This window comes from Lissotriton vulgaris, chromosome 1_1 (assembly GCF_964263255.1).
Source record: "Lissotriton vulgaris chromosome 1_1, aLisVul1.2, whole genome shotgun sequence".
Classification (NCBI taxonomy): Eukaryota; Metazoa; Chordata; class Amphibia; order Caudata; family Salamandridae; genus Lissotriton; species Lissotriton vulgaris.
In genome coordinates, this window is record NC_141685.1 from 1,071,495,928 (window position 1) to 1,071,784,285 (window position 288,358).

Consider the following 288,358-nt stretch of genomic DNA (forward strand, 5'->3'; position numbering starts at 1 on the left):
AATCGCTGGGGTTATTCGGGACTAGCAGTGATGAAGTCGGGAAAAAGCCCGCGGGACTCGGGTGCAGCGCTAAAATCACACGCATGCACCAATGCAAAGTCAATGGTGCGTAAAAGTTATCGAGTTACTGTTTTAGGAGTCTTCCGACTGGACTAGAACTACAAAACTTTAGACTTAGGCACTAGAGGTGTAAACCAATACAGGAGCACCGGCGTTCATGAGTTACCTCACCCACAGGAAGAGGGTGCATAGGTGCAAATTTGTGTCGGGTTTCGTCGTGTAGATCTATGGAGCCTGGAGATGAAGGTGCTGCAGGCGGCCAGGAGAGAAGAGTCCGGTTGGATCCAAGGGTGGATGGAAGATGTAGAGTACCTGAAAGCAGAGGGGACAGAGTCTGGGTCACTCAGCAGTGACCAGGGTGAAACCAGGAAGGAACCAGGCAATGTCGGGCGCAATCAGGTGGTTGTCGTGAAGCTTGTCTCCGCTGCCACGTGGACTCTGGGGCACCGAGGATGTCCAGGAGTGGATCACGAGCTGTCCCACGAAGGTTCTCCGGATCGGAGCAAACAGACCTTGGCAAATGCAACCCACGCAGGATTCGAAGATCGCTTCTTACTCGGACCAGCAAGGTCAGAGCGGGTGCTCCTTTTTAGGGGAGCGAGGGCCATTCTGGAGCAACCAGACTAGCAGTGTAAATTCAATACATAAAAACGGATATATTGAGTCTCTTTTGTCTGTCAATGATAATGTTTTTGCATATCTTTGTAATTGTCTAAGTGAATGATACCTGTTGGGATACTTTTTTTTTTAAATACATTTTTTTTAAAATACATATTTTTTCTTAGGGCAGAAACTCTTATAAACCAAGAGATCGAATTTGCTGAAAGAAGACTATCCCTAGATCCAATTTACACACAAAATAATTCACCACGGCTCTCAGCGTCTCCGCTACTTTTACCTCAGATAGCCCCAGACGCAGAGAAAGAGGATGACCCATCCCGAGAGAGCATTGACTTATCAATCTCCATTGATCCAATTGATAGAATAAGCTCACCAATGGAGACTAGATTAAGAAATAAAAACCAGAAACTGGGGAATAAAACGGACTCAAAAAATGTAAAAAAAGAAAATACCAATACCTGGAAAACCGAGGAGTAGGGCGCGGGGGCTGTAGTGCTAAAAGGGAAAAGAGCAAATAGAATAGAAGTAAGCCATGTCTCTGGGAAAAATATGTCGACCCAGACTGAGCCCCTTGATAGTGAATGCTTTTCCATTTCTATTGACTACAAAAGGGACTTGGAGTCTATTTTACAAAGATCCCTAGAATCTGCTAGAGAGGGCTTTCTAACTGATCTAGTAGCGCATGTCGGTGAGGCCCTAAGGCCACTGGAAGAGAAGCTGGCCCTCTTTCAAAGCACTGTAGGGCGCTGGAGCCCAAACAGCTTTGTTAAGGAAAATAGTCCTAGGGAGCCAGGAATCCTTCATAAAAGTACAACATGCCCAGAACACAGGCCCATTCCTCTAGAACCAGAGATAACGATACGACGAGATCAGGTTGAGAGCAGCCATATGCCTAGAAACAAACTCTTGCCTGTAACCAGAGGAGCACTAACGGGGACTAAGTCTAGGGACAATACAGATGCCTGCCAGACATCAGAAGGAAGCATACGCACTAATGCAGAAAGCGGTAGGGGGAAGAACGATGAATTACTTATACACAGTCCAAAAAGCACAGATTTAATCCCGAATTAAGAAGTACTCAGCCTCCCGTCAGCATCATGCCCGTATACGCTAATTCTTGTAGGGGTACCGGTACTTAGGAGAGACCAGAAGGAGAATTGGACAAGCCTGAAAAATAAAGTTATCAATTGGCTAGCAAAACTTAAGCAATTTAACCCGATGAGAGAAGCTGATATCCTGATGGTACGCAGAGTAGGATGGGTCAAGAATCCAGGAAGAATATCAGCGGGGACTGTATAGTGGTAAATTTCAGGCGGCCATACATGACCAGAGAAATCCTCCAAATCAAAGATATGACTGATTGGGGACATACAAGTATCAGTGCTTTACCACTGGGATATTTTTATAGACCTATGGAGAGCGGCTATGCAACTAACCTTAACCCAAGGGTGGAGCTGAACAACTGTTTTGAGATTCTATCTACTCTTTCTCGAGGAGCAGGATTGACATTTAAAGTTTATACACTCTAAACCAGTGCTGCCAATAAGTAGTAGTAGGGACAAGTGTACTCATGGGAGCTCCATATTGAGACAAAAGATGGGGATGGGTGGACAATTAACTAACCAAATAGATCCTATGATCAAGGAAGATCCCATGGTAATAGCGGATAATCCCGACCATGATCGAGGGGCTAACACCCAATTGATCCCCTTTCAATCATCAAATGCCCCTGACTCAAACGTAAGCACTAAAATGTCGGGAAATGAACTACTCCGCCCTAGAGAGCATAGTAATACATTAGATTTGCATATTATCTCCTGGAACATCACAGGGTTAAATAGGAATTTGTTGGACCCCACTTGGCATGAATACATAGAGATTTATGATATCATACTCTTACAAGAGACCTGGTCGCTAGATAGTCCCCACAGGGTTGGTTACAAAACATACTGGGTGGGGGCGACCCCCTCAGTAAAAGAAAGACCCTCTGGAGGACTGGTGATTTGGATTCGAGTTTCTCTGCAAATTGATATTGCCACTTTGGCAATAACCTCTAAAGATATACTGGGCCTAAAACTAACAGCCAAGGACGGAAGAGTCACTTATCTCTTTAATATATATAATAGACCCTCTCCCGCACACTGTGAGTCACTGGTGATCAGTCAGTTGGACCGTCCCCCTGATTCTGTGTGGAGAAGTGTGGCTCAATGGTTAGAGCGGCAGACCCTGATGCAGAGGTCTAGCCCGGGACCAAGGTTCAATTCCCCGCCTCGGCCGGTCTTGGGCTCAAAATTTCACGGACCTGATCATTCTCACCTCGGTGCCTATTCCAATCATGGAGTCTCACTCTGCAACTCTGGGCAATAGCTTGCTTAATCTCCACAACGGACCCCACAACGCTAAGGATGCTTGGCCTCCACCTTGGGGGTGCCCAGGAGTGGACACCTCACAGGGAAAGCCAGGATGGGTTTCACAGCGGTATTCGTACAAGCGCCTTGAGACCCTTGCGGGTGAGTAGTGCGCTATACAAGTATCAATTTACATTTTACAATTTACATTCTCTAGGGCATATCCCAAATGTAGTAATAGGTCGCGATTTCAATTGTAACTTTAAGCCAGTGCTGGGTTTTGGTGAACTGATGGAGAACCAAAACCAAGCATATAACATTCCAGTATTGGTTAGTGAAAAGGAGGTCAAGTGCACAGTAGCCGTGACTCAACTACTAGGATTAACACTGGCACACAACCTCAGAGCATGTAATGGGCGACTTCCATCAGATAGACCTAAAGCCCATACGTTTTACAGAGGCAACTCACAGAGCTATATAGATTACATGCTGGTGACAGTAGGTTGCTGGTGCTACTTGAGTGACCTTAGAATAGACTCCAGAACAGAGAGTGATCACTTACCCTTGAGTTTGAGAGTTTCACCAGAAATTTTTTCTATAGTACCCTCTGGCAAAGTTAATACTGGTAGTCTAGATGATGAAATCATGCTGAAGAGGAATAACCGGGTTGTAAAGTGGCCTAACATCCTAGAGGATAAAAAAGCAATGTCCAATATTTATTCAATCTTCGCAGACACTCTATCCCCTTACATAGAGAGTGACGCAGTTCCAATAAGGATGACTGACCTCCATGGTAGGCTGGTAGATGCTTTAGGCCCTATATTAAGTAAAATACCTAAAGAAAGGAAGCCAGGAACATTTGAAAAGACCAGCCATGGTAAACCATGGTATAGTAAGGACTGCCGAACTGCGAATTCTGAGTTCATCAAAGCCAAACAGGGAAATGACATAGAAAATATAAGGGAAAAAGGCGCACTTACAATCAGACACTAGATGCTGCAAAGAGAGCTTGGGGTGAGGAGATATGGGCAGACCTAATACGTGCAGCTAAGGAGAAGGACCAGGCTGGATTTTGAAATTTGATATCCAAAGGCGATAGGTCCGGTAGAGCCCAGAGAGACCTCTTCCTAAACGAGGATACCTGGGTTAACCATTTCTCAGCACTTTACACTGAATCCAAAGGAGACAGGTTTGTAGGGACGGAGGAAATGATTGTGATAGCAAAGGCAGCCAATTTACATTTCATATTAAAGGAAACAGATGAAGTTTTAGAAACAGTAAAATCTGGTAAAGCTCCAGGACCAGATAAAATTCCCGGTGACCTTCTAAAACATGATTTGACTGTCTAGGCTTCTTACATAAATAACCTTTGTAATGCAATAGCAAACTTTGACCCGATACCAAACACATGGAGGGGGGGGCAGAGATTGTCACAGTTTTTAAAAAGGGGAACAGACTTGATCCGACGAATTATCGCCCAATCAGTCTGATAGACATTCCACAGAAAGTATTTGCCAGGCATATATTGTCATGCTTGCTGTCCTGGATCGAAGAGGTTGATCAGCTAACAAAATTTCAAGCAGGGTTAGGAAAGAAGATTAGTACCATCGACCAAGTCTTCAGATTTGTATGCCTCTGTTGGAAATACATTACGATAAGGCAAGGTACTTTATATGTTGCATTTGTGGAGTTAAGAGCAGCGTTCGATTTGATTCCCAGGACCAGCCTTTGGGGTCATCTGAAGGATCTAGGGATACCAATCGAACTGCTAGTCCAGATAATTAGATTGCATTAAGGTAATTATGCAAAAGTGAGATGGGGACCGCGGGGAGAACTCACAAGAGAAATACCTGTGAAGCGTGGAGTGCGACAAGGTTGTGTGCTGGCACCAACCTTGTTTACCTTATATGTAAATGATATCCCCTCTTTCTTGGAGGGATGTAAAAACGACTCACCAAGTTAGGGGGGGGAAGTGATACCTGCACTACCCTTCGCAGATGACACTATTCTAATCTCACAAACCCCCAGCGGCCTCCAAAACTTGCTAAATTCCTTCCACCTGTACTGTACCAAAAAGGGACTTGAGATCAACCCTACTAAGACAAAAGACATGACCATTAATACAAGTAAAGCTTTTAAAAAGAAATTGGAGTTGCAAGGCGAAAGACTAGAGTTAAGTGAGCAGTTTCAACTATTTAGGAATTACACTGGACTCCAAATTGTCCTGGAAACCACAATTGGAAAAAAATAGACAAGTTTTGCTCCAAAACTGCACGCCCATCATAAAGAAACACAGTCGGAACATCTCTAAGGCTGCTTTTCCCGCTATAGAGGTTTATAAATTCAAGGCCCAGTCAGCAGCCTTGTACGGTGCAGAACTTTGGGGTCCGCATTGCAAGCGTAGCTTTGAAGTTGGTGAAAATAAATTTGTCCGTAAGCTACTGTCATTACCTATTAGAACTCCAATGCTCCCGGTCTTCCTTGACATCAACCTAAAACGCACTGACAGCCTTGCTGCATTACGCCCCCTTTTGTTTTGGATAAGAATTTGGACCACGGACGAGCTTGTCCACTACAAAAAGGGGCTGCAACCCTGTCCTGAGGATGATCCAAACTTGATTGGATCGAAACGTCGTCGACTCCCGAGCCCATTCAAAAGGCGCAACCTACAATGTGACCACCCTTGAACATCAAAAACAATTGTTCCTATTTAGGATCTAGTCACACTGTATCACTGTAAATATTGTACACTTGTATTTCTTGCCCCGTTCACGCTGAGCACATTTGTCACTTCCGTCGCTGTTGTGCACATCATTTGCACCATGTTTGCACCAAGTACAACTTGGGTTGTGTAATTTTAACTTCCAGGGCTGATAGTACTGTCCTTTCTAACTTGTTTGTTTAAACTTGATGCCACTGGCACTTAAAAACGGACATATTGAGTCTCTTTTGTCTGTCAATGATAATGTTTATGCATATCTTTGTAATTGTCTAAGTGAATGATACCTGTTGGGATACTGTTTTTTTAAATACATATTCTCACCCCAATCCCAACGCGGTTGATGAGTCGTACTCCTGTTCTTTTCCCAAACTAAGAAAAAAGGCATCTAAGGTGCCCACAGCTCCCTTCCGTTTGCTCATAATTCTTCTCTGTTTTACTGGTTATATGCGAAACACACAATTAAACTACCAGAAAAGTTAAAACAAAAACAGAAATTGCAGTGTTCAATTATAGAGCAAATTAGAACTAAGCCTGGGAGTTGAATCTTACCAAATGTCCAAATGTCCGATCCCTATCGTTAGCCAGGTGTCAGAGAGGTGGCCCAGTCCAGTCTTTGTCAGGCTATGACAGGCGCGGATGGGCCCGCCCTTGACCCGTCCCGAGATGCGTTAGCCACCTCGCGTTTTTGAGCACCTCCTGGTGCACGTGACCCTGCATAGAGCTAGTGCGCGGGACTCTGGGAAATGTAGTCCCCACGCGCCAGCAACGGCGATGGCGGCTCTCGGCGGCGCTCTCGAGTTGTTTCGAGTGCGGCGGCCCCCTCAGCAATCCAGGATCTCCGCCGGGCAGATGGCAAGTAGGTTTTCTAGGCAATTAGCAGGATTGTGGCAGGTTTAGTGAAAGGCTCAGTTCTGGTTGTATGACATTTTTCAGTGGTACAGCTGGTACCCTCTCCTTGGGCCCTTCCAAGTCTTGTTCCTGTATGGCAAAGTTAGGCCACTTGCAATGGACACAGCAGCACCCGGCGGTGAAGATTCTTCTTGATCCAGCTAGCCAAGAAACTGCTGATGCTGTCCTTGATGTCTGTGCTGATATCCGCCGATTATCGCCGATCAGGAAGCTGCCAGAGCCGCCAGAGATGCCGGTAAATCTCCCTCTGTTTACACGGCTCCCTCCTGACCTGTCTCAGCCGAGCTCTGCCGAGCCCCGCTGGTAGAGCCTGCTCCGCTCGCTCACTTGCTTTCCCCGCCTGCTCCGCTCTACTCCGCTTCCTCCAGCTCGGCTTTCCGACTTCCGACTGGATGCTGGATGCCGCCAGCAAAAACCCCTTCTGCCGGTCCTCGCACTCAGCCCTTAGCCAACTCCGCAGAATTGCAGGATCTCCCGGCTTTTCGACCGCCTCAGCCCGCACCTTCACTCCTCCGCTTCCCTCGTTTCCCACAGAAGCCCCATCCCTTGGCCCCCTTGGTGGAACTCTGGGGTGCAAAAATAGTGTCATATGCTTATGACACCTAACTCCTTTTTTATCCTGGGGGAAGGATGAGGCTTTCCAGGAGAGATAATACACGTGTGCCTGAATGCAACGTTTAGTTGGTTATCAAATAACCAACTTAAATGTAACGAGGGTAAGACTGAGCTTCTTTTTTCTATGGCTCTGCGGCCAGAACACCTTAGCAAACATTCTGGCGGAAGGATGTCCGCCGCCCTCCCCTAAGTTCACAAACCTGGGCTTTAAATTAGATGAGCAACTTTTATTTCACACTCAAATCAACTCTGTGGTGGGTATGGGCTTGCCCTCTTTCAGGTCCTTAGGAAATATTTTTCACTCCTCTCTTTTCAGGCTAGAGAACAGGTAACCCAGGCCTTGATTACTTAAAGACTGGAGTATGGAAATAGCCTTCATTCAGGGTTACCAAAATACCTGATAGTCAGGTTGCAGTTTGTTCAGAACACAGCAGCACGTACCATCTTTGGGCTACCCATGCCACTCACATGTCTCCGGACTCCTTTATAGCCTACACTGGCTTCTAGTTAGGAAGAGGATCACTTTTAAAATACTACTTTTAACCCAGAAAGCACTTTATGTGACATGTCCTGGGTATCTTCAAGATAAAATCAAGCCTTACACTCCCCAGAGGAACCTTCGCTCCGGAAATCTCTGTCTGGCCATAGTCCCTCGGATTAAGAAGGCAAGGGCGGGGGGGGCAGAACCTTCTCATTTCTAGGCCCCTCTCTCTGGATTGAGCTGCCATTGCCAATCAGGGCCTTAAAGGAAATATCAATCTTCCAGAAAAAACTTAAGAGTTGGCTCTTTTCCTCAGCTTAGGCTCTTCTCTTTTCCTGCATTCACACTGCTCCATCGCTATAGCGCTAGGACACTCCTCGGAGTAACAGCTGCGCTTTATAAATCACCTACATAAACAGTGCATTTTGAGATTAGTAGGCCTGCTTTCATAAGGAGATGTACACTAATTCAAGTCACTGAATGCAAAGCAAAATCTAGTATTGGATGAGCTACTCACGCATGAACGTAGGAAATTAAAAACTTTGTAGATAGCTTGAAATTCCTCCATGAGATAGACAAAGGTGTTTTGGGGAGACAATGCTGTTAGCTAGGTTCTCCATGGTGTTTACATAGGGCTCATCTTTATTTCCCATTCTTTTTATTCATACATAGACACTAAATAATGTGTTATGCTTAAGTGTGGCGCTCAACTATTCTAATAATAAGTGTGAGTGTCCCCCAAGGGTGTAAGAAATATCTGAAGGGAGTAGAGGAAACTTTTCTGATGGAACAGTTGATGGACAAAAACTAGCAAGGCTTCAAAAATAAGCCTTCAGTTTACATGACGATGTTTGCAGTGGGTGCACAATTCACTATGTCATTTACCTGGTTGTAACGCGGAACATGTACACTAAGCAAGGATCCGTGCAACAAAAGCATTGACCTACTGAGGTATCCTGCATAAAATATAAATCTGTGACCTACGTTACAACCCTGGTTATTCTATGTAGCAGATGTCTCAACCCTCTTATCTATTTATTTATTCACACGCATCCCCAGGAATAAAATGCAACCAAGTTTATCTTAATAGTATTAAATCAGGTGACGCTGATTTCTGCAGCAAATGCATTAACTTCCTGTGCGAGATTAAAAGTATCACCTCGCCGCAAAAACCTGGACCACCCTCTCCATCCACCTACGACAGACCCAGGACCTGCTGGCAGTGCTTTAAATGGGCCGGTACTCACCGGTACTGAGTACCGGCACTTCTAAATTTGTGGCGTTTGAGTACCGGAACTTCTCTTTGTCCAAAGAGAGTATCGGAACTCATGGGGCCGTAAATCAAGTTCCGTGAAATTGGCATTAAACAAAAATGAGCGCCTCACAGCTGACAACGAGTGGGACCTTTTCCGTGAAGCACTCAGATCGAGTGCTAATCTCTCCTTGAAATGTGCTAATTGAGCGGCAGCCCGTGGTATTCATTCTGAGCTGGCAGGAAGTTTGGGAGGGGCCCGAGTCACACTGTGATTACAGACACAGTGTCCACTCAGGCTCTGTTGAGACAATAGCCCAGTAGGTGTGTGGGCAGGGCCTGCTAACAGGCATATCTCCTGACTCTTGGAAGCGAAGGCTTCCTGCTGGCATAGCTGAGTACTGCAGCAGGAAGGTGGTGACAGTGACGCTGTAACTCAGCCCTGGGAATCAAGGTTTAGCAATGTGGGCAGCAGCTAATTATGCCGGGATTCTTCTTCTGTTAACAGACAGGAAATGTCTCATTCAAAAGTAAATCTTTTTTCCTGAAAGAAAAATATACGCTGATTGTCTAATTTTGAGTACGTGGAATTTTTTGGTTTTAGAATGCATACAATACTATTTCACGTGTAGTGTGTATGCCCTAGAGGATGCTAAGGAATGCTGGCTATGTGTGCACGTTGTGTATTTTTGGTGTTACGCCTACACAGAGTAAGATCATTCCCTCGTCTTACTGTGAAAGCTGTTTGATATGGAGTAGAGATGAAGGCTGGTCGCCGAGTTGCTGGCTGTGCGAACAGAATAACTTGATGTTCACCATTTAAGCTCATTGTGTGATTCTGGGCAACTTGCTTTAGCTAACTGTGCCCCAACTCTTAAGTGAAGCTTAATAATGGGCTAGGCATATGTACAAGCACTGTGCTTGAACACATCTTTACTTAGCGTTTGTAGTTAACTATTTGTGGGTTTCAGTAATTGCTGGGCCTTGTCACAATGGTTTTCAGGCTTCCAGATGTATTTCCCAGGTATTTTCAAGTTGTGCATGAGTTTATTGCATATGGCGGACCACAAATGGGTGTTCTTGTTGCATTATTGTGGTTTTCCATTCACTCCATATGTGTATTTGTTGTTGTTCGTATACAGCTATGTTGCAAGTGAAGTGTTAGTCATCCTATCATACACTGCAGCTTAGCCCTCCAAGTTATGGGAAGACTTGACTGCTCTTTCCTATGAGTGTTTTGCATGGGATTGCCTTCTGTATTATTCTCGCTACCCAATAGACTTTCATTTGTGTCTACAGTGACCTTTTAACAGCTCCTCCCATTGGAAGATGAAGCGCGTGGCAATGGAGAATGAGCTGGAATGGGGTGACAATGTTTTGGTGCTGTTGGCTGCATAATCAGGGCTGTCTAAAAGTCGTCCCAAGACAGGGGCTCACTTAACAGATATGGGAACACTGTATATAAAATAGCTTTGGCACATCTTCAGATCTGGATTCAATGTACCAAGGCTTATAAACAACAACAGTCACAAATGCTATTTACATGCATTGTACACTTACATGCTGCTTATGACATTACAGTTTGTCTTATGTGCTTTGCCAATGTTAGGAAAAAAGCAGCAACTAGCATTGGCAAACCAAATAGGCCCCACTAAAGTGACCTATTGGCTTTGTCAAAGTTTTTTTGCCACATAGTGCAGCATTCCAGATGCAGCACAAAGTGGCAATAGTTTTTTAAAAAACGTTATTGGGGCACCTTGTATGATTTTGTAGAAGTGCCTGCCACAGCATGTGCTCGCCTACAAAATTATGCAGTCATTTTTTTTTCTTTTTAGTTACTGATCCGGGTTGGATTGGTAACTAAAAATAAAATAAAAATGCAAAAGTGTTTTTTTCTTTTAAAGCAAGCAGGAGTGTGGGAGAATGGAAGCAACATAGAGAAGGACAGTGGAACCGACAAAGCAACAGAGAGAGGGTGTGGTTTAATGGCTAGAGCGGCCAACTTTGAAGCAAAGGAACCAGGTTCGAGTCTTGCCGGGACACTCAAGCATCCTGTAATTCTGAAAAAATCACTTAATCTTCCTGTGCTTAAAACTGAATGTGTCTGTCTGTAATGCAAGTGGTGCTCATGTAAAGCGCTCTGTTACCTTCGGGTCGAGTTTGCTCTATATAAAACTGCAAAAAATAAATAAATAATGTAAGTGCTTCTAAAACACATGTACTAAATGCCCTGGGTGTGTGCACAGATGTCCCTGTGTGTGTTCTTGCATGAGTGAGTGTTGTCTGCAGTGTCCAGCACTGCAGATATATAGTTGGAAACCCAACAAGCCCTGCATTACCACACTCTGCCCATGAAGCTCATGTGAAAGGGTGCGCTTGTAGCTAGTGCAAGGCCACTCTCTCTTCAGTGCAGATCTACTTTCTCAGCAGTGTCTCAACACAATTGTATTTTGTTTTTTACAGGTCGTTTTGGGTTAATGGAGGGGCTCTGGGAAGGGTAGAGGTGGGTGAACTAACAAATTAACAAGGCTAGCCCAGTCAAAGCCGAACTAGGAAGTCTGGCTTGGCCTTAAAAACTCATACCTAAGTTGAGCCCTGAAAACATTACTATTGAAATAAAAGTGTATTTGTTTCATGTGGAAGCATTTCACCTTGCTGCATAAGCTTATATTACAGCATTGAGAGGAGTTTGTGCTCCCACCATGAGGACGATGCCATTAGTGATCTAGGAAACAAGTCCCTATTCAGGTCTAAATCGTATATGGTCTATTTTCATTTCATGAATAAAAGCGACATTTTAGTGTATTAAATCTAACACAAGATTTGATTGCACTGCACACATCTGGATCTTGTGCATTTGAATATACTATCATAGGTGCTAACAAAGAAAATGGAGGCTTGATGAGATGAAATATTTGTCTGCTATCTCACAATTTGGTCAGGTGGGGAAGCTGGGATTAATCCCAGAATTTCTGCTATCACATTGTGCAATTCAGCGTCTAGATGGCTTCATCTTTCTTTCTCTCCTGTATTGCAATTGAGGTCACTATTTTGTCTTTATTCTCTGCACATGAGATCAGAGTTTGGTTAGCAGGCACATGCACTATCACAGTTCAGTTTATTTTTGGCTTGAAAGTGCAAGAGAGCCTGAAACAGAGCTAGACCCAGGTATCATAGCTCAAGCTTTCAGCAGCTTGCCCGACTCCAGAAAGAGGTCATCAAACTTTACAGCAGGTAAGGAGCTTTGAGGCAAAGCTCTGCCGCATAGGAGGGGCTGGGTGATGTCTGCTAAGTGACAATGAAAGAAGAGGATTAACCATAGTTAAACCTTTCCAAAAAATGTTAAGAAAAATATCTTGTGCAAGTCATATGTGATCTACGTGTTGCACCATGAGAAGCTTACTTTAATGATAAATGTACCCTTTTGTACGTATAAGGGAAATGGAATAATCAAAATATAACAGAAATGCTTTCGTATCATTATGCACATCTGCACACCAATTAAATCTCAATGACATTAAATGTGTGCCCCTGGCCGGATCCCTTTGCGCCACCAAAGCCCCAACCCCAAAGCCCCACCCCTAGTCCGCGTCTCAATTTGGTGAGTACCTGCACTTATTTTTTTCCATTTAAAGCACTGTCTGCTGGCCTTCAGGTAACTCCTCAAGACCTGGCTGTTCGAGTAGTAGCAGCAGTCCCCCCCATCGCGCCTTGAGACCCTCACGGGTGAGTTGTGCGCTCTACAAATGTATTAATTGATTGATTAATTAGTCACCAATAAAAATGGCTGCTTTATCAGTTTACCGATGGTATCAATCTGTTTTGGGGTTAGGATCACTACAGATTTTTTTTTTGAATAGTATCAGTGATTGAACGCACAAGGACTCCGCCCCATTTCTTTGAAATACTCATATCTTCCCATTTTGTGCGTTCCCAGAATACATGATATCCATTTGCAATACTGCTGGTAACCGGTCATAGAATATTCACTGCAATACGAACCAGTTTTAGCGGCGTGAATAAACGTAGAAGCAGTAATAAAGCTTAGTTGTTTACTAAACAAGTCTGAATGTGAGACATGCTAAAGGTTATACACTGGGCTCCACTCCGGAATTTCATTTTGCATAATATTGTAATCCGGTACTTTCAGTCAAATACGATACCATTGCTGAAGCTAGCGCAGAGTTTACGCATACGGGTATTGGCTGGTATTTGTCCAATAAAGAAACCGCATCTTCGAATTCACCATCAAAATCACACTTCTAACGAAGAACACAGTCATTTAGTGGTTATAGTTCGGTGAAATGTGCTATCCAATGAGCAAGAGGCAAATAATGCTTTAACCAATAAGATGCCGGGGTGAAAGTGTCGCGTCTTCGGGGCCAATAAAGAGCGAGATTGCCGGTGACCAATTGAAGGTTCCTTCCCTTTTCTCTGCTGGAGTATAGCTGTTTTATTATACAAGGACTGATTGGTTGGTAGCTCTCGGCTTTTGGTTGCCTGGGTGATTACTACCAAAGTGTTCCCAGTTTTGCAGAGACCTCCATTTGTCAGTCTTCCGCCACCATGGTCAAGTTGGCTGCCAAGTGCATCCTTGCAGGTGAGTCTGTATGAGAGAGCAGATTTAACTAACGCCGTCACCAAGAGACAGGTGACCCCTCTAGCACTGTGCGAGACTCCTAAGTCCTGATTGTTACTGCGAGACAGTAGATCGCTATGCCACTTGTTTTGAAAGTCACCCTAGTGCTGGTTGGAGGCAAGTGACAGCCCTCACTTCTAATTGTCGCGAAGACATCTCTAATTCCGTTTGCAAGGCACGTTACTGTCCCAGAACGTACAGCTGAAGCGTTGAGCACTGCAAGAGACTCCTCGCTGACACTGAGAGGTAAAATGTATAACCTCGAAAGACTCCTGTTACTGAGGAGAGGTGTCTATTACTGGAAATCAGATTAAGTCGTGCTGTGATGTCAGAGAGACGCCGCCCTGTCCTTGACAAACAGGTAACTTCTCTTTAAGCGCATCCTGCTGAACGCCCACTAGGGTTACCAACTGGCAGGGTACAAATTCAGGACGGTCAGTGTAAAAATTCAGGACAAAGGGTCAAAAATCAGGACAGAAGGTCAAAATTCAGGACAAAAATTTGGGACGAAACATAAGTTTTAAAGACATATCAGAGGAGATGGCACAATAATATATAAGTAAGTAAATAGACAACCAAACTAAATGACAATCAGCTGCCGTCTCAGACTGACAATGGGAGGCTCCTCAGTCTGCGCGAGGGAGGTCCGGCTGCAGGGAGCCTCTTCAGTTTAAAAGATAAGAGCAAGAGGCCCAAACCTTTTGGCTCTCGGGGAGGATTCTCGCATGGGAAACAGCATTCCTTTCTGAGATTTCCCATTTCGATTTTAGTATGATGTCTGTAAGGCGTCCGTAATTTGGGATCCCCAAATTACGGACGCCTTGTGGACATCATACTAAAATGACGGACGGTCTGTGAAATTTACGGACGGTTGGTCACCCTAACGCCCACATCACGACACCGAAGTTGCCCAACTGCATAGTGAAATAGTATATCGGGCGAGAAGCAGAAAATCACCACAGCCTCCATACATAACAAAATGACTGCCTTATTTGTACAGGTCTGCAATGTAACACAACAACTCCAATACAACAACAAAATACCCCACCTCACTAACATAAATTGTGCTCTTATTAACCACCCAACTCTTGAAACTCGTGGTGTTGCAAACCTTCTCCCCCCAACTACAACTTATACCATCTATCACCTCTGCTTGCTCTTCATCCATGTATAGGGTGACCAACTGGCATGGGTGAGAATTCAGGACGGTCAGTGTAAAAATTCAGGACAAAGGGTCAAAATTCAGGACAACAATTCAGGACAGAAGGTCAACGTTCAGGACAAAAATTTGGGGCAAAACATACGTTTTACAGGTATAACAGAGGAGGTCGCACAATAGTATATAAGTAAGTAAATAGACAATCAAAATAAGTTTATATAAGGTTGAGACAGTCGTGCACTTCAGCTTTTCAGTAGGCGCGCAGCTTTGCAAAGCGACATCAGGCCCTTTCTGCAATCAAGATTTGTGCTAATGCAACAATAAACATTAAATAATATTTTTTTATTTGTATGTTTAAATCGTACTTTTATGTTTAAAGTATTTTATTCAGCACAACATAGAAGGACAAACATACATCATCAAGTAGCGACTAGGTAGGACGGGCAAAGCCTCAGCCTCGGCGAAGAACTATCAGGTGCAGTTCTTGTGTGCCAGTCCAGTACAGCAGTACATAGTATGCATTGTCGCAGCATGAAGTGACATTGCCATTGCACACACCCCCCCCAACTACCCAACTCCCCGACCCCCCCCTCCCACCCCCCACCCCTCGTCCAGTGCACAGACCCTAACCAAAAAGTACACCAAAGCCACCTCCTACAGGGAAAGCGAATCTCTCATCAATTCACGGGGCTGGCGTTGCCGGGCTCGTGAGCCGCAGTAGGCAGAGGTATTTGGGACAGGTACGTTCTTTAAATTCTGAAAGCAGTAAGGAATGAAATGGTTGCCAAAGCTCATTAAACTGCGCTATATCTCCCGCCGCTGTGAGCGACAGTTTCTCCATGCCCCACACGTGCCACAATCTATGGAGCCAGCCAGTGATAGAGGGTGTTGTGGAAGTGCGCCAATGTATCAGGATGTTTTGGACAGCTGAACCCAGCGCGATGGCTATTTGCCTACCCCTACGGGATCTGGGTGGGTACATCAGTCCATTCGGGAGTCGTAGCAGGGTGTATGCTGGAAAGCGTGGTAGTTCAATGCCAAAATTGGAATCAACCTCGTCCAGCACTTCCTTCCAATAGTTTTCCAGGAGTGGGCAGTCCCATAGAATGTGCGTAAGTGTTCCCCGGTGCCCGCACCCTCGCCAACACGTGTCCTCTTTGCTACGGTCAAATTTGTGAACCCGCTCTGGTTTATAGTACCAATAGGTGGAGACCTTAGTCAGCGTGTCAGTGAGACCCATGTGGTATGCCGAATGCCTCGCTCTAAAGGATATGTGCTCCCATTCTTTAGGGCTCAATGTCCTTCCCAGCTCCCGCTCCCGCTCCCGCTCCCAGCGTTCCCTCCGCGAGTTTTAGAGGTGTGTTGAAGGCGGTTGTAGCAACCTATAGAGATCCGTAATCAATTTCGAATCCGATGTACGCGACAGTAGCCATTTTTCATATGGTAGGAGGAGCCTATCGGCTGTCTCCCGCACCTGTGGCTGAAGAGCCCAATGGCGAGCTTGCATATAGCGGTGTCTCTCAGTCTCAGTGAGTGAAAACTCCTGGCGGAACTGCGGGAAGGGGACAACCCCCTCTGGGCCATACATGTGACACAGGGCCCTACACCCTGCCCGCCTCCAGTGGGTGAATGCTCCTTTTTCCATTCCTGGGGTAAAGTCTGGGTTGTCCACAAACGGTGTGAGTGGTGACGGGAACGAGGTGAGGCCATACGCAGTGCTAGTGGCATCCCAGACCCGCAGGGGCACTCTTGTAACAAACGAGGCGTGCAAGTTTTTGGGTCGGTGAGTCCGGCGTAGAAATGGGATTTCCTGCAGGGGTCTGCCCGCCATTGCCTGGTCCTGAAAGAGCCAGTGCTTATCGGACTCCCACCTACTCCATTCCACGAGATAAGGCAACTGCGATGCTTGGAAATATAGACAGAAATCAGGTATTCTCAAACCTCCCGCTTCAGGGGCCAACAGTGAGAGGGCCCTGCGCATCCTGGGCTTTTTCCCCTGCCATATAAAGCGCAAGACATCCGTCTGTAGTTGCGGGATCCATCCGACTGGTGGCTGGAGCGGTAGGGCCCGGAACAAATAAAGCACTTGAGGCAGGACTGTCATTTTAACGGCAGCTATCCTGCCCAACTAGGAGAGGGTGCCGCGGTTCCATCGGCCCAATTCCTCCCTGATCTTCGCGCCCAAAGCTGTGTAGTTGGCCGATACCATGGCCGGCAAAGTGGGGGCTATCTGAATCCCCAAATAGGGTACCGCCTCTGATGACCAAACCATGGGGAATCGGTTCTGCAGATGGGCCCTAGTGGTCGATTCAAGGGAGATATCCAGAGCAACCGACTTTCCCATGTTCATTTTAAACCCCGCGACCGCGCCAAAGGAGGCCAGCTCCTCGATGCAGGCCGGCAGGGCTGTTCTGGGATCGTCAAGCGACAAGATGACATCGTCAGCGTAGAGGCTTATAGCGTGTGTTAATCCTCCCATCCGCACCCCCGTCACCGCTGGATTGTCGCGGACCTGTTGGGCGAATGGCTCCATATAAAGCGCGAAGAGTAAGGGCGAGAGCGGGCATCCCTGCCTAGTGCCTCTTTCGATGTTAAAGTCCCTAGAGTTATACCTATTCACGCGAACCATAGCGGTCGGTTGTCTGTAGCAATTGAGGATCATGGAGCGGAACTTATCCCCTATGCCCGCCTTCACCAGAACTCGTTCCAGGTAAGGCCAGTGCACCCGGTCGAACGCCTTCTCCTCGTCCACCGCCAGCATCATTCTTTCTTCCGGAATCCGGGAGGCTTTCTCTAGCAGGTTGACGATCCGCTTCGAGTTGTCAACCGTCTGCCTCCCTGGGACAAAACCAGCCTGATCAGGATCTATGAGACCGGGTAAGTGAGGGGCTAGTCTGGAGGCCAGGATTCCCGTGTATAATTTTAAATCGACATCGAAGAGATATCGGTCTATAAGATCCACAGTGCTTCGGGTCCTTCCCAGGTTTGGGGATAACTGTAATGGAGGCCCGTAGAAGATCAGGCGGGATGGCCCCCGGTTCAGCAAACAAGTTGAAAAGACGAGTAAGGATAGGGGCCAGCGACGTGCAAAACGTTTTGTAAAAGAGCGAGGTGTATCCATCCGGGCCTGGCGCTTTGCCATGTTTAAGCCTGGCGATGGCAGAGATCACCTCCTCTATCTTGATATCCCGATTGAGGTGCTCCGCCTGCAAGGGATCAAGGGAAGGCAAGGAGACCGAATCCAAATAAGCGGCCATGGCCGTCTCATCCGGTGGCTCGCTAGTGTAGAGAGCCGCGTAAAACCTGCGGAATACGGCTGCAATGTCAGCGTCTTCCGTCTTCACCATCTCCGTAGGGTCAGAGATCTCCTTCACCAGCTGACTCTGGCGCGCAACTCTGAGCCTGTTGGCCAGTAATTTGCCGCAGCGGTCCCCCCCTGTGTAAAAGGTATGGCGCAACCGGAGTGCAGCATACTCCGCTCGGTCCAGGTCCAGGGCCGCCAGGAGTTTTCTCGCTTCCCTGAGCTTCCGCCAGATTCTGGGGGCCCCTGTCCATCGATGTATCTGTTCGAGCTCACGGACCCTATCGGTGAGTTCTTCCCTCTTGGCCTGTCGCTCTTTATTTTCGGCAGAGGAGATCGCCAAAAATTCCCCCCGGAGGACTGCTTTCAAGGCCGCCCGCTGTGTGGCCCGGGCGGTGTCAGAGTTGTCATTGTGAGTTAGATATTCCCAGATCGCGTCTTCAATGCAGTCCACCACAACCCTCCTGTTCAACAGGGTGTCGCGGAGGCGCCATGTTCTGGGAGGGCGAGCTGTCGGAGGCAGACACAACGTAGCATCGACCGGAGCGTGATCCGATAGAGACAACATGCCCATATCCGACCCCGAGACCAGCGCTTGCACCGGAGACGTGACCAAAAGGTGGTGTAGCCTCACATACGTCTTGTGTGCGTGGGAATAATATGAATAATCCCTGTCCATTGGGTGAGTGTGTCGCCAAAGATCAAGGAGGTCTACCTCCGCCAGCCGCGCCCTACAGCCGGCGGAGAACTCCCCGACCTGCGGGGAGAGCTGTGCCGACCTATCCATAGCGGAATCAAAAACCATGTTAAGATCTCCCCCGAGAATAATATGTCTATCTTGCGAGGCAGTAATATCCTCAACCGCCGATTGTAGGAAACGTTCCTGCCGTTCATTAGAGCTGTACAAGGACCCGATCGTAAAAGTAAGACCCCCAATCCTAAACCGGTATGCCAACAGCCTGCCTTTCTGTTCGGTGAACTTGTGGAGGATCTCCCCTTTAAAGTGTCTGGCCACCAGTATCGCCACCCCCGCTGTCTTAGTGGCACAGGAAGAAAAGAATTGGGACGGGAACTTATGGGAGCGCATTCTGTGTGTGTCCTGTGGCAGCAGGTGTGTCTCCTGAAGGAGACATATGTCCGCACATGTATTCTCCAGGAGAGAGAACACTGCCCGCCGTTTGACGGGATTATTCAAACCCCTGACGTTCAGGGTCACAACCTTAAAAGTGTCAGGAGGCATCGGGAAAGATGTGGAAGAAGGCGTGAAGACCCCGCTCAGATAAGGCGGTGTGTATAAGCGTCTCCAACGGTACCAGAGGCTGCAAGGCAAAGAAGAGAGTGTAGGTGTTTGCGCAGCTTCCCCGTTCAGGCAGACCAGGGTGTATGAAATTCGCTAGATTATCTAATAGCCGCACAGTGCACTGGAAGACCCACCCCTCCTTCCCAACTCCCGGATCCCCTCCCCCCTCCTCCTTCCACCCCTCCATCCCAACTCCCCAACTGTCCCCAACCCCGACCTGCAACTGCAACCACCCCAACGACCCCCTCCCCCTCCCCCCCTGCTCCCCCAACTGTTCCCAAGATTCCATTGTCCCAGTCCGGTCCTCAACGGACAAGTATGCGGAAAGTTACTCAAGTGGATGTCCAGCCACTGCCCCCCCCCCCCCCCCCCCCCACCCAGAGCCCCCAAACCTGCATTGTCAGAATGGCTATGTCGATCTCCCCCTGGAGAATATTCAGGCCGTTAGAGCGACTTCAGTAGGCGCCGTGTCTCTAGCCACTTCTTGAACTGCATTGGCCATGTCCGCTCGGATAGTGGGTGAGTCTGGACGGGCGGAAGAGGTAGAAGACCTGCGTGCTGCGATCGATTGCCAAACGTCTCTGGTAGCACGCCGTCGACGGGGAGTGGGAGTCGCGTCGTCTGTCGCCGTAATGCCAAGTACCCCGCAGGTGTCCTGGAGGGAGCGAAGTTGATGCAGAGTCCTGTTCCATCGGAAAATCAAGCGGAAGGGATGGCCCCATGAGTACTGCGTATTGTGCTCCCTCAGGAAGTCCGTAGCGATTTTGAACCCCTTACGCTTCTGGAGAGTTATTATCGAGAGGTCCTGATAGAGAGCAACCTGGTGCCCCCGGAAGGGCAGGGACTGCTGCTGACGTGCTTCACGAATGATCCGCTCCTTCAGGGGAATGTCCGGTAGGAAAGCCAATATGTCAGGAGGAGGCGCAGAGGCCCTGCGAGCCGGGCCTACCCTGTGAGCCCTGTCTATTCTGATGACAAAGCCATCCTGCTCTCCCAGTATCTCTCTGAAGAGTTCCCTGAGATACCCAGCAACGTCCTCGCCCACGTCTCCGGATGGAATTCCCCGGACCCGTATGTTGTTGAGACGGGGCCGGTTCTCGAGGTCTTCGTTATGCGATTGGAGGTCGAGTTGCTGATCCCGTAGGCACAGCACCTCCTGCTGCAGCTGTGCAATCTCCTCGTCCCTGGAGTGACCAGCTTCTTCCATAGTGGCGACTCACTCGCCAAGACCATCGACCTCTCTTCGCACCTCACGGACCTCCCCTGCGACTTCCTGCTTTAGCGTTTGGAAATCTTCCCTAAGCGAGCTGAAGAGGGATTCGAGGAAGGATCTAGTCACTGGGGGTTCTCCCCCCGCTGCCCCTTGGGAGCTGCTCGAGTGGCCCGGTGATTGTTGCTCCCTTTCTTGTCACACTGGGCCTCTGTTCAACATTTCAGGCAGTGTCCGGTCCCCCTTCCTGTTACCTCTGTTACCGGCCATATCGCCGGTGAGGGAGCGCGCTGTCGCCTTCCAAGCTCCGTAGGTAGCCTCACTCCTGGTATCGGGCGTCTCAAACCCGGCTTGCCGCAAGTCCCCCTGATCAAACCGGTGGCTGGGTGGGTAACCTTTGCGTCGGAGGAGCCCCGGACTAGGCCCGATATCACGTGTGGGTCGTTCTGGCTCTCCGAAACAAAGTCCGTCGTGTCCCAGCTGGAGACACACGTGCCCCCAACCAATTGTGGAGCCTGCTCTGTTCCTCTAATGGACCGTCGACGCTGGGGGGGCCGCTGCAGTGGGGGATCTCCGCTGGGCTGCACATCCGGCCTCGCGTAGCGATCAGCGCCACATTCTCGGGCCCAGTCTCTTACCCCCAGGCCCTTGCTAGTCGCACTTCCCCAGTCGGTGCGGCAGTCAGCTGCGAAAGTTCCAGGTCCAATCTATCGGCCAGCTGCCGCCGTCGGGAGGGGTCTGCCTCAAAGGAGCCAGCCGCTAGGTCTCACACGGTGGTCCTCATCGATACTCCGGGGTCCGTTCTCCCTCCTCTGGGCACTGGGCCTCTGCGCCTCTCCACTAGGCGCTGTACTCTGCCACAGGGGATTCCGCTCCGGCTCCGCGTCAACCTCCGCTTCCGGAAGAAGCACGCGTCAAGGGCGTGTACCGCTAGGCCTCATCCCCGGCCTCGCGTAGTTTCTTGCGTCGGCCTTCCGGTTCCCATTCGCACACCTCTGGGCATCGGGCAGCCGCTCAGAGCCGTGGCCAGCTAAAGGGACTCCAACTCCGGACCTCGAACGCGTCTCCGCCACCGGTGAAAACTTCGCTTCAGGAGAGTTTGCCGCAGGGCCTCAACCCCGGTCTCGCGTGAAGATCCGACACGGGGCCTCGGTTAACAGCCAATCGCCACCGAGCACTGGATATATGCACCTCTCCGTGCGGTACTGGGGTCCGCTGAGGCGAGTCCTGCTTCAATACTCCAGCCAGCCGCTCCACCGCAGGACTTCCCCGGGCCGATTCGGGCCTCATGGCCGCAGCCCGCAGTCTTCTCGCGGAGCCGGCTCAACCTCTGCACACACTCCTCGGGCTCTCCAGCAGCGGTTCTGAGGGCTACCAGCACCGCTGATGTCCTTGCAGGAAGATCTCGCAATCCATTAGCAGATCCCCGGTCTTTTGGGGGGAGATCTGCGAATAAAGTCGGTAAATGGGCTCGGGTTCACGGGAGCTCGCAGAGAGTGCGACCGCTCACTCCGCCATCTTGGCCACGCCCCCCTATTTCGTACTTTTAAATGTACAGTGAAAACACTGTTCCAGTACCATGACATTAGGAAGTACTTTGCTGAATTCATTTTTACTCAGAATTCTTATATCTTGCACCTTATCTTTATTAAGGGATACTATTTTCAGGGACATCAGAAACTGAACTGAATACTATTTTACCCTTCACAAATATCCACCTTAACAATGTGGTAAATGACCTATAGATGGAGGTTTTGAATGCTCAAATGAATTGGGAGAAGTTGGCCTGGTATATGGTGTTCGCTTTTCTAGTGAGCACCTTGCACCAGTCTAAACGACCCTTATGGTGATTGGTTGTAAGTGAACCTTATAGACCAGCTATCCTAATGGTAGCATGGACAAAAGCAGTCTTAGGCTAAACTCAAGAGGGCATGTGAAGCCAGCTATTTTACCATATGCAATCCTTTAAAATACCAAATGAAAGGACACCACACAAGTTATATATTACAAAATATATGTATTTATTTCTAGAATAATCCCCTTAACTCTTTATGAGTACAGGAGCACAAGCGTTAAACAAAGATCACAGTATAACATACAATAAGCTGCACAATTATGGATCGGCCGGGTGGCCACTCAAACCATATATTAAGAAAGTGGTATAAGTACCACTTCAAGAACAATGAACAGGCCTAGGCAATCGCTGGGCCTACACTGGACTAACGAAGGTTAGGTCGAAAGAGGCCACAGGATACGGGTGCAGAGTCTATAGGCAACCGCGTTTACCATACAAGTCAATGGTGCGTAAAAATCAGAAAGTGTTAGGTTTCGGAGACTTCCGACTGGACTAGAACGTAGCCACTTAAAACTAGGACACTAGAGGTGTAAACCAATATAGGAGCACCAGAGTTATATCGTTACCTCGCCCACAGGAAGCAGGTGCATATGTCCCAAAGTGTGTTAGGTTTCGTCGTGAAGTTCTATGGAGCCTGGAGGAAAAGATGCTGCAGGCGGCCAGGAGAGAAGAGTCCAGTTGGATCCAAAGGTGGATCGAAGATGTAGAGTACCTGAAAGCAGAGGGGACAGAGTTCAGGTCACTAGCCAGTGACCAGCGAGGAACCAGGAAGGAACCAGGCGATGTCGGGTTGCAATCAGGTGATGTCGAGGTGTTTGTCTCCGCTGCCACGTGGACCAGGAAGGATTGAGGATGACCAGCTGGTGAACACGAGCTGTCCCTCGAAGGCTCTTGCTGTCGGCGGTGTCGGTACTCGATTCGGAGTCACCAAGCCTTGGCAAAGGCAACCAACGCAGGACTCGAAAATGTCTTCTTGATCAGACCATCTCAGTGGCCTGGCCTCTTATACACAGGTTTATGACTTTTATTATAGTTTATTACATATGGCATATTCTTGCAAATGCTTTGATGTAAGGAAAGACATCCTCAGAATCCCCGCTCCAGGCCCGTTCCCACACATATCTACAGTGGAAGTCCCCACCCCAATCTCAGCAGGTGATGACTATCGCTCAGCTGGACATTCCGCCGGTTCCCGGAATGTATGCGATCGATCGGATCTCATGGGGTGGAGACATTGATTAATCTTGGCTCCTTTGAAGAGGGGTGAATTTTACAGTAGGGGCAATAAACTACATCCGCAGGGCTAGGTGATGGCCTGGGATCAGTTAGGACAATCGGGCACGGAGGAAGCGGGTTATCAAAGGATTTGTGATCATTAAAGGGATAGTTTGGTACGGGATGTGGTTCCGAGGCAGGGCTGCGCTGAAGGGGTGGTTTATGGCCCGGGTATGTGAGTGCGGGGGCTGTCTACGCGTGGGGATGCTTTCGAAGTCAGAGAGACGCGCTGGTGATCGCAATGGGTAAAGAGGCCATGGTACGCAAAATGGCTGTCGCTTACGCACACGTATGGGCCTAGAAAAGGGACAAGATGGAGCCGATAATGTTCACGCTGCAAACTAGATTTTAACACAGATGCGATGACCCTCTGGGAGGCTCTGAAGCCCACGCTCCGAGGGGTGGACATTGCTTGGTGTGCAGCTGCCCATAAGGCACGTAAGGAGGAGATAGTAAGAGCTGCAGACCGGGTCAGCGACCAGGAAGAAAGATGCCACGCGGGTGGAAGTGAGGAAGATGTGGGTCAACTGCTGCTCTCGCAGCAGTCGTGCACCTCCTTGCTGTTGGATGAGGCTAGGCAGCTGTGGCTGGCGACTCCGAGTAGGATCTACCAGTGGGGCGATAAATCCATCTCAATGCTATACAGGCTCTGCCAGAGCACTTTACATGCACAGTCCTTACCGTGTCTTCGTGATGAGACGGGGACGCCCATGACAGCCCCAGCGGGCCTGGCGGCCAGCTTTGCACGGTATTATGCGGCTCAATATGCCCCCCGGGAGCTCCTCCCGGCGGAAGATGTCGACAAGTTCCTCGCTGACCTTCCGCCACGAGCAATCTCAGATGAAGGGCGTGCCCGACTTGAACTCCCTTTGTCGGCGGAAGAGCTGGGTGCGGCCCTAGGAGAATTAAATGTAGGCAAAGCCCCTGGACCCAATGGGTTCCCTTGTGAATTTAAAAAAAAAATTCCACCTCCAACTAGGAACATACTATGGTAGGGCACTGGAGGCAGCCAGAGAGGGCGGTCGCCTCCCGAGAGACTGGCAACATGCTGAAATTGTGGTCTTTTGCAAACCAGGGAGGCCCCCTGAACTACCTGAGTCCTATAGACCAATATCGCTATTGAATACTGAAGCGAAAATACTGGCGAAAGCGCTGGCCAATCGCCTCCTCTCATACATTACTGATCTTGTCCACCCCGACCAAGCTGGGTTTATGCCCTATAGAGCAACAATAGTGAGTTTGGAAGGGTAGCTGCACTCTTGTTAGATGAGTTTAGTAAAACGTTAATCCGGTATGTGTGCTGTGCTGGTATATAGCCTGCAAACTATGGAATATAGAGTGAATTTGGCCTGGTTGAGAACCAGGACACCAGTACGCACTACTTGATTTGTATTTAGACGTTAGTACATTTGTTTATTTTTCATCAAAAAATCAACTTAGATCAGCAAAACAATCATATTCATATTATATTTGTTAAGGCACATATTCATTAGCCAACATATACATAGATATCATCAATCTTATATTGTACATCGTGGTATCAATACATTTAGTGTCAACCCAATGCATTTCGGGGCGCGAGCCCCTTCGTCAGGGGTCTGTATGTGGATGCCAAGGAGAGAAAGGAAAGAAAAAAGAATCTAGTTACTATTGATGCACTATAGAAAATGACATAGAATCTCTATATAATTAATGTTTCTTACCGCAAACTAGGTGAGGTCTATTGGAAGTTATGTTTCTGGATGAATGTTGGTATAGTCTACATGACAACAAGAAATACTTATGAGTATGTGGAGAATAATAAATGAATAAACCGGTGCCCGGTATAGATGGAGCGTAATGTTACCTGTGCACTTGTATTTGTTAAAGTCTGTGGGGGTAGATAAGAGGTAAAAGGCAGGGTCAGGATTAAAAGAAGTTTCCAATGCTTACGTTACATGAATCTAAAAAAGGGTAAATTACAAAGAGAAGTAATCGTATCTACATCAATTCTCACCTCATATGTGCTGTCTTTAAGTCAGTGAGCCTGTGCAGAAAAGAAAGATTTCTGATAAATGCTGTGTGATAGCAGCAATCGCGGTGAATAAAGACTCCACAAGTGTAGGAGTTTACCTGAGGGTTCTATCCTGTAAACATCGAACTCCGCAGGGGCTCGATGAAAAGGTAAGAAGATCTGCCAACAAAAAGTGAAAACAACGAGCTGTAAATTGCTGGCCAGCGTGTAATTCATTCACAAAGCGGACCCACCTGAGAATTGAGGCTGGTTTTGTGGCGCTTGTGTGTGTCCTGTTGGCCCCGGGACTGACCCCTGCATTCCGCCGCTGCCCCTCGCCGCACCCGCTCCGCGGGTGCCGCTTCGCGGTTGGAGGAGGGCGGACACTGTGTTTGGCGCTGGGCTGCAGGAGGCGGTGAGGAGGAATCGCGTTGGCTCCAGCAGGGACTCGGAGATCCAGGAGTCCCTGCTCTCACAGGTGCGCCAGCGGACGCGCCCACCACCAGCCACGCCCCCCGCCTGGTCAGAAAGAAAAGGCGCGGGTTTCCAGCGCTTCACGGGACCCACCTGAGAATTGAGGCTGGTTTTGTGGCGCTTGTGTGTGTCCTGTTGGCCCCGGGACTGACCCCTGCATTCCGCCGCTGCCCCTCGCCGCACCCGCTCCGCGGGTGCCGCTTCGCGGTTGGAGGAGGGCGGACACTGTGTTTGGCGCTGGGCTGCAGGAGGCGGTGAGGAGGAATCGCGTTGGCTCCAGCAGGGACTCGGAGATCCAGGAGTCCCTGCTCTCACAGGTGCGCCAGCGGACGCGCCCACCACCAGCCACGCCCCCCGCCTGGTCAGAAAGAAAAGGCGCGGGTTTCCAGCGCTTCACGGGACCCACCTGAGAATTGAGGCTGGTTTTGTGGCGCTTGTGTGTGTCCTGTTGGCCCCGGGACTGACCCCTGCATTCCGCCGCTGCCCCTCGCCGCACCCGCTCCGCGGGTGCCGCTTCGCGGTTGGAGGAGGGCGGACACTGTGTTTGGCGCTGGGCTGCAGGAGGCGGTGAGGAGGAATCGCGTTGGCTCCAGCAGGGACTCGGAGATCCAGGAGTCCCTGCTCTCACAGGTGCGCCAGCGGACGCGCCCACCACCAGCCACGCCCCCCGCCTGGTCAGAAAGAAAAGGCGCGGGTTTCCAGCGCTTCACGGGACCCACCTGAGAATTGAGGCTGGTTTTGTGGCGCTTGTGTGTGTCCTGTTGGCCCCGGGACTGACCCCTGCATTCCGCCGCTGCCCCTCGCCGCACCCGCTCCGCGGGTGCCGCTTCGCGGTTGGAGGAGGGCGGACACTGTGTTTGGCGCTGGGCTGCAGGAGGCGGTGAGGAGGAATCGCGTTGGCTCCAGCAGGGACTCGGAGATCCAGGAGTCCCTGCTCTCACAGGTGCGCCAGCGGACGCGCCCACCACCAGCCACGCCCCCCGCCTGGTCAGAAAGAAAAGGCGCGGGTTTCCAGCGCTTCACGGGACCCACCTGAGAATTGAGGCTGGTTTTGTGGCGCTTGTGTGTGTCCTGTTGGCCCCGGGACTGACCCCTGCATTCCGCCGCTGCCCCTCGCCGCACCCGCTCCGCGGGTGCCGCTTCGCGGTTGGAGGAGGGCGGACACTGTGTTTGGCGCTGGGCTGCAGGAGGCGGTGAGGAGGAATCGCGTTGGCTCCAGCAGGGACTCGGAGATCCAGGAGTCCCTGCTCTCACAGGTGCGCCAGCGGACGCGCCCACCACCAGCCACGCCCCCCGCCTGGTCAGAAAGAAAAGGCGCGGGTTTCCAGCGCTTCACGGGACCCACCTGAGAATTGAGGCTGGTTTTGTGGCGCTTGTGTGTGTCCTGTTGGCCCCGGGACTGACCCCTGCATTCCGCCGCTGCCCCTCGCCGCACCCGCTCTGCGGGTGCTGCTTCGCGGTTGGAGGAGGGCGGACACTGTGTTTGGCGCTGGGCTGCAGGAGGCGGTGAGGAGGAATCGCGTTGGCTCCAGCAGGGACTCGGAGATCCAGGAGTCCCTGCTCTCACAGGTGCGCCAGCGGACGCGCCCACCACCAGCCACGCCCCCCGCCTGGTCAGAAAGAAAAGGCGCGGGTTTCCAGCGCTTCACGGGACCCACCTGAGAATTGAGGCTGGTTTTGGGGCGCTTGTGTGTGTCCTGTTGGCCCCGGGACTGACCCCTGCATTCCGCCGCTGCCCCTCGCCGCACCCGCTCCGCGGGTGCCGCTTCGCGGTTGGAGGAGGGCGGACACTGTGTTTGGCGCTGGGCTGCAGGAGGCGGTGAGGAGGAATCGCGTTGGCTCCAGCAGGGACTCGGAGATCCAGGAGTCCCTGCTCTCACAGGTGCGCCAGCGGACGCGCCCACCACCAGCCACGCCCCCCGCCTGGTCAGAAAGAAAAGGCGCGGGTTTCCAGCGCTTCACGGGACCCACCTGAGAATTGAGGCTGGTTTTGTGGCGCTTGTGTGTGTCCTGTTGGCCCCGGGACTGACCCCTGCATTCCGCCGCTGCCCCTCGCCGCACCCGCTCCGCGGGTGCCGCTTCGCGGTTGGAGGAGGGCGGACACTGTGTTTGGCGCTGGGCTGCAGGAGGCGGTGAGGAGGAATCGCGTTGGCTCCAGCAGGGACTCGGAGATCCAGGAGTCCCTGCTCTCACAGGTGCGCCAGCGGACGCGCCCACCACCAGCCACGCCCCCTGCCTGTAACGCCCTCTTATTTAGCGCTGTGCTAGGCGCTCAGCGGGACGCCGAGCGAAGCCCGAGCAAAGGGCGGGCAGTCTGTGGCAGTCAGGGGCTGACAAGGCTGGGCTGGGCCACATCCCTTTGCTGTCGCTAAAAGTGAGTACAATCGCCTGGTGTGTTCGCACTAAACCATGTCTACTCGATCTGGGAAACCCCTTAGGAGTGAATTTGAAAAAGGTACAAATGCCGCGAGCCCTGTTATAGGAACTATGGACCGGTTCATCACCAGGGTGGCGGCCGTGATCGAGAAGGAAATTGCCATGTCGGAGCGACGTTTATCCGAGGTTTACCTCCCCTCAAGACGTTCATCTTTGGGGGTTGCTGCCCAGTCGCTTACACCGACCAGTAGCCGGGTCCAGGATGTTTCCCCACCGTGTGTGCCTGGTGTTTTCTCAGACCCTCCACAGTTGGCTGGCTTAGAGCAAAATATAGATAGGCTGGAAAATCTGGCCGCTCTTCTCCCCGTAGTGTGTGTAGATGATGGCGATCCCAGTAGGCTGTCCACGCCATTATCACCCAATCTCCCAAACGAAGCAATTAGTAATCCTGAGTCCCCATTCCGGCTTCCTCCCTCCATAGTAATATCTGAAGGGGAGTCAGTTAGGGTGTCCCCCACCACCAAAACCCCTGACAATAGGCAGGAGAATGGGCCTTTAAGCAAAAAATTACGGAAACGCAAAAAGGGTAGGCTAGCGAGACAAGCCGCTCTTTATCAAAGAGCAAAAAATAGCTCTGGAGTAGGTGCAAGACACACTAGGGGTACGCCTATAGAGAATGAAAGTGATATTGATAGGGAAGTTCTGACCTCTTCCAATGGGCTGCTCCCAGACGATATCATTGCTAATGCCCCTAAGCCCGCAGACTTAGTAACGGTGGAAAACATCCTTGAGAAGGTATACAGTGTTTTGAAACCGCTACTATTGCAAGTTACGGGATTAGGAGAGAGGATTGATAAATTAGAGCAATCTACCCTTGATGGGTTTCACTCACTCAAGACTACTATTAAGCATATAACCAGAGTGACTGAAAATAAGGATTTGGGCGCAAAGGGGATCGATTTACCAGCTCAGAAAGACCCTAAGCCACCAGTAGGCCAAAAAAAAGTTGTCCCTAATAAGCCCCAAAGTCCAGCTCTTAAATCCCCTCCCCTCCCCAAACCAGGGCAAAACCACAAGGGACCACCAACAAATTTAGAGCCTGACAAAAATAAGACTAAGCCGCCTGTACAAAAGCAGGCACAGTCAGTTAGGGATAAAACGGAAGACTCCCAAATACGAGGGGCGCGAAGCATACCACAAGGGCAAGCGACAGGGAAAGCCCCCAGGTCTGTATCCCAACCTACTGCCCCCATTACCCCCCCAACGGACCTCAGTAATCCTGTACGACGGATCCCACCAGTAAATCTTCCTCCGGACTGCCAACCTTATGTTGCTGTCATGGTTAACGTGCCTCCTTTAAAGGATGGCCAGGTGGAAAATCATTCGTCACTTAAGAATAAGTGTATTTACTGGCTGAAGGCAAACAAGCCAATTCCGTTGGGTGTGGATGGTATTATTTTAAGTGTCCGAAGAGTGGGTTGGGTAGGACAGGGGAGAAAAACACAGGAGGGGGATTGCATAATTATAAACTTTCAAGATCCAAGAGTAGTCCCATCGATTTGCACCCCTATTAAGAATATGGGGGCCCCGGGGGTTAAGGTGGTAGATCTTTCTTATTTCTACCCCAGGCAAATTGTTAGCCCAATTGAAGCAAGTTTTTGTCCCCCTTTTTTAACTCAAAACTGGGCTGGGGTTTCGGGGGGTACCAGGGAGAACCAATTGTGGACATCGGGATCTCATTGACTGGAAACTGGTAGCAGAGTAGAGCCAGCAGGAGTACCACTCACTCAAACAAGCCCCATAAACGAAATAGATGTTTCCTCCGCCTCCCTAAAAGGTGACCCACCCCTCCAGACGCCTCCGAGGAGGTCCACAGATAGGGGCAGTACAGCTCCCAACGGCAATCCAGCTGTGACGGACCTAGTCTTTAAGGTTTTCAGCTGGAATGTCGCAGGGATTGCAAGGAAACTTGCCCTCCCGGAAGTTACAGCCTGGGTGGATGAGCATTCCGTGTGCCTTTTCCAAGAAACTTGGAGCCGGGTCCCAGTCCACAGGGTGGGATTTTCTTCCTACTCCGCCCCCGCACAAGCCTCGGAAACTGGGAGAGGGCGACCTTCGGGCGGCCTTCTTATCTGGGTTGCGGCTTCTTTAGACTGTAGGGTAGTGGAGTTCCCTACAGGTTCTCCGGACATCCAAAACATAACCCTAAGAGACCAAAGGGGAAGAACTGTCTTAAATGTTTATAATGTCTATGCCCGGGGAACCATGGGTGGGAGAAAGTCCCCGGTATTATCTCTCCTTGAAACCTTGCTAAATAATACCCCCCACAAAACTCGTACTTTGGTTGCAGGTGACATGAACTGTACGTTCGAGCCCTTGGGCTCGGACGTTTCCCTCGATCAGGACGAGGAGGACTCCAGGATGGGGATACCGGTACTAGAAATCCCGCCAATCAGAAGGTGGACAGAAGTGGCGCTCCAGTTATATTCACTGACCCTCGAATTCAACTTAAGGGCAGTTAATGGGAGGACACCCTCGGATAGGGGGGGTGCCCACACATACAATAGGCCAGGTCACACCTCTAGGCTAGATTATCTACTAATAGATGTACTCTTATGGCCTTGGGTCAGGGATATGCAGGTGGCTCCATCATCCGAAAGTGACCACAATCCACTCTCCCTAACCATGGCTCAGTGGTGGTGCAGTCTAAGAAGGGACAATGTTACCCAGGTAGCCGTACCCCCGGATGAGTCTGAAGTCTCCCCCTGTGGTAGGCGAATAAAGTGGGCGAGACTGGTCTTATCCGAGGCAAAGGTAGGGGAAATTCAATCCCTCTTAAATCAAGCAGTAACAACCCTCGGAACCTCCCTGGAAGGGGTGGGTAGAGCTAGTGGGCTTTTCGTCTCCCTGGTAGAAGCCTTAACAAACGTATTCACTATGCATCCAAACAAGATGGGTAATAAAGTTCCAAAAAAAACAGGAGAGGGTTGGTATACCCAAACTTGTAGGGCCCACAAGACAAGGCTAGTTGAGGCGGTAAAACTTAAGTCCCAAAGTATGATACTGGAAGCAAGGAAGGCCTATAACAAATCCCTTAAACTTGCTAGAAGGGAGTGGGAAGAAAAATTTTGGGACGACCTGCTCCAGGCTAGCAAAATCAGGGATTCAAGGGCCTTCTGGAGTCTCATAAGCACACGTAATAAACCTGATGCACTTGTGAGACCCTGTAACATCCCGCCCCAAAACTGGGTAAAACACTTTGGGGCCCTATACCTCCCTCCTAGCGGGGAACTGAACGAGGGATTCGACCTTATACGTGAAATTGAACCTCATGCCTATGACCTCTTCACTCCCCTTGAGATTGAGGGGGTTATAGGCTGGGTAGCGCCCCGTAAGGCGGCGGGCCCGGATGGCCTTCCGGGGGACCTTATGAGAGCTTTCCCTGCGGAGTGGGCGAGGGTTATAGCAGCCCTTCTAAACGATATCATGATGGGAGGGGCAGTGCCAGAATCTTGGAAAGGGGCAGTGGTGGTCCCGATCTACAAAAAAGGGTGTAGGGAAACGCCGGGGAATTATCGTCCTATAAGTCTGATAGACTCCACCCAAAAGATAGCTGGTAAAGCTATCCTTGGAAGGATTCTCCATTGGGTGGAGGAGAACAAAATCTTATCAGACTTACAGGCGGGTTTTCGGGCTGGTATGGGGACAATTGAGCAGGTGTTTAGGTTGGCACTATTGGGGTGGAAGGTGGTGGAACTAGGCAAGGGTAGTCTTTATTTGGCCTTTATAGACCTGAAGACTGCCTTTGACCTGGTGCCCCGGGAAGAGCTTTGGAGGGCACTTTATGAGTTAGGACTACCTCCTTACATTCTATCCCTCCTCATTAGCCTCCATACCCACACCCATGCACAGGTCCGCTGGGGTAAAAACGGAGAGCTCACCGAGAAGATACCAGTCTCCAGGGGCGTAAGACAGGGCTGTGTCTTGGCTCCCACCCTTTTCTCACTATATGTGAACGGGGTGGTAAAACATCTTCAGCAAGAACCAGCCGACGCCCCCTGTCTCGGAGGAGTCCGCATCCCCACTCTTCTCTTTGCGGACGACACGCTCCTGATTTCAAAAACCCCACAAGGCCTGCAGAAATTGCTAACACGGTTCCAGGAGTTTTGTACCGCAAAGGGGCTAATAATAAATGTGGACAAAACAAAATACCTAGTCCTAAATCCCCCTAAGAAACTGGGCCGCCCTCCTACCCTTAACTCGATCCCCTTAGAGAAAGTAGCCGAGTTCGATTACCTCGGTATTCGGATTACAGATAGGATGGCCTGGGGAAACCACATTGGTAAAATGGTTCTCAACCATAAGAGAGTAGGAGGAGCTCTCATGAGGGAGTTCAGGGCCTCACCCAGGAGATCACTCACCCCAGTAATTGACATCTACAAGGCCAAAGTAGTCTCATCCGCCTTGTATGGGGCAGAACTGTGGGGCCATTGCCGAATGGACGCCCTAGTGACAGCGGAGAGCAAGTTATTGAAATCGATTATCTCCGTCCCACTGAGCACCCCATCTGTACCAGTGTGGTTGGACACGGGCTGTAAAAACATCAAAGACCAGGCCCAGCTCCGACCGCTCCTGCTATGGACACGAATTTGGAGGGGTGAAGAACTAAAATCCTATGCTGATGCCTTGGGGGAAATTATGAGTCTGGGGGGTTGGGCCAAGATAAAATGGTTAAGAGAAACCAAAAATCTCCTGGAGAACATCGGGCTAGGGGACTGCTGGTCATCACGTTCAGCCCCACCAAAAGAAGTTGTTAAGGCCCTTTATTGGAAATGGACTTCGGAGCGTCTAATCACCAACTCTAACCATTGCAAATCTACTGTTGCTTTTTTACAAATTAAAGACTCTGTGGCCTTTGAACCCTACCTGGACATGATTACCATCCCCTTTGACCGAGCACTTTATTTTAAATTCAGAGTTGGATCCCTCCCCGTAGGTGCTGTGGTATCAAAATGGTCATCATTGGCTCGTACTTCCCCCAACTGTGCATGTTGCCCGAACAGGGTTGAGTCTATTGCGCATGTTTTATTTGAATGCCCTGACTATGCAAGGCCCAGGAGCTTTTGGCTAAAACCTCTTTGTCGGAACATGGGCACACGTAACCACCTAGAAGCTCTACGTATTTTATCTACGGACACTTCCCCCCCCAACAGTGTGCGGTATAGCAAAATTTTTAAAACAGTTTTGGCTTATTCGTTGTAAGAGATTGTCAGTAGCTGTTTAATCTATTTTTAGCTAATTTATTGACCTTTTATCCTTTTTAAATAACTTTTTTACTGGCTTCTTGTAGCATTGTTCTCCTGTTTTTTGAAATTGTAATGTTTGTATTTTATATGTGCTTACAAGATATCTTGCATATCGAATAAAAGCTTATGACTGACTGACTGAATAGATAAAAGAGACGTCTTACCGGAACAAAAAGTATACTGATCCCGTCTCGGCGTTTTTCCGAATGCAAACGTGAAGGCAGCTAGTCCTTCCTTTATTCGATGATTATTATCGCGGCTATCGAAAACGGACTATGGTAGTTCCGAAGCAGACGTGAAGGCGCTTCGTCCTTCTTTTGTTATCGAGATTGATTTTGCCAATACCGATCTCGGGATAGTTTTTATTTTAACTGCAAAGTTGTGGTTAAGAGGTTATAGGCGAGTAAACAGATTCGCCACGAAATTAGGTGTTTATAAAAACCTTAAATTTACGAGTCTACTGTTAGTGCAGTAAAGTAGATGGCTAAGGTTGCCATCTTGAAGTGGTGGGTAGGCTCGGTATATAGGCGCCAGAAGCACCAGTTGTAAGTTGAAGAAAGTGGAAAACAAAACATGTAGAGAAAACAACTATCGAGGTACACAGAAGATAGGAGAAAAGTGAATGATGCAACGTGTGGCAGAGTTTTGGTTGTTCAAAAGTGTCAGGTTTCTTCACCTATGGTATTTCACATCGTATAGCTTTCAATCGACAATTGCTGTTTCTTTTGTATCATACAAAATAAAATATAATGAATAGTCCTGCCTATTTACATTCTATAAATGGTGTCCTACTGAACCTGAGTTTGTCAAGAAGGACTTGCTATGCGGAATGAGATAAAGAAAAATGTGGGTGGTCAAGTGCGTTGATAAATGCGTTTTGTGAGAGACTAACTATGGAATATAGAGTGAATTTGGCCTGGTTGAGAACCAGGACACCAGTACGCACTACTTGATTTGTATTTAGACGTTAGTACATTTGTTTATTTTTCATCAAAAAATCAACTTAGATCAGCAAAACAATCATATTCATATTATATTTGTTAAGGCACATATTCATTAGCCAACATATACATAGATATCATCAATCTTATATTGTACATCGTGGTATCTAAGATTCCAAATCATTGAAATAGTTCCCCAAAGATTGGGTATAGATAATGCCAAAGTGCTAATCCAAAGAGAAACATTCTGGATTCGTAAGCTTCAGACCCTCATCCCAAATGGATTGAATGATAAGTTAGATCTTATATGTTTCCTATAGACATCCAAATCTGAGAGGACCGCATATTATTACTACCCTCTTTGTAATATCCCCTTAATACACATTGAGTATGGTTTACCATACAGTTACACCTACTTGACACTCTATCATTAGTCTCTCACAAAACGCATTTATCAACGCACTTGACCACCCACATTTTTCTTTATCTCATTCCGCATAGCAAGTCCTTCTTGACAAACTCAGGTTCAGTAGGACACCATTTATAGAATGTAAATAGGCAGGACTATTCATTATATTTTATTTTGTATGATACAAAAGGAACAGCAATTGTCGATTGAAAGCTATACGATGTGAAATACCATAGGTGAAGAAACCTGACACTTTTGAACAACCAAAACTCTGCCACACGTTGCATCATTCACTTTTCTCCTATCTTCTGTGTACCTCGATAGTTGTTTTCTCTACATGTTTTGTTTTCCACTTTCTTCAACTTACAACTGGTGCTTCTGGCGCCTATATACCGAGCCTACCCACCACTTCAAGATGGCAACCTTAGCCATCTACTTTACTGCACTAACAGTAGACTCGTAAATTTAAGGTTTTTATAAACACCTAATTTCGTGGCGAATCTGTTTACTCGCCTATAACCTCTTAACCACAACTTTGCAGTTAAAATAAAAACTATCCCGAGATCGGTATTGGCAAAATCAATCTCGATAACAAAAGAAGGACTAAGCGCCTTCACGTCTGCTTCGGAACTACCATAGTCCGTTTTCGATAGCCGCGATAATAATCATCGAATAAAGGAAGGACTAGCTGCCTTCACGTTTGCATTCGGAAAAACGCCGAGACGGGATCAGTATACTTTTTGTTCCGGTAAGACGTCTCTTTTATCTATTCACTAAGCTCTCCTTCAGCTTTGTGAATGAATTACACGCTGGCCAGCAATTTACAGCTCGTTGTTTTCACTTTTTGTTGGCAGATCTTCTTACCTTTTCATCGAGCCCCTGCGGAGTTCGATGTTTACAGGATAGAACCCTCAGGTAAACTCCTACACTTGTGGAGTCTTTATTCACCGCGATTGCTGCTATCACACAGCATTTATCAGAAATCTTTCTTTTCTGCACAGGCTCACTGACTTAAAGACAGCACATATGAGGTGAGAATTGATGTAGATACGATTACTTCTCTTTGTAATTTACCCTTTTTTAGATTCATGTAACGTAAGCATTGGAAACTTCTTTTAATCCTGACCCTGCCTTTTACCTCTTATCTACCCCCACAGACTTTAACAAATACAAGTGCACAGGTAACATTACGCTCCATCTATACCGGGCACCGGTTTATTAATTTATTATTCTCCACATACTCATAAGTATTTCTTGTTGTCATGTAGACTATACCAACATTCATCCAGAAACATAACTTCCAATAGACCTCACCTAGTTTGCGGTAAGAAACATTAATTATATAGAGATTCTATGTCATTTTCTATAGTGCATCAATAGTAACTAGATTCTTTTTTCTTTCCTTTCTCTCCTTGGCATCCACATACAGACCCCTGACGAAGGGGCTCGCGCCCCAAAATGCATTGGGTTGACACTAAATGTATTGATACCACGATGTACAATATAAGATTGATGATATCTATGTATATGTTGGCTAATGAATATGTGCCTTAACAAATATAATATGAATATGATTGTTTTGCTGATCTAAGTTGATTTTTTGATGAAAAATAAACAAATGTACTAACGTCTAAATACAAATCAAGTAGTGCGTACTGGTGTCCTGGTTCTCAACCAGGCCAAATTCACTCTATAGAGCAACAAGACACAATATTAGGCGCGCACAGGTGGTGGTGGAGGCGGCCAGAGCAGCGGGGATCCCTGCGGCACTTCTGCTGGCCGACATAGATAGGGCTTTAGACTCAGTAAGCTGGGTCTACCTCCGCGCACTTCTATCCCGCCTGAATCTCGGGCCCCACTTTCTCTCATACCTGCATTTACTGTATACAGACCTGACCGCGTCCGTGAGAGTAGCTGGGGCAGTGTCCGATTCCTTCCCTATAGGTCAGGGCACCTGGCAAGTAGCCCTCTATCGCCCTATTTATTCGCCCTGGCCATGGAGCCGTTGGCGGCATGGGTGCGAGTAGATGCTCAGATGCGGGGTTTCGAGTGGCAGGCGGGACCCTCCGATAGAATCGCACTTGATGCGGACGACGTCCTATTCTTCTTCACGGATCTGAACAAATCTGGGCCGCGGGTCCTTGACATAATGCAGATATTCGGGGAAGTGTCGGGCCTCCGCCTGAACCTACGTAAATCTGTGCTGTGGGTGCTGGGGGAGCGCAGTGGCCTAGGGTCTTGGGCGGCGACATTGCAGGAAGCGACGGGAGGCCTTAAATACCTGGGTGTATTCCTGACAGACTTGTGTGGAGTCTCCTGGTCTCGCAATGTTGTGCCCGTATGGGAGCGTGTCCGCTCAGACATGACCAAATGGTCCCGCATGCCCCTGAACGTGTACGGCCTCTCAGCCATATTTAAGATGGTAGCCCTCCCGCGCCACTTATACCAACTACAAAATCACCCATATACCATTTCACCGCAGTGGTTCGAGCAAGTAAACTCGACACTCAGTCAGTTTCTTTGGGCCGGGGGAGTGGCGAGAGTGGCACTACGCACATGCTTCCTCTCCACATATTGTGACGGCCTAGCGAAGTCGGACATTTTGTCCTATTATCAGGCTTCCCATCTATTAATATTGAATGAGTGGTGGTATGGGGACCGGGGCAACCCGGCTTATGCCCTGGAGAGGCACCTGATGGACCCCGACACGCTACACACTATACTCTACTCGGCTAGTAAGAGAAAGAGGCTCCAAGTGGTCACTCAAATAGTGTATCATATATGGCGTGGAGCACTCCTCCGCATGGGGTGGTGGAACAAGCTAACAAGGGAAACCCCTCTGTGGCAGAATGGGCTTCTGCCGGCGTTGACGTCCCTACAGGGATTCCGTGGCTGGGACGCGATTGGCGTGTCAGCCTTGGGCCACGTTGTCAGGGGCACGACCCTCAGGTCGTTCCAGGAGTTACGTGAGGAGTATGATATGCCCCAGACTCAGTTCTTTAGATATTTGCAGTTCCGGCTTGCTATTGCACCCACCCTAAAAGGACTGGACTCATTGCCAGAGTTTAGCCCGCTGGAGGCTAAGGTATTTATGGGGGAATTGGAAAGTAAAAAGATATCTACTATCTACCAAACACTAGTTACACATTGCTCATCTTCCCTAGACGGCCTGAGGACTAAATGGGAGAGTGATGTGGGTGCATTTGAGGAGGATGACTGGAGGGAAGCGCTTGAGGCCCCGAGAGGAGCCCCATTGCGGTACGCCTGCGATTCATTCAGTTCAAGTATCTACATAGGGCCTATTATACAAGGGAACGATTGTGGAAGGTAGGCCTGATTGTGTCCCCTGATTGTTTGAAATGCGGCAGAGAGGTGGGCACCTTTATACATACAGTATGGTCGTGTGCTGGGCTGCAGAGGTTTTGGTCTGGAGTGTGGAACTGCCTGTCTGAGGTTTTAGGCTGGGAGCTCCCCCGTTCGCCACAGTTGGGTCTTCTCCCTGTTATGGAACAGGTGGGGGGAAATATCTATAAACGACATCTGCTGCTGTTGGGCCTCACTGTGGCCAAGAGAGACGTGGCTCGAGCCTGGAAGGACCCTAGGGCCCCCCTGGTGGGATTGTGGAAAAAGGGACTAGACTTCTACATGGGACTGGAGCGCCTGATCTTTGCAGCCAGGGGCTGCCCCCGGAAACATTATAAGATCTGGAAGAGATGGGCAGATTATAGAGGACTATGGCTGGAACCGCCAGCACATAATGGACCTGAGGAAGGACACTTGGACGCTGATCCCGGGTCATGAGGAGTACACACTGAATGCTTCTTGCTATATTTGTGTTTGTAAACTACTTAGACGCTGTGCAGGGGGCGGGAGGGGGGATCCGGGTAGGCGAAGTGGGAGGGAGAGGGGAGGGGGGTCTTAGTTAAATTATTTTACCCTAAACTGTTGATTAAATTGCCTGAATGTGATTTTTACTCAAATGCTCACAGCTCCTCCGGTTCCCGGGATGCTGTGCTTGTTATGCAATATTCAACAACATAATAAAATATTGTTCTGAAAAAAAAACAAGGTGGTTTTGAAGAGCCACCAGGCGGACTGCCTCGGCTGTGTTGTTCGTGAGGATGCCAGCTGTGATGTTCATAGTGGTTTCAACTGCCTGGGTCAAATGCCGGATGGCACGACTGTTCGCCATCGGGCCCCAAAATGGAACGAGTCCCTTTACTGCGTCTAGGAACTGCGCTCCAGTGGAGTCTGCTTGTTCAATGTCTTTTGCTCGCTTTTGTCGGTGATGGTTTGCTGGTGCCACATATGTCGGATGAAGGGCAAAGGTGATGTAACAGGTGCCTTCCCCGCCCTTTGAGAGCCAGGTGTAGGCTTTGGTTCCACAGACGAAGTACATATTCGGGGAGGCAACAAAAGAGGGTGGATAGGTTGTGTGCAGGGTCTTTGTGATGTGGCAGGAGCTGTGACCCACTGATTTTGTTCCATGACCTTCAATGCAGATGAGGCCTGAAACGTTCACCACAGATAGTGTGGCGGCAGTTCGCTTCCGGAGATAAGAGAAGGTGGGTCTGGCTGGATTGTTGAACACCTGCATTTCGATTAGTTCCTTTGCAGGGATGAAAGGTGGTGTTGGATGTCAAAGGGCAAAAGGGAGCAGAAGTTTTTCCGGTCTTATTCAGCCAGAACTCATTGTAGAGGAGTGAAATGGTTTCGCCAGATGTTGCATTGTCCTTGTAACTCTCTTGCAAGAGTATCAGCCAGGCATGGCAGGACCCATGAACGGAAAAAGGCAAGGGGATGAAAGGGATAGAGTGTTCAGTTGCATGTGGTAGCAGCCCACAGATCCAGCAGCTCGTGGCATTGGTAGCAAGGTTGTGTTGGTGTAGCAACTACACGGCTGGGGTGAAAATGAAATGAGATATTATTCTCTCTTGGTGGTGGGTTGCACAGTGGGTATCAAAGTCTCATGGGCGGGTGCACTTTCTTCCACGATCCAGAAGGTGGCCATGAGGAGGAGGCAAAAGAGAAGAGCGATGAAAAGGGCAATTGTCTTTGAGCTATGCATTTTGTCAGTCTTTGGGTCTTTGTAGTGGGTCTTCGGTCGTCCGGTTGCTTCCATCACCTTCATGTTGGGCGCTTCCATCATCTTCTTGTTGGGAGCTTCCATCACCTTCAAGAGGCTCGGTGACGGGCAAGACCACAAACTTCGTCTAGCTTCTCTCCTGATAACCTTAGTAGTGTTAGGCTACCGCTCTGAGATTTTTGACTTAGTCAGTGGTCTGCTTGGCTAAAGCGCTCTCCTTTCGACGTAAGTTGTACCCTTCTCTGGATGGCACAGTGGGATCTGGAAATTCTGTCAACTCAAGTGTCTCTGTGTCAGGGTAGCAACTCAGGGATGGTCTGTCTTTGTTCAGGAGCTCTTCTTGGGTGTCCACGTCTTCTTTTGTTGTCAGGGTCGGTGATATCTTCTTGCAGTGATGCGCATACAGCCAATTTCGTTTCCCTTCCACTCGGAGTGCAGTTCGGGTATTGATCAAGACTTGCCAGGGGCCCGTCCACCTAGGTTCCAGACTCTTCGTCCTTTGGAAATTTCGAATCAAGACGAACTCTCTGGGCTGGATGTCGTGTCCGGGGCCCCTGGATGCGTCTGGTATGGCTTGCTGCACCTGTTGGTGGGTAACAGTTAGCGTTTTTGTCAAGTTATGTAGATAATCAGACATTAGGATGTCCGGTACATCATGTATGGATGTTGGCTTTGGTGCGGCCCAGATATTCATGGGTCGGCCGAAGAAACCCTCATATGGAGTCAGGTGGTGTTTGGTAGGAGTGGAGCGCATTGATAGCAATGCCAGTGGAAGGGCGTCTGGCCATTTCAGTCCTGTGGTGGCAACTATCTTTGCTAGCTTGAGCTTCAGTGTGGCGTTATGTCGTTCTACTAGGCCTGTAGATTGGGGGTGGAAGACTGCATGAAATTTTTGTTTCACACCCAACCCTTTCAAGATAAGTTGGATAACTTTGGCTACAAAGTGGGGGCCGTTGTTGCTCCACAAAATCCGACAAAGGCCATAACGTGGGAAGAATTCTTTCAATAACACCTTTGCGGTAGTGATGGCGGTATTGTCTCATGTGGGATAAGCTTCCACCCATTTGCTGAACGCACACACAATGACGAGTACATATTTTAGACTGTGGCATCTCTCTAGCTGAATGTAGTCCATTTGGAGGACTTCAAAGGGATGATCAGGGACCCCAAACCCTCCCCGAGGTACCACAGTTCCTTTCCCTGGGTTATGTTGCAGACATATCAGGCATTGTTGAACCAAGTGTTTCGCTGCTTCTGCTATCTTGTCGTTGTGCCAAATTCTGGAAACAAGTTCAGTCATGGGGGCAGATCCTATGTGTGCCGGGGAGTGCGTCATGGTCAGTATGGGGATCAGATAGGAATTGGGTAACAACCATTTGTTCGCGTTTTTCGTCCGCCAGCAGCCTTCATCGTCTTTCAGTCCCACCCGTGCCCATTCAGTCATTTTGTGTGGTGTACTCGCCGTTTGAATGTCCCTAATAGTCTCCTTAGCGTCCTTCCACTTTTCTGCTTGTGACCTGGTCACATACATGTGTGTTGTCGTCCTATTCTCGGCTGTGGTTCGGGTAGTGATGTCAGCCAGTGCGTTCCCCTGCCCTACAATGTCTGTCACCCTTTTGTGTGCCAGGCACTTGATCACAGCTAGTTGTTTGGGGAGGAGGACTGCTTCAGTCAGGGCGGAGACTAGATCTCCGTGTAAGATCGGTGTGCTATGTGAGGTCAAGAATCCTCTTTCCTTCCATAAGAGCCCGAAATGGTGAACCACCCCGAAGGCATACTGGCTGCCGGTGTATATGTTGGCCGTCGTTCCTGCGGCTAAGATACATGCTCGTGTGAGGGCAATCAGTTCTGCCGCCTGTGCGGATCGTTGTGTAATGCGAGCTGTCTCAACTACTGTTCGGGCCGTGGTAACTGCATAAGCAGCTGAAGTGGTGCCATCGGGGAGTTTGATGCATGAGCCGTCTACCCATAGCTCTCCGTCCTGGTTCTGGGAAGGCAGTGTCTCGGAGGTCGGCTCTACTCCTCGTCTGTTCGTCCGTGAGGGTCACACAGTCGTGTACAGGCGTTACATTGGGATCGTCCTCAGGTAGGGGTAACAGGGTGGCCGGATTCAGGGTGGTGCATCTTTTCAATGTTATGTGGGGTGCCAGTAGAGTCCACTCGTATCCAGTCAGTCGTGCGCTAGTCAGATGTTGAGTCTTAGTCTGGTTCAGGAGGGTGTCAACCGAGTGGGGTACTAACACTGTGAGGGGGTTTGAAAGCACAATTCCTTCACTCTGTCGAATGGAGACAGCAGCGGCGGCTACAGCTCGCAGGCAGGCAGGCAAGGCTCTGGCTACGGGATCAAGAGTGGCAGAGAAGTAAGCGCAAGGGCGTTGTTTGGGACCAATGGATTGAGTTAGAACAGATAAAGCGCACCCCTCCCTTTCGTGAGTGTAGAGGGAGAAGGGCTTGGAGTAGTCTGGGGTTCCTAGAACTGGTGCTGAGCAAAGGGCATCTCGCAATTCTTTGAAGGAGGATTGGCATTCGGGGGTCCAAGGGAGTGGGAAGGGGACATCTTAGGCTAGAAGGGAAAGTAAGGGCTTGACAATAAGGCTGAAGTTTGGCAACCATTGTCGACAGAACGAGGTGAGGCCTACTAGAGAGCGGACTTGCTTCTGGTTCTTAGGGACGGGTGTTTCCAAAATGGTCTGAATTCTGTCGGGCGTAAGTTTCATGCCGTCTTTGGACAAGAGGTGACCTAGGTATGTTACTTGGGGTTGGCAGAATTGCAATTTCTTCCTGGAGACCTTGTGACCATTCTCTGCGAGGAAGTGTAGGAGTTGGATGGTAGCTGTGACTGCGAGTGGAGTGGTGTCGGCTGCCAGAAGGATATCATCTACGTACTGTATTTACACCACTCCATCCAGTAGCTGAACTGCGTCTAGCTGTCTTTTGAGGGCCTGACTGTAGATGCTGGGACTTTCAGTGTAGCCTTGGGGTGCTCTATAGAATCTGTACGAGCGGGATTTCAGGGTGAAGCCGAAGAGGTAGCGGCTGTCTGGGTGGATGGGGATAGAAAAGAAAGCATTCTTGAGATCAATTACAGTAAAGGTGGTGGCGGTGGACGTAATCAGGGTCAGAATGGTGGTGATATCGGAGACTACGGGCTACTGAGGCACGACTACTTTGTTAACCTCTCGTATGTCGATGATGAAGCGGTACGCTTTCTCATCACCCTCACCTTGCTACTTTACAATGGCTAGGATGGGGCTGTTGCAAACATTACTGACTACTTCCTCTGCCACTCCTGCATCCACTAGGGACTGGATGATCTTTACTAATGCCTTCTCGCCTTCGGGTGATATCCGATACTGTGGGAGTTTTGGGAGCGTAGCGTCCTGTCGTACAGTCACATGCACAGGGTCAATCACCATGCGTCCTACGTCTGAGTCGGTCTTTGCCCACAAGTACGGGGGTAATGTGTCAAGCAGGGATGTGTCAGTATCGGTCATAGAGAACATGCGTCGTGTGGGACAAGGTCTGAGCAGATTAGGGTTGTCGTACGGAATGACTCGAACTCCGTCCGGTGAGCATCTAATGGTGGCTCGGAAATGTTTCAACAAATCAAGACCCTTAATGACATCGGGGGTGTTGGAGGAGAGCAGAAATGTTGTGTCAGTGGTGTTATTTTCCAAGTCAAAAGAGATCGGCGTGGATAAGGGATTAGTGGAGGGTGTTCCATCAAAACCTATTGATGTTATGTGTGAGCCAGACAAGGGTGCCCTCCGAATCAATCGTTTAGATAACGCACTACGTGTTGCTCCGGTGTCTACCAGAAATGGAGACGTTGTGCCTAGGACCTTAGCGGTGACGTAAGGGCCTTGCTGGTCAACATAGAGCTCGACTGGATCCCTCCCTTGCCCTTGACAGTCCTATGCGAAGTCATAAGCGTTATCGTAGTCAGACTGTTGGCATTGGTTCTGTCGGGGACGGTCAAATGTGTTCAGTCTACCGGGCCTGTCATCGTTTGCGTTATTAGCGTACCCTCGTCCTCGTCCTCTATTCCTCGGTACGTTTGCTGAATCCCTCGCCTCCTTATTTTTATTCATTTCTAGAAGGACCGGGCACTGAGATTTCCAGTGTCCGAATCCCTTACAGAACGCACATTGGGCATGGACGTGCGATCTCTAGGAGGTGGGTTTCTAGGGGCATTCGATTGATAATTTCCCTTGTAGGGTTCCTTTCCTATAGTCACCCCTTGTAACTGTGCAATTGTGACCCTTTCCTTTAAGTCCTTTTTCTTTCTTTCTGATGCTCTATCATTCTCGTTCTTCTGATGTTCGTAATACTGGGCCATCTGAAGAATAGCCGCAGGCTTGGAGGCTGCCCAACTACTCTCGCTGGTCTGTAGTTTCTGTGAGACTTCCTGCAGCAGACCCTAGAAGATTCAGCTAGGGGTTGGTGTTTGAATGGATGTATGTCGTTACTACGCATGCTTTTACAACGCATGCCTTTACCACGCAGGTTTTACAACGCAAGTCGTTACAACACTTTGCGTTGGGGGGCGCTGGATAGTGAATAGTTTAATTTACTATTCCAACTCCAGTCCCCGTGGGTAGTAGGGAAGGTTTTGGATAGTAAATTAAACTATTCCCTATCCTACAGCGCCCCCCAGCGCAAGTCGGTGTAACGACTTGCGTTGTAAAAGTTGTGTGGTAAAGGTACTGCGTGGTAAAAGTTGTGTTGTAAACTCTGTTCCCCGTTTGAATATTGTCCTCACTTCACAAGCCGGTGATTTCTTCTTCCACTTGTAAATGCAGGTATATGGAACTCTTCAATTATTTTGCGCTACAGGATGCATTATCTCATTGATGTTACATCTGGTCTGCTTTCCTGCAAGATTTCCCAGCCCCAAAAAAGGTCTGGAAAGCTTCTGTAGAGTCCAGTCGCCAGACAAGACATTGAAGGTCGAGGCTAGCAGACAAGCTATACTGTGACATTGTTTAACAGAAAGGGAGCAGGGATTTTAACCTTTAGCACATTTACTTTCTTCCTTGACAATAGTGTCTGCATCCCACCAAGTATACAGAAGTTTTCCTTGTTTTGTTACTCTGGAGTACTACTAAAATACACCTGGTGGTATGGAGGGGAAGAAAACTTTGTTTCCAACTTGTACTTTTATATGCACATAATGTTGTAGAGAGCTCCCCTGCCTAGGTCGAACTCAACTGTGTGTTGCTCAACGGGTAGTTGAGCCAGCTCAGTCTCTTTGATCTCTCTGTTCAGTAACATATCTACATGTTCAATGATATAAGCACAGGCGCTTTGACAATCCCATTATTTCATTCTATTGAGTCTTTCTTCTAGTTAGCTCTTGGAGGATAAGTGATCAAATGATCCTATCTCTTTCTTTCTATAGTTAAGACGTACCATGAGTATTTCACCTTCTTTTTTGGGGTGGTCTGGTGACATTGTTCGTTAAGGTATAACTCTGGCGTGATTTTCACTGACACATTTGCTGTACTTTTGACCAATGGCAGGGCAGGGACCACTGAGAGTGAGTGACATGCTATTTCCACTTTGGCGTTTTCTCTTTCCCTCTTTTTTCGTCTTTCTTCTCCATCCCACAAGTTACATCATTTGCTCATACTTTACCGTTCTGTTTCCATCTCCATTATGTGAGCTTCAGCACTGTCACCCGTTCTTATCATCATCTTCAAGTGTTAGCAGTTCCTTGAGTGGCTTTCTGCGTAATTAATTAGAGCTCTTCGTGGTCCTCAGGACATATGACTTCCTCCCTCAAATTTATGGAAAGTTGTAGTCCATAGTTGCAATATGCCTGTAGCATTGTTGTCCACTGATTTTTTTATAGGTATTTGGCAAGCAGAATTAAAGGTATAAATCTCATAATCCCAGCCCCTGATGTACCTCCTTAAAGAAATTGTTGTCCAGAGATTTTCATTTTTGATTTGTGTTTTGGGATCACTAGAGAAGAAATTTAGCTTGGGTAGATATTGCTGATCTGGGCCGAATTTTTCTGGACAACATTTTAAAAAATGGCAGATGTGTTGCAGTGATGATGTAATATTTCAGGAACCATGAGACCTATATACTTCATTTTCATGTCAAAACATAAGTTTTGGGGGTCAAGTAGTCTTAAAGAGACAGAAAATAACTCGTCAGAGCAATCCTTCTTCCATTTTCTAGAATGGTGGCTATAATAGAGGAAGAAGAGACGTACATAGAAATGAAACAAATAATAATGGTTTTTAATTTTTATGTATACACCAAATAATGCTGATGATCTGAATATGAAAAAACCCAATGTTTATCACTCCTGTTTTAGATACATTTTCATAGTTCACTTTATTTGTTTCAGCAGTCGCTTGTAATATATATCTGTAGAATGTTTTAACATTTGAAAAGAGCATATCAACAGAACCATCTTTTTGTAGCACAAGCTTTATAAGTACATGTAAGTTCTGTGGGTAAAGGCTTTAGAAATTTCGTAGCTTTTACCACTCCATCAATATCTTCCTAACCAAATTCACATGAATCTTTCTCCGCATATACATGATCCAAAACATTCACAAATCTGCTGATCAAGTAGAATGCTCTTTTAATGTGTCCCCACACAGAATATGACTTCGCTAGAAGGTCACTTAGCAGGACTGAGCTCTTGAACTCACTATACCAAAGATTGTCAAACGTGTGACAGTCGGAACTAATTTTCCACACACGCAACACACTATTTTTATACGTCTTTAAAGTCACATTCTTCTTCTGTTTCAGCAAATTCTTTTAGAAACTTCACAGGTTCAGCAGTTAAAGCTCCAAGCTTTGTTCCAATTTTTCTTATAGTGTCACCATCCATAAGAACATCAGGGGCGTAACACAGGTCCCCGTAGCCCCTACGGTGCGGGGCCCTCAGCACTGCACTCTGGCCGGAGAGCTCCTAATTGAACCCGGAAGGGGCCCCTCCGCATACCTTGCAGGGAGGCCCCCTCAATTTTCTTTACACCAGTGAAGAATATGTGCCTTCATAAGAACCCTAGGCATCTCAGGGTCAAGTTTTTTGCACAGAATATGAAGCCGGATTAAGTGTCTTTTCTCACCTGTTTCATAACACATTCATAACTCTGACAATGCTTGAACTTATGAACATTGAAACCACTCTAAGTAGCACAATAATAATATCTGTGTCATTTGACCGTACAATGACTCAATTGGAACCATTTCAACCAGCCTAATCAACATTTGGCGCATCACGAAGATCCGTTTCCTCCAATTTGCTGTTAAGTTCTTGAACAATATTGCCTGTACCTTTTGAATAGATCTTTGCAGGCACCAACTCCTCATTGCAAACACAAGGAGATGATGAAGGGAGTACTGAAACTTTTCAGACACTCGCCCCCAGTCACAGATTTGGGTTGAATCCATCATTGTTCTTTAGCTCACTTTGCCACCCTAGTTCAGACCCAGCCATATGCAAATCAGTCTTCACCGTGTGCCTCATGGAACAGTCCAGCCTGAATTGTCAAGCCCGGTCCTCAGTGGACCAGAAACAAGCATGCTGGGACCGGTTCTGGTGTAGCACCCCTTATCAGCCCGGCTAGTTTGGAACCAGTGGCAAAGTGAGCAAAGGACCTACGTCTGGGCATACCCTGCCAACTCAGGGCAAACAAAGCAAGCACAAGGAATGATGGACGGAGCACTGAAACTTTTCAGATACTCCCTTTCAGTCAAATTTCTGGGATGAATCCATCATCGTTCTTTAGCTCACTTCACCACCCCAGTTCAGACCCAATCATATATGCAAATAAGTCTTGACCCTCTGCCTCATGGTAACAGTCCAGCCCGAACTGCCAAGCCAGGTTCACACTGGACTGCAAACAAGCATCCTGGGACAGTAATCGGGGTAACACCCCTGTGAACCCACAGCCAGCACTTAAGAGTTACTTTAAAAGTGAATTTGCTTGTTCAAAGAGTGCAAACCTGAAAGTTACTTTGCTGCTGGGAGCTCATTATACATTCATATTTTTTAATGTATGCTCTCATGCAGATGGGGAGGGCATATAAATCGGCTGCAATACATTCACCTGACTGTTTAGATCAGCTACTCGGCTGCAAACGTCATCTTGGAAGAAACTAGCTGCAGATAAAAACATGTTTGCCCTTTGAGACTCCATAATCTGTACTTTTGTTGTTTAGTCAACCCCTTTGGCCCTTGTTCTGGCTAACCACAGATAACACATTGAAGATCCTCTGCTTTCTTATCAGGCGTTGAAATTGGACGAGGGGTAACCATTGATCTTCTAAGTGGATGGGAATTGGGTTTTGTTGTTGTCGCTTTCTTAGAACTCTGATTCTTATTGTGATTTTTTGGCTTCTGTTATATTTCGATGATTTTTTTCCAGGCTCTTTTCCATTGTATACAACTTGTAGCACTTCTTTTTACACTGATAAATTATGTGATTGTCTTCACCCATCAGTTTCAATCATTGTGAACTTTGTTTTGCTGTATTTCTGCAGCATCTCAAACTATCTTCTGTCCAGCCACAGTTGATTTTTGCATTTTAGTTTGGCATATGATATATTTTTCTTTGTTGAAGTCCTCAGATTTTGTAGTTAGCAGCACTCTGTCAGGAGGTAAAGATCCTCTTCTACCACCTCCTGTGCTCATGTTTACGAATTTGAATTAACGGAAAAGCTGGAACAAAAACAATATTAAAATAAATGATCAATATGATGACTAAAACACATCATAATTGAGCCACCGTTTTGGAAAATGATGGGAGGATTGCTCTGAGGGGTTATTTTCTGTCTCTATAAAACTACTTGACCGCCAAAACCTATTTTGACATCAAAATGAAGTATATATATCTCATGATTCCTTCAATATGACATCACTGCAAATATCTGCCATTTTTTAAAATGTGGTTCAGGAAAATTCGGCCCGGATTAGCAATGTCTACTTGTAGGCGGTTCGAAAGGAGGGGCAGACACACCAATGCGTGGTAAGTAGGGCTTTATTTTTATGAAAGTATTTTTCTTTCGCTGTGTCAACCTTTCTCGGGCTAGAGCAGCTGGGTCCAAGGTGGTAGTCGAGCCACGGGATCTTCGGGGGCTGGTCCGCCTTTGTCCGGAGTCTATGGTGTCCCCTTTGTCTTTCCTCGTTGTGTCCCAACGCCACATGCAGAGAAAAGAGGACTCTTTTTTTAAGGCGTTCGGTGTGTTAGTAAACCCAAAGGGAAACCGGGAAGTGAGGGCACCGGTGCTAGTGTATATCACAAACTCTCTGGTGTGCTATATGTGAGGGGTTTTCGGTGGGGGAAAGGAGGTAAGGGAAGGGTAGGGAAACAAGGGATGGGGAATCTATTTACAATATTCACACGGGGTCTCCTATCCTTTCAAACCAGGCTGACACACGCTCACGTACCTGCCTGAGCCACACTCTCCCGTGAGCGTGGCTGGGCGCTGCGTGATGTAGTTGGCCTCCAGGCACCGCTTCCGTCTTCCACTCCTCCTCCGATGTTCCTCTCTCCGCTTCGTCCTCCACGTTCTCTGCTCGTCTTCCCGTTCTCCTCTCCAAATCTTCCGCTCGCTCTCTACTCTCCACTCCCGTCTCTGTAGTGTTTCCACACACTGCTCGTTCCTCTTCCGGGGCTTTAGCCAATCCGCACAGTAGCGCGTCACAGGTGGGCGTATCCTCCTCCTCTGATCCGACCCAGTTAAAGGGGCCTTCCTCGTATTCCCTCAGCTGTGGTGTCCACCCGGCTTCGGACTCGGTATCCCAAGGGTCCTGAAGCGGGGGAAGAGAGGGGTTTGGAGGCCGGTCAGGGTTCCACCAGGCGGTATGTTGGCCATTACCCTCTTCTTGATCCGTCCCACAGTTACACTACCCAAGCTAAATGACTTCTCTAATTATACAAAAACACAAATCAAAAATGAAAATCTCTGGACAACAATTTTTTTGCGGAGGTATATCCAGGGGCCAGGACTATCATAGCCAAGGTGCCTTTGTGGACAACATTTTTTTTAAGGGCTAGGACTATAACTGCCAATGTGCTTTTGCGGATCTAATTTTTCATTTAGGTTCGCAACTAGGCATCTGTAAGTCTGGGTTTTGTCTTCTGAAAATGTGATGAACAGATCCTCTACATCACCACCCACCAAATTTTATAAATATCCAAAAATGTCTTCTCAGATCAGTTCTTACCAGTGTTTTTGTAGTTCTTGAACTTTCATTGCCTCTTCTTCCAGCGGCGGCCCAGCATTTTGGCACCAAACAAGTTGAAAGTCGTAGGGAAGCTTGAAAAACATTGCATAGTTCTCCTCCTCAGGATCGAGTATTGTATTTGCTTTTTGTCTAATAAATCTGTAGGACCTATGACTGAGGCAGGCGTGCAGTAATAACATCTTTATGCGGTAACATCAAACCTGGATTCTTTTTTCATTGTAGCACTCAACATTTTGCTGTCAGTGGTTCTTAAGCCTTTTGCCATGTTTCCTGTGATGAATCAATCAGGCAGCACTCTCACAAAAGAAACCGCCACCTAGATGCAGTATTTATTTTTTACATTTATTTTAGGTTTTGTAATTTGCACAGTCATAATAGAGTCTCCTGGTGCTTTAGAGGGAGCACTAAATTACCAGCTGGCTAGATGGAGGAACTAATGGCAATAGAGAATTTTATTGTGAAAATCTATTTCCTTAAGATAAGTAAATTACATCTGGATTCAAGACGCCAGAAATTCCATAGAATGACTGCGTTCCACCTGAAAAGTTCTTGCTTCCCATTTTGGTAGCTTGGATCTTTTTTTGATAGACTCAAATGTGCCCATTAATCAGAGGTGTTGAGTAGGGGTTTATTTTACACTTTCTTCTGAGAGCAGTTATAGACAGTTCACAGGTTATTCTACAGCAACAATGATGGTAGCTTTGAACTGGATTGTTTTGCCAATAGCTATTCAGTGCAGTGGCTTGAGGTATTTGGTGAACGTCCTCAAATGTTACACAATGCTGACAGTTGAATTTTGTATTCACTACAGATGGGCCACGCTTCCCTTTCGAAGGCGACAATATTTTGAGTTGCCATAATAAAGTCTAGACTGAATGTAGGCATTGTCAACAAAAACACAATGTGCAAATGATAAAAAAGGAAAGATTCTTTTGTGTTTTCAGATGGAAAATGCAGGATTTTGTAAGTGCCGAGTTTTGGTCTTCCAGAGAGAGAACCATGCACAATACTGTGCCTATTTTTAAAAGTATATGATCAGGTTTTGGTCAGTCACCCAGTGAAGTTCGTCAGAGCAGTCTATACCATTTAGAGAATTTATTATAACTGGTTAGAATTTCAGATCTTGACGAATTCAGTTTAACAAAGTTTCAAGCCAATCACATTGGGTTGCCTCCAGCGTTAGTGGAATGTCCGAAGAGGAATCTGTGGTATCACCACATGATTTAAATATGAGCTGAATTCCACCTGCCTACAAGTGTGTTTTGACATGAAAGTTATGGAGCAAATGCATGAAAGGGCAAAGCAAAGTTTAATCAGCAGGAGTGAAACTAGGGACCACTGAGGAATGCCCCACTGAGGGGGTTTGCGAAACCAATGCCATGAACCCAATTGTGCCATTATGGTTCTCCCGGATTGAAATTAATAGTAAAAGCAAGACTATCTTTATTCCGACCCCCCCTCACCCCTCCAGCATACCCCCTTCCCCACCTTGGCAAGGGAGGATAGACAATGGAATAAGATTGATTAACCGCGTCAAGATCCAAAAGCAGCTCCCCTGTCACCATTGTGCACTATCATCCAGAAGCTATCCACTGTTGATGTAACAACCAGTTCTGTTCCCATGCCTGGTCTAAAACCTGCATGTTTTGGGAGTAATGGTTAGTTACATTTCACAGATTTTTCTTTTTTTTTTTAGTAGGTTGATTTAAACATCTCCTCTAGTTTGGCTGTATGAGCAGTATCGAACTAGGCATATAGCTGAAGAGTCTAGTGCGTTTTTCCAACTAAGGGGCTCAAAATAGCAGTTTAAAACCCTCTAGGGAGAAACTCTGTGGAGAATTAGGGTTTATTATTTTAGTAAGTTAAGGCGCTACTTGATCCTTGATTGTTTTTCAGACAGAACCCTGGATGAAATCATATGAGATTGACTGACTGGTCCTGAAGAAAGCCTCCTGTACCTCTAAGGAGGGCACTTTTTGGGCTGAAACATATTGACCATTATTGTGGGATTAATTATTTTCCTCCACCTTTTCTAGATATACCCAGCGAGGGCGCCAATAAAGACTATGGTCCATTGTTAGGTATTTTTAGTTCACCCTACATCTCTGTACCAGAGGTGGAAGGAATCTGCTACTCACTGCCATTTTTAACCAGCTGGGTTAGTCCGATTGCACATTGGCATCATATAGGTGATACATCATTAAAACATATGAAACAGCTCCCTTAGTTTCAGGGCTGTAGCCCATATTGGTGGCAGCCATCGCCAGTGTGAGGAGGTACTCTATGATGTACCATGCCACCTCCGTGTGGGTTACTGTCCTGAAAAGGGAAAATCCTTGTGCACTCATCTTACACACTAATTTGCATATTTTGTGCAATACGTTTCTCTTATGGTACTTTTGATTTCTCAGTCAGGCTTCTCACTACGCCTGCTCTTTAACATCACTTTTGCTCATTGTTGTCCCTCTAATGGCATCGCTGGGGTTTGAAAACTCCACAAGCCCTCGCTGTTCACAAATACTTCCTATTTATTCATTATGCTTTTTGTTACTTGAAAATGTAAATGCTTCTTTCTGCTTCCAGAGTAGACCTGTTTTGTCTCGGCAGACTATCTCTGCTAGACTGCCTCTGAATTACTTTTGTAAGTGGTCTCCTCAGTGGCTCTATACCTAAGACTCACTGTTACTTTGTAAAGAGTTGTTTACCAGTGATTCTGTGACATTCTGTTACGTAGATCTTCTCTGTGGTGGTGGTTGATGCCATTAGATGGTACATTACAGTACTATGATTTTTGTCTTTTGCATTCCTAGGTGATGCCACAGTGGGAAAAAGCTCATTGGCTCAACTCTTTCGCAGCGATGGTGCAGTTTTCCAGAAGAATTACTCCATGGTAAGCTGGAGAGAAAGGCACGAGGGGGGATGCACGGATCAAGAGATTCTTAAAAAGGAGTTTGGGATAGTGGGCGGGCTGTTGACGGTGTGGTGGGTGGGTGGGTGGTGTCTTTCTGCCTAACAGTGAGAAGAAGGAGAGAATTCCAACTGTCTGTGTCTGTGTCTGTGTATATGTGTATATATATATATATAGGAAACTGACGAAGGCAAGTGCTGAAACGCGTCTTTACTTTTTTGTGCAAAATACCAACTTGGTTTAACTTACTGGAAGTGCTGGTGTGTCGACTTTGGTCTGGCAGAGGAGCTGTGAAAATATATAATATTGCCACATCAAAAGAAAAGATGCTGAGCACTCCAGGCTTAGCTATGTTGAATAAATATTTTATTAGTCGTGCAACCATCGATAAATAGAAACTGACAAACGTGTTTCGGCCTCCTGGCCTTTATCAATGTCAGTGAAAGTAAGGGAACAAATATCTTATAAACAAAAACTTCATTCATTGGGCAGTTCGAAAGGTCAAAAAGATCAAGAAGGGACTTAATTCTCAGGAGCCCCTTATTTGATTGCAAACATGGTGGCCTTTTTTTTTATAACATACAAAATATAATTTGATGTCATGAACATATTCCAAAATTTCCTATAAAAAATGACATGTTCCCTGCCTCACGATTCCAATAATTACATTGCCATATGAAATTGATAAATGATTAGTAAATGTAGCAAATCACAAATATTTCAAAAATAAAAATACAAAAATAGAATGATGGAAATAGAACCATAAATCCTCTGTGTATCCAACTCTTGCATATGCTCCCAACTCCGAGTGTTGTAACACATGACTCTTAATCGAGCGAACAGTCGATACCATTAAAAACATACAATTGTATTGGAAAGAAACTGTATTGATACATATTGTTAACACACTAACTAGGTACGTCTTTTCACAATACCATTATGAACATGCCAACTTATCCAGTTTTATACCAGTGTTTTTGTATATGTATAGATTGGGTCTCCTTACGAGATACCTAGTTAGTGTGTTAACAATATGTATTGATACGGTTTCATCCTATTATTATTAATTTTTATATTTTTTATTTTGAAATGTTTGCAATCAAATCAGGGGCTCTTGAGATTTAAGTCCCTTCTTGATGTTTTTGACCGTTCAAACTGCCCAATGAATTACGTTTTTATTTATAAGGTAATTGTTCACGTAGATTCACTGACCTTGACAAAGGCCAGGAGGCTGAAAAGCGTTTGTCACTTTCTTTTTATCGATGGTTGTATGACGAATAAAATAATTATTCAAAATAGCTAAGACTAGTGCAGGGGTCTCCAACCTTTTCTGTAGTGAGAGCTACTTCTGATCAGTGAAAATAGCTGTGAGCTACTTCAGGCCAAGCAACTCGCGCATTTTTCGGAGACACCCCCCACGCCCTGTTTCATTGTATTTAAGGCTAATTTCTTTGTGGCCCATACTGTGGTTTGAACAAAATAGACCTATAGAGCCGTTAAAAGCTGTCAGCAAACTGAAATTCATAACAAAACTGTATATCTGTCTCACACCTCATTCACCACAATGCTACACACTGCTTCCCATAACATGATAACGATAACTGCACCTTGGTGTTCATCAGGCAAGACAAGGAAACACTTACCACATAGGGTCAAAAACCAAAGAAAACACTTTGAACCACCCACCGACACATGCCATAGCTTGCTAACTCTGTGAATGAGTGCTTCAGTGCCACACATAAGTAAGCACTATAAACAAGCTGCAACAGAAGGCTTCCCCTTTCTTCATTATGAAAAAAACTAAAACAAAGAGAGAAAAGTTATGTTACAAATGAATACATATGATTTTCATTCATGTACGGGCCTTTGCATGAGTACCATTGAGTTGGGTAACAATGAACATCTGTTATTCAGCACCAAGAGACCTCTGGATGAACGTGCGCTTTACAAATACACGTTATATTAATATGTTAAGCTTGAAGACTATTGGAACAATAAATGGCCGATATTTGGAAAGGCTGCAACCTTACTTTCATTATAAAGCACTTCACTCAGGTCAGTAACACATGCTTTAACTCTGTAAAGTACATTTTCAGAAAATGCATAGCTCTGCAATGCTCAGCAACAGGCTGTCTGCTAAGCCTTGCACTCACTGCACAGTCCTCTTCTACTTCCAGTAATTATAGTAGCATGAAACATATGGAAATGTCCTTCAGCCATACCACAATAAACGGAAAGCTTCATAGTCAGATCAATAACAGGTTCAAGCCAGCCGATGTTCTGTGCAGGTGCTGTCCAAAGTACAGCGTGGCTATACACAATTGCTGTACATGCTTTAACCTTGCCAAACAATACAATGAATAAACATACTACATGTTCTGTTACTGCACAAGCAGCAACCTTACCCCTAGCTGCAGTCCTGCTATAATCCCCTTTTCCCGCAGTATTGCCATATATTGTAGCGTACTACCATATTTGAATAGTTTTTTGTGCTTTCATTTTTCACATTGCAGTAAATTCCCCCTACATTCTTTGAGCGGGCCACACCCATGCCACTTATGACTGCACAAGCAGCCATGTTCAATATAGCAGCACTGCTACAACAATAATCTTTTTACAGACATTATCCCACAGCATAGCGTACTACCTGTTCATAATACACTTCTCCGTCTTTCCATTTGTTTTTAGAAAATACTTTTACTTAGAGTACTTTTAAAGCCCTAGACGAGTCTGCCACTGTACTTTATTACCAAAGGCAGATATAAAGCACGGCGGCACCCGATGTTAAAATCAAAGGGCCTTGCATGCACTGAGCCACTTTCACTGACTTCAACACGAAGGCAAATATAAAGCGTGTTGAAGTCGGTGAAAGCACTTCAGGGCAGACAAGGTCTTTTGATTTCAACATTGGCCTCCACCGTGGTAGCAGCTCAGTGCCTGCGCAGAACTTGGATTTTAAGGTCGGCGGCCACCACACTTTATTATCGAAGGCAGAAGAAAAGCACGGAGGCAGCAGACGTTAAAATCAGAGTTCCTTGCATTCACTGAGCAGCTTTCACTGACTACCACGCAAAGCAAATTTAAAGTGTGCTGTAGTCAGTGAAAGCAGTTCGTGCAGGCAAGGACTTTAGATTTTTACATCTGCTGCGACCGCGGTAGCAGCTCTGTGCCTGCAAGGAGCTTTGATTTTAATATCGGCTGCCACTGCGCTTTGTTACTGAAGTCCGATATAAAGCCCAGTGGCAACCGATGTTAAAATCAAAGGACTTACAATGCATTTAGCCGAAATTAACAACTCTGCTATAAATCCAGGCCAGGGGGCACACTTACCAGTCCTGCACAGCTTCCCAGGAGGATGAGACTGCAAATATGAAGTGCGGAGCTTGCCTGGAAAATGCAGGCGGCGTGTGACAGCAGGAAGAACGTCACGTTTATTGACCTGCCCCGCCCCAGCTAAGCTCATTTCAGCTAATCAGAGCAGCTGGTTAGTGTGAGGGCGGGCAATGGCTTATAACTCGAAAAAGACAATGAAGGGATAAAAAATAAAAAGCTTAAAATACGTGTTTATAATTACAGAGCAGCGCGAGCTACTCCCAGAGGGTCGGCGAGCTACCAGTAGCTCGCGATCGACCTGTTGGAGACCCCTGGACTAGTGTGTTCAGCGTCTCTTCTTTCGACGTGGCAGTGTTTGCGCGAGTCCGTCCTTGCGAGCTGAGGCACTCGCTGTGTTGAGAGCGCCGACTGTAATGGAAAAGCGGCGACTGTGATGGAAAAGCGCCGTCTGTGATGGAAAAGCAGTTGATGAGAGCTATATATATATATATATATATATATATATGATCAACTGCTTTCCCATCACAGTTGTGCTCGCAACACAGCGGGTGCCTCAGTTTGCGAGGACGGACTCACGTAAACCCTGCCAAGTCGAAAGAAGAGACTTCATATGTTTATTTTCTTGGGTTATCCCAACATTTTTATCACCTTGTAATTTCCTCTTGTGGTGAGAATTGTTTCTTTAGTTTCCTCGCCATTCTAGGAAATAAAGAGCTAAATTAGGCAAGTATATTACTGTTGAAAGTAGTGAGGAAAAATAAAGGCATCAGTTGCTGAGCCTGCAACCATTCATCACAATGTAACCTTCTCACTGGCCGTTGCATTTCTAGTTGCCATTAGAATGCAGCTCTTTTCCTATTATTTTGTATATTTTGTTGACACTGGGTGCCAAATTGGTGGCCATCAGCGCTTAATGGTGGGTAGTAGTGAAAGTTGCATTACTGAAGTGAAATTGAAAGAGGTTTTTACTTCCTGTCAAATCCTGCTTCCGCTCTGCAGACTGCTGGAGTTGAGGTGCTGGTGAAGACAGTGCAGATTCAAGACACCAGCGACAGTGTGGTAAGATCCTCGACAATCTTTACTGATGTATTTGAATCCCACCTACTGCATTCTTGTTGTCACTGAACCCTTCACACAGTCCCCCTTCCATCTCTGTTACATATCCTTCCTTCTTCATTTGCATTGCAGTTCTGGTACAGGGATCTCCACACAGCTCTGCCAATGCACCTAAGTCATTCCTGTGCTGGGACTCGCGTACCTAACCGGCACCCCTACGAATAGTGCTTCATATTGTTATCTTATTTCTTTTAAGTGTTTACCTCTCACTTGCTCATCTTTCCACCTCGGTCGTACCCCCACATTTCCCTCTTTTCGGTCTCATTTCCCACCCTCTGCTTTATCAGCCACCTTTCTCTTCTAATCTCTGGCATTATGTCCGACTTTATCAGTCCCTCGAGACTTCTTATTCCTTTCTCTCTCCCCCCGCACTCTGTTCACCCCCTCATCTGTATTAGTTCTCTTGTTGAGCTTTAGCCTTTCTTTGTTTCTCCCCTTAGGAGCTGTTTATCTGTGATTCTTCTGGTAAAGAGATCTTTTATGATGTCTTGGCAAAAATGGTGAGTGCATCACTTCCTTTTGTTTAAATGACAGATTTTCTTTTAACCATTGGAACTACAAGTTGTAAGGCATGTCTTTGACTGTTGAACTGCCTATGTATTTACTTGGTAGGACCTCAGAGCTCGCTGTGCATCAGAAACATGCAAAGAATGTTCAGTTAGAGGTGTCTCAGTGGGGGGGGAATAGAGACATTAAGCTGGAAATGGGAGACCAGTGTATAATAAATGTAAACTTGCAATATATTGATGGTGTTCCTACTCAAGATGTTGTATTTTTTATCAATATCTCAATTAAAATGAATGTGGCACTTTTCCAAACGCTACAGACGGCACTCCTTATATTTGTCTGGGGAGGTAAGCAATCTTGATGTTGCTGGGATCTACTGGCGCAGCCCTTTGACTGGGGTGGCTTTGAGGCTCCTGATCTCCGCCTGTACTACCTCTGTGCGCAGGTGCACTTTGCGCATTACTGGCATTTCCCGCAGCGCTTTCATCCGCATGTGGTCATTGAAGCAGACACAGTCCTTCCCATCCCGGTGCAGGCTATGGTTCTATTGGGCGGCTCGGATGTACCCCGGCAAGAAATTAACCCACCTTTGTGTACATCCTGGGCATGGAGGGTTCTGGCCTCTAGAGCTCAACTCCCATTTTTATATGCCCCTCTTTTGCCCATAGCGTCCCATCCTGAGATTTCGGCTGCTCGGGAGCCCGCTGCGTTAAGGGAACTTGCGGCCGAGGGTGTTGTCCGGATGGGCAATCACTACAAGGAGGGCCGCTTCAAGACCCTTGTTGAGGCCCAGAACGATGTTAATCGCTCCTTTATGTTTCGATTCATGTACGTTAGGGTCAGGCCGGCTGTTCTAAATGCTGCCCGGGATTTCCTGAGGAGCCTACAACTCTTCGGGCTTTGCAGGCAATGCTTACAGGGGAGAGCCGTAAGGGGCTTATTACTAATCTCTACTATGCTTCCCAGTGGGAGCAAGAGTTCGAAGACCATCAATCTCGTCGACGGTGGCAGGCTGCGATAAATAGTCCGATCTCGATGGAGGTATGGTGGGCCTGTTGCCAACTCACGGGACGGCTCACGACCAACTGCAACCTTAGAATAATTCACTTTAAATTTCTGCACCAAATATACTATTCGCCCATGCATCTCCATAGGTACGGCCTGAGGGAGTTGGCGAGGTGTGTGCGCTGTGGAACCGACGATGCGGATTTCTACCATGTTGCCTGGATGTGTGGGAAAGTTTTTACATTCTGGACGGAAGTGGCTCGTATATTATCGGAAGTTGTGCTAGAGCATGTAGCCTGTTTGCCTGAAATATGCCTGTTAGGGTATGTGAAACGTTTGAAGCCTGCCAATAGACGACTTGTGGCGGTTTCTGCTCTGATGGCCTAGCGGGTGGTGGCGAAGAGATGGGGGATCGAGGACTGCCCCTACTATAAAAATGTGGCTTACAGATCTAGCCTATTGCAGGGACCAGTTACAAATATATGAGGAGGAGCTGTCTGTAGCCTCTCGCCCTAAAGACTTCTTGAGCCCTATAACTGCGTATATGCTGGCACATCCTGATTTATGCTGCAGGGCGTTGCCCCATGACTGATAATCTTGTTGTGTTATTTTATTTTATTTATTATTTTAAACATTTGTAAAGCGCGGCTGACACCTTGCAGGTTTCCTGGCGCTGGCGAATACTCTTAACTAAGGGGAACAGACGGCGAGGAGCAAGGGAAGTTGGGGTTTTTCTAGGGGAATAACCACGTTTTGATGCGTTTCCTGAAGGGGAGGAGTTGTGAGATTTGACGGATATCAGGAGGCAGACTGTTCCACAATTTAGCCGCTGCGACTCTGAAAGATCTGCCCCCTGTCCTAACTTTGTTGTATCTGGGAACAACTACCAGACAGGCTGAGGCGAGCGTAGAGTTCTGGTAGGGGTATACCAGGTAAACATGGCCTGTAGAGGTTTGGGCCAAGCTCCGTTATCACTGACCGGGAAATGTTTCACTCTTCAACCCAAGTGCTTGGCTATGGTATTTATAAAATGATGCCACCTGTTTATCACTGACTCCTATGCACCACAGGTTTTAGCTGGATCGCCTCGGTGAGAGGCTTTAAAGTACTCTTGTCGCCTGGTTGGATGTTTGAGGGGAGGTGGGAGGGGTGGGAGGAGTTGGGGTATTAATGTACCTGCTTGCATTTGCCCGGAGATGTGTTGCCGCTATAACAGCAGTTTCTTGGTTTATGCAAATGTACATTGCACGTGCTTCATATGGCATTCAAGGATATTTGCTGTATGTTATATTATCGATGTTAGAACTGGCTATTTCTGGTTGGCTAAGGCTGACGCCAAAGCTAGGCAGAAACCACCATTCTAGTCAGGGCAAAGAAGTCACACGCCAAGATAACCCCTGCTCAACCCCTTGGTAGCTTGGCACGAGCAGTAAGGCTAAACTCTGAGGCAATGTGTAAAGCATTTGCGCCAGCACACAACAGCAACAACATACTAGGCACACCACAAAAGAAACTCCACACAAGGTTATTATAAAATAACTTTTGTATTGTAAAAACACATCAGATAGTATCACACATGTACATTGTGCCAACTGGCACAGGCAATATTCACAAGGGATTATTTACAGGACAGGGCCACATGGGCCACTGTCAGAATCCGAAATAGCACTTTTAGAACTTAGAATAATAAAGAATAAAATGGTAATCAAAAGATCACAACCAGTATCCACTGGTAACATGAACCAGGACCTCACTAGGACCACCTGTACTAAAAAGAACAACCACCTAAGAATAAAATACATTTAGGGGTATAAACAAGAACACCTTACCCATGATGCATGAAACACATTCAGAGGAGTAATAGAGAGAAACACATTCAGAGGTGTAAGCACAACCACCTAAGTATCACACAGCGTTTAGGGGTCTAAGAAGGACACATTACCCATGATGCATGAAACACATTCAGAGGAGTAGTAAAGAGAAACACATGATGCATAAACCTACACATTCAGCGGTGTTAAGAACAAAGCACATGATGCAATAAAATACATTCAGAGGTGCAGCGCAAGAAGACACATGATGCCTAAAACATTCAGAGGTGCAGCGCAGGAAAGAAAGACACATGATGCATAAAAATACATTCAGCGGTGTTCAGAACAAAGCACATGATGCAATAAAATACATTCAGAGGTGCAGCGCAAGAAGACACATGATGCCTAAGACATTCAGAGGTGCAGCGCAGGGAAAAGGAAGACACCTGATGCATAAAAACATTCAGAGGTGCCAGAACAATACAATAGCGCAAAAGTCACATGATGCCTAAAAACATTCAGAGGTGCAGGAATAACACATGATGCAAGAAAACTCATTCAGAGGTGCAATAACCATACAATTGCGCAAAACTTACATAAGCCAACCTCTGTGGCAGTACCTAGGCCAACTGGCCTTGTTGGGGCTCAGACGCCCTGTGTCCAAATGTCAGGGCGCGCTGCCATGCAGTGCCAGTCCAAGCACAAGCCTAAACGTAGCAGGTGCCCACTACTTGCTGGGCACCTGGGAACACTCACAAGGGCCTAAACGCTGCAGCTGGCACTAAGTGCTGCGCAGCTGTGACTGGCCGGGCACCTCTGTGCCATCTCTGTCCCTCTCAGGAACTCGCTCTCCATCTTGCGCCTAAACGGTGCAGCTGCCCACTAATTGCTGGGCAGCTGGAGAAGTCAAATCTGTGGCATGGGCTCTCAGTAGCCCTTGAACATAAAACTGCGCCACACGGAGCCACACAGGCTCTGAAAACAACTTAGGGGCGTTGGAGCCATCTGGCTCTAAAATCCGCTGTGCCCTAGGAGCCCATGGGCTCCTTAAACCATCACATATGCCCACGAGCCTCTCTGGGCTCTCCAAACACATCGAAAGCAATGGTGCCCCCGGGGAGCCTTTACGGCTTGACAACAACTGTGCCCAGGAAGCCTCTTGGGGCTTTCAAGAAATGCCCCCAGAGCCTTCTCAGGCTCTACACACCGTTGGGGCGGCCCGCTGCCATCCGGGACCGCCCTGAAGCAGTGCCTCTAAACCGGCACCAACAGCAGCCCCTGCGGAGCCCCCCCCACCCCCGGCCCTTTTTACTCACCGGCCGGGGCCGCTCTCTCTGGGGACTCTGCTTCTCTTCGGGCTGGCGGCGAGGCTTCTCTCGCAGCGCGGGGCTCCTCTTCAGGAACGGAGCCCCGCCGGTACCTTCAGCCGCCTCTTCTCTGGGTGCGGGGCTCCCCCTTGGTCACGGGAGCCCCGCAGCGGCATGTGCCATCTTCCGCCCTCTCCTCTCCAGACTCCTCCAGCAGTCCCGAGGACAGGGACCTATCCGGACGCGGCGTTTGGGGCGAGCCTCTGACACACCCGGGAGTCAGCCAATGCTAGTGCGGCTCCCGGGACAGGCTTTCAGTGACGCTCTGCTTCTCAGCCAATCACGGCACAACCACGGCAATGACGCTGCGCCGCACGGGCCTATCCCGTTGCGGCGTTGGTGAGGGGGCTCGGCTCCTCCAGCCAATGGGAGCGCAGCGGCTCTGATCTTCACCGCGGCAGCCTCCGTTTACGAACGGCAACTTCTGGCGGTATTCTTGGCCCCGGGCAGCGGTGGTGAACAGGCGGCAGATGAGTTTTGAGGGCGCAGGTCACGGGAAGACGGCCCTCTCGGCCTCACAACCGCGCTAGAGCCGGATTCACGAGGGGAGGCACCACAGACCTCCAAAAATATCGAAACTCTGGCTATATAGCAGGTCCGAGAGCAGCTCCATACTGCAAAGGGTCAAAATAAGGCGCTCCAAAGCGCTAGAGGCAAACAAAGTGCTTCCAGGCGCTTTTAGGATATCATAAGCCTGCAAAAGCAAGAAAAAATTCTCTGAAGGGAAAGCCAGCTTCTCCATGCTGCCAATGGTCCCAGAGATCCCCAGGGGCAAAGTAAAGTCCCCCCAATCAGCCCAGGCAAGGCAGAGGGGTCCCCCAGAAGTCCTCCAGGCATCCAGGAAAGTCCATCAGAGGTCCAGGGGCTGGGCTGGGCCCAGGGATTCCCCTGGGCCCAAGCAGCAGCACGCCCCTGGCAGATTCAAGTCAGAAACAAGAACATTTTGGAAGGGGACACAGCCCCTTCTTATACACAGAAAAGTCTTTGAAGTCTTTGTGTAGGCAGTGTGAGAACCAGCTAGAACTGGTTATAGGGAAGTCCTGTCAGTATCAGGGACAGAGGTGGCAGTCGCCCAGCGGGGGGGGGTGGAGCCAGCATTGTGGTCAGGCAGGCATAGCCCTTCACTATCAGGTGCCATCTCCTCCCACTTCTCTGGCAGCAGATGCTGCCTTTCATCCGTGGGCTGACTCGGACAACCTCCTGGGCTCTCCAGCCCCTGTCACCCTCAAACCAGACAGTCAATCCACAAGCAGGCCCAGGCACTCCTGGACCAGGCTCACCAGCCAATCACACGCCAGGCACAAATTACACAAATATGCTAACTTCTAAAAGTGGCACTTCTAGACTAGACACAATCATGCCGCATATACCATTTCGTAGCATTCAGTCTCAAGAGTTCTCTCATACCAAACTCGCCCCTGCACTCCCCCCACATCAGGAACTACCACGGGCATACATATTCCCCATTCATTCCTATGGGAGGGCAGGTCACTCACCACACATACACAGAGAGCTCAAGCACTTTACACTGTACCACAGTGAAAAAGTGCGCAGAGGCCTAAAATCACCACCACCAGGTTCCAGAAACAGGCTAGGAAAAAGCAAAAAAGTCTTGGGTGAACCTGCCTAAAGGGCCGGGTCCAACAGTCGACTTTCCAATAAAAAGTTTAATAAGAAAAAAAAACTTGCAATATATTGGATGATGAACTTGTCTAGTCAATACCAGTAATCCCTGATATCAGCCTCGGGCTTTATTAAATAGATTCACTGCATTTGTTTTCCTCACTTTTGATTTAAAGATGTTCCTTGTAGTCTTTACGTTTTGTGTGTAAAATACATGTAATGTTACTCCTCCACCTGAAAGCCTAGGACTTAGTTTCTATGGAATTGTTGACTTGTTAGGTACATTTATTTCTCTTTGGTGAATAGGTCTGGTGACATCCTCTCTTTAGTCGTTCTCCATGAGGGTGTTATTAGTAAGCGCATTCTGCAGTAGTTATTCGGTGTAGACTCATCATGACGCAGCAAATTGGTGTCTTCTTTTTGCCACAACCCAAAGCTCCTATAGATAAGAACTACTGGGTGCAGGAAAATTTGCTGCTGGGATTCTTGTCATTTTGTTCACGCTTCTGCCCCACTGCGAGGCATCAGCCTCCGTTTCGAGGAAGTTAAATCATGGCTGGAAGACGCAGTTAGAGGAGTGAGGTGGTAAGCGTACCACAAGTTGATAAATGGAGCCGCAGACATGATGGCCGCTCGGAGCTGAAACTCCGTGATGAACCAGCACACCGGCATCCACAGCTGCGTTTTCGCCGCATCCTTATCACGTCAAATTCGACAATTCTGCAATCGGAGCACTGGTGGATCATTCAGAATGCAAAACCGCCTCTCTGCGATCCCGCCTCGCTGAGATATGACTTGCGACATCCCCGCATGGCAATGAACCAAGATGGCGCCCGGGGGATTATGAGGAAACACCCGAAGGCCGAGAGAAGTAAACTGCAATGTTGGCGGCTGACGCTTTAACATCCGATAGCGACCCCGCCCTCTTCTCGAAGCAGGGTCCTGCCAGCTGACTCCCCTGGGGGAGAGAACTCCTTGATGGGAAACCCACTTGTCTGCACCATCAGCGAGGTACGAATGCGGCTGGAGGGCCCATGAAATTGAGTCTGCTGCCCTCCCACGGCCTGGCCCCCTCGAGACCGAAGCCTTGGCCGGGGAATATATTTTCACCGGCACTAACTGCGCACCATCTCACTGCGGGAGAAACACCCCTCTTTATGTGAGCGGAGGCTCCTATAATGGGGGAGCACATCTGAGAGCACGTAGGCCCACATGCATCAATCTCGGCTTTTGCAATTTCTAAATTGCGATAAAAAGCGATTCGCAATTTAGAAATCGCAAAAGCCTATGCATGATTATTTTTTAAATATTTATGCAATTCGGTAGAAATCGCTATTTCTACCGAATCGCATAAAAAATGCGATTTTGAAATTGCGAATTCGCAATTCCCATTCATTCCTATGGGCCAAAAGGCCTATAGGAATGAATAGGAATTGCGAATTCGCAATTTCAAAATCGCAAATCCTGATTGCATTTCAAGGGTGGTGAGGGGGGTTCAAATGAACCCCCCCTGCACCCTTGAAATGTATTTTTCGCATCATGTTGCACACACACACATGTCCTAAGGACATGTGTGTCCGTAACATGAATGCTTTTAAAATGGGTTTTCTGTGTTATTAACACTTTTTGCAAATTTACTGAGTAGTTCAACTACTCGGTAAATGTGTCCCTCTAATTGCGAATTCGCAATTTCAAAAGTATTCATGCATTGCTTTTGAGAAATCGCAAATTTGCGATTTCTTAAAAGCAATCACATTTTTGGAAATCGCAAAAATGTTGCGATTTCAAAAAATGCTTGATGCTTTCCAAAAAGCATTTTTGGAATCGCAAACGGCCGATTTTAAGGAATCGCATCGTTTGCGACTCCAAAAATGAATGATGCATGTGGGCCGTAGTACTTTGATATGTATACCGCGATCTGCAAGAGGGACATCGGAGGGATCCTGTCGCAAGTCACTGTACGTCCACTAAAGAAATATTTACAAGCAAAGAGAAATATCTCGAAGTGAGGGGCATATTTTTTTACTTTTCATGATTCAATAAGTTTTACTTGTGAACAGCCTGATTTCAAAATCGCCTCCAAAAAGGCTCCCAATGACTTAATCACTATTACTGGTCTGCCTGACCCTAAGATAGCAACTAGCAATTGAGTATTTGTAACAGAACCACCAATCCTAATGCAATGAACCATAACAAGATCTCCAGATCATACATAAACACAATAGACTTAAGCATTGGGAAAGTGTGAAATAAAATGATCAAATATGACCACAATAGGAAAAGAGTGGCTGAGAAAGTGACGATGCCCCGCAGGCAGACACCATATATGTTATACTGACCGCGGAGCCCAAGCAACATGGCTGATGCCCGGTGGAGCTGTTTAGGCAGCTATAGGGGAGATTTGCTTTGGTTTCACCCCCGCGGCCGTCACCTACCCAGCCGGACATTGGACATTGTTTTTCCTTACCTCTCCGCTGTGTTTCTTCCCCCCGCCTCCTCCCTCCGTGTTCCCTTGGCTGCCTCACTCTTCCAGCCCTACGTGGATCCGTAGAATCAGTTACCTTTTGTTTTTTTAGGTCTCGGCCTATTCCATTCCGCAGGAATGAATAGGACGAGTCTATTGCGGTGAAACCAAGAGTTAAACTTAGCCCGCCAAAAAAGCGGATTTCCACGAGTGCATGTACTCTCGTGCACGAGCTTTTATCCGAGCCGCCTGCCTCCAAGAGCTTCACATCCAAGCCATCTGTTACTTCCCCAGCGTGGTGCCGCCAGCAGCTTCACTTCAAGGGGTTCCGATACCGCCCCCTGCTGCATCAAAGGCTTTCATTTTGCGGCCGCAAAGTTTTTTTTTATGCCCCTCAGGCCACAGACTTGCTCCATTACTTGCGTCCTATTTTTTTATGTGATACAAGTCACATCATAAGTACAAAGTGTGGCGCCACACGCAGACCACAGCCTCTCTCTCAGTCAGCTGCACGTTCGTCTATTCCACACCCCCTCCCTCTCATGCACGCTCTTCGCTCTCCAAACCCATTACTCCGGCCACAGACTCATTACTTGTGTGCTATTCTTTTAGGTGATATAAGATGCATGCTCTTCGCTCTCCAAACCCATTACTCAGGCCACAGACTCCATTACTTGCGTGCTATTCTTTTAGGTGATACAAGTCGTCATTGCATCCAAATATGTGATACAAGTCACACAAGTACAAAGTGTGGCGCACAACTTGTATTTTGCTGTTTCCGTCATTGCATCTAAATATATGATACAAGTTTCATGCTTTTGGTAAAATGTATTTCTTTTCCTTTACTGCGCGCAAACACGCAGACCACAGCCTCTCTCTGTCAGCTGCACGTTCGTCTATTCCACGCCCCCCCTCCCTCTCATGCACGCTCTTCGCTCTCCAAACCCATTACTCAGGCCACAGACTCCATTACTTGCGTGGTATTCTTTTAGGTTATACAAGTCGTCATTGCATCCAAATATGTGATACAAGTCACACAAGTACAAAGTGAGGCGCCCGACTTTTATTTTGCTGTTTCCGTCATTGCATCTAAATATATGATACAAGTTTCATGCTTTTGGTAAAATGTATTTCTTTTCCTTTACTGCGGGCAAACACGCAGACCACAGCCTCTCTCTCCGTCAGCTGCACGTTCGTCTATTCCATCCCCCCCCTCTCATGCCCGCTCTTCGCTCTCCAAACCCATTACTCAGAGCACAGACTCCATTACTTGCGTGCTATTCTTTTAGGTGATACAAGTCGTCATTGCATCCAAATATGTGATACAAGTCACACAAGTACAAACTGTGGCCCTACTTGTATTTTGCGTTAAGCTTTATCTGTTGGCGGCCATCCGCTGTGAAATGCAAATCTGAGCTAAAGGAAACAAAAAACACAACGGACCATCCACAGTCACATCATAAGTACATTTCATTTCTTTTCCTTTACTGCGCGCAAACACGCAGACCACAGCCTCTCTCTCAGTCAGCTGCACGTTCCTCTATTCCACCCCCCCCTCACTCTCATGCACGCTCTTCATTCTACATTCTTTTTTATCTCAAACCCCATTACTCAGGCCACAGACTTGATCCACAAATTGTACTTTGCTGTTTCCGTCTTTGATTTAAATTATGTGATACACATCATAAATACAAAGTGTGGCGCACAACTTGTATTTTGCAGTTTACATCATTACATCAAAGTCACACAAGTACAAACTGTGGCGCCCGACTTGTATTTTGCTGTTTCCGTCATTGCATCTAAATATATGATACAAGTTTCATGCTTCTGGTAGATTTTTTCTTTTCCTTTACTGCGTGCAAACACCCAGACCACAGCCTCTCTCTGTCAGCTGCACGTTCGTCCATTCCACCCCCTCCCTCCGTCTCATGCACGCTCTCGCTCTCCCATTTTTTTTATCGCAAACCCCATTAATCAGGCAACAGACGAGTGTATTAATTTTGGTATATCCCACCATTTAGGGATAATGCTATTGGTTCCCGTGACCTGGGTCCTCCACCTTTGCCGTTCTCTTCCGATCCTCATTGCTGCTGGACTACTCCCTTTTGTTCTCCTTACTGACCTTCTCCCCTAGTTGACCCCCCTCCTTAGGTCTCCTTTTAACCTTTCCCCCTCCACCTACCTTGCCCCATTGAACGTGTCTTGGCTATACTATGTGCTAACTAACTTATGTTTATTGATGTTTCATCACTGTTTTTCTCCTATGTTATACTTGCTCCTGCAACTGATGTAATTTTGTAACTTGAAACTTGCTGATCCTCTTGTAAAGCGCTCTGATACCTCCGGGTCTAGCCAGCGCTATATAAAACTCTGTAAATAAATATATAAACAAGTGCAGTTGCTGTGAATTGTTGAGCAATAGCTGGGGATGTGAATCAGTATAATGGAGAACTGGACATAGTGTGGGAGTTGTGGCTTCCCAAACTATCACAACCTAGATGTGGCCACCAGAATCAGACAGAACACTGTCAGCTTGACCTCCAGAATTGAATGCAACACAAGGGATGTCGTGACCAGATGTGGATCCAATCAACAGCTAGACCTTTTCTTACTTAGCCCAATGCTCCAGATGTGGCCTCCAGCACTTTAATCCAATGAGCTTCAATGCATTCACCACGTATTCCTGGTGTCGCCTCCATTTTAAGACCTCAGTTACAGCACAGCATCCTCCTGGACGAGCCCATATCTCTGCAGGGCTTTGTGATCATTTCCCAATCGCTCTTGCAGATTATTAAAAAAAAAATATTCCCCATGTGTTGCCTTTTTTTCCAATAATTATATTCTTTGCAAATAGAGAATGCTAGTGCTACCCTAAATCTGCAATGTAGATGTTTATGCCCGTGGATGATGCAGATTACTTAATCGCCTGCAAATCTTGGACATTTCCCACCGATATTCCGTCTCTGCTTTGATTTCCAGGCAAAGCATGGAGCTGTAAACACCTGAAAAGGAGAGGCCAAGAAGACAGAACACCAGTTGAAAGTGTCAATAAAGGCATGCAACAGACTTACACTGACTAAAGTTCTTAATCATTTTTTTTTAAAATAAACAATTTTGCTGACACTTCAGTGAACAGAAGAGCAAAATCAAACCAAAGCGTAGCATCACAGTGTGATATTTCCAAGTCAGTAAACGAACATCCGGTATTAGACTTAATTGTGTACAGTAAACAAAAGGTACTGATTCCTTTACTGCACTGACTATTTAGCTCAGTGGCCAGCTGGATTGAGTAGTGGGCCCTCGAGTCATTCACCTCCTACAAGAAACCGCAAGTCTTGGACGTCATTTGAGGATTGTCAAGGGTCGCAGCTGCGACCACTGGCTTGCTCCTTGCAACCTCTGGGACTGCCTCTGCAACCCCTGGCCTCAGAGGTGACCAATTCAAGGAACAGAGTGGCAGCTTGTCCTTATGGACGTCGTTTGGGGCTCCACACTTTGTTTTCCCTCATTGTTTTTATTACACTAATAGTGAACAATGTTTCATTGTTCACTGTTAGTGTAATAAATAATGAAGTACTATTAGCTAGAATATGACCTTCCATGGCAGCTGAAGTAAGTAAAAAAAATGCTTTTAAATGTATGCTGTGTGCGTGCTTGCGGTGAGTGTGTGTGTTTATGTGAGAGAGTGCGTGTGTATGTGTTAGTATGTGAGTAAAATTGAAGGTCAAAGGGCACGTGACGTCAATTCCGCTACCCCAGACATTTTGGTGGATTGACGTCCATGCAGAAAATACACTTACTCCTCTGTTTCAGATCATCTTGTATACCTTTCTTCGAGGCAAATAGTGCGTGCTACTAGGAACACAAACCTGAGCGGGAGGTTGAGGCAATTGTGTTCAGTTGCAGAGCTCGGAGGACCGAGGCTGAGAGAGATGTGGGTGGGTGGCTGGTGCTGCAACTCTGATACCAGGATACACAAAGAACATGGGTCCTTGGACAAAAGTGTGCAGGTGCAGAGGAGGCCGTGTATATATATTTCACTTGGCTTTGTTTTTAAATAGTTAGGAATTATAAATAAGTACAGTGCGTATCGCTAACGTGAGAACTATTAATGTACATTTTCACGGCTGTTTAAGCAGATTTTTTTGGTTATATGTCGTTACCACGAATTCCGTTGCAACGCATGCCTTTTCCACGCATGCGTTACCACGGAATTCATTTTCCCCTCATCATCTTTTCCACGTCGTTGTTACGTCCCTTCCTCTCTTTCGACGCTGATTTCTATGGCACGGCAGGATCGTTTTTTTATGGGGGGGGGGACCCCCCCCAACCCCCCTTTTTAATCCTACGGGTTTTTTTTTCGAGGTAAAGACTATCGTTGTAGGCATACGCGTTGAAAAGACGCTTACGTGGTAAGTGCCTCGTTGTAAACGTTACGCGTGGTAATGCCTTCGTTGTTAATGATGTTTCCTGATTTTTTTTATTTTCTGTACACAGGTGATTCATTATCACGTTCTTCTCAGTCATAGTGCATACATTATACACTTAAGAAATAATATTTCATATCGAACTTGTTTGTCAATCTCTTAAAAAATACATTATGGATAGGAGGAAACGTGAGATGGAAGTGTTTTATATATTTGATAACATACACGTTCTCGGGATAAGAAAATATTTCATATCTGACTAAATCTTTTATCTTCTAAGTTTTGACATGCACATACAAAACATTACATTCGTATATATTCTTTTTTTCCTCAACAAATGCATTGTTCACATAAGGACTATTATTTCAGTCGTCCATTCTTTTACTCCTATATTATTCATTCTTGACCTAACAATGATGATTACGCATCCCACGCATGCCATCTGTTTTCTAACGTATGTGTTTAGATGTAAGAAATATGTCATGCTTCACACATTGCTTTTATCTCTAACCTATACATCACTGCCATAGGAATACTCTTTTTAATATGGCTCACCGTGTTTCTTAACATAAATGCTCTAGACATGAAAGATATTGAAGTCTTGTACATTCCCTTATGTCTCCTAACACATACCATCTGACCTTAAGAGAGATTCTTTCATTCCACACCCATTCCTTCCAGGATTGGTGCTGGTGCCACAGCACCGGGCGCCAAGCTCGAGGAGAAGGAGGAGGGGGGGGGGGGGGGCGCTGTGTTTTGAAATATATCATGAGTAAAAGCACTTGCTGCAGAGTTCCTTGTGTGTCATGCCATTTTCAGGTAACAATACAAATCTCAACATAACTCTTGTGATTAATGTTCTTGCTGGAGTGAGACCGGAGTTTTGTCTAGTAGCAGATTTGACCCATCACAAAGTAGCACAGAGGGTTAATATGCCTGCTGCAAAACACATGTGCCATTCAGATCACAGAATTGTATATTATGTAGATAGCTCACTGGGTCACTGCTTTTGTCACATATCCTTTTGTTACTTGTAGTTCCTAAGTAACTGGCCTAATCTTGCACAGGAATCATGAACTGTCATGGTTGAGCTGCATGCAGACTATAGGTTGGAATGTCATGTTGTTTTCCTAGTCTTTCATTATCCTAATGTTGCTAAAAGGGATTCAAAATAAATTCATATTAGTAAAGCCAACCCCAACCACTGTGTTCTGCTTCTCCAGCCCAAATTCTCTTAAAATATAATTCCTACCAATATGGATGACATGTGTCTGCTACTCCTTGTAGTCTTCTTTGTCTCGCGTAATATTTCCTATACACTGATTTACATAAGTATGATTCCTTTTCTCTGTGTAAAGTGTGTGTATGTGTGGGTGTGTGTGATGGAAAGCGCTCTGATACCCTATACTGCTATAAGTAGCACTATAAAATAAATACATATGTGAGAGTGGCAATCAAGAGTTGAAGGGCACTGTTCGAGGATGGTATTGAGAGAATCTGCAGAGGAAGGAGGGCCTTTCATGGGGGGGCTCCAACAAAGATAGTCGTACCGAGGGCATCCAGCGGTAAAGCAGACGCTGATTTGTTTTCTGTCTCCTAACATGTGTTTGAAAAAAAGACCACACTCATTTTGTGCCTAAAGTACTTTCAAGGCCTAGGGAAGATTATTTTATTCCAAACATTACTCCTACCTGACAACACACAGACTATTAATGCAGGATGTATGACCTATTTCTTTTTTAATAACATAGAAGAAACATTTTACATCTCACAAATTTCTTGAGTTTCTTATTACACTTCAGCTTGAGCTAATATTGTTTAATTTTGGGACATTACGTCTTTCATAACATATGTACCCTATACATATTTTTTTTTTTAAATCACATGCATTCCTACTGTCTCCTCACATGCACATTGCAGAACCAGGAGAGAAGTGAATTCTGACATACAGCCACCTGTGGTAAAAACCAAGAACTTTTTACAGATACCCACCACCTGCTACAATGGAGCTTCCTGAAACTCAATAAACGACAGAGGAAGATCCTTCTCCTACCTGGTGGCTAAAACCTGGAACTCACTTCCCATTCACCTTCGCCTCACTCAGAACCATCTAGCATTCAGAAAGCCACTTAAAACCTGGATTTTCGACATGTAATTCCCCACCCTTCTTCAAGCGCCTTGAGACCCTCTGGGTATGTAGCGCGCTATATAAATCAATTGAATTGAATTGAAAAGTCCTTCACCATGACTGCCTGCCAGATCATAAAGTGACTAACGATACAGTCGTTCGCATGATCCACCTTGGCCGAACCACATCAATTCTCAGAAATTGCCTGGAAATGCTTAATGGAGCAACCAGGCTAAGTGCAGTGATACCATTTTCTGACTGTTCAGTGCTTCGGAGTGTATTGATGGGCAGAGCTAGGAAATAATCATAGGATTTGCAACTGACGACCGAGCTTAGAAGCCAGGCATTTCGCACAGAACCGCAATTATGAGGACCAAACCAGGGGTTTACTTGGGCCGGGTCCTGCCGGTGCTCAGCACCGGCTATTCTAAAAAGCAGGTGTTGAGCCGGGTCGCTATTGGGCTCTCTTATTTTGCCCTCATCAGGATGAAAAAAAAAATCCTAACTCTGCAGCGGTACCACCCTTTCGCTGCCTTTGATGTAACGTCAAAGAGACTAGTTATAGTTCTTTCACAGCCTCATCATTTCAGAACTCCAGCATTTTCAATATTGTATACAACAAAGCCATAGTTGATGCTTATTTGTCTTATACAGCCAGTGGTCGAAGTGGGGAAAAAAGTAGGGGAACTGTGGGTGGAGAATCAGGGGGCGGGAATAACCAAAGATTGGATCAGTGGGCGGAGTCAGAGGTGTGGCCAGAAATAGCAAAACATACCATTTTTAGTACGTTTAGCATTTCACTGACCAGTTACAGCTTATAACGTTATTTAATTCAAACAATGGATAAACATGTTGATTTGAGGTTTAATTCAGGAAAAAGCAAACACTCATGGGGAATACAGGTTTATGTAAAGCGTGCAAAATATAAGCAGGAACAACATCTTACCTTAATGCTTTTACTCTCATTGTTCAGAAATCCATGAGTATTTTTTGTCTCAATCATTGAGGACATGAATACAGGGCTCCTCCTGTATACATGTGTTAAGCAGGGCTCGGAAGAGAAAGGGACTCTTCAGGAGAGTCTAGACTCACGGAAACCCACAAAGGCTCCTTCATATTCATGTCAGCCAACTAGCTGCTCAGTCATAATATAGCAAAAAGAACTGGTGGACAGAATGCAGAACAATGTTATACATTCGCCCCAGTACAGAGATCTGGGCCTAAACCCATCGTTTTTTTGCTCATCATGCCATTCTAGTTTGGACCGAGGCATATGCAAATCAGTCTTGATCCTGCGCCCAATGGGAACAGTCCAGCCCGAACTGCCAGGCCATATGTATTCAAGCGTCTTTTCATTCGTGAAGTGAACACAAAGCAGTACCCACTGAACTATGCACATAAAATATTGCTCTTTGATATGCATGGTACACGTTCTTTCCAGCAGGCATATTACCTCTCTGCGCTACCTTAGGTGAGTAAAACAGCCGATAGACAAAACATGCTCCCATCTCTCTCCAGCAGAGACATTGATCACCAAAGTTATCTTGGCACTTGTACTGTTGACCGAAACCTACTGAATACATAAAGAACTTTGCAGTGTTTTTAAAACTCTTGCACTTGTACAAAACCGGACCCCCCCAAACTAAACTGGCCCCTACCCTTCCAGTCACCCTGGGAAACCCCTGATGCCTGGAACGGCCAGTCCGGCATAGTTACCTTTTTCAATGCAATACTGCAGATATGTATGCTTATTAGATATAAACGTAATGGATCACTGGGTTTCCAGTTTAGGGTGCACAGGTACCTCGTTCAGTATAGTCAGTTTGTTAAAATAAACTAGTTTGTGTGCCTCCCTGTACTACAGCATCCTCCACACAGAGGATTTTACACTCCTTGTTCTGGAATCCTCTGCTAATCAAGGGCCGATATTGCATTGTCAACAATCTGCTCTGCTCTGTTGTGTCACCAGTTAATTCACAGTTGTCTGATGGCCCTTTCAGTGTTGCTTTGCAGGCCCCTAGATAGAAGGGAAGGGGGAGGAAGTCGTGGGCACTGCAGAGTAGGGTGGCCAACTGGCATGGCGGCAAATTCAGGATGGTGAGTGTAAAAGTTCAGGACAAGGGGTCAAAGTTCAGGACAACAATTCAGGGCAACAGGTATGCTTTGCAGACACATAAGTGGATGTCATGCAATAGTATATAAATAAATAGGCAATGAACATAAGTACAAGTCACTTCTCCTGCCTTGTCACTTTCTCCTGCCCGGTCACTTCTCCTACCCCATCACCACTCCTTCCCTGTCATTTCCCCTGCCCCGTCACTGCTCCTTCCCGTTCACTCCTCCTGCCCGTTCACTCCTCCTGCCCGTTCACTCCTCCTGCCCGTTCACTCCTCCTGCCTGTTCACTCCTCCTGCCTGTTCACTCCTCCTGCCCGTTCACTCCTCCTGCCCGTTCACTCCTCCTGCCCGTTCACTCCTCCTGCCCGTTCACTACTCCTGCCCGTTCACTACTCCTGCCCGTTATCTACTCCTGCCTGTTATCTACTCCTACCCATTCACCGCTCCTGCTCATGCCTAATTACTTCTCCTGCCCCGTCACTTCTCCTGCCCCGTCACTTCTCCTGCCCCGTCATTTCTCCTTCCCCATCACTTCTCTTACCCAGTCACTTCTCCAGCCCCATTGCTTTTCCTGCCCTGTCACTACTCCTTCCCTTTCACTGCTCCTGCCCTTTTACTGCTCCTGTCCAGTCAGTACTCCTGCTCATGCACAATCAACGCTTCTGCCTCGTCAATTCTCCTGGCCCCTCCCTTCGCCTGCCCTGTTCACTTCGCCTGCCCTGTTCACTTCGCCTGCCCTGTTCACTTCTCCTGCCCTGTTCGCTTCTCCTTCCCCGTCATTACTCCTGCCCCGTCATTACTCCTGCCCCGGCATTACTCTTGCCCAGGCACCACTCCTGCCCGGTCACCAGTCCTGCCCACTCATCTCTTCATTCCTGTTGCCTCTCCTGCCCCGTCACTGCTCCTGCCCCATCACTGCTCCTGCCCCGTCACTGCTCCTGCCCCGTCACTGCTCCTGCCCAGTCACTGCTCCTGCCCCGTCACTGCTCCTGCCCCGTCACTGCTCCTGCCCCGTCACTGCTCCTGCCCCGTCACTGCTCCTGCCCCGTCACTGCTCCTGCCCCGTCACTGCTCCTGCCCCGTCACTGCTCCTGCCCCGTCACTGCTCCTGCCCCGTCACTGCTCCTGCCCCGTTCACTGCTCCAGCCCGTTCACCGCTCCAGCCCGTTCACCGCTCCTTCCCGATCACTTCTCCTGTCCCATAACTTCTCCTGCCCCATAGCTTCTCCTGCCCCGTTCACTGCCCCTATCCGTTCACTGCTCCTGCCCCATCACTCCTCCTGTCCTGTCGCCTCTCCTGCCCCGTCACCTCTCCTGCCCCGTCACCTCTCCTGCCCCGTCACCTCTCCTGCCCCGTCACTTCTCCTGCCCCGTCACTTCTCCTGCCCCGTCACCTCTCCTGCCCCATCACTTCTCCTGCCCCATCACTTCTCCTGCCCCATCACTTCTTCTGCCCCATCACTTCTCCTGCCCCATCACTTCTCCTGCCCCATCACTTCTCCTGCCCCATCACTTCTCCTGCCCCGGCACTTCTCCCACGCTGTTACTTCCCCCACGCTGTCACTTCTCCTACGCTGTCACTTCTCCTACGCTGTCACTTCTCCCACGCTGTCACTTCTTCCTGCCCGCTCACCTCTCCTCCCCCATTACCTTTCCTTTCCTGTCGCCTCTTCTGTCCTGTCACTGCTCCTGCCCAGTTCACTCTGTGTACAACATTGACCAATTACACAAGGGGGCAAATTCCCCACAGTACTCTGTTTGGGGAAAGCTCCTCTGTACCCCTAACACTGATCGGACTGGCACATGATGAAAGGCTGGCAGCGGCGCATTGTCATTCCAAAGGGGCTAATCGGCCTCAATCGGAATGACAATGGGCCTGCCCGCAGTCTGTGAGAGCTCAAGGAGGGGCAGCTGCAGCCTCTGGAGTTCAACAGAGAAGTGTGAGCAGCCCCTGGAAGCTGAATGAAAAAGTTATTGTTTTTTTTTTAAGTAGGACTATTCTTGCCGTCCCTGGACGATTTTTTGAAAGAAAGAAGTAGGGCAACGGACTGAAATAATTTTTCAAAGTAGGGGCACGCTGTGCCCTTCCGATCCCGCCCACTTTTACCTCTATATACAGCTAACACCAAATGACAAAGATAATAGTCCTGACTTGTTGTAGGTGTAATGTTACTTCTTGTATTTCATGCCTGGATGCAACGACAGAAGCAGTAAAAATACCAGTCGGGCGGGACACTATGCTTAGCACAGATTTTTAGCTTAAATGTTTTTAAGGCGCACTCATAATTTGACTGACCACGCCCCTTTAAGAGACCACCACCTCAGTTTGCTTTATCCCAGTTAAAGCCCTGGACCAAACATAAATGACTTGCGTACATAGAATAACACAATTTAGCCAATCACAAGAGGGAATAAAAGTGTGAGTTTCCTGTTTCGGGATAACAAAGGCTACCCATAAACTGTAAAAACCACCCAAATAATAAGTCTTTGAAAAGCTCCAGGCTTGCAGCATAAGTGGGGAGAAACCCTTGTTGGCGGAGTATGAATTAGTACAGTGACTTTGTATGAATTAATACAAAAATCACACTGAGAAGCTGTACAATTATAATCAAGCTCACTTTCTTGAAAAAAATAAAAAGAATGACGGACTAAATATACCAGCAAATGCTTTGGAATGGCTAAATCTTGCGATTTTAAATTATTCTGTATAATAATTCAAATATGTGAATGTTAACTTAAATGTATTGTTGATTGTATTGCACAATGTAAAATGACAAACCACTCTCCCGCAAGTGAGTTAAAACCACAGAGGTGTAGGCCTCCTGACATTCGAAACAAGAGTGTGTTATATTTCCCTACCAATATTAAGTAACCACTTTGGCGTAATTTCATAGTAGAAAGGAGAACTTCAGACTTTTTTTTTATAACGTTTTAGCTCCCATGATAATGTCTGTTGTTAGTCATCCTGAACTTGTATGGCGTTCCTTGCTAGATAAAACAAGTTTTCTGCGCGACTTTCTTTTCCACAAAGGGATAAATCATTAGCTATAGAAATGAATAGAAGGTGTGTATATAAAAAAAAATCTCTTAAAACCTGAACATGACCACCCATGCTCACAAATTAGCTATATATTTGATTCAGTGAAATGTTTATTGCTTTTGGCCAAGGTGTAGGCGTATCCTAAAAAAATAATTTAAGTTTGTAAATTAAAATCCCTGGGAAACGTTCGAATATTTTAATCTAAAGCAATGTTTAAGGATTACTGCTTTCTGAGTTAAGGTTTGCTCTTGCATCTTAAATGTCTGTCAGGCTTGTTGCCTACTTGTAGTCCAAGGTATTCTAAACCGTGATCTACATAGATTGTTGACCAACTTCAGGATTAGCCATGGAAAGTTTCCAGTTCATAGTATATATTTGGCAGTTCATTTGCCCTTAAAGCTTGTGAAATGTTTTTGGTTAATTTATGGAAGACAAAAGTTAAAGGCGCACACTTCTTTCAATGAGTAGTGGTGCGTGTTGATTGAGCAATTTGCCTGAAATGTCACCACAAGATTATATTTAGGATTTGATCGCTTGTAATTCTTTTCCCTAAAGCTTCCAGATTTAGGAATCCGTTGTGCAGCTAGATAATGCTACCACCTTTATCATGTTTTTTTTTTTTTAGTTCAAATCGTTTTTATTGAGAACATGCAGGGGCAGACAATACAAAAACCAAAAGAATACAAGGCGATGACAATCATAGGCATAGTTATATCCTGAGTAACATGACATGATAGTAATAATACAAACCATTCAGGATCGGTGAAAATTGAGATTAAACCCAGGTGGCACCATATACATAATAATAACAAAAGCGACAGCAATAGTAACAAATTAAAGAAGAAAGGGAGAAAGAAAAAGAACAATAAATAAATGATGACAATTAATATAGCCTTATGAGAGATATTGCACCAGTAACAGAAAACATATCTGCATCAAGTGTGAGTTTAATAATGTCAGAACTGCTGGTAAGCAAATCTAGTAGACGCAAGGTATATCATGGTTATGAGGAATCTGAAACATAATATGCATAATATTAATTGAAAGCTCATGGTGGGTCGTAGCATAGTTCTAAGGAGTCGAGAGAGGCCCATAATTTGTTATGCGATTTACGCCATGGTGAAGTATTGAGTGCCTCATTGTCCGCTCCTCTTAGTGAGAACAGCCACTCTTGCCACATTTTAAAGGAGACTTCATTGGTACTTTTCCATTTACTTAGGATAACTTTGCATGCTATGTGTGAGCATGAGATCCATTAAATGCCGATCTTGGACATTTCCAAGATGAGGATCTATAGCCCCTAATAAAACATAGGCCAATTCTCTAGGTGGGCGCTAATGAAAGGTTCTTTGTATGTAATTATAAATCTTATCCCAATAGGATTGTAGCGACGGGCAATAAAAAAGCATGTGAGCCTAGTCACCTACTTGAGACTTGCAATTCCAGCATGTGGGGCTATCGTTGAGTTTAAGTTTAAAGATTTTCTCCGGGGGGCAATACGTTCTGTTTATTAACATTAATTTGGTTTGAGAAAGTTTAGGCGAAATTTTGTTAGAGAAAGGGGTCAGGTATATCTTCTCCCAGTCAAATGGTATATTGGTAGAGTTTTTTTTTCCTTTTTCCCAAGACGTTTTGCACTTCCTGTGTGCTTTTTGTGAGTTTGGGGAGAGGAGTTTATATATCTTTGAAACTGTGTGTCCCGTTTTTATGAGTTGAGACAGCTTGCCGCTTATTGTGGGGTCGGATGGGGAGATGGCACGAACTGATATTAGTGATTTGAGTTGTAGGAATCTATAAAAGTCCATAGGTTTAAATCCGTATTGGGACTGTAAATTGGAGAAAGGCAAAGGCGAAGAGCCCATAAATAGATCTTTGACTAAATTCACCCCATTTTTTGACCAGTGTTCCCAGTAGAGGGACCTGCCACCTATTTTTAAGCTCGGGTTATGCCATAAAGAGGCCAGATTTGATTTGTGTATTTTGACCTTGACTTTGGAGTTCTTCTCCAGGCTTAGCAGCTCCCTCTTAGTATTGAGCAAGATGTATCTAGAGTGGGGAAAGGCAGAAATATCAGTCATCAGTATTGCAGAGAGAGGCATATTGTTAATGATCGCTCTTTTTTATGTTCACCCAAACAGGAGTGTAGTCCGAGTGAGGGAGAAGCCAGTTAGATCCCTGTTTACATAAGTATGCAGTCTGGTAGTTCCTGAAGTTCGGCAGCCCTATACCCCCCTTATCTTTAGGTAATTGAAGTTTGCGTAAAGAAATCCTTGGTTACTTGCCCAGCCATAGAAATTTATTAAAAAGTTTATACACCTTTTTTAAGAATTCGTTTGATAATCGCATAGGCAGCATACAGGTGAGATAATTAACAAGAGGGGTTATCATCATTTTCAGCGTTTCTGCTCTACCCCACCATGACAGGAATTTTGGGGACCAGCCGTCTAACAAGGATGATATCTTTTTGTAAAGGGCGTGCTTGTTTGTTTTAAGGGTGTTGATTAGATCCTTCTCAAATTCCAGACCTAGGTACTTAAAGCATTTAGGTTGCCACAGTAGGGCTGAATTACCCATAATGCTTTTGTCGCCGATGTTGTTTAGGAGTTTCACTTCTGCTTTGTCCTTATTTAGCTTGTAGCCAGACACTGCAGCAAAGTCTGCTATTGAGGAATCAGAGCTGAAATTGCGGCCTCCGCGTTTTCAGATATTACTAAGACTTCGTCCGCGTAGGCCGTTATTTTAACTGTGTATCCGCCAAAGCTAACCCTTTTGATTTGATCATTAATCCTAAGGTGGTGAAGGAAGGGTTCGATAGCGAGCAGGAAGAGAGAGGGTGAAAGGGGACAGCCCTGTCTCGTACCCTGTTCCAGTTTGAATGAGGATGAAAGGCAGCCACCCGCTCTTACCCTGGCTGAGGGGCTGGAATATAGAGCCATCACCATTCGGATAGTACTCTCCTAATTTGAATTTATTTAAAGCGGCTTCCAGGTAGGTCCAGTCAACCTTGTCAAAGGCCTTTTCGGCGTCTAAGGTGACTGCGACAGTTGGGGAGTCGGTTAAATTCGCCCTTTCTAATGTGCGCTAGGATGCATGTATTGTCTCTGGATAGTCTGTTTTTTAGGAAGCCTACCTGTGATGGGTGAATGAGTTTGGGCAGGAATTTCTGAATCCGTTTAGCGAGTATCATAGCGTAAATTTTACAATCGAAGTTAATTACCGAAATTAGCCTGTAATTTTTCGGGGATGACGGGTCCTTTCCCTCTTTTGGTATTACCGCTAAGATAGCTTCAGCCGGGGTACCATTAACTTGACCGCTATTAGTGAATTCCTCATACACGTCTTTCAGGGGCTCAGATAGTATTGGGGAAAAGCTTTTATAAAACATGGCGCTAAACCCGTCTGCCCCGGGGGCTTTCCCGGTTTTAAGAGTTTAAATTTCATTTTCTATTTCCTGGGCGGAAATGGGAAGGTTACGTTCTGATTGGTCTTGTACTGAGAGTGAGGGAAGTGTGCAGGTATTTAAGTACTCCTCTATTTTTTATCTGTCAAGATCTCTGTTTTTGCTATATAAGGTGTTGTAAGAGTCCTTGAAGATGTCTGCGATTTTGGTGGGGTCAGAGTGGGACATCCCGGACTGATCCGTTAAACTCTTAATTGCTGTTTGTTGTAATTTAAATTTCAGGTAAGATGCGAGGCTCTTACCTACTTAATTTGAATCTCATAACCTAAAAATTTTTGGAGTCTTTAGCCAGATTCCTGCTCTTTCTCTGACTATTTCATTATACTCCTATTTTTTATTCATTATGTCATTCATAATGAGAGGATCTCTGGAGAGTACATGTCTTTTTTCCAGGGTTGATATTTCCTGTTCTAGGCGTGTCAGTTTACTATTGGCGTCTCTGTTCATGGCTGCTCGTATTTTAATTATTACGCCCCTAATGGTGCTCTTAAGAGCCTCCCACCTTATAAGGTCAGAAGTTTCCCCCTTTTTATTAATTGTAAGATACTCTCGTATAGCCTTCTCAATAGTTTGCCTGTGAGCTTCTTTCTTTAATACTGCGTTATTGAGTCTCCACAAGTTCGTTTTTTTAACCTCATTCTGTATTGCTAGGGACATCGTTATACAGGAGTGGTCTGAAATAACTCTTGGTTCAATCGAGGTTTCTTCGATATCAGAAGAAGTGTGGTCGGAAGTAAGAATATAATCTATACGTGAGTATGTGTTGTGGGGAGGTGAAAAGAAAGTGTAGTCTCTTTCTGTGGGATTCTGTAGTCTTCATGAGTCTATCAGGGTGAAACGAGTGCAGAGGTTAATGAGGGCTTTATGAGAGGCGTTTAAACGATAGGGGCAACAAGAGTCTCTGTCTAACAGCGGGTCTAGGGGAAGATTAAAATTGCCACCCATAATGTGTGTTGCGTTATCCGGTATCGTATCAATGTGTTCGCACAACTCCTTCCAGAAATCCGGGTCATTTTTATTCGGGGCATAAATATTGGTGACATAAAAATTCCCTGTTGTCTTTCGAGAGTTTTGTTAAAACCCATCTACCTTTAGCATCTGCAGTACTCTGTAATATGTCAATATTAGATTTTTTTGCAATTAAGGTCAAAACCCCATTTTTTTTCCCTAGGGCCTCTGAGACTACTACTAAACTGTACGTTCTGTTCTTCATTGAATTGAACTGTGGCGAGTCAATTTTCGTTTCTTGGAGTAATATTATGTCACCCTTTTCTTTATAAACATAATCAAGTATCTTACTCTTTTTGATCGGGTGATTGATGCTTTGACGTTCAGTGAGACAATTTTAATAGTATTGCTTTTGTGATCCATGGCACTAGAGGGAGTTAGCATTGACAACAAGTCGTTCTACGCGCATATTATTTAACCATATTTACAAAGACCACCTGCGGTAATGGGCACTTGAGCCAAGAGGCAAACGATTGATGAACAAAAACGAAAGCAATAATGTGGTGAAAGCCTCCTGTACCGATGCACAGAGACTCAAATTTGGTTCTGTCACTAGAGCACGAAGTGCAGTTACATAAGACTAAAATCAGACTGATATGCAAAAATAAAAGGAAGAAATACAACAACACAGACAGGGTCACCTCCCAATCCCCCCACTCCCCAAACCCTCCCCACTCACCCCAAAAGTAATCCAAAGACATGGTGACAAGGAAGAAAAAAGCAGCATGTTTTTTAAAACTTGATTTAGCATTTTGTTAGAGACAAAACAATGCACTGAGATGCATAAAATCATTTTGCAAGTACAAAAAACAAGGCTAACGCAGCTTGTCGTAGTCTTAGTCGGTGCTGCGACATGGCTACATAGTACATAAACAGATTCTTCCAACACCCAGCTTGATCGCCTCAACAGAGGCCGCACCCCCCGAGACATAAACCGAACCCATCTCAATGACAAATATAGAAACAGACTGAAATCATAACAAGGTGCAAGTCTTGTGTCGTGTGTTACTAACAATTGATATGTACATTGAATCAGCCTAACCCACCTCGGTCGGGACTATACCCTGCTCCTGTTGCGTGGGGGGGGGCGAGGGGTCTTGTTGCTTGTTGCGCCCCCCCCCCCCGCACAGCAGGTGAAAACGCCCCGCAGAGAAGGGGTTAAGGGAGACATTTCTCGTTCCAGCGCAGCAAGCCGCCCACTGCTCATCCGTTATTGGGTTACCCAAGTCAGTTTCCCCAAGCGCTGCGCACCTTGTCATCATTAAAAGGGATGGTGGCAGCTCACGCCTTGTAGAGCTGAGATATGATATGTACCCCTCTCTCGCTATCGATCACTATCGTGAGCGGGGGGAAGAACGGGGGTTCTAGAGGATAATCCAGGAGCTTTCTACAGAAGGGAGGTGGTCCACAGAGGAATCCAAGTCCACATTAGTTTTCACAGGTTTTTGATCGTGATAACACACTCAAGAAAACTCTGGACCTCTTGAGTTTTCAGACAGTAAGGTATTTGAAAGGGATGATGAGTGTGTTAGACGTTACATCTTGGTGTCCTTAGGCTCAATCCTTTTTTGTATGAATAGAATCAGAAGAGTCCGTGCTTTATAGAAAAATTGCTCTTTATTTGTGTGGATAAAAACGTAGACAGCCGACACGTGTTTCGCCCCTGTGGCGAATTGCGCCAGGGCTTTTTCAAGGCTATTTACAATGTTATGTGTTCTGTAAACTTCCTCATTATATACACAGTGTTTTTCAACATTTGATCCGGTTTGTAAATTTATTAGGGGTTGAATCCCTAGTGTATTCCTCAAAGTCTCTCGTTTCTTCTCCCGTTTCCACGAAAACGGCCGTCTACGTTTTTATCCATGTGTTTTCCTAACCGTGAGGTCATGCTGTCTTATCTTCAAATCCCTCTGCTCCCCTTCAAGGTGTTCTGTGAAATTATGGTTGAATCGTTATATCCGCTGTATCCTTTACTACTTGTAACCGGGTGCAAAACAACCATTTTAGAGAGCATTATTCCAGGTAGGTAACTTTTGACGCTCCTCCACCACTCCTCATGCCTTCTGCTCCAGAGAATCACAAATGTTAGGCCGCCTGCACATTGTGTTTGTTACTTTATCGGTGCCTTGTCTTTTCCTTGCAGTGGGAGCAACCAGATGTCTTTTGCCTGGTCTTTGACATCACCAGTGAGCAGTCGTTCAACAGTTGCACAAAGTGGCTTGAGCGTGCAAAAACCCAGAGGCCCTACGCCCACCTCCCTGGTAGGTGTGCTTTTCTTTTGTCACCTCTCCTCTTATTATGCACCTTTCCACTCTTTGTCCTCTGACTCTGTACACTGCTTCTCCTTTCTCTCGCATATATGATGGTCTCCACTTGATCCACACAATGAAAATGTCCATTGATTCATGTGCTTTGAATGTTCCCAGCTATCAGGGAGGAGTTTTAGCAAACATAACTATTTTCATAACTGAACACGGATGTAGTGTGGCTTCGATTTTTATAGGTTATTTTTAAAATAAATAACCTTGTTTACACTATCACTGCAGGACCTCTGTATTTTTAGCCAACATGATTATCCCTTTTCTTAGAAAAACACTTTTTATTGCAACATTACATGCGTTTCCAGCTTGTCAGTGAGATATCAACGATCTCTTTGTCTCTTTTTTTGGTATCACCTGGGTGAATTTTCCCTCTTGGGCTTCTTTTTAGTCCGTGGATGCATGGTCTTAAGTTTAAGCATTTTTACCCTCACCATTTTATTTAATTTTGTTAAAAAAAATAATCACCTTGATGGTTTTAGAAAAACGTTAAGGGTGTGTGTAGTTGGTTAATGTAGCGTATGTTCACTCCAATTTTTTTTTAAAGGAAATGTTGCAAAATGTTCCACAAAAAGTATGTTTTGTGACAAAAACAGCATAGCCTACCTTTTTAAAATATGTAATTTTGATCACTTGGAACATCTACAGACTTTTGAAGTTGTGAACGTATCAGAACTTTACTTGCTGAAGTTAAGTGTCACATGAGTCTTGAAAGGAGACACCACACAGACTTGAAGGAAGCATACATGCTCCTTCTCCTGCAAAACTTCCATACGCGAGTCTATAGTTGGTGAAGCCTAACATGATCAGACCTGAATGAAAGGCACAGGTGTTAAAGACAGCTTGTAATGTCTCCTTAATCCAGTTTTTTTCAATTCCAGTCAAATTTCCAAGAGTAAAGAACACCTCTCTGATGCTTTTCTTTCAAGGCAGCCGGTGTCTGCTCTTTACCAAGTAGAGTGCAAACAGCTGGGTCCTCATGGCTGTAGGTTCCACAGTCATTAAGATTCCAGCAGAATCGTTTATATCTGCTCCAACCTCAAGGTATACCATCTTTCCTCCTTGCCTTTTGGGTAAATGGCTTTTATATTTAGTTTATTTGTGAATCCGTCTTTGCCATGTCAGGTTGCTGCAGGTATAGGGGGATGGGAGAGTAGGACAAAGGTGGAGAGTATACTTTTAATACTTGATAGATTCTTAATACTCTGACAATCCTAAATATATAACTACTTGGAGTCCTTCGTTCATTACTGTTTGGTGGAAACTGCAGATGTTTGGTTCTTTTTGGTACTTGGAGTCCTTCGTTCATTACTGTTAGGTGGAAACTGCAGATGTTTGGTTCTTTTTGGATCTGATGTAGTATTACTGAAGCCCAAGAGCTGGGTTCAGCATGTTCCCTCCCTCTGGGCGTAGATGTCTTCAGGTTCTGCTCCCGTAGTTTTCTTGATTGAATTTTGCAGGTATAATGTTGCCTTGTGCAGCATAATTTAGATTTTGGATGGGTGAGATGATCTTTCTAGGAGACCAGTATCTGTAGAGATTGTGTGTCAGGCACAGCATCTTTAACATCTTAAAACTGGCCCTCTAGTTCATCAAGGGATAGTGTGAGGACTGCTGGGTCCTGCTGTGGTGTGGGTAATGCTTTTTAGGCTTGGAGTGAGTCTGGTTGCTTGCTTAGAGAGTGGCTGACCAGGCATTGTGCTGAGCGGAGGAAAAGGTGAGGCAGAAATCGCAGAATAAACAAAAGGATTAAGGAAAAGCAAGAACAAGTGTGTGATAGGCCTATCAGCGGTAAGTTCTGTGGGTGGCTTGGGGTAGAATGTTGAATCCACTGTTGAAATATCCTTGGAATACAAATGTGATGTGATGTAGAAGGGTCAAGGCAAGATATTGGCTACAATGTGTCACTGATTCTGACTGTTGTTGGACTCCAGATGTTACATCATATTTCCTGTGGGAAACAGTGAAGGAGGGGTCTATGTCATTATGTATGTAAATGTAAATGTATAGGCATTTATATAGCGCACTACTTACCCGTAGGGTCCCAAGGCGCTTCGACCGCTGTGAAACCCTTCCTGGCTTCCCTGAGAGATGGTCCCTTATTGGGTATCTCCAGGGTGAGAACAGGCATCCCCGGCGGTCTGGTGGGGCCGTTAGTGAAGATGTGGCAAGCTAATGCCCAGAGTTGCCGAGTGTGATCGCTGATCAGAGTGGGCACCGAGGCGAGAGAATTATCGAGTCCGCTGACCCTGGTCCAGAAACCTGCCGCGCCGGGAATCGAACTCTGGTCCCGGGCCGTCCTCTGCTCTTGGGTCTGCCGCCTCTAACCAGTGAGCCACACTACTTCATGTGTTATTCTCATTAGATCCAGGGTTTTAACCTAAGGACAACTCAAGGTCAGATAATGCTTGTGGGCTTTCTGTTTAAATAAAGCTAAAATTGGATAGTTTCATTGAGCTCAGAGTATTCTAGCAGCAGTCACGTGAAGACAGTAGCTGGTGAGTTTAGGTGGGTGAAAAGGTTGACAAAAAGATCACAACCTGGCTATCTTTTTAGACCCCATATGTCTTGAAATTCAGTATTAAATACTACCAAAACATGTTCCTTGGGCACATTTAAAAAATGGCAGATTTTATGGCCAGATTGCGAAAATTCCTGTATTTTGTCTGTCTACACCAAGCCATTCTGACTGGCTGCTGTGAAAAGGGCGATCTTGGTAGGGAAACGTGCTCGGATCAATGCATTTACACCACACTGGATTCCGTGGGTCTCTAGGTTACAGAAATGCCCAGTGTCCCTGAATGCCGGCTGACCCCATGCTGAAATGTTGCAGATATTGTCCTATGAACTTGTCTCTTTTCAGGATCTTTAGCACTTTGACGTGATTCTTCAGAAGTAAAAAATGACCTACTGCCGGAGAAGCTAGAAACCTTTTTACAGTTCACCCCTGCAAATCACTAACAACTATAAAGTCTTCTGCCAACCAGAACACAGTTCAGTAGCTGGGGCAACATCGACCACTCACACAAGGGCTGCAGCAAAAGCCAGTCGTCTACCAGCTGATCAGAGTCAATCCTCCTTCAGCCTTTCTGTCCTGAGATCACCGGAGGACTGCCTTTCTGACCCTTCACCACCTTTCCAAAGCAAAGAGAAGCAGGTTTCCTCAGTTCTTTTCCAGACAGATAACAAGCAGATATCCACCTTTTCTTCTTCTGGTCTCCCCCCATTTCATTTGTATTCTGTGAGCTGTTGGGAAGTATTTCTGGGTCAGCACACTAGCAAGTGATTAGTACAAGTTCTGGGTCCAATCATACTATAATCCCCTTACACAAAGCATCAACCTGCTTTGCCTCCACTTTCTATTATTTTTTGGTAAACTATCCCTGTAAGCCTTGGTCTGGGGATCGGTCAAAGTAGCAAAACCCAAAGACCAGTGTATGGAAGTAAGAATTTCCATCCATAAATCATTTACTTAAATGCGGGTGTATATCCCTAAAAAGAATCAAACTGGTGTTCCTGAAGGCAAGAACCACCACCTTTCACCGGCAGCTTGGCTAGGAGCAGAGCAGCTGCAAGGTCCCTTAACACAATAGTACTGTTCAGCATAAGCCTGCTACTCAGGAAGCTTCCAGTCAGATATTTGTTAGGGCCATCTACTGCTCCTTTCCACTAGCACATGCCACATTCCAAGATAAGTAGTCGGTGATTATTCATCTCACATTTCAGGTCCTAGGCTACTATCTTCTCTAGGAAGGGGTTTGTAACACCTTGTCGAAGAGCTAATTACTGCCACTGGAGGTAGAGAGAGACCTGCAGAATTAAATCAAATAACTTTTAGATCGGCAAGCGGAGATTAACTCGTTTTTGTAAAATCTTGTTTGCAATATAGTAAACAAAAATCTGTATTCACCACTGGATTAGTTGTGTGAAACATTTTATTGTAGTGGATGGTTGGATGGCTTTTTCCTAGCTTGGCCTTTGGGAAAATAGATTACTTGTAGCCTAGGAAAAGGCTTCCGCAGCCTATGCGGTGGAAAAGAGCCTTTGGCATTATTTTACTTCAAGAACACACAAGTCTAACTATTGGACCTCTCAAACTTTTAGACATTGTCCTCAAAGCTTGCAGACTGTGCTAATATAAAGAAGCATTGCCAAAGCCAATAGGTCTCGCTTATGCAAGGGTTATTGGCTTTAACAATGTGTTTTAGCCATGTTGTACTCCAGCGTGGCTGCTGGTCAGCATGTCTTAAAGTTAATGGCATTGAGGAGAGTGGCATGGAGTGTCGTGCAGTGTAGTGGCGAAGAGTGTAGTGGCATAGAGTGGAGTTGTGTAGAGTGGAGTTGTGTAGAGTGGCGTATTGTAGAGTGGCGTATTGTAGAGTGGCATATTGTAGAGTGGAATAGTGTACAGTGTATTGTTGCAGAGTGGAGTGATGTAGAGTGTAGTGCTGTAGAGTGCTGCAGAGCACAGTGGTGTTGAGTGGTGCGGTGTAGAGTGCAGTGACGTAGAGTGGAGTGCCGCAGAGTAGAGTGGCACAGGGTGCATTGGCATTGTGTAGAGTGGGTTGAGTAGAGTGGGGTTGAGTAGAGTAGCGTTGGTAGAGTGCAGAGTTGAGTACAGTGGCGTGCAGTGGCATAGAGTGGATTGGCGTAGAGTTCATTGGGGTAGAGTGCAGAAAAGTATCACTGGGTAGAATGCAGTGGCATAGAATTCAGCATCGTACAATGCAGTGACGTGTATTACAGTGGTGCATAGTAGAGTGCAGTGGTGTAGATTGTAGTGATGCAGAGAAGAGTGGCTGAGAGTGCAGCAATGTAGTGGTGTGGAGTAGTGCAGAGTGGCATAGAGTTAAGTGATGTAGAGTGCAGCGGTTCAGGGTAGAGTAGAGTGCAGTGCCGTAGAGTGGAGTAGAGTGCAATGACAGTGAGGTCAGTGGCGTAGACTGCAGTGGTGCAGGGCAGAGTGCAGTGGTTTAGAGTGGATTAGAGTGGTCCAGGGTAGGATGCAGTGTTGTAGAGTGTAATGTTGTAGAGTGTAATGGCATAGAGTGTTTTGCCGTAGAGTAAAGTGGTATAGAGTAGAATGGTGAACAGTGAATTGGTGTAAAGTGCTCAGGCGTAGAGTTGAGTGGTACAGAGTAGAGTTAATTGGCATAGAGTACAGTGGCATAGAGTGCAGTGTTATAGAGTGGAGTTGTGTAGAGTGAAGTGAACTGGAGTGGTGTGGTGTAAAGTGCATTGGCATAGAGTAGAGTGGTGCAGCGTAGAGAGGTGTAGAATGCAGTGGCGTAGAGTGGTGCAGAGTAGAGTAAAGTAGAATGGAGTGGAGTGGCGTAGAGTATGCATGGTGTGTTAGCAGACTGTCATTAGAAAACACATTTTCAATGGAAATTATCATTAAATTTGCACACATATACAGTTTTACTAAAAATACTATACAGTGCACAAACAATAAGTGGAAATGGCATCACTAATGTATTGATCTGTTTTGATCATATTAACCCTTTTACTGCGGGGACAATTCCGCCACAGTGTGGCACGTTTGATGAGTGGGCGGGGTTGTGTCGACCAACGGACGTGTGCAGCACTACTGAGGTAGTGCACCCGACGGCCGTTGACCGACAGAAGCACGCAACAGGTTAAAGTATTTGTTTCCAGCACACTTCAAAATTAACAAAAATATGCCTCATTTGTGGTTTCCTAATTCTGATATATTCTGAAATACTCACACAGTTCATTTAAATGTGTGCTACAAAAAAACATTTCCTACCCCCTGTACCCAGCAAGATTGTCACATAAATCCTCTCACTTTGAAGTCTGAGAAAGAAAAGTAAACCCCAAGCTCCCTTGGAAGACAGAGCTTGACATTTGACCTTTGTCTTTTAATGCATAGCAAATGTGACAAGATAAGAACAAGATTTCCAGGTCTGTTTACAGAAAAGAGCACTTATGGAAGAATACAAGGAGAGGTAGTGTGAGAAGTGTTTATTCATTGGAAAGGACAAAATGCTGGACAGACTAAAACAAATGCACCAGGAAATGGAAAACTAGAAGATGTGACTTGCAAACCACGAAGTCAAAGTTAAGCAACAAGCGGAATGCATTCCCAGGGAAGCTTTCTGAATATCCCCAAGATGTCTTTTGCAAACCAGACAGCTGCGCTGTGTGTTAGGAGTCGACCTAAAAACGGTTATGTTGAACAGATGTCTGTCATAGGCTTGCTGATAGCAGCATAGGGCTATATTGGCAGCCTTGCAGCCATACTTTCAAAGTCACTCATGCGAGTGATGAAAGTCTACACCGCAGCCCACGTGTGGCATCCATCTATTGCGCTACAGGTGGTATTTCTTCACAATTGCTCTGGCGCCTTACCTTAAAACTAGACAAGGCAATTTGGCTCAGCCTTTTTGCTACCACATTTAGAGGGCAAAGCACATACATTCACCCACAACTGTTTATCAGTTTCAGTTTCCCGGTGCCCAGGTCCAAATTATGCTATTAATCTAGTGTCATTAAAGAAAAAGAAAGTGGGAAGACCGCTCAAAATGACTTCTTGAACCCACCAGTCGAACCGAATGGTCATAGCTCAGGGACTGTTGGGACTGGCTTAAAGAATGTACAATCACATTGCTGCTGTTTCTGCAATGATTAGCCATCCTTTCAATAAATGAGAATGGGTCCTGCAAGTTGCCCTTTAGAATAGCCAGGGGACCAGCCGCCTATAAATCCATGTGGGTCAGTATTCGAGCAGTAGTCCATGGGTACAACTTGTTATTTGCTTATTTCAACTTTGTTGTGGTCCTTTGAGAATTTTTGTGATTCGACGTACAAATAGTTTTCTCTTACCTTTGAGGTTCATCCTGGTTTCCAAGAAAATAAAATCCACATTCTTCAGGAACCGCACAGTGGAAGTTATGCAGATTTTTGGAATCCTTGAGACTTTTCAGTATATCTGGGTGAGCTAGTTTGGTAGGATTCCTCATCGTCTGGATTTTTGTGGTGTCTTGGAATTTGGGTGTGGGCTGCGCGTCATTGCATTGTGCACACTGCTGTGCCATTCAATTCACTTCTTCTGCTTTCTTTACAATACAAATGCACTACAATACCGAGTGTTTGCCCCCCATTCAATTTCTTGCGGTGCATTGAAGCTTTCCAATATATTTTTCTGTTGGTTCACCAGGAAAGCACAGGGCTTTGCTGCAGTGGGATTGCACCTTCTTATATTCTCTCTCCTAGCTGGGGTGGAGGGGGTAATTGTGGGTGGCTGGTTGGTGGCAGCCGAGATCACAGTGAATGTTACTGGCAATTAATGTTAAGCTGTGAGCCCTTCCTGGATACAAAAGACTGACCCAAATGGGTATGACAACTCCGGATCTACCTATGTGTCTGTGTGTGGGCCATGAAGTGTTTAAACCATTTTTGTGCTTTGTGGCATCTGTGCAGATTTTTAACAGGTTTTGCCTAGACCCACTTAGTTGTTCGCCTTTTTCTTCCAGATGCTCACACCCAGGAACTAGGGCACAGGGTATACATATATATGTAAAGACATTTGATTCATTGTAACATTCTCTTTGACGCGTGTAAGTCTAAAGACTGTAGGCAAACCTTTATAAAGTACTGACACCAGAGGGCTTCCCAAGGCAGCTAAGATGTCCTAGACGTTCCCCACAGATGAACATTGTCTAAAGGCCCATTATTGTTTTGAGTACAGCTCCCTAAGCAATATAAAGACATATGGAATGGCATATCTGCTTCAGAATGCGCCTAAACCTTGTGGTAGAACCACTTTACATGCCATACTTTTTATTTCTATAAATTCTTCTTTTTACTAAAGCAGCAATTAGGTAGCACTAAGTTTATTTGGTGTTATTACTGTGTGTCATATTGTGTCTGAATTTCAATCCTGCCATTCCCTCCTGGAGTAAGCCTTGTCTTTTCGCTCTGCTACCTTCTGGAGAGTCCAGTGTTCAGCGGGGGCAACTTTGTTATTGGTTTGCATTGCAAGAGTAGCTGAAATTCCAGTAGTAACCAGCAGTACCCCAGCAAGGATACTAATCACTTACCACTAACTGCTTTGGGACACAGAGAAAAGACCTTCCTTGAAAACCATCAAATATTTCCTAGATTGATGCCCTTGGTTCGTGTGCAGATTAGATTCAGTTTAACTTAACTTGCTCTTGATGGCTTCTCCCCCATGACATCTCCTGATGTGAACTCTCTGGGTTTCATTCTGGACCCTGCTATATCCTCCTCGCATAAATACACTGGCAGTCTATCAACTTCTCTTTTGCACTCTTAAAAACATATCAGAATCCTTCTAAGCACAAGGCCACCTTAACAACAGGCTCACCATTTCCTCCCAGAGGAAGTTTGATCACTTTACACCCCTATTTTATTTTACGAGTTCACTGTCTAGTTTTGGAAGTAAAAGTTACATTTAATATCAGTACTTTGATTAGAAAGCTATTTACTTTTACAAGACACTCTTACTTGGCAGACCTTCAACTAGTCTCGGGAGGGAAATTAGGTTTTAGGAGTAGGAGCTCACTTACTGGAACAATCGAAATTCAAAACCTCATGCAATGAAAAACTCCTCCGAATCATCTACTCATGTCCATTGAACTGAGAACTTTACCAATCCGTCTGTCCTTTAAAGGAGACTGGAAACTCATTTATGCACACATTTAAATTATTTCTTCCAGTCTATTGATGAAGTTCCGGAATGTATAATTTCCTACCATGTTCCAATTTGTATAGTCCTTCTCCAATGTTTCCTCCATACTATCTATAGTACGGTTTACATTTATTGCTTTCTAATAGACCGCTGTACATCCAGCAATAAGAAAATTGTACAAACTACACATCATAAAACAGTTACATAAATGTAGGGAGAGAAGGTGAATATATATTTTTTTTAAACGCCTCCAATGACCCTGCATGTCAAAGTCAAAAACAGCTTTATTCAGTGTAAAGTGTACAGCCATAAAAGCATACTTATAAAAACAAAAAATAAAAAAATACAATATGCAGGTTAACATTTTCAGATCATATACAGTAAATTTTTGTAGAGATGCCAAGGGATCATTAATACATGTAAACATATTTAAGAGTCAGGGAGGGTAGTATACTGGTTAAAAGGTATTCCTAATAACATACAATTATTTTATAAAAATATCAGTGCTTCCAAAAATTCTATAAAAGATTATTAAATACAGCAAAAAAACAAGTGTATTGTATACAAATTCATTAAAATAATTTAAATCGGGTTTACATCTTCATTTACGCCAAAATACAATAAATCCAGGATAAAGTGGACTATGTGCAAACAAATACGTAATGTTCAAGGCTGCATATTAAAACCACTGTACAAAAGTGACTAAAGTCATTCTACAGATTTAATGTCTGCACTTGTTAATAATGCAGCTAGTTACTCTCATTGGGGTTCTCGTATAGTAACTAAATGTGCTAAATCCTTTCTTTTCGTAACCGCCCTTACTTTAAAGCGGATAACAGTGTACACGTTCTTCATGATATCCAGGCTACATAGTAAGTTAAAACCATTGTTATAGTTATAAAGCCTATTAGTTAGGTAAAGTGGTTTTAAAACAGATTTCCGAATATTGCTATATAAGGTGCAGAATAATCTAAAGTGTAGCATGGCCTGGGTTTTTTTCCATTACATGGGCCATTTGGGAAGTTATAAGACTCCTTTTCTTTATCACAGAATCTGGGTATATAGTGTAATGTACCAATTCTTAACCTTGTTAAATAAAATCTGTGTTGGGTGTTTCCTACAGTTGTAAGATATGTCTGTATACCCAGCACAGAAGGATTTCATAATAAGTGGTAACACTATGTTTTTGTTTAGCCTCGTCAGTTCTATCACAGTCCCTGGCAGAGACGTATCTTAACTTCAAATCATTTTTTACTAATGTCTTGTATAGATGCCGGATCCCCTTTATCATAGTCTATCATACAATATGTTTGTAAGTTATGGATATACTCTAGCCATGGGATTTTTTTTCCAGCGGTCAAGGGAGAGGCAATCCTTTATTAGATCCGTGGTGAATTTTGTCTCTTCTTTCACCCACAACACCCACCAGAATGTGATTCCTGCTATACTGATAGTATCACTTATGTATGATACAGCCAATAATTCTTTGTGTACAATATAATTGGCAGTTGAATTTCGTACCGCCAGTACTCTTTTAAAAAAATTATTTTCTAGTATTTGAAGGGACGTAGTGTTTACTTTCCCCCATATTGCAGCCCAATAACAAGTACCAGTCACATACTTGGTTCTGTACAGAGTAAGTATCTCCCTTATGGGCTTATTTCCAATTTTAGCGGAAAATCTAAAGATTCCCTCAGTGATTCTTAAAATTTTTAAATTACATGAATCAATATGAGGTTTCCAGCTGCCCTTTCTATTAAAAAGAAGGCCCAAATAGGAAAAGGTTGGCACTCTACAAGTAACTTCTCCTCCCACATGGTGTTTGTTGTCTATGCTTCAGTTTGATGTTTCCACGTGTCATAACAAAAGTGTTGGTGAGGAGGTTTAACTGTAAATCCTTTTCTGACATGTACTGAGCAAATTTCTCAATTAGACATTGCAATACATTCGCTGTCCTTGATAAAAGGACAGCGTCGTCGGCATGGAGTAATACCGGGGTTGTACGTCTACCTACTTTTGGGATGTCTGCAATTTGCTTCTGTAAATGAAGATCCACATTATTAATGTATAGGGAGAACAACAGGGGTGCCAGTACACAACCTTGGCGTATTCCTCTTGTAATCCTTAAATCCTGTAAAAATTCGCCCTTCGTTCCAAAACATACTCTTGACATTAAAAAGGTATAGATCTGGGATAAATATATAACATTGTCATTTGGTGCTCCTAGCTCTTTTAGAGTTTGCCTCAATTTGGCGTGATTGACGAGGTCAAACACATTTGTGAGGTCTACAAAACAAAGACGTAGAACCCCCTCCTTAGCTAGTGTATATTTTCCTACAAAGAGTCCCAAATTTAAACCCTGTTCTACCGTTCCAATACCTCGTCTGAACCCATACTGGGCTTCTGAGAGAATATTATTCTCATATACCCATTCTTCTAACCTCCCCAGGAGAATTCTTCCCATTAACTTTGAGGTTGAGTCCAGAAGGGATATGGGGTGGTAGCAATTTGCCTTCCCTCTGCCGCCCTTTTTAAAAATGGGTACAATAATATTTTATGACCATGATGCAGGTAGGACCCCTTCTATAGCAGCATTAATAGCCTTTAATAAAATAGGGGTCCAAAAATCCATGTCCCATTTAGAAATGTCAATGGGTACCCCATCTGGTCCTGCAGCTTTACCGCTGGCACTTTTTTGGAGGGCGGTTTTAATATCCACCATCATAATAGTCAGAGATTTTACAGGTTCAACTAGTATAAAATTGCTATTATTTGTTGTAGTGGCACTAACAGCATCTGGATTAAAAATAGAATCAAAATGTGTAGTCCAATCTTCTGGGGGTATGGCAATTTCGATTTTCGAAGTTGAATTATCTTTAAAAAAAAAAGGGTGATCAATGGTATGCCAAAATAGTGCTGTGTTTCTAGTTTCTGTGGCCTGAATTAGGCTCACCCAAGCATCCTCTCAGATTTCACTTTTCCTTTGATTTTAAGTTCTTTTATAATCTTTCCTTGGGGTCCTTATTTTGGCACAGTCTCTTGGTTTTATTTTAAGAGCTGTTGTGAAGTCCCTATTTAGCCTAGAGCATTCTCTATTGAACCATCTAAGATTATTATCATGAACTGTTTTCTGTTTTAACTGTATGTGTGGTCTTACCCCTGGGTTGGTGGGCCAGGCCAAGTCTCAGCGTCAATATTAGTGGATGATGGCACTAAGCAGATTTTCACTAATTATAATTTCTTCAACCATATCTTTACACTTTGCGGATGCAATAAGATGATCAATATTTGATGATCCTGTTTCACCCTCTGTGTTTTCTGGTTCCAAAATTACTAAATTATCTTTAGAAATAATTTTATTTATTGCTTCCCCATCTGGATCATGTGGAAAATGAGGAATTTGATCTCCAAAGCAGTCACTAAAGCCACATTGTTGTCCCATTAAAATATCACTAATTTCACAGTTAAAATCACCCACCCCCCCAAATGAGTATATACTCCCCTCCCAATTTCTGTACAAAGTGATCTAGATCAACCTCTAAGTCTTTCATTACCTTTGGTCTAGTGCTATCAAAAATATTATTATAAACATTTATCAAAACAATTGTCTGTTTCACTTCCGAATATAGTTGTATCAACTGGTAATATTGTGACTTGATAGTGACATATTTCACTGTCAGAGGCGCAGTAACCGCTATTAATGTTGCTAAGCCTCCTTTTGCTCACCCTCTTCTAGAGGGGTTAGCATTAGTGCAAATTACTTTAAAACCATTTATAAACAAGCATTGGAAATGCAATAGGTCTCGCATTAGAAAAGTTGGAGTTATTGGTATTGTAAATGACATATGTTATTTATTTGTTGGTTTTTAAAATTGCTAAATTGATGGCTTTGTCATTTACAATGCCAATAGTTATAACTTTTGCGAATGTGACACCTATAGCATTTGGAATGCAACATGTTTTGTATTTACGTGACTTAGATGGCAGCTCTTGTCGTTAGGCCACATCTCTAGAGAGCAGGAGAGTGCAGCAGGGGAGAGAAGCACAGCAATGCAATAGGTCTTGCATTAGGAAAGTTTGAGCTATTGGTATTGTAAAGGACACATTTTTTATTTATGTTCTTGTTTTTAAAATAGCGAAATAATAGCTTTGTTATTTACAATGCCAATCGTTTTATCTTTCGCAAATGTGACACCTATTGTAACACAATATGTGTTGTGAGGGTGAGTGAGGGTGAGGCGTTGAGGGTGAGTGAGGGTGGGTGAGGGGTTGAGGTTGAGTGAGGGTGAGGGGGTGAGGGTGAGGGTGAGGGGTTGAGGGTGAGTGAGGTGTTGAGGGTGAGTGAGGGTGAGGGTGAGATGTTGAGGGTGAGTGAGGGTGAGGCGTTGAGGGTGAGTGAGGGTGAGTGAGAGTGAGGGTGAGTGAGGGGTTGAGGGTGAAGGGTTGAGGGTGAGGGGTTGAGGGTGAGTGAGGGTGAGTGAGGGTGAGTGAGGGTGAGGGGTTGAGGGTGAGTGAGGGTGAGGGTGAGTGAGTGTGAGGGGTTGAGGGTGAGTGAGGGTGAGGGTGAGGCTGAGGTGTTGAGGGTGAGTGAGGGTGAGTGAGGGGTTGAGGGTGAAGGGTTGAGGGTGTGAGGGTGAGGGGTTGAGGGTGAGTGAGGGTGAGGGTGAGTGAGGGTGAGGTGTTGAGGGTGGGTGAGGGTGAGGCGTTGAGGGTGAGTGAGAGTGAGGGTGAGTGAGGGGTTGAGGGTGAAGGGTTGAGGGTGAGTGAGGGTGAGGGGTTGAGGGTGAGTGAGGGTGAGGGGTTGAGGGTGAGTGAGGGTGAGTGAGGGTGAGTGAGGGGGAGGGGTTGAGGGTGAGGGTGAGTGAGTGTGAGGGGTTGAGGGTGAGTGAGGGTGAGGGTGAGGGTGAGTGAGGGTGAGGGTGAGGCTGAGGTGTTGAGGGTGAGTGAGGATGAGTGAGAGTGAGGGTGAGTGAGGTATTGAGGGTGAAGAGTTGAGGGTGAGGGTGAGGGGTTGAGGGTGAGTGAGGGTGAGGGGTTGTGGGTGGGTGAGGGGTTGAGGGTGAGTGAGGGTGAGGGGTTGAGGGTGAGTGAGTGTGAGGGGTTGAGGGTGAGTGAGGGTGAGTGAGGATGAGGCTGAGGTGTTGAGGGTGAGTGAGGGGTTGAGGGTGAAGGGTTGAGGGGGTGAGAGTGAGGGAGTGAGGGTGAGGGGTTGAGGGTGGGTGAGGGTTATTGAGGGTGAGGGGGTGAGGGTGAGTGAGGGTGAGTGAGGGTGGGCGAGGGTGAGGGTGTGAAGCTTATTGAGTGTGTGTGTGGGTGTGTGAGGATGTGTGAGAGTGTGTGAGGGCGGGTGTGTGTGAGGGTGGGGGTGTGTGAGGGTGGGTGCATGTGAGGGTGTGTGGTTGAGGTCATGAGGGTGAGTGAGGGTGTGTGAGGGTGTGAGGGTGAGTGAGGATGTGTGAGGTTGAGGGTGTGAAGGTGTGTGAGTGAGGGTGGTGGTGGGTGAGGGTGTGTAAGTGTGAGGGTGTGTGAGGGTGTGTGTGTGAGGGTTAGTGAGGGTGAGTGTGTTGTAAGGGTGGGGGGGTGAGGGTGGGTGTGAGTGAGGGTGTGTGAGTGTGAGGGTGTGTGAGGGTGTTTGTGTGTTGTGTTTTTGTGTGATTGTGGTGTGTGTGCTTGTGTGACTGTCCCATAATTATATTAAAGTATTTAAGTTATTGCGTTCTAGTTGTTATTTTGAATCCCGTACTATTTTTATTGACGTCCGTGTCAGCCAATGAGATTTCAAAATCCTCTCACGTTGCGTAACAATTTACTCGCGTCTAATTGGAAATCCCCATATTGTTGAAAGCGGGTCCCGTGTAAGGAGTGTTGGCTTCGTCGTCTGTTCCGTGCATCGTTCGACAGGTAAGTTGTTATTTGTTGTTTGTTTTGTGTGTGTATAGTGTTATGAATTATTCGATTTGTTGTTTCCTATTAGTTTTATTGGCATAGTAGTGTCTTTGTTTTGCAACGAAGGATGTTTATTTCGAATTGTTGGCTCTTCATGTATGTAATGCATTGTATCCTATTGTTCAGATTTAATGTTTAAAATGGTTGCTTTTGGTCAGTAGTTGTGTTAATAATTAGAGCATTTTTTTTGTGTGTAATTGTGTAGTATGTTGTATATCTGCGTGAATAATTTATATTGTTTCATCTCTACGTTCTGTTATTTCAGTTATTATTAAATGTATGTTTGTATAGCTTTTTATTTTGATGTGTATTTAAATTTCGTGCTGTGGTTTGTGATACTTCCTCTTCTTTAATAATTAATGCAATGTCTCCGCTTTGTGTTACGATGTATTTTTAAAGCAATACAGCGAAGGATCTTCTAATTCGAATTGTAACTAAGTTGTGTAAGCGTTAATGGATAGAGATGGTAGGCCATGGCGTAAACAGTGGCAAGCTCATGAATTTACAAACCACCCAAAGGGATTCCGGACAATGGCCAGTGCTAGGCTCAGAGCGAGTCTGCTGCTCCTGCTGAAGTCCTCTTTTTCCTTTTTTCCATGAGAAAAGAATTGTAGGACAGTGACTGGGGAAGTGTGTGCTTGTGTGTTAACATGAAGGGCAGTGTGGGGCTGCATGTTTGTGAGTGAGAGGCCAGGTAAGAGAAGTGGTGAGATTACAGAAAGGTCAAAGTGCCGTGTTGTGGGCGAAAGCTGTTTTCCCGAAAGCTGACACGGCGGGCAGGGGAGGGGGCGGAGCGGGGAGAGGTGCGACACGGCAGGCAGGGGAGGAGAGTAGGAGGAGGAGGGGGAGGAGAGTAGGAGGGAGAGGGGGGAGGAGAGTAGGGGAGGCACGGCCTAGCGGCCGTGCAATCAAGAAGTGAGGGGGCGGAGCTGGGGGAGGCTGTGAGAGAGAGAGTAGGCAAGGCAGGCGGCTGGGGGCATGTGCACGCGCTTTTAAGCTCAATGCGCATGCGCATTGAGCTTAAATTTCTCGTGCACTGCAAGGAATCGCCACGATTCCTTGCAAGTTGGTTAAAGAGTGGATAAGCCCCCATAGTCTCGCAAGCTCGATGCGCATGCGCATCGACAGGCGAGACCTAAAAAGGGCTCTGTATTCCATGTTTCCTGAATCATAATTGCAACACACCTCTTTATCAATTTAGTCCATTCATCATTATTTATCTTATTTTTAATTTGTGCTACATTCCAAGACATAATAATCTGGGACCTATGGGCTTGTGTAGTTCGACTGCTCAAGACCACAACTTCCATATCACGAGTGATAGTACCTATGGTTTTATCTTTTTCATCAGCTAATAGTTCATGTTCGTACTTGCTAAATAATTGGGCGCATGAAATACCATCTAGCTTATTTGCAGAGCTATTAGAAACATTATCTTTATTGTGATCTACCATGTCACATCAATCCACAATGGGTATTTGTGCACTCAAACAATCATCTAGCTTATTTACCTTTACATTGACAACATTTTCATTTGCAGGGGGATATGCTCTAACGGTCTATCTGAGACTATTTCTACATTTTCCCTATGTCAATCAATCTCACTACAAGATCTAAGTAATTCATACCTGTTGTATGTAGGGATATTTAAAATTGTTCTGCGAAAATTAGAACCATTTGCCTTTGTATTTACATCGCTTGGCCTATAAAAATAGCCCAATGGAACAGCAGTTATATATTCAGTCATATTTAGATTTGTTCCCATGATATTATTTGTAAATATCTCCATCTTCTACCAGCTCTCTACTACGAAAGTTCACCACTACACAGTCTCCCGCACAGTGTTTCCTGGAGCTACCCACCCAGCTCACTCTCCTCAACATTATAATGTTTTGTTGTATTGCATTATTGTCGGTATTCGTATTTACAGTGAGCCAGTGTGTCACTTGATTATTTAATTTCTCATAGGGTTCATAGGACTTATTTTCCAACTTGGGCACAATTTTAAGAATGATGACATAAGGTGTCACCTGAGGCGGAAGTTGTAGAGGTTCATCTGTAATGTTGCCTAAATTCATAGTCCTATTTGGTTTCTCCATTTTATTAGTTTTTTTTGTTACATTAGAAAGTGTTTTGTGTTCAGTAGCCGACCTTCGGCTTTGGGTAGATGGCATACTGTCCCTTGATGGAAGCTTGGTAAGAACTATTCCTTGTTTAGTTTTGTATACGATTTTAGTAGCACCATCCTCCTTTGGCCTAGTTAGTGGGTTATCAACTACGGTAGGTATACTCAGGTTTTTTGAGGCAAATAATAAAGACACCAAGTCTGTTAAAAAGTTTTATCTTTTTGGACCAGTTTTATCTCGGACATAACACGACGTTCAGTTCTGTCTAATTTTGAGTGTACTTTTTTAAATGTCTCAAAATTATGCGTCCCTTGTAGACTATCAATTACATGAGCCTCTCCCTTTGACGTTTCAACAGGTTTGCCACCTTTCTTTACCCTCTGCTTTGGTCTTGGCTTCACCACATTGATTTCTTCTGAACTATTCTTCGTTTTTGGCAGATGTTTAACTTTTTTCACTGGTGGGGAGACTAGGGCTGTATTATCCGATAGTTCTGAGATCTCTAGTAGCGATGTTAAAATACATGAATTGTCCCTACTATTTGGCATGTCCCTTTTATTTACAGTATCATCAACTGGAACTATCTCTAGCTCTGATGCCTTCTTATTTACTATTGACTCGCATATCAATAGATCTCGTCTATCCTCTGGTTCTGGTGCCATTAGGGCAGCATCTAACGCGGTTTGGGTCGCTGCCAATTGTTCCTTTACGAAGACGATCTCATTGTCAATCATTCCTACTGCTGACTTTAAATATTTTGTAATGGCCATATTATCATAATGTGACTTCCCCATGGATTGTGGTTGCTTCCTCCTACCCCTTTTCCTCATGTGGGGGAAGGCACAATTATAGCAATGCAGTCGAAATAACACCTTACCAGTCTCTTACTTGGGATCCTTTGGCACATCCAAGAGGGGTGGCCCAGCCCTGCCTCCTCCTGTTGCCGACAGACGCAGACAGACGCAGACGGGCTCGCCCTTGGCCCGGGCTTCGCCTGCATTTCTTGTAAGGTGCCTCAAGGACAGGTAAGGAGTTTGCCTTGGGGTGAAATAAATAGTAGTGAACCAAAGGAAGCCCAACTGTTTGTATGGACTAACCCTCTACGTAAAAAAGAAACTGCTAGGTTTTCTTATATAACACTCACCCACTATGGCATGCTTCATCATCGGGTCCTTCCTGTTCTGCTGCAGAACGGGGCGTGCTGCGACCTACGCGTTACGTGGGAGAACTTTTTGGTGTACATTATATGTTGTAAAAGAATTATGAAAAAGTGGAGTGGGGAGGTCTTATGTGGACAGTGAGATTAAAAATACCTGCCTAGTAGGTAAATTGCTATTTATTCTGACCTCTAGGTTGTATGGTTAAAAACAGGGGGGAGGTCGAAAGTATAGGTAATAATTTGTCTGCCTTTCTAGAAGGTCAGCATGTTTTAAGCCGTACATCAAGGCTTTTCTCAGGGCCAAGGATCTAACTCCCTGATACTACTCCTGCTGTACTGTTAAGTTGCAAACACACTGCATGCTAAGAAATATATATATACATACAGCACCTATTTGGTGTTGCTACTTGTAAATCTGTGAATAGACTTAGTCTGCCAAGTAATCTGCAGTATACATTTTTAAATCACTGCATATGCCGTTAGGGTTGAGCACATCGTATCTTTTTCTCATTGTGAATACTTCCATGTGATAAAATGAGTGACCTCTGGTTGAGATGGAAGCCTGTATTCACACTCTATTAAGTAAAAGACTGGAACATCCCGATATGTCAGAAAAGGTCACTGTATATGCGATATTCCATCTAGGTTCAGGGCTGCTAAGCTGTACTTAGTATGTCAAGGCTACACCTCTGTTCAATGATTTAGGATTATCAGCCAGGGCCGGCACCTTGCCATCATTCGTGGCATAGGGTTGTTTTTTGTGGAATGTTTGAGATGTGAAACGAGTTGCAGTCGCGTCCTCTCTACTCTGGGGAAACTAGACTGCGTTCCAAAATGGCGCCGGAGAATGGAACAGCTTCTGCTTTCAATTGATTTGCATGGACTGCTTATGCCGGCATAGAGCATAACCGGCTGGGCACAGACCGAAGTAAATGTTTACTGGCATAGTGGTGAAAAATGGCCAGAATTTAAATAAGAAAACAGTTTGAGAGACCGTTATTGTATTTTATGTTTTCTGTGCACATTATAAAATTGTAAATGTTCTCTATCAAGTGAACAGATAGGATGGGCGCAGACTAAAAAGGGAGCTATCCTAGTACAAAATAAATCTTTCCTCGTAAAAATAAACGACCTAATGGTTTGATGGGGCCAGGATTTAAAAACAGAAACCAGTTATTTGTTTTATCTTTCTTATCCAGTGGAACAATGCTTAATGCTTTTGCAGCCAGTCTGCGAAACACACCTCTATAAGGTATTATGTACCCTGGCTGAAAAGAGAGGGATCGGCATGGTTTTCCAGTGTAGAAAAAGCATTTCTAAGCTGGACACCCAAAAAAATAAAAAAGAAACAGGTGGTAAAGGACCTTAAAGAATGTTTTGGTAATAATATTCTTCATTCCCTCTGGGGTTATAACATACGTCGGGGTGTCTACTGTGTTTGCCTGGTCCCGTCATGTTGTCAAGAAAAATGGATCATGTTATATATTGGCACGTGGGGTATGTTGTTGCTCAGGCCCTCTATATGTGTTTTGAGTCTAAACACACATCGCTGTTCTTTTTCGAACAGTTTGGACTGGCAGTTCACTGGGTCATTTACATGTTCTAGGATCACCCATCGGTAATCCTGTGCTATGTGTCTTTTTTTGATGTAGTTAGTTGACATTTTTGTAGTTGCACAGCCACATTTCAGGTTGCTGTGATGTTTGAAGATCCTTGTTTTTATCTTGGGAGCGTCATCCCTACATAGTGCAAATGGCAGGGGCAGGTTCATTAAATATACCACCCGTTGCGTGTTACAATTTGTGAATTTTCTCAGTTACCATGTCATGTAGGAAACTGTTTTCGTGACCATAGTTAGGTGGCAGACGCTGCATCCCCCATATGGGTAGTAGCCCATGAAGGGTGATATTGAACCCTGTGATTTTATTCTATCTGTGGGTGTTTTACAGGGGCGTTTGTGTACCAACATGTCTTGTAGGCTCTGCTTTCATCTGTGGGCAGACAAAGGTTTGGGAAACTCTAGAGCGCACTATTTAAAATGCGTCAGTGCTTGTTGATAGCCTCGAACCAAGTGACCAAGATTATGTTAAAAGTTGTGATGCAAATGGGCCTTTCCTCTCTTTTTTTTTATTTTTTTTTAGCAGTAATGCCAAGTAGTTCTTCCCTATTGTTGTTTTGTGCCTGTTTCATTGCTCGAGACACAATCTTCAATGGGTATTTCCTGGCCTCTAGTTTGGTTGCTAGATTACCTGCTTGTGTTTTGTGGTCCTTTAGTTCGGAATAGTTTCTCCTCAATCTTAAGAACTGCCCAGAAGAACTGCCCTGAGGTGACGAGGACAGAAGCTGTCATACAGGAGTAGATAATTTTTTGGCAGTTGAATTGTCCTGTGTGGTGGTTCTGACCGTTACATGGTCCGATATAATATTAAGATCTACAAATACCTGTTCTTTCTTACCCTTAGGGCATGGATGAACTTCAAAAATTCATTTTGTACATTCAGCCAACTCAAGTTTTTTGCAGTGGCTTCATTACCCTCCCATGTGATAAGGACACTGTCAATGTACCTTTTCCACAGCTTTGTGTTTGTGAAAGGGATTCTGAGGGCAAACAATTTTGTGTACCTCCAAATGGTGGATATAGAGACCAGCAATACTCGGTTTGAAGGTGCTGCCTATGCTTGTCCTTTTTTTTTCGTAGGTAAAGTGTTCCTTCAAATTCAAAGAAGTTGTAAATTAAATCCCACGTGTCACTACATTTCTAGGTGTTTGGTAATCCCAATCTACCTTGAATAGGACATCTTCAATAATGTTCAAAGTCTCCGTGTGGAGGAGGCTTTTATAGAGACTCTCAATGTCCAGACCCATGAGTATGTGGGCGTCTGTGTCGAACTGTATGTCTCTCAGAAGATGAAGTACATCTTTTTTAACTTTCAGATACATGTTGGTATTTTGAACAATGGGCCTTAAGAAAACATCCCTGAACCTGGATTGTGGTTCTAGGATTGAACCTACCCCCGATAGTATAGGCCGCACAGGAGTGTTTTCCAGATTTTTATTTATCTTCGGGAATGTAAAAAAATATTGGGTGGTGCGGGTCTTATTAGTCAAAAACTCACCCTCTTTTTGTGATTCCAATTGTGTTCTACAGCCTGTTCCGTCATGCTGCCAATCTGTATTCTGAGGAAATCAGTTTGATCTGCTGATAGCAGTTCATAATTCCTTTTGCCACTGAGGAGTCTAAGACATTCCTTTCGATAAGCCTCTTTCGACAACATGACAATGGCTCCACCTTTGTCTGCTGGCTTGATCCCTATATTTCTATCACTGGCTAGTTCTCTTATGGCTACATTTTCCTCCTTGGTAGTGTTGTGAAAAACTCTCATTGTACTGGAGTCAGTGTACCCAATATCTTTCAAGACAGCCTTCTTGAAATCGAGTATCTCAACAGGTACGGCAGTAGTAGGTGAAGTGAAAGTAGATTTCAGTCTCAGTCTGCTGTCCTCATGGATATCATTGTTCAAAGGTTTACCTTTAACCCCTTAGGTGCTGCGCACGTTCGGCGGGCGACGGCACCACTACCTCCGTAGTGCTGACGTCGGCCGTTGAACGTTCGAACCTCACCTGCGCAATGGAACATCCAGCACTGTAGCCGGACGTTCCATAGCAGCTATGAGGTAAAAAAAAAAGGTCCTTAGTTTTATTTTTCTAATATATTTATTGATCTCACAGCTGAATTTTTAAATTTGTCTAGGTTTGCTGTTGGTACAAACCCCAAGCCTTTCTCTAATACCTGCATCTGTGGGAATGAGAGGGCCTATCCTGTGAGGTTAACTTCTAGACTGGTTGGTGGCTCAGACCTGTCTGGTTGCTCAAGCCTGGATTTGCGTCTTTGGCCATACTCCTGGTAATGATTCCGACCTGTTCCTGTGTAGGGGCCCATTGGACCCGGGTTCAACTCTTCATTCTGCCTTTGGAAGTAGGTCATTCAGCCTAGCGGTCCACCAGCTCCAGAGGGGCAACAGAGCTGCTGGGAAGATTACTAAACAGGCATCTGTTCCAGTGTGTGAAAACTGCATAATTTTTTTAACTCTAGACCCATGGTAGCTTATGGAACAAACCATGCAACCTTTTTGACTGCAGCATCCATCCAACCTGTGGATAGAAGGCAAAAGAAATACAGACCTCCCAAGCATCTTTTGGGGCAATTTCCGAACACACCTTCGCCTACCTGCTGTCAGGGGACCCGCAGATGCTGCAGCACATTCCCGCTGCCGCTGCTGCTGCATACCCCCGCCGCCGCTGTTGGTAACGCGGTCGGAAGGGGAAAGTGCTGAGACTACAGGATCCAGCATTCCAGGCGGGATTGGGACGCCACCTGCTACCACCTACACCCGCGCCCGGAGGCGTTCAAAAGAAAGCAGTTCCTCCGGTGAAGTGCGGGCCCAAGCATCTTTTGGGGCAATTTCCGAACACACCTTCGCCTACCTGCTGTCAGGGGACCCGCGGATGCTGCAGCACATTCCCGCTGCCGCTGCTGCTGCACACCCCCGCCGCCGCTGTTGGTAAAGTGGTCGGAAGGGGAAAGTGCTGAGAGTACAGGATCCAGCATTCCAGGCGGGATTGGGACGCCGCCTGCTACCACCTACAACCGCGCCCGGAGGCGTTCAAAAGGAAGCAGTTCCTCCCGCGCGCAGGCTAAGCCCGGGCAAAGGGCGGGCCCTCTGTGGCCCTCAGAGGACAGAGGAGGACGGGACGGGCCACCCCCCTTGAAATCCCTACCAGAGGAGGTAAAGAGAGTTGAACTACCAAATGTTTGCTGACATTTAATGGACACGTAGCTAAAAACACAAACATTTTGCCTTCGTGTTGATGTTACGTATTACCCCTACCCAATTGAACAGAACCATGGTTCAGAAAGGGGTCCCCAAAAAATCTGTCAACCAGAGGAGTTCGCGTAATGGTACACAAGACCACCACTTAATCAGTATACCACGGCCTATAACTAGTGATTCAGATGGGAATGATTCTTGCCAGGCCATAGCTAGCACCCCCAGTGAACAATCTCCCTCAGAAACATCCGGTATTCTCCAAAGCCACTCACTGTTAGCGGAACTAAACAATCTGTGTAAAACCAACTATGTCCCAGCAGATTTGAGAACTAAACTAAATAGTGCTTCTCCCTGTACGGCTAAAAGCTTTAGTACTTTGCTCCACAATGATTTTGCGCAGGAATCCACCTCATTACATACTAAAGTTAACACTCCATGCGCAGCGCTCACGCAGATCTTGCCCGTTAAACGGAAATGTGACAAGGTTCAACAAAATGGGAATGACCTAAAGGTACAAAAATTGTGTTTAAGCCCTCCACTGTCCGTCACTAACTCCCCCTCAATTCCAGAGGCTGTAGAAGAATTAGATAGTCTAGAACCTCCTCTTCAACTGGCTCTAACATCTCTGATTGAACCATTGCTCAAATCTCTTATATCGCTGTTGTTGGAGAAAATAAATATCCTGGAGAATAAGCAGATGGAAATAGAGGAACTGATCAAGATTAATTTATTTCCCGCTAAAATCCCTGAAATAATTAACCGCCATCAATCCCCTGTTGCCTCCATAGCGCCAACGCAACCTACACTATGCAACAATTTAAAAACTCTACAACTAGCCCCCAATAAAACAACCCCTAAGATTGCTTCTAAACCGGTACTACCACAGCATATTATTGCGAGAGTAGAGAATAATAAAGTACCTTCCATACACCTACCACCTGAGGCCGTCCCATTCGTGTGTGTTCTCTCAGGAGTACCACCACTCACACATGGAAAATCCGAAAGGCACCACGACTTACTAAATAAGGTTACCTTTTGGCTATCAAAAAACAGACCTCTGCCACCCGACCTGGATGGAACAATAATGTGTGTTAGAAGGGTGGACTGGTTAGGCTCCCTCCCAAAAGACAGTCCTGGTGATCTAGTGTTGGTAAAATTTAGGTCTAGACATATTGTCCCGTACCTACGAACCTGGCAGCCCCAAGAAGATGATGGCCCAATATCGATCTGGGATTTACATGATTTTTACCCCAGTGCGCCATACATACCCTCCTTAAGACCAGAGGTAGGGTACAACTATAATTACGTGATGGGTAGAAGATCCTATGCTTCGAATAATTGTAGTTCCTCTGCTCTTAACCGCTTTTCACCAGTGCGCAACATATATAAAAATGGAAATCTTTACTAACTTGCTCCTATTAAGGGTGAACATGATGTAAGGGTAGAACTGTGAATGCCTATCATATGAAAATATGTAATTTTAAAGGAAAGTATCCCCACTGTAGGGCAAATGTCATTTAAATCAATGTCTTTTAAACTTGTAGATACTTTGTGTTATTGTATGTATGATTTATATTTGTTTTTTAACTGTATGCTTTTATGATTTTAATTCAAAATCGAATGAAGCAAAACTGAACTGAACTAATACAGACCTCCTGATTCAGATACACCCTTTCTAAAGCTCCTCCCACTGATTGTTGTGGTTTTGTTAGCTAAGATACACTACAATGCATCCAGCTCCATCTCTACCACTCCGTAGGAAAAAGAAAGCAAGCAAATGGATGTGAGGCAAAGGAAAGTCTGCACTATTGCAGTCTCTGACTTAAGGGTCACTAGTTCTGCAGGCTTATTAGGACTTTATATTAGAGAGCTATGGGATTCACTGGAACGCTTCTTTGACACACTTCTGAGGGATAATAGGTAAGAATTTTACTGAGATCTATAAGGAAGAAATGCTGAACACAGAGCAAAGCATCAGCATGTGAAAAGAATTGGCTGAACACAGAGCAAAGCATCAGCATGTGAAAAGAATTGGCTAATCTGGCTGCTTGAGACATCTGCCACAGACTTACCAACAGATGCTCTTCCTGGTGACATCTGACTCTCCAGAGCTCTCCAGAGCTAACTTGCTTGCTATTTTCAGTTCCTCCCTCTTTGGTCCACAGGGAGGCAAGGAACTTCAGTGTATACATCAACGAGTCTAAATAAAAAAAATAATGTTTCCCAAGGTTCTGTTTAGGGGTATGACAAAAGTCAGTTAAACATAATTCAATTTTTGGAAAGGATACAGACAACTGCAGGTGCAACAGAAGCAGTTTTTATCATAAGAAAGCAATTTAAAAGATCAAAGATTCTTAAGAGCCTTCCCTGATGGTAGGGAAGGCTCCACCTGTGAGGTAATGACCAGCGGTCTCTGCTGGCACCTTAAAGCACCCTGGTGGTGGTGGGGGAGGGTGGGGGTATATTCCTGGCTATTTTCCCAATTGGTAGAGCATCACAAAAGAAGTCTGTGAAGTCTGGTTAGGAAATCTGGTTCCCTTCTTCCATATCATTGAAGCTGTTCAATTCACTGCACCTAAAACATCTGGTTCAAGAACTCAAAATTAAAAGTTTCTTCGAAAGAGAGCTACGAGAAAATGGCAGTTTCAAAAGAATAAGGGTATACACTCTTGTTATATCCTGGTTCAGAAGAGTCATATTCAAGAGTTGTACCTTAATCTGGACCTGCAATATGTCAAGTAATCAGTCAAAAGGAAAATGTTTTGCATGCTAGCACTTCATTAGATTTTCCCTCAACTCCGTCATGGAGCCTGGATGGTGTCCATACCTGCTGGACGCTTATTTTCACATTTCCATCTGCAAAGGACTTTGGAAGTACCTTTAGTTTCAAGTGGGTCTTCACTTCCAGATCCACATCGACCCCAAAACCACACTCAGAGGCACCCTCCTCTACAGACCACCAGGACCCTTCAAAACCGCCACCCGCACTCACCACCAACTAATCCGAAAGGCCAAGAAAACAGCATTCAAGGATCGACTTGACAACAACGCCCACAACAGCAAGAAACTTTTCAACATCGTCAAGGAGTTTTCCAATCCCTCGGCCAACTCCAACGACATCACCCCCTCTCAAGCCCTCTGCGACTCCCTAGCCTCATTCTTCCACAACAAGATTGCAGACATCCACAACAGCTTCGACAACCAACCTGGAGCCCAACCCACCCAACCACATGCTGAACACTCTCCCCCCGCGAACACCCTTAACGACTGGAACCCAATCTCCACTGAGGACACCATCCGCCTGATGAACTCCATCCACTCAGGATCCCCCTCAGACCCATGCCCTCACCACATCTTCAACAAAGCAGACTCCGTCATAGCACCGCACCTCCGAGACGTCATCAACTGCTCCTTCAACTCCGCCACCTTTCCGGAAAACTGGAAACACGCTGAACTCACCGCCCTTCTGAAAAAACCCACAGCGGACCCCACCGAACTCAAAAATTACCACCCCATCTCGCTCCTTCCATTCCCGGCCAAAGTCATCGAGAAAGCGGTCAACAACCAGCTCGCCGCTTTTCTCGAAGCCAACAAATCCCTCGACTCCTCACAATCTGGCTTCCGAGCAAAACACAGCACTGAAACCGCCCTCATCGCAGCAACAGACGACATTCGAACTCTACTGGACAATGGAGACACAGTCGCCCTCATCCTCCTCGACCTCTCTGCAGCATTCGACACAGTTTGCCACAGCACCCTCTTACAACGCCTCAGCAACATCGGAATACATGGAAAAGCACTTGAATGGATCACCTCGTTCCTCACCGGAAGAACCCAGAGAGTCCGCCTTCCACCATTCAAGTCCGAGGCCACCGAAGTCATCTGTGGCGTACCACAAGGATCCTCTCTCAGCCCCACCCTCTTCAACGTATACATGAGCCCCCTCGCGACCATCGCCCGCCAACACAACCTCAACATCATCTCTTACGCGGATGACACTCAACTGATCCTTTCTCTCACCAAGGACCCCAACACCGCCAAAACTAACCTACACGAAGGACTGAAAGAAGTTGCTGAATGGATGAAACACAGCCGTCTGAAACTGAACTCCGATAAAACAGAAGTCCTCATCCTAGGTACATCCCCCTCTGCATGGGACGACTCTTGGTGGCCGGAAGCCCTTGGAAAAGCACCCATCCCGACAGACCACGCACGGAACCTAGGCGTTATCCTGGATTCTTCACTTTCAATGAACAGACAAGTCAGCGCCGTATCCTCATCCTGCTTCAACATTCTTCGCATGCTCAAAAAAACATTTCGCTGGATCCCCACCGAAACCAGGAAAACAGTCACCCATGCTCTGGTCACGAGCCGACTGGACTACGGAAACACCCTCTACGCAGGCACTACCGCTAAACTTCAAAAGAAACTCCAACGAATCCAAAACGCCTCAGCCAGAATCATATTAGACATCCCACGCAACGAACACATCTCTGGTCACCTGAAAGACCTCCACTGGCTACCCGTCAATAAGAGAATCACTTTCCGACTGCTAACCCACGCACACAAATCACTCTACGACATCGGACCAGAATGCCTCAATTCAAGACTGACCTTCTACACCCCCTCCCGCCAACTACGCTCCTCCAGCCAAGCCCTCGCCACTATACCTCGCATCAACAAGACCACTCTGGGAGCCAGATCCTTCTCCTACCTGGCTGCTAAAACATGGAACTCACTCCCCACTCACCTTCGCCTTACCCAGAACCACCTAGCTTTCAGAAAGCAACTTAAAACGTGGATATTTGACAAGTAATCCTCCCCCCCCCCCTCCTTAGCGCCTTGAGACCCTCTGGGTATGTAGTGCGCTATATAAATTCTCTGACTTGACTTGACTACCAGTATCTGGTTTTCCCTTTGGTCTCAAATCCGTGCCAATTTACAAGGCATTGGTAGTTGCAGTTTTACTAAGGAAGGAATTTATTATTAGTCTAGCCATACCTGGATGATTGGCTGCTGAAGGACAAGACTGCACTGAAACTCCAACAAGACTTGGGCACAATTCAGTCTTTTCTCTTTCTGAGTAGGATCTCCAGATCAGCTCAACAAAATCTATTGTGTATCCAGTTTAGTGTTCAGGTTCCGATAGCACGAAGCCAAGGGCAATGCCCTTTTGTTAGACTTTCTGAAGACCTCCTCCTACACTTTTGCCCCTGATTCCCCCCCCTCCAGCTTTAAGAAATCAACATCAAGTTGATACAGTGCGGCATGACAATGATACTCATTGGCCACGACTGTCCAAAGGCAGTGTTGGTGTCCAGATCTACTTGACCTGTCGTTTCAGCCTAACAAAAGACTACCACTCTAGACAAATTTACTCTCAAGGCTATAAGGAAGAATATTTGAACCCAAACTCCATTCCCTGAACGTGACAGCCTGGCTCGTGAGTATCTGCAGTACGGCCATCTAAATCTTCCAGATGACTGCAGGAACATACTGAAGGAAGCAATGCCATTCATTCGCGCATCTTACCCTTGCAAGTGTAAAAGAGTTTATGCAGGGTGGCTTCAGAAGTAGGTGGATCTTAAAACATGTTAAGAGGAAACTGTTTTACTGGATCTCCTTGAAGGATTTGGGAAGGTCTTTAGTCCTGTCAGGAAACCTTCTCCTCCGCACAAGCCTAACAGTGGTCTCTCCAAATTAAGCAGACTTACAACATCTTTCCTGACAAGTAGCTTTTCTTCAAGCTATAACTATTACCATAAGGATGAGTGAGCTTTAAGTTCTATTTTTAGGAGGACCAGTATCTGGTTTTCCACCTCAGTAAGCACATCAATCAATCAATCAATCAAAGACATTTATAGAGCGCACTACTTCCCGGAGGGTCTCAAGGCGCTTGGGGGGGGGGGGGGGGGGGGGGGGTGCTGCTACTGCTCGAACAGCCAGGTCTTGAGCTTCTTCCTGAAGGAGTGGTCTTGGGTCAGGCGCAGGTCGGTCGGGAGGGAGTTCCAGGTCTTGGCGGCCAGGTAGGAGAAGGACCTTCCTCCTGTTGTCGTTCTTCGGATCCGGGGGACGGCGGCGAGGGCGTGACTGGCTGATCGGAGGTGGCGTTTGGGAGCGTAGAAGTTGATGCGGTTGTTGAGGTAGCTCGGGCCTTGATCGTGTAGGGCTTTGTGTGCGTGGGTGAGGAGACGGAAGGTGATTTTTTTGTTGACGGGGAAACAATGCAGGTCTCTCAGATGTCCGGAGATGTGGCTGTTTCGTGGGATGTCGAGGATGAGTCTGGCTGAGGCGTTCTGGATCCGCTGGAGTCTCTCTGGAGCTTGGCGGTGGTTCCGGCGTAGAGGGCGTTGGCGTAGTCCAGTCGGCTGGTGACGAGGGCCTGGGTGACCGTCTTCCTGGTCTCGGTGGGGATCCACCGGAAGATCTTCCGTAGCATGCGCAGGATGTTGAAGCATGACGAGGAGACGGCGTTGACTTGTCTGGTCATGGAGAGGGAGGAGTCCAGAATGAAGCCCAGGTTGCGTGTGTGGTCTGTCGGTTTGGGTGCGGTGCCCAGGGCGGGGGGCCACCAGGAGTCGTCCCAGGCGGAGGGCGAGGAGCCCAGCATGAGGACTTCCGTCTTGTCTGAGTTCAGTTTCAGGCGGCTGGTCGTCATCCACTCGGCTACATCTTTCATCCCTTCGTGAAGGTTGGCTCTGGCGGCGGCGGGGTCGTTGGTCAGGGAGAGGATCAGCTGGGTGTCATCGGCGTTGGAGATGATGTTCAGGTTGTGTTGACGTGCGATGGCCGCGAGGGGGCTCACGTAGACGTTGAAGAGGGTGGGGCTCAGCGAGGATCCTTGAGGGACGCCGCAGATGACTTTGGTGGCCTCTGACTTGTACGGTGGTAGACGGACTCTCTGTGTTCTTCCGTCGAGGAAGGAGACGATCCATTCCAGTGCCTTCTCCTGGATTCCGACGTTGCTGAGGCGCTGCACTAGGGTGCGGTGGCAGACAGTGTCGAATGCCGCGGAGAGGTCTAGGAGGATGAGGGCCGCTGTTTCTCCGTTGTCCATCAGGGCTCGGATGTCATCGGTGGCAGCGATGAGGGCGGTCTCGGTGCTGTGGTTGGCTCGGAAGCCAGACTGTGAGGGGTCGAGGGATCCATTCGTCTCGAGGAAGGCGGCCAGCTGTTTGTTGACGGTCTTCTCGATGACTTTGGCTGGAAACGGGAGGAGCGAGATGGGGCGGTAATTCTTGAGTTCGGTGGGGTCCGCTGTTGGTTTCTTTAGTAGAGCGCTGAGTTTGTCGTGCTTCCAGCTCTCCGGGAAGGTGGCGGTGTCGAAGGAGGTGTTGATGATGTCCCGCAGGTGGGGTGCGATGACAGCGTCGGCCTTGTTGAAGACGTGGTGAGGGCAGGGGTCGGTCGGAGATCCAGAGTGGATGGAGTTCATCATGCGGACGGTGTCATCGGTGCTGATCGGAGTCCAGGCGCGGAGGGTGGTGGTGGGCGGCGTTGCTGCGGTCGTGGCGTGCGTTGGTTGAATGCTGAAGCTGTTGTGTATGTCCGCGATCTTGTTGTGGAAGTAGGAGGCGAGGGAGTTGCAGAGGTCTTGCGATGGGGTGATGTCGTTGTTTCCGGCGTTGGGGTTGGAGAGCTCTTTCACGATGTTGAAGAGTTCCTTGCAGTTGTGTGCGTTGTTGTCCAGCCGGTCCTTGAATGCAGTTTTCTTGGTGGCGCGGATCAGTTGGTGGTGCTTCCGGGTGGCAAGCTTGAGGGTGGTCATGTTGTCCGGTGTTGGTTCCCTTCTCCAGACTTTCTCATGGGCTCGGCAGTTCTTCTTGGAGCTCTTGAGTTCGTCGGTGAACCATGGAGCTTTCTTGCTGCCGGGTCTGCTGGGCGGGGTCCTCAGAGGGGCGAGTTCGTCTGCGCAGTTGCTTATCCACTTCGTGAGGTTGTCGGCGGCCTGGCTGGGGTTCCCTGAGCTGGCGGGAGGGTGCTGGCTCAGGGATGCGGCGAGCTGGTCGGCTGTGATCTTGTTCCAGCTTCTTCGGGCAACCTGTTGCTGGTGGTGGTGGATCGTCGTTCTTCTGAAGGTGAAGTGGACGCAGCTGTGGTCCGTCCAGTGGAGTCCTGTGGCGTGGCTGAAAGCGATGTCTTTGCTGGATGAAAAGACGGCGTCGAGTGTGTGTCCGGCGAGGTGGGTGGGGGTGGACACCAGCTGCTTGAGTCCAAGGTTGGCGAGGTCGTCGAGCAGGGTGATGGTGTTGCGGTCGCTGTTGTTCTCCAGGTGGAAGTTGAGGTCCCCCAGGAGGATGTAGTCAGCGGAGGGGAGGGCATGCGGGCTGACTAAGTCGGCGAAGTCCTCGCTGAATTGTGTGCGTGGTCCCGGGGGTCGGTAGATCACGGTGCCTCTGAGGGTGGTCTTCGGGTCGGTGTGGATCTGGAAGTGCAGGTGTTCGGCGGTGGTCAGGGTGTCGTCGGTGTTGGTCGTGATGCGGATGGTGTCCCTGTGGATGATGGCGATGCCTCCTCCCATCTGGTTGGTGGTGCGGTCCCTCCGGGTGATCTTGTAGCCCTCTGGGATGGCGATGGCGATGTCAGGTGCTGAAGAGTCGTTCATCCAGGTTTCCGTGAGGAAGGCAACGTCAGGGGCTGTGGTGTCGAGGAGGTTCCAGAGTTCGATGGCGTGTCTGTGGACGGAGCGGGTGTTGAGCAGGATGCACTTGAGGTGGTTGCTGCTGGTGTTCGGCTTGGCGGGTGCTGGTGCGAGGCAGGTCCGGATGCAGGTGAACTTGCAGGCGTGGCAGCTGAAGGGTCCGTGGGTGCGCCTCGGGGTGGCTCGGTAGCATCCCGGGATTCGGCCGGTGTTGAGCGCGTTGAGGGTGGCGGCGGTGTACGTCCGGCGGGTGGGGTGGGGTCCTCGAGGGCCAGGGGTCCTGGCCCTGGGCGCGGTCCAGGCGCGGACGGGCACAGACGGGCTTACCTTTGGCGCACCTTCGGCGCTCAATCGGTGCTCCCGCTGCGCGCGTCCGCTGCGCGGTCGCTCTGGGGACGTCATAAGAAGGGAGCCGGTCGGGAGGGTCTGCGGGGAGGCGGGAGCGCGAGCCAATCGGCTGTCCAGGGGGCGGGGCCACGGGCTGGGGCGGCGGGAAAAGCTGGTGTGGGCTCGGCGGACCTCGGGTGGCTGGGGCGGCGGGAAAAGCTGGTGTGGGCTCGGCGGCCCTCGGGAGGCTGGGGCTGCAGCAGCAGTCACAGGAGCGTGGGGGTGACCAGGCCGAAGGCGCTGTGGTCACTCCCTGGATCTTGGTCTGGCTCCCCTTAAGAAGGGAGCCGGTCGGGAGGGTCTGCGGGGAGGCGGGAGCGCGAGCCAATCGGCTGTCGGGGGGGCGGGGCCACGGGCTGGGGCGGTGGGAAAAGCTGGTGTGGGCTTGGCGGCCCTCGGGTGGCTGGGGCGGCGGGAAAAGCTGGTGTGGGCTCTGCGGCCATCGGGAGGCTGGGGCTGCGGGAGCGGCAGCAGTCACAGGAGCGTGGGGGTGACCAGGCCGAAGGCGCTGTGGTCACTCTAGGAGGTCCTTCTAATTTTATTCCCAAATAATTTCATATTTTCATGTCAACCAGATAACATTCTTACTGGATCATATGCATTCAGCAGAAAGAGTTCTCCATACCTCCGTCAAGAAGAGAGCTCTAAAATACTACACTAACGAAATTGTAAAAACAAAAACATCTTTAGTAAATTACGGAGTGGTCCATGCAGGAATTGTTTCTTCTAAGCAATATATATCTAGATCAGGGGTCTTCAAACTGTGGGGCGTGACCCCCAGGGGGGCCGTGGAGCGATGCAAAGGGGGTCGCCCCTTCACTGTCCTACTTCTTCCCAGGCCCAAGGGCTTCAGCCCCCCTCCTCCCCCGTCATGTCTCTCAGCCCGGCTGCTGCTGCAGTGTAACCCGAGCTGTGGGCTGGGCTGGGCAGTGTCTGGAGTCATCTCCAACACGCCCGAGTTTTTCACAGGTCATTAAAGACCATTTGCATATTTACATGCCTTTCTAAACTGATTACAGAGGCTTAGTTTTTTTCCTGGTTTCAGTACCCCCTGGGCCCCCACTATGCCTGTTCCTTACATTTGTATTTTACAATTACTGGTGTAGTGTGAAAATGTATTTAATGAAATGGAATATAAAGTAGGGTTGCCAAAAAAAAATGCCTGCCTGTTTTGTTTAAAGACCCTGCAAAGATCTCCTCTTGACACTAAATAGACTTTTAAATACAAAAGTATCTATGCATTAGTTATGTGACTTTTCTGTCTTTTTTCTCTTTGTCAGTCAGGGATCATTGAGGCAGCCCAAGAACACAATTAAAAGTGCTTTCCATTTATATTTGTTGTTCGAAGTATGCACAGATAAGTGCTTAAAATACAGCTTTAGGTTTCTGCTTATTTTTGTACCGACTGGGCCGTCAAATTAATCTGCTGGTAACCCTAACCATAGGGCTGTAAATTTGTTGCAGGATCAGCACATTATTTATTTCCTCCACCCTCGATCCCCGATTAATGCTGCAGTAGTTTAACTTAGATCTTAAACCCTACGCCGCCGTCAAGAACATGCTGAGTTACTTCAAGTGTATGGAAATGCACCCTGCATTCAGACTACTCGCTCCTCATTCTCGCCCTTCACTTTCACGCCCACCGTGCACTCACACCGATCACCATGCACTCACACCATTCACCCTGCACTCACACCATTCACCTGCTCACCCTGCACTCACAGTGATCACTCTGTACTCTCAATGCACTTGCGCTGTTCACCCCATACCTCACGCTGCAGTCACACGAGTACACTACTCATCCTGCACTCATGTGACACTTCACTCATCTGACCCCCTCACTGCTCAATAAGCAACTCACTCAAACAAGCCCATCAGTAATCATACATTCGTTCGTCCCATTCTGAACTTGCATCCGCACCCAAATTCATACACCACCTCACTCACCCTGCAGTCACTTCTCTTACCCTACTCTCGCACTGTTGCCTAGCTCACCGTGCACTCACATGGGCACACTTTTCACCCACACAGTGTGCAGTGGGTTAATGTGCCTGCTACAAAGAATGTGTACCATGCAGATCACAGAACTGAGTGTGAGTAAACTATGAGTAGCGCTATAAAAAAATGAAATGTTTGTCAGAAAGGTGCTATAGAGAGATGAGGTGCATTGTTAAAGTGAGAGGTTGAATGGGGAGAGTTCAGATGTTGTAAAAAGGGGTGAAAGAAAATGGCCTGCAAAGTGAGAGAAGGATCCGGGGTTAGGAGAGGAGAGAGGGATATAAGGGAGGGGGTGAGGGGAAAGCTGCATGGGTAAACTGCTTAACTCTGCACAAAACCGCCAGGTTTTTAAGGGACCCCTGCCTCTCCTTGCCTCTCCTTGGTGAGCTTCTAATGTGGCAGCACGTTTTCCTGCGGAGTGGAAGGCCCTTCTCAAAGGTTGACTAGAAATCTTTCTGATATTAATTGCTGTATTTTGGTTATAAACGGATACTGATGGGGTGAAATCTTTCCTCAGTATTACTGTGTGTAAAAAATGTCAAAATAATGAAGCAATGCTATCCCAAAATACGATGCATCACATAACATCACTTACATTTTCTTTCCACACAATTTAGTCAAGCCTGTCGCGTAATTTGGTCCTCACTTGACTCATAATTCTAGTAGCCCTGTCAACAGGTTTAGAAATTTTTGTCAGGAGGGAGTCCTTACGCCTCAAAATGTTGACGGGGGGGGTCTCGGCATCCAAAAGTTTGAAGACCTCTGATCTAGATGGGTAATGTGCTGCCTAATTACTTGTTTTTTTTTTATTTCACAATTTTTTTTTATTGAGAGAGCTTGGTAGTGATATGAACAGAACAAATAATAGCAGATAAAGTTCATGGTACAAGTACATAATAAATCGAGAAGCGGTGAAGTAACATAGTATGGAGTAACATAACATGCGGGGGAAAAAGTAAACAGGTAAATAAAGAAAATGACAATTAAGCATCAAGTCCGTACAACACAAAGGCATATGTCAGCAGGCAGATAGATCGGTTATATAGCACAGCAGGGTGAAGCACAACCATCAAATATCATATTGAGAAATTGCTTGCCACAACAAGGTTTTAGGTGTCTCACGGAGGTTAGAAGAGATCAAAGTGAGCGTCAAGTGAGGCCCATATTTTCCTGTGTTGTGGGCGCCAGGGGTGAGAGGCAAGTGCAATGGTATTGGCACCCCTGAGATTAGAAACCCAGTTGAGCCAATGGGGGAAGGAGGCTTTGGCTGTATTTTTCCAGTTGGACGTTATGACTTTAACCGCCGCTGTCAGTAAAAGATCAAGTAGGGCTTTGTCATTTTCATCTAAAGTGACAGCTTTGGAAGAACCCATAACTAGAGTAGCAAATTCTCTCGGGAGAGAAACGTGCAGGGCTTTGTTAACAAAGTCAAATATCCTGTCCCAGTATGTGGCAACCCGGGGGCATTTAAATATTAGATGTTCAAGGTCTCCTCCCGCTTCCAAACAGTTCCAGCAGGAGTCCATGGAGTTATTATTAATATAAGAGCCAGAGCCAACAAAGCGATAAACAAAGAACTGGAGCAACTGGAGCAGGAGATCAGATCACTAGAATCCTTACACAAAACCAATCCTCAAGACTCCAAACCCCTTGACCAACTCATAAAAAAGAAATACGAGTATAATTCCATCGTGAGCAAGAGAGCAGGCGTGTGGATCAACCGCTTCAAAGCCTTGAAGCTGTGTGAGGGAAACAGAGCCGGGAAGCTGCTGGCCTCCTACCTTAAACACAAGCAGAAACTAACAACCATATCCTCTATAAAAGATTCCGCTAATAATACGCACACCAAACAGTCCAAGATTCTTGATACCTTTAAGCAGTTTTACGAAGAATTATACAGGAATGATAAGCCCCTGGACCCAAAGGCATGTATAGAATACCTAAAGGCCCTTGACCTCCCCAGACTCTCCGAGATAGACTAATTAAATCTAGGGTCCCCCATCAGTATCACAGAAATCTCGACGGCCATAAAAACACTCAAAAGCAACAAAGCCCCGGGCCCTGATGGCTTCTCTGCCTCTTTCTACAAAGCCTTTGACAGCCAACTCTCCCCGACACTCCAAACCGTGTTCAACTCCACCGCCTCCAGTGGGAGTATCTCTCCCTCGATGAGTGAAGCCACAATAATTGTTATACCCAAGAAAGGGAAAGATCCCCTCCAGACTAAAAATTACCGCCCCATTTCACTTATAAATATTGCCTGCAAGATCTATGCCAAGATCTTAGCAACTAGACTAAACGCCGTGCTGCCCAAATTGATAAGTCCGTCACAAGTAGGATTTTTGAAACACAGGATGTCGAATGACAACACCAGACTCCTATGCCACATACTTGAAAAAGCGAAAAACTGCAAAATGCCGATGGTTGCAATAACCCTAGATGCTGAGAAAGCATTCAACAAAGTCTCATGGCCATTTCTTCAACAATGTATGGGCGCATTCAATCTGGGTAACTCTCATTAAAATGGTGATGGCCTTATACTCCGCCCCCTCTGCCCGTATATCTATTAATGGAACACTCTCTGACCCGTTCCGCCTATTCCAAGGAACTAGACAGGGTTGCCCACTTTCTCCGGCTCTATTTCTGCTGGCTCTTGAGCCACTACTCACCGACATCAAGAAAAATGAGGACATCACAGGTGTCACCTTCGGAAACACTCAGATAAAACTAGCGGCATATGCCGACGACATCTTAATAGCCACAGAACACCCAACCCTATCAATTAAGGGGCTTATGTCCTCCATCAGTAAATACTCGGCATTGTCCGGCTATAAGTTAAACAAGGACAAATCCGAAGTTAAACCCCTTAATGTACATACTACCAAAGAGGTCCTTGGAAATTCAGGTCTAGCCTGGCAACCGGATGTCATTAAGTATCTAGGAATAGAATTCACTGACAACATACTAAGTACACTCAAGCACAATGAATCGACCACACTAGCGAAAATTAAAAGAATCTTGGATGGTTGGTCGCCGCGATTCATTACATGGTGGGGTCGGATAGAGACGATAAAAATGATGATCTCCCCATTGGTCAATTACCTGAGCTCGATGCTTCCCCTAACGCTCTCTAACGATTTCCACTCAAAGCTGGATAAGGTAATTACCTCCTTCCTCTGGCAGGGGAAAAAAAAGCCAGGATCAGCATGAAAAAGCTACGACTAGATAAATCCTTGGGTGGTGTCAATCTGGCCGACTTTAGACTCTACCAGACCGCCTACCTGGCCAGGCAAGGTGCGATCTGGCTCACACCACAGCCTGATTACACACCCGTGTGGCTACACATCGAAAAATCCCTAGTGGAAGGCCTTGACCCCTCCTCCCTCCTTACCATCAAAGTGCGTCCCGATATTGACTCTAATATCATATTTAAAAACACTAAGAACTCCCTCCATATAAGTAAATCTCTACCCCATCAATTTCGCAATTCAAAATGGGAATCTCTATGGCGGAATAACACTATAACATACAAAGGTAAACCGCTGTATAATCCTTCTTGGATCAGGAAGGGAATACACTTCCCTCACCACCTCTACGAGGGCCAAACACCACTCACATTCAAGGAATTACAGGATACATTCCAACTCGAGAACATTGACTTCTACTATTTTCTACAAGTTAAGTGGCCCTAACCAAAGCAAACTTGGGCAACACATCCCCCTCACTCCCTGGCCTTTTATCCACCCTTAATAGACTTGGCCACCAGGTATCCAGAATGTACAAAATGATCAAACCACAGAAATCTAACCTGGTCTCTGCATTACAATCCTATTGGGAATCATATTCTTCCACTCCCACATCTGATAACGAGTGGGCCAGAATTTGGGAATCGACCACAAGACACAAAATTAGCCCGACTCTATCCCAAACTAAATTCTGGCTCCTACACAAAGCCTTTTGGACTGCCTAATTACTTGTTACCGGAGAGGTAACAGATCCCTTATGGTTAAACTAGGGCTGAGCAAAATGTTTTGAAGTATGGCTACCCCCTCCAAAGATGTATGGAAAGAATAGGGAACAAGCATTTACAATGCAATGGTCTCGGCATTATTAAAGGTAGAGCTATTGGCACTGCTCATGACATTTTTTTTTTAAATCATAAATAAATGGCATTGTCATTTTCATTGCCAATAGCTTACTTGTTAAATAAATGGCATTGTCATTTACAATGCGTTTAGCTTAATCCCTTGCAAATGCATGACCTATTGCATTTACACCCACAGAGCCAAACACACAAAGCCACCCACACACACACATACAGAGCCACCCACAGAGTCATTCACATAGAGCCACCCACACACACATAGCCACCTACACACACAGAGCCACCCCCACACACACAGAGCCACCCACACAGAGTCTCACCTATAACTGAGTCTGCTTCTTGGAAAACGGGGAAGAGGCCACCCCATACCGACTCCAGCAGTTGGTGTCCGTAAGGGGCAGATCCCACATTCCTTTCCATGCACTCACACTTCTAACTGCTCTTAAATGTCTGTGGAGGGCATGCCTGGTGGAGGGATGTAGAGGGAAAATGTTGCCTTCCTGGTGGCATTGGCCCCTTTCTGAAATGGATTCCTAGTGGTTCCCAGACACTTAACAGCTGCTGACCTATTCACATGTCTACAGTCTGCAAATATGCGCTCCCTCCTTGTTGAGACAGAAACTGCAACATTTGGGGACAGACACTGTTTCTGAGGGACTGGTGCCAGCGTAGGGAGACAGGCAGACTCTTACTGGTGTAAGGACGGACATGGTGTTGGGGCAGACCTCCGTGGTGAGGATGGGCACTGGTGCTGCGAGGCATACACAAGTGTAGGTGGCGACGGATGTATGGGAGGGACATGTATGGGAATAGACCCTAGTATGAGGGACAGATACTGGGGGAGGGGTGGACACTAAGCGACAGACACTGGTGAAGCGGAACAGACACTGGCGACAGGAGCCAGACAAAAGTGTAGGTGGCGACGGATGTATGGGGAGGGACATGTATGGGGATAGTACTGGTATAAGGGACAGATACTGGTTTTAGGGCAGATATTGGGGGAGCGGTAGACACTAAGCAGCAGACACTGGTGAAGGGGAACAGACATAAACAGACACTTGTGTAGGTGACGACAGATGTACAGGGAGGGATATGTATGGGGATAGAGACTGGTATGAGGGAAAGAAAACTGGTGTTAGGGCAGATATTGGGGAGGTGTGGACACTAAGCGACAGACACTGGTGAAGGGGAACAGACACTGGTGAAGGGGAACAGACACTGGTGAAGGGGAACAGACGCTGGTGAAGGGGAACAGACGCTGGTGAAGGGGAACAGACGCTGGTGAAGGGGAACAGACGCTGGTGAAGGGGAACAGACGCTGGTGAAGGGGAACAGACGCTGGTGAAGGGGAACAGACGCTGGTGAAGGGGAACAGACGCTGGTGAAGGGGAACAGACGCTGGTGAAGGGGAACTGACGCTGGTGAAGGGGAACTGGCGCTGGTGAAGGGGAACTGGCGCTGGTGAAGGGGAACTGGCGCTGGTGAAGGGGAACTGGCGCTGGTGAAGGGGAACAGGCGCTGGTGAAGGGGAACAGGCGCTGGTGAAGGGGAACAGGCGCTGGTGAAGGGGAACAGGCGCTGGTGAAGGGGAACAGGCGCTGGTGAAGGGGAACAGGCGCTGGTGAAGGGGAACAGGCGCTGGTGAAGGGGAACAGGCGCTGGTGAAGGGGAACAGGCGCTGGTGAAGGGGAACAGGCGCTGGTGAAGGGGAACAGACGCTGGTGAAGGGGAACAGACGCTGGTGAAGGGGAACAGACGCTGGTGAAGGGGAACAGACGCTGGTGAAGGGGAACAGACGCTGGTGATGGGGAGCAGACGCTGGTGATGGGGAGCAGACGCTGGTGATGGGGAGCAGACGCTGGTGATGGGGAGCAGACGCTGGTGAAGGGGAGCAGACGCTGGTGAAGGGGAGCAGACGCTGGTGAAGGGGAGCAGACGCTGGTGAAGGGGAGCAGGCGCTGGTGAAGGGGAGCAGACGCTGGTGAAGGGGAGCAGACGCTGGTGAAGGGGAGCAGACGCTGGTGAAGGGGAGCAGACGCTGGTGAAGGGGAGCAGACACTGGTGAAGGGGAGCAGACGCTGGTGAAGGGGAGCAGACGCTGGTGAAGGGGAGCAGACGCTGGTGAAGGGGAGCAGACGCTGGTGAAAGGGAGCAGACCGTGATTAATATTAAAAGACAGTGGTTAAAGGGAGCAGACAGTGGTTAAAGGGAGCAGACAGTGGTTAAAGGGAGCAGACAGTGGTTAAAGGGAGCAGACAGTGGTGAAGGGGAACAGACGCTGGTGAAGGGGAACAGACGCTGGTGAAGGGGAACAGTCAGTGCTGCTGAGGGACTGGTACTAGTGTATGGTAACAGGCAAACACCTGTGTGAGGACAGACATCAGCGGTGAGGGTGGACACTGGTGACGGGAGACAGAAATGAGTGTAGGTGGCAACAGATGTCTGGGGAGGGACATGCATAGGGATAGACACTGGTATGAGGGACAGATATTGGGAGAGGGGTGGACACTAAGCAACAAACGCTGGTGAGGGGGAACAGACTGGTGAATGGGGTCCTGTACTGTTTAAGAAAGAGAGAAAGAGATGAGCTGTGGGACAGGTGTGGGAGCGAGTGAGATAAGGGAGATGAGACAGGCGACAGGGCTCCCCGGCATACTGAGGGGGTGGGAGACCGTGAGGAGGCGTCAGAGTGAGACATGAAGAGGGGAGGGTGCGCGGGAGAGAGAAGGGAAAGGAGATTGAAGAGAAAAGAGGGAAGGCCAGGAAAGAGTGGAAAGACCGAGGAGGGAGAAAGAGCGAGAGAGACAGACAGAAAAAGAAATAAAGCGTCAGCCATACGGATTCAACATGACTTAATGTTTTGTCAGCATCTCGCCCACTGGAAAGCAGCCTCACTTCAGCCTTCTTTAACACTGCAAAAAACTAGAAGTGGTTTTCAGAGGCTGGAATGTGGGGGACTCTCTTTTTCAATGGAGTGACACACACTAGATGAAGTCTCACTCCGGGCCTGATCCAGCCCATGTGAGGGCCAGGGTACAACGTGCAGGCTTTCATGAAACATCTACTTTTACTACAAGTTGGCAGTTAAAGTTCGTATAAACTCAACAGGGACACTGGACACCTCGATCTATTCTTTCAAGGCACAGGATCCATTACAATGTGACCTCAAGCCCCCTAACCAGGAAGACAGGCCACCTGGAAGGCGACTGGTAAGATAGCTCAGTGGGATAATGCATGTACAGCGGATAGCTGTCTGTAACCTTAATGTCAGGTTTTCGAATTCTGGTGGGGCCACGCAGACTTTCATGCATATAAGGTCGATTAAATGACGATGTCCAATACAGCCATCTTAAGCAAGTGCCTACATGCAATTCGGTTTATATAATGTGCTATGTATTGCCGGGGGCGGGGGCCTCCCTGGCTGCTTCCCTTGCACGGGGCTCTGAGCCCCTGTGGTGGGGTGACTCTTTGCTAGTCTGGGGGGCACGTAGTCCTCAGTTGGTCCCTTGGGCAGGGGGCCAGGTGCCCCTCTGTGACGGATGCCCAGATAGCAGTACAGTGCGTTGGATAGGCGGTCTCTCGACCTCCGAGCGGTAGACTGTCTTTGGTGGAGCTGAAGGCCTCAGTGGCGAGTGAGGACCGAGAGACCCCGAGGGAGATGTGCCCTCTGCTGCAGGCCCTTGTTAGCTGATGCGCTTCCTGCTTCCCCGAGGACCACATCACGAGCCTCTGACTGATGCAGGACCCTAGAAAGATGCCCAGGTTCTGCCAGACGCCCTCGCACTTTAGTAGGTGATTTTCGCAATGGGGCTGCCTGCTGTGCGCTACAGGTTCTCTCCAGGGGTCTGTGCAAAGTTCTCCGGAGGTGGTGTTCTGTGTTGCGGTTTTCCGGGGAGTGTCTCCTCTCTGTGCTTTAAGTTCCCTTGGTGTGTTTGCTTTCTATGCCTCCTGCTCCCTAGAGGTACCTGTGCCAGGCAGTACAAGGTCTCTCCACGTCCAGCAAGACCTCCGGACGGATGCTTTCCACTTGCCTGCTCGCTCTGTGTTACTCAGTGTTTGTGCGGCTGGCTGCTTCAGCGTGCCTGCTCCCCATGCGGCAGTGTGCTCTCCTCGTGAGGCAGGTTCCCCCAGACGTGCCTCCTCGCTCTGTGCTGCCCTCTGTAGAGTGATGCTTTGTGCTGCTGGCTCCTTGTGCAGCACGGTCCTAAGACGTAATTCCTCCTAGTGCGGCAGGGTCCCCACAGGTGCCAGCTCGCTCTGTGCTACCCTCTCTGTGGAGTGGCGTGTTGTGCTGCTAACTCCTTCGGTGTGCCTGCTCCTCGTGTGGCAGGGTTCCTTCACGTTCCCCGTATGGCAGGGTCCCCAGGCGTGCCTACTTCTCTGTGCAGAGGTGCATTGTTCTCCTTGCTCCCTCAGTGTGCCTGCTCCTCTTGTGGCAGGGTCCCTCGACGTGCCTGCTCCTCTTGTGGCAGGGTCCCTCAACGTGCCTGCTCCTCGTGTGGCAGGCGTGCCTGCTTCTCTGTGCAGAGGTGCGTTGTTCTCCTGGCTCCTTCAGCGTAGCGTGCCTGCCCCTCGTGTCAAACTATTCCGTTCGGTGCCTTTCATCAGCGTGCCTGCTTCAGGTCCTGCCGGAGAGTTTTCCCTGATGTGGGGTTCAGTAAGTGCCTTTATCCGTACTCCCGTAAGTGTTACCCCTGAGCTCCAGCGCACAGAGACGTCGAGTCCTGCCGGAGATCCTGCTTTTGCACTCCTACCCGCAGGACTGCCCTCCTCTGCTAAACCACTCCTGCCCCCCAGGCAGTCCTCCTCCCCCGGGGGCGGCCGCCTGCACAGAGACGAGTCCGTGAGGGAGTGAAACCTGTGTGTCACTCACTGCAAGGGTCGGAGCAGTCAAAGGTTCACCAGTGTCATAGAAAAAATATATATCTAGCTCAGGGAGGGAGGCGAATTGCTGCTGGACTCCAGAACACCTAGCTGTGGTGGGGGAGGGGGCACAGAGCCCCGGGACCGCTAGGCGTGGTGTAACCCCTCCGTGTGTTAGAGGTGGCTATCCGCCCCGGCAAAACGTATCAACTTTTCCAAAGTTCCGAAGGCTGTCCAAAATTAGGGGGAAAAAACGTTGCACATTCCCGGGTAGAGTCGCTGCGGGCCCAGCCGGGAGGACATGCTCAGCACAGCGCTGGGGGCAGTGGGGAGTGCAGGCTGTGCGTGCTGCAGGACGGGGTGTGGTGAGGCTGCTGCTTGTGCGCTCTGGCTCCCGCTCCGTACCTGTGATCCTGTGCGCGTCTTCTGTCTGCCTCCGCCTAACTCCCCGGCCATTGCGAGCTCTGTTGCAGTAATGCAGCAGCAGGGGCGAGGACTCAGCGACTTCTTGGGGCGGCGGTCGTTGCAAAATGGCATAAAGAAAAGCGCCGCCATTTTCAGATTCGGGGGCGTGTGTTTTTTGCGCTCTGAGTGACAGATGACGTCACAGGGCTAAAGAACGCAAAAAATCACGCCCCGAATCCGAAAAAGACGGAGCTTCTTTGGAGGGATGGCTCTCTCCTCCAATGGCTGGCCTCCGTTTAGGAAGCCAGCCAATGGAGGAGAGACTAAAAGAGACGGGATAAAGCAGCCACTCTAAGTAACAATAATTCTCTGGACTTCCGGTCTTGGCCTACGACCAAGCCTACAGTCCCTCGACCTAAAAAGGGAGGGGATGGAGCTTATGAGATCATTTCAGGCTAATTCTTCTGTAGCTCGTACTCCACACTAAATGTGAAACTTAGAAAAGTGCAAATATATCAAACAAAAACAGAAAAGGACCAAAAAACGCAAGGCTCCATAATTGGGGTGAGGTGAGCCTGGGTCGCAGTGCAACCGCACCTGCTGCACAAATGGTAGCTGCGGCCCTGAGCAGCAGGCTGTCTGCTCTGCCTCTTTCATCCCTTCTCCTCATGCATGGCCATCACTCCAGTCTTTTAAAAAAAATAAAATTTATAACCAATTTTATAGGAAGTTTTGCGGTAAGACACGTATCACAGTAAATATTGCAAGTACATTGGAAGACAGCAATACCTGACATCAGCATGATAAGGCAACACTAAATCAGATTGATAGTCCATAGTAGTGGCACTAGTCATCCCCAAATACGGCTGTGCTTCGGAGAACAGCCACGGACTATAAAGATTGGTTTCTCCTCATCACTCCAGTCTATAATCAGACTCTCTGTCACTGAGACAAAATGAACTCCCATGTGTTTCCCTCTCTTTGTACCAACGGCACCCTCGGTCCTAACACTAGCAAGGAAAATGAGCCCCATGGCCCTTTTATAAAGGCAGACAGCCATAATTGCGATTCAATTGGCCCCTCAAAGTCCGGAGCCCCAGTGCCACTGCTCCAGCTTCACTAATATTAGCTACTGCCTTGCGAAGCAGGCATTCTCCTCTGCCCTTTGTTACAAGCATTGGCCCACATCTCCGTGAGACCCAGCTAAGATATCTCCTCTGCTTCAATTTTCACCTCCGTTGAGCCATTTATGCAGGCTTAAAGCAACACTGGCACAGCAAATATATACTGGGCCCGAATGTAAGCAAGGAAGCATAGTACAAAATCCATAACAGGTTTAGTTGGCTCTTCACATCCCTCCCCCTGGTGCCACTGCACTATTGATATCTCCGGACCTGCAAAGCAGGCTATGCAGACTGCCCACTCCACTGGAACATCACTCAAAGGCCTGAGGCTCTAAGCAGGCAGTGTTGAGGGGTAAAAGTCCCATCTCTCACCTTTGTTACTTGGACTGTGTTGCCTGCGCACAAGGGTGACTTTACCCCTAATACTTTTTTCGAGTACGACAGCAAAAATTGGATGTGGTGACCCCTAACAACCCTGGCCCCAGTGACACTGCACTAATGGCCCTTTAAAAGGAGCCCCAATAAGTCTACCTACCTCAAGGCATCTCTCTGAGGGATGGCATGGTTGGGCTGTTGGGCTAGGGAAAGGATTTCCAGTGCTGTGAAACCCAGGGAGGGACAGAGAGCTAAGGAAGAAATAAGGCCTTCTCACCATGGTACCTGCTACCTGAAAGAAATATAAATGTGTGCAATTGGTTAATCACCCAATGTAAAAGCTGCTTGGGAACCTGTGTAGGCGCTAATTGATGGAGTCACGGGAAGCTTCATGGTGACAGCAACTTATTTTATTTGATGCTTAATGTCAGGGTGTTATAAGCGGAGTTCAAGAAAGTGTTCTTTTAATAGGCACCTATAAACATGTTTCCATTAGGTACAGTTTACCTATTACTAAAATATATACTTTGAAAGCCCTTACTTTAACTTAAAACACTAAGGGCCAGATGTAGGAGCCCTAATACCGGTCGATAACGGCCGAATTCGGCCGTTACCGACCGGTATTAGGGTTTCCAGATGTAGGGGGCCTATATTTTACCGATTCTGTAAAGTTACCGAATCGGTAAATTTACAGAATCGGTAAAATACCGAATCGGTATATTTACTGATTCTGAAAAACCACATGTAGGTGTCACTCCTAAGAGTGCCACAGGCTTCAAGGCCCATAGGAATCGATGGGAAATACAGATTCGGTAATTACAGAATCTGTAAATACCGACTCTTACAGATTCGGTAATTTTTTACCTACATCTGCCTCCTTCCAATTTACCGACTCTTAAATACCGAATCGGTATGAGTCGGTATTTAAGAGTCGGTAAATCGGATTTACCTACATCTGGCCCCAAATCATTTTGCAGCAGCCTACCTTATAGTGTATATAATCGAATTTTTAAATAATGACTTGCATATTCATAGAGCTTTCTCTTTCAGGCTAGGACCTTTCAGCCCTTTAGATAAACTATCAACTTTTCCCATCATCTACAGTGAACTAGTGTGGTGGGGGAAGGGGAAAAATGTGCCTAAAAAGAACAAAATAGCGAAGTGTTTTGTTTGTCACTTTAAGTTAAGTGCATATGTGATAATGATGAACTCTTAAACGAAAAACAAATGCAAGTTAAGCTAATCGTTGGTAAGTTATTTTACTTTATGAAATTTCCCATATATTATTTTAAACACTTCAGGGGCTGCATGTAAATGAAGTCAGCCTGGAAACGCGCCAACTCCCACAGTTTGAAGACGTTTCTACTAGGGGTCAAGAGGAGGAAGCAGCTACTACTGCTCTGATAAGAAATGTTTCCATTTCAAGATCTACAGAGCACTTAGCTGGAGGTCTGTCCCAGGGCTCGACAAATCTGAAAAATTGTACTAGTCCTGCAGGTCTAGTAACTTGGAAAATCCCCTCGACCCAACTGCAACTAACTCGACCTCTGTCCCTGAAAACGGAGCAAAAGTGACAAGTTAACAAGATTTAAAGGCATCTTTATTGCTCAGTCCCTTTGTGAGCAATAAAAATGCCTTTAAATCTTGTTATCTTGTCACTTTTGCTCCGTTTTCAAAGACAGAGGACAAAAGTTAGTTTGTTTTTCTACTCGCCAGAAAGGGCGAGTAGGACCTAAAAATAGCTCGTCCTCATCCATTCTCCCTCGCAAATGCGAGTGGATTTGTCGAGCCCTGTGTCCATATTATTACCAAGTGTTATTGTATTGACTGACTCCAGGACTGATGATCTGGTGGGTCATTGCCCCCTTGTACGACTTATTTGCCTAGGATATTTACCTCCATTACCTCTTCTTTGCATTTAGAACCCTCCTCTGAGCCTGTGCGGATAGCCTCTTGCTATTCTTTACTACTTGTTATGGATATCAGAGAGAATACCGTGACTGAAGGAACATATACTTACCTGTAATCTTAGTTCTCTGTCATGGATATTTTCGCTGAATTCAGAAACAAACCTCCACCTCCCAGTTGTCTCCAAATGTGCTGAAACGTCTGTTAAAGATGATCCTTCCATTGTACCTCCAAAACTTACTGCTTCACGGATCTTCCAGTGCAGCATGGGAAGGCTGGCTGCCTTGGAATTTCTTGAAGTTGCAGTTTCAGATTAGCACTATGCATGTTCAGCCTATGAGAGGCTTCATTTTCCTTTTAATTTCAGCTTCAAAAAGGGTTAATACAGTGGTGTTTTAGAGAAATATGCTGTGTTTGTAACTTGACTAATTTGAACTGTGTTTATGAAAAACGAAAAAGTTATGTTAAAAATATTGTCTCTTACAGGCATTTTTTGCACCTATAAATCATTTGTAAAAGTTGCCTTCTGGGGATCCCTCGCATGTGTGGAGATATTCTACTGTTTGTTGTGTAGTAAGTTCCCTTTAGGGCTCACTTGATTCTCCCTTATTTTAGCCTAACTGCATGTTTTATGACATGTTTGCTTCATACAGCCCCATATAACACATTTATTTTGTGCAATGATATTATTTTAGAAATACTCTGTACATGTTATTAAGGTCGAACAGCATGGAGCCCTGTTTTTCTGTGAATCGGTCAGCAACATCTCGTAACGTTTAAACACAACACAAAGGCACAACTGTTGTTTTCCAACACAGTACTTTTTATCATCTAAACCAAGACTTGCCTTTTGTAAAACAGAGAGGAGGGTTCTTGCAGAGAGATAGGTCATGAAATGGGTGCCCCAGTCTTTCATAAACTGAGTTTACACTTACGCTGCGGACCACTTAACTACAAAATACCAGGTATGAGGTCTGCTTCGAATCCCAGAGATCATTGATGTGTTCCTGTGCTGAGGTAGTGAGCATGGGCTTAGACAAATATATCATTCGGTAGGATAGGGCTTTTCATTGTATACAGTTTGCCTGCAATGTTGATTACTTTGCTCAGTTGCTTCGTAATAGAGCACAATGGTTTAAATAAATATATTAAAATGTCCTTTTCTCTTTCTTTTGTTTATTAAGGACAAGAATGAGTAAGAAGCAAAAGGTGATCATCTGTTTCCACTGTTCCCTTTGAGACTATAGGGTTGTGTTCTAGGTTGCCAATTCACCTGTTACTCTGGGAAGGTTAGGGGGGTAGGTGGGGCACCTTGAGCTAGTCAGATTTGGCTCCATTGGTACTGATGTGGTATGGTGACTCAGTCCCAACATTCTGACATCCCATGATCCCAGGCACATTTCTTTGTCCAAACAGAATCCGTTCAACATGGTGCTACATACAATGGTCTGGTACTCATTTAACAGGTCTCCTAAGTAGTGCTTGTGCATGTTCACAACACTCCTTGCACCTACCACCGGAGACATCCATGGTGTTGGAGATTAATCCTGGAGAGTTTTTTAGGAAGCACCTAATTTTAACTGTTTTTTCAAGATTTACATTTTAAAAGGATAACCCTTTTTTGTGTTTGCACTTGGTTCACATTGCTGTTCTGATCATGGCATAGCCTGCCCGCATTGTAGACAATTGCAGACCTGCCATAAATGCGACTGTAACATTGCATAGACTTACTAATTCAGGTGGGGATTTATGTTCATAGTTGAAGCCCATGATGGCTATTGCTTTGAAGTCTTTTATACTTGGGTCAATTTTTCGGCTTTGGATGCTAATACCAACACATTCTATGAATACACAGTTGTTTACCCACCACAACAATATAGAGATTATGTGCTCTTAGAAATACCACTTTCACACTGAGAACATCAAAGATGGCTCCGCGGTACTCTTCCACATGTACTTGAACCAGTATGCACAGGTCCCCTTAGTAATGAAGGGGCCACCTGGACAGCATTAGCTGGTTATACACCATTCCCTCATTTAGCGAATCGCACTGCTCAAGAGCTACAACAATTATACAGTGGTGTAGATAGACTATATAGACACTTGACTCAATATGTTTTGCACACCTTTTTGGCTGCTCCAGCAAGGGTTGGCCTGCCAAGACCAGGCCAGTTGCCTGCAGTGCCTTCAATAAGTCCTGTAACTGTTCATTCAGTTATGGGCAAAATTCCTACTAATCCAGAGGAAATTCCATTTTGGATCACCCAAAAAATTGATCATCTGGAAGCCGCATTTCCCCTTATGGTATCATAAGACTAAGACAAGGACAGAATATAGACTATGGGCTTACCCCATGGAATGGTTCCTGGAATAAGTGACTGTAACACTTGGGGTACAGTCTTTGCTGCAGTCTATGCCATAAATCATGATACTCAGACTATGTCAGCCTTGCTGGAGGTGTTAAAACAAATACACATCGAATACTGGGCAGCTGCTGACCTGAATTTGAGGATGAGACTAATGGGAAATTTTACTGTGGTGTCTGCAGTGATTCTACCCAACATTAAATGTGAAGCAGCTTGTTTGGCTATGCAGCAGCAGCTCTCAGCGGTTGTTCAAGCCAACCAAGAATGTGAGCTACCTATAATTATTGCAGGTGTCTATACTTCATTAAGACAATAATTTGGGAACCAGACCTACTAAACCACCACTTGGCAAACCTAGTTATGACAAGGAAGCCAAGAGGAACCCTGAGTGTGTTAGAAAACAATGGGACAAATCTAAACAAAAAGAAAAAGGTAAACCTCGAGGAGGTTCTCCACCCCCTGGAGCCACCAGAGAAGAGCTATAATTGATGTGATTGCATACAAATCAAAGCTCCAGACAGGTATCAGATTTCTGATACTCGTTCTCTTCATTCCTTTCAGGACTCAAATGACTAGCAGTGCGAGAAAGGAGGAAGTTATGATCGCAGACCAGAAGGGTTCCTGAAACCGAAGAGGGACTCACTATGCTCGTCTGACATGAAGATAAAGGAGGAGGAAAAACCTCATCCATTTAAACCCCAATTTCAGAAAAAGAAAGTGCTGCTATAACTGCAAAGTATGTCATAAACACTGAGAACTCTCCTCTTGAACAGGAGTTGATATGGCTTTCCTAGACAGTGAGGCAGAAGTCACTATAGGGCACCGGAATCTCCAGGAGCTTCTGGCAGTGAGAGCAACTAATAACGTTGTTACAGTTGAAAGCCCAGATAAGCGTACAGTCCCTTCAGACAGATGATATGATTTGGATATACAAATTGAGGGTGGCATACAGCGCACCATTCAAGCAAATATTCTGGAAAAATGTTACATTTTCCTATTAAATCCTTTTAGTGGAAGTCCATTGGTCCCCTGCAGTTTATCCAAACATCCCCACAAAGTGAGGATGCACTAATTCCTACATTTTCTTCGCTTGTCCCTGATGAGGTCAAACAAGCATATGCAGTGTCAAGTGGCTAGGTTTGGCCCAGGAAGAACTTTGACTTTTTACATTTACACGTTTCTTAAGTTGCCTTCTTCTTTGACACAACTTTTGACACACATTTGCTTGCATGACAGTGCAGGATTAGTTTCTCTGAAAGCACATGCTCACAATTCCACTTCGTAAGTACACTATTGCGATACCTTCAACATTCATTAGAAGGCTTGGCACACATTGTGCAAATATTGTTGTCTATTATTCGTCCATGAAGCGGCAGGGCTATCACAGAGAATATAAACAATGTCCACCATGCTGCTGCCTTGACACGGAAACATGGAAACTATTTTTATAAATGCACAATTATTCCCGTTCTCAAATTTGAGGAGCACTCTGCTGTCATTGCGAGGTCGTCGCTGTGTCAGAGTCTCAGCCCAGCTGATTCCTGTTTACCCTCTGCTAGGAGAGATGTCCACATATAACGTTTATTTTTTGCCATATTATGTTAGAAATACGCTGTACATGTTACTATTCAGTTCTTCTTCTTGGGATTCAGTCGGAATGTTTCGTACAAGGTCGAACAACATGGTGGCCTTTTTTGCTATGATTGGTCAGCAACATCTCGTAACATTGAGCCACAACTCAAAGACACAGCTGATGTTGTTCAACATTGTCCTTTTTATCATATAAATCAAGACATGCCTTTTGGAAAACAGAGAGGAGGATTCTTGCATAGGGACAGGTAATGGAACGGGCGCTTCAGCCTTTTGTCAACTTTGTGTACGCCTACTATGCAGACCACCCAAATGCAAAATACCTGGTAAAAGGTCCTGTTCTAATCCCAGAGATCATTGATATATTCCTGTGCTCACATAATGAGGGTAGGATTCGACAAATGTATCATTCGCCATAAGGCTTTTCATTGTATACAGTTTCCTTGTAATGTTGATTACTTTGCTCAGATGTATATGTTTTCTAGTCGCAGCACAGTTGCTTCATAATAGAGCACGATAATTACAATAAATATTAACTTTCCTTGTGTATTTCTCTTGTTTATTATGGAATTGCATAGGTGAGAAGCGAAAGGTGATGATCTGTTTCCACGGTTCCCTCGGGTACTAGAGTGTTGTGATCCAGATTGCCAATAAACCTTTTACTCTGGGTAGGTTAGATGGGGAGGTAGGGTACTTTGAGCTGGTTCTATTTGAGCCCATAGGTGCAATGTGGTATGGTGACTCAGTCCCCACAATCTGACGTCATATGATCCCAGGCACAGTTATATATTTCCAAACAGAATCTCTGCAACATTGAATTCAGAAAGCATATCCATAACCAGTTACAGGTAAATAGATAGCAGGTAAATAGATGTTTCTGTATATTTTTAAGGGGAAAGAAATAGTGCTGCAAGCATTCCTCCTAGGGCAAGGACCCTCACTGATCAAAAAAAGGGTGCCATGTGAAATCAATTTGTTTTTAACAAACTCTAAGTAAATATAGCAGCATATGTGAATTTATCATTACTAATTTATATTTCTGGCAATGGGTAAAGCCTTATTTGTTGCAACAAAGTATTAGTAACAACAATTTTCGAAATTACTTTTGATCAGGATATCTTTTTATGTTCTTGGAAAGTGATGGATGGATATTTTGAGGATTAGCATATCCCTAAAACTAATTTTGGATTGAAGAATAACACAGTACATTATTGATCTTCCTAATAGTTAATTCATCAAGACCAAAAGTAGTGAAACATTTCATCACCACCTTTTGATTCCCTATTAGGAGAAGAAACTACTAGGAGATCATCCCTGTCTTATCATCTGCTTTTTGTACAGCTGTGTTTAAAACGCACACTGGACACCCCATTTTTCGAAATCTACTGCATCTTTTCTTTATTTTAGGCTAACATTAGTGATGTAATTGTTATGGGTAATATGTTTTGTGAAAGGAACTACACCAGGGATTATATTTGGAAATATCTTCTTGAGTTGGCTCAGTTAGTTGGCTTTTTGTTGCATAAAATTGTTGTCCTGTTTCTCTTGGAAAAAAATGTTTTTCCAGAAACAAATATTCTGCAAAAAAGATTTTTATACATAAATGTTCTCCAGCTTGTTAAATTAACAAATCTTTGCAGATTTGTTAAACTGTAACACATATGAACTTCATAAAACTTTTCATTTACAAATCTTTGTATAGACATTTTGGCTTCTATGATGGTGAAGACACAACGTGGAACCTCTTTATGATGTTTAGGCCTAAAATGTGTCGCCACCCCCTCCCCCCTCAAAAGACTGGGAATTTTCTGAGCATGTGAATCAACTGACAGTGCAGAACTTTTGTTGGATCTAAGTTGCTTCTGCATGTACATAATATGGTGTCATGGATTCCTCTCTTTTGCCTTTACCTTCCTTTGGAAGAACACTTCTCTTTCATGCAGTTGCTTGCTGCTCTGAGAGTCTCGCCTTCCTCTGCAGGAGTGCTGGTTGGTAACAAGTCAGACCTTGATGGGCGAAGAGTGGTGGGGCGCCCACAGGCAGAGGAGTGGGCAGCGCAGAATGGCATGGAGTATATCGAAACGTCTGCAGTGAGTATTGTTGAGGGAGCACCTCTCCAGGCAGCAGCTGTGATGTATCCTGTGATTAATGCATTCCAGTTCCCAAGTGCTGTCTCTTCTCCCTCCCTTTATTTCTTTAGATAGTGGACCTCTTTCTCATTCTGTTTAAATTTGTCTCTGCCTCTGTTGTGTAATGAGACTGCACAAGTCTGTATACTGTACCTACAGCACTTAAGGAGGCAACCTCTTCATTTTGTGTTAAAAGCAAAGTCAACCTGTCGCACTAAGTTTCCACTTTCTCCATCCTAAAGAAAGATTCTTCGTTTCACACTTGGTTACTGAGGTAGTCATTCTGTTGCTCCCACTCTAAAGAACAGCGATGTTGTAGCCAGTTGTTGAGACAGGGCTCATACAATCAGTTCCCTTTTAAGATGATGGCTTTATCTCATTTCAGCTACAAGAGCAGGCCTCTTTCTTACTCTGGATTAAATGTGAAGTCTCACTCTACACAACTCCACTCACTTAAATGAATGGTCCTCCTCCACCTCTCATATATTCAGTCCATTTGTGATACTCTGGCCACCTTTCTGTCCTAGAAATACATAATATATATGGCTATTTAAGTCTGATGAAGTGCTATAGACCCACCCTGTCTGCCTATTTTCCGGCCTGCTAAATTGTATAGAGCCATTCCACAAAGATCTGGGTGGCAACATTTGGCATGTGCTCCCTTAAGATTACCCCTATGCTTGGAGCAAATTTCTTTTTTTTTGTTAAATAATTTTTTATTACTTTTTCAACACATTATGAATAAAACATAACAATTAATAAAAAAAATGACCAAATAATTCTATAAAAGAGAAGATAAAAAAGGTGAAAAAGAAAATGATAGAAGAAAAGAAAAGGAACAAAAGAGATATAGAAGAGAAAGAGAAAAGAAAGGAAGAGAGAGAAAATTCGGGAAAAGTAAGAAATTAAGATGCTGGTGCAGGAGTAGAAAGACAGGAAGTAAAAGGTAGCCAAAGGAGGTCAGATTTAATTTTCTGAGAAAGAGTAAGAGAAGAAACTGTACCAATTCTGTGTGTTCGTCACAAATATAGTTCCATGATGATGATTTAGAATTTTCTTTCCAACAGTACAAAATCACTTTAAATGCAATAGGGATAAATAAATCAAACAACAAAGTAATATGATTAGGAACATCAAAGTCAGGTGAGAAGGAACCTAGAAAAACATTTTGTAATGTTAATGGAATATTACATTGAAATATTGTCATACATTTAGACCAAATAGATTGCCAAAACTTTAATACATTAGAACAGTCATAAAGCTGATGAACTAAAGTCCCAGTAGATTCAGAACAAGACCAACATAGGGATGAGAAAGTAGGGGAAAGCTTGGATATATAAACAGGGATAATAACAGCTCTACTGTAAATAAAGTAAAGGGATTGAGTAATACGTGCGGCAATAGACGTTTTGAATAACTTGAGCCATACTTTATCCCAAGCAGAGATAGGGTGTGACAAAGATAAGTCTGCCTCCCAGAGTAATTCAACATGGGATTTATGGCGTTCAGTTACAGGGATAACAACATCTTATAAATAAAGGCAGCCTTAGGTCTATGCTCCTGAGAAACACTATATAATGGTGAGGGAGAAGTAAGTAAGGGAGAAGTTAACAGGAAATTATTGGAGGATAGATAGGAGTGCAAAGCTGTTGATATTAAAATATATTCATTAAAGAATGAATCAGGTAAATGATATTGTGATTGTAATTCCTGGAAGGGAATGACAGTTATGTTGGATTAATTGATGAATGAAAATAATTCCCTTCTCCTTCCAATGTTCGTAATAAAATGATTTACGTTTACATTTGATACATTTATTATACCAGATCGTGGTAGACAAAAAACATTAATAAGAATCAAGACCGTCAGAGACAATATTATATAGTATTTGTCGGGAATATTTTAAAATGGGATTATATGATATGAAGGTGCAAATAGACATATATTATATCTCGAAAGGAAAAATCCTTTAATAGGGAACGCTCAAAAACAATCCAACGAGGGATAGGGATATCAGCAAAATCATAAGTTAAAGCAAAAAATTGATGAATTAAAAATGCAGAATGGTAGATTTAAAATCAGGAAAACGTACGCCACCTTCAGTTTTGGAACGCTTAAGTTTCAGAAAAGAAATGCGAGGGTGTTTGTTATTCCATAAAAACTTTGTACAAATAGAATTAATCTGTGAAAAATACGAAGCAGGAATTCGAAAAGGTAGCTTGGATAGTGTATAAAGGACATGGGGCACAATCATCATTTTAGTTTAGTTTTAGTTTCAAATGTGTTTTATTAATTTTAACAAAATCATCAGTAGGCATCGTGACACAGTATAGAGGCAATTGGCACATACATAGTATCTACTCTACCACACCATGACAAATGAAGGGGGGACCATGACTGAAGGAATGATTGTATTTTGGTCATTGGGACATTAAACATATAACTAATGGTGTTAGATAAGGTAGAGAAAAACCAAATACCAAGATATTTAATTTTTGTGGGACACAAGGTAAAATTAGTATTATTAAACATATATTGATTGCAAAAAGAGTTCAAGTGTAAGACTTCTGTCTTAGAAAAGTTCAATTTATATCCTGAGATACTAGAATATAACCGAACTTCATCCAAAATGGGAGGGAGGGAGGTATTAGGATCAGACATATATACTAGAATATCATCCGCAGATGCTGACAATTTAGTTTCTATAGAATTATGTGAAAAGCCAGAAATACAAGAATTAATTTGAATACGCTCAAGGAAAGGTTTGAGACATAAAAGAAATAACAAGGGCGAAAGGGGACAGCCTTGGTGTGTACCTCTATATAACGGAAAATACTTAAAATAATGGTAATTAACAAAAATACTGGCACGAGGAAAAGAATATAACAATTTAACATAAGAAATTAAATTTGGAAAAAAAAAACTATTTCAGTGTAGTAAACATGAATTGCCAGTTTATGCGATCAAAATCATTTGCGGCATCTAAGGACAATGCTGCAAGTGAGGATTTATACTTTCTCCCGAAAGAGATGACATTAGCAAACATCCGATCATTGTCCGAAGCCAACCTTCCCTTAACAAAACCAGTTTCATTTGTCTTAACCAATAGTGGAATAATACTCTCAAGGGGAGTGGCGAGAATTTTAGCGGATATCTTAGTCGTAATTGATTAATGAAATGGGGCGATAGTTTTTACAGAGGGAATGATCCTTGTCAGATTTGGGAAAAAGGACATTTAAAGCCTCCATAAAAGAACCAAATGCTTTGGAGTCCATAATGGATGAGTTAAAAAGGGCGAGAGGTTTGGGAGCAAAAATAGAGGAAAAAGTGAAAAAAAAATCCACAGAAAGACCATCAGGACCTGGTGCCTTCGATTTAATAAAAAAAAATTAAAAAATTAAGGATTTAATGGCTTCCGTTATCTCCTGAAGCGTAATACCTCCTTCAAATAGTTCAAATTTATCAGGAAGCAGAAGTGGATTAGGTAGGTCCGAAAAAAAGTTGTGTAAATTTTGAGCAGAGGGATGCGTATCATTGGAATATAATGACTGATAATAATCTTGGCATGCAGTAGCAATATCTTCATCAGAGGACACCAAATTATTAGTAGTCATTCAGAATAGGACCTATATTTTTATGTTCAGATTTAATTTTTAAATAATTGGCCAACATCTTGCCGGCTTTATTTTGACCTCCATGATATTTAGACTTAATTTGAAGAACATTACATGCATCCATTTTGGCAAGCTTGTTAAGAGCAGATTTGGCCTTAATTAATTCATGATGAACAGAGGAAGATCTAGAAGTAAAATAATTATATTCCAGAAGTTTCACCTGATGTAATAGAGTTGCGTACTTTACTTTAGCGATTTTCTTCTTTTTTTACTGAGTATGAAATAGCAAAATGACGGAAGGAAGCCTTAAAGGTATCCCAGTTATTAGTAATGGAGCTGTCTAAAGGGTTATTAAGAGTAAAAAACTCATTAATAAAGGTAGTAGCCTCAGTTACAAATTCAGTATCTAACAGAGAGTTATTAGGTTTCCAATAACCACATTTTGTAGAACTCTGGGATGGTCATAGTAGAAAGAATGGGTGCATGATCACAAATAAACATAGATCCAATCTCAGAGATTGAATAGATGGGAGTAAGGGTTTACTAACCAAAATATAATTAATTCTAGAACGAGTATGGTGGACATTAGAGAAAAAAGTAAATTCAAGGGTATCCGGGTTACAGGTCTTCCAAACATTGTATAATGAACGAGAGGCAATGGCAGATTGAAATGATTTATGAGTTTTGTCAGGATTAAATTTACGTTTGGATTGTCTATCCAAAAATGGGTCTAACCATTGATTGAAGTCCCCAGCAACAATAATTTTTGGGCAATCAATAGAGGATAGTAAGATCGTAATACTGTTCCAAAAATCTGGGTCTGGTTTAACGGGGCCGTAAATATTAAATAATAAGTTCTTTATTTTGTATAACAACCTTTGCCATTACCCATCGTCCATCATTATCATGTTGCGTAGATAAAATGTGTACATGGATCAATTTATGAAATAGTATAGCTACACCACCTTTCCGGTTAGAGGGTGGAGAATAAACAACTTGACCCACCCATTTTCTTTTCAATTTAAGGGATTCTACATCATTACAATATGTTTCTTGAATAAGAGAAACATGAGAATTCAGTTTAGACAAATGAGAGAGTACCTTTTGCCTTTTGACGGGGTTCCCAAGACCACGGACATTCTATGTGACAATATTACACATAATGGAAGAGTGGGAAGGTAAGGCATAAATGGAGATGAGACACTTCAGGAGAACAACTGGAAGGAAAAAAACACCACTTATTAGATGAATACAAAAAACAAAATATACAACAGCAAATAACACTAATAGGCACAAGCAACAAGTGACATATTAAAGAAAGATAAGCACTTGAGAAAATATAATGAGACATTTATACAGACAAAAAATGTATAGTGACAATGCACCGTAGAAAGACAATAGGATGATAGAAAAAGAGATAAAGAGGGTAAAGTGAGAAACAGAAAAATGAGGAAAGTAAGCAGATCAAGGAAAAGAATCCAGACCTGAATATAAACAAGCAACAAGACATATGGGGTTAGGGGACGACAAAAGCAAAGACAGCGGTACAAGTAAATAAATAATGATAAAAAGCCTCAGAAATAAGAACATGTGTAATAGTAATAGGAGATAAAGAGTGAAGGAGAGAAAGAAAATAAAAATAATAGTAATTTAAAGAAAGAACAATCAAGAGAAGGAAGGTAAATGTATAAATATAGGAACAACAACAACCAATCAACTAGGAAAACTAAGAACAAATTAAAGCATTAGTTTTCCATATTTCGAGGAGAGATATTATTGAGAGAGTTTCAGTTTAGCATGGTCAGCAAAAGAACGTGACCTTCCTTCATGAGTAACTTTGCAGAGAGATGGGTGGAGAATACCATATTGAATATTCAAGTGTCTCATCTGAGGACGGAGAGCCAAAAATTCCTTACGACGTGCATTTGTTGCATTTGAAACATCTTGTGAGATAAAAATATTATGACCTGACCATGAGAGACGTCGTTTGGATTTGACAGCTTTTAAGACATGCATCAATTCAGTAAACTCCAAGAAAAGCATGATGATGCCACATGGTATGTTAGAGTTAGGTTGAAGACGACCCAAACGATGCGCCCATTGTATGTTAAGAGGTGATGAAGATTGAAGATCTAAGAGTTACGGCAGGATTTTTTTCTGAAAAGATAAAATTTCTGATTGATACATCTGCCGTGTGGATTCCTCACCTTGTGAATATCCCCTTGCGTCAGCAACATTCGGAAATTCTTTTCGTAGCCTCGCGCCGACGTGGCCTTGGACGTCATAGAGACACAGCATTGCACGCGACTCCGCTGACGTCACCGACGCCTATAATAGGCTCACGCCGGAGTGATGACATCAGTTCCCTTTTTTCCGTGTCATCGACGCTAACGGTTTCGGTAATCACAGTAGCCAACTGGTACTTTGTTGCCTTTTAGTTACCACTTTCTGCTTCTTTGTTTCTTGTAACTTCGGTGATGTCGACAAAGAAGACAGGCTTCAAGCCCTGCAGGGAGTGCGGGAAGATGATGTCCATAACTCACCCGCACGAGGACTGTATCTGGTGTTTGAGCTCCGATCACGATATGGATGGATGTTCCTCTTGTCGGAAGATGAACCCGAAGAACCTGAGGGAGAGAGAGACCAAGCTCCTGGTAGCGAAGCTGAAGGCTGGAAAAGGAAAATCTTCGAGGTCTCGTTCTCGAAGGGCGAGGTCGAGGTCGAAGTCAAGATCCGGATCTCGAGAGGGGTCGTCTATGAGGTCCGCATCAGACCATGCTTCGAAGTCGAAGATGAAACATAAAAAGAGTAGGCGTGAGTCCCGACGTCGTTCCGGTAAGGAGTCGAGGTCGAGGTCACCGAAAAAGGTGCGTTCTAAGGTGGTTACGCTGGAAGTCTCGGAACCAGAAGGTGAAGTCTCGCCTTCGGAGTCGTGGTGGATTCTGCGCCTGCCGAAGAGCCGAATCCAATCCCTCCTCAAGACCAGCCTGGGGGTTTACAGCCACCCTTTCCAACCCCAGGCCAGGACCCATCGGCGTTTCTGAACGCTATGTATGGCGTCTTTTCAAGGGCGTGGTACCCCTCTGGCGCACCCTCGGGTCCCAACGGTCCTCTGGCTTTCAATCTAGGAGTCCCTCACTCCTATCCTCCTGCTCCATTTATGCCATATATGCCGGCTCCGACGCCGCATTGGCAGTTTCCGGCTCCGCCGAAGTCGTCAACGCAGGTTCCGGCGTCACCCGCTCCTAAACGGCCTCGAGAGCATCCCGCTGGGCCTTCGGATTTGTTGCCAACGTCGTTCCAGACTCCGTCGGAGCCGTTGGTGGATCCGGCTGCGAAGCGTGTGAGGAGAGGTCCAGAAGGGAGTCCCATCCAGATTTGGAGGAAGGTGAATTGGATGAGGACTGTTTTGAGGATCTGGCTGACGCTGGTTGCCTGGATTTCTCTGCGGAGTGGGAGTTGCCTTCAGGCTCTGGTACACCTTCTAAGGATGTCCAGCCTTATCATGTGGTGATGAGGAAGGCTGCGGAACTTTTGCAATTTGCTTTGCCTACGGTGGAGTTTATGTCCAATCTTCTCACTGAGGTTTTGCATTCACCTAGTTCTGTGGTAGAACCGTTGCTTCCGTTTAATGACTCCTTAACGGAGCCCATTTTGGAGGTGTGGAAGAAACCACTGTCAGCTCCTGCGGTGTCTAAGAGTGTGGCTAGAAGGTACAGGGTTGCACCTGAAGACCCTGCTTTTTTGACGTCTCATCCATCACCAGAGAGTCTAGTCATTCAAGCAGCCTGCTCCAAAAAGAATGTGAGTGCCTTTCCCCAGGTGCCCTGTGAAAAAGAGGCAAAGAAGCAGGATCAGGTTGCTAAAAAGACCTCTTCTGCGAGCATGGCGTTGAAGTCGACTAATGCCACTTGTCTGATGGGGAGGTATGTGCATGCCCTTATGGATTCTTTGCAAATTCTAGCTCCTAAGATTCCTGAAGCCAGCAGGAAGGATTTTGAGGAGGTTATTTCGGATGCACAGGCGGCTCGCCAAGTGATACAGAGTGGTCTGGACACTGCGGACTCGGTGGCACGTATCATGGGCACTGCTGTCGCCACTAGGAGGTTGGCTTGGCTGAAATCCTCAGACTTTTCAGCGGATGTTCAGGCGACTTTGCTGGATCTTCCTTTTGATGGATCTGGTCTCTTTGGGAAGAAAGCAGATACGGCCCTAGAGAGATTTAAGGACAGTAGGGCGACTGCAAAATCTTTGGGTCTCCAGGTCAGAGGCTCTTCATTCAACAGGAGATTCAGGGGTTTTGGTCGCTCTTCCTTTCGGAATTAGCGACAAGGTCAGCAACAGCAGCAGCAGCAAAATTCCATGTACAGGTCGTACAGGGGAAAGCAAAGAGCACGTCCGCTTGGACGTCCAGTCTCTTCCACCTCCACTTCCTCCAACCCTCCAGCCTCAGAAAAGCAGTCCTAGATCCGCCATTCAGGATCATGTTGGTCCGGTGGGGGGTCGGCTTACCCATTTTCTACAGGATTGGGAATCGGTTACATCAGATCTTTGGGTTCTCAATCTTGTAGAAAATGGGTATGCTCTTCCCTTTCGGGAATTCCCTCCCAATTACCCTCCTTGCCAAGGTTATTGCACAGAGGAACATCTGTTGCTTCTGCAGGAGGAAGTGCTGACTCTGTTGAGAAAAGGTGCAATTGAGGTGGTCCCAGAGCCAGAAAGGGGTCAGGGGTGCTACTCCCGGTATTTCCTGATTCCCAAGAAGGATGGCAGGCTTCGTCCAATTCTGGAACTCAGGATCTTGAATCTCTATCTGAAGCAAGAGAAATTCAAGATGCTCACCCTTGCTCAGGTTCTTCAAGCGCTGCTAGAAGAAGACTGGATGGTGTCGCTCGACTTACAGCATGCGTACTTTCACATCCCGATCCTGAAGTCGCACAGGAAGTATCTCCGTTTTACTGTGGGTTCGCAACACTATCAGTTTGCGGTCCTTCCCTTTGGACTTACTACTGCGCCACGAGTCTTCACCAAGGTGATGGCGGTGGTGGCTGCGCATCTCAGAAGGTCGGGGATTCCGGTTTTCCCCTATTTGGACGACTGGCTAATCAAAGCGGAGTCATCAGAGAGAGTGCTCCATCATCTGCAGGAGACAACCCAGTTGTTGTACAGGTTGGGTTTTTCGATAAATGTACCCAGGTCTCACCTGGTGCCCTCCCAACGCAACCTGTTCATAGGTACTGTACTGGACACGACTGTATGTCACGCATTCCCTCCTCCTCAAAGGATTCGCGACATACAGGAGATGATGCCTTTATTTTACAATGGAGCGGTTGTTCCAGTCCTGAAGGTCCTTCGTCTGCTCGGTCTGATGGCTTCCTGCATTCTGTTGGTCAACCATGCACGCTGGCACATGTGGGCGCTCCAGTGGTGCCTCCGCAGACAGTGGTATCAACACAACGGAGATCTCAGGGAGTCAGTGAGGATCTCCAGAGAAGCTGCGGCGGATCTGTCTTGGTGGGGCGTGGAAGGCAACCTGTCTCAAGGGAAGCCTTTTCATCTGTCTCCTCCGGTGGCCACAGTGATAACGGATGCATCCACTCTAGGGTGGGGTGCTCATCTGGGGGATCTGGAGGTCAAGGGTCTTTGGTCTCCAGAGGAAAGATTGCTTCATATCAACCTTCTAGAATTGCGGGCGATACGTCTGGCGCTCAAGGCCTTCCTCCCATCCCTTCGCGGTCGGTCGATCCAGGTCCTGAAGGACAACACGACCGCAATGTGGTACATCAACAAGCAGGGAGGGGTGGGGTCGCAGTGTCTCTGCAGAGAGGCTCTGCGTCTCTGGTCCTGGGTTCAGGACCATCAGATTTGTCTGATGGCAAATCATCTGGCCGGAGTTCTGAACGTTTGTGCGGACACTCTCAGTCGGTGGTTCTCGGCCGACCACGAGTGGAGGCTCCATCCGGAGGTAGTTCACGACCTCTTTCAGATGTGGGGAACTCCTCGGGTGGACCTGTTTGCCACTCACGAGAATGCTCACTGCCCGTCATTCTGCAGTCTCCAGTATCCGATGCAAGGTGCCTTGGGGGACACGTTTCAGTTGAGTTGGGGAAGACAACTCCTTTACGCGTTTCCTCCCATACCTTTGATTCCTCGGGTTCTGAGGAAGATTCGCCAAGACCGGGCCCAAGTCATTCTGGTCGCCCCGGATTGGCCAAGAAGGGTGTGGTACACAGATCTTCTCCACCTCTCCTCTCACCTGCCGCTCCGTCTCCCTCTCAGGGCAGACCTGCTCTCTCAGGTGGAGGGGCAGGTTCTACACCCCCACCTCCAGACATTACACCTTCATCCCTGGAGATTGAACGGGGCAACCTGAATTCCTTTTCACTCCCGCCTGACGTGGTAGATGTTATCTTGTCAGCCAGGCGCGACTCCACTAAGACCATTTATTCGTACAGATGGTCAAAGTTTGTCACTTGGTGTGGGGTGAAGTCTGTTGACCCTTTGAGAGCCCATTTGTCTGAGGTTCTCCAGTTCGCTCTCTCTCTGGCGCGGCAAGGGCTTGCTGTTGCCACTGTTAAGGGTTATCTTTCTGCGCTGTCGGCGTTTCTCTGCTTGCCTGACCAGCCATCTCTTTTTAAGTCTCCTGTTGTTTTAAGGTTTTTGAAGGGCCTCACAAATAAGTTCCCTCCTACTCCTTTTATTGTGCCTCAGTGGGACTTAAATCTTGTCTTGACCATTTTAATGGGTGCTCACTTTGAGCCCCTTCACAAATGTCCTATGAGGCTCTTGAGTCTAAAGACAGTCTTCCTCGTTGCAATAACCTCAGCAAGGAGGGTAGGTGAGCTTCAAGCTCTTAGTTCCAAGGCCCCATTCCTAGCCATTCATGCTGATCGATTGGTTCTTAGGACCAGGGCTGCTTTTCTCCCTAAGGTGGTGTCTCCTTTCCACCTTGGGCAATCCATTACCCTCCCTACCTTCTATCCTCCCCCTCACCCTTCCAAGGAGGAGGAGAGATTACACCGTCTGGACCCCAGGAGGGCGGTGTCTTTTTACCTGGACAGATCTAAAGACTGTCGTTTGGATGACCAGCTCTTCATTGGGTTTGCTGGTTGCAAGAAAGGAAGAGCGGTCCATAAGAGAACTTTGTCAAGATGGATCGTCCTCTGTATTAAGGTCTGCTACTCTTTGGCCGGTAAGGAACCACCAGAGGGTTTAAGGGCTCATTCTACAAGAGCTAAATCTTCATCCTCAGCATTAACTAGAGGTGTTCCTGTGGAGGATATTTGTAGGGCGGCAACTTGGTCTTCCCTCCACACTTTCGTGAAGCATTACTGCTTGGATTCCGAAGTGAGGAGGGACGGTCACTTTGCGCGCTCTGTCCTCCATGATTTCCTGGTTTAGAAGAGTGGACTGCCTCCTCCGGGAGTGGGGACTGCTGTGGGACTCTATTCACAAGGTGAGGAATCCACACGGCAAATGTATCTATCAGAAGAACAAGTTACTTACTTTCGATACCGCTTTTTCTGGTAGATACAATATCTGCCTGTGGATTCCTCACTGACCCACCCGCCTCCCCGTTGTCCACTCTTCTATACCAGTATATCTGTATTGTTTCACTTTGATATTGTGTTTATTTTGTGGTCATGAAAATGTTCTATTTCAAAAGTTTGCTTTCAATGGCTACACACTGTGTGTGTTATTATGACTATTGTGTACTGTGTATACTTTGTGCTTCACTACTGTCATTGGTCCTTCCGTGTGCCTCGAAGGCACGGAAAAAAGGGCGGAACTGATGTCATCACGCCGGCGTGGGCCTATTATAGGCGTCGGTGACGTGAGCGGAGTCGCGTGCGATGCCGTGTCTCTATGACGTCCAAGGCCACGTCGGCGCAAGGCTACGAAAAGAATTTCCAAATGTTGCTGACGCAAGGGGATATTCACAAGGTGAGGAATCCACAGGCAGATATTGTATCTACCAGAAAAAGCGTTACCGAAGGTAAGTAACTTGTTCATCTGGACCTTCAATATTTTCCGGCAGGCCTTAAAGGCGAAGATTGTACCTTCAAATGCGATTTTCCAAATCTTCGGTATGAAATTTTAGTTTATGAATTTCTTGGTCTAATAAAGGGATTTTAGTAGAAATATCTTGGAGATCCCCAACACGCTGTTCAAGTTCCATAACCTTGCCCTCATGATTATCCAGAAGTCTTCAATTTGTTTCAACTTTTCGTTAATTAGTAACCATAAAAGCCTGAAGACCACATACCTCATCTAAAATAGAGTCCAAAACAGGATTTTGTGAGGTATGAAAGGGGGAAGGAGGATCATTCTTATGTCTCTTTAGTTTAGCGACTGAGGAGGATGATCTAGATGATGTGTGAGGGTCATTCGCCATCTTGAATTTTGGAAGAGAGAGCTGGGAAGTAATTAATAGCAGACAAATGCGACCCATACACCACAGAACAAGTTCGAACTAGTGACCATCCAAATATAAGTAAAAATAATAGAATGAATTGAAGTACTGGAGTATATTACTGAAGGCAATGAAGATAAATGGATTTCCAATATCACTTCAGAATGATAGAAAGCTGTTGCCTTAAAAAATACGATAAAAACTATGTGACAGCATGAAGGATGCACCTTTTAGAATCCAAAAATGGAGGATACGCATTCAGCGCACAACAGCAACAGGAAAGAGCTCTTCCTCATGCATGTTCCACATAACTGCCGCAAATAGCGACGAATAAGCTGCTGTTAAAAGGCTGGCTCCATAGCATGCTGCTACATGAAGAAACCATAAGAGAAGAAATGGAAAAGCCTTCTCTATTATCATACTGCTATCCCCTCTTTGTGTCATTCATATATATAGAGAGAGAAGGAAAAGGAGCAGCATTCATTAAAAATGTCTTCTCTTTCATTTCCACTTCGTGTCAGTTGTAGATAAAACAAAAAGAAAAAACAGAGAAACGAGTAGCAATCTCTTTAACAAGTTATGCGGTTACTGTTTCTTGCTGAGCTACATACCGGCGGCATAATATAGATGACCCTGACAGAAGGGCGGCATTTGCTGACAAACAATAATCGGAACGCGAGTGCCGCTACCGTGAGGAGAATATTACCACCACCGCCACCAGGTACTCGTGCTACAGCTCCTATTGAAGGAAGCGGCCACTGCACACTCCTAATCTTCAGAAGCACAGGGCCGCCATCCACGCCTGTGTACTCCGCTAATTAAGGCAGGTATGATCAGATGAGCTCTGTGTCCTAGCGGACTACCTCTGATCAAATATGGTCGGTTTACCTTTTTCCAGTAATATTTACTTACCTGACGTTTGCACATGCAGAATTACAGAAATTTAAATCGGATATGCATTTTCATACTTAACTTCATTATTTTGTTTAGCACTGTGGAGTAACTTTCCGTATACGCTCATTATTACTTTCAGAATTTCTCTAGTCTCTATTTGCAATCACATTTGTGAAGCTGAATTCCAACAATCCTGTTTGTATAATCCGGATTTTAATTTTGCCCTTGCAAATGCATTTATTGCATTCCTATAATGAACTTGGCTGTGCAAATCGCATTGTAGATTGAATGCGTCAGTACTACTTTTTTCTCCAGCCTTTTGTCAGATCTTGATTAGGCAGCTTCTCTCTCTTGCCCTTAGCTGACTTTTCATTGCTTTTTTACAGAAGGAGATGGATAACTATGATGCTCCCTTTCGCAGCCTGGCCAGCAAATTCCATCACCTATACCTGGAGTGGGTTGACTCGATTCAAGGGGTGCTATGAAGATGAGGAGTACCCCCTGTAGCCAGGTCCACAGCTTCCAGTGCCTCCTTAACGGTTGGATGAACCTCCTCCAGTGGATGCTATGAGGAAGACCAGCCTACAATTTCCCTCATTCTATCTGGATTGGATGGAGACCATCCAAGGGGTGGTGTGAAGATTCCAAGCCCTGAGCACCATGTGTAGCTAGGCCCACACCTTCCAGTGGTGGATGACATCACACCAGTGGATGCTGTGAGAAAGGCCATGTACAAGTCCCGCAAGGACCTTTTGACTATATTCTCTCTGACCATCTTTCTGGGACAGTCTTATATTTTTTTACCCTGTTATATGAAAAATAAACTTACTGAAGAAAGGAGAACCGCATTTCTTATCTGGTGAAACTGGATCTGTCAAGCTTAAACGTCAAGCTTGCCCCCTGTAAATCTCTCCCTAGCTCCAGTCAGTCCCTCCCTCTGGAAGTTATTGGTGTTTTCGATTCTCTCCAGATCCCATACTTGTGCCTCCCTGATAATTTTTCCAAAGCACCTATATATATATGCCTTCCTGAAATAACTCCTGTGTCCCTTCCAATCTGTCCTTGAAGAACTCTCTGTAGTCCTGCTACCCTTCCTTCCCAAATAGATGGAGATTGCCTGTGCTGGCCGACTAGTCTAGAAAGAAAATTCTAAAAATTGCTGACACACTTCAAAAACATTTGCAGGCCTCTGTCTGCGCATCCCTACCCCTTGAGTCGCCAACCGGTACAAACAATTCCTGTTTTTTACACGCATCCTGCAGGCGACAGACGTTCGCTTTACTTTTTGGTCCCTTCTTTTGGGTAATACTGTTTAGTTTTTCCCTGCCTGTACTTTCTCAAATGATTGTGGTAGTCACAAAGGCCAAACCCTTTTTGAATCTCTTAGCATCCGGTGTCTCTTCTTCCGATGAACCACATAGGGCTACTGTCACTAATGCAAAGTAGAAAGTCTCTTGCATTTGTAAATCGTATGATGTCAGGGGAGGGCTGGTTTCCTTAAGGACTTCATTCTAATTCCTCCAGAGCAGAGGTACTATTATGACTTCTCAAGGGCATGTCCCTATCGAAGACCTGTGTAGGGCAGCAACATGTGCTGCTCGACGCACTTTTCTCAGGCATCAGTCTGTGAAAGCATCTTCAAGGAAGAAGGCTGCATTCAACCCAGACGTTCTGTGTACATTTTCTTTGAGCAGTTAGTCTGCAGAATGAGATTCGTAATCAGTTAGGAAGGAGAAATAGCACAGCAAAAGAATAAGTAAAAGACATTTTGTGGTATTTACAATACTTGGTCCTTGCTCCCAACTCACGCAAATCTGTATATGTGATGCTTTTGTGTTTCATAAAACATGCTGGAGCCAGGTCCTGTAATCACTGGTAACATAATCCTGCTGTTTTTTAACCGCTCTCCAGCTTATACCTCCCTGGACCCTCTCCATAGCCTGTTCCTCCCTGTGGTGGAGTTTTTGGTTAAGAACATCTCTCTGCAGCCTGACTCTTTCTCTCCATAAACATTTGTGTACTGTACGGCTTGGCTGTTAAAAGAAAATCTCTCCACAGCTCCCACCTGCCCTTCCCTGTGGAAGTAATTCTTGCCGGAGCATATCCCAGAATCCCCAACTTGTCCTTCCTTATGGAAGCAATTCATACAATAGAAAATCTCTTCACATACCCAGCTGCTCCTCACCTGAATGTCTCTGTCCTGCCCAGGTTTATCCTTCTCTGTTGAGTCATTTGCCATTGCAATAAACCCTGTCCTCACCCTTGGCTTATCCTTTCCTCTGGAAATATTTGTCATGACACTTCCCTCCAGTCTCTGCTTACCCAGCCCTTTTGAAAGAATTACTTTATTTGCAACAACTATCCAAGTCCCAACTCGTCATCCCTGTGGAGATAACACCCGTTATAACAACAGCCTGGCACTCCCTATGAAAGTAATTTATGCTATAAGAGCATCTCTGCACAGTCACAGCTTGCTCTCATCTGAGAGTACTTTTTGTTAGAACATATCAACATAGTCTTGTCTTCCCTTCCCTGAACATCTCTCCGCCGCTCAAGCCTGCCCTCCCTAAACATCTGTCCTAGATACAGACTTTTCCTCTCTCTAGAAATGATGGTAGTGCGAAAACATTCCTGGTTGACACACGTATCTCCCCTGTGCCCCCCACTCAGACTTCTCACCCTTTGACCTTCAATCTCTAAGCCTTTTTTCGCTCCCTTCCTTACTTGTGTTGCCCACTTTCTCATGAACGTTTTTTCTTGACACACTGGATGAACCTACACCCATATCCTTTCATGGTGAGATCAAGGAATTGGCAGGATGCTGTGCCGCAGATTTCACTCCAATCACTAGTGGAAAAACGGACATCTTCATGGTCATAAGTAGGTTGTTAAGGTTTCCGCATCTGTTTGTACTTATAAACTTGGGGTGGCAAACACACAAATACCCCCTATCAGTAGGTGCATGAGTATACTTGCTTATTTATTGTTTAGAGAGGGTGGCACAACTGTGTACTGATAGGGTGTGGTGTCCTAAGGATTAATTTGGAACTTGCAAGTTGCAATGTGCTTACACAGTGAGGCCTTCCGATTGGTGAAGCAGAAGCCATCTTGAAAGGTAGCACAAACATCGCTGTGAAGTTCTAATGCATTCACAATGATGAGGGAAAGTGTCACAATCAATTTGATTTGGTGGTAGTAGCTTAGCAGTGACAAGGAAGTAATGTACAAGCATTTTGTCTTGACAACAGTTCCAGATAAAGTGTTGCAGTTTATCACATTGGCTATCAAGTCCCATCTTAGATTGAGTGCCGTAGCACCTGAGTAATTAGAAGGATCAATTCGATGACCCCGAGTTGAGGTCAGTGAGAACTTGCCAAATTGTGCACAATTCAAGACAGCGTGTCTTGGCCCAAAAACCCACCACCCTGAACCTAGGAGCCTGTAATGGAAAGGCTAATTAGTGGACCAGAGGGACATTGGTGGTAGGTGCTAGAGGCATTGGACCCAGTTCAGCTCAGACCAGTTACTTTCACAACTGGCCAAAGGAGTGAATGTCCTGGTGCTTAATTTGTGCTTGCACTTAAAGGTAAGTCTCTTTGAAATGCCAGACTTCCCCGGCACATTTCTAGAAATGGTTGGTCATGGTTTTCTGTTGCTGGGACAACCACGGAACCGGGAGCACAGTTGTTCAGTATGAGATTTAGTGTTCACAACTAGTTTAGCTTTTAAATTTCAATGTCTCCTGGACTGTAAGGGCAACAGAAATGGTTCAGATGGTTCCTGAATAAATATGATGGTCTAATCCAACAGGACACACGTGAAACTTATGGTGAAGAGGAAAACCCTTCATAGCTGCCTTTGGCTGCCAAAGGGGTGCCCCAAATTCCCACAGGTGGTAAGGGACCCAATCGCAGACTTGGAATACTGTTTGCAGGTCGCGCAGAGGTCCTTCAAAGTCCTCATGACTCCTCAGTGGCTCACATCATCCGCATGCGCCTCTACTTGTATGTAGCTCCTTATATTGTTTATTTAGGGCAAACTCCTCATTTGGCATTCTTCTGGGACAGGCCAAAGCTGTATGATATCTTTGCGAACCAGTCTGCCCGCTTCTTTAGCAGAAAGAGTAGCATTGTAAATTCTCATCAGTCCTGGTGCAGCAGAGCCTATTCTTAAAGGGCAAGATACTGGTACTGGAGGAAGGGGGGGGGGGGGCATAGCTGTCTGACTTTGTGGGCACAAAGCCGGCTCCAATCTAATTTCAAGCTACACTTGACATGAAACTTCAATGGAACGTCATTTCAGTGCATGTTTGGGGGCTTTCGCCCAGGGCATTTGCAAGGGTGGGAGTAGGTGGGGGGTAAAAACAATGGCAGTCTTGCGAAACAGGTGAAATGCCCCATATTTCAAATCTGTTTATGCAACAAAATTCAGCTAAAGAACATGCAAATCTGTTCTGCATGTGATCCCGTGAAGTTGTTGGCTTTTGGCCATTTTGTCAAATAATTCATTTGCGTTTTGTTTCTGGCCCATTTGTTACCTTATTTTTCAGCTATGCCATTTAGAAGTGAATGATTGAAACTTAGATTTGAACTACGATCTGCTTACCTCAGTATGAAACAAACATTTAAATAGCGTGGTCTTTAACATGGGGGGGTCCCAACAATCACGCCGGGATATTTTGTTAAATACAATATATGAGAATCAGGACAGATGGGGGGCTTGGGGGGCATTGGAAAGAGAAAGGAGGTCCTATTGTTAGTGGCGTCCAAAACTCACAATTTTTTAAACAAATCACAATATTAAGGCCTTCAAAACAGAGAAGAGGAGGAGAAAGACAGAGGGAGACCGTGTGGGCATGTAAAAATCCAGGTAAAATCCGACAGATACTTCACCATACTGGACTGAAAGCACTTGTACCTATCTATTTACAACAGAATACATTTTTATTGCCCCCCCCCCCCCCGAACCTACTCCCCTGCCTAGATGCAGACACCATATGCGCATAGATTCACATGTTTGATTAATTTCCTCTCGTCAGGCTGGGAATCCCTAGTAGTTTTAGCATTGCGATAAAGGGTGTTAAAATAGCCGAATACCCAAGAACAGTGTTTGTTTGGTAGCACATCCACCTCATTTGCAAAAACCCAGGTAATAAAAACATGTATGTGCAGGGACACAAATCACATCTTGTATGTTTAAGTCCATGAAGGCATTATATTCATACAAATCTCAATAAGTAAAATTTGCTGCTGCAGTTGGCACTTCTCTGTCTCTGTTAATCTGTATCAGCTGCCTGGTTTTAATGAGGCTATTTTAAGTGAGGCTTAAATATCTGGCAGTTCAATGCAAATAATCAAATGGAGGGAGAGATCAGTTGGGATTCCCCAGCTTCCCTCAAATGACAATATATAAATCAAAACAAGGGGTCCCTTACGAGTTCAGTCCTTCTTGCCGTGACCGGCTTGTGAGTGATTTTTACTATAAAAAACTCACCCTTCATGAAATCCTGAAGGCCTGCTTCATCATGGAGTTTTCACAATGGAACCTAGAAAAGGAGTGAAGGTCTAAATATATCGGTAAAGAGTGTGTCTGGAGACAGCATATGGGGTCGAGAACCACCTTGCTAATGATACGGATACAGCGAGACGCATAGGTGACCTAGAACAAGCTAGAAGCGTGGACCAGGATAAGGACGGATTATGAATCCATAGCTGTAATCACTGTTGGACTTGGCCCTTTTTGCCAGGTCATCCCTAAACATTTTGCCTTTCTCCTAGCCTTTTTTCCGACATGGTGTTGGTGGTTTTAGAACTCTGAGCACTTTAGCACTGCTGTTCAGTGAAACGTGCGTGTGCTCTCTGTGTTACTTATGGTAAGATTTGTCTACACCTGTTTGGTCTATTTAATTTACCTTTCAGTCCCTTGTAAAGTGGTATCTCATTTACCCAGGGCTGATAAATTAAATGCTACTGGTAGGCTTGCAGCGCTGATTACGCCACCCACCAAAGTAGCCTTTCAAACCTATCTCAGGCTTCTGCCATTGCAGGGCCTTTGTGCGCAGTGTTACTTCCGCTGTGGCGTGGCACCCAAAGTGTGTGCCATGTTTGTGACCTCCCTTGTTCTGCATGTCAGTCACCCCTAAGGTAGGCCCTAGCTAGCCCTATGGGCAGGGTGCATTGTAGGTAAAAGGTAGGGCATGTACCTTAAGTGTGTGACATATCCTGGTAGTGACAAACAGCCATTTTTGTTTCTCACTATTGTGATGCTGCCCTCCCATAGGAATGCAATAGGGATTACCTGATAAGTGTTTCAGTGGTAATTCCTGATATGAGAGGAGCAGCGTGGTCAAGTTTAGTAGATTTGGAATGGTAATAATAAATGCTGCGCAATGGTGTGCACAGATTTATTATAACTATTTTAGAAATGCCACTTTTAGAAGTTGGCATTTCTGTGTGCTATGTGTCTGCCTGCCTGATGTGAATTGCATGTCTGGCTTTTGAGCACAGGGGCTGGTGAGGTGTGTGTGGCTCCAGGAGGGGCAAGGTGAGTCAGCACTAGGTTGAATGGGACATCTGCATTTGTAGCAGTGGGAGTAGTCCCCTGACCCTGAATAGGATTGTGCCTGCCCTAGTGAATGCTGGCTCCGCCCCCTGTAGAGTGTCTGATGATGACCCTTTAGAAAGCTCTTAAAGACCTGGATATTCAACCTCTCTGATGACTACTCCAAGGCAGCCATCTAACCCCCCTCCTTCTCTAGGACTGGTCATCCAGGATTTTTAGCGCCAAGATGCTCCCTCTGGAGCGAACGTCGCGCTCTAGAAATACCCTCACAAATATCACATATATCACAAATGAGCCCCCACCTTACAAAGGAGAAGAGGAGCCTTGTAAACAAAGTGATCCAATTCCCCCCTGAACCAGTTTTGGCTGGTTCCCCCAAGCCCTGTGCCAGGCAGACAAAGCAAGTATGTACTATCAATATAGGGTCTGTGACCTCATGAAACGTTATGCTGTTCCTGTGCTGAGGGGACCTGCGGCTGTTGGGCTCCAGGAGGAACCACGATAATGGAACTGCCTCCCTGCTGGAGGGCCCTGTGTGCTGGCCTGCCTGGGCCCAGCTGTGCCCCCTGACCAATGGAGACTTTAACACCTCATGAGTGCTATCTGTTCATCCCCAGAAAGAGAGGAGCATGGGTGCTCTGCAGCGCTGGGCTGCCAAAGCGTCCGGAGGGCATCCCAGCATGAGGATTCCCCTGCACAACATGGGAAACAGGTGCCCACCCCGCCTTGACTATTTTTTTGAGCGGGTGCCCACCCCGCATTTGCGTGCTCTTTGGCGGGTGCTCACCCCGCGTTTTTGAAGTAAGGAGCGGGTGCCCCCTCCGCAATTGCAGCCGCATTTGTGCTGTTTTATCTAGCGGGAGCCCACCCCCCTCTTTCGAGTGAAGAGCGGGTGCCCACCCAGCATTAGAGTGTTATTTAAAGCGGGTGCCCACCGCGCCTGTGGTGTTCATCAGCGGGAGCCCACCCCGCACTTTGCCAAGAGGAGATATTACCGCCGCAGGCCGGAAGCCTGGTGGCTGTGCCTAGTTGGGGGCATGGTAACCTGCCGGAAAGAGGACGCCGGCCGTGCTGGGAAAGGAGGGTGGGCCTCCGTGTGCAGGCCGGAGCCCCCAGAGGAGACTGAGCCTCGAGGAGAAGCCCCTGCGAGCCACCGAAGAGGGAGACCAGTCCACCCGTGTAGGCAGCAAAGGAGCAGAGAAGACCGGGCGACAGGAAAGAGAGGTCCGTGAGCGGATCCTGGCAGGTGCCCTCTGGGGCCTGATTCAGCTAGAGAAGTACCGATGAGTGGGGCTAGGATGTGAGCATGTTGGGGGGGATTGGTTGAGGCACATTGTTGGTGCCTTCCCTCGCTGGTGCGCAAAGTCCCAGTGGGGCTCAGGAGGCAATAGTAGTGCTGGTACCTTGTACTATCTTCACAGCTGCACCGCTGGTGCGGGCAGCTGCACCTTTGGGGGCATTTTTTTGTCATAATAAGAAAAGGGGTAAGAAGCACCCCCACTCCCCCCCAGCGCCGTTGAGCACGTTGGTTTTGTAGAGTCCCAGTGGGGGACTCCAGGCACAGGAGTGCCAGTGCCGTTTTTCCTTTCGGGGCATTCTGGAAGTAAAGGAGTGAGATACACTCCCCCACACCCCAGGGCATTGACGCACCCCTCGCTTCGCTGCCTTTGGAGCTAAACCCTCAAATTCTGGACAGAGGGCATTTTGAGCCCCAGTAAAAGGCCCGTTGGCCTGGGGGTCAGTTCTATGGTAATACCTATGATTAGTGCATAATGTCTTTATGCTTGTGAAGGTTATTGCCAAATGTGATTTTTGCTCCCTGATCTGTGCATAATGTGTTTATGCTTTTAAGGCCTATTGCGTATGGTGTTTAGGAGGGTTGGGCCTAAAGTGTTTTTATGCCTACTGGGATGCAGACATGGTGCGTTCATGATGCAAAATATGGTGCTGAGATCATTTTTGGACCAGTAGTTACTGGTTGTGTTTTACGTGTTATTAGTACTTTCTAAAGGTTCTGACAGTAGCCCAATTGGCCCTGTCATGTGTATATAAACCCCTGTAAATGTTGCCTAGTGCCTGTTGGCACAGTGTATCTGGTGTGATTACTATTCTATTGTGTTTTGGATAATACAAAGGCTATTTTTATATATAACATTGTGTGGAGTTTTGTGGTGTGCCTAGTGTGTTGCTGTTGTGTGTGTGTTGCGCAGACGCTTTACACATTGCCTATGGGATAAGCCTGACTGCTCGTGCCAAGCTACCAAGGGGCTGAGTGGGGGTTATCTGCAGCGTGTAACTCCCTTGCCCTGACTAGAGTGGTGGTTTCTGCCTGGCTTAGGCGTATGCCCTAGCCAACCAGAAGTCCCATTTCTAACAATCACCTATAGCGTATGCATGGTGACCCTATACACAGGTGTCTGGTGGAAGGTTTAAGCAAGAGATAAGTGGTCTATGTAGATGTATACTAAGTAAAATAGTATAATATGGTGTGGTGATTTTTCTTATCTCCCCATAGATACCCAGCAATGATTTAGCTGGTCGGGACATCATTATAAATTCTATGCATGGTTTGAATGGACATATGTTGTGCAAGTAGGGGTACTTCCCCATTTGTTTAACCCAGAAAGGATTAGGCAGTCCGTTGGTATCCTTGAAATACCGGTCCTGACGAAGCCTCTGTATCTTCTAGAAAGGCTGCTTAGACCTGTATCTTGGAAGAAGTGGTACATTGTAGAGTTCTTTCCAGAGCTAATCCTGGTAGTGAAGTTAAGACCTCTTAGGCCCATGTGGTCAAAAAGCCTTGTTCGGCTTTAATCAAATTCATGCTGATAGCTGACTTTAAGTTTCTATTAACGGGACAAGGGAATGTATTTGAAGGAAAACTTGGGGCGGTGCACTCTGTGCAGTGATAAGTGCCTGTGCTCCATAAGGAGCACTCATCTCTCTATTCTAGTGCAGTTTGTCCATGATGATGTCATCTAGGTAAACCCCTGAATTCTGTGCTCCCCATGCAGCGCACGGAGAAGCTTGAATTCCAGAAAGGTGAGGGGAGTTGAAGAAAGAGTTGGTTAAACATAAAAACTTCCTTTGTGATCCTTGCCACAGATTTCTGGGTGAGCTTCGATTTGTAAATTATATTTTTCAGAAACCAAGGTACATTGGGCTGCATCAGTCAGCCTGGGAGAAACCAGCAGCTACTTTCTGGAAATCTGAATGTTCAAGTATTTTGTATTTTTTGTTAAGGGATCTGAGGCTAAACTCTGTAGATTTAATAGTTTTATGAACTGAGAGTGACATCTTTATCAAATGTAATGCCAATATTGCAGCCTTATGGGACTGAAGTGTGAGGGGATCCTACCTTTGATGTCCATCTGGTTATAACAAGATCCTGACAAGCATTCTCACATTAGCGTAGTTGTTTTAGCATTCTTGAAGATGTTTTGTTTATTCATTTAGTATGAGATTTTTAATGAGGTGGTTGGTAGAAAATGTGTAGTCATGTTGACCATTTGCAGGGGAAAAATAAATATAATATAATTGGTATACTTGTCAAATTATAGCTTGTGAATGTCTAAGCATCATACAGATATTATTTTATTTTTACTATTTTTATTTCACAACAGTATTGATTTCAAATTGCATAATCCATGGGATGATGCCACATTAATAAAGTATGTGCCAAGGCAAAAAAAGGACATAGTGTGAAGAGAAAATAAGATTTTAGTCAATGGGGACCCTAGAACAAAAAGGCTTTTCATCAAAATGTATTACATTGCTGTTGTCATTTAAAACACCTCTTGGTCTTCTGCTACAAGGGTTATCATGTGACATTCATTCACTGGCTATCAGCACTGCAGGCTACACCAGTCTAGCCCACAGTCTCAATAATGGTGGCAAGTGCATCAGCTAAGTAAAAACATCATAAAGTAGCTCCTTGAAGACCACATCCAAAGCACTCTTCTCTCCCGCCAACAAAGTCGGTGCTGCAGTGGCACAGAGCAACTCTTTATCTCCCTACTGTTACACATCTACATAAGAACATAATTCATGTGCTATGCACCCACCTCCTCCTGTCCTGCTTTTATGTGTAGGGCACTCAATTATATCTCTAAGTCACATGCATTTTCAAACAACTTGCAGGCATAACTGAAGGCCTCCAGTGGTCAGACCAGGTATGAATGGGCAACTTGGCCTTAAACTAAACCGCTCAAAAAACACAGAAACTGAAATCATGGTCGTTGGCAGACCACCTAAAAAATATTGACAAGCTCTCCCCCCCCCCCCTCACCCCCCCCCCCCCACACCTCCTGACCATGACTTGAATTCACATGTGGTATGAGTCCAAGTCAAAGGTTCCTTCCACCAACTCTATATCCTGAGTAAAGGCATCCCTTTCATGCAGCCTCAGCACCTCTCCGCAGCCATGGTTTGATCAAAGCAACTATATGGTAGAATCTTTTACTCAGGTCTACAAGCCTGCCCAGTTGAAAAGCTATAAGATGCATCTTTAAGGTTGATTGTTTGCCTAAAAATCTTGAACCTATTGTGTGCTTACATAGGCCTCCGGCACAAACACTTCCATTTTACATGCTCATGTTTGGAGTTGACATTGTTTTAATTGATGACTATTAACACACATTTGCTTGCATGGCCTTATGAAACAAAATACTCAGATATGGCATTGCTTACAGTTACACATCTTTGTAGACCTATTATCAGACCTTAGAACATTCTGTACAAGGTCTTTGTACACTGCGCAAAATGTTTTTGTTTGTTGTTTGTTCGGCCACAGGACTGAATGGATCGAATCAACAATGACAACAGAGGAGGAGGAGGAGCTTAGCGCGCATCCAAGATGGTCGCGTGAACTGTGAGCTCCCGAAACCCTTGCCGCCTCCACCGTCTATCTTGGCACTAATCCTGTTTCTGACGACGGGTTCTAGTAGCTGAGACTCTCCTGATCTGAAAGGCCTTTTTCAGACTTTGAATCGGATGCCGGACGCCCAATTTACTCCTTCCTGATGCCTGAAGGCCTACACCGTGGCTCATCCAGGGACTTGGGCATCCGGAGCACCTCGAAAGTAGTTGAAAAACAACGGCGTGTGGAAGGGGACGCATACCCGGGGTCTACTTTCGGTTTCGCTTTTCCTGGCTAAGAAGGTCGGGAGGCGGCTGCCTAGTGATTAAGCTGGCCTGTGACCGCACTCCCTTGACTGCTCTTCACCGGCGCCCTGCACTTCAGTCTCTCGTTGTTTTTCCTTGTGGGGAGCCATTTACACCAGGTCCCAAAAGCCCCTGAGGGGCGCGCAGCCCACCATGGCGGGCAAGCCTGATAGTGACAAGTGGTCCCTCAAGAAAGCGACTCGCGGTGGCATAACTCAGACCACCATTATGGACAGATTTGAGCACAACAAGGGCTCGCCTAGCGGGACTGGCAAAACCCCGGAGGACCTTGGTGGTGGCCCCCCTGAGTCGGAGGAGCCAACTCTTCGAGACGTGATGGGCGCCATTGCGAGTATACAATCATCGATGGGCCAACAATATGAAACCTTGGCGGCCAAGATCGACACGGTGGCGGTGGATGTAGGCTTGATTAAGGCGGACTTGGCCAAGACTAATGAGAGAGTCAAGTCGTTGGATGTCAAAACAGCCAGTCTCACCACCGATGTCTCCGACCTCCAGACTGAGATCCGGACTCTTCGGACCTCGAGTGACCAGTTTGCCCGCCGGCTTGAGGATTTCGAAAGTCGCGCTGGGGGCAATAATGTCCGCATAGTTTGAGTTCCGGAGTCCTCAGCCGATCAATCGACGGACTTACTCGTTGAAGATCTGATTCTCAACCACCTCGCCCCTAAGGGCCTGAGTAACCTTTTTGCGGTGGAGCGTGTTCATAGAATCCCACGCAAGCAGGGGGCTACACCGCGACCCATCATTGCGCGGATCTTCAACTATAGGGTCAGAGACGCCATTTTGCAGACCTCGAGGACTAGCGGCCCCACTAAGTTCGAGAATGCGTCCATCAACTTCTACCCTGATTTTACCCCATCGGTGCAGAAGCAGAGACTGGGATTTTCTGGGGTGAAGCGGAGACTAAGAGACCTGGGCATGAAGTATGCTATGCTTTTCCCTGCCCGATTGCGCATCGAACATAATGAGCGGGTGCTGTTCTTGCCAGAGGTGGTCAGTGACTGGTTGGACATAGTATCAATGCCACAGGACAATGCGGAACAATCCAGAGGTGCTGAAGGCAGTCAACGGGACCAGGAGGAGTAGGGACACCGGCGTCTGCTACCATCGTACCGTTTTGCGGTGGATTGTTATCCTTTTTTGGGTCAATGACACTCTTAAAGACAAACCCTGGGGCGGCGGGGAGTCCGGGACTTTTCCTCCTCCGGGGGTGTTTCCTTTTCTACTTGTAGATTAGTTTTCTGGGGTAGGGCGACAGGCACACCGCAGAATGGGGTATGGGGTGGTTTTCTGGTTTTATCGCAGGGGTGCAGGGTGGGGGGTTGTTGTTCTGGGTATTTTGGGGGAGGGGGTTCTTTTTACTGTTTGCATTGTTTTCGAGGCTATGTATTGCTGAATGGTTTATTCTGTGTTTCCTTCGTGGGGTTTGGGGGAACCTGCTACTTTTTCGGGATGGGGGGTAGGGGGCTGAGAGTCTTGAGTTGGAATGTCAACAGCTTGGGGGACAAAATAAAACGGGGGATTGTACTCCAATATGTAAAGCGCCATTCCCCCGACATTGTATTACTGCAAGAAACCCACTTGGTGGGAAACACGTTCCATGCAATGAACCGGAGGGGCTACCGGTTGGTGGCACACTCGGGATTCACTTCGGGCTCTAGAGGGGCTGGGGTTATGATCCGTGGTTCCCTTCCCCCTGGAGATTGATGAAGCGATATTGGACGATAGGGGAAGGTATGCAGCGATTGTTGGCAGGTGGGAGGGGAGAACGGTCGCCATCCTCTCGATATATGTCCCCCCGGGTTTGCAGGCCACCACATTTGTCGACCTGGGGAAACTGGTGTTGAGGCTTCCTGATGGGATTCTGGTGGTTGTAGGGGACTTCAACTCGGTGGTTAACGGCCTGGAGGATCGCCATCCCCCCAGGGCACTTACACCATCGCAGTCCTGCCTGAGTGGTTTCTTGGAAATGTTTGGTATGGTGGATTGTTGGCGGATGCTTCACCCAGGGCAGGCTCAATATACTTTCCGCTCCGGGGCCCATGGGAGCTTAGCTAGACTTGACTATATTGTTGTGCCCGCAGCCCAAGCTACAACGGTGCGAGAGGCCCGACATTTGCCTAGAGGCATCTCGGATCACTCCCCGCTATCGATCCATATAGATCTCCAATTAGACGCAGGGGGCCGGGTCGCCCCAATTAATCCCTGGCATCTCCGTGTTCCGGAGACCAGGGCTGGGGTGCTCAAAGCCATTGATCACTACTTCGTTGAAAATGTGGGATCGGTGTCTTCGTCTGTGTCCCTATGGGAGGCCTTTAAAACTGTGATACGGGGTCAGACGCTGTCGCTAGTCGCCAGCTCTAAGGAGCGCCACAATGGAGAGGTGAAGCAGCAGGAGTCTGATATAGAGGCTTTGGAGAGGGATCTTGAGTGTGGGGTCACGCGTGAAAAGGTGCATGTTTTGCAACTGAAGCAGTCTGATTATAAAGCCTTGGTTACGAATGCTGCGAAAGCCATGAGTCGAGAACAGGGCCGTTTGTATGATGTGGACGACAAGGCGGGGAAGTTGATAGCTTGGCTGGACAAGAGGGAGACACTGAATCGAGTGGTACCAGTGGTTGAGCGAGTGGATGGTGTACGCGTGACGGATCCGTTGGAGATCGTGGAGGAGTTCGCCTGCCACTTCCGAACGGTGTATGCGCCGGTCTCGGACCGGCCGGAGGAAGACTCCCATCTTTTGCTTAGGGATATCGCTTTGCCTTGCTTGTCCGAATCTGACAGAGAGCTAATGGAGGCGGACTTCTCCACTGATGAAGTAGTGCTCGCTATTCGCTCCATCCGCTCTGGAAAAGCCACGGGTCTGAACGGCATACCCATCGAGCTGTACAAGTTGTGTCCGAACAAAATGGCGCCGAATCTTCGCTCGATGTTCTTGGAGTCCAGGGAGAGGGGTTCGCTTCCCCGTGACCAGCGTTTAGCGTCTATCGTGGTGATCCCTAAAGAGGGTAAACCCGGTTAATTCTGCACATCCTATAGACCTATCTCACTTCTTAATGTGGAGCCTAAAATTTTGGCAAAAATGTTAGCTAACCGTCTGATTAAAGTGAGCGCTGATTTGGTGCACCCGGACCAGTCTGGCTTTATTCCGGCCCGCAATACCGCGTTGAATTTATGCCGTCTTCATGGCGTACTGGCGAGGGCGGAGACGCTGCGTGAGCCGGCCATTTTGGTTTCTTTGGATGCCACTATGGCATTTGACACAGTGGAATGGCCATACCTATGAGCAGCGCTGGCGAAGTTCGGCTTCGGACCGGTATTCATCGGATGGGGCCGGTTACTCTAAGAGGAGCCCCTAGCCCAGGTTGTCGTTAACGGTCGAGTATCGGCTCCCTTTGTTCTAGGGAGGGGTACGCGACAGGGGTGCCCTCTGTCTCCGCTGCTTTTTGCCTTGGCTCTGGAGCCCTTGGCCGCTTGGTTGCGATGGGAGCCGTCCCTCAGAGGTATCAGGTGGACTCCCGGTTTTGAAGATCGCATCTCACTTTATGCGGACGACATTCTTCTTTACCTCACCTCCCCTCGGAAATCTCTGGGGGTATTGTTCGACGTCCTTAATTCCTTTGGGAGGAACTCCGGACTAGTCATCAATTGGGGGAAGTCTTGCGTTTACTCGCTCACAGACGATGCTCCACTCGTACCGCGCAATTGTCCGATACAAATTTCATCCACCGGGTTCAAGTATTAAGGTATCTATGTCTCGCGTGATTCAGCTGTCAGGTATCAGCGCAACTTACTCCCCCCGCTTATTTGCCTAAAAGCGGACGTGAAAGCCTGGAGCAGACTGCCGCTGTCCCTGGTGGGCAGAGCAGCCTTATTCAAAATGATGTCCCTCCCCAGATTTTTATATGCGCTCCAAAACACACTGGATCTAGTGCCTTCCAGCTACTTCCACGAGATCGAGTGCCTACAAAGGAAACTGCTGTGGGCCGGATGTCCCCGGATTGCCTTGGCTAAGCTTACGCTGCCTTGGTATGATGGCGGTATAGCGTTACCGGATATAAGACGATATTACTCGGCCTCACAACTGAGCTCAGTTAGCCTTGCGATGTATGGTCCAGCTTCCAACCCGGCTTTTGCTATGGACAAATGGTTGCTGCCGGGCGGGGACTATAACAGGGCGCTTTATTCCAAACGGTCTGATGAGGCGTTGACAGGGCCCACCAGAGTTACGGTGTGGGTCTGGTATAACGCTAATGCTGCTACGGGCTGGTCGGACACTCTCACTCGAGCGACTCCACTCTACGCAGCCGAGAGGTTAGGCAATTTGTGGACCACCAAGGGATTCGAAAAATGGGACCTCATTGGGATTAGTAGGGTGGTGGACCTTTGGCGGAAAGACAAGATAAAGTCTTTTGAAGAGCTGTAACTTGAATTCAAACTCGGCAATCGAGAATAATTTCGGTACCTACAGGTCCGACACGCCCTTTCCTCTGTTTTTCCGGCCGGCACGCTCGTTCCAGAATCCTCACCCCTGGAGGACAGAGTACTCGACGGACATGTCCCGGACAGTACGATCTCACTTATATATAAAAAGCTGATAAATGACCGAGCGGACCTGCTTCTACAGCTCCGTACGGCCTGGACCAGTGATGGGCTGGAACTTGATGATGAGGACTGGCAGGCGGCGATCCCCTCCCCAAAGGAGGTAGCAATCACGGCCCGTCTGAGATTGGTGCAGTTGAAAATCCTACACCGAGTGTACATGACGGGTCCTCGCTTGTTACGTATGGGGTATGCTTTGGATGATTTGTGTAAGCGCGGGTGTGGAATGGTGGGTACATTCCTTCATATTCTGTGGGAGTGTCCGGCGGTAGTGTCTTTTTGGAATTGTGTGCATGGTGTTATGGCCGAGGTGACGGGAGTTTCGCTTTTGCCTGAGGCCCGAAGGTGTCTATTGAATGTGTGGGAGCCCAATGATTATAATGTAGCACAGACACAGTGGGCCACCTTGGGTAATATGATCGCTAAGCGTGACATTGCACAATTGTGGGGATTGTCGAGGGCACCCAGTCTATCGGCCTGGTCTAGAAACGTGGACTGGTGCATGTTCCGTGAAAAAACAGTCTACATTGCTCGGGGCAGGCCCAAGAAGTGGGGGAGGGTGTGGAATCAGTGGAACCAGTATCGTGGTGAAATTTGTACTCCCTCTTTTGTGCCTCCACCGGAGGTGTTACACTCCCCTTAGACAAAAATCCAGACTGGAAGGACATCACGCTATGTATTGCTGGCTTGCTCTCTTTCCCCCTTTCCCCCTCCCGTCTGCTCTTCTTATAGCTTTTCAATTTCGCTTGTTATTCCGTAACAGTTGTAGATGTGGTACTCCCTCCCCAGAAGGATTACTTATGTATCGGCCTTGCGTTTAGCCTCCGCAGTTATTTCTTTAATTTTTGGTTGGTTGGTTTTTGAAATACACAAAACAAAGACCTTATTCCTCCTGCGATTTCATGTATGACATGACATGTTTGTTTAATTGCCGCCGGGCCCTAGGGTTGTCGGCTGAAGGGCTGTGTATTCATTCATCCTGTTATGATCATCGGAAATGTTGCCAGCCGACCCGACGTGGCTGTATGATTGCTATTGTATATCCATGCTTATCAATAAAGGTTTAAAAAAAAAACAATGACAACAGAACTAGGGCCTAGGCATGGAAAAAATTAGTCCTGTTTACTATATAAACTGTGTGAAGAGTTTGTTTAGACAGAGGGGCATCGCGATGGATTGTCAAACATCACCCCATGCCTGAATTCTAGCCCAGCTGAATTCCATCACCATCCTGAGAAGGATGGCGGACTGTTGCAAGACTGGCTACCAGATGACACATGCCCACAGGTAAATGGGGAGTTTGAACACTCCAAGGTATTCTGGCACACCCGCACACCCTATGCTTACTAGGATATACAGCACTAGGTAGGAGTAGAATGATATGTATTAATATAATCAATGCAATAGCACAATGTTTGAATTGTTCATAATCTGTACCATTCTTGTAAGACTAGTTATACTATTTTGTTTCCTTCTATTAATCATTGCAGCACACATATTTTATACAAGAGTCCAGGTGCTTCAATAAATATTTGAAATGCCATTTTTTTTTACTTTTTGTACATTCCTTTTGGCATGCCTGAGTTACTAACAAAAGGGTAATATCTGTTTCCTCGATTTCCTGAGGTAATTAGGGTTGTTATGTTCTGAGGTTGCAAACGCCATCAGATACCCTGTCAGGTTTATAGGTCTGTATGGCGCACTGTGAGCTAGCCAGGAATTAGGTCAACATTCTTTGATTTTATGTGAAGACTCCGTCCTACATTTTTATGACGCTTGCTTTTCCCAAATGCACAGTCCTACTGATAAAGTAGGACATTTACAAAATGGCTCCACCAACGTTCTAGTTTGGGTACTAATTTAATGGGTCTCGCGAGTAGTTTTCCTTCATGTACTCAAAGACCCTGCTCACCAATTAACCAGAAACGTCTGTGGTGTTAGGGAAAACTTCCTCAGCTAAATAGGGAACCCCTATTTTTGCCTGCTGGATGTTGAAGCTTGAACCTTTCACAGGAACACCCCATTATAGTTACCTTCTCTGAATTCCATAAATTAAAAAGACTATGCTGCACCAGTGGTTATACCAGTAAACCACAGACATGCAGTAACACAAATTCTACAGGAACATTGGCTCACCCTTACAGGTGGGACTATTACCTTTGTGGTAGAGGCACAGAAAGTGTACAGAACTGAGGTATTCTATTCATGGGTAACCTTTCTGGCAGTAAGGGCACAATCAATAAATTTTCACAGTTATACCATAGCTGCAGTTCTCAACATCTACCCGACTAATGAAGAGCTCGAAATAACATTAACATTCCAGGAACACACAAATTGGTTCCAATGTGCCCTCCCGTATGCAAGAGATGACGTTAGACTAGGTCCCCTCAGTAATAAAGGAGTGACATGGCCAGTCGTAACTGGTTGCACCCCTTACCCAAATATAGCAAACCTTTCCGCATCAGAGCTATGCACACTATACAGAGATATAGTTATAGAATATACAGATGTTTGACAAACTATATTATGCGAACAATGACAATAAACCCTGCGAGTAATGCTCTAGCTGCACAACCACATTTAGTAATCCCAGCAGTTAGTCTAGTGACTATTAATTCAGTTCAAATATCTGTATTTGGATTTAATCATAAAGGAACACAAATAAAATACTAGAATGCAGAGAATACAAATATATGAAGTTAAAAAAACATCCAGTTATCTTTCTAAAATTACACTGTAGCCTATAGTCCTCATAACAAGTGTGCTAAATTCGCATAACAATTTAAGTGCTTGAGATCATCGTCTAGACTCAGCGAGGCATAACCAAACACTATACAATCATATTGATGTTTCAGCAACATCATTGCTATAAAGGAATAAAAACCACAAATAATATAACAATAAAATGGCTAAAATAAAATAAATGGTCAAATAAAACACAGTCCATCCTTGGGCCATATAAAACGTTAGGGACATCAAAGTGGGTTCTACCCACAGATGTGGTAATCCTATAGTTGTGAATCTAAAGATAATATAAAGAACTATCATAATAAAAACACACAACCACCAAGAGGCTAACCTTTTAGTCCTGAGCCGCAAAATATTGAATAAAAAAATGTCAGACAGCAAGTACAACAAATTCTTACATCACTTCGATGGACCTGGATTACAGTTCTATAGTCTCTAAACCCTAAGTTGCGTCAAAGTGGTATATTCCAATTCCTTCTATACACGGCATAAGATGGGCAAAAAATTACAGCTTGGTCAATGGTCTCGAGCAGGCGCGTAACTCCCATTGGGCTGAAAGAACTTAAGCCCCCTGTTGTGTGTAGCAGCCAGGGCTGAGACAGCATCCCGGGCACACACACACAGCAGCGCCCGAGTACTTCACAGGTCTTTAACAGACCATTTACGTGCTAATTAGGCTTTGTTGTTTTTCACCCCTTTTTAGAGCCTCTGCAGCTCCACTCTTATTTCTGGAAAAATAAGCCACCCCCCCTTAAAATGTGGCTCTAGTTGCTCCTCTGGTCTCAAGTACCTCTGGATGGACGGGGCCTTTCCGATCAGGTTTATTCGATGTATGCAGCCCCTTGACCGCGATTGACTGTAGATAATAATGGGAAAAGTTCACATTAGACAGGAGTAAATTCCGTTCTGGTTTGCCCAATAAACAAATTCACTTTAAGGAGTGTCCCCATTCGGGAACTCAAGTAAAACAAGTACTTCTCACATTGTGCCTATTGTTAGGGATGGTTCCCCCGATAGACGACTGTGCCACTTGGGGCCCAGTATTTACTTTGGTATGGTGTACACCATAATGTATGGTACACCAGCAATTGCTATTTTGCCAGAGTTGCTTAAACCGATTCAAAATGACTAGGGAGCCGGCCCCAGTCCTGGACTTGGGAATGACGCTTATTGGCAATGATGCCACAGTCTCCTCAATTATTTTAAGTACCATGAAAGGGGAAGCAGCATCCTTGGCAGTACACTAGCATCTTGCACAAGTTCCACCAGTGGATCAAGAGTGAGAACTATGAAAAATTATTGCTGACACCTACCCATATATTTGTCAAGATAATTTGGGGCCCAGACACAATAAACCACAACTTAATGAGAACTCTGAAAAACATAACTCGAAGCAAGTACCTGAGGCTTCTAAAATAAAACGCTGGAATAGTAAGAAAAAGAAAGAAAAAACAAAACCACTGGGTAGATCTCCTCCTTATGCGTCCCATAAAAAGTGCTACAATCTGCACAACCATGATACAAATCAACAGCCTGATAAGTATCAGTATACTGTTGCACGCGTTTCTCGTTCCTTTCAGGAGTCATCTGAAAAGGGCTCTGAGAGAGGAGGATGGTCAAAGCACAGAACAAGGAGTACGTGAAACCGAAGAAGGACTCGCAGCGCTCTTATGACCTCATAATAAAAAAAGTAAGAAAAACATCCCCAGCAAAAGCCTCAATTTAAAAAGAAGAAAGTGGCTAGCATATAAGTTAAACCTGCCACACATATTGAGGACTCTGCTTCTGAACGAGGAGTAGGCTTTGACTCTGCTAGACCGTATGGCAGAAGTCACAGTAGTTTGCCAGAATGTTCAAGAGTGGCAGCAGTAGCAACTAGTGAGTATGTCCAGGTGGAAACACCAGACCAGAGAGTGTTCCAAGTAAGTTGTGTGAATTACAACTCCAGATGAAGGGTGACCTACCTCGCAATGTAAGTTCTCTTTTGGGAGAACTTGTAATTTGGCTATGACACTCTCTTGGCTGAAAAGAATTGGCCACCTTAGTTTGACAATGTCCACGAGAGGAAAGTGTAATGTGACCATTTCCCCAAAGTCCTTCCAGAAATCACTTAACAATGCAAACGTTTGGGGCAATATATGTGTCCCACCGACTGTCCCCTCACTGGAGGATCCCATCATGCCATAATTGGAACTATCACCTGACCTCGTGTCAAGTACTGTAAAGTGGTGAACTGTATGAAGTATTTGTGAAATGTGACCAGCCCTATCGCATTGTGTACAAAAAGTAATCTCTTTCCTGTTTATTAAAAAGATTAATTAAAAAAACAATGCATATTTCACAGTGTGGGCCCTGCACACGCCCCAGCATGATATCGCAAACACTTGGGCTGGGATGAAGTTCCTCTTTCAATACTCTTACGGTCAAGCTCACAAGTGCAACCCCAATACCTCAATAAATATGAGGCTAAACAACAGGTTAGAGAAGTCCTAACATAACTTGAATATCAAGGTGAAAACAAGACTTATGCCTCCCCAATAAATAATCCTTTGTTTCTGTAGTGACACCAGATCTCTCATATCTCTTAGTCTTGGACTGTAGACAATTAAACAGTCACACTCGCACATTTGTAGTAAAAAATGTGCGTGGCACAAATGAACAATATAGTGCACAAAAAATATAAAACCGCATTAGACATTTCAAATGGCTTTTTGTGCCAAAACATAGCGCCTGAAAGCGGGTATTTAACTACATTTACCACCCTTGAATCCAAGAAACAATTCTGTTTGCCACAAAGATATAAGAACAGCCCGGGGTTGTTCTCAGCACGTGTAACAAAACTGTTACAGTGCTTTGACAATGAATCTTTGTCCTAATTTGATGACACATATCTTTCGGACGATGACCTAAAAACACACCTGGCCAGAGTAAATCTCATAATTCTATTGTCACGTTGCCCAGATGGGCATTGTCGTCTTCCCTTTGTTAGCATGAGCACATTGCTGACTGTCCGATGCTTTGCGCTATTTACTACACAACTTTATTTGGTTGTGCCACATTGCAACTTTCACATAAGAACTTACTGTTGTTTTTACACTTTGCTCGTTCTGGGATTTAGTCTGAACATTGTGAACAAAGTCAAACAACAATGCCCCTTGTTATTCTGTTCTGGTCATGCCCTAGCATCTAGACAAAACATGCAGCTGCTGTTTGGGAGCACATACTTTGGTCATATTAGGGTACACAGATAGGTGACACACACTTGGAGAGGGAACTTTCCAGGGAGAAGAGCATGACCGCACCTGTGATGTAGATCTACTTTCTATAGACTGAGGTACGGGTTCTGCTGACAACACCCAGAGATCTACTAATATATAATCATCTTGCTTCTAGACAAGGGGAAGGAGGTTAGGCTAGTTAGTCTTTCATTATGACAACTTCTTTTATGATTTACAGACTACTTGCTACGCTAACCATATTTGTGTTAGGCATTTTTCTACTGATTGTCGCACGTATACTGCATACTAGAGCATGTTAGTTAAAATAAACATTTTAAACTTGCGCGTGTCTCTGTCTGATCTTGTTGTGGATGAGTACAAGAACGTGAGCGAAAGGGTGTGTCTTGTCACCACGATTCCTGAGAGCGTGTTGTGTTCTGGGGTGTCTAATCATTTGATACTCGGTGAGCGACTAGGAAGGCAAGTAAGACACTAGTGCCCAGATGCATCAACCTTTTTAGGAAGTGCAAACGGTGCGATTCGCATAAATCGGCCTTTTGCACTTCCTAAATTGGTTACTGGGATGCATCAAGCATTTTTTGGAAATCGCTTTTTTTTGTGAGTTCCAAAAAATGCGATTGCTGTTAAGGAATCGCAAATTTGCGATTCCTTAACAGCAATGCATCATCCTCAAAACATTTGCGATTTTAAAAATTGCAAATGCAAATTACCACGAAGTTAAACTTCGTGGTAATTTGCAAAAATGTTTAAAAACGCATAAAAATGCATTTTTTAAACGTGTACGTTACAGGCACACATGTCCTTAGGACATGTGTGTATGTAACTCACATGTAAAAGTGCATTTCATGGGTGCAGGGGGGGGTCCTTTGGACCCCCCTCTCCACCCTTGAAAGGCTTTGATGCATTCCGATTTGAAATTGCGAATTCGCAATTCCCATTCATTCCTATGGGCATTTCAGCCCATAGGAATGAATGGGAATATCGGATTCGCTATTTGGAACTCGCAATTTTATTGGAATTCGGTAAAAATTGCGATTTTTACCGAATTTCAATAAAATAGCGAAATTAATGATGCATTGCCATTTGCGAATCCTTAATTGCGATTCCTTATTTTTCGCAATTAAGGAATCGCAAATGACAACGTTGATGCATCTAGGGGTAGAGCTATTTGGTCCCGGGCTTGTGGGTACTAAGGTGGTAGGATTACTCAGTCCCTACCTACTAAGGACCCACATTCCCAATCATAGTTCTGTGATTTCGCAGAATCTCTGCGACACTATGATTTGCTCAATTAGATTACAAATTCATTTTCAAGAATCAAAAATTGCCCATCTCAGTGTCCTGTTTCGGAATACGAGTTGTCAGATGAAGGCAAAATCTTAGTGACACACTTCCTAGAGAAGTGTGTGCTTTTACAACCAGTGAACACATTAAAAAGGCTCAAACCATTATTGGGTTTCCTGAATTTTGGTGTAACATATTTACTAGATTATGCACAATGGGTAAAACTATTTCATAACTGGATCTATCTAGACTTATCAAGCACCCTTTAGACACCTGAACATACACAGATTTTGCGTGCAGTAAAAAATGACATCCTAGCTGCAAAATACTTACACACTTGTAAAAACAACAACTTTGGTAAACTGCATAATTGCGGGGACTGCTGGAAACACATGTCACATTCAGCGAAGGTGACACTGTACCAATTGCATATAAATTGCATTTATATTCCCATGCGAAAATGTGTTTTGCACCAACAAAAATAATTCAAACAGCAATACAGACCACTGTGGTGAGTGAAAGATCATTGGCTCAGGGGAAACGCTTAAATGTTGTGACTCCCATTCCAGCTTTAGAGAGTGTTACTAAGGCCAGGCCACCCAGCACAAAAGCCTTACATCCACGATGGATACAGTTGGCCAACTCACTAACCGCAACAGATGTAGACTACATATTTGACTCTACAAACACAAGCTTACCTTTAATATGAACAAGAATACCCTCTGCCCAGTAAAATAATGTCTCTAGATCAGTACGACTTTATAGTTTACATTGATGGTTCTGCCCAGACTGCAGTCGAAACAAAACATCAATACTCCACTGCTTGCGCAGTAGTAAGGGGCAAAATGAAAGATGGAGAATTCCAACATCTAAAAACATTAACGTAGTTACTAGGTGATTGAGCGGCGCAGCTGGCTGAACTGAAAGCTCTAATTCTGGCACTAGAAAAAACTGATCTTGAATTTCCCACACTTATAGTGTGAGATTTGTATTATTGTGTCCAGTCTTACATTACATTACTTCGTGTCCAGTCTTACATTAACCTACACTATTGGAGTCCGAATGGATTCAGAGACTCAAAGGGGTATACTATCAAGCGCAAGTTGCTTTGGGGACAGGTGGCAAATCTTGCAGCAAGTTTGACACAGGCTGATGAGATTCATAAACTGAGCCACCAAAGTGTAGGAATACTTGATGCAATGAATTCATTGGCTGATGAAGTCGCAAAGGCAGTGTTGCACACTGCTGTCGTAGCTGCAGTGACTCGTTCCAACACGAGGAAAGATGGAAACATCATGACTGCTGTCATAGCTTTGCACAGTGGTACCTCCTTACAAATAATTTTCCAGCAAAATACGCCTTCCTACTGAGTGGGCAAAACATTCAATTTGCTTGTTTTCCCGGAGTCTGGGATAAAGTCATTCCAATTTGGACTGCAGGCCAAAATTAATCATGGCAGCACATGAGGGTCTAGCACCTGCTCGCGTAGGGCTGGCGGCTACAATTCCACTGCTGCAGCAATGCTATTGGTCTATACAAACCGACTGAGGACTATGTCCTTAAATTTGACATTTGTTATCAAATAAAGGTTTCCACCACAGCATGACCACCACCGACCCCTCTCTCAATATCAAACAAGCCTATGGCCTGCATTTATCTGGACCACTGTGGGCCGCTACACAGTGATGACTCCTTTAAATACATTATTTTATAAGTGGATTCCTGTACTTGCTTCCTATGGATATGGCCACAGTCATCTGCTGACACTCTGTTTGAAGGAGTTGCAAGTCTTCATCTGGACTTATGCTGGAGCCCCATTCCATTCAGACCAGGGCCCAGCGTCTACCTCTAAGGCTTACTGGATACCATGAGTACCTTAGGCATGGCTATGCACTATTCCTCCCCATATCATCCTCAGGGAAACGAGATTGTGGAGAGTAAACCCCCTTTTTTTTTTTAAAGCACTCTTTAACAGCTAGAGAATTAGGTTCAGGTTGTAGTTGGATCGACCACCTGTGTGGGATACAGGGATCTTTTAATCTGCAAAGAAGATCCTTGGTTGCTCGGACTCCCAAGGAGGTCCTGTTTGGGGTCAAGAAATGGGTTCCAGACCTTGACCATCCAACGCTTTTTGATATCAGTGAACGTTTGACTGTCTTAAAGGAACTTAAAGATTTCTGGGACAGGCAAAGCAACGAGCTCCAGAAACATTCTGCCACTACTGAGGTGAAGGGACAATCAGCAACTTCTGGCTGAATTCCAAACATTGGGGACCTGGTTCGAGAAAAGATTGTGGACATGAATAAATTCGGCCCATCTAACTGAGAGCTGGTGCTGGTGCTGGTGCTGACTGTTGAAGGTACCAGAACTGTACATTTACAGTCCTTTGCTGGTTATAAAGGCAAGAGATTTGCATCTATAGATCCCATCAAACCACACCATGTGGCCAGTTCTACATAGTAGGCCAAGAGGGCTTATGGGTAGTTACCTGCCTCCTCTCACTCCGTTACTGGAAAGCCCACCACAAGCTTTAACCAGAACTGAGATTTCTGCTTCCCAGATGGGGATATCTTATACTGAAGTCTTGCTACTTCCAGTTACATCTACCAACACCATACAATCACTGTATGTGAAAGCACACGTTTCAGTACCATATGCCAACAACAAAGTTGTCTATTATGAACCACCACAGGAGTTCACCACCAGCTCAACACAACCCACTAAGGTCCCTGCTTTTGCACAAACTGCCTCAGGCTATTTTGTTGACTTTGATGACTTTTCCTTGGATTTGTCTGATCCACCAGCACATGAAACGCATTACTTTATAATTTGGCTCAAAAATACATATTTTGTTCCATCTTGGATTTACATTTAGATTTTCATTTAATTTCTTTTCCTTTGGGTTGGTTTTGTGACCGAATTCTTTTTGATTCTGAATGGACACTATCACCCAGAGTGCTCTCCTGCTTAACTGGTTAACAAAGTATTGAAGCCTCATTCTTCATCACACACATTGCAAAGAGACCTGTCCTTTGTGAACATTTCAGCGGTTCCTGTGATTGATATAATTGTTTGGGATAAAATGCCATTTAATATATTTGGACCTATCGAAACTTTACAGATACCATATGTATTTAAATTCTCACTAAGTTACATCAATTTTCAATTCAAAATAGTCTTTATTCGATATTTTTCAATCATAAAAGACATTTTACAGTTAAAAATTGTTGTTTTTGTTACCCCACCCCCAGCCCCGCAAAAGTATAAGATCCACAATGAATTAGTTTTAATCTAAAGAAAAGAAAATAAATATTACCCTAACTCATCCTATTTACATTTTTACATATTCTTAGATAAAAACTATTTAAAAACAGTTGTAAAAACAAGTATAAAAGGTAATTCATTAATACAAAAATACAAAGTACAATAACAGTTACTAATGCAATGTAAGTAGTTAATCACTTATTAATACAGTGTGCAAATTTAGATAGCAACAGACAATGGCTGTCCTATAATTACTCCAGACTCATTTTGCGTGCCCGAATTATCCACATCCAGTGGAGAAATTTTGACATGGCTATAACAACAGGCTGAGTTGTATCAGTTCTTAAAATCCTAATAGCCTCATTTGCAGTTCTTAAGCCTAGCTGGGCGCAAATCGGTTTTAGCCATGATCGTCTGGGAACACTATATTCTGGGCAGGCAAACAACACATGACCAATATTTTCCTTATGGTCAGAGCAGAAGGGGCACCTTGAGGTTTGACTCTTGTGCCATTTCTCGGTTAGGGCGTTTAGAGGTAGAGTCCCCACCCTCAGTTGATGATACCTCTTCCGGTCACCTGGTACAGTAATCCAGTCCCAATAAGGTTCTAGGACCGGTGCATGCTTGAGTTCTAGGAAATCATAGGTAAAAGATCGATCAATACGATTTCCAAAACACTTGGTCTCAACCATGCTCCAATATAGTTCTCGAAGTATCTTTTTGGGTGGGAATACATTACTTACAGGATCATCCCACAATTGAGATAATCCCATCGCCCTATATATAGTTTTTACATCTCTCATCCAGACTATTTTGCAACTTTTATCCAGGGATCTCACATCTAAAAAGCCTTGGGCGTACTGGGAAAGTTCCGGGGTTACCCATAACCTTCTCCAGTAGGCAACTGGTCTATACCTAGCCATATCCTCAAAGCTATAGAATCCCAGGTCATAATTTAAAGGTATCAAGGGGGTTGACATCGGTAAACCAGTAATGTTGCGGAGAAATTTATTCTGTGCTACCGTCAACTTTGTGAGATTACTGGGCCCCCAAATTTCGGCTCCGTATAGAACTGCCGCTCCTACCTTTGCGTTATAGATTTCTAAAACCGGTCTAATCGGTTTAGTATATGATGAGAATAGTTCCTTGGTAAGGGCTCCTGTTAATTGGGCATGTCTTGTAGCTAACTCATTAGTGTGTTGTTTCCAGTCTAAATTATAGGACAAGTTAATTCCAAGGTACTTAAAGACCTGAGTCTGTTCAAGCTGGACACCGTCCATGGCAACCTTCCCTCTGATGTGTCTCCGTTTGTGCAAAACCATAAATTTTGTTTTACTTGTATTGATAACAAGGCCATGATCTGCACAGAACGATTCAAAGGCTCCAATGGCCCTCTGAAGTCCCTGTTGTGTCTTAGATATCAGCAGGGTATCATCCGCAAACATCAACAGGGGGATCAGTCTTCCTGCCAACTTTGGGGCATCTGTAGGTTGATGTTCGAAGTACCTGATCACCCCGTTGATGTATAGCGAAAAGAGCGTTGGAGCTAGGACACATCCTTGTCGTACTCCTTTCTCAATAGGGAATTTATCAGTGACGCTGCCCTGTTGGTTCCACCGAACCTGTGCAAAATTATTTTCATGCATTCTGATTAATAGGGACAAAATTTCATTTGGGATACCCTGTTCTTGCAGAATATTCCACAACTTGTGGCGGGGAACTAAATCAAATGCCGATTTTAAGTCGACAAAAGCTGCAAAGAGCATCCCCCCCCCAAGTAAAACTACGCGCCAGTATATTAAAACAAATCTAAAAACTTGATCAATGGTACTAGTATTGTTACGAAAGCCTGCCTGCAGGGGTGACAGTATGTCATGTTCATCTATCCACCCATGGATTCGCTGCAATAAAAGTCTTGCCAGTACTTTCTGTATACATGCGATCAGGCTAATAGGCCTATAATTACCTGGGTCCGAGCATGCCCCCTTTTTATAGATGGGGATAATCTCGGCTCCCTTCCAAGTCTCAGGGATAGGCGAGCCGTTCGCAATGCCATTGGCTAGCAACTGTATATAGGTAGCCCATAAGTCTTTATCGTGCATAAATAAGTCCGCAGGGACAGAATCTAAACCCGGGGCTCTGGCTTTGGGTATGTTATTTAGTGTTTTTAGTACATCTGCTTTGGTGAAGAGTAGGTTGCTCATTGAAGTATCTACTAGAGCCACACACCCTTCTTCATCACCATCCTCAGAGGCGAACTGATTTCCGTAATGAGATACCCATGCTTCTGGTGACACATGGTTCGTGGGTTCTCCTCTTAGGGCCCCCCCTTCCCCATTTTACAATGTTCCAAAAGGGCGTCATAGATCTTTCCTCACTTGCTTTGAGGAGATCCCTCCAGTAGCCTTCCTCCCATTCCCTTTTTGCACTTGTTTGGACTTTTTTATACGTGAAACGGGCATCCCTTATCCTATTTTTATCTTTTGTTTTTACAGCTTCGGACAGTGCCTTATAGGCACCCCTGCAGGTTTTATCGTACCACTGATCTTCCTTTCTTACTGGCCTACGCTGCTTTTTAGTAACTATTTTAACAAAAAAAGATTTTAACCTATTAAAAAATTTGTCATGGATCCTACTAATTTCAGATATCGGAATATCCGTGATAGTTATACTCCTAACGTCTTTGATGGCCTGGTTTGTTAAGTCCCTCATAGCAATTATACTTTCCTCGTTGGCTGCACAGGTTGACCATCTGATGCGTCTGTTGTCATTTGAGAGATTTATTTGAATATTTTCCCTCTGTTCATCATTTTTCAATAGGTCAAACAATTTGAATGTCAAAATTAATGGGTCATGGTCACTTTCCACCCTTGGCTCAATCCACATGTCAACAACACTGGCCCAGTTCTCTTTATTAATCAAAATATAATCGATACGGCTTTGCGAAGAGCCATTAGAGAAGGTGGGGGCGCCCTGTTTATCTGAGCCCGTTCTTCCGTAACCCATACTCAACACACAAAACTTTTAATTGTAGTGCAGCCTCAGACCATTTTTTGATGGGTAATAAGGAAAGCTGAGGGATATCCCAGATATAGTCCTCTTCTATCATGAGATCTACATCATGGTTGTCCAATGGTTCAAAACAACAATTGAAATCACCGCCAACAATAACATTAGCATTTAGGCAATATTGTTTTAGAAGCGAATCTAACTGGTCAACCGCCTCAGTGGATTTGCCACCTGATATACCCCTTGAATAAATATTGAAAATATAAAGATCCTTACAAAATGGTCGCTGTAACTTCACCAGCAATATATCAGGGCTACTAGTAACCAATTGAGTAGCTGAATGGTCACTGTTCTGTTTAACCCATGTCACCAGGCCGCCTTTAGGCCTTCCCCTTAAACTTGGTGTGGCTGGAACATAAAAATGTAAATAACCTTGGACCGGGTCTGGTTCTAGCTGCCATGTTTCCTGAAAAAGGATTATGACTTGAATCCAGGAAAGTTTGCCAGTCCTGTGATGGTATTTTACTTTTCAAACCTGCAACATTCCAGGACATTAAGATATATTTAGCAAAAGCATTGTCATTGGTAAATTCAGTGGCACAAGATTGCCTATCCCTTTGTTGCTGGGTTTATTCATTTACTCCTGTGTTATTTACACTTTCACACACTTTTGGGGATAAATTTATATTTATATCACTTTCATCAGCGTGATTAGGTCGACCAATGGGATGGTAATCATTATTTATGTCGCCTGGGTCACCCTGCCTATTGAATAAATGTGTCAATGGATCAGTTGTTACAGTAATAGACTGAGCTTCCGGTTCCCCCCCTGCTTGTTCACCAGTGAGAGTAGCAGAATTAAGAATACTTCTACCCAGTCAATCGCAGTCATTTAGCCCTGATAGAGCTTCATATCTGTTTCCTAAGACCATACCCCATTCATTGAGAGGAGCCCTTAATCCTCTCTTATTTCTCACATTATCCCACAAAGGACGCGGAGTCTTTGGAAATGTTACATTCTGTTGTTCCCCATAGAAGAATTTTAAAGTGAGGGGAACAACAGACCCAGCTCTTCTTTGTGAGGGAAAGATATGGTTTAGAACGTTGGGTAAAACATCTGCGTGGCAAAAAGTCACTATGACACAGTCTCCTTTAAACCTTTTCGGCCGATTCCCAATCCAAGCAACCCTTTTCACAGACTTAATTTCACATGCAAGCTGATGTTTGCCTCCTGGTCCCATTCGCATGTTACTTGTTAACCAATGCAGTGCCTTACTAGACAAAGATGCTGGCGATTCCACTTGTGTATCCGTTGGCGGTGGAACATTAGCCAACACCAATACCACAGGGGAAGCTTCTTCAATAAATTGAAGGGGGTCTGTTTCCTGACATATTACTGGTGGCATACTTGTTGTCAATGGTGCGCCGTCATTGGTCAGGAGCTGGCTTGTAGAGTTTATCCCTTTTTGGACTGGACGGACAGAGAGTGTCGAATCACTCTCTTTCTCTGTAGGGTTCCTCGTCTTAGTCTCAACTTGCTTCCCTATTTGTGTCACCAGAGTAGTTAGCTTATCAACCCCTTCTACAGTCTTAGACTGGAGACTACTCATTCTTTTTATTTCTGCATTTAATTTATCGATCTTGGCAACTAAAGGCTTAATGATGGTTTTAATTTTCGAGTCAATGATGTCTGCTATCTTCTGGAGCAGCTCATCCTCATTTTGGCTTTTATCCTGATAGCTCTTTTCGAGGACATCATTTTCTCCATCTTCAATAGGTTTTGCCTTGTTTTTCCCTGTGGGTGTAGCTTTTTTCCTCCTATTTCCTGATCGTAAACCTGCCCGTTTTTGCGGAACTTTTCTATGTTTTTTGACAGGTCGGGTTTCCTGTTCTGGAGATGAGAGTTCATCGGATTTGTAGGCCAAGATCTCATGCTCGGGGTCGGAATTTATTTCTAATTCTGGTGGCACTACATTTGCTTCATTGTCCAGTATTAGGCTGTTTTGGTCATCTAGATTGTGATTGGAATGGATTGTGATGTCTATTAGGTCGGTGGAAACATCAGGAGCTATAGATAATGACTGCTGGGGGCTTTGGGTCGGACTTAATTGCTGTAAGTTGGGGGTCTGGCTTAGACCCAATGACTGTCTTCTTTTGTCGTTAATTTTAGTAACCATTTGGACCATATAATTTTCTATGGGCTTTGTATTAGACGGAGGCTGTTTTTTAGACATCTTTTTTGACATGTAAAAAGCTTTGTTGTTTATTTCCCCTGTGTAGGTGTAAAATGATACACGTTGGCCCCCACTTCACAATCCTGTAGAGGCAACTGAGGTCTCAGGTACAATCAAATAACAAAATAGCTTGTTGCAGAAATGTCTTAGCCGAGGCACATGTATAACTATATTTATATCCTGGACAGTGAGTGGGTGACTCCGCTTAGCAAACACTCATCGAATTGGTTATAATAGAATGCTTTCTTACTTGTTTGTGGGCGTAAAGGGGGGTGGTCCAGTCCAGTCCCGGCCAGTCTAGGACTGTCTAAGACTGTCCCGGACTTCTCCCGGGCGCTTCCCGCGCGCGACTCGCGGGGGCGAGAGGGGGCGTCTCCCTTTCAGCGCCTCCTTGCGCTCCCTCGGCGTCACGGGCGCGACGCCCCTGGTGCTGCTGGGGGCTGTAGTCCACTGCTGGTTTCTGCCTTCGAGTATGCCCCGCTGCCGCTGCCGCTGCCGTTGCCCTCACGGCGCTGCCTGATGGCTCTGTGAACTCCTCTTGTGACGGTGAGCCTCTGTGCTGTGGCGTTAATTCCCTAAGTTACATCATTACTCCTAGCAGCATCTCAGATGATTGGGACTTGTATACTGTCAGATCTATTATTGCTGAGCTAAAACATTATACTGTTTTTGACTATGAAGATATGTATAGTGGAAGGTCCAATTATGATGAAATGTTCGTTTTATACCACTATGCACACCATTACTTACACAGAGGTAGTACTCCACGTGCAGTGATTAATTACACACAATGGGAACATTACCCTACACCACCATTGGGTAGCTCCAAAGCTTTTCACACAGAAGTTTGCTGGCAACAATCCCCTAGACTCAAAGACTAATTTCTATAAATGTTTCCCTTTATTTTCCAGTTGTCGATACAAGGGTTCGACTTTTAGAAATACCATGTTTTAAAATCTATTATGAGAATGAAAGACTGGCAAGTTGAAGGCAATAATTTTTTGTTAAGGGCATCTCTAATACCATGGCAAAGGAGTTTCCTGTACAAAGCTGTACAGCCAACATCCTGCCTGTGCCTGGACAATATAGAGGACATATACACACCAAACATCCCCACATTTGCACGTTTTGAAAATTGGCAGTAATTTACAAATTACACCGATGAGAAACTTAACAACATGCTCAAGAATGGTACATGCAATTCCTCACATTCTAGTCTAGAGGGATGGCTAGTGGTGCCATTGGATACTCATGGTTGTCATTGAAGAACTCAATTTGTTTTTTCAATTGTTGACCATGTAACACCAGTTGTATGACAAATAGGTGTAGCTCCATGCAGCTAGATTCAGAGACACAGATGGCAAAACATTTATTTTTGCAAATTCATTGGCTTTGGAAGAAGATTAAATTAAGATTTGTGCTTATGTGTTCCTTTGACTTTAACGTGATGTCTTTTTGGTGATGTTTAAGTCTATACTGCTGTTCCTCTGTATGAAACGTGGCCTTGGACCCATCCCTCTTACTGCAGACCTCAATTACTCATAATGGTTTCCCTGTGCAAGGCCCACGGATGGAGCATGTGTGAAAGAAAAAAAATATGTCCCAAAAGTAAAAACTGTCAATCAAGAGATGTATTGATCTATTGGTTTTCGGACATTAAAAACATCTTGTTTTACAGAATCCACAGTCCTAATTAAGGTATCTCTGAGGTGTTAAATAATCTGTAACACGTAACAATTTACTGCATACTGTTTGAGAAAATCCAATAAATAAAATTAAAAAAATAAATAAATCTGTAACACGTTCAATAGTATATACTAGTTTAGCAGACAGGAATCCCTTACTGACAAAGACTCTGGGGAGCAGGAGTCTCTGTGGTTGCAGAAACATTCCTTTAAAATCGACCTTTGTGACCAGACAATAAATAAAAACAGGTTTGCCCATGTACATGTAGTAAGGACCAACACAGTAGTTGAGTAGAAGCAGGATTTATTGTAGGAACAGGCAGCTACGACCACACTTGTCCACAGCCAGCATACAACTGACTCGCAGTATAACATTCTAGAATTAGTGGCATCCAGTTACCTGGAGACAGGTAACCTAGATACCACAGTACAGAAAAATAACTAAAGACCACTACCTCCAATGATGAATTGCCTTGTTTCTGAAAATGCAAATACATTGGTGGAACCCTGCTGAGGACGACATTCTGATTCTATATTTTGTGTCTATGACGCTCAGACTCTTGCATTGTTGTCCGTTGTCTATGTCTATGTGCGTGTCCGGGAGTCTGGAGTGTCTGCCAGCAGGGACAGTGTTCAGAAGTGGAGGAAGCGCCGAGAGCTGGGCAGCGGTGAGGCAGGCTAAAGTGTGACAGACTTTAACTGCTGTGCTCAGATCCCCGAATCTTGCTGCTGCCTCCTTATTCCTGCTCTCACCTTGATCACCCGTAGGGGTGACAGCATGAAGGTGGCCTTTGATCTCGAGGAGGAGTGCTTGAAGGACTCTCCCCGTTTCAGAGCCGCTTTGAAGGAAGTTGAAGGTGAGGTGACGGAACTGGAAGTGAAACTTGATAAGCTTGTTCAGTTATGTATTGGCATGATTGACGCTGGCAAGGCTTTTTGTGCTGCCAACAAGCAATTTATGAATGGCATTCGGGACCTCACACAGTATAGAAGCAAGGATGTGCTGATTGAGTCTAGCTTGACGAAGTTTTCAGACGGCCTCCAAGAAGTGATCAATTATCACACAATCCTGTTTGACCAAGCTCAGAGATCCATCAAAACACAGCTCCAGATATTTATTAAGGATGATCTTCGAAAATTCAAAGATGCAAAGAAGCAGTTTGATAAGGTCAGTGAAGAAAAAGAAAACGCACTAGTTAAAAATGCCCGAGTTAAAAGAACAAAACTGCACGAGGTGGAGGAAGCAACAAACATCTTAATCGCAAAACGAAAACGCTTCCGACACATAGCTTTGGACAACGTCCTCCAAATCAATGCTCTTCAGTCAAAGCAGAGGTCTGAAATTTTAAAATCGATGTTATCCTTCATGTACGCACATCTAGGCTTCTTCCACCTGGGCTTCGATCTCTTCAGTGAACTTGAACCTGTCATGAAAGAGCTTGGTTCACAGTTGGATCAGCTTGTTGTGAATGCAGCAAAAGAGAAGAGGGACATGGAACAAAAGCACTCCACTATTCAGCAAAAGGATTTCACCGACAATGATCTCAGACTTGAAGACAATGTTGATGAGGCTAATGACATTGTAATGGAAGGATATCTCTTTAAAAGGACCAGTAATACCTTTAAAACTTGGAACAGGCCCTGGTTCTCAATACAAAACAACCAACTGGCATATCAAAAAAAAATGAAGGATAGCCCCACAGTGGTTGTCGAAGATTTACGGCTCTGCACAGTTAAACACCGTGAAGACATAGCAAGACGTTTCTGCTTTGAAGTAGTCTCACCAACAAAGAGCTGTATGCTACAGGCAGACTCAGAAAAGCTGCGACAGGCATGGGTTAAAGCTGTCCAAACAAGTATTGCTACAGCACATAGTGAAAAGAGTGATGAGACGGAGAAGCTGGATAAGACATCTTCACCTTCTACAGGAAGTCTGGACTCTGGCAGCGAGGTGAACGAGGAATTATTTGAAGGTGCAAGTATTGCTACAGCATATAGTGAAAAGAGTGATGAGGCAGAGAAGCTGGATAAGACATCTTCACCTTCCACAGGAAGTCTGGACTCTGGCAGCGAGGTGAAAGAGGAATTATTTGAAGGTGCAAGTATTGCTACAGCATATAGTGAAAAGAGTAATGAGACGGAGAAGCTGGATAAGACATCTTCACCTTCCACAGGAAGTCTGGACTCAGGCAGCGAGGTGAAAGAGGAATTATTTGAAGGTGCAAGTATTGCTACAGCATATAGTGAAAAGAGTGATGAAACGGAAAAGCTGTATAAGACATCTTCACCTTCCACAGGAAGTCTGGACTCAGGCAGCGAGGTGAAAGAGGAATTATTTGAAGGTGCAAGTATTGCTACAGCATATAGTGAAAAGAGTGATGAGACAGAGAAGCTGGATAAGACATCTTCACCTTCCACAGGAAGTCTGGACTCAGGCAGCGAGGTGAAAGAGGAATTATTTGAAGGTGCAAGTATTGCTACAGCATATAGTGAAAAGAGTGATGAGACGGAGAAGCTGGATAAGACATCTTCACCTTCCACAGGAAGTCTGGCCTCTGGCAGCGAGGTGAAAGAGGAATTATTTGACGGTGCAAGTATTGCTACAGCATATAGTGAAAAGAGTGATGAGACGGAGAGGCTGGATAAGACATCTTCACCTTCCACAGGAAGTCTGGACTCTGGCAGCGAGGGGAAAGAGGAATTATTTGAAGGTGAAAGTGCATTACAGCTGATTCAGTGTATTGCTGGAAACTCTGTCTGCTGCGATTGTGGTCTGGCGGATCCGCAGTGGGCCAGCATCAACCTTGGAATCATCCTGTGCATTGAGTGTGCTGGGATTCACAGGAGTCTTGGTGTGCACTTTTCAAAAGTAAGGTCATTAACTTTAGATACATGGGAGCCTGAATTACTAATGCTGATGCTTGAACTGGGAAATCAAGTTATTAATCAAATATATGAAGCTAAATTGAAAACCCTTGGAGTGAAGAAGCCAGACAAGGAAAGTCCAAGACTGGAAAAGGAGGAATATATCAGAGCAAAGTACGTGGAAAAGAGGTTTGTGAATCAGGACTGCGTTGCTTCACACCTTCTTGATGGACAGAAAAGGCCTTATTCTCAGTGCAAGAACGAAGACCCCAAAAGTTCTGAGGAGTCACTGGCATCACAGGATCACTTCTCAACATCTTCCAGAAGTTCAGTGGAAAGCAACAACAGTGGAATCCACTTCAGTTCAGATGGCAGGCGAGAACTTCTTGCATCTACTGTCTTCTCAAACAGTTTGTATGAACCAGTCCTAGAGGTCGAGAAGCGAGATTCTTCAGTATTTCAGGATTCGGAAAAGTTTCATCCAGGGCTGCACCTTTATCGAGCTGCGTATGAGGAAAGCCTTCCTGATATGGCAGAAGCATTAGCACATGGCGCAGATGTTAACTGGGCGAATGCAGAGGAAAACAACGCAACACCACTCATTCAGGCTGTGCATGGGGGTTTTTTGGTCGCCTGTGAGTTCCTGCTGCAGAATGGCGCCAATGTTAATCACATGGATCTGTGTGGCAGAGGACCCCTGCATCATGCAACTGTTTTAGGGCACACTGGTCAAGTCTGCTTATTTCTGAAGCATTGGGCAAATCAGCATGCCATAGATGAAGAAGGAAAAGACCCCTTGACTATTGCAGTTGAAGCTGCAAATACTGACATTGTAACACTGTTGCGAGGGGCAAGAATGAATGAGGAGATGCGGGATAAGACATCTTCACCTTCCACAGGAAGTCTGGCCTCTGGCAGCGAGGTGAAAGAGGAATTATTTGAAGGCGCAAGTATTGCTACAGCATATAGTGAAAAGAGTGATGAGACGGAGAAGCTGGATAAGACATCTTCACCTTCCACAGGAAGTCTGGACTCTGGCAGCGAAGTGAAAGAGGAATTATTTGAAGGTGCAAGTATTGCTACAGCATATAGTGAAAAGAGTGATGAGACAGAGAAGCTGGATAAGACATCTTCACCTTCCACAGGAAGTCTGGACTCAGGCAGTGAGGTGAAAGAGGAATTATTTGAAGGTGCAAGTATTGCTACAGCATATAGTGAAAAGAGTGATGAGACGGAGAAGCTGGATAAGACATCTTCACCTTCCACAGGAAGTCTGGACTCTGGCAGCGAGGTGAAAGAGGAATTATTTGAAGGTGCAAGTATTGCTACAGCATATAGTGAAAAGAGTGATGAGACGGAGAAGCTGGATAAGACATCTTCACCTTCCACAGGAAGTCTGGACTCTGGCAGCGAGGTGAAAGAGGAATTATTAGAAGGTGCAAGTATTGCTACAGCATATAGTGAAAAGAGTGATGAGACAGAGAAGCTGGATAAGACATCTTCACCTTCCACAGGAAGTCTGGACTCTGGCAGCGAGCTGAAAGAGGAATTATTTGAAGGTGCAAGTATTGCTACAGCATATAGTGAAAAGAGTGATGAGACGGAGAAGCTGGATAAGACATCTTCACCTTCCACAGGAAGTCTGGACTCGGGCAGCGAGGTGAAAGAGGAATTATTTGAAGGTGCAAGTATTGCTACAGCATATAGTGAAAAGAGTGATGAGACGGAGAGGCTGGATAAGACATCTTCACCTTCCACAGGAAGTCTGGACTCTGGCAGCGAGGGGAAAGAGGAATTATTTGAAGGTGAAAGTGCATTACAGCTGATTCAGTGTATTGCTGGAAACTCTGTCTGCTGCGATTGTGGTCTGGCGGATCCGCAGTGGGCCAGCATCAACCTTGGAATCATCCTGTGCATTGAGTGCGCTGGGATTCACAGGAGTCTTGGTGTGCACTTTTCAAAAGTAAGGTCATTAACTTTAGATACATGGGAGCCTGAATTACTAATGCTGATGCTTGAACTGGGAAATCAAGTTATTAATCAAATATATGAAGCTAAATTGAAAACCCTTGGAGTGAAGAAGCCAGACAAGGAAAGTCCAAGACTGGAAAAGGAGGAATATATCAGAGCAAAGTACGTGGAAAAGAGGTTTGTGAATCAGGACTGCGTTGCTTCACACCTTCTTGATGGACAGAAAAGGCCTTATTCTCAGTGCAAGAACGAAGACCCCAAAAGTTCTGAGGAGTCACTGGCATCACAGGATCACTTCTCAACATCTTCCAGAAGTTCAGTGGAAAGCAACAACAGTGGAATCCACTTCAGTTCAGATGGCAGGCGAGAACTTCTTACATCTACTGTCTCCTCAAACAGTTTGTATGAACCAGTCCTAGAGGTCGAGAAGCGAGATTCTTCAGTATTTCAGGATTCGGAAAAGTTTCATCCAGGGCTGCACCTTTATCGAGCTGCATATGAGGAAAGCCTTCCTGATATGGCAGAAGCATTAGCACATGGCGCAGATGTTAACTGGGTGAATGCAGAGGAAAACAACGCAACACCACTCATTCAGGCTGTGCATGGGGGTTTTTTGGCCGCCTGTGAGTTCCTGCTTCAGAATGGCGCCAATGTTAATCACATGGATCTGTGTTGCAGAGGACCCCTGCATCATGCAACTGTTTTAGGGCACACTGGGCAAGTCTGCTTATTTCTGAAGCGTTGGGAAAATCAGCACGCCATAGATGAAGAAGGAAAAGACCCCTTGACTATTGCAGTTGAAGCTGCAAATACTGACATTGTAACACTGTTGCGAGGGGCAAGAATGAATGAGGAGATGCGGGAATCTGAAGGACTATATGGACAGCCAGGTGACGAGACCTACCAAGACATACTCCATGATTTTTCACACATGGCATCTAATAATCCTGAGAAATTAAACCGTTTCCAGCCGTCCGACACCCCAAAGTCTTGAGTGATGTGGAGGAGAAAAAAGTACCCTTGTCCCTACCCACATCTGGTGCTTCTGGAAGTAAAGTGCCTGGTCCCTGGCTCATTGCCTGACTTGGGAACATTTGTTTAAGTACCGAACAGTCTGGGACCTCCTACAGCATTTGATTGACACAATACATCTAGGGATTTTATATGCAGAAAGACACCACAGTGCACCAGGAATTATAAATACCTCAGCCACCAGTCTAGAAAAGTACTCCTTTGCTTTAAATGTATCAAGTTTCCACATGTTCTGACTGTCCATGTATTTCACCTTGTGGTACCTCGGGGGAATGATAAACAGATTTTAAGGTTTATCATTGTAAATCCTAAGTGATGCAGATGCCATGCTACGTAGTGTATGTCAATTCTGGCGCCTGTTTTCCACGTAAAAAACACCAGTACATGTTCAAAAATTGGTTACACTTTCATTCTAGAGGGCAGCTTTTGAATATCTAATTGTAGTTTTCATGTCCTAGTCAACAATGACTAGTTTGCCATTTCAATTTCTTATCATCAATAATGGAGATATCAGTTTTAAAAGATACATTTGGCACATGGTTAAATGGGCCCATGTAGCATTCTTGTTTATAAAGTTATTGACAATTTTTAAAAAGTCTTTAATATTATGAATGGTATGCAACGAGGTTTTCAGAATCCTTGCTAGCACCTTACTTGGATATACTGAAGGTAATTCTTGGAACCAAAGCAGGAAATTGCTAGGTGCATGTGTATGCAAATAGTGCAAATTCAATTGAGTAACTTATCAGGTGCCCATAAGTTCCAGAACATCTGTACATTTCTCACACAGTGGGATTATTGTAGCGTAGTCGATTTTTCCCCAAAACGTTGCACTCCATGCACCTTCTCTTGAAGCATCTCCAGTAGCGACAACCTTTCTCCAAACCCATGTCATTTTGTTCCCCCATTAAATGCAAGGCACGTATTCAACACAAAAAAAAGAAAATACATTTGTACATAATTTTACCATTTTCAAAAAGGTATAGGAAATTCTTCATACTTGAAGGGAAATGTTAAGCAAACAAATGTATGTAAACGTTTTACTTCTTGAAGAAAACGAAATAAACAAAAACTGCATGTTTTAAAACAGTTATTGGCGAGTTCGGTGTTGATTTTTTCAAGCAGTTAGGCAAAATTAATTTACTGCATGAATTTGGGGGTGGTTAATATGACCCTCATTTACAAGAAAATGATGCAGCGTTGCTCCGCAAGCCATTTTGATGTGCAAAGCTGCATCATTTTCAAAGCACATGGATGCATCGTGTTGACAACAATGCAATGCATGCATGTGCTTTCTCCTGCTCTGGCACACGATTGGCTGCCATGTGCCAGCGCAGGCACCCTTGAGTCATTTTACACGGGTGCCTGCATTGCGGGGATGATTGGGAGGCATAGGATTCTGACTCACTCCCAGCTTTTCAAAACATTGTAAATCTGGGAATGTGTCATGTTACATGGATGTTGCGTGGGAACACCCACAACAAACACATGGAATTCCCCTTTCATCCAGAGTAATGTATGAAAGTAATCCATATTTACAAGGTCATAAAAAATTACACTGGGTAACTTTACGTGGCCTTGTAAATATGAGCAGGTACACTGTGCTGCCGGTGTGTTAAAAAAGGTGACGCACTGGTGGCGCAATGGCCTTGTAAATGAGGCCCTATATTTGCAGTGTCTTGGTGTACTCTCGTGGATTCTGCGTTGAAATCTTAATCATGTGTCTTCCCTTTTAGTAAAGAAAGCTTTGCTAGTAACGAAAATTTGTCACAGTTTTCTTTAAAAAAAATTGTATCTGAAGAACCTATGATCAAGCCAAATGTGGAATTCTGAATGCATCCACTCACACAAAAACCCCCACTCCCACAAACACCTTTGTGCACACGTACATATAGGATCAAGTGCTGTGTACATGGTGGCCAAGGTAAGTGGACACCACAGGTTGAATGCAGGAAGGATACAAGGATTTTTTAGCACTCACTTCAGGAAACATAGGCCCTCGTTTATGAGCTCTTTGCAGCGCTGGTGCATCACTATTTTAGAAGCACGAATGGTGCAGTGTCCCTGCCTATATTAACACGGGGACTAAAGTGGCAGAGTCAGTACAAGTCGCAGAATGGAGTGACCACAGCAGGCCTCCCTGACCCACATGGATCCTAATGAGGTAAAATAATACCGCAACTTAAGGTACCAAGCGACCTCTAAGGAACAGTAGAAAGTTACGTTTCCTTTCACATTGGCACATTAGGAAATACCTACATGTACTTTTCACATATAGAGACGCCAGAGATCTCTATACACTCTACACCCTGGTCCTGAAGAAAGCCCATTTGACCGACTGGCGACAAAGGGCTGAAACATGTCGACCTAGATCACACCCCTTAGTGTGAGAGAGTCATAATCACTCTCGGACACCTACATTGTTTTTACTGCCTCCAAAACCAGAACTATTAACCCCTTTACTGCTAAGGCATTATTAGTGATGCCATATAATTTCCATTGAAATCAATGGAAAGTCCATGACGAGTTACCCTTGTCATTAGCGGCGAAGAGGTTAAAATACAAATCTGGGATTGAGAGACTCTTAACTACCTTCACTACTCTCTATCACTGTAACTATCACTGATCACTACTGCTCTTAACAAAGGGTATTACCTCCTGGTGGAGGTTGCATAACAACTAAACCCAATGATTATGCAGATACGTGTGAGGGCTAGCGGAGAATCAAGATATACAGCTTGAATTACCATCAACTACACGTGCATGAGGGTTTTTTAACTGGGACTTGAAAGAACGAACCCCGCATACCCTAGTTATGCAGGACAAGAGATCCTTCCCATTTGATTAGATGATATATTAACAAGGCTGCATAAAGTCACCCTGCATGACTTTTCATGGCCTTGTAAATATGGGACCATTCTACTCATTACTCTGAGTGAAAGGGGCATTCCATGGGTGCTGCTGCGGGTGTTCCCAAGCAACATCCATGGAACCTGACACATTCACAGATTTACAAAATGTGGTAAACCTAGGAATGCGTCAGAATCCTATGACTCCCCAGGGCGGTGCAGAATTAGAACAAAGAGGAGAAATACTTTTATTTCTCCTCGATTTTTGCTCTTTCTATGTGTGTTGCATTCTGCAGCATACATAGAGGAGCAGCCAGCCTTTAATGATTTTTTATATGCAGGGAGGTGTCCTTCTTGCACATAAACAATCATCCCTGCAACCCAGGCACCCTTATACCTTGGTGTCAGAGTGTCTACGTTGGTGTATGGCTGCTGGTGTACACCAGCGCAAGTGAGGACAGGAATGTGCAGCATCTTGTAGATACAATGCATTCCTGCCCTTTTATTTTGACTCACGGCAGCACTGCAGGAATACATGCTATGCTGCTGTGCATCAAAATATAGTAAATGAAGCCCTAAGGGACTAAGTGGAGTTTTTGAGCTTATGCCCTCCATTTATACTGGCAAATTGCATCCCTACTTTTATCAGTAATTTGGCACCACCAGCCCAGTGGCTCCATTCTTCTAGTGCCTTTTTATGATAGCACTGGCCCTGTCAACATAAAGAAAATGCAGGAACTGGTCACATGGAGGAAGTACAATCTTCCTGAGGCGGGGAACAAAAATAATGCTGAACTGTGAACATCAAAAAACATTATTCACATTACCAGTAGGTTGCCATAATTGTCAGCAGTTCTTCCTAAATTTAGCAATAGTAGGACTGATAAAAGCACAAGCATCATTCAGTTGTACAAGGGGAAACCATGGTCACTATTCTACTTCTCACACCCTTATGGTTATCTATTCCTCTCAGAGCAGTGACAGCCTAATAACGTAGAAAAATGCATTGACTGACTTGATATTTCCCTGCCACAGTGTTGGATGAATGAATAAAAGTAGTATGGATGCAAGTTCTGCCATTGCTAGTAGGATTTGAACCACTTTTGAGTTCCGAGAGTTCCAGCTGCCTTTCTTAGAGTGCCTGTCTCCTACAGTATTTTCACCTCTCCTTGAATATTAGAAGGTTAAAACCCCTGCACTGCAGCCTCTATGGTTTAAATCAAGAAAGACTACAGGGTTCAACGGAGAAGAGAGAGGTATGACAAAGGCTAAGTCTCGTTGAAAGTGTGAAAGGATGCACCAATGAGGGGGGGAAGGTATGTATGTCTTGTGATATTGGCGGGAATGTATGCATATGTGTTAGTGAGGGGTATTTGTGTGTAAGGCACATTGAGGCACATATATTTGTGTATGTGGCAGTGCTTGAAATAGGCTGAGCTTGTATCACTGATGGGAGAGGAGTGTGAATGCACCTTTATGGAGGGGGTGTGTGTATATGTCACTATGTATTTGCTTGCATTTGTGTGTTGAGAACACATGATAAAGAGGGTTGTGCTCATTTGGAAGTACCCATGGAATTCACATGTGCTGAAAAGAAAGGGGACATTGAGAAGCTGAAGAACATGCACTAGACTGCAAGAGTGGTTTGTAAAGCAGTGCCTGTGAAAGAGTATATAAGTTATGAGTGTATGTGTCAAGGAGAGTGAGATGTGTGCATGTGACAGGGTGGAGTCAAATATGTGTATAGGACATTAAGGTGCACATGTGTAGTAACAGGCAGGGTGGTGGTGTGTTCACAGAGCAATGAGGAAAAGAGATGTGTGTGGTATGAGGGAGAGCTGTGTCACTAAGGACCAAGAGAACACAAAGGTGAATGAACTGGGCAGTTGAAAGGCAAAGGTACAGGGATGTAGGCCATGAGAGCACAAAGATGGAAGGGCCCAACCCGCTGTTGATTTGACCATGCTGCACAGTTTTTCCTATACAATAACCCTAAGGTACCACCTCAGTGAAAAAACCATAGGTTTCAGCCATGTTATAGTTAGGATTTCACATTTAAAAAACCTTGCAAATTCACAGAAAAAAACATAGGTTTGACACACGTTATAGTTAGTAATTAGCATTTAAAAAACCTTGCAAATTCACTGAAAAAACCATAGGTTTCATAAATGTTATAGTTAGCTGGACATTTCACTTATACTAAACCTTTGAAATTCTCCCGTTATAGTTAGTTCAGCTTACTATAACTTGCGTGCCCACAATGCACTGCTGATGACGTCACATATATCATCACTCATGACATGGTCAGTGACATCACTCATGACATCACTCATGACATCTCAAAGGACATCACTGATGACATCATCCAGTGAATTTTTTTTTCTGAAATTTAAATATGTTTTCTGTATGTGTATCACAAGGTCGATGGAAGAAGAAATAGATAAATTAATGTGTGATTGGATGTTTCTTTATGTAAAAATGATTGCATAACTGACTTATTAAGTGTATCTTAGTGAATACATGTATTAGTGAGTAATGTTTAAATATGTAAATATCTGTACAGTGTCTCACTTTGTCTATAATTGGCTGCATGGGTTGGTGAGTAGCTACATGAGTGTCTATGTGAGTTATTAGTTGGCTTTTTGAGTATCAGTATGAGTGTCTGTGTGGTCTGGTGGGGAGTATTACTTAGCGCATAAATGCATGAATTAGTGACTCACTGTTTGTATGTGTTTTGAAGACAGCATATATGCAGGACTGTATGGGTGGATGAGTGTGTGTATGGGTGTGTTAGTGAGAGATTGACTGTCTCAATAGTATCTTTATGAGTACCTACATATGTTTTAATCCACTAAATTTGAGTATTGATGTATATAAGTGATTATATGTGAGAGTGAGAGATTGAAAGAGTTCCTGTATAAATAAGTATGTGTTTCTGTAACTGATTGTTTAAGAGAGTAAGTATATGTACGTTTCTGTAAAAGTAAGTGTAGTGCTGTGTGTATATGCTGTATGTGCAAATAAATGTATGTTTGATAGTTTATTTGCATGTGTGAGTATATGTGTGAGTAAGTATATGGATGAGTGTCGGTGTGTAACAGGATGTATAGGTGTATGAGTACATATGATGAGTGAGTACATGTATAAGTGACTATAAAGAACTGTTGGTGAATGAGTGGATGTGTATGTTGATGGTGGAATTCCTGAATAGCTTGTTGGTAAGTGGTATGAGTATCTCCATTTTTTTTTAAATTGTAGTTTCTATTTGAATGAGTGTATCAAATGTTATATTACGCTGAGAGGAGGTCTGCCACTCTTTCACAAGGATGATGTCATCAGTGATGTCATGAGTGATGTCATTTAAGATGTCATGAGTGATGTCATGAGTGATGTCACTGACCACGTCATGAGTGATGTTATATGTGACGTCATCAGCAGTGCATTGTGGGCACGCGAGTTATAGTTAGCTGAACTAACTATAACTGGAGAATTTCAAAGGTTTTGTATAAGTGAAATGCCCCGCTAACTATAACATGCATGAAACCTATGGTTTTTTCAGTGAAATTCCAAGGTTTTTTAAATGCTAATTCCTAACTATAGTGTGTGTCAAACCTATGGTTTTTTCAGTGAATATTACCTACTGGCGGTCGCCAGTAGGTAGTTATAGTTAGGACCTAGTTTCCATAGGAAATCCACAACATTCTATTTGAAATAACTTTGGCGCTAGCGGACGAATCTTCATGAATGTCTCCAAGAAAATTGCCTGCTCAGTTCCGCTCCTTCCCTGAAAGTTTGGGGGTGATTCGTCAAGTGGGGGCTGAGAAAAAAGGGGTGTCCCAAAACGTGTTTTCCCCATGCAATTTTCCATAGGGTCCTTTAGCCAGGGCTACAGCCCGAACGGCTGAACGGAATTACACGAAATCTGGCAGAGAGGTAGAGTTCTGTTCGCAGATTGTGCTTTTTGTTAAATGGTGTAAATCCGTTCATTAGTTTCTGAGAAAATTGCAAGTAAAATCATAGCGATTTCTAGAGACGGAGTTCAGCACGCGTACTGAAATCTGTTCGATTACGAGCACGAGCTGCATGCTGATTGGCTGTCAATACTCCAAACCAGGAAGTGTTGGCAGCCATGTTGTTTGTCAGGAGAGCAGAGCCACAAGAAAACAGTAAAACAAAGTTGAGAAATAAGGAAACGGGGCAGGGTAGAAACATTCTGAGCCTATAGTCTTGGTCAGGAGGTGGTACATGGATTGTTAGGCTCAATTTTAATTAAAAAAAAAAAATGGCGTGGTACTCGTTCAGTACTTGTACGAGGTGGAAAGGGTGAAAAAAAGTAGAAGTCCGTTTCATTCATTAGGTCCCGTGGGGGCAAATTACGGGGGCAATTTTTCTGCATAATGGGGGCTTGTAAGGTGCCCCGAGCACTAGGGAACGGCACTCCTCTGGTTATATTTTGAAGTATGCAGGGGGGGTTACGGTCCTACTCCCCGCAGTCTCGGTGAGCGGCACCCCTCGGGTCTTTTTAAAAAAAAAATATGTTTTGATCTCTCTCTCTCTCTCTCTTCCCGTACAGATCGCGTGGAATGCCACATTTCTTGGGCAATGATATGTAAAATGACCTTCCAGCTCCGGGTGCCTGCATTGTCTGGAGTTTTTTATTAATGTTGGGAGGGTGGGCTTGATAATACGTCCTTGTAAATTCCCATGGGAACCTATGTTCTGGTGTTAACATGGGCTTCTTTGGGAAATAACAAGGCCGTATTATGTAGCTCATTATCGCCGTTTTATCTGTAGTTTCCTGCCAATAAAACGGCGATAATTTTAACACTCCTTGATAATATGCACCTAAGTTAACTGGTCACATAAAAAGAGCAATGGGCCTTATTATCAACAAAAGGCGATACATTATCGTCGCTTTTATTGGCAGGAAACTGCTGATAAAGCGGCGAAAATAGGCTTTATAATATGCCCTTGTGAATAACCATACCAGCCCAGGTTAACATCAGAACTTGGGCTGCTATGGGAATTTTCAAGGGCCTATGGTTTTTTATTAATATTGGGAGGGTGGGCTTGATAATATGTCTTTGTTAATTCCCATAGAAGCCTATTTTCTGTGTTAACATGGGCTTCTATGGGAAATAACAAGGCCGTAATATCAAGCTGATTATTGCCGTTTTATCGGCAGTTTCCTGCCAATAAAACGGCGATAATTTTAACACCGGTCCTTGATAATATGCACCTAAGTTTACTGGTAAAAAAAGAGCAAAGGGCCATATTATCAACATAAGGCAATACATTATTGCCACCTTTATCGGCAGGAAGCTGCTGATAAAGCGGCGATAATGGGCTTGATAATATGCCCTTGTGAATTCCCATAGCAGCCCAGGTTAACATCAGAACCTGGACTGCTATGGGAATTTACAAGGGCCTATGGTTTTTTATTAATGTTGGAGGGTGGGCTTGATCATACGTCCTTGTTAATTTCCATAGAAGCCTATGTTCTGGTGTTAACATGGGCTTCTATGGGAAATAACAAGGCCTTATTATCTTGATCATTATCGCCATTTTATCGCCAGTTTCTTGCCAATAAAACGGCGATAATTGTAACACCGGTCTTTGATAATATGCACCTAAGTTTACTGGTCAAAAAAAGACCAATGAGCCATATTATCAACAAAAGGCGATACATTATCGTCGCTTTTATCGGCAGGAAACTGCAGATAAAGCGGCAATAATGGGCTTGATAATATGCCCTTGTGAATAACCATAGGAGCCCAGGTTAACACCAGAACCTGGGCTGCCATGGGAAGTTACAAGGGCCTATTATCAAGCACATTATCGCCGCTTTATCGGCAGTTACCTGTCGATAAAAGCGGCAATAATGTATCGCCTTTTGTTGATAATATGCTCCTTCATTTCTATGATAGTATGTAAAGCTTTCCTTTTTTTTTGGTGTAGCAGTTGTACTCTCTTCGCATGCTCAGCGTTGTGTCGAAGCCCACGTTTTCTTTTTCTTCAAGTTCAACAAGCAAACCTTTCTTTATATTAGTTAGTAAATCTGTTGCTTTCTTTTCCCGGTTCTTGTGTGTCATCCGCTGCTGTACTTTTGTACAGTATTAATAGTCATATTTTTTATGCATTTATTTAAAAGGTAGTGCCAAGGCGCCAAACGTTGATTACGTACTCCGTCCACCGCCATTTTTGGTAGTTTCTCACCGTTGTTTTTATTATATCTGTTAGTTAGAACTCAGTAGTTTTTAATACTAGCCTTGAATATCTTACTATAGTATTTCAATATTATTTTTATTGTGGGCCGTCATACCCCTCCCCCACAAAATAAAAGAAGTATGTCGTTTTTTTATTAACTTTTATTAAACAATAAATATAAACAAAACTCAATTATAACTATATTAGAACTGGAAAAAAAACTTAAACAATGTTATAAACAAATTGTGAAATGGATTCCAAAAGGTGTCCGATTGGTAATCTGCAAAAGAAAAAAGAAAATTAGAGTTTAGAATTATGTAGATGTGAGTAAATGAGCTGAAGCATTACGGGGCATATTATCAAGAACGGCAATAAAATTATTTCTGTTTCAGCGGCTTGAAACTGCAGCTAAAGCGGCGAAAATGGGCTTGATAATATGCTGTTGTGAATTCCTATAGAAGTCCAGGTTCTGTTGTTAACCTGGGCTACTATGGCGATTCTCAGGGGTATATTATCAAGCCCATTATCGTTGCTTTAGCGGCAGTTTCCTGCTGCTGAAACGGCGATAATTTTATCGCCGTTCTTGATACTATGCATCTACAAGTTTTGGTAACTCTACGGTTTTACATGTGCAGTGTGACTCGTACATTCCAGTTCTGTTATAGTGCCGCGTTCAAGTGGTGTCTATATGGAAGTGCCTACTGCGTTATTGACGCCCGTTATGGCGACTTATTTCTAATGCATTCCTATGAAGGCTTTGTACATCTAGGCCTCTATGCTTACCGTTGTATAAACCTTGCGGGTAAACATTTCAGGCAGTTGGTGTCACAACTTATTCTGAACAATTCTTCAACACGTCTACACGTCAAAGACAGCAGTGTCTAAGTTTAAGAGAGAAAGAGAAATGATGTCACAGAGAGTGAGAGAGAGAAAGAGAGAGAAAACAACATTAAAACTGTGTCACAGAGTCTGGAGTTGAGATTTTTTCTTGAAAAGTCAGATGTAGATTTACTTGCTCCTTGCATCACTTTACCCATGTTAAAAGTGACTCAAAAGTGGCATAATAAGGTTGTGGATCTGTTTGTCAGACTGTTGTAAGCTATCGGTTGTCACTGCTCGGAGGTAATTATAGATTTTACAGAGAAGCTGCTGTACACTACGCACTCTGGGTCATAATATCAAGCCTAGGCGACAAAATTATCGCCACTTTATCGGCAGGAAAGTGTCGCTAAAGTGGCGATAATGGGTTTGATAATATGCTCTATGAAATTACAATCGAAGCTCATGTTAGATGTCCTTCACATCTAACATGAGCTTCGATTGGAATTCAATAGAGCATATTATCAAACCTATTATGGCCACTTTAGCGGCAGTTTGCTGCCGATAAAGTGGCAATAATTTTGTTGCCAAGGCTTGATAATATGGCCCTCTCTCGTTTCACAAATAAAGCTAACACTACAGTTTTACGAGTGCGGTGTACCTGGTACGTTTTACTTCAATCAATCAATTAATCAATTATTATATTTGTAAAGCGCGCTACATACCCGTGAGGGTGGTACAAAAGGGGGTGGAAATGGACGGAGCATCTGAATCAATCAAACACTCACACCCAGTCAAAAGATCTGGGTTTAATCCATCACCGTTCTTTAGCCCACTCTGCCACCCCAGTTCAGACATGGCTATATGCAAATCAGTCTGACCCTGTGCCTCAGGGGAACAGTCCAGCCCGAACTGCCAAGCCATGTCTTCCCTGGACCGGAAACAAGCTTCCGAGGACCGGTTTCTGGCATTCCAGCCGTCTTCAGCCTGGCTTGCTTGAATCCAGTGGCAAAGTGAGCAAGGGACTCACGTCTGAGCATACCCTGCCACACTTATGGCGGGCAAAAGTGGTACAAAAGGGGGTGGAAATGGACGGAGCATCTGAATCAATCAAACACTCACACCCAGTCAAAAGATCTGGGTTTAATCCATCACTGTTCTTTAGCCCACTCTGCCACCCCAGTTCAGACATGGCTATATGCAAATCAGTCTGACCCTGTGCCTCATGGGAACAGTCCAGCCCGAACTGCCAAGCCATGTCTTCCCTGGACTGGAAACAAGCTTCTGAGGACTGGTTTCTGGCATTCCAGCCGTCTTCAGCCCGGCTTGCTTGAATCCAGTGGCAAAGTGAGCAAGGGACTCACGTCTGAGCATATGCTGCCACACTTATGGCGGCCAATAGTGGTACAAAAGGGGGTGGAAATGGACGGAGCATCTGAATCAATCAAACACTCACACCCAGTCAAAAGATCTGGGTTTAATCCATCACTGTTCTTTAGCCCACTCTGCCACCCCAGTTCAGACATGGCTATATGAAAATCAGTCTGACCCTGTGCCTCATGGGAACAGTCCATCCCAAACTGCCAAGCCATGTCTTCCCTGGACCGGAAACAAGCTTCCGAGGACCGGTTTCTGGCATTCCAGCCGTCTTCAGCCCGGCTTGGTTGAATCCAGTGGCAAAGTGAGCAAGGGACTCACGTCTGAGCATACCCTGCCACACTTATGGCGGCCAAAAGTGGTACAAAAGGGGGTGGAAATGGACGGAGCATCTGAATCAATCAAACACTCACACCCAGTCAAAAGATCTGGGGTTAATCCATCACCGTTCTTTAGCCCACTCTGCCACCCCAGTTCAGACATGGCTATATGCAAATCAGTCTGACCCTGTGCCTCATGGGAACAGTCCAGCCCGAACTGCCAAGCCATGTCTTCCCTGGACCGGAAACAAGCTTCCGAGGACCGGTTTCTGGCATTCCAGCCGTCTTCAGCCTGGCTTGCTTGAATCCAGTGGCAAAGTGAGCAAGGGACTCACGTCTGAGCATACCCTGCCACACTTATGGCGGCCAAAAGTGGTACAAAAGGGGGTGGAAATGGACGGAGCATCTGAATCAATCAAACACTCACACCCAGTCAAAAGATCTGGGTTTAATCCATCACCGTTCTTTAGCCCACTCTGCCACCCCAGTTCAGACATGGCTATATGCAAATCAGTCTGACCCTGTGCCTCATGGGAACAGTCCAGCCCGAACTGCCAAGCCATGTCTTCCCTGGACTGGAAACAAGCTTCTGAGGACCGGTTTCTGGCATTCCAGCCGTCTTCAGCCCGGCTTGCTTGAATCCAGTGGCAAAGTGAGCAAGGGACTCACGTCTGAGCATATGCTGCCACACTTATGGCGGCCAAAAGTGGTACAAAAGGGGGTGAAAATGGACGGAGCATCTGAATCAATCAAACACTCACACCCAGTCAAAAGATCTGGGTTTAATCCATCACTGTTCTTTAGCCCACTCTGCCACCCCAGTTCAGACATGGCTATATGCAAATCAGTCTGACCTTGTGCCTCATGGGAACAGTCCATCCCAAACTGCCAAGCCATGTCTTCCCTGGACCGGAAACAAGCTTCCGAGGACCGGTTTCTGGCATTCCAGCCGTCTTCAGCCCGGCTTGCTTGAATCCAATGGCAAAGTGAGCAAGGGACTCACGTCTGAGCATACCCTGCCACACTTATGGCGGCCAAAAGTGGTACAAAAGGGGGTGGAAATGGACGGAGCATCTGAATCAATCAAACACTCACACCCAGTCAAAAGATCTGGGTTTAATCCATCACCGTTCTTTAGCCCACTCTGCCACCCCAGTTCAGACATGGCTATATGCAAATCAGTCTGACCCTGTGCCTCACGGGAACAGTCCAGCCCGAACTGCCAAGCCATGTCTTCCCTGGACCGGAAACAAGCTTCCAAGGACCGGTTTCTGGCATTCCAGCCGTCTTCAGCCCGGCTTGCTTGAATCCAGTGGGAAAGTGAGCAAGGGACTCAAGTCTGAGCATACCCTGCCACACTTATGGCTAGCCAAAAGTGGTACAAAAGGGGGTGGAAATGGACGGAGCATCTGAATCAATCAAACACTCACACCCAGTCAAAAGATCTGGGTTTAATCCATCACCATTCTTTAGCCCACTCTGCCACCCCAGTTCAGACATGGCTATATGCAAATCAGTCTGACCCTGTGCCTCATGGGAACAGTCCAGCCGGAACTGCCAAGCCATGTCTTCCCTGGACCGGAAACAAGCTTCCGAGGACCAGTTTCTGGCATTCCAGCCGTCTTCAGCCCGGCTTGCTTGAATCCAGTGGCAAAGTGAGCAAGGGACTCACGTCTGAGCATACCCTGCGACACTTATGGCGGCCAAAAGCGGTACAAAAGGGGGTGGTGATGGACGGAGCATCTGAATCAATCAAACACTCACACCCAGTCAAAAGATCTGGGTTTAATCCATCACCGTTCTTTAGCCCACTCTGCCACCCCAGTTCAGACATGGCTATATGCAAATCAGTCTGACCCTGTGCCTCATGGGAACAGTCCAGCCCGAACTGCCAAGCTATGTCTTCTCTGGACCGGAAACAAGCTTCCGAGGACCGGTTTCTGGCATTCCAGCCGTCTGCAGCGCGGCTTGCTTGAATCCAGTGGCAAAGTGAGCAGGGGACTTACATCTGAGCATACTCTGCCACACTTATGGCGGCCAAAAGTGGTACAAAAGGGGGTGGAAATGGACGGAGCATCTGAATCAATCAAACACTCACACCCAGTCAAAAGATCTGGGTTTAATCCATCACTGTTCTTTAGCCCACTCTGCCACCCCAGTTCAGACATGGCTATATGCAAATCAGTCTGACCCTGTGCCTCATGGGAACAGTCCAGCCCGAACTGCCAAGCCATGTCTTCCCTGGACTGGAAACAAGCTTCTGAGGACTGGTTTCTGGCATTCCAGCCGTCTTCAGCCCGGCTTGCTTGAATCCAGTGGCAAAGTGAGCAAGGGACTCACGTCTGAGCATATGCTGCCACACTTATGGCGGCCAATAGTGGTACAAAAGGGGGTGGAAATGGACGGAGCATCTGAATCAATCAAACACTCACACCCAGTCAAAAGATCTGGGTTTAATCCATCACTGTTCTTTAGCCCACTCTGCCACCCCAGTTCAGACATGGCTATATGAAAATCAGTCTGACCCTGTGCCTCATGGGAACAGTCCATCCCAAACTGCCAAGCCATGTCTTCCCTGGACCGGAAACAAGCTTCCGAGGACCGGTTTCTGGCATTCCAGCCGTCTTCAGCCCGGCTTGGTTGAATCCAGTGGCAAAGTGAGCAAGGGACTCACGTCTGAGCATACCCTGCCACACTTATGGCGGCCAAAAGTGGTACAAAAGGGGGTGGAAATGGACGGAGCATCTGAATCAATCAAACACTCACACCCAGTCAAAAGATCTGGGGTTAATCCATCACCGTTCTTTAGCCCACTCTGCCACCCCAGTTCAGACATGGCTATATGCAAATCAGTCTGACCCTGTGCCTCATGGGAACAGTCCAGCCCGAACTGCCAAGCCATGTCTTCCCTGGACCGGAAACAAGCTTCCGAGGACCGGTTTCTGGCATTCCAGCCGTCTTCAGCCTGGCTTGCTTGAATCCAGTGGCAAAGTGAGCAAGGGACTCACGTCTGAGCATACCCTGCCACACTTATGGCGGCCAAAAGTGGTACAAAAGGGGGTGGAAATGGACGGAGCATCTGAATCAATCAAACACTCACACCCAGTCAAAAGATCTGGGTTTAATCCATCACCGTTCTTTAGCCCACTCTGCCACCCCAGTTCAGACATGGCTATATGCAAATCAGTCTGACCCTGTGCCTCATGGGAACAGTCCAGCCCGAACTGCCAAGCCATGTCTTCCCTGGACTGGAAACAAGCTTCTGAGGACCGGTTTCTGGCATTCCAGCCGTCTTCAGCCCGGCTTGCTTGAATCCAGTGGCAAAGTGAGCAAGGGACTCACGTCTGAGCATATGCTGCCACACTTATGGCGGCCAAAAGTGGTACAAAAGGGGGTGAAAATGGACGGAGCATCTGAATCAATCAAACACTCACACCCAGTCAAAAGATCTGGGTTTAATCCATCACTGTTCTTTAGCCCACTCTGCCACCCCAGTTCAGACATGGCTATATGCAAATCAGTCTGACCTTGTGCCTCATGGGAACAGTCCATCCCAAACTGCCAAGCCATGTCTTCCCTGGACCGGAAACAAGCTTCCGAGGACCGGTTTCTGGCATTCCAGCCGTCTTCAGCCCGGCTTGCTTGAATCCAATGGCAAAGTGAGCAAGGGACTCACGTCTGAGCATACCCTGCCACACTTATGGCGGCCAAAAGTGGTACAAAAGGGGGTGGAAATGGACGGAGCATCTGAATCAATCAAACACTCACACCCAGTCAAAAGATCTGGGTTTAATCCATCACCGTTCTTTAGCCCACTCTGCCACCCCAGTTCAGACATGGCTATATGCAAATCAGTCTGACCCTGTGCCTCACGGGAACAGTCCAGCCCGAACTGCCAAGCCATGTCTTCCCTGGACCGGAAACAAGCTTCCAAGGACCGGTTTCTGGCATTCCAGCCGTCTTCAGCCCGGCTTGCTTGAATCCAGTGGGAAAGTGAGCAAGGGACTCAAGTCTGAGCATACCCTGCCACACTTATGGCTAGCCAAAAGTGGTACAAAAGGGGGTGGAAATGGACGGAGCATCTGAATCAATCAAACACTCACACCCAGTCAAAAGATCTGGGTTTAATCCATCACCATTCTTTAGCCCACTCTGCCACCCCAGTTCAGACATGGCTATGTTATGTTATGTTATGTTATTATTCATTTATAAAGCGCTATATCACCCCGAGGTATCTAAGCGCAAAAGACTATATGCAAATCAGTCTGACCCTGTGCCTCATGGGAACAGTCCAGCCGGAACTGCCAAGCCATGTCTTCCCTGGACCGGAAACAAGCTTCCGAGGACCAGTTTCTGGCATTCCAGCCGTCTTCAGCCCGGCTTGCTTGAATCCAGTGGCAAAGTGAGCAAGGGACTCACGTCTGAGCATACCCTGCGACACTTATGGCGGCCAAAAGCGGTACAAAAGGGGGTGGAAATGGACGGAGCATCTGAATCAATTAAACACTCACACCCAGTCAAAAGATCTGGGTTTAATCCATCACTGTTCTTTAGCCCACTCTGCCACCCCAGTTCAGACATGGCTATAGGCAAATCAGTCTGACCCTGTGCCTCATGGGAACAGTCCAGCCCGAACTGCCATGCCATGTCTTCCCTGGACCGGAAACAAGCTTCCGAGGACCGGTTTCTGGCAATCCAGCCGTCTTCAGCCCGGCTTGCTTGGATCCAGTGGCAAAGTGAGCAAGGGACTCACGTCTGAGCATACCCTGCCACACTTATGGCGGCCAAAAGTGGTAAAAAAGAGGGTGGAAATGGACGGAGCACCGGAATCAATCAAACACTCACACCCAGTCAAAGGATCTGGGTTTAATCCATCACCGTTCTTTAGCCCACTCTGCCACCCCAGTTCAGACCTGGCTATATGCAAAATCAGTCTGACCCTGTGCCTCATGGGAACAATCCAGCCCGAACTGCCAAGCCATGTCTTCCCTGGACCGGAAACAAGCTTCCGAGGACCGGTTTCTGGCATTCCAGCCGTCTTCAGCCTGGCTTACTTGAATCCAGTGGCAAAGTGAGCAAGGGACTCACGTCTGAGCATACCCTGCCACACTTATGGCGGCCAAAAGTGGTACAAAAGGGAGTGGAAATGGACGGAGCATCTGTATCAATCAAACACTCATACCCAGTCAAAAGATCTGGGTTTAATCCATCACCGTTCTTTAGCCCACTCTGCCACCCCAGTTCAGACATGGCTTGAATCCAGTGGCAAAGTGAGCAAGGTCTCAAGGCGCAAAGCTGCTACTGATCGAAGAGCCAGGTCTTGAGAAGTCTTCTGAAGGCCAGCAGGTCCTGGGTCTGTCATTGGCCGGTAGGGAGAGTGTTTCAGGTCTTGGCGGCGAGGTAGGAGAAGGATCTGCAGCCGGCGGTGGTTTTCCAGACGTGTGGAACTGTGGCGAGGGCGAGGGTGGCAGAGCGGAGGCTGCGGGTGGGGGTGTAGAAGCTGAGTCGGTCGTTGAGGTATGCTGGTTCGGCATTGTGTAGGGCTTTGTGTGCGTGGATGAGGAGTTTGAAGGTGATCTTCTTGTTGACGGGGAGCCAGTGCAGGCCTCTCAGGTGGGGTGTGATGTGGCTGCGTCGGGGGACATCGAGGATCAGTCTCGCCGAGGCGTTGCAGCCGTCTCAGGAGCTTGGCTTGGTTGTTGTTCCTGAATAGAGGGTGTTTCCGTAGTCCAGTCTGCTGGTGACGAGAGCCTGGGTGACGGTTCTTCTCGTGTCGGAGGGTATCCATTTGAAGATCCTGCAGAGCATTCGGGGGGTGTTGAAGCAGGAAGCGGAGACGGCGTTGACCTGCTTGGTCATGGTGAGGGCGGAGTCGAGGATGACCCCTAGGTTGCGTGCCTGGTTGGTGGGTTTTGGGGCAGGTCTTAGCGATGTTGGCCACCAGGAGTTGTCCCAGGCTGAGGGGGTTGAGCCGAGGATGAGGAGCTCCATCTTGTCTGAATTCAGCTTCAACCTGCTGTCCTTCATCCATTCGGCGATGGCCTTCATTCCTCTGTGGAGGTTGGCTTTGGCGGTGTAGGGGTCTTCGGTGAGGGAGATGATCAGCTGTATGTCGTCGTTGTACGAGATGATGTTGAGGCTATGTTGTCGTGCGACGTGGGCGAGTGCTGCAATGTTGATATTGAACAGCGTCGGGCTGAGGGATGATCCCTGAGGAACGCCGTAGATGATCTCGGTGATCTTGGAGCTGAAGGGTGGGAGGCAGACGCTCTGGGTTCTGCTAGAGAGGAAGGATGTGATCCAGACCAGGGCATTCTCTTGGATTCCGGCGTCATGGAGGCGTGCTGTTAGGGTGCAGTGGCAGACCGTGTAGAAAGCTGCTGATAGGTCCAGAAGGATGAGGGCGGCTGTTTCTTCTTTGTCCTTATGGATCCTTATGTCGTCGGTGGCAGCGACGAGGCCGTTCTCGGTGCTGTGGTTGCTGCGGAATATAGAATAAAGATTGCCTGGTCTCGGGTTCAATCGCTGTTTTTTTATTTATCAGCAAGTGTGAGCTCTGTTATGTAGTTTTAGAGACTCATTATTAATTAACTTTTTTCAAGTGTTTATCTTACTTGTACGTTTGCAGTAAGAGGTTATAACACAACCTGAAGCAGTTCTTACACATAAATCATAATTCAAAAAAACAATTGTGCATGGAAAATCATAACAACAATGGTTTGCATGACCATTACATACGTAAACATGAATTTCAATCATTAAAAAGGTACACCAGAATTTTCAACAATCAGTCTTGGGTCATAATTCGTTTTGAGAGTTTTTTAAGACTGACACACTATGGGCATCTGATTTATTCAAGGTACGAGAACGCCCTAACAGCGCGGGACGTCTTTTTCAGTTTAATGCCTTATAGTGGATCTGAAAATAAATCACATGTGGAAAAGCCGACGCGTTTCCAAACCCGGTGTGATTACTCGGGTTTTTCTTCAGGGCAAGCCTGGGTACCTGTTGGGTTAAAAATCATATTTTAGTCTCTACTCTTTCTCATGATTTTTGCAAGTAGGTTATATTGGATGGGGCATGTGGTACCTGTTTGTTTCAAGTGCGCGATGTCGTCATTATCATTCAGATTTCCTGACCTTGACTCTGTATCAAGAGAAAGGAGACCATAAGTTATCTCTATGTCTCACTCTCTTTTGACTACATGGGCATGACCGAGTGTTTAAAGTAACTTCACTTACTTATTCTGAAGGTGTGTGGGCGTCAGTCACGCTGGCTTTTTCGAGCGGGTGCTGGCAGGGAAGTTTCCGCGTTAGGCGCGTATCCCTTACTGGGATTGTTTCTTTGTTTCAATCGCTTGTGGCTACAAAGTTAACAAGAACGCTCAGATTAGTTCGGCGTTTTGCTTCAGAAATGAAGCCTGAAAGCGCGAGGTTGCAAACGCGAGGCTGTGGGAGCTCACCTTTTTAGATTCAATCTCGGAGTTCTTTCGACCACACTGACTCTGCCGGACTTCACCCGGAAGTGACACAGGTTAATCACCTGACATAACCCGCTGGTGGAGTTATGGGAGTTGAAGTGCGCTTTTTATAGGGATTAGAAAAAGCTAGAAGAAGCTAATTCTTTCATTTTCATTGAAGGCAGGATGGGTACTCCAGAAGGGGCGGTGGCATTACATGAGGGCTCAATGAATGTTTCTTTGTAATTCAGATAGTTCATTCATCCCCTCAATTACACAGTTGAACTTGAGAATTAAGTAGGCTTCTCGTTGTAGCAACAATGTTTCTACGTCTCCTCCTCTTGGTGGAATTTTTATTCCTGACAGGACTGTCCATTTAAAGTCTTTTTCTGTGTGTCCACTTTGAGTGAAGTGTTGTACCATTGGGGCTGTTAGTACTTTTTGTTTGATGCGGGACCGATGTTGGGCCATTCTCTGGTTTATTTGCTGACTAGTTTTCCCGATGTATAGTTTGGGACATGGACAGATAACCGCATACACCAAGTTGCGGCTTTTGCAGTTTGTAAATTCTTTATGGAACCATTTCGTATTGTTGAATTCAAATTCAGTGCCTTCAATTGTGGTGGCACACGAGACACACGTTCCACATTTGTGATGTCCTTCGACTGGTTTCAGTCGCCATAGTGTGCGTAAGTCTGTTCTAACTTGGCTGACTCCTAGGTCTGCCCTCACAATCTGTTGTCCAATACTTTTGTTCTTTTTCAGGGCAAAAAGTGGTTTCTGCATTGGCATCCCTAGTCCAGATAGCAGGTGCCAATTTTTGAGGATTATAGATTTGAACTTATTAGTGTGAGGCCCGTAGGTACTAACACAAACTAGTCTGTCTAACGGTTTTTTCTGTTTTTTATACAACAACTCTTCTCTTGGTGTACACCAAGCCCTTTTGATGGAGTGCTTTAACATTTTGTCAGGGTAACCTCTTTTTTTAAGTTGGTTACTGAGAATTTCTGAATGTGCTGCGAAGTCCTCTTTCCTAGAGCAGTTCCTCCTAATCCTTAGCATTTGTCCATAGGGGAGGTTAGCTTTCAAACTTTGGGGATGGTAGCTTCTGTAATGGAGGATAGTGTTTTTGTCTGTAGATTTGCGGTGTAACGTGGTAATGAGTTTTTGATCTTGTACACCAACCTCAACGTCGAGAAACGTCAGGTGGGTAGTACTGTGGGTTAAAGTTAATTTTATATCCGGATGTCTCATGTTCAGCCATTCATGAAATTGGATCAAGGATTCAACTGAACCCTTCCATTGACACCAGATGTCGTCAATGTAACGATACCAATTTAAAATGTGGTTCTGATAGGGGTTATTGTGGTACACAAACCGCTCCTCGTACAAGGCCATGAAGAGGACCGCCATATCCGGGGCGTAAGGACACCCCATGGCGGTCCCCTTCACCTGCACGTAGAACGTGTCCATGAACCTAAAATAGTTCCTCTTTAGTGCAATTCGAGCTAAATCGATTATGAACTCCGTGGGCACTCTGTGTGGTTTGGGGCGGGTTTCCAGAAACAATTCAATTGCTTCTAAGCCTTCCTCTTGTGGAATTTGTGTGTATAGGGAAACTATGTCAAAGGACACCATTAGGTGTTGGTTCACATCAAATGGGACCCCTTCGACTTTAGTGATAAAGTCCATGGTATCTTTTAAGTACGATTTTACTTGACCCAAAAATGGCTTCAAAAACACATCAACATATTTTGCTAATGGCTCTAGCACAGAATCACACCCGGAGACTATAGGTCTCCCGGGCGGTTCTGTGAGGTGTTTGTGTATTTTGGGTAAAAAATAGATTACCGGGGTGCGTGGATTCTTTTTGAGTAAGTAATTGAACTCTTTCGGACCTAAGATGCCTTTGTCAAACCCTTCTGTTAATTTAGAGCTTATTTCATTTTGGATCTGCTCTGTGGGATCTTCATTCAATGCTCTGTACCACTCAGAGTTGTCAATTTGATGATGTGCTTCAGCGACATATTTATCTTTTGCCCACACCACTAGTGCTCCCCCCTTATCTGCGGGTTTCACCACTATTGTATCATCATTTCTTAAATCATGGATGGCTTTTTGTTGTTCTTTTGTCAAGTTCTTTTTCAAAAAGGGTTTCTGTTTGCTCAACTGTGTAATGGAGGAGAGAACAGCTTGTTCGAACGTGATTATTTCTTTCGGGACCAAGTGTGTGGGAGGAATGAATGTAGACCTGTTGGCAAGGCCAGAGAGTTCAAGTACCCTTGTATTTTCCTTGTCAAAAAAGAAAGCCTGTAGTCGCAGTTTCCGACAAAATTCAAGTGTTTCAATCTTTAGTTTAGTCAAATCCATATGCGTGGCTGGGACAAATTTGAGCCCTAACTCTAAAACTGTTTTCTCATGTATGGTAAGTTGTTTCTCCGATAAGTTAACTATGGACGTTTCAGCTAGCTCTTGTAATAGTTGCGGCGTGTCCTCATTTTCCATGCTGTCGGCGGTTTGAATCTTACCCTGTTTCTGGCCTCTCCTTTCTCTAAAAAAGGGTTGTTGCGTTTGGAGGGGCCTTCTCTGGGGTCTGAATCACCTGCTGATTCAGATGAAGATGTATCTGAAAAAGTGGAAAACCGATTTTTAGACCGCCCTTGATATTGGGATAGGGCGCGTCGTGATTCGATTTGGGTGTAGTAATCGTCCTTTAAATATGGATACACCGACTGGGATGGGTCCAGGATATTGGTGTCTTTGAGGTAGCGGGTCAACTGCCTGTTGATGATCTTCTCTGTGACCTTCACTGGGAAAGGGAGAAGGGAGATGGGCCGGAAGTTCTTGAGGTCGTCGAGGTCCGCCTTGGGATTCTACAGTAGGGCGTTGATCTCGGCGTGCTTCCAGCTCTCTGGGAAGGTTGCTGTCTCGAAGGAGATGTTGATTGTTTTCCGGAGGTGGGGGGTGATGGCTGTGCTGGCTTTGTTGAAAACGTGATGAGGGCATGGGTCAGATGGGGACCCAGAGTGGATGGAAATCATGGTCTTGACAGTGTCATTGTTGCTGACGTTGGACCAAGTGGTCAGGCGGCTGGTGCGCGTTGTGGTCGCAGGGGTGGTGGTCTCGGCGGTGGGGGTGGTGGTGTTGAAGCTGTCGTGGATGTCGGTGATCTTGCGGTGAAAGAAGGTGGCCAGTGAGTCGCACAGGTTTTGTGATGGTGATATGTCGTTGGTGTTGACGATGTTGAAGAGCTCTTTGCTGTTGTGTGCGTTGTTGTCTAGGCGGTTCTTGGAGACGGTCCTCTTGGCGGTCCTGATGAGTTGGTGGTGTCTGAGGGTGGCGTCCTTGTGGGCGGTGTAGCTGTCTGGTGTTCGGTCGCGGAGCCAGTTCTTCTCCAGCTTCTGACAGGTGCGCTTGGAGGTTCGGAGGTCTTCGGTGAACCAGATGGCTTTCTTGTTGGCGTGATTAGTGTGCGTAGGTCTTGAGTGGGGTGAGGGTCTTCGCGCAGTCGTTGATCCACTGTTTGAGGTGGATGGCGGCGGTGTCGGGTCGGTGGGGTCGGCGGGTGGTCCAAATGTGAGGGCGGTGGTCAGTTGGTCCTCGGTGATCTTGCCCCAGCAGCGGCGTGGCATATGTTGGGTGCGGTGGTGTGTGGTGGGTTTCCTGAGGGTGAAGTGGACGCATCTGTGGTCTGTCCAGTGGGATTCTGTGGTGTAGTTGAAGGAGACGTGGGGACTTGCAGAGAAGATGGGGTCCAGTGTGTGTCGTCACGAGCTGTTCGAGTCCAAGGTTGGCGAGGTTGTCGATCAGGGCGGTGGAGTTGGCGTCGTTGTTGTTCTCGAGGTGGAAGTTCAGGTCCCCGAGGAGGATGTAGTCCGTGGAGGCGAGGGCGTGGGTGCTGATGAGGTCGGCGATGGCATCGCTGAACTGTGTCCGGGGTCCGGGTGGTCTGTAGATGATTGTTCCTCTGACGGTGGTGTTGGGGTCGGTGTGGGTCTGGAAGTGCATGTGCTCGGCGGTGGTGAGGGTGTCTTCGGTGCTGGTCTCGACTCTGAGGGTGTCCTTGTGGATGATGGCAATTCCCCCTCCCACTCCGTTGGTGCGGTCTCTGCGGGAGATCTTGTAGCCCTCCGGGATGGCCATGGCGATGTCTCGTGCTGAGGTGGTGTTCAGCCAGGTCTCCGTCAAGAATGCGACGTCGGGGTTGGTTGAGTCTAGGAGGTCCCAGAGTTCAATGGCGTGCTTGCGAGCAGAGCGGGTGTTGAGGAGGATACATCAGAGGTGGTTGGGTTCTCTGATTGATGGTTTGGCGGGCCGGATGCTGGAGAAGCTGCAGTTCCGGCAGGTGAAGGGCCCTTGGGTGTGCTTCGGGGTGGCCCGGTAGCAGGGGTGATCTCGTCTGGGATTTAGTGCGTGAAGGGTGCTGGAGTCGTAGTGCAGTCTGGTGTTGTGGCGGCTTCGTGTTCCAGGGGTTAAGGCGCTGGGCGCGGTCCAGGCGCGGACGGGCGCAGACGGGCTTGCATAAAAAGAAAGACATAATAATTAATACATTTATAAATTATCATTTACAAACCTTTGAAATTCACTGAAAAAACCATAGGTTTCACACACGTTATAGTTAGGAATTAGCATTTAAAAAACCTTGCAAATTCATTGAAAAACAATAGGTTTCACACACGTTATAGTTAGCTGAACATTTCTCTCATACAAAACCTTTGAAATTCCTCCGTTATAGTTTGCTCAGCTAACTATAACTTGCGCGCCCGCAATGCACTGCTGATGACATCACATATTACATCACTCATGACATGTTCAGTGACATCACTCATGACATCACTGATGACATCTCAAATGACATCCCTGATGACATCACTGATGACATCATCCTTGTGGCAGACCTCCTCTTACTGTAATATAACCTTTGCTACACACAATCAAAAACAGAAACTAACATTTTCAAAAAAATGGAGATACCAATTCCAGTCAGAACAACCTATTGAGTAATCCCAAAATCTACATGCACATCCACTCATTCACCAACAGTTCTATATAGTCACTCATACATGTACTCACTCATCATAGGTACTCATACACCTATATATCCCGTTATACACCGACACTCATCTATAGAGTTACTCACACACATACTCACACATGCAAATAAACTATCAAATATCCATTTACTTGCATATACAGCTATACACCAACCACTACACTAACTTCTACAGAATCGTAGACATACTTACTCTCTTAAACAATCACTTATAGAAACACATACTTATTTATACAGGAAGTCTTAGAATCTCTCGCTCTCAGATATACTCACTTATATACATCAGTACTCACATATACTAGTTTAAAACATATGTAGTTACTCATAAAGATACTATTGAGACAGTCATTCACTCACTAACACACCCATACACACACTCATCCACCCATACAGTCCTGCACACATGCTGCCTTCAAAACACATACAAACAGTGAGTCAGTCATTCATGCATCTGTGCGCTAAGTAATACTCCCCACCGAACCATACAAACACTCATTTTGGTACTCAAAAAACCAACTAATAACCCATATACACACTCATGTAGCTACTCACCAACCCATGCAGCCACTTATATACAAAGTGAGACACTGATACAGATATTTAAATATTTAAAGATTACTTGCTAGTACACCTATTCACTAAGATATACTTAATAAGTCAGTTATACAATCAATTTTACAAAAAAAACATCCATTTAGACACATATTTACCCATTTATTCTTCAATCGACCTTTAGATATACATATATAAAAAAAAATATTTTTCAGAAAGACACACATTCAATTGATGATGTCATCAGGGATGTCATTTGAGATGCCATCAGTGATGTCATGAGTGATGTCACTGACCATGTCATGAGTGATGTAATATGTGACGGGGGGCGTGGCTAGGCACGCAATGGCGGCGGTCGCACTCGGGTAGAGCTCCGAGCCGAGCTCCCCTTCCCTGGGCCTAATTTCCGCTAGTTCTCCTTGCAGTCACCTGAAACTGCGGGCGGACCGTCGCAGAGACGATATCGACCAGCTGGCCGATTTTTGTACTGAAGGACCGATCCTGTCCGCACTGGACATTCCCAAATGCTTCTTGCGGGACTCCTTGCTGCCCGGCCGGCCGAGGTGACTACGAGAGGCCGTGGCTTGGAACTGACAACCGGGCCTGTGCATGTGGCCTACGAACTAACGAGCACGGCCTCCCTGCCCGCCGGAAACGGGACCTGGGAGCCCCTTTTGCTGCTCCGATCCAAGAACAGCAATATTTCTAGGGAGCTGCAGGGGGACCGAGCCTGAGGGGAACGGAGACCTAACCCGCCGGAACTGCCTGTTACACCGGTGAGGGCCCGAACCAAGAGTGATACCACCCGGCTGCTGAGCACCGTGGTCGGAGGCACCGCTACACCCTGAGAAACTACCAGCGGCACATCAGCGAGGCCAGGACGCCGGAAGAGAGGGCCCCCCTCCGGGACTTGCCAAGCGGCCGCGGATGCGCGGCGGGGCCCCTCTTCACCCGCGGGCCATATCGCTGTGAGCAGAAAGCCTTGCTGGGAGCCTGAATTGGGCGCCAAGGCCCACACAGAGAGGACGCCAGAGGCCCACCAGAGCCATATCCCTGAAGTGAGGCGCGCACCCAGCTGGCGGAGACACTACCTGACCCCGGTCACCGCGAGCCCCCCCTGAGCCCTTTAAGATCGGCTGACCTGGGGGAGTCTGGCGGGAATCGCCCGGCCGCACCTCCGACGGAGGTTCGGAACCATTGGAGACGCACGGGACACTGGGAGAAGGCATTGGAGCTGGCGGGGGAGAGAGGGCCCTGTGCGAACTGAGCAACCCTGTGACGCCGTTTCCAATACCGGAGAGCACCTGGCCCCCCTGCGGCAGGCCCCGGAGCAGTAATGCTGTAATCGCGGATCCCCGGGCCCACCGGAGACCCCCACGGACCTCCCGACTGCCACAACTGCCCCAAAAATATTGTGACCGCAAGCTATCCGTCGTCCACGCCAAGGCGGAGGTGACGACTGGCACCTGCTGAGTCACGCAGACGCACCTGCCTGGTCCAGGGACCACCATCGCCGACACGCGTGACAACACCCTACTAGCTGCGTTGGAGCCGACACGCACCCTAATACCCCTCTGATCTTGGAAACCACCAAGCCTCTTAAAGACCACAAACTAAGGAACACCTCACCACCGGAGCCTCCTGTGAACTCGACCGGGCTGATAGCCAAGTAAGCATGGGCGAATTTTGCGAATTCGCCATCCGCGGATTTGCGAATTCGCGATCCGCAAAATTCGCAAATTTGTGCGAATTTTTGTTTTTTTGCGTTTTTGCTGGTTTTTTTGCATGTTCGCGAGCCGCTTGAATAGCGAAGTTACCCATGCAGCCGTTTATGGGAGAGGGAGAGAGAGATAGATAGAAAGAGAGAGAAAGAGAGGAAAAGAGAGAGGGAGAGCGAGAACGAGAGAAAGAAAGAGAGGCCGGATCTCTGAAGGGCCAGATTCCTGAGTTGCCCCTACAGAACATACAGCTTTTTATTTTTAGCAAAATGCATATGAAAATTGTGCTGTAAAGGTCTCTTTTAGTTTAACCCCTCCTGACAACTCAAAATGGGTGTATTTGCCATCCTCTCCCTTCTTCCTGTTTTTTATTTCTGTAAGTGCTTCCTGATGAGGTTTAATTCCTTGGACAGGTGCCTCGTTGCCTACTTGTAAATATTCTCTGACCCTGCTTCAAGGGTCAGAGCAGGTTCAGAGAATAGTTGCAAGTAGGCAAGCAATTAGCAGCAGGTGTCAAAGTTGAAGTTAATTTGTTTGTAACCCTTTTGTAAAAGGTTACAAAGAAATTAGGTTCAACTTTTGCACTTGCTGCTGTAACCCTTGCTTGGCTGAAAAGTCATCCCCACTGATTCGCGGATTTTACCGCGATTTCGCGAGATTCGCGGATCGCGGAAAATCCGCAAATTCGCCCGCGAAACGGATTTTACGCCCACCCTTAGTTGTCATGCACTCTTTTCAAACAACACAAAGGGGTTTAGAATAAACAGACCAGACCCACGTTGCGTGCAGACACAACACTTTACAGTAGTGACAACATATAGTGTGGGACAATTATGCCTTGAATGGCTAAAATATTCCACATTAGATGAGGTGAAAGGACACCTGTCTCTCCTTTCTGATTACATGGATTTACAGTATTTTTTGTTAGGTCCTACAAAACCATGCCTAAAACGGCTTTTGTATGCAATATACAACGAATTGTGGAAGGTTTCACAGCAGGAAGCTGCTGAACTGATACGTGAAATTGGCAGAGTTAATTTAGAAAAGGCTTTAGCTGGTCGATAATGGTATGACTACTTTATCCACTTGAATGTATTCTCTGAGTAACATTGTGTCATCAGCAATTGACATAAGACATAGTGGCATGTCCCTCTTACAACATGGACAGAGTCAGTTTAGATCCATCATGTTATTAAGCTGGATTTTACAGACCTTGAGCAATGGTTGTGTGCCCTGGAAACAACTGACTTATTCCTGACTTATAATTTAACAAAAGAGCAGAAAATTATGGCAAAAAAAGGACACAACATACTCTATGTTAAATATAGAACATCCAGAGAAATTAAAGTTCACTGTCACAGAAACACAATCAGCCAACTTGGGTTTATATCTCTACCAGTTTCAACATTCCACTTTATGTCCTGCTTAAAACATCACCAAGTTGGCAAGTATGAAGCGTTGGAGGAAAGATTTGTATATGAGACATGGGTTCTACCTTTCGAGAACAGGTGTAAAAATTATGTAGCCAAGGCCTTTTCTTAGTGGTAACAGACTGCGAGAACACTTTTGGGCATTCATTAGTCTGCTGAGAGGTTAGTCTTCACAGCACATGTAATGCATGCAAGCTTAACTTAGCCTGTTATCAGAAGGGTTCCCCAGCTGCTGTAATTCGTCCAACATTTAGATTACTTTCTAATGGAAGTTATTTGCTGTTGAATGATGAATGTTAATGTGGAATGAAACAGGTGTGCCCTATGTGGTGATGGTTTGCAGGGTTGTGACCTGTTAAACAAATGTGCTTTTATCACCACCTGCACAGTAAGAGAAGTGACGATTTGGCCTTCAAATTTCCATCTTAAACATGCATATTGATAGTCTGAGCAGACTGAAAGCCTTATTGTATCAGAAGTAAGTTTCTTTAACATCTGCCAGGGAGACGTTTGATCTTCAAGTTGCAAGGTCTTCTTTTTCAATCCAGTTGCTACGACGCAATAGCCTTCCACAACATTTTGGAGAACTTGTGCATCCCATTTTGAAGGCCTCAAATACTGCAGAAGTAGTACATTTTTTCAAAGCGATTGGCTCTGGCTTTGTTAGTATTTTCCAGAATGTCTTTGGAATCATTCCATCTTTCATTCACATCCTGTTCTCCAATGTGTTTGAAGTCATTGCACTTATCCTATTCCTGATTGTCTCGATCTTGAGTCTATTTTTGCTGCTCTGCAATAGATGCTCCGCCACCCAGACAAATGTGAATAGCACTCCCCCATGTGCTAGTGTTTCGTGAGCACATAATGTAGTATTTTGGCACACTCTTACTTCAGGAGCTGAATGACAACTGGTCCTTGATCTTTTGACCTGTATGGTTACATTGCATAAAGCCTGTGGTCCTCTACTTGCACTGCACTTTAGTGTGTGCTATGGATATATGCTTAAGAATGCAATTAGTTCAATCTACTGATGTGAAACTGCTGATGAGCTTGTTAAGAATCTACCTGTAAAGATGTCCTGCGTGATTGCTATTGCTACGAAATGCATATTATGAGCTGGATGCCTCAGCTCCTGGCTTTTTGGATCCTAAATCATCCTCTGCGGAAGCACTACTAGCTGTCACACCGTCAGTGGCTCCTAATTGGGTTGGATACAACCATGTCTGTTCTTTGGAACTTGTACCTACGGTGCCAGCAGAAACATCATCTGCTGTAGCTAGGAACAATATTATCTTGTCTAACTCTTAGAACATTTAAACACTCTTGCTGTTTCGAACAACAGCATTTTTGTATTTGGATAATTTTTAGAAGCAGAATTGCTTTTTATACACTGTTATTAAAGCAAATTTTTTTATTGACTTTGTTGGACAGGCCTCGTGAAGGGGGCCGCTCCCTCCCTACATAACAAGGACCGAACACCGGCTCTCCCGGTGTCACCAGAAGAACCACCCCGGCAACCCACAGAAGCAACCCGTAACCCGTCCCCAACGGGACGCCTGCTCCCGAACACCCCGACATCGGCCGGCCCGGGCCGCCATCAGCAGCATTGCCCCGGCCCAGCCGCCATCTTGGACACTGCACCACAAGGTCGCGTGGCCTCAGCTCGACCCCAACCCTGGGCCTGGCCAGGCCCCGACATCGAGGCACCACCATCCACCCAGGAGGTGAAGAGACCACTTGGCAGGTCTATGGGAGAACGGAGAGTCGATGGCTCTCCCCCGCCAGGTGCCGATCGCCCCCAGCCTCCCCGGGCGCTGGCTCCACCCCCCTGCTGGGTGTCTGGACTCCCTCATCCCGGACCTCCCGACCTCCAAGAGCGAGGGTCCGGACATCAAAGGAGGCCAGACCTATAACTGGGGCAGCTCCAGAGCAGGAAGGCAGTTGTATCCTGGAGTCGAGAGACACCTTGAAGAACTCATCCTTGACGGACTGCTGGCGCTGCCACAGCCCTGCCTTGTGAATCATCGCTCCTGCCTGCTGGCGCTGCCGCGGCCCTCTACAACCTACACCGTCGTCCGGACCTGCTGGCACTGCCGCGGCCCATCCTCGTGAACCATCGCTCCTGCCTGCTGGCGCTGCCGCGGCCCTCTGCAACCTACACCGTCGTCGGGACCTGCTGGCGCTGCGACGGCCCATCCTCGTGAATCATCGCTCCTGCCTGCTGGCGCAGCCGCGGCCCTCTGCAACCTACACCTTCGTCGAGACCTGCTGGCGCTGCCGCGGCCCATCCTTGTGAACCATCGCTCCTGCCTGCTGGCGCTGCCGCGGCCCTCTGCAACCTACACCTTCGTCGGGACCTGCTGCCGTGGCCCATCCTTGAGTGAACCATCGCCTTGCCTGCTGGCGCTGCCGCGGCCCTTCTCAACCGAGACTTATCATCCTAGCCGGCTGGCGCTGCCGCGGCCCGACCTTCCAGAACTCCGAGCTCGAGGATTGTGAGCTACCCATCTTGCCACCCCCGTACCAGACCGGTACCAAGACTGTCCCGCTACCTTTTCCCCCTCAGAGACTAGAATTGAGAGGAACCTCGTGTCCCAACCTCCCTGTACCGTTGATAACCTTGCTTCAAGAATCGTATATAAAGAGTGTTGTCCTCATCCTTGTGTGGTGTCCATCTGTGGGGGGGAAGTTACTTGTCTGTACGATCGCTGGAGACGGCCCTCACCTGAGGCCTCTCCCCCTGTCCTCGGCCGACCCCTCGGGTCCCCGTCTAACATTGGTGGCCAGCGGCGCGATCCGAACCAACGCATAATCGTACAGAGAGTAACTCACCCCACGACTCAACCACAATGACAACAAAAGAGAGCGGATCCACAGAAAAATTCCAGATGGAGAAACTAGAAGAGTACAACCACAGAGAGCTAAAACAATTTTGCATAGAACTAGGCATTGCTACCACAGGACTGAGCACGAAAGAAGACTTCAAGAAGGCCCTAGAATCTTGGGCAGAGACTGGTACGACCGTACCCCAAAACCAAACCTCGAGGCGCCAGAAACGAGCACCACTCCGACAGAAGGAAGGAGATCGGGTCTCTCCCCGGAGGAGATCCGAGAACGAGAGAAAAGCAGACTCCATGAATTAGAGCTGGCACGACTTCGGTTGGACGGAGAACTGAAATTGGCGGAACAAAAGATAACATTGGAACACTTGCGGCTCCGAGAGGAGCGGGAAGAGAAGCAAAGACAGAGGGAGTTAGAAGAGAAAAAAAATGGCCTACGAACATGAGCGCAATCTAGCAGAAATAGAGCTTCGGAAACAAAATAAAGATCTCGGGGTGCCCGAGCGCCCGAACACTCCTGGCACTACAGACCCTAAGGTCCACATCCCCAAGGATGTCGTCAGAGAATATTTTCGGAACGACGATATCCAGCAATGGTTCAAAGCCTACGAGATCGCCATGACCTCCCACCGGATTGCTCGAAGCGACTGGGGAGCCGGGTTATGGGGGAGGTTCGTCAACGAAGGGCGCGACGCCCTGCTACAACTCCCGGACCATCAGATGACCTCCTACGACCACATGAAGGCCGCCCTCCTCACTCGATACAGACTCACGCCCGAGATGTACCGCCAGCGGTTCCGCGACTGCAAACGGATCCCGGGTACAACTTGGGTGGAGTACGTGAACTTTTTCAGCAGAGCATTCGAGGGGTGGATCAAGGGCAGCCAAGTAACCACCTACGAACAACTCTTTAACCTCATTGTGTGGGAGCACCTCTCCAACAATTGCTTCGTCGAGCTCAGGCAGCACCTCCTCGACAGTAAACTGACTGAACCTCGGCAACTCGCCGCCGAAGCTGACCGATGGGAAAGCACGCGAGTTGCCCGAAGCGGGACCAGCGAGCCAAACGGAACCAACCAAGGTCCCCATCGCCCCCGAGGAGGAGGAGGCCAGGGTCGGGGCAGAGACGCCGTCCCGGCGGCTTCAGCCAGCAACACCCCCCCCCCAGCCGGCCGGGGAAACCCCCCGATGCGTCCAGGGTTCCGAGCCAACGTTACTTGCCACCGGTGCCAGCGGACCGGCCACTATGCCAACGACCCTAATTGCCCAAAGAACCAGAATCCTATACCCCGCCAGGTCGCTACCGCCGCCCTGGGAGAAGAGCAAGCCCCGGAGGATTATGAAGAATACGAACAGGAACAGCCCGAGTGGGAACCAGCCGCCATGACCCTGGTCTGCCTAGGGGAAAGAGACATGATTCCGTGGGCTCCCCTTCCCGCCAATACGAGAAAATACAGCCAGTGGGTAACCATAAATGGGCGCAAGGCCGAAGCCCTACGCGACACCGGGGCCAGTGTGACGGCAGTCCGCTGTCACCTGGTCACCCCGGAGCAGATCTTGCCAAACGTCCTTTGCCCCGTCCGATCCGCCGACAACTCAGAGAGCCTGTGTCGGATGGCCTGCGTCCCCTTCGAGTGGGGGGGAGTGTCCGGAATGCTGAAGGTGACTGTCCGCGATGATGCCCCGGTGGACTGCCTCCTGGGAAACGACCTTGAAAGTTCCCCCTGGGCAGCCGTTGAAAGAAGGGAGCACCTGGGGATGTTGGGCCTCCCTGAGTGGGCCTGCATAACGACCCGGTCCATGGCCGCCCGCGCCATCTCCAGTCCCGAAGAACCCGAGTGGCCAGAACCTCCTTCCCCGATCGTCCCGGAGGGAGACGCCCTAAGCCCAACCCCCCAGAGCAAAACGACGAAGGGCCCGTTCAACTCCAGGACCTTCCCGAACTGGCCCAGTGGCGTCAAGAGGATGGTCCCACCCAGGAACAATTCCGACAAGAACAGAAGACCTGTCCCTCCCTCGAGGGACTCCGGCAGCAAGCCCTCGCCCAGAGGGCAGGAGACACCGCAGGGGCCCACTGGATTTATTGGGACAATGACCTGCTCTACAGCGAACAAAGAATTGCGGAGCTGGGGGCCAGTCGGGTGCTGGTGGTGCCACTCCGCTTCAGAGACTTCCTTTTGAACTTAGCGCATGATGTCCCCCTTGCTGGACACTTGGGACAAGACAAAACATACAACCGCCTAGTAACACACTTTTACTGGCCCAAAATGCGAAATGATGCCAGGCCAGCGGGAAGAGCGGCCGAAAGATCAAAGCACCCTTGCAGCCCTTTCCCGTCGTCACCACCCCGTTCGAACGGGTGGGAATAGACATTGTGGGGCCCTTAGACCCCCGAACGGCCCAGGTGCACCGGTTCATCCTAGTCCTGGTGGACCACGCCACCCGGTATCCCGAGGCCATTCCTCTTCGGATAGTGACAGCACCCGTGGTAGGCCGAGCTCTAATGGGGATCTTCTCTCGAGTGGGCTTCCCCCGGGAGGTCGTCAGCGACAGGGGCATGAACTTTATCTCAAAGTACATGAGGTCTCTCTGGCAGCAGTGCGGGGTCACCTACCGGTTCACGACCCCTTATCACCCGCAAGGAAACGGACTGGTCGAGCGGTTTAACCGCACTCTCAAGGGGATGATCATGGGCCTGGAAGAACCCCTACGCCGCCAATGGGACATGCTGCTCCCGTGCCTCCTCTTCGCCTATCGAGAAGTTCCCCAGAAATCCCTCAGCTTCAGCCCCTTCGAGCTCCTGTACGGACACCCCGTCCGGGGCCCTCTCAGCCTGGTCAAGGAAGGATGGGAGATGGCCCCCCAGAAGACCCCTCCAGACGTCTATAAGTATCTCCTGACCCTCCGCAACCAGACCCGGCGATTCAGGGAACTCGCCAAAGCCAACCTTGAGGCCAGTCAGGAGGACATGAAGAAATGGTCTGATCAACATGCCTCCTCCATCGAGTTCGAACCAGGCCAGCAAGTATGGGTGATGTCTCCAGTCGAACCTTGTGCCCTGCAGGACAAATGGACAGGGCCCTTCAAGGTGATAGAGCGCAAGGGCCCCGTCACCTACCTAATTGACATGGAATCCCCCCGGAACCCACTCCGAGTCCTCCACGCCAACAGACTCAAACCCCACTTCGTACGCTCGGAGCTCAGCCTACTAATGGCCACAGATAGTGGGACGGAAGAAGACTCCGAGCCCCTCCCTGACCTACTGAGGACCCGTGAAAAAGATGGCTCAGTGGAAGGGGTCAGACTCTCCGAGGCCTTGTCCCTGGAACAACGCCAAGACTGTCGGGCTCTCCTACTACAATTTGCGAACCTGTTCTCCCTCAACCCAGGGGTCACCCCCTGGTGCCTTCACGACGTGGACACTGGGGATAGTCCCCCCCCTATTCGGCACAGGGCGTACCGAGTGCCAGACCGGGTGCTCACCTGCATCCAGGACGAAGTCTCTAAAATGCTGGCCCTAGGAGTGATAGAGCCCTCCGACAGCCCAGTCGTACTGGTCCCCAAGGCTGCCGCCCCGGGCGTTGCCCCCGAGCTCCGGTTCTGTGTGGACTATCGGGGCCTGAACGCCGTTACCAGAACGGACGCTCACCCCATCCCCCGGGCGGATGAGCTAGTTGACCGCATGGGGGCCGCCTGCTACCTGAGCATCTTCGATCTAACAGCAGGCTACTGGCAGATCGGCCTCACCCCCAGGGCCCAAGAACGGTCCGCCTTCTCTACCCCGGATGGCCACTACCACTTCAAAGTGATGCCATTCGGCATGAAAAACGCTCCAGCCACCTTCCAGCGACTCGTGAACCAGGTATTGGCGGGCCTCGAAGAATTCAGCGCCGCCTACCTGGATGATATCGCTGTGTACAGTCGTCACTGGGCAGACCACCTTCACCATCTCCGAGAAGTCCTGCACGCCCTCCAGCAGGCTGGCCTCACCATCAAAGCCAGCAAATGTCAGGTTGGCCAGGGGTCCGTGACCTATCTCGGACACCAAGTGGGGAGCGTTCTGGTGCCCCCCCTGCAGCTCAAGATCGCTGCCATCCAGTCCTGGCAATCTCCGGTCACCCAAACCGAGGTCCGAGCCTTCCTAGGGCTCACCGGATACTACCGGCGGTTTGTAAAGGACTATGGCAGCATTGTGGGGCCCCTCACAGAACTCACATCCAAGAAAACCCCCAAAACTGTCAACTGAACTCCGGACTGTCAAGCGGCCTTCGAGAAGTTAAAGGCCGCCATGTGCACCGCCCCCGTGCTCCAGGCCCCCGACTACAGCCGGGAATTCATCGTCCAGACGGACGCCTCAGATCATGGCGTTGGGGCAGTACTCTCTCAACTAAATGCCGAGGGAGTCGATCAACCAGTGGCCTTCATCAGCCGGCGCCTGCTGGCCCGAGAGCAGCGCTGGAGCACCATCGAGCGGGAAGCCTTCGCAGTGGTATGGGCCCTCAAGAAACTCCGGCCCTACCTCTTCGGTACCCATTTCAGGGTACAAACAGACCATAGGCCCCTGCAATGGCTGATGCAGATGCGGGGGGAGAACCCAAAACTGTTGCGATGGTCCATCTCCTTGCAGGGGATGGACTTCACTGTGGAGCATCGCCCTGGCCAAGACCACGCCAACGCGGACGGCCTGTCACGCTTTTTCCGCCTCGGCGAAGAGAGTACCCAAGAAGATGGGTGACTCTCCCTGCATTCAGCTGGGGGGGACGCAAGTTGGACAGGCCTCGTGAAGGGGGCCGCTCCCTCCCTACATACCAAGGACCGAACACCGGCTCTCCCGGTGTCACCAGAAGAACCACCCCGGCAACCCACAGAAGCAACCCGTAACCCGTCCCCAACAGGACGCCTGCTCCCGAACACCCCGACATCGGCCGGCCCGGGCCGCCATCAGCAGCATTGCCCCGGCCCAGCCGCCATCTTGGACACTGCACCACGAGGTCGTGTGGCCTCAGCTCGACCCCAACCCTGGGCCTGGCCAGGCCCCGACATCGAGGCACCACCATCCACCCAGGAGGTGAAGAGACCACTTGGCAGGTCAATGGGAGAACGGAGTGTTGATGGCTCTCCCCCGCCAGGTGCCGATCGCCCCCAGCCTCCCCGGGCGCTGGCTCCACCCCCCTGCTGGGTGTCTGGACTCCCTCATCCCGGACCTCCCGACCTCCAAGAGCGAGGGTCCGGACATCAAAGGAGGCCAGACCTATAACTGGGGCAGCTCCAGAGCAGGAAGGCAGTTGTATCCTGGAGTCGAAAGACACCTTGAAGAACTCATCCTTGACGGACTGCTGGCGCTGCCACAGCCCTGCCTTGTGAATCATCGCTCCTGCCTGCTGGCGCTGCCGCGGCCCTCTACAACCTACACCGTCGTCGGGACCTGCTGGCGCTGCTGCGGCCCATCCTCGTGAACCATCGCTCCTGCCTGCTGGCGCTGCCGCGGCCCTCTGCAACCTACACCGTCGTCGGGACCTGCTGGCGCTGCCGCGGCCCATCCTCGTGAACCATCTCTCCTGCCTGCTGGCGCTGCCGCGGCCCTCTGCAACCTACACCTTCGTCGGGACCTGCTGGCGCTGCCGCGGCCCATCCTTGAGTGAACCATCGCCTTGCCTGCTGGCGCTGCCGCGGCCCTTCTCAACCGAGACTTATCATCCTAGCTGGCTGGCGCTGCCGCGGCCCGACCTTCCAGAACTCCGAGCTCGAGGATTGTGAGCTACCCATCTTGCCACCCCCGTACCAGACCGGTACCAAGAGTGTCCCGCTACCTTTTCCCCCTCAGAGACTAGAATTGAGAGGACCCTCGTGTCCCGACCTCCCTGTACCGTTGATAACCTTGCTTCAAGAATCGTATATAAAGAGTGTTGTCCTCATCCTTGTGTGGTGTCCATCTGTGGGGGGGAAGTTACTTGTCTGTACGATCGCTGGAGACGGATCTCACCTGAGGCCTCTCCCCCTGTCCTCGGCCGACCCCTCGGGTCCCCGTCTAACAGACTTTTATAGATGCCTTGTGGCTTCCTTCTGCTTTTATTATAAAAAAGTGTGGAACTTTTAAGAATTTTAGGTCTCATGAAGAAATTAAGCTTTGCTTTTAGTTAATTTTTAGGGTTAATGTGAAGCAATTTTAAGTCACCTTACAGACAAGGAGTGGGTGTTGTGTGGTTACATCGGCCCTGGGCACAGACACCTCTGTGTTACATGCTCACATTTAAAGTTGACATCTTTTTAAACAATAACATTTAACACACATTTGCCTACGTGGCCTCCTGAGATAACATACTCAGAAAGTGGTTTTCCTTACAGTTACACTTCTTCACAGGCACATTATCAGGTTTTAGAACATTCTGTACAAGAACTTATTAAACTGCGCAAAATGTTGTTGTTTGTTGTCCATTCGGCGACAGCTCTGGATGGATTGAATCAACAATGGCAACAGGATCAGAGCTCAGGCCCAGTATAAATGGGACCAGTTTATTATATAAACTGTGCAAAGCCTTTGTTTAGACAAACATCTCAATGGGTTGTCAAAGGTCGCTCCATGCCTGAATTCTAGCTAAGGTGAATCCCAACACCATCCTGAAAAGGACGGCGGCCTGCTGCAAGACTGGCTGCCAGATGACAGATGCCCACAGGTAAATGTGGACTTAGACCACTCTAAAGTCTTCTGGATGAGCCGCACACCCTATGTTATACAAGGACAGGAAGCACTAGGTAGGAGTACAATATGTATTCTCATAATCAATACAATAGCACAATGGTTGAATGGCTCATATTCTTTACCATTCTTGTAAGGCTGGTTACTCTATTTTGTTTCTACCATAAATTTTTGCAGCACACATATTTTATACAAGAGTCTGATTGCTTCAGTAAATATTTGAAATGCCCATTTGTGTACTTTTTGTACCTTCCTTTAGGCATGCCTGAGTTACTAACTTACGGGTAAGATCTGTTTCCACAATTTCCTTTGGGGCATTCGGGTTGTCATCTTCTGAGGTTGCAGAGACCATCCGATACCCTGTTAGGTTTATGGGTCCGGATGGTGCGCTGTGAGCTAGCTAGGCAATAGGTCAACATATTTCGATGGTATTGCGGACCCGATCCCACATAGTTTTGACGCTTATGTTGCCCAAGCGCTCCGTCTTACTGAGAAAGTAGGAACAGTACGGCACTATGTTCCTCTCATCTCCGAAGCATACACTGACTTTCAGCAAAAAGTAAGAGAAACTTGAAAGATTCTCTGCCTGACATACAAAGGTATTAAAAGAACAGCACCCAAATACCTGCAAGAAACAATGTATAATACACCCCTACATGCAAGGTTTTTTCACAGTAGAGTGTTTCCAGGTCACTTCCATAGCTAGATGCAAACACAAGGGTGACTGATATTTCAGTGGCAGCCCCTCACCTCAGATCATCCTACCGGACATGTTCAGCTCTTTGACACCTTACAGATCACAACCTAAAACACACCTGTTCTCTGCCCATGAATCAGTTCACCCTATATCCTACCTTACTGTCTACTATAAGTTGCTAATGCTTTCTGAACTATGTTAAGAAACCCATGCCTGCCTAGCCATGGCTCCAAATGGACAGTCTTGATCACAATATGAGCCTTCCACATATATATACACCTTGCCTTCCCGATGCTAACTATACCTTCTAGTGAACAGTCTGATACTAATCAAATGTAACATATTTTTGCTATTTATACTGATTTTATGTTTCAACCCCTAAAAGCAATTGAGTTTTGCAGTACGACCGTTATAAGTAAAGTAAACGTCATTGATGTTATTAACATAGGGTTCGTTGTGCATCATGCATGTGTATTTGATAGATGTGTAACAGAGGCTTAATACTATCTCTGTAGTTGCATTTGGGTCAATTTTTCACTGCATATCTTTGATCTCTTAGACAAATATGCGTCAAATTCTGCAGATCCCTTGCCAGTCTTACTCTGGATCTTCCCTACAAATTTGGCACAAATCATGTTAGAGAGGCCAAACGTTATTCTGGAAAAACAATTTGGGGGGCTGCACATATAATTATCATGGTTAATTTTTAAGATTTCTACGATCCTAGAGCAAAGAAGAGCATGTACCAAAGTATATCCTATGAGGTTTGCTATAGATCGGTGTAGTATTTTGGGCAACGTTAGTGAGTAACAAATCTCCAATCCAGATTTGGAAGTTTTTGTTTTTGTTTTTAATGATTGATTATTCCTTCACATTACATCTACAGATAAATCTTTAAATTCTAATTTTACATTTGTGAAGACCATAATTAGTTTGCATTGTTTACAGTCCGCAGATCTGCCTATTTAGTCAAGGACCTGTCTGAATCTAAGGAACAAGTTACTTTCTTTTGGTAATGCTTTCAGGTGGATACTCTATATCTAATAGCAGATTTTTCACCTTACAATACTCCTCAGGCATCAGACTGGATCTAAATATGTCTTGCAACAATCATCCCATGCACCACTAGGCAGTGCTGTGTGGCTCTATGCAAGTTCTATACATCTCTTGAAGTGACAGAGCAGAGCCACATAGAAGCTGTACGCTGACGTCAGCTTCTTTTTTTTCTTACTTTTCTCAACTCGATGCAGAGGGTGAACTGTTAGCACCAGTGTGCTAAACAATAAATTGTGAACTTTTTAAACGTTAACAATGGCCACTCCACAGAACTGGGAGGTGGGAGGCCAATGATGAATCAGTGGTTCAATAGTGTATCCACCAGAAAAAGCGTTACCGAAGGTAAGTAGCATGTTTTTCTGATGGGTACATCTAGCCACATATTTCAAACCTTAAAATAGATACCAACGCACTACTAAGCATGAGCGAATTTTGCGGATCTCGCGTTCGCGAATTTTGCGGATTTGCGGATTCGCAATCCGCAAAATCCGCGAATTCCCGCGAATTTGCGGATTTTTTTTTTTTTGTGTTCGCCCGTGTTTCTGCCAGTTCGCGAGGGTTTTGTACACTTTCGCAAATTGCGAACTTACCTGTCGGGTCGCAAGTTTCGCGAACTTGTTGTTTCTACGTGTCCAGCCTGTTTGGGACACTCTTCTTCATCACTGCCACTCTCTGTCACCACTGCCACTCTCTGACTACTCATGCCACCCTCTGGCCCACCCATGCCACCCTCTGTTTCATCACCACACCCTCTGGTTGTCCAGTGTACATTATTTTCGGCAAAGCAAAGCACACCTTCCCTGCCTCAAGTGACCTGAATTAATTTGGGGCTGATTAATGTGTCACAGAATATTTTTTTAGCTGGCACCTGCTTCCTTAGTGCGCCCTGATTAGTGATCTTTTGCACTTGCTAAGTGCTTTCATTGTTGCAAAATTAGTTACAACACCTGCCCTGCCCCAACTGACAATAATGAATTAGGGGCTGATTAATGGATTTTAACTTCCAGCCTGGCTCCTGCTTGTCTCCCTTAGCTGTAATTCAGGACCTTTGTGGCATATGTGTAACTATTCTGAGGTTCAGAGCAGGGTCACATAATAGTTTCAACTGGCAACTGAACTCTGGAGGGGCCCCTCAGGAAGCACTACAGGAAATGGCTACTAATGATGAGCCTGAACTTTTGAACCTGGTAAGTAGTTACTTTCAGTTTTGCTAAGATCGTATTTCTGCAATTTTGCACTTATTCGCGGGGCGCGAACTCACGCGAACAGTGCGAGCAGTGCGAGCAAAATCCGCTGCTCGCGGATTTGCGGATTTTGCGGGAAATTCGCAAATCTCGCGGATTGCGGATTTCCCGAAAATCCGCAAAATCCGCGAGCGGAACGGATTTTCCGCCCATGCCTACGCACTACCTCCCCAGGCAGAGGGTCTGTGGAATGGACTCAGACCAAGAATTATTGCAGGATCGAGATAATGAAATGTCCTTCCTGTTCAACCTGATTGTCATGCCAGTAGTGCTTTGTGGACCATGTTGCAGCCTGGCAGATATTGAGGCTTTTTACTCAGTGAGCCATCAGAGTGGAAGCAGCCTAAGCCTTGGTGGAATACACTCTCAGATCCTCTGATGTCTGCTTTTTGGCCAGTGCATATCAGAACTAATTGCAGAGGACTGTCCATCGCAACAGGGTCCTCTTCTGCACGGTAAAATACCATCACTCCGCATTTTTTACTCCTCATACTTTCACTCCTCATACCATTAGTCCGCAGGTACCTTTACTCTGCATTTTTTCATTCCGCATGCCTTCATATATTATATGCTTTTATCTCGCATGCTTTTATGACGAAAATCATTTTAAAAGCATGATTGGTAAAAGTATATGTTTTAAGGTAAGTTGTAAGGTAAGTATATGGGTTTAAGTTATGGGGTGCAGGGGTATTTAAGGGTTAAGGGGTACAGGGGTATTTTTAGGGTTCAGGGGTAGGTTTGCGTTTTGGGGTACAGGGGTATTTTTAGGGTTCAGGGGTAGGTTTGCGTTTTGGGGTACAGGGGTATTTTTAGGGTTCAGGGGTAGGTTTCCGTTTTGGGGTACAGGGGTATTTTTAGGGTTCAGGGGTTGTTTTGTGTTTTGGGGTACAGAGGTATTTTTAGTGTTCAGGGGTAGGTTTGCGTTTTGGGGTACAGGGGTATTTTTAGGGTTCAGGGGTTGTTTTGGGTTTTGGGTACAGGGGTATTTTTAGGGTTCAGGGGTTGTTTTGGGTTTTGGGGTACAGGGGTATTTTTAGGGTTCAAGGGGTTGTTTTGGGTTTTGGGGTACAGGGGTATTTTTAGGGTTCAGGGGTAGGTTTCCGTTTTGGGGTACAGGGGTATTTTTAGGGTTCAGGGGTTGTTTTGTGTTTAGGGGTGCAGGGGTATTTTTAGGGTTCAGGGGTTGTTTTGGGTTTTGGGGTACAGGGGTATTTTTAGGGTTCAGGGGTTGTTTTGGGTTTTGGGGTACAGGTGTATTTTTAGGGTTCAGGGGTTGTTTTGTGTTTTGGAGTACAGGGGTATTTTTAGGGTTCAGAGGTTGTTTTGGGTTTTGGGGTACAGGGGTATTTTAGGGTAAAGGGGTTGTTTTGGGTTTTGAGGTACAGGGGTATTTTTAGGGTTCAGGGGTTGATTTGGGTTTTGGGGTACAGGGGTATTTTTTAGAGTTCAGGGGTGGTTTTGGGGTACAGGGGTATTTTTAGGGTTCAGAGGTTGTTTTGGGTTTTGGGGTACAGGGGTAGTTTAGGGTTCAGGGGTTGTTTTGGGTTTTGGGGTACAGGGGTATTTTTAGGGTTCAGGGGTAGGTTTGGGTTTTGGGGTACAGGGGTAATTTTAGAGTTCGGGTGTTGTTTTGGGTTTTGGGGTACAGGGGTATTTTTAGGGTTATGGGGTTGTTTTGGGTTTTGGGGTACAGGGGTATTTTTAGGGTTCAGGGGTTGATTTGGGTTTTGGGGTACAGGGGTATTTTTAGGGTTCAGGGGTAGGTTTGGGTTTTGGGGTACAGGGGTATTTTTAGGGTTCAGGGATTTTTTGGGTTTTGGGGTACAGGGGTATTTTTGGGGTTAAGGGGTTGTTTAGGGTTTTGGGGTACAGGGGTACTTTTAGGGTTCAGGGGTTGTTTTGTGTTTTGGGGTACAGGGGTATTTTTAGGGTTCAGGGGTATGTTTGGATTTTGGGGTACAGGGGTATTTTTAGGGTCAGGATGGGTTAGTGTTTAAGGGTGCTGGGGTATTTAAAGGGACTAGGGTGGAATTAGTTTTTAGGTTTTTTATATGTGTATATATATATATATATATATATATATATATGTGTGTGTGTGTGTATATTATTAATATAGTTCTAAATATAATGTAAATTTAAAGACTTAATTCTTTTTATTTAAAATTATATATATATATGTGTGTATACATATATATATATATATATATATATATATATATATATATATATATATATATTTATATATATATTTATATATTTAAAGATAAAGTACTTTTACAAAGTATATGACTTCACCACACATGCATTTGCGTTATAATTGCATGCGGAGTGAAGTCATATGCTATGTGAAAATTTGCGGAATCATGGCATGAGGAGTAATGGTTTTTGCGGACTTAAAAATGCGGAGTGATGGTATGCGGGATTTTTTTTTGCGGAATGGAAAGACATATTCCTTCTGCACAGCTTCCCTTTTCTTTGCTACGGCGAGCCCCACAAAAAGTTGATCTTCCACTTTTGAATGGGGAGCAAAGAACACAGGCAGAGTAATGTATTGCTCAATGTGGACAAGAGTGTTGATCTTTGGATAGAATGCTGCCCAAATACTCAGTACCAGCATGTGTGGGGTAAAAGGTGGTAGAGGACAGTTGCACTGAAATTGCCTGGATTTACCTCCCGTGGCAACCTGACATAATCACAATGTGGAAAATGATCTTTAGTCAGGAGACGCAACAAGCAGCTATGCATGATCTTGAGGGGCACGTAAAAAAAATCAAGACCAAGTAAAGCACTCACTGTGGCATCACAAACAATTTTGGAGAACACATCACAACAGGTGATTTTAACAAGGTCTTGCAAATGTAGAAAGACTGTAAGGGCACATGAGTAGCATTTAATAGTGCCCACTGTAAGGCCTTGTTGGCCTAAAGATAAAACAAACAAAAGAATGTCGGACCGCTTTACTTGTAAAGGGGTCAGTCTTGCAAATGCCGCACCACGCCATAAATGTGTCCAAGTGCCCAACATAAATGGGCTTTGTGAAGGGGCACCTGGAGACAATGATGACATCCTTCAGTTTAGGTGGCAGACTCTCCTGCAAGAGAGGCTTGTGGAAAGTCCTACCAGGGTCCTCTGTGCCAATCCAGCCAAAATGCGAGTGCTCGTGCAGAAACTTCAGTGTGTAAATCTTTTGACTATGTGCATTCTCGATGGTGGCAAGAAGATCTAGCCATGCTTCTCCCCTCTTTTGGATGATATCATGCATCACCATGGGATGTAGATGGCACTCATGATCTGCAAGACTCTACATAATCAGTTCTTCTGCTCTGGCATTCAGATACCTTGCCAGGTGATTTGCAGTGAGGAAATTGCCTAGATGCTCTGGCCACTTCCAGAGGCACAGAGCCTCCTGACACAAGACCTAGGATCGGACTCTGTCCAGTTTGTTGCAGTACTACATTTTGGTGGTGTTGCCTGAAGAACCTGAACCGGCCTCCCTTTGATTAATTGCAGATATGACTTCAGAGTCGGACGAGTGGCTCGCAACTCCAGCAGATTCATATGGAGCCGGCCCTCAACCAGAGTCCCCTAATGTCCACCTCTCCCAGATGGCCTCCCTAACCCAGCAGAGACACATCTGTCACCTCTGTTTGCTCTGGTTGGGGAAGAGGTCTGCAACTGGAAAAAATATGTTTCGGCTGCCTCCACTGCATGTGTGGAGTCATCTGCTTACGACCTAGATAACATTGGTCAGATTGACTGAATGCTGAGGCCATTTGGAAATTCAAGTTTCATTGCAGAGCCCACATATACCACCTGGCATAGCTGAACAGGAGAATGCATGATGCTAAGAAGCCAAGAAGCCTCAGAACTGCTCCCACCTTACTCCAGGATCAAGCCTGAAATATTGGACCATAGCCCAAATGTTCTGAACCCATTGTGGCAGAGGGAAAGCCCAGAACTCCACTAAGATTGTGTCAGTGAATGGAAGCATCTGCAAAGGGGTCAGGAGGGACTTGGGCTTGTGGAGAACCATATTAAGAGGTTTACCATTGTCCACAGGCAGCCCATGGCTGACTGTGGCGAGCCAACCATAAACTGCCAGTTTTAAAGGTATGGGAATACAGGTATCCCTAACCTCTTAAATGAACCATGACCGCCTCCATTGCTTTTGTGAACACCTGAAGGGTTTTTTGAGGCCAAAAGAGAGCATGCCAACTGAAAGTGCTCATGACCAACCTTGACCGTGGATAACATTTGTGGGGCTGCAAGAAGCGCATATGAAAATATATGTCCTACAGGTCCTAGAAAACCATCCCATTGCCAGGATCCAAAGCAGACCGGATCAGGGCCAATGTGAGCATTTTGAATGCGTCCCTCCACAGGAAGGCATTCAGAGGCAGAAGGTCCAGAATGGACCTGAGGCCCTAATCCTTTTTCAGAATGATGAAGCGAGAGTTATAACCCCTTCCTCTTTTCGAGTCAGAATCCTTGCAGAGGCACTTTTTAGAGAACACCGGCTGCATCTTATGTAACAATGGACAGTTGCTCGTCAGAAATCTGCTCTGGATTAGGAGGAATAGTGGGGAGGGCAGAAAGAAAAGGTAGAGCTTAGCCATTTTGAACCATTTACAAGACCCCTCTTTCTGACGTGATAGATTGCCAGTCTGAGAGGGAATATTGAATACGGTCCCCAACAGGTTGGGCATGCGCCACTAAGCGCAAACCAAAGTGGTTTAGTATCTGGTATAGCAGTGGAGGAGGAATTGGAGGACTGGTGCCCTTGCTGGCCTAAATGCTACTTGCCAGACCAGCGTCCACTGTTTTTTTTAAGACTGCGGCACCTGCTGCACTGGTAAGGGTGGCTGTCTATATCTGCATGCCAGCAGTCTGGAATAGCACCTGAACTTGTTCAGTTGGTGCAGTGCAGAGTCTGCATTCTCACTAAAACTGTCAAAGGACAGATCCATGAGAGACTCCTGTGCATTATCGGAAAGTCCTGTGGAACGCATCCATGTATGGTGACGAAAGTATAATACTAGTACCAATTGCTCCCCAGTCAGTTGTTAGTATCTAGACCTGCTTGGTTGACATATTTGGTTGCATGCTGGCCATCATGAATTGTCTGACTCAAAAAGGCCCTAAGGTCCTTCTGGAACTGCCTGCAAGATCTCCCAGAGGGCATGTTGTTGCAACCCATCAAACAAACCGAATTTACAGATTGCTATACTAAACTAGCTGAGGAAAACATGCGCTTGTCAAATGCATTGACACTGTTGATTTCCCTATCCAGTGGAGCATTTGGAAAAGAATTGGGATACACCTTCCTGGCCAAGGTATGCACAGTGAGGTTTTTAGGATTGAAGCGCTTGGTGAGAAAATCCAGGTCACCAGGCGCTAGTCTATGGTGTCTAGTCACCTTTCTATTTACAGATGGGCAAGAACAAAGCTTCAATCAAGTAGCTATCAAACTGTCAATGAGGGGATCATTAAAGAGAAGGTGGGGCTCTGAATTAGCTTGCCCAAGCTGTAAGATCTCTGTCGAGGCATTTAGATTTGAGCAGATGCTGACTATAGTTCTGGTGCCTCAGCTGTACTCTGAACCACAACTGTGAATGAGACACTCTCTTCAATTGGTAGCCCATGCTGTGAGTAAAGCTGTGTTTCAGGTGAGGTGTCAAGCCCATTGGCATTCTGTTACTCAGTGTATAAAGCTTTTTCAGTATAGTGAGTGGGAATCAAGCTATCCCTATCTCCATAATCTGCTGTAGAGTCAAAACAGACTAGGGACATTTTAGACCCATCAAAACTAGCTGAGGAGTTGGTTGCATGGCCGGAGACCTTATAGGGGTACAACTAACATTGTGGCACCCTCACACCTTCACTTTTGAGTCCAAGTTGTTGAATGGGGTCAAGTCCTACTTCAATTTCTTATGCTTCCACTTCGACTTGGATTTACCAGAACACTTTGAGTACGAAGTTAAACTGCTGCGGGAACGGCATTAGTATTGGGTCTGTGCCCATGACTTAGATCAAAAGGGAGACCTATGTGAAGCCTGCAACTTCTTCTTGTGTTCCGCAACATACAGGTCTGCCTCTCGGTCTTGGATCATCCTTATGTGCATGGGCTCACACTTACCACACAGCTTGGCGTTGTGGCCCCAGCCCAGGCACCAAAGAAGCACTTTGTGGGTCCGTGACCGACACCTGCTTCCAGCAATTGCAACATGGCTAGAAAGTGGTTGTTTTGGATGGGGGAAGTTGTTAAGTTAAACACTAATCAAATTGTTTTGAAGTTATTAGAAAAAATGATAAAGTTGAGAGCGGATCTCACAAGCTGCTTCAGAATGCACAGAAAGAAAGAAACTGACTTTAGCACTCTGGCATGGTCCTTACTTTCAGCGCTGTTCCATCATTATGTAGGCTGTTTGGAACCAGTGCAGAGCATTCAGTGCCACTACCGGTTAGTGGGAACACTGCTCTAAAAGGCTTCTAGATCAAGTCTGGCATTTGCAGTTACAAGTGTTCATCAGAATGGCCGATAGCAATATTCACATATGCCGACTATGTAGAATCTGCAGTTCTTGCAAGGGAACTGTGGATGATGCAGTTCAAACATTTTGTTAGGGTCTCCATGGAGCTGCCCAAAACACAGAGCACTAGGGTAGAGGTTTCCAATCTGTGAGGTGGCACCAGTGAGGAGGCACCAGACATGGGGCAATTTACACCATATATGGGGTACAAGAAAGGCACAGAAAAAGACTGCTCTTTTGTGCTTTCTGCAAGCAGCTCCTATCACTGGATTAAAGGCTCTGGGCTTTGAAGCGGAGCAGAGATCAATTAGTACAGAAACCAGCCCTGAGCCCACTTGTTAATTGTAGCCCTTTGTTAGACCCAGTGATTTCTGGCTGGCTGGCTTGCTGGGACGCATCAAAGCCAGGCAAAATCCACTGTCTTAGATAGGATGAGTACAATACAATTGTCTGATTATCCTGTGCTCACCCTTGGGTAGCTTGGCACAGAGCAGTACGGACTTATCCTCAGGGTTAAAAGTGTAAAGTATGGCGGGAGGAGCCAAGCTGGCGACCAAGATGGCCGCTTAGGCTCCTGGCTCCGTAGACCTCCTTATCCTGCCACAAGATCCTGCTGTTTATCCTGCGCCTATGCCCTGCCCCCGCATAGATGAGTCGAAACGACGCCTGACCTTGTGATCCCGAGTGATCCACCTGCTTCGATGATGGAGAAACGTCGCCATTAAGATTGCGGCCTGCACCAGCTTTGGAGCTGGGGCCTCGAGTGAGGGAGCAGCCGGCTACTAGTTGAACAACATCGGCCATTGGAGTCCGGGAGGTACCAGTCAACCGGTATATAAGTGGAGTTTTGCCCGATTCCACCGGTGGACATCCAATCTGATTAGAAGCAAAAGTGGAGCAATATAATAACACGTGGCTGCAATTGGAGTGCCCTAAATGATGGTGCCCGGAGTGTGAACGGCTCGGACGTCGTCTGAAACTCGGTCCGATGGATGCGGGCATAACCTGGAGGCAACCCTGATGTATCCCAGTAAATCGATGGGTTAATACGCGGGTTGTAACTTTACATCAGAGCGGGGTCTACATATACAGACACTGGGTATTGATCGCGAACGAGGTGAACGAAATTGCGCCCAATAACGACCTATGTACAACTCAGACCCGCTCCACCAAAGTGACCGGAAAAGACCAAACGGACAAATTGGGACGATATATCCTCTCTAAGGGGTCTGCGAAGGAGGAAAAGATTGTCACTATCGAGGGAGAAGAGATGGCGCTTGCCAGGGTTGAACCGACGCTTGGAGCTGTCATGGCGGCTATCGGTGGCCTACATTCTTTCCTGGGCCGGAGAGTCCAAGCCCTGGAAAATAAACTGGTCGTTGTTACGTTTGAGCTGGGGCTAATAAGAACGGCCTTCGTTCGATTGAATGACAAAATGAGAGCCATGGCACCCACAACGGCCAAACTAATAGATGGCGTAAACCCCATGAAACGGGAGATGCAGGAGCTTCTGGACTACAAGCTAGCTAATGTTCGAGCACTGGGAGTCCCGGACGAGTCAGTGTGTCAAATATCAGCTCTGACTGTGGAAGAACTGCTCCGTGCTATCCTTCTGACGGCTCATGCTGGGACTCAATTGTGGTTCGATAATACGGCCCTATCTTCCTTCCCGGATTCTATTCAACTGGACCGGTAACAATGCCAGGGGTTCTTGTCGGTGCGGAGGTAACCCAGAGACAATGGGATTAAATATGCTCAGTTGTTTCCGGCTCGCCTCCGTGTGCAACTAGACGAAAACTTTTGGTCCTTTGAATCTCCTGAGATGGCGGCAGTTCAGCTAGGTAGCATCCATGCGCCTGATCGGACGGGCCAAGGTTGAGAATGGTTGTCCGTTTGATGACATTTGTTGACTTGGTGGCTGTGCGGGACTCACTTTACATCATTAGTAACGGAAGGCGAAGTAGGCGAACAATGATTCCCCTGATTTTAGATTGATTGATAATTTGCTAAGTGAATCCGTAAACAAAGGGGAGGCTCAGATCTGGTGGGGGGAGGGGCCGGGAGCCTGAACGAAGGTCCTCCTCCACTTACTATTTTTAGTTATTGTAGATTAGATGGAGCGACAGGCACACTGCTAGTTGGGGTCGAGCGTAAGCTACATGCAGGGGTGCAGGGTGGGGGGTGGGAGTTGCGCGTGTTGCGTTGTTTCTTTTTCTTTTTCTTTTTTTGGTTTCTTTCATGCGTAGATATCCGTGGTTCATCCTGATTATGTTCTAGTATCAAGGGGCAATACAAGCTTTACTATCCTGATTTGTTCATTTTATGTGTAGATATCCGAAGTTTATCCTGCTTATGGTTTAGTATCGGGGGGGCAATACATGCTTCATTATCCTGACTTTATGGGTGGGGTGGACCTGAGAGCTGCTCGCTTAGGGTTTATCGTGAATTCTATATGTTTGGTATTGTTGACTGATTATAGGCGTTGGGGTATCAGCGTCCCGCTTGTTGTCCTGCATATATCCTGATCTTTCAATTGTTTGATTCAATGTTCGTGATTGAATGTATTGCACCTGATACGCCTTTATTATTCTTGTTTTTATATTAATAAAAAGATTTTTTAAAAATTCAAAAAGTATTGGCACAACCTCTCTACCCTTGCAACACACTGTGTAGGCTACAAAAAAACTCCACATTGTATGTATAAAACACTGGTCTTTCTATTACACACAAATTGATATCAAAACAACGTACACATTGGATATATACTTTATTTATATGCAATTGTTGAACTCTTCCATTAGCAGCAGAATGGCATGAAAATTTATGTTCAGGTCATAGGTATTCACTTGACCTGTTATCCCCTCAGCCTCATAATCAACATAAATCCCTGTGCCTACTTCCCCTAGATGTTCACGACCAAAGCAATCCCTCTCGCAGTAAAAGCAACAGAAACGTATATGCAAGCTGTTTGGAGTTATTCCACTGTTCTTCTAACGCATTAGCATAAAACACAATATTCCCAATATCACATACCCTGTACAGTTGTAATGGTCAAGAAAACACAGGTTTTGACTACTCTCTGTGACCCAGTCCCTCAGCCACTCAAGCTACACCAGCCAATGATACACATTGCACCCACTGGCAGCACTTTGATTAGATTGTTGGGATCACCTAAAGCGGTAGGAAACAGTTACGTGTTCTCATCCATCCAGAGCAGGCCCTCAGACACCCAGCAGCACCTTTACGAGTGTTGGATCCCTATTCTCCCCCCCTTTAGACAAAAGACTGTTGCACCGGAAGCTGCTACGCTTCCAATATGGAGACATGTTTCCCCTCCGATGGAGGTGCAAGCTGCAGTTGCTCCCAGCAGCCAGCCGTTGGTGCACACAAGGCATAACAAGACTCCTTGTGTCCACTCACAATATTCTCAACAACAGAGTACCTTGTGGCGTGGGTCTGGGGAAAGGGAGCCAGTGACCTCGGACTGAAGCTGCAATGTCAGGCACTGTTGTCCTCCCAATCTGGAGGTTAGAGATAGTCTGGGCTGCCAGCTCGAGTCCTGCTAACTTGGAAAACTTCCCCCTATGCTCCTCTGACACCATATGCTACGGATTGTGAGCTAGCATAGGTTTTCGATTCTATGCTCGGGTCCCCCAGACTCAGCCAACTTCCCAAGCACTCTCCGAACTCCTAATGCTACAGCACTCCCCTGGGTTACCGCTGATCGTTAGGAGCACACTTATCAGCACAGCGTGATTACTGCATACATTGGGACGGTCCTTGTCCCAACCAACAATCACTTCCACCCATTTCTGCCGCACCCTGTATGGCCCTTTTGATCTTGTGGAAATGGGGAGATTGTTTCTGTCCCTGGGATCTCATGGACAGGAGGCCAGCCAGCTGGCCCTTGGAGAGTGCTTAGGGACCCCGCTATGCAGGTTGGCAATTGGCTACAGGCCAGTAACATCCAGGTAAAATCCACCAAGTGATAGTCTCCTGTCTAGTGTCGTGTAGTTCCTGTAAAACTTATATAGGATCTGCGTGTTTAGACAACATACACTGTAGTATTAGTGTCAGACTGATTCTCGATACCCCCACCGGGTATGTTGGCCTATGTTCCAGCTAGCTCACAGTGCCTCTAGAAACTTCTCTTACCAAGGAGAGAATAATTCTTGGCAACTATGGAACATGACAACCTGATCCCTCAGGACCGTGGAAACAGTGTACTACTTTTTGCTCAGTCACTCGTGCTCACTCACTCTCAGAGAGTTACACAGAATAAAACGGTATGGACGTTTTTCAATAAGTATTTATTGAATAGTAGTTATTCTAGTGTAAAATAGGTGCACTGAAACAACCATTAGACAGGAAAAGATGTAAATGATTAGAAGTACCAAGAAAGTAAAAGGATGGTAGATTTCAACCATTTTGCTCTAACCATGAATACAGGCAAGTATATAAAATACATGGCAATATAAATGCGTACTCCTACGATGCTACCCTAACTAGTGTACCTAGCATGTATGTAGGTGTTAAGCCAAGAATCCCTCTAGGATAAAGACAACCCCATTACCTGGAGTGAGAGACTGTGGGACCCCATCTTGGTCTTGAGTTGGACACCCTGCAAGGGATGTTAGACCACTGCGAGGTGGAGTATCTGCATGCAGGAACCTCTGCGTCCCTCGTAGTGTGTCAGCAGGGGAATCCTGATCTCCCCTTGTCTTAGCAAGATGTGATGTTTATATACCCAAAGGTTTCCTCTGGGGTTCTACCTTGCTGTGTCACTTGTCGGACTTAGGATGACATCAGGAATGAACTTTATACATAGTTATTATACAGGAGATGGTAGTCCTGCTGAGTTTCCAGGAATCCTCATGCATAAAGGGAAAATCCACCATTCTGTGTGCAGTGTGGTATCTAGGTAATTGGTCAGTCCCTAAGAACCGTTATGTATGTACTGTAGGGCAGAATATAGGCGAAGGGTTTCGATGTTACCTGAGCCTATATTGGGGTACCTATATGGAATATAACACCCACTCCTCATCCAACTGGATGACATAATTAAATTCTAAAGTACTACTAGGCAGACGGTCCACTGGTACGCAAACTTTTTTTAAATGAAACAATAGTTTTGCTAAAAAAGAAATTTCATTTTCTTTTCTAAAATATATTAAAAAAGGAAAAACTGTCACTCAAGCAATAGCTCTAATGTGTGTCTACATATAGTTAGAACCACTACAAGCATCGGAAAGTCATGCAGGTCAAAATAAGTGTCAATTTGTTTTGTAGTTCCAATTTGAATCTGTTTAAAAACAAGAATCAAATTTTTCCGAGCAGACGACAAGCCAAATGTTTGTGTCCTGGCTGGTAGACTCAACATCGCTTTTACCTGCCTTTGCAGACGATGACCCTTGTAACACTTCGCAGAGCACGTCATTTGAGCACAGATGATCTTCCTTACTGCCTGCAGCCAATGCAGGGGCAGCCTATGTGCCATCCAAGGTCTGGATGTTAGTGGAGGAGCCGGTATCCATTCCAACAGGAGCAGAGACTTCCTGTGGATGCTCTAAGAATGCCGCCATCAACATAGGAATACGATGGGGACACTGCAGAACATGGGCCGTTATCGAGTCCAGTAAAGTATCAACGTCTGGTTGCTCAACTGATGAAAGTGTCAGAAAGAGATCCAACACACATTCTTCTCCGCAGAACAGACATCGGAGAACTTGTAGGATGCAGTCCATCCAGACTGGTCCAAATGACCGGAACCAAGAGGCGCTTAGTTCCCGTAAGCGAGGTGTGCCCAGATGTTGTACCATGCGATCATGATATTTACGCTCCAGGAGCGCTTTTTCCATCTCTTTGGTGACTGCGATGTCCATTGCGTAGCAGAAAAATTGCAATCAGGATACCTGATATTGGAAGCAGGATTAGCGGAAGTCCTCCAAAAATGCTTCCTAATACGGAGTGTATAAAATTTGGTATAACTCCGAGGACCGTCTGAAAGGTGCTTAATATATGCGATGCCCGGAAGCCTCCCGCAACAACCTTTCACGTTCAGCATCAAGTAACTCCCGTTTGAAAGCAACTTGAATACCGGGGTAATCACGGCTGCTGAGAAACCCCTCAATTGACAGGATAGGTTCACTACTGAACCATTACAGGCCCCGTGCAGCATAATATCCAGGCATATGAGAGGTCCACTTAAAGTGTTCTAACAGTTTGTACCGCTTAGAAATACTTCGAGATCCTCACTCCTGCATCGAAATCTGTATGGTACTTCCCAAGATTCCATAATGAATTCCTTACCCATTTCTTCATATCTGCCTGCCTGTTGTTGTTCGAGGTAGTACTGAAACTGGAAAGTTGTGACTGGTAATGTTATATGGCCATGGATCAACCATTCTGTGGACGGTGATTCTGCCACAGTAAAAGGTAATTTGTTCAGTTTTTCAATACGCAGCATTGTACATTTTGCTCCCCTTTGTGTAATTTTCATCTGTTTTTCCGTTAGATTGTATGCAGAAAACAGTGACGTACTGTTGATAAAACGCCAGGGCACATAACCTGCGTGCAATGATTGCAGCGTCCAGCTCAATAACATAATAGAACGTAGTTGTGATTACCTGTGCTGTAGTATGGACAAATCATGTTCTAGTACACCAATAGCAGAAGATACAATGTTGCCCAGTGAATAAATCCCGGAAGTTAACATAGTCATGCCATTGTCAACTACGGCGAACACCTTTTCTAAATTGATCCTATCTATTTCTCATAGTCTCTCTGCTGCTTCTTGTTGAGAGATTTTCGAAATTTCATTATAGACAGCATAATAGAAACGTTTTTTAACGTGACTTTCTGGGACCTAATAAAAATCTCTTAGGTCCACATCCTCTAAAAGTAACGATAAGTGTTGTTTCACCTGTTGTAGTGTTGAGGTTCTTAGCCAATCGAGGCATAACTTCCCAACACTATATGATGTCACCACCCCTGGATGTTCTCTATGCACAAGCGTGGGTCTGACCTATGGATACTAAACCCTTTGATTGTACCCTGGAATCTTTCCTGCCATCTATTAGTGTCTCTTGACCAACCCAACCATCTCTTCCAATTGTGGTCTGATGCATTGTATTGTAAAATGTCATCTAGAGTAATCCCTTCGTGTGATGTAAAGTTACCTTTGGTATGTGATGGTGTTGGAATCTGAGGCGAGTTAAAATCTTTATTCTTGGCTAATGCAAGACAGGCAGTCTGTTGCACAGTATTGTTTAGAAATATCATCTGCTGAGGAATGAGGCATGCTTTAAATAGTTCTTCTGTTCCCTGGACTTGCCAGTCCCTAGAACCCCAGACTGATTTTAAGTCTATAATGTATTTCCATAAGTCGAATCTTTGTTCAGACAATTTGGTAATGAAGGAAGCAGAGTAAATCTCTTTGGTGTTAGTCAGCATATTTTTCTGTGCAGATGTCTGTGCAACCTTATAGTAATATGAGGTCTAGTCTGAAACACGAAACCCTGAAAAATATGAACATTTTTGTGCAAATGATTTCGAACTACTTTTCGGTGGTGTTGGGCAATGTTCCCATTGGTGATATGTGAAAACATTCCTGGGGTTACTGGATTTGTGTAGGAAATGATGACCATAATGTTAAGTTATGATAACAATATATGGTGTAAAAATCTGATGTGTCTTTTAACATGTAATTATTAGAAAATATGGCAGAGCGACCCTTGACCCTTCCAGGTAGGTCGCTCCCCCTCCGCACAGCACCGCCTGTGCCCGTTCTCTCCCTCGCTGCGCCCGTGTCTCTCTGCCCATTTTTGCCTTCTGTTGCCTAGCTGCCCCTGCATTTCTGTGACCTTTCTGCCTTCTGTGCCACTCGTTTCCCCCCAGTTTTTTGTGACATTTCTGCCCTTTCTTGTACCTTTGTGCCCTCTGTGCCACTAGTTTCCCCTGTTTTTGTGACCTTTTCTGCCCTTTCTTGTGACCTTTGTACACTCTGTGCCACTCGTTTCCCCCCCGTTTTATGGTGACCTTTTCTGCCCTTTCCTGGGACCTTCCTGCCTATGTGCCACTCGTTTCCCCCTCAATTGTTGTGCCCTTTTGCCTTCTGTTTTCTTCGACGCCCCTCGTCGCTGCGTCCCCACCCCCTGACTGCCCATTCGCTGCCCCCACCTCCCGCCTCCCATCTGCTCCTCCCTCCCACCTCCCCATATAGGCCGGCCGCTGCGCGGTGAGGAGAGCAACCCTTGATCCTTTCAGGTAGGTCGCGCCCCCTCCGCACAGCACCGCCTGTGCCAGTTCTCTCCCTCTCTGCCCCCGTGTCTCCCTGCCCGGTTTCCCTTCCGCTCCCCTTGCAGCTCCTGTGTCTCTCTGCCTGGTTTTTCCTTCTGCTCCCCTCGCGGCCCGTGTCTCTCTGCCTGTTTTTACCTTCTTTTGCCTAGGTGCCCCTGCATTTCTGTGACCTTTCTGCTTTCTGTGCCACTCGTTTCCCCCCGTTTGTTGTGACCTTTTCTGCCCTTTCTTGGGACCTTTCTGCCTCTGTGCCACTCGTTTCCCCCCATTTTTTGTGACCTTTTCTGCAATTTCTTTGGACCTTTCTGCCTCTGTGCCACTCGTTTCCCCCCGTTTTTTGTGACCTTTTCTGCCCTTTCTTGTGACCTTTGTGCATCTGTGCCACTCACTCCCCCCTGCTGGTTCCATAAGCCAATATGGGGAAGTGGTTGACAATACTTCATACCACAATAGTGAATTACAATGGAGCAGCCTCATGATGTTTCATATCAATGGATTCGTAGTGCCAAACCCTTTCCATTGGTAAAGGGTGTTTTGGCATAACTCGCTTAGAAATGCCACTTATATAATATGGTCATTTCTATGCTCCAAGAGTCTCAGGGACCGTCGTGTCTGGCTCCAGTGGACCAGGGGGTCAGGGGGAGCAAATCTGTGTATTCCCCAATCAACAGCCAAGAAACATGGGCATCCCACAGTAACAGCAGACCTCTGCCATTTGAGGGCCGAATGGGTAAATTGAAGATGGAGGTTGTGACATTTAGCCTCTAGGTGCCAGATCATGGCCCCACTAAAGATTAAGATTTGCATTCCAAGGCCCTATGGCAGACAGGCCTACAATTTAGGCGAGACATCTGTGGTTCAAAGGGAAAACCCCCAAACCACCTCAACTTCAAAGACCCACAACAGTATAAATACAGGTGTCATCCTTCAGCAAAGGTTGAGATACACTTGTGCGGACGTGGGACCAGGAAACCCAGACTGCGTGGTGCACAGGCTGAAGTAGGGCCGATTGGAGTGGAGTAGGGTAGATTAAGGTGAAGTGAGTTAGATTGGAATGGAGTGTTGTAGACTGGAGTGGAGTAGATTGGGGTAGAGTGCAGCATGATAGATTTGGGTAGAGTGGAGTGGGCTAGATTGGAGTGGTGTAGAGTTGGATAGACTGGGTGGATTGGAGTAGGGTAAAGTGGAGTGGGGTAGATTGGGTGCATTGGAAAAGGGTAGAGTGATTGAGATTGGGGTAGAGTGGAGTAGGGTAGATGTAAGTGGAGTAGAGTGGGGTATATTGGAGTGGAGTAGAGGGGATAGATTTGAGTGGAGTAGAGTGAAGGTAGATAAGGGTGGAGTGAGGTACTTTGTAGTGGAGTAGATAGCGTGGAGTAGAGTATGGTAGATTGTAGTGTAGTGGAGTGGGGTAGATTGTAGTGTAGTGTAGTGGAGTGGGGTAGAATGAAGTAAGGTAGAATGGAAAGGAGAGGTGTAGAGCAGAGCGGTGTGGAGTGGTGAGCTATGCCGTGGAGAGTCTTACATTGGAATGTTGTGAAGTGGCATGGCATGGAGTGGAAGGGCAGAGTGTTGTAGAGTAAAGTGTTGTAGAGAGGAGTAGTGTAAAGTGGAGTGGTGTAGTTTAGTGTGGGATATGCTTGGTGTGATAGCACACTGCAATTACAGACAACACATTTCCAATTGAAAATGGGCATTACATTTGCACAGATATACAGTTTTACTGCGCAAAATGATGATGTTTGGAAAGGTCATCACCATGTGTATTGATTTGTTAAGATCATATCAAAATATTGTTCCCACCACACTTCAGAATTGCAAAAAAAAGTGCTTCATTTCTACTCTTTGCATTCTGATATATTCTGAAATATCAGCACAGTTTTTTTTCTTGCATGCTAGAAAAGATAACATCCTACAGCCTGCTCTCTTGAATGATTTCTCAGCAGGATGGATTGTCACATAAATTCTCTCACTTTGAAGTCGGCAAAAGAAAAGAATACACCAAGTTCCCTCGGAATACATAGCCTGACATTTGTCCTCTTTCTTTGAATGCACAGCAAATGACGTTTCGCTCTGGAGAGCGAGAGCCAATCAAATCAGTTGAACTCTCCCAGCTACAATATTTAGACACAATAGCAACTGATAATCTTGAAGGATGAAAAAGGAAGGGAAAAGGGGGACTCTATTTAAAGATATTTATTCACAACCTCTGTGATACCCAAAGATATTGGATTAGACTCCTCACTCACTTATCATGACATGCTTCATCATTGGTGCCTATCCACACCCTGTTAAGATTATACCACCAGGGCAGACTCATCCATAGATGAAATGGGAGTTCTTAGGTAAAGTCAAACTGGACAATCAGGGATCCAGAAGAGTGATTTGCTAAAAATACCTTCAGGTATACCCAAAGATTTGTCTTTATTTTTAGGATACCTGGGGCATGTATAAAATCAAAAGTAGTGTGGTGTTTTATTGAATGTAATCATTTAGTTGTACCCCCTGTGCCAACATGTTTCGGCCCACTCCTAGAGCCCAGTCGGGTCTGGGTCCTTCATCAGGGCTTTATTATGTGTATCCCTGCTCATATGTGCACGCACTCCATGCACACTTGTGAGGCCTAGTGTTCTCCCTTGTCTCATTCTTCTGTCCACAGTGGAGTCATCTCTTATATCTGGGGCTCGCAAGATGACTTTCCCTTGAATAGGGCACGACAGACACAGTTCTCTCTTTGGTAGCCCAAGATTCAGCAGGTACAATCCGATCTTCATTGCAGCCTCTCTTGCTGGATCCAGGGAACAGCAGGACAGTCCTTCTTTGGTCCTTTCTACACCACAGATGTGATATGATATCTGGGTGCTACTTTTATGCCCAAAACGTGCCTTCAGAGATGCGGTCACTACCAGCCAATGGCTATCTGGTCCCCTCCTGCCTGATGACAACTTCCTACAAAGTGTGGCATCTAGCTATCTCAGAATGCAATATTCTGCCTACTCCCGACATTGCAGAACTCTTCTTTCTGTGTGTGGAGCTTGGTAGCCCACCCTAGAGGTTAGGCTACATGAGGCCTACACGCCCACTGGAAATCTGGTTTGGCAACTGTTTTCCCCTTTCTGTCACCAACACCAACCTATCTACCAGAATAAAAGTGCAGCCCCTCTTGTGTGTGTCCACCATTTGCCCTTCAAAGGCGGCTTCCCAGTTAAAGCTCTCCTTTTGGGTTCAACACCATGTTTGGCCATCCTGTTAGGGGGAGGTAACACTTCTTACTAAGGCGGCCCTTCATATTCTTTCCTGAGAGTCATTCACACCTCCCTCACAGAAGTGCAGAAGTCTGTCACGTAGCTGGCAACCGTAAACTGTAAGTGGCAAACTTTGGGCAGCAGAATGGCACTTTTCTTAAGTTGACATTTATTTGAAAGTTACATAAAATTCGACTCGGGCAATAAGTCAAGTTTAATTAACGATCCTTTCGATATTTTGGATATCATCTTTAGTGTTTCATTCAGGAATCAGCACAGCTTAGTTGCCAGCATGTAGTCCTGTACTCACCAATGGGGCTACTAGCCCTTTCACAGTAAAAACAACAATTTGGGGTGTTTTACTGTTAGGACATATACAAACTCAAATCCTACTTTTTAGGTCTCGCCTGTCGATGCGCATGCACATCGAGCAAGCGAGACTATGGGGGCTTATCCACTCTTTATCCACTGCAAGGAATCGTGGCGATTCCTTGCAGTGCCCGTGACTTTTAAGCTCAATGCGCATGCGCATTGAGCTTAAAAGCGCGTGCACGTCCGTCTTGTTTTACCCGCTCCGCCCCCTCCCCTTTCCGCCGTGTCACATTTCTCCTCCCCCCTCCCCTCTCCTCCGTCCGTCTTGTTTGTTTAATTTAACCCGCTCCGCCCCCTCCCCTGCCCGCCGTGTCGCATTTTTTTTTATTCGAAGCCTAGTGTTTGAGCTGCTTCTCCTCCTCACCGGACTGGAGTCCAAGAGCACTTGCTGCTGGTCCGGGCTGGCCATCGGCCCTCTTTAAGGGGACGGAGAGGGCAAGGATGTGTTTTATAAAACCATGGCAGCCTCTACAATGACGTGTAAGGCAACCCCCTATTTACATACCCATATAATAAAAGGCAATCTATTAAACCAGCTGCTGTGTCTGCAACGTCATTTCAATGAGTAGTAATAACATGGCACTGCCGTGTCTATTGCTGTCTGGTTTGCTGTGAGAAACAATGCACTGTGTTCTCGAATACAATAACGTCCGTGGGCGAACTAAATAAAATGTACGTATGTGAGAGGTAGCATACACTTCCAGAGCCCTGCATACCCTTTTATGTTTCACGCTGTGGGCGACTCTTCCTTACGGATGTCTGTTTTTAGCGCTGTGAGGGCTTTTATTCATTTAAATTCAGGCGCAGCCTTATTTTTCCATGCTCTATTTTACGAGCCCCACAGAAACAAATATTTGTTTTTACCCTAGAAAAGTGAAGAATTTGTTTTTGTATCAATATTCATTGGCTGCAACTGCTAGAATCTGTCACACGCTTGTAAACGCACCCTAAACGTAAGTTCGATTTTAAAATATTAATTTGAAGTGCATTTTACCAAGTAGACTTATAACTCGCAAAGATATGGGTAGCAAAGAACTCGCACAGTGCAGTTCGTTCAGCTGTTTTGTAACTGAACAATTCTTGCCCTCTTTTGTTTGGAAAAAAAAAGTTTAGAATACAGTTATCTCGCACCGTCTTTAACTGAGTTCTTGCATTGCCTTACTTCTGGGGCACTTTAAAATAGAATTAATGGATGACTCCCAGGGTAGAAACTATATTCATTTTGCCTTCTGGTTTGATGAGCATTCTTTGCAGAGATGGCGTACTTACTCCTGCCTAGCGCCAATGTGACATGTCTGGGAGCACTATTTCGAATTACTGATTCGATTCCCTCTGTTCCAACCCAGCCTCACCTCCTTCGGAGGGCCCAACAAGTAGGGTTGAGTTTGACATAGTAAGGGGCCTTGTAAAGCTCCAGTACGCTTTATAGAAATATAATCTTCGCAGGGCCTGATACACTTTCTCTGACTGTCGCAACTATTCACCCATTTATCTACGCCCGCTGCATACTTCCTGTAAGACAACTGGAGTTCAGTTTTCGAGTGAATGCTGGGCTCACATTGGCAGGTGATCTTCCTCACTCTCACTCATCCTCACTCACCCTCACCCTCACCCTCACTCACCCTCAACCCCTCACCCTCACTCACTCACCCTCAACCCCTCACCCTCACTCACTCACCCTCAACCCCTCACCCTCAAACCCTCACCCTCACTCACCCACCCTCAACCCCTCACCCTCACTCACTCACCCTCAACCCCTCACCCTCAAACCCTCACCCTCACTCACCCACCCTCAACCCCTCACCCTCACTCACCCTCAACCCCTCACCCTCACTCACTCACCCTCACTCACCCTCAACCCCTCCCCCTCGACCCCTCCCCCTCAACCCCTCACCCTCACCCTCACTCACCCTCCCTCACCCTCAACCCCTCACCCTCAAACCCTCACTCACCCTCAACCCCTCACCCTCAACCCCTCACTCACCCTCAACCCCTCACCCTCACTCACCCTCACCCTCACTCACCCTCAAACCCTCACCCTCACTCACTCACCCTCAACCCCTCACCCTCAACCCCTCACTCACCCTCACTCTCACTCACCCTCACTCAGCCTCAACTACTCCCCCTCACCCTCACTCACCCAAAACCCCTCACCCTCACTCACCCTCACCCTCACTCACCCTCACCCTCACTCACCCTCACTCACCCTCAACACCTCACTCACCCTCACCCTCACCCACCTTCACTCACCCTCAACACCTCACCCTCAACCTCAACCCCTCACCCTCACTCACCCTCACTCACCCTCACTCACCCTCAACCCCTCACCCTCACTCACCCTCACTCACCCTCACCCTCACCCTCACTCACCCTCACTCACCCTCACCCTCACTCACCCTCACACAGTGCAACAGTTCTCAGACCATTTCAGTTAGAGCTTTTAGAAATGTTTATGGCTTTTTTTATTTGTAATACTTTAGCATTGGCTACAGGAAACAAAAATGCTAAACATTTACAAAAAAAACCCATAAACAATTCTAAAAGCACTAACTCTAATGGTGCGAGACCTATTGCATTTCCAATGCTTGTTTAATATATAGCACTCTGCCTTAGGGCTCGATAGGCCTACCTTAGGGGTGTCTTATATATATTAAAAAGGAAATACTGGACTTTGCCATTAATTTAAATGACAAAGGCAAGTTAGTAGTTTGAAAGCTGCTCTACCATCCAACCATAGCAAACTAAGAGTTTATTCAGTGTTTTCCAATGTTTTAATTTGTTTTATTTAGTGGTTATACAGGTTTATTCATTTTTGCTATGCACATCATCATGGGGATGGTGCTTTTCCAGTACTTATAAAGAAATTTGCTTTAATTTCCTTCCTTCTCTCATTTATTCCTAATAATAATTATTCTTACTTTCCTTCCTGCTCGTAACTCCCTTCTTTGTACCTTTTCATTACATTTTTCCTTTCGAGTAATGTACCATTATTTATTTCAACTTCCTGCCTGTCTACTTTACCTGAACACCCGTTCCCCTTTCCCAGTCCAGCCTGACAAGATGTTAGGGATGTACATGGATGGAGAAGTGTTGCCTCCTATTAAGATTTGATTGTAGCAGATAAAGGTTTATGGCTGGGCATTTAACATATGTTCCTGTGGCTCTTTAAAAAATGTCAAAGATTTTCTGTATGAAGATTTTCTACTAGTACATTCGTTATATATAGTGGTGTGCTTCGTGCTCAGTTATTGAAGACCAATGTCATGCAGTCCTGTTCTTTTTCTTGATTAGCCAGGAAAAAACTGGATGAGCGAACGTATTGTTACTGTCTGATCTGGGCCCATTCATGTTCTGCCTGTTCATTGGGGAGAAGCTTTCTAAGAAAATATTATTTGCACTGTTGTAGTCCATTTTTCATGCTTGCTGAAAGAATGAGCGTGGCTCAATATATTTCCTTAATGTGCAGTCACAGTGTTTTGCACAGGTGATGTTGCCACTTGTCATGCCTTGTTTCAGCATCATACAATTCAAACCTCTTTTTGATATGGAAGCTGTAGGAATAATGTAAGTTGAACTTTGTGATACTGGGACTGTAGCTGTGTCAGAGTGTAGGGTCAGGACAAGTCCATGCACTATCTGCAGCCCATACTAGCAAACTACTAGCTGTACTGTTTACACTTTCTACCTAACATTTTCAGAGATAATTTATACAATAAAAGCAGCACACTTTCACCAAAAACAGCTCATGTACCTCTTTGCATGATGCATAGGTACTTAACCTGTTTATGCTGTGGCCCCTCATAATCTGTATGAATGTATGCAGCTCCCAGAGTCAGGCTGTTTTGGCCATCACAATATAAACCTAAGAGGAGAGTTAGGTGTAGTGTTTTATGGAAGGACGTTGATTCTGGAGGCATCTATAGCATAATGATCTTTGTTGCCACATTCCTGATGTCTGAGCTTACAGAAACCAAATCTTTGTCCCAAGCCGCTCCGTGAAGGAAGAGGGAGGCAATGGGGGGTCTCCTTGCCCTGGCCTGAGTCAAAGCTAAGAGTTCAACTGCAAATCTGCTCCCTACTACGCAGAAACATGCTGTGAACAGTGGGCTGGCGCCATGCTCCACAGGGATCTTGCAGATGTCCACAAGAGCGTAGTGAGTGGTGGTGTCCAAGTGGGTCATCATAAGGAGAGTATCCATCATCGAAAAGTGCTTGGGGTTATGTGTTGCATTCATACTGTTTGACACTAGAGGATGCCAAAGCAGTAAAAGTGGATCAAAATATATTTTCTGCTGAAAACAAATATTTCCTTTAATGGTATTTTATCAGTTATAATCGGCTTTAATTGAAAACTGGAACCCCCTAATTAAGATCACTACCTGCAATGTAACCCTCACAGAGAGGTTCATGTCCTGATGAAAGCCCATTGACCCAATTGTGAGTAGAAACAGGTCAATGTCTTTGCTGGGTCAAATAATTCCCCTGCACTTTTAAACTACAAACTGTAAACAGGAATACATGTTTTCGGCTATTAGTAGGCAATAAGCCCCTATCTATTTACCCGTTGCTTCTATAGATCACATGCGCTTATGTTATTAGGTTTTGTAGAGCGCACAGCTGCCCCAGCGAACGGGCGTCCCGGCGCTGGCCGCTGAGAGGGCACAGACACACATAACAGTCTAAAAAGTGGAAATGTATCCTGTTGCATAACTAAACTGAAGGAAAGAGAAAAGTCTTAATAGCTTTTCTAAAAGCAAGCAAGCAGTCTATGCCACGAATTGGCTTGGGCAGGGAGTTCCATAGCCTGGGAGCGAGGTAGCGAAAGGAACGTCCACCCGCACGGGAGAGCCTCACTCTAGGGACAACCGCCAGGAGTTGCTCTGCTGAACGAAGCCGGCGGGAAGGGACGTAGAAGGCGAGCAGATTGCTCAGAAGGGCAGGACTAGCAGATTTTAATATCTTAAAAGATAGATACAGTATTTTAAAATGAATCCGCTTTTCGACAGGGAGCAAGTGCAACCAAAGGATAGTACTAGTGGCAGAGCAAAAGCGCGGGAGACCCACCAAAGCTCTGGCAGCAGCATTTTGAACCCGCTACAACCTGAGTATTTCTGGCTTATTCACCCCCAAAAGGAGGGAACTAGCATAGTCCAGGCAAGATAAAATAGTCGTCTGAACAATCAGTTGTCGTATTGGTGGGTCAAAAAACTTCAGAATGGGCAGAAGGCCAAAACAGGTGGCAGCAACTTGCCGCGTGTGGGCTTGAAAAGTGAGAGTTGAATCTGTCAAAACCCCAAGGTTTTTAACCTCTCTCTTGGGCGTGGGTAATGCACCCAGGCAGTAGGCCACCAATGCTCGTTCCACAGACTGAACATAAAGATTAAAGAGCGATGGACTCAGTGCAGATCCCTGGGTAACCCCCGATCGATGGAGTGGATCCGAGAAGGGAATGGGTGGGCAGACACTCGGAAAGATCTGTTGGTCAGAAAGGAACGAACCCATTCTAAGGCCGACCCCCTTACCCCCACTTCCTCTAGCCTCTGAAGTAAGATGCCATGGGAGACCGTGCCAAAGGCGGCGCTGAGGTCTAAAAAAAATAGCGCCACACTTTGACCAGTATCCATGATGGACCGATGGAACAAAAGATCTCCCCTTAAATAGGGTAGTAGCCCATTTGGTTCAAACACTTAACCAATGTGAGGAGGAGCCCTGTGATGAAGCATTCCACCCTGAGTGAGTAATGGCTTTCGTCCTAAGAAAGGAACCTCTCTTTCACACTGGAAGAGATAGGTATTTTCACCTTTTCAGTTACACCTGGGATCCTAGTTGTTATACAGTTATAGTTTTGGGAGACTGTACTCTAGGTTTTACTCTACTTTCACCATTTGTTATTTGTTAATAATTTTACTGTCATGACTGAGTGACTCAGGTGTCTTTCAGAGGCCTAGAAATGAGGCTACCCATAACATCAGATCCATAAATACCAGAAATGTATGCATTGCTTTTATTAAAAGAACATGAAATTAAAGTTTGATATTTCTTACAACGGGTTTTTATGTGTTTGTCATAGTACATGTTTCATTTTGTGTGTAACAAAGAGATTCTACCACTTTTCAATATATCCTTCCTTGCTTGGAAAGTTATAATAATGGTGGTGGGAAAATTGTGCTAAACCCAATAAATTGTCATGGGAAACACTATGTATTTTTAAAATACCCCTCACACACTAAGAATCCCTCAGTGTCATGCTTCATCATGGGGGTATTCCCATCCCTCTACATGGTGGGGCGTGGTGCAACCTACGAAGACGCTGGAGCACTTGATTTAAGAGGAAAAAACTGTGTAGTGCAGAGGTAGGAGTGGTAGGGTCAGGAAAGATAGTGGTGCAAAATTAAAAGTTACCTGGCTAGTGGAAAAAAGAAACTTTATTCGCTTCCCTAGCTGGAAATATTAAAAATTGGGTAGACGTAGGGGGGTATACTGTTATGAGTTGCCTCCTACTTGGTCCACATGTTTCAAAAGCCATCCCCTTGGCTTTCTTTTCAGGACCATGCATGATCACTACTTCACTCACGCATTATTTATATGTAATCCGTGTGCCTAATTGATATTCAGCCACAGTTCTTGCTAAAATTAAGCATGCCAAAAACCATACCCATTTGGTATCTTTTATAACACTATTTAAAGGAACTTAAGGCTTCATGAGCTGTCACGGAACGGGAGGGCACCTGTAGTCAAACAATCGTCAAGGCTGCACACTCTCCGGTAAATACCTTCACGTGGCTCATGTCACATTTATACATATAACTAAACATGTACTTTATTGCATCAGTGTTACACATGGACAATGTACAAGTTATGTGTTACCGACTGACTGCTTCCATGATTACTACGTGTTTGCTACCCTCATCCGACATTCAAACATGTCTTCTTACAACATTGCATACATTCTCTAAATGAGAAAAGACAGAACTTTTGTTTTATTTTATTTTCTCAATTGCATATATAGTTCGAAGCACAGCAAGTGGATGAAACCATTATCTTCTTGTGTTTGCTTTGTTCGCCCTAAGTTGGGAGGGTATACCCAGACGTTGGTCCCTTGCTCACTTTGCCAATGGATTCCAGCTAGCCTGGCTGATGAGTGTTGTTACCCCGAAACCGGTCCCAGGGTGCTTGTTTCCGGTCCAGGATAGACTTGGCTTGGCAGTTTGGGGCTGGACTGTTTCCATTAGGCACAGGGTCAAGACTGATTTACATATAGCTGGGTCTGAACTGGTGTGGCGAAGTGAGCATCATTTCCTTGTGTTTGCAATGAAACCAACTTGTCACCTCCTACCAGTAGGTTTAAGGAGCATCACTCAGTTTGTGTGCATTTTTAGGTCTCGCTGAGCCAGCGTAAGTGCTGCTCTGCGAGACATTTAGTTAGTGGCTTTTCAAAGTGTTACTACAATCTTTTCCTGGCCTCAAGCTTGCAGCCTCGCGTGCATGCACACGCGCAGCCGTCATGTGGCGCATTAAGCCTTGCTCTCCCAAGCGCCTCACTCTGCCCCTCCCCCACCACAGAGCGTGTCCCTGCCATCACTTTTTCTTTCACGGCCGTGTTACTTTCACGGCCAGGCGGCCAATGCTTGTTATTTAATTTTCACAAGTGCCAACGTTTCTTCGACGTTTAAACAGCGTTGGTGCTACGTCCTTATGTTTTCATCTTCCCCATGAAAACCCCACAGTTAGCCTAGTTGTTGCCAGCATTTTCTGTTTATCTTTTTACTTTGACAAAGCATTGAGCAAACTATGTTGTCGAATGTTCCCCATTAGAAAGGACTTTATCCATCAGCACAGTTAGACTATGGGGACAGCTGCTGACAGGCCAAGCGCTCCATGTGTGCAAGGCATCAGTTTGAAACCGACATAATTACTGTGCAGTGGGGTGAGCGCATGATGGATGAGAGCGTGCGACGGATAAGAGCGCGCCCACGCACAATTGATACATCGTCCAAGGGATTGTACCGATGGCCATTTAAGAGCACGTCTGATATCTTGTTTACACTGTTCCTCATGACCTCTCTTCTTTCTAAGCTGGCGACGAGGTGAGCGGGCACAGGCAATATCCCAGTTGGCACTTTCACACTTTTTGCCACAAACTTCAGATGAATTTCTGGGTCAAACTTCAGGCCATACTGTTGGCTGCCACAAAAATACTGATAACACAGGCAAGAGGGACAGGGCCTGATGACACACCTCATGCTTCTCAGCACAAGTCCAATGAGTGACAGGGATGCACACTTTGCCCTCTCACGCAGTCCTGAATAGAAACTAGTTGTATGCCCATGGCTTGCCAAGAAGCCGATGAGTCCCTGTACCTTTACACAATGGCTACATGAGCTGATTAGGACTTGCTCAAATTCTGTTACTGCAAAAGAGATAAGAGCACTCACAGTTTAACAAAGTCAATTCAATCTCATTTCTGGTAGACAGACTTAGACAGAGCTTAATTTGTAAAAGAATTAGCGCTGGTGCCCATAGCTTTCCTTAGAATCCCGCGGCCGGCGCTTGTGAATGCAAGCGAGCCTAATCTATACTCTCCATACACACCTTGGGTGATATTCTCTAGGAAGTCGCGGAGAGAGGAGTTAGACTTCTTGGCTTAACTCCTCTCTCCACCACTTCGGAAAAGCAAGGCTGCACAATATTCACAAGGACATGGTGCAGCCTTGCTTTTCCCCCTGCGATGGTGCTAAGTTTCACAACTTAGCGCTAACGCAGGCACCCTTGCACCAGAGTGCAAGGGTGTCTGCAAGCAGGGAAGTTTGTTTATATACAGGAAGGTGTCCCTTCCTGCACATGAACCTAAAATGCCAGTTTGTAACTTACATGTGTGCTGCTTCATGCAGCACACATGAAAGTTACAAAACCACGTTTTTAAACAAGCATTGGGATAGCGAATAAGTCTCGCCTTTGGGACCTTATAAGTGTTTAGCCATGCAACAGTTGATGTTGTTGCAACAAGGATATTGTGCTGTATAACTAAATACTTTTAAGGTCCCAGAAGCGAGACCTATTGGTTATGCCAATGCTTGTTATTCTTTGATTAGAAGCGTAACTTTTGTTGAGGTTTTCCATATCCGCAAAAGGTGTGTTTGTTTAACCACAACTATGGCTGTATTAATCTTGAATATTTATATGGTAAATGTATTGCAGTTTTCGTGGGCCCCATAGCCAAACATTCACTTTTTATTGTAGCATAGGTTTAGTCCCTGAAAATAGGTTGACTACTGAGGAATTCATGTGTGATGCTTTACCACATCCTGAATGAAGACTGGCAAAGTCCCCTGCTCTCTGGGTTTAATTGGTGTTAAGCTCTACTATCTTTTCCAGCATTAGGTCTTTTATATATTTGCATGCTTGAATTATTCCCCATCGTCAGACTGGACATCCGGTAATAAATGTAATGCAGCAGTGTACACATACACTCAATAACATTGAATTAGAAACAACATTTCCATCCTATCCATATCATTATATATGATTTAAACCCCAGCCAATCAGAGGATGTCTGCTTCAGCACTCCCTTGCCACATGCTTCACACTGTCAGATTTATTACTGCATGTTCTGTGAGAGGTACCCTTTGGATAGCTTTTTTTCCATCTTTTGAGCAATAGAGCATCTATCTTTCAACATAGCGTATATTCCACATAATAAGTCCTTCTTTAAAGGCATTTAAGAATTGTGGAAAAATATGATTTATTTGGACGATCAATACTCAAAGTGCTTATATTGCCTTCATCCCAATCACAAGACTGCAGAGTGATAGTTGTCAAACTTTTTCTACAAAGACATTAAAGGATTGTGAAAGAAGGCTTGCATTTGGTATTTCAGAAAAGGAAATGGAGGCTGCTCTGTTCTTTTGGTCCTTAGCAGGAACAGCACAGAAGGCCAATCTGAGCCCTGCAAAGATGGATGTACAAGCTGAAGCCTTGGCAATGCATGTCCGCTTTCTTCTCATCAGATGTCAGGAACAAAGCATCAGAGGAGCCTTATCTCTGGGCAGAGCTTGACCAGTTGCCTTCAGGATGCTGGTATGTTTAGAGCCATTTATTGCCATTGTTGAGTGAGGGGAAGGACCATGACTCACAAAAGGTGAAGTCTTGATTGCCCTAATGACAACCCATCCCTCAACAATGGTAAAAAATAGAATAGTGCACTCTATTGCACTTTTATCTTCTTGTTTATTTGTTTGAGCAAAAGGTATTTATCAAAACCAGGATGCAATGTGTTACATTTGAGCAACAGGGTACAAGGTAAAATCGCATTGAAGAGACCTTGTGACTGATAGGTGAGATGTTTTTCTGTGTAAATTAATCATTATTTGCAATCTGTAAGGAAGTAAAATTTTATTTTTCTCATGCCAGTTTTCCTGTAGTGTTGTAATACATTTGAATTTGGCTTTTACCCTCGTAAGAATTTCATTTATTATTTGGGGTAGGTGACTACCCACTACAAAGAATAACCCTACTCTTGTCAGCATGAACCCTCAAAGTCATTAACTTGACCTGAGCAGAACCCCCTGGTAGCTATGGCACACAGCAGAGAGGCGTAACTTAGGGCAAGGTGTAAATTGTTTATGCAGTACCAAAACAGTACTAAAGTCAAAATGCAAAACAACAAAAATCTCAAACCGAATTTGTAAAAATGGAGTAAAATTGCATAAACAAAATATAATCAAATTGACAAAAATTTTGTGAGGTATGAATTTCTAAAATATTACGTAGAAACAGTGCCAAAAAGCACAAAGAGCCAATGATGGTCATTGGTCACTGCAGACCAGTACCAAGGTGCCATTTGAGGCAGACCGCAATGGAGCATGGGCAAAATACACCAAACCGGTTCACCCTGGTCTTCCTAATTTGTACTTCAAGTCCCAATCCACCACAGTAGTACACTTCTAAAGCCCCTTACAGGACCTCTCAGGAGGCACTTAGAGACTTGCAGGATGTCAGGCAGAGGCCTGCAGCAGTGTCCAGTCAAGGTCCAGTTACCTCTGGCCGTCAGGGTACTTCCAGGAACTTGCTTGTTGGATTCCTCTCGCTTATACATGAGGTCAGAGATATGGCTTTTGGAGTCCAGTTTGTTGTTCTGAATACTAGAGAGAGCAGAACCAGCTCTTCATGGCTACTCTCAGGCCACAGACAACAGGTCCATTTTTCTTTTAATCTTCTGCTGCCCCAAGCAGTTTTATGAAGTGGGGGCCTGGTGGTGTCACATTAATGCGCTGCACTAGCTAGTGGGTGGGAATAACTCCTGGGAATGCCCTCATCAATGGAGTAAACATTCCCAGGATCAACCCCATTAGCAAGATGACAAACGTCTAAAGACTCACTAATTTGCGTTCTGGGGGCAGGGGTGTGTGTGGGGTGTATTGTGGTAATCCTAGTGTTCTCCCACACCTAACACTAAATTCTGGTTTCAGGCAGTCACTGTACCTATAAACCCTGAGACAGAAGTCTAGTAGGAAAAAAGTAATGTCCTTCAGGAACCAGACAAAGTTGCTAAAGAAGGCATACTGTTCTCTCCCCTTTCAAGTGTACCCTGATTGTTACCCAGTCCAATGTCTGAACCCAGCTGCCATGTCAAGCAAGATTTGACACTCAAGCAGAGTTTGACACTGTAGTGTCAGGAAGGATGCCCATAGCCGCCATCCCGCATAGTTGGTTGGGTTCAGAGGCGTCATCTCTGCCCATTCAGGTCAGCCTATTGTTTTCATCTCGGAGGCAGTTCTCTCCTATTCACACCTATTTACTGGCTTGGAGCTTGCAGGCCTATGTTAATTAGCTGTTCCCCAGTTCAGGCAGTTAAAGAGTAACTTTCTAAAAGTTACTTTTCCTGAATTGGATTTGTAATTGCTATTACAAATAGTTGTTGAATTCTTTTTCTACCTGGTTCCATTCCTGAGGCACAGTATTAGTATTTTAATCTGTACTCTAGTTTTCTACATTGGACAGCTAGCTCTGTCACGGTGAGAACAGCTTTTGGGTAGTCATTGTGAAGACATGTTGACATAACATTTCTAAAGGTCTTACTTTAAAACACCATGCGTCCTCATTGTTGGTGGCAAGACCTACATAGAGGTGACTATTAATGTTTAAAAGGGAGGATTTTACTTGTCAAGAGGGTTTATTTTGTTCGATTGAACTGTATTTTTCAGGTGCTACAGGCAAGCTGCAATGGTAGACCCTAAGCCATGTTTTACAGTGCCGCTCTAGTGCATCACACAATAGGTGCTGCAGTCCACCAGTGGCATTTAACTTCCAGACCCTTGTTATGTGTTGTACCATTTTTTAGGTACTTATAGGCAAGTTAAATTATTCAATTAAGAGTATGCCATGAGCGAGAGAGATGAGGGAGAGAAAAGAGTGAAGAGGGAGAGAGCACGGCGGATTAGAATTTTTTTGTCAGGGCTACTTTTTGTTCCCTCTCATCCCTGTGTGCAACTGCCTTCCTGTTCATACAAGTCTTCCTGTTTTTGCCAACCTGCTGGTAATTGTCAGCATGTATGTGCACAGGTATCTATGTGGCTGTATCAGTGCATGAAATGAGGATCCAGCCTGATCCCCGATTCAGCAGCTATTATTGAGTTGTATCTGGAATGGACCCAGTAAAAGATGCTGAATTTGACCCTGTGTAAACTGCCAACCCCATTGCTGTTCTAAGCAGCAAATTGCAGGTGGTTAAGGGGCTTTCTTATTTTTAATTCCATCTGGGGCCAAAACAAAGTCCTGTTTTAAAAGGCAATCAGTCCTCTTTTTTCGATTATTGTCCTGGCAGGGAAGTGTCCAGAGACTAACACCTAAATACAAATGCAATGGAGGGAAACAAAGGCAGTAAGTGTGGTATTACTTCATACGCCCTTAACAGAAACAATGATTTGGAGGCAGGTGTCTGACTTTGTTCACTTAATGCACATAAGAGATAGACGTGAGCTATAAGAATTGGAAATGCATCTGCCCTTATGAGTAATTACTCAAACAACGATTTAAATAGTGCTAATTTTTAAATCTTTATTATTGCACTAATGATCCAAAAGTAGGGTGTCAGAGCATTTGCCTTTCACACACACATTATACAGAGACAATTTTTCATACAAGTGGTTAAATCAATGTACAGCCAATGTTATATAAGACCATGAAGTTACAGAGTGTAGGGGTCACTTATTGTCCTTACTGGCAGGCATATGTAAAGAGCACATAGTCAGGGTTTAAAGCGTAACGCATTGTCTGGGGTGTTAAATGCAAATATGGTACTAATAAAACTTTAGTCTTACCCAAAGTAGCCTTTTTCTAACAATGGTAGAATAACAACAGTGAGAAAAAAAACCCAATAAGATTCTAAACCCATTGTGGAGCAAATTATTAATAATTTGCTGGTGCAGGGTCACCACTTCGCCACAGGTCCTTAACAAGTAAGGAGGATTCAAACCATAGGTCATTTATTAAGCATTCATGAATGGGTCTCCATCCGACGAGCACCATAGAGATACTCAAGGAGAGAGCACCCTGAGCGATGGTTACATGGGTTTTTATAGCAAAGATCACCGGCAAGAGACGCCCAGAGGTAAATAGAGCCCTGGGAGGAACACACAAAGGAGACAATCGGTAAGAATCAACAACCTTGGTGTCTTGTGTAACTGTCTCGTCCTGAGGCTGCACAACAAGATAGGCTATCTGAGCAAACTTTAGCTGTTCAACTGGAAAAGGTAAACATTTAGCTGGGTTCAATGTCAAAAATCTCTTAAGAGTGATATGAGTTGCCAAAAGCGTAAGTTTGTATCCTGTGAGTCTAGTGCTTGTCAAGTGTTGTGTCTTAGTCTGATTTAGGAGTGCATCCACAGAATGTGGTACCATGACCATAAGCTTGTTACTCAACACTATTCCCTCAGATTGTCGTATAGAAATCGCTTTGCTGGCAACTGCTCTTAGACAAACTGGAAGTCCTTTGGCCACTGGGTCTAATACAACCGAGAAATAGGCACAGGGACGATGCTTATTACCATATGGCTGTGTCAAAACTGACAATGCACATCCTCCTCTCTCGTGTACATATAATATGAAAGGTTTTGCATAGTTTGGGGTGCCTAACATTGGAGCAGAACAAAGGGATGCATGAAGCTGCTGATATGCTTCCTGACATTCAGACGTCCATGGTAGAGGAGAGGGAGTGTCTTTAGTAACCAGGGACAAAAGAGGTTTGATAATAAGTGAAAAGTTCAGTCTTTACTGTCTACAGTATGAAGTATTACCAATAAGTTCCCTGACTTCTTTTTGAGTACTTGGAATAGGAATTTTTAGGATAGTTGGAATCCTGTCTTTGGTAAAAGTGCGGCCTTCCTTAGACAAGAGGTGACCTAAATAAGTGACCTCAGATTGACAATATTGCAACTTATTCTTAGAGACCTTATGTCCCTTAACAGCAAGATGATGCAAGAGAGAGAGAGAGTGGCCTCTTTACAATGCTCAACTGTGTCTGCGGCTAGCAAAATGTCATCGACATATTGCACAAGTGTAACTCCCGGTGGCAAAAGAAGTTCATCCAGCTGTCGCTTAAGTGCCTGACTGTAAATACTAGGGCTTCCTGTATAGCCTTGTAGAGCTCTACAAAATCTAAATGAGCGGCCCCATAATGAAAACCCAAAAAGATATCTACTGTTTTCATGTGTAGGAATAGAAAAAATTGCATTTTTGAGGTCAATAACGGAAAATACAGTGGCTGTAGGTGGGATTAATGTCAACAAAGTCTTGAGATCAGAGACAACAGGATATTGAGGAATCACTATTTTGTTAACTTCTCTCAAATCAATCACACATATCTGTAAATCTTATCCCCTGTTCCATCGCCCTGTTTTAGAATGGGGAGAATGGGGCTATTGCATACATTAGAGGAAATTTCCTCAACAACTCCTGGATGTATCATGTCGTCAATGATAGATAGCAATGCATCCTCACCTTCTTTTGATATTTTATATTGTGGGACCCTTGGTAAGGAAGCATCCTTTCCGACCTGTATATGTACTGGGGAAATGTCCATTCTTCCCACATCTGTGTCAGCAGTAGCCCATACACATGAAGGGACAGAATCAAGATCCGAACATAAGGAAAAATTGTATTGTTTAGGCAATGTTTTTTCCCCAAAAATGACACGTACTCCAGATGGGGAACAATGCATAGTAGCATGGAAATATTTCAAAAGATCAAGTCCCATCAGATTATCTGGGGCATGTGGAGAAAGTAAAAAGGGAGCTATAGTAATGAAATTCTCAACCTTCTCAGGTCGTTTTTGGGACACAGGACTAGGAGTTGGTGCTCCATCAAACCCTATCAAAGTGATCACTTGGCCAGGCAAAGGTGTCCCAGGAACCAGTTTCTGAGATATCGCACTACGTGTCACCCCTGTATCCACTAAAAATGTCTGATCCTGCCCAAGTATGGTGGCTGTTATATAGGGCCCTGACTGATCTACAGGTATCTTAACTGGTCCTCCTTGTCCTACGCTGTCCTAGGCAAAATGTGTTCCCTCCGTTTCCTCTGCTTCCCAATCCTCCATAGAATATTGATTATTTTGTTGATCAAAATAATTTCCTGACCTATTCCTCTCTGGAGCTTGAACCTGCTATAGCTGCTGTTGGGGAGCTGTAGTCCATTGATTACTATTTACTTGTCCCCTTCCTCTCCAACCAGCAGCTAAAATGGGACATTCAGAACGCCAATGTCCTTGCTCCTTTCAATAAGCACATTGATCCAGGCCTAGTGGAGTTTGTCTACGCGGTGGCCCAACTGGAGGTGCTTGTCTATAATTTTGACCATAATTTTGACCATGGCCTCGACCTTGAGGTCCATAGGCCTGAACCATCATTACCTTAGTTTTCAATTCTTTTAGTTTTCCTTCTTTTCGTTCTTGCTCAGTAATCACCTGATTCTGATAATACTGAGCCATATCTAAAATAGCTTTCGTGGGTTACTGAAGGCCATGTAGTCTCAGAATTCTTTAAGCAAACCGATATCTCAGCAAGTAAATTTCCCACAAATCGATCTACGAATAAATGTGCACCCGTAGGTGTAGATGTATCTTGCCCAATAAAATCGTGGAACACTTCCTCAAAGCGAGTAAAGAAATCAGGGACGGCCTTTCCCTATTTTTGTAAGGAGTGCCCAACTTATTTTCCTGGCCGGAACCATCGTTTTTAATATAAGTAAGTATGTTACCAGGCAGATCCAGTATGAGCTGACTAGATTTCTGACCAGGGTTCCTATCCCTATCAGCTACTATTATGGCAGCCCAATCTTCTCCCAAATCAACAGCATGATCCTGTTTCCGGGTAAGTCGTCACATATCTGGTGGCAAGATCATACCAAAAAACATATCAATATCTGCCAAAGTCATGATACAAGAATCAATGACTGCCTGTACATCATCATCTAGGATTTTTCCGTATGTCTGGTAAGGAAGCTTTTAAAGTAAGTGCATCTGTCCTTTTCCAGGGCGTAGATATCCAGTTATACAAAAAAAGGCCTCTAGCATCAGCACTATTTGGTTTCATCATTATCTGCATTCCCTCTTTAAGGAATGAACTGTGGCGCAGCTTCCCTCATAGGTCTTAATCGAGGAGAGGATGAGAGTTCATTACGGTATGCAATTATCGTTGCTATGGCAGTATTAATTCTATTTACAGGGAAGGTCCCTATCTGACACTGTTGATTAGTAGCTCTAACATCATCTGGGCCATTTTGTCCTGTAATCATCTCCCATTGAACCATAAGTAGATGAGAAAGCTTATCTATGAGCCAAAGAAGCTCGCCCTCAGAGAAATCCTGTAGCTGATCTATCATTTTTCCTAATTCCATTTCTAGATCACTCAACAAATTTAATACCATCAATCTTATTGCATCCTGACGAAACTAAGGTACAATAGAACGAAGAACTCGAGTGGTCAGAACAGATACAGGAGTTGTGGGATCATCAGTCATTTCAGGGGCAGTGGCCTGAGGTGGAGGTACAGAGACCTGGGTTCGGTGCGCAGTGGCCTGGGTTAGAGGGGGTAAGGAATGTACCGGTAGTGGTTGGAAAATAGGGAGCTGGACAACCTCGAGTAAAGGAGAGGGAGGCAGGCGTCCATGGGGAAGAGGTATTAAAGGTACATATGGGGGCGGAGGACGTTCGATTAGTAATCCATCAATGTCTGAGTCCACGTCTTCTTGGTGGACCTGAACTGCTACTGTTGGCCTAACTATATATTCCTTAGATGTTAATAATCTATGCTCTCTATCTAAAAATTAATTTTTCTCCTGCACTTCCTATCCTTCAATTTCTTATACTTCTGATACTTGGTCTTCTTTTCCTGTTTCCTTTGTACCTACTCTGCCTTGAGCTGCTGCTCCTTCACTTCTTTCCTCCACATACGCAAACTATCAAACATGGTTGGCCTAACTTTCTTTAAAAAGAATCGCTTCTCTAAATACTCGAGTTTGTGAGGGTCCATTGTTCCCTCTAGTGGCCATCGCAACTGGGGATCCCCTTTTGTATATTTGTTCCACAATGCATTATACGTGATGGGGCAAATACCATATTTGATGTACATCTCAAAATTCGGCTTACCTTCTGGGGGCGCCGGCTGACTTGCTTCCAAAATTCTCTGCTTATTACAGCAGCAGCAACAACAAAACTTCCAAAGGGTGCTAAACACAGGCATGTTATATAAGATTTTTAAAAACTTATAAACAGAGAAATAAAAAATATTCTCACTTTACCTGTAAGAAAAATGTTAATCAAAACAAGTAGAAAGTTCCAAAACAAAGTCTAAGTTTCAAAATTTCAAGCGGATACCAGACAAATGCCAAGGCAGATACAAAATGAATCCTAACCAAATGAACCGGTTCAATACAGATTTACCATATGTGTAGCCTTTGACTCCCACCTGTTGATCCTCCCTGATCCAAAGAAATCACCGTCCGAAGGCCCCAGTCAAGGCCAGTAGCCCTCAGGAAGATCAGAGTCAGAGAGCTGTAAAAATCACCTTGGACCATGAGCAACATTAGTCTCTTCAGGTGGGGCGCCCCTCAACGAAGTTCGTCCTACTGACCCGATATACTCCCCTGGTCCGACTGCAAGCCCTTGATAGGGCCCCACGTGTGGCACCAATTTGTGGGGCAAATTATTAATAATTTGCTGGTGCATGGTCACCACTTCGCCACGGGTTCTTAACCCCTTCCATGCTCAGAAAACCCACCCACGACCAGAAGGGAGAAGAAGAGGCAGAAAGCAGCCAACCCGCCAGGAACGGAAACACCCTGCACAGGGAGAAGCAAACCGGCCCAGGAAGAAACCCAAGAAGGGAGCGAGCCACCGAAGAGAGCGCCCAGGCGGTCAAACAGACAGCCATCCCACAACCAGGCCCAGCCGAGCGAGACAAGGAAGAACCGACTGGCATAGGAGCGCGGCAGCTGAGCTCGTCGTGACCACACCAGTTTCTATTGTGGTCCAGCACAGTATAAAAATAACTCAAGCATCCAAGAGGTTAACAAGTAAAGAGGATTAGACACTGGAGTGAAATTCAAACCGTAGGTCATTTATTAAGCATTCATGAATGGGTCTCCATCTGACGAGCACCATAGAGATACTCAAAGAGAGAGCACCCTGAACGATGGTTACATGGGTTTTTATAGCAAAGATCACAGGCTAGAGACGCCCAGAGGTAAATAGAGCCCTGGGAAGAACACACAAATGAGACAATCTATAAAAATCTACAACCTTGGTGTCTTGTGTAACTGTTGTGTCCTGAGGCTGCACAACAAGTAGGGTATCTGAACAAACTTTATCTAAGGTTTTACCATTGTTTAAAGAACCCAGTGCAAATATCAGCTGTTCTTTTGTGCTGACTTTGCATGTGTACGCAGCCTACAATGTCTCAATTTAGATTTGTTACCTAATGTTTATGCAGGTGTGGTGTCAAGGATGAAAACAGAGCAGGGGTGAAAATGGATGAGGCACAGCTTAATTAAAAAAACAAAATAATCAGATTTTACATTTCCACACCTTGCCTTGTAGTTTGCATGCAACTCCTTGATGGTAGTGCATAAGTCAATGTGCTATATTAGAATGAATGAAACTTATGAACTGCAAATAACAAAAGGATCTCTTGTCAAAAGCAGTAGCCCAGTTACCTATGTGAATAAAATATGATACGTTAACTCCGATCTCTCCAGCAAGTGCATTACCGCTTCGTTAGTCTTCCTCGCCACATGACTTACATAGTGAGCTTCAGCTCCACACCAGAACCCTCCAAAGCAAAAAGTCAGCCTCCCATGCCTCCCATCCCTTCCCAAGATGGCCGACCCATTACCACCTGACCTCTCTTAAGAGGCGGGCGGGCCCAACCCATCAGCCTGTTTTTTTAGTTCTGCGCTGCAGATTCTCCTGAGCGTCTTACAGGTAAGTTGGGGTGTGGTCCTGCTCTGGCAAGTCCCACAGCCCCGGGGAAGAGGCCCTGCTCCAGCGGGCTCCTGTTCTAGGTTCTCCCCCCACCTTGTCACCTCACACTGCCCTTGTGGGCTCTAGCAGCCCTGCGCTAGCGGACTAACCTGTTTGGTCTTCTCTGACCTGGTGGTTGTGTGGGCGGCTCCTGGATCACCCTGGGCTCGCGTCCATTCTGTCTGCTGTGTCCGGGTGTTGGTGCGCTGCTGTGCTGGGCTGCGCTGGTGGCGCGCTTTCTGTCTTAGTAAGGCCGCTTCTGGTCTGGCTGTTCCTTTGTGTTACGGAATGGGTATTTCCATTGCGGGTTGCCGCGTATGTTGTGACATGCACAGGGTGCCACACGCTGCTGCCTCCATGCGATCCCACATTCGGCGTTCTCCGGCTGCTCTGCGCTGGCTGGGCTTGCCTCATGTTTTGTTTCCCATGTTTGCCCCGTGTAGCGTTGGCCGCCGCTCCTGATGCCCCGAATCCCTCCTGGAGTGGACTTTGGTGTTCTTGCTATGCCGATGGGCTGTCGTGTGTCCGCTGGTGATGGGGTGATTGGATGCTGTGTGGCTGGGTCCTCTCCTGTTGCTGCGGCCTACGGGTCGTCTTCGGTAGGTGCCCGAAACGCTATTTTTGAGCGCTGCTCGCGGAGCCTGCTATTCTTGTTGTGCGACCTGCTTCTGTGCACTGTTGTGTTCTTCCCGTTGCGGTGTCTTACTGTCGCGCATGCGCTCTTCGTTCACCGAGACCCGCTGGTGGGGTTACTGACTTGTTTTTTCTCGGAGTCTACTGGAGTTGCCGAGGGTTGGCCCCGGGGCCTCCTACAGGTTTGCGCTCTGATGTCGCTTTTTCTGGGCTCTGATTGCTGCATGGGATTTGTGTGTGCCTTGCGGTTTCCTTTGTTGGATGTGGCGCTACTCCTGGGGTCCTGGTTGGGTGGCCGCCTCGTGTTGCATTATGTGATTGGGCTTGTGTGTTTTTTGACTCTGGTCTCGCGTGTGCTAGGTGTTCACCTCCTGCTTGTGCTCCGCTTTGTGGGTGCTGTGTCATGGAGGGTCCTCTGCTTCCTCCTTTGGTTGCGTTGGTTCCCTGGTTGTTTGTTTGGGTGTGGCGCTGTGTCCTGGCGGTTGTGGTGGCTGCTCTTCCTCGAGTTGTTGTTTGCCGCTCCTGCTGTCTCACTATTTGTGATTCTTGGCGCTGCATTTGGGCTTCCCGCTGTTTGTTCACTCTTCCTTTTCCGCCAGCGAGGGCTCCTTTGGGGGGTGCTTCTCGCATTCTGTTGGTGCTGTGTGCTGGTGGCTCGGTGGTCTAATGCTTCCACTGCAGGGGCCTCTATTCGGCCTCGCGGTGATGGGCTCTGCTCCTGACGGGTTCACTCTGCCTTTCTTCCTTCTGGGGTCGATGTAGTGTATACCTTTTGGGTTTGTTTGCAATTTTCGTCTGTTTTTCGGCGCTTTGCAAATGCACGGGCCAGGGTTCGAGTCCCGCTTGTGCTGTGACCTTAACGCCCTGGTGTTTGATTTTCGAACTGTGGTTTCTCCTCCTCCTCCACCTTTGCTCGCTGGGCTCCCCTTCCGCCCTCTTCCTCGTGTATAGTTCACGTGCTCGGCGGGTGCTCATGGGGCGTATTCGCTTCGGCTGCCTCCTGGGGGCTCTGGGGTTGCCAGTTTGCCAGTGGTTGACACGCATGTTCATTGAGCGTTCCGAATTTCCCTAGTCCTCGCTTCAGCGGCGCATATGCTGATATTGGAACAATACATCGCGATTAGCATGGCCCCTGCGCTAGGATGCAATGCATATTCGTGTGGCGTTCCATGTTTAGCGTCTCCCATTAGGTTGCTCTCTCTGCTTTTTCGCAGGGTTCCTTGGTTTGGCTTGGGTCCGTGGTGCTTTGGCTCGGTGGTGGGTCTTGTGCCTTTGGTGGTGCCCGCCATTGTCAGGCCGGGTTTCGGTTCCTGCCGTTGTTGTTTTAGTATCCATGTGTGGTGCATTTTTCGATTGCTTGTTGTTCGGCACCTGTGGTGTTGGGTTGTGGGGCCTCTGCTTCGTGTTTTGCTGTATTGCCTTCCGGACTTTGGGCCTGTGGTCCTTTTGTTCCGTGGACTCCTGTCCCAGCTGTTTTTGTGTGGGGTCAGTCCCGGTTGGTTCCTTGTTGACCGTCCTCCGGGGTTTTCCGGGGGCTGTGGGCTACGGCTTGTCTGATGTGGGCTTCCTGCTGTTGGGGTCTGTCCGTCCGTCCGTCTCTGGGCTGCATCAGTGTTTTCTTGCTGGCTGTTTCTGCTCCAGGAGGGCTCGTCTTGTCAGGGTCCGCGCCTTTGCCACTCCCTCCTTTTCCTGCTCGCTGTCTCGGCGGGCGGCTCTTGCGCCCTTTTCCTGTCGGCTTCCTGCTGTCTCCGTGCTTCTCCTTGCCCCCTGGGGGTCGGGTCTTTATTGCGATCCTTCTCTTCCGGGCTTACGATGCCCTTGGGGCTATGGCCCTTTGGTGGCTCTGCTTCCTTTGGGTGGTGCCTGCCTGGTCGGTCCGGGGTTTTGGCGCCTGCCTCTTTGTTGCGGGGTCGCTTTTGACGGTTTCGCTGTTCCTTTCTCTCCAGGTCCTCTGGTCGTGGTTTGGGTCTTGTTGACTGGCGGTGTTTTTTTTTTTTTTTTTTGCCCCTGTCTGTCCTTTGCGGATCCTCCCCTTCCTGTTGGTCTCGTTGCCTCAGGCCCTTCCTTGGTTCCTTTCCCCCGACACTTCCCGCTCTGTCTCCTGGGGGGGCTGTGTTCCTCCTGCCCGTGTGTTGGTGGTGCCTTACTCTGGCCGTGCTTGGGTCCCCGGTCTGTGCTGGGTCGGTGGATTTCCCTGTGGTCGTTTTTCCCGTCTGGCTTCTATTTGCCGTTCCTTAGCTTCTCTGGAGTTTTCCCCTGCCTTGCTGGGGCTTGTTGGTCACTGTGATGGGTTTAACCCCTTCCTCGCTCTCCGGTGTGAATGCGGGGTTCCCCCCTTTTTGTCTTTTGGCGCATTGACCTTGCCTGGTCATTTTTGGCTCCGGCCTTTCTGGCCCTGTGTGCTCATGTTCTCATCGGCTCTCCTTCGGTGGTTTGTGGGTCGGGCCTCTTTTGTGCCTGGTTCGGAGTCTCCTGGATCCGTCTGGTCCTGTCTGCTTCATTTGGGTCTCCGGTTTTGGCTCTTCGGCCTTCTCGTCCGGGCTCCTGGCTTTGCGCTTCCTGGGGTCCCTTTGCCTGTTGGCTGTTTTTGTTTCTAGCGGTGCTGTGGGATTTCCTAGCGGGGCCCTGCGCTTCTGGTGTGGGTGTGTCCTCGTTTCTTTCCCTTGGTTTTGGGGTCCCGGGTCCTGTTGGCTCTGGTGGCTCCCTGGGTTTCTTGTCATGGCTCGGACTCGTCTTCGCCCTGTCCTTCTTTTCTTCTCACCTTTGGTGTGTTGCTGCCGCGCTCCTATGCCAGTCGGTTCTTCCTTGTCTCGCTCGGCTGGGCCTGGTTGTGGGATGGCTGTCTGTTTGACCGCCTGGGCGCTCTCTTCGGTGGCTCGCTCCCTTCTTGGGTTTCTTCCTGGGTCGGTTTGCTTATCCCTGTGCAGGGTGTTTCCGTTCCTGGCCGGTTGGCTGCTTTCTGCCTCTTCTTCTCCCTTCTGGTCGTGGGCGGGCCTGTGGGTTTTTAGTTTTTCGCCTTTGCCCGGCTGGTTCGCCTCCGGGTCTCTTCGGTGTAGTTTCCGGCTCTTTCCTGGGTTCATTTTCCCTGGTGCCTGCCTGGGTTCTCTCCTTGGAGTCGCAGTCCCTTCCGGGGGTCCTTTGTGTGACGGGGTTTGTTTCCCTTTCTATTTCTTTTTGGCTCCCTTTTTCCATTCTTCCGGCTCTTGCCTGTCTGTTGGATGGCTCTGGTGCCGCTTCCCAGTTTTTTCTGGTTCGGCTCTCTCACGGGTTGTGGTCGCCCTTGCGGTGTGGCTGTGTTGGGCGGACTGGTTGTCTCTTTCCACTGTTGATTTTTTTGTTGGGTTGCTGTGGTGGGGGTGCCCTCTGTTCATTTAGTTCCTCTCTTTGAACTTTTGCTCCCCTCTCACTTTGTGCTGCCTGTTGGGCTGCCCTGGTGTGTTGGTCGGGCCTGCTCATTTCTGTTCTGGCCCTGGTTGCTGTTGCCTTTTTGGCTCCGTGCTGTCCGGTCCCGTGCCTTTCTTTGCCTTCCTTCAGTTGGGGCGGTTTTCCTGGCGACTCTTGGTTTGTTTTTCGGCTTTCCCGGTGTCTTCGGTCCTGGGTTGGTTCTCCTACTCGTGGTTGCCTCTCTCCTGGGTGGTCCTTCCACTCGTACTGGTCTGTTGGGTTTGCCCTCTTTCGTGGTCATCCCCTTCTGGTCTGTTGGTTTCTTGTGTGTTTACATGAAGCCGCTTGGCTTTAGTATGTGCTCACTATGTAAGTCATGTGGCGAGAAAGACTAACGAGGAGGTAATGCCCCGCTTACTTACCGGTAATCTTCATTACTCTGAGTATAGTCTTCCTAGCCACATGAGTTCCCATCCCTCCCTCCCTCCCTCCCTGTCTGGCTATCGGCTTCATGTTGTTGCTTGGTTGTTTCAGGCTGATGGGTTGGGCCGGCCCGCCTCTTATAGAGGTCAGGTGGTAATGGGTCGGCCATCTTGGGAAGGGATGGGAGGCATGGGAGGCTGACTTTTTGCTTTGGAGGGTTCTGGTGTGGAGCTGAAGCTCACTATGTTAGTCATGTGGCGAGGAAGACTATATTCGGAGTAATGAAGATTACCGGTAAGTAACCAGGGCATTAACCCCCAGAGTTATCTTACCATTATTATTATGCCCTCGGCATTGATAGGCACACAAAGATGTCTTAAGTGGTGACTTAATCCTGTGAAATCTTTTAAAATGCAGCCTGTTATAACCAACTAAATAAACCTCAACAGATTTACTGTCACTTTCTTCTTGTTGCCAATTTCTTTCAGCTTTTTAATGATAACTGTATATGTTGACTGCGGGGCTCCTCTTTTCATAGCTCCACCACATAACTTCCACTGTCACACCATGACCCCCAATGTATGGGTTCTCGGGTTGATTTATTTTTTCTAACGCCAGCACTGGGCTGTACGTATGTTCCTGTCTATGTTTATCTATCTGCCTGTCTGTATTAGAGTGCTTAATTGTCTGCCTCTGTGATTGACTGGAGAAATTGCTCAAACTGCTCACTGTATATATATTTTTGTTTGTTTTCTTATGTTTGTCTGTGTTTCACCTCTGCTGTGTATGTATCCCTGATTGTAGAACTGCCTGCAACAGTCCACCTGCCTGTATATGACTTTGCCGTATGAGCCTGTGCTTCTGTACCTCCTGCTGTCTGGGAAGCTTGTGCGTCTTCGATTCCCCTGTGTGACTCTGAATGTTCATGCTTACCTGTGTGTGACTCTGCCTTTGTAGATCTGACTGCGCTCGTACCGTCCCTGCCTTTGCCAATATCACCCTGTGTGCAAATGCTCGACTCTCCATGACTGCTTTTATGTTCATATATATGTACCTGACTCCCTTCATCTGTGCATGCCTGTCTGTCTATGATTACTTTTTATTTACGTATACTTATAACCTGCTGTGTTAGCATGTGTGCCCGCGTTTGACTGTGCTTTGTGCCTGCCAGTGTTTTCCTATCTGCAATTTTGCTAATGCCGCCTGTATGTGTCTGGCTGACGGAAGCGCCTGTTTTCAATGACTGCATGTTAGTTACTACATTTGTTACTGCCTCTCTGTGTGTTCAAATGTCTACCTGTTTGACTATTTTCCTGAAACGGGGAGGTGCTCTTGAGTCTCGATGCATAAAACTGTGAGACTACCTATGTAATTCTGCCTGCTTGTGCCTGACTGTCTCTTTGTAACTTTCTCTACTTGTGCGTTAATCAGGGCCTCTGGAATTATGTGATTCTGCGGACCCGGAGTTTTCCGCTTAATTGTGGATTTGACGCATTTGCCTCACAATTTACTGAATAAACTACAGAGTTTAGCAAACAAATGTTGTTTCTAGTTCAGTCGGATCAAAATCAACTAAAATCACAGCAAGATGTGTTCCTCCAGCACAGTGGAAAGTCCTTCACAAAGATTGATTGATTGACTGGTCACTTTTAACTCCATGGCTGCTAAGGCAATTTCCCTCCTGTGCTGGAAATTGCTATTTTACTTTATTTCATGACTGTGGTATGCGTTCTAGTCTACGGGCGTATACGCGATGACGCGTTACGCCGTAGGCTAGAGCGGATAGGCGCGCATGCGCACGAGAGTGAAAGGAAAGGCGCGAACGCGAGGAAACGGCAGTTGGCGACCAGAGCTTGCTATAGTTAGACGCTCGGCGCCCTTGGCTCGGTTCTTTCTTGTTATCGATAATAAACCTGAGTTCTACACTTCTACCTGTCTCAGAGTGTCCTGTGGGGGGAAGTACAAACATTACAGTGGCGACGAGGCTGAGATCCGGACACCACCAGGTGCAGTGGACGACGAAAAAAAAAACAAAACCCCACAGCCCACACCCACGAGCCAGCAAGGCACAGGTCCTGCAAGGAAGAGCAAGGGCGTGGCAGCAGCGCAGCAGCACGGCAAGGAACAAAACACCAGCCTCACAAGTCAGGTTAGTGTGGCCCGAGACTCCAGGAGCCCCCAGGCAGCAACCTGACAACCAAGGGAGACACCCCCAAGCTAGAGGAAGGGGGGAAGATAGCGCAGACAGCGCACACTACGAGGGATAATACCCCAGGTAGCCCAAGGGGCCAAGGTGACACGGCAGAGAGCGCAGGAGCGTCCGGTGAGCCTAACCAAAGGGCCCAGGAAGGAGGATCTAGAGGCGAAGCCAGAATGGCGAATCAAGCGTCAGCCCTAATGGCAACCGTCCCGTTCCTAACCAGACCAGGTGAACCCCAACTAAAATGGGAAGACTGGAAGGAATATTTCCTCAATTACATTGAGGCCCTTGAAGATGAAAGTGAAGGTGAATACAAGCCGGAAAGGAAAAAGAGACTGTTGCTCCACAACTTAGGCCCAGAAGGGGTAAGGGTGTTTAAGAACCTGGTGCCCAAAGAGAGGGATGCAGCGGAGACGGATGTCTTTGTGAATGCACTGGACGACCTGGACAGCCATTACCGACCAGCAGTTTGCGTCTCGATAGACCGCTATAACTTCCAACAGAGAAAACAAGAGGCAGGAGAATCCATTGATGACTATGTGGCAGCTCTCCGCCGGCTGGCAATCACGTGTAGGTATGGGAACCTGCAGGATGAATACATCAAAGACCAAATTGTAATGCACACCACCAGCAGAGCAGTCCAAGACAAGCTATGGGCGATGAATGAGACAACCCTGAAAGAAGTTGTGGCGATGGTCAAGAAGGCGGAAATGTCGAAGAGAGGCGCAGACGCGGCAAAAAGAGAAAGTGGGCCGAGACAGATGATCAACAAGATTGATGAGGCACCACAATCCAGCAAGCCCAAAAGCGCTTACGGAGACCCGAAGAAGGACACAAGAGGGTCTGGGAAGCAGATGTCTCGCCCCAGCCAGGGAACGAAATTCGCGTGCTACAGATGTGGCAGTGCAGCGCACGCGGCCCAGGACAGGCGTTGTCCCGCGTTTCGCGCCAGGTGCTCATTCTGTGGGTTGACCGGTCACTTCGAAAAGGTCTGCCGAAAGAAAGGGACGAAGTCTATGGTCAAGTGCATCGACGCGGCCACGGCCAACGTAAGTGAGGAAGACGACCAGGAAGAGGATGACCTGGTGCTGTGCATAGAGGATCAAGTGCTGGACGTATCCGGGAAGCGAAGGGATAAGCCCCGCACCGACATGCACATAGGGGGCGTCAAGGTACATGTGGCCGTGGATTCAGGGTCCCCCTGGACCATCGTGCAAAGGTCGATATGGGAAGAGGACTTCGTGCCAGTCATAGGACCCGACCTAATGCCGCCGGACATCAGACCCATCTCGTATACCGAGAATTCCATTCCACTGGTAGGATGCAGGGACTTGGAGTTCGAATTCAGAGGACGGTCGGCCACATGCACCCTGTATGTAGCGGAGAAGGGCCCATCGGTACAAGGATGGAGAGACGCAGGTGATCTCGGCATCATACTCAATCCTGGAGGGAAAGAACAGATCTTGCTAACAGACGAATGGCCCCTCTCGAAGGAGGAAGACTGGAAGGCAGCATACCCCAAGGTTTTCGAGGGCACGGTAGGCAAACTGGACAAATTCGTGCATAAAATGGTCCTCAAGGAGGGAGCAGTACCAGTAGTGCATAAGGTCCGGAACATACCGATATCCACGAGTGAGGCGGTGCGCCAGGAACTACGGAAGTTGGAAGAGCTAGAAATCATCGAGCCAGTGGACAGTGCGGAATGGCTATCGCCCTTGGTAGTAGTTAAAAAAACCCAATGGAAAGGTCAGGCTCTGTGTGGACCTGAGGGAGCTCAACAAAAACCTCATAGTGGAGAGGTTCCCGCTCCCCAGAATCGAGGAGATGCTAGCAAGGACAAAAGGCATCACCCACTTTTCCACCATAGACCTCACGTCTGCATATTACCAGATAGAACTGCACCCGTCGAGCAGGAAGTACACAGCCTTCATAACGCCCTTTGGATGCTACCAATTCAGGAGAATGCCCTTCGGCCTGGCATCCGCTGCGGCCGTTTTCCAGAAGTTGATGCACAGGTTGTTTAAGGACATCCCCGGAGTGCAATATTTCCAAGACGACATCCTAGTGATGGGCTCCGACAAAGGCGAGCACGACAAGAAACTACATCAAGTGCTGGGAGTGCTGCAAGGCAAAGGCATGACGGCGGAATGGAGCAAGTGCAGAATTGGGTCTCGCTCAGTGACCTACCTAGGGCACGAGATAGGAACGCATGGCATCTTGCCGAAGGAGCAAAATGTGAAGGCAATAAAGGACGCCAAAGCCCCAACAACCAAAGAGGAAGTGCGGTCATTCCTGGGAATGGCCGAGTATTACAGCAAGTTTGTCAGTCATTTTGCCACGAGAACGTACAGGATGAGACAACTAATCAGGCACAATACGAAATTCGAATGGGACAGGGAGGCCCAGTCCGAGTTTGAGTCCATTAAAGACTGTATCAGCCATGCCATCCCATTGCAGGGGTATGTCCCCACTGGCAAGACTATTGTAACACCAGACGCAAGCGACAAGGGCTTGGGGGCTGTCTTGGCGCAGGAAAGGGTGGACGGAACCAAAGAAACAATCAGTTTTGCATCCCGGGCGCTGTCCCCGACAGAACAGAGGTACAGCGTAATTGAAAAGGAGATGCTGGCGGTCACGTGGGCGTTGACCAAGTTTCGTCAGTTCATATGGGGCACGAGATTCAGGCTCCAAACGGATCACAAGCCACTCATCAAAGTGTTGACGTCATCGGGCCATGACACTGCCACCCCGAGAATAGCGAAAATGACCCTGAAGTTGCTAGATTATACATACGATGTAGAATATCTTCCAGGTACGCAGAACAAGGTAGCTGATTACCTCAGCCGGGCATCAGCCATGGAAGAGGCGCCGGGAGAGACCCCGGACACAGAGGAGATGGTCGCCGGCATAGAGGATCACGAGACATCGATCAGTGCGCAGGAATGGCAGGCGGCTTACGAGCTCGATGAGGAGAAGATGGAAGTAAGGAAACATCTCACGTTGGGGTGGCCGGACAAGAAGAAGCTAACGGAGGGTGTCCGACGTTTTTATGAAATAAGAGAAGAATTGTCCCTGAGTGACTCGGGAATATTCTTGTACAGAGGAGAGAGAGTGGTGCCCCCAGTGACACTGATACCTCGACTGCTGAAATTGCTCCACGAGGGGCATCTGGGCATAGTGAAAACCAAGGCGTTGGTCAAACAGATGTATTGGTGGCCAGGAATGGATGCCCACATCGAGAGACAAGTGCGGGAGTGCGGGCAGTGCCAAGGAGCGGACAAGGTGCTCCGCCCACTCCGACCAGCACTGGGGAAGTTTGACACCCCGCATGGCCCCTGGGAGGATGTGGCCATTGACATTCTGGGGCCCGTTCTGGACAGTAGAGGTGTGAATAAGTACATATGTGTGTTAATAGACAAGTATTCTAAGTGGCCAGAAGTGGACATACAAGAGTCGATGGACACGGACACGATCTTGAAGTTCCTGACCGTGGTGTTCCTCAGGGAGGGAATACCCAAAACCATCCTCAGCGACAATGGACCGCAATTTGTGTCGGACAAGTGGGGGAGATACATGAAGAGGAACGGGATCGAGGTGAGACACACTGCCGTGTACCATCCAGCTTGCAACGGCCAGGTCGAAAGGTTCAACAGGGTGCTTATGGGCTCCATCCAGGCAGCCATATCGCAAGGAAAAGACTGGGAGGTGGAAGTAATGAACATGCTATTGGCCTACCGGATAACGCCCTCTGTAGTGGGGTACAGTCCGTTCCAAGTGCTAAGAGGACGGCATCCCTTCACCCGGGACAACGTAGCATGGAGGGAGAAGACCATCACCAGCAAGTGGTCCCCAGCGGTGGTGCAGCACAATCTGGAGAAGGCCCAGAAGATCTATGCAGCACACTATGACAAGCGACGCAGCACGAAGGAAACGGCGCTGGAAGAAGGGGAGTGGGTTAGGATCAAACTCCCCACCCTACAAAAGAAGGGCGAAAGCAAATTCAGCCAGCCGCTACAAGTCAAGGAGGTGCGTGGCAGGGCGGCTCTCCTCAGTGACGGCAAGGTCTGGTCACAAGATCGCATGGCCAGAGTCAACAAAATATTAGTCTGGCCCAAGGCCGAGGAAGTCGAAAGATGCATGGATCACCCGGAGGTTAGACCCCTTTCTGAGCACGGCACAGACAACCAAGGCGAAGGTGCAGGCGATGACAGTGAAGCGGTTGTCCTGGGAGCCAGGCCGACCGACGGAGGAGGAGTACAAGCGAATGCAGAGCAAAGAACTGACGTGAGAGAAGCTGGGGTGTCCCAAGGAGAGACAGAGGCGAGAGAGAACATGCCGGTAAGACACACCCGCAGCGGAAGGGCAGTTGTAGTGCCCTCTCGTTATAGTGACTTTGTGATGGATGGACACTAGCTTGGTGCCGGCCCCCCCCCTGGCGCCCCACATAAACAATGTTCACAGCTGAAGGACACTTTACCGTTGGGGGGAAATGTTATAACTTTGTTTTCATTAAAGGGGGGAGATATGTGGTATGCGTTCTAGTCTACGGGCGTATACGCGATGACCCGTTACGCCGTAGGCTAGAGCGGATAGGCGCGCATGCGCACGAGAGTGAAAGGAAAGGCGCGAACGCGAGGAAACGGCAGTTGGCGACCGGAGCTTGCTATAGTTAGACGCTCGGCGCCCTTGGCTCGGATCTTTCTTGTTATCGATAATAAACCTGAGTTCTACACTTCTACCTGTCTCAGAGTGTCCTGTGGGGGGAAGTACAAACATTACAATGACGAGCTGGGCTCGTCATCAGTGTGCGAGGAGGCTACACCATGACGAGCCCAGCTCGTCATGAGCGTGGAAGGGGTTAAGTTGCTTATTCATGTGTTTGGGTTTTAAACCAGTACTAACTAATGAGGTGGATCTTTTATCCATGCGGTGTTAACATGAGTAAAAATAACAAAATAATGAGAAAATGCTATCGCATAATGCGCCACACCGTATAATCCCCCCTCTTCTTAACGTCTGCTTGAATGCGTCTGCCACTGCCCTTGGCTGGTTCTGTAACACACATGACGTCAGTTTTATCTATACTTGTCTGTTTCACTGCTCTCGTTGCGTGAACTAGGCCACGTTGGTGGCTAAACTATCTATGTATTTAAGTGCAAATGTTGTGATGGCCCCCGTCTCCTTTGGCGTCGTTTTGGAGCCCCAGGAAACGTGAGTTGTTATCGTTTGGGAGCCTCCTTTCCTATATAGCAACGTGGCTTTGTTGAGGCCATTTGTTACAGTCTGCTGCCCTCGTGTGGCCATAACTGGTTTGGCAGTATTATAAAATAGCCTATTAGAAATGCACTAAAAGTAACGCTCGCTCTGCCCAGAGTTGGTGAGAGCTGTAGGCCCGATTACCAGTTGACTTCGTGTGTTCAGTCCTGGGTTGTTCGTTATCATTTTTAGGAGGGGTTGGCCAATTAATTCAAATGAGCTAAGCCTAGAAACCAATCCCAGAATGAGCCGATATGGTCATTGAAAGCCCATATGACTGGAAACGAATTCGGAGTCGATGACATGGTCATGTGGTAGCCAAGGCCCGAATTGTCCTATCGGGCTTTGGACGTTTCCCGGAAGGCTGGAAGAGAGGAAAGGGTGTACTGGGGGCTTGTTTTGCAGCAGTTTTAAAAGCACTGCAGCGTTCCTTGTATATCAGTTTTCAGCCACAATAAACGTGCCAAGATAACTCTGGTGATTAATGTACCTGCTGGAAGAAATCTGAGTTTTGTCTACTGGCAGTTTTGACTCTTCTAAGGTAGTGCAGAGGGTTAATATGCTTGCTGCAAAGAGGGTGTACTATGAAGATCACAGAATAGTATTTTATGTGCATAGCTCAGTGGGTTACTGTATTTGTCACAGAGATCCTTTTGTTAGTGTGCAGTTCGTAATATTGATTAGAAAGTGATTCCCCCCCCCCCCCCCCCCAGCCTTTCATTATCCTAATCTTGGAAAAAATGGTTTGTTTGGGTAGAAATACATTCTTATTGTATTTCTACCCAAACAAACCATTTTTACCAAGATTAGGAAAAGCCATAGAGCTCTGATACAACTAATGCAAGATAATGGACTTATCGACATGGAAGCAACAAAATGCATGCGGGGGAGGTAGCACGTATTATTCTGCACCACACAAGGCCGTCGCACGTTTAGATTATTTCCTGATCTCGCCTACGCTAATATCCATCTCTAAAATAAATAGGCTGCCACGGGTAATGTCGGATCACAACCCCCTAACTCTAGAAATTCTAATTCCAAACTCTCGGAAAGAATCAACTAGCTGGTCATTTGAGAGAGCCTTAATACAGGATAGTAAATATGTGACACACATGGAAGGCTGGCTCAAGGAATTCCTCGAGATAAATAGAGGGTTTGCGCTGCCTGCGGTAGTCTGGGATGCCTTGAAGGCCGGTATCAGGGGTGAAACCATGAGCTTCTCTATTAGACAGAACAAGATAGAGAAAGCTGAGATAGAAGGGAAGATAAGATCAATTACCATATTAGAAGAGGAGCTGACTAAAGCGATCCACACAAAACACAACATAGCTCAGAATCTGGCTCTAGCCAAGGCTGCGTTAGGGGAATCACTCGCCTCTAAGTCAGCTGGAAATTTTTTAGCCTGGAAACAGGATCAATATGAGTACAGCGAGCAAGTTGGAAGCATGTTAGCGATTAGAACTTGACAGGCTGCAACTAGGGAAATACCAGAGCTGATATCAGATACCGGGGTAACAGCTACCACACCAAAGGAGATCTGCTCGATATTCTAAGACTTCTATCAAAAGCTATATAACCCAGATAGGGGGGTGGGCAGAGATGAAATAGAGCACTACCTCGAGTCGGTGGCGATCGAGAGATTAACAATGGAGGATAATGGAGCAATGGAAGGTTGTTTCAGTTTTGAGGAAATACAGGGAGCAATGAACGATCTCCCCGCTGGGAAGCGGTTGGGCACGATTTTATCCCACTTGAATTTTATAAGAATTATTTCCTATATTAAAAGATGATATCTGCAAACTTATGGTCTCGACACAAAGGGGAGCAGCAACCCCTTTGTCCTGGGGGGAGGCTACAATGGTGGTATCTTTGAAAAAGAATAAATCCCCCACTGACCCAGGGTCTTGTAGACCAATCAGTCTCATGAATAGCAATACTAAAATATATAAAAAAATCTTAGCAAATCGCTTAAGTTTGATATTCGGGAAGATTATTTCCCCCAGACAGCAAGGGTTCATCCCCGGGAGGGGTACTGTAGATCACATTAGGAGGGTATGTACATTATTCGATGGCACGGCAGCCTCACAAGACCCTATGGCTCTTATATTGCTGGATGCTGAGAAAGCTTTCAATACGGTCTCGTGGGGCTTCCTATGGGCCGCATTAGAAAAAGCAAATATAGGAAAAGGCTGCATAGGGGCCCTGCAAGCTCTGTATTCAAATCCAAAGATTAGGCTCCGAGTAATGTGCGAGCTGATTGGGGCAATCAACATCGGACGGGGAATCCGACAAGGGTGTCCTTGTTCCCCGCTACTTTTCGCCTTTTATATTAACTCCTTTAAAAGGAGAATAGAATCAAATAGGAACATTCCGCCAATAATATTGAGTGGGCATGAAACAAAAATTCTAGGTTATGCAGATGACCTAGCAATTACATCACCTGACCCTGCTTCAGCATTAGTGGAAATAGAAAATGAAGCAGACATTTACAGGGTAAAACACAAATCGTAGTTAATCACAAGATCACAATGGCAGATCAGAGAGTAACAGATTCAGCGGTCTATTTGGGAATAACAATAACATCAGATTTAACGAAGATCGTGGAAAAAAACCTGGTCCCTGTGATTAAAAAATCTAAAAAAGACTTAGACAGAATGAACAACATGCACCTGACAATAATAGGCCGATGCAATATAATAAAAATGCTATTCTTACCCAAAGTTTTATATCTCTTCCGGACAATCACACTAAAATTTAATAACAATTGGTTTAAGGAAATTGAGGGAGTTGCTAATCACTTTATATGGGCAAAAGGCAAAACGCGAAGGGCTATTAAATTTCTGTCCATATCAAGAGACCGGAGGGGCTTGACGGTACCAGATTTTAAGACATATTATTGGGCGACTGCCCTACAATACACCAGAGGACTATTGGGCGGTAACACGGAAGACAGGTGGAGGGGCAACGAGGGCATCCCAGATACTTATGAACTCATAACAACGGAGGCCTATAAATGGCTGCTAACGTTTAGTGAAGCAAACTACCATAAAAATGTAAAATTTAAGACATTGGAGTACTGCAATATCAGTCTGGACCTCGGCCCGGAAAAAAATTGAACTCGGGAGAATGAATTTTTATACTCCGCTATTCAAGAATCCCTCACTACCAGAGGTGTTTCATGACAACGTATTGAAACGATGGGACACGCTAGGGGTAAAAACATTGGGGGATCTTACTGACCTTACAGGCTTAATTACTTTTGATAAAGCGCAGCAGTTATATAATTTAGAGCACAGAGATTTCTACAAATATCTGCAGATTAGGTCGGTTCTACTAAAGAAGCAGGGGGGCAATATGATTTTTAAAAGCGAGGAAGTAATGGAACGATTGCAAGGCGAGGAGGGTTGGTCGATTTCACAGCTATATGATAAACTGAGCCAGTATAAGGAAGATGATCGAATGAAAGTCTTTCAAAAATGGAGAATGAAATTAAACATAGTTGGGAATGAAGCTGAAAGCTCGCTTAAACTTGCAAATACAGTATTAAAAGTAGCGAACCTTCAAGTGCAACACTAAAAGACTATGTTCGAGCTATATTACACACCGCATAGAATAGCTTGCTGGGGAGGAACAAATGGCATAACATGCCCACGATGTCAAAGCTTGGAAGCAGACACAATCCATATGTTCGCTTCATGCCCTAGCCTAGATTCATTCAAAGGCTCACTAGAACAGTTTATGGATAGAGCACTGGGGATACCTATAAGCCTAATTAACGAAGTGATGGTATTAGGTGTAACAAGAGAAGGGGTCCCTGTAGCCCACCATGAATTCATATTTCTGGCAATGACCTTAAGTCGGATGTGCATAGCATCTCTATGGAAAGATCCAAACACTCCAACATTCCAACAATGGTTGACACGGTTGTTAGCCACATATCATCTAGAGAAAGCATTATATGAAAAGAAAGGATGGAAGGCAAAGCAATTGGGGAAACAAATTTGGGCTCCAGTCTCAGAGTGGAAACAGAGGATGGAAAGACACTAGAGGGGAAAAGTCAAATGCCGTGTATCCACAGGGCGGGACTCTTGGGAAAAAGGTTGGAAGGATGGAAGATAGGAGGAGGAAGAAGAGGGGTTGGAAGGGAGAATGTTCACACAAAAAATAATGATATGGTCTATGAGTCCCTCTGTATAGTTGGGAGCTCCATGATTATACCTGGGATAGTTATTAAGTATTCTGAATTGTTTAAATGGAAAAATCGTCATGTTCTTTATTTATTTTTGCTTTGTATTTTAAGATGGAAATATATGATTTTTTGTATCCAATCTGTGTAATAATGAAATGATGAAGCTATAAACTGATGATGAATAAAAAAAAAAGATTTTAAAAAAAGAAATACATTATTATTAATAAAGTCAACCCTAACCACTGTGTTATGTTCTGAATCCCGAGTTTGTGCTTCCGCAGACCAAGCACTCTTCAAGAGTGCTTAACAATAAGATGACATGGGAATCCTACACCATGTAGTCCCCTTTCTCTTATATAACATTTTCTATTCACTGATTTAAGCATGTATGATTCATTGTCTGTGTATGTGATGTAAAATGCTCTAACACCCTATGGCGGGCATTAGAGGCACTATAAAACAGATGAAATATATGTGAGAGGGGGCTATGGAGATATATGAGGCACTGTCGAAGGGTGATAGTGAGGGAACCATTGAAGAGCCCCAATAAAGATTGCCGTATCCTGGTGCACTGTAAGGTCATCATTATCCCCTCCTCCCTGGTGCTGCAGATGCAGCATCAGGGAGAAGGGCCCCGCCTCTCCTTCAGCTCGCAGTCTGTAGGACAACAAATATAATGTTAATAAAAATGTTTTATTATCATTTTATTTTTGTTGGTTGCCTCTGCTGGCTTTCAGCAGAGGGGGTGACGCTCCTCCACCATAACGGAGGAACCTCCCCTCTTAAAAAGGAAGATTTAGGGTTTTAAATTGTACTACAGGGTGCAATGGCAGGCCTGAGACATATTTGTTTAAATCTCTTTTATTGAATTTGTACGCAATAAAAAAGGGAAAAAACATTCACATTTGCCAGGTAGTAAGCAACAGTAGGCAGATAGTTGCAGGCAAGGTGCAGTGCATACATCGCTGGTCCACAGTAGTGAGGCTATAAGATATGGTGGACAAAAGATAGCCATAGGGTGCAGAGCAAAAAAAACCCCAAAAAAACAGGTTGAATTCGATATTACAAAAGGTACACTAGGGACCTTCATCCAGCGCTGTAGCAACAGTACGAATCAAGCAGTCAGGGTTCTCACGAATACCTGTGCCTAAACTATCTGGACTAACATATTTGTATCCTCTATAGACCTACAAAGGGTAGAAGATGCAGAGTACTAAAATCTTCTAAACAATAGGAGTTCCCTAAGGAGTGAGTGTATTAAGAGTATAGGGGCTCCTAGATAACATGATTAGCTACTCAATGCGGGTAACCTGGTCTGAAGTTAACAATGCAAGCCCTAGCATAAGGTAGCACATCATGAAGATCTGTCCAGACTTGGCACAGTTCGGTTATGAGCATTTTATCAAGGACCAACGGCTTGTAAAGATGCCAAATACTGTCAGTGGGAGGCCCCTCAGTTCTGCTAGCCTGTGAAGAAACGAGAAAAACAAAGAACAAAACCCCAATACTAAACACGTAGTGGGGGAGAGATGAGAAAAGAACAGAAAGAGAAGAAGAGGAGGGAAGAGAGGATGGTGCAACGTCTCTTTGGTGTAGGAAAGTCCTGGGTGGGGTGAGCAAGCTCATGGGGCCATGGCCACTCTCTCCATAGGAAGGGATGTATCACCCCCCTGCTACACCGCCCCATCCCCACAGGGCTCTCTCTTTGGAAGTAAGGGGTCGGCGAAGAGTTGGAGGGCTCGCAAGTGGGGAGGAACAGATCGGGCATGTTCCAGTTTAGAGATGTGTGAGACTAGGGACTTCCATGCGCACTCAAATTTAGCATTGGTTTGGTTTAGCCTATGAGAGTGGTGCTCCATCACCATGACATGCCATAGAGGAGTGAGCCATACCAAGGACAGGGGTGCAAAACCTTCTTCTAGTGAAGGGGTGTGACCTATTTTGCCGCAGTAAGTATGTGAAGGATCAAGCGCCAGTCCGAGTGTGTCATGGCTTTAAGGGACGTCAGACGGAGTCCTAGAATCATTACCCCCGGGCACTCGGTATAGGAAACCCCACCGCCTCCCTAATATGGCTCAGGACTTCTTTCCAAAATTTTTTTAGGAGTGGACAAGACCACATGTGCCTGAATGAACCCTGGGTGGCCTGATAGCTCCAGCAGCGAGGAGCGAAGCCGGGGAACATCTTATGTAGCCTAAGCGGGGTATAATACCAATGGGTCATGATTTTATAAGCTGTCTCCTGCTGTGCAATGCTTTTAAAAATACGTGAAATATCCCGCCATAACTGTTCCCACTGGTCAGGGAGAATATCCTCCTCAAGGTCCATCTGCCAGCAGTGTTGGTAGGTGTAAGGTACTATTAGAACAACACAAAAGCCAATGCTGAGAGAAACTTTTGAACCAAAAAGGGGGAGATTTTGAAAAAAGCAAAACCACCTGCTTAATTTCTTTAGCAACGTATCAAGATTTATTTTCTTGCAATTATTTTTTACTTTGTATAATACACAATTTTTAGTGCAAGGAGAAGCCAACAGTTTTCATATATACAATACATATTACAATGAAAAAAAAGGAAAACATAAGTATTTCAAGCATTCAGTCATACATGGCCGTCCAATCATACACAAACATTCATACACATACTAACATGATCAACAAACCAAGAGAAACAAATAAAACCACGTATTGGTCAAAAATAAATTGGAAAGAATCCCTTTGGATGATGCAGTTTTAAAGTCTTTTTTGTGTATTTACACCGGGACAAGTCTTTCTCTCAAAGTAAGTGAAGGTGCTCAGTCCTTAACACAACAGATAAAGACCAAATACGGGGTAGAGTGGTCTACGCGTTTCGAACCCCGCTTGTTAGGGGGGTTCTCCTCAGGACCAAGTGGTTCTGCAAAAATAAAAACGGGTGCTTAGGGAGGGGTTCCACAAATAATTATAATGTGAGACTCAACAATCCAGTGCGTACAACAGCCTACCTCAGCCAATGGACCAACAAGTCATCAAAATTCGTAGATGGTGAGTCGAGAAGTTTGAAAGTAGAATGCTCACAGTAGCTGTAACCAAAGCAGAAGAAATACCCGTGCTGGTCTTAGTGTCAAACACTCACAGTGATTCATTTGCTATATCCTAATGTCTAACAGAAGCGGGACTCTTACCTGCGCTTCGGCCGGCTGTTAGCTTGCCGGCGTGTCCATACTTCTCCTTAGTTCTGGGAAATGGATCTCCTAGTTTCTAAAGGGAGAAGGGGAGGGGACGGTTAGTGCTGCCTAGGGTAACATAAACCATGTTAGCGCGTGAGTTAATGGCAAGGTATCCGCGTTAAACTGGGCACATACCGATGGAAGGAAGGCGTCTGTCCTAGATTCCAAGGCGCGAGTTGTGATGAAACTCGCCTGTTTGGTCGGAACTAGAACTTCCTGTTTTAAAGCCCCATGTCATTATGGGACTTGTAGTTTATTTGGAAAACTAAACGGAAGTCAATTGGTGGAGGACTCCATAATGCGAGTAAATAAACAATAGCGAATTCTGGAAAACGCTTGTATGAAGAAACGGGAGTTAACACGTAAAGATTCATAGA

At 46.2% G+C, this 288,358-nt stretch overlaps 1 protein-coding gene, 1 non-coding gene and 1 pseudogene across 2 annotated transcripts; all 3 read left to right on the forward strand.

Moving 5' to 3' along the window:
- Positions 1-13,466: 13,466 nt before the first annotated feature.
- On the forward strand, positions 13,467-151,575 carry IFT27 (intraflagellar transport 27). The gene is made up of 7 exons (XM_086936458.1): positions 13,467-13,608; positions 53,365-53,444; positions 57,795-57,854; positions 58,352-58,411; positions 85,012-85,129; positions 137,663-137,772; positions 151,119-151,575. The coding sequence occupies exons 1-7, from the start codon at positions 13,575-13,577 to the stop codon at positions 151,215-151,217; spliced, it is 561 nt and encodes a 186-aa protein (XP_086792584.1). The 5' UTR covers positions 13,467-13,574; the 3' UTR covers positions 151,218-151,575.
- A 33,745-nt stretch (positions 151,576-185,320) lies between these two features.
- Positions 185,321-190,372, forward strand: LOC147748581 (arf-GAP with coiled-coil, ANK repeat and PH domain-containing protein 2 pseudogene; annotated as a pseudogene).
- An 80,025-nt stretch (positions 190,373-270,397) lies between these two features.
- On the forward strand, positions 270,398-270,499 carry LOC147748582 (U6 spliceosomal RNA). Its single transcript, XR_015300361.1, has one exon. It is a non-coding gene; the product is annotated as a U6 spliceosomal RNA (small nuclear RNA).
- The last annotated feature ends 17,859 nt before the right edge of the window (positions 270,500-288,358 follow it).

Coding starts and splice junctions, on each gene's coding strand:
- IFT27 (XM_086936458.1), top strand. CDS start 13,575: ATGGTCAAGTTGGCTGCCAAGTGCATCCTTGCAG. Junction 85,130..137,662: donor GCCCTACGCCCACCTCCCTG/GTAGGTGTGCTT, acceptor CTTCCTCTGCAG/GAGTGCTGGTTGGTAACAAG. Junction 137,773..151,118: donor AGTATATCGAAACGTCTGCA/GTGAGTATTGTT, acceptor GCTTTTTTACAG/AAGGAGATGGATAACTATGA.